Source organism: Peromyscus californicus, unplaced genomic scaffold (genome assembly GCF_007827085.1).
Source record: "Peromyscus californicus insignis strain IS unplaced genomic scaffold, ASM782708v3 Scaffold_20__1_contigs__length_68692818, whole genome shotgun sequence".
Classification (NCBI taxonomy): domain Eukaryota; kingdom Metazoa; phylum Chordata; class Mammalia; order Rodentia; family Cricetidae; genus Peromyscus; species Peromyscus californicus.
Genome location: NW_026294503.1, coordinates 46134129 through 46422486, shown reverse-complemented (window position 1 = coordinate 46422486; position 288358 = coordinate 46134129). Strand labels below are relative to the sequence as shown.

The 288358-nt window shown below is 44.2% G+C and overlaps 5 protein-coding genes across 9 annotated transcripts; 3 read left to right on the top strand and 2 right to left on the bottom strand.

Moving 5' to 3' along the window:
• Positions 1-57984: 57984 nt before the first annotated feature.
• Rbx1 (ring-box 1) lies at positions 57985-69710 on the bottom strand. The gene is made up of 5 exons (XM_052748405.1): positions 69577-69710; positions 67526-67604; positions 63606-63676; positions 59929-60014; positions 57985-58928 (listed from the first exon to the last, which is right to left on the bottom strand). Exons 1-5 carry the CDS (start codon positions 69652-69654, stop codon positions 58916-58918), a joined length of 327 nt encoding a protein of 108 aa, XP_052604365.1. The 5' UTR covers positions 69655-69710; the 3' UTR covers positions 57985-58915.
• An 11889-nt stretch (positions 69711-81599) lies between these two features.
• Positions 81600-137393, bottom strand: Xpnpep3 (X-prolyl aminopeptidase 3). 5 transcript variants are annotated; one of them, XM_052748399.1, is made up of 10 exons: positions 137160-137387; positions 126754-126867; positions 118028-118435; positions 113579-113781; positions 98986-99048; positions 97998-98111; positions 92516-92601; positions 88235-88412; positions 85714-85834; positions 81600-83833 (listed from the first exon to the last, which is right to left on the bottom strand). In XM_052748399.1, exons 1-10 carry the CDS (start codon positions 137221-137223, stop codon positions 83667-83669), a joined length of 1518 nt encoding a protein of 505 aa, XP_052604359.1. In that variant the 5' UTR covers positions 137224-137387; the 3' UTR covers positions 81600-83666. The 5 variants fall into 5 exon arrangements, with proteins under 5 accessions (XP_052604359.1, XP_052604361.1, XP_052604360.1 ...); XM_052748401.1 differs by lacking the exon at positions 137160-137387 and adding an exon at positions 134321-134962; XM_052748400.1 differs by lacking the exon at positions 137160-137387 and adding an exon at positions 128449-128575.
• Dnajb7 (DnaJ heat shock protein family (Hsp40) member B7) lies at positions 130340-134313 on the top strand. The gene has a single exon (XM_052748404.1). The coding sequence runs from the start codon at positions 131519-131521 to the stop codon at positions 132446-132448; it is 930 nt and encodes a 309-aa protein (XP_052604364.1). The 5' UTR covers positions 130340-131518; the 3' UTR covers positions 132449-134313.
• Positions 137394-137444: 51 nt separating the features above from the next.
• St13 (ST13 Hsp70 interacting protein) lies at positions 137445-174914 on the top strand. The gene is made up of 12 exons (XM_052748398.1): positions 137445-137970; positions 145660-145717; positions 148979-149051; positions 150420-150490; positions 156013-156079; positions 160962-161046; positions 161184-161294; positions 163498-163600; positions 167081-167197; positions 168652-168700; positions 172442-172575; positions 172968-174914. Exons 1-12 carry the CDS (start codon positions 137861-137863, stop codon positions 173094-173096), a joined length of 1107 nt encoding a protein of 368 aa, XP_052604358.1. The 5' UTR covers positions 137445-137860; the 3' UTR covers positions 173097-174914.
• A 2862-nt stretch (positions 174915-177776) lies between these two features.
• On the top strand, positions 177777-224588 carry Slc25a17 (solute carrier family 25 member 17). The gene is made up of 9 exons (XM_052748397.1): positions 177777-177910; positions 193403-193463; positions 198446-198512; positions 201024-201175; positions 215387-215503; positions 217585-217730; positions 217811-217906; positions 221258-221340; positions 223732-224588. The coding sequence occupies exons 1-9, from the start codon at positions 177857-177859 to the stop codon at positions 223877-223879; spliced, it is 924 nt and encodes a 307-aa protein (XP_052604357.1). The 5' UTR covers positions 177777-177856; the 3' UTR covers positions 223880-224588.
• Positions 224589-288358: the final 63770 nt, after the last annotated feature.

Here is a 288358-nt window from a genome sequence, read left to right as displayed (position 1 = left end):
ACATATATGTGTGAACATGCATATACACACATATATGTGTGAACATGCATATACACACATAGGCATGCAAGGAGGAACAGAGGGTGGGATGTGGGGGGCGGGGAGAGAACATGCTGCTAGGAGTGGTGACTAAGACTGTATTCCCAGAATTCACAAGGCAGAAGACAGATTGTCTAAGACCATCCTGGCCAACCTGGTCAGCTTCAGGCTAGCTACTGCTATATACTAAGACATGTCATGGCACAGGCCAGTAATCCCAGCACTTGAGAAGCTAAGAATCATGAGTTCAGGGCAATCCTGGGTTACATAACAAGATTTTTGTCTCAGAAACCTTCACAGAGACTTTCTGTGGTGTACTGTTTCAACACTACCTGAACAGAAAATACTCAAAGATCCCAGTTGAATGGTCAGAACCAGCAGACCATCACCACCTCCTCCCAACATCCTGGGACTACCCCAAAGCGTCACCACCCCAGTACTATGCCTCTCATCTTAGTTTCTCTTCCTGTTGCTTTGACAAATAAAAAAAATTAAAAATAAAAAACAACTTTGACGATAGCAAACTAAGGGAGAGAGGGCTTATTTTAGCTCACCGTTCAGGGTGCAGTCCATTTCAGCAGGGAAGTCAAGGCATCAGGTCTGAGAAGCAGCTGATCACATTGCATCATCAGTCAGAAGAGGGCAATGCGTGTGGCTGCTGCTGTCTTCCCTTCTCCATTCATGTGGCCCCGCCCACAGTCAAGATGGGTCTTCCCCCATCAGTTAATGTAACCAAGCTAATGCCCCACAGGCACACCCAGAGGCCCATCTCCCAGGGGATTCTAGATCCTGTCACACTTCACTAACCATCACATTTCACCAAGCTGTTGCCATAACAACAGAGTCCTCTCCACCAGTATACCAGAACTGCCCTCAGTCCTGAGATGCTGCAATCCATTGCCATATCAACCGGGAGTCACTTCCTCTCTGTGTGTCTTACTGTTTGTATCCAAATAATGTGGCTTTGGAGACCTTTGCCAAATACTTCTTTTCTTCCCGATTTTTTGAGACAGGATTTCTCTGTGTTACAGCCTTGGCCATCCTGGCACTTACTTGGTAGATCAGGCTGGCCTTGAACTCAGAGATCTGCCTCTGCCTCCCAAGTGCTGGGATTTAAAGGCATGTGCCACCACCACCCACCTATCAAATACTTTCTTTACCAGTCTGAAGGAAGGCAAGCATGCAGAGAAACTGACGAGGCTTCAGATCAGTGAAGTAGCAGAACCGGGAGCCAGATTGTGACCCCTGGGAGGGCTGCTGTGTGCAATGGTGTGTGCACCAAGCAGGGGGAAATGTGAGATTCCTGTCACTACTGTTACTGCAAACTGACCACTGACCAAAGGAACATCCACTGTGTGACAGCACAGAGACTCATCCCCTAAATGAGCAAGTGAAACCCATCACAGAAACGGGTGAGCATGTAACCAAATCTTATCAGATGGGAGCACCCTGAGTCTGGCACAGAACAATATATCTTGGACAAGCATTCCCTAAGAGACAGTGACCTTTCTGGTCATTTAGTACCTGTATGTTGGGCTTTTGTGGTAGTTTGAATGCAAATATCCCTCAAAGGTTCTGGAATTTGGAAACTTGATCCCCAGTTGGTGGCACTGCTTGAGAAAGACCACTAAACTAGATGTGGTCATAGTGGAGGAAATATTTCATTGGGGGGTCAGCTTTGAGGTTGGTTGTGGTTTGAGTAAGAATGGCCCCCTGTTGTTGTTGGGTTTTACTCTTTTTGGGGGGCTGTCACCCAGCTCCCAAATAAATCATACATGGAGGCTTATTCTTATTTATAAATGCCTGGCCTTGGCTTAGTTTCTAGCCAGCTTTCCTTAACTTTAGATGAACCCATCTGTCTTTTGCCTCTGGGCTTTTCCAGTTCTCTTACTTCTGTAAATCTTACTCTCACTCCATGGCTTGCTGTGTAGCTGGGTGGCTGGCCCCTGGAGTCCTCCTCCTTCTCTGGTTACTTCTTCCTCCTTGAAGATGTCTCCTGCTATTTATTCTCTCTGTCTGCCAGCCCCTCCTATCTCTCTCTCCTGCCTTGATATTGGACGTTCAGTTCTTTATTAGACCATCAGGTGTTTTAGACAGGTACAGTAACACAGCTTCACAGAGTTAAACAAATGCAACATTAACAAAAGTAACACACCTTAAAATAATATTCTGCAACAACACCCTTAGACTCTATATCTGAATACTTGGTCCTCAATTAGTAAAACTGTTTGGGAAGGATTAGAAGATGTGGCTTTGTTGGAAGGCCATGTCAATCAGGGTGGACATTGAGGTTTTAAAACCTCATTCTAGCCAGGTGTTAGTGGTAAATGCCTTTAATCCCAGCACTCAGGAGGCAGAGGCAAGCGGATCTCTGTGAGTTCGAGGCCATTCTAGTATACAGAATGAGTTTCAGGACAGCCAGGGCTGTTACACAGAGAAACCCTGTCTTGAAAAAAACCAAAACTAAAAACCAACCAACCAAACAAACAAAAATCCTATTCCATGCCCAGTTAGCTCTCTCTGCCTTATGCTTGTGGTTAAACATGAACTCTCAACTACTGCTTTAATGCCATGAATATCTGACTGCTGCCACGCTCTTCAACCATGGTTATGGATTTACCCTCTGAAACTGTATAAACACCAAATAAGCCATTTCCTCTATAAATGGCTATGGTCATGGTGTTTTATCACAGCAATAGAAAAATTACTAAGACAGCAGTTGGTACCAGGAAGTGGGCTATTACGGTGGCAGCCCTGATTGTGCTAGTTTTTGGAGGAATGTGGAAGACTTTGGGACTTGGGACTAGAAAAACTCCTGAACATTATAAATGCGGCTTAACAGACCAGCCTAATAGGAACTTGGGTGCTGAGAATAATGTGGACCATGGATCATAGTTGGATCCATACGGGTCGTATGGATCATCATCATAACAGCTCATGATGTTTCAGAGGGAAAAAAAAACAGTCACAACTGGGCTAAATTTGTGTAGTGTTTTGGCAAGGAATGTTGTTGTAGAATGTTATTTTAAAATGTGTTACATTTGTTTATGCTGCGGAACATTTGCTTTAATGATGCAAAGATATGTTGCATTCTTTCATGTTGCATTTGTTTAAGCCTGTGAAGGTGTGTTACTGTGCCTGTCTAAAACACCTGGTGGGCTAATAAAGAACTGAATGGCCAATAATGAGACAAGAGAAAGGATAGGCGGGCTGGCAGGCAGAGAGAATAAATAGAAGGAGAAATATGGAAGAAAAAGAAGAAAGAGCAAAAAAAAAAAAAAAGAAGAAAGAGCAAGAGAACAAGGAGGGGAGGGTGCTAGGGACCAGCCACACAGTCACACAGCCACACAGCCACACAGCCATGGAGTAAGAGTGAAAGTACAATATACAGAAGTAAGAAAAGGAAAAAGCCCAGAGGCAAAAGGTAGACAGGATAATTTAAAGAAAAGCTGACAAGAAACAAGCTAAGCTAAGGCTGGGCATTTATAATTAAGAACAAGGCCCCGTGTGTGATTTATCTGGGAGCTGGGTGGTGGGTCCCCCAAAAGAGCAAAGAGCAAAAACAACTAACAAGAGAACGTGGTTGCTTTCTGCCCTTTCCCTAAGTATCTGCCTGAGGCTAAATTAAAAAATAATGAACTACTTTCCTTGGCACAGGAGGTTTCAAGACAGTCTAATATTGACGCTGTTGTATGGTTATTAGTAATCACTCTTCTGCAGGTCTACAATGAGAAAGAGTAAACACAGCAAGAAGAATGCACAAGGCACAGTTTCAGGAGAAAAAGAGCACCCGGATGTGTGATGTTGGAGTCAAGGCTGTGCTCAAAGAGATAAGGAGAGTCTTGATGTGAAATAGAGTAAGGGGAGTGGTACCCTTAGGGTAAAACCCCACAAAGCTAGTCCTGAAAGTCTGAAAGGAAAAAGCTGAAGGAGTTTTCTACTCCTAAAAAGCAACAACACAAAGTTTATGCAAATATTATTCAAATCTTTTTTTTTTTTTTTTTTTTTTTTTTTTTTTTGGTTTTTTCGAGACAGGGTTTCTCTGTGTAGCGTTGAGCCTTTCCTGGAACTCGCTTTGGAGACCAGTCTGGCCTCGAACTCACAGAGATCTGCCTGCCTCTGCCTCCCGAGTGCTGGGATTAAAGGCGTGCGCCACCACTGCCTGGCTATTATTCAAATCTTATTCAAGGCCTGGGTCCACACTAAGTGGGCAGTCAAACTTGGCAGGGTCACATCGGCCATGTAGTTCCAGCTTTAGAGTCATGAAGGATACTAGAGTAAAGGGGTTGTGAAATTGTTGTTGGTTGTTTTCTTTACTCTTTTGGGGGGACCTCCACCCAGCTCCCAAATAAATCACACATGTAGGCTTATACTTAATTATAAATGTCTGGTGTAGCTTGAGTTTTCCTGACTGGCCCACAGTCAGAACAAATCTCTCTCACCTGCCAGTCCCACAGCCGCTCAGACCCGACCAAGTAAACACAGAGACTTATATCGGTTACAAACTGTATGGCCGTGGCAGGCTTCTTGCTAACTGTCCTTACAGCTTAAATTAATCCATTTCTATAAATCTATACCTTGTCACATGGCTCGTGGCTTACCGGCATCTTCACATGCTGTTTCTCATCATGGCGGCTGGCAGTGTCTCTGACTCAGCCTTCCACTTCCCAGCTTTATTCTCCTCCTTGTCCCACCTACACTTCCTGCCTGGCCACTGGCCAATCAGTGTTTTATTTATTGACCAATCAGCAACACACTTGACATACAGACCATCCCACAGCAGTCTGGCCTTAGCTTGGCTTGTCTCTAGCCAGCTTTCCTTAACTTTAAATTATCCTGTCTAGCGTTTGTCTTTAGGCTTTTACCTTTCTCCATTTCTGTATACCTTTCTTTGTGTCTTACTCTGTGGCTTGCTGTGTAGCTGAGGGCTGGCCCCTAATGTCTTCCTCTCCTTGTTCTCTCATTCCTTCTTTCTTCTTCTCCTCCCAGATTTCTCCCTCTATTTATTCTCTCTGCCTGCCAGCCCCACCTCTCCTTTCTCCTGCCTTGCCATCGGCCATTCAGTTCTTTATTAGACCATCAGATGTTTTAGACAAAGTAACACAACTTCACAGAGTTTAAAAAATGCAACATAAACAAAAGTAATACACCTTAAAATAATATTCCCCAACATGAAATTGTCCGAAGTTAAGGAGAGCCACTGAAGCCAGCCATGTGGCCATGGAGTCACTGCATAGAGGCCCTGTGAGGCCATTGAATGAAGCTGTCCAAGTTAAGCCTGGATTGTGTTAGATATATCTGCCAAGAGCTGTCTATAGGGAGTGGAAGTAGTCCAAGAGGGAAGAGCATGTTGTCGTCTGCAACACTGAAGGGCAGAGCTATCGAAGCCCTTATGACATCAGACATAAAGCTACCGCCTTTAATAGCAACACTCCAGAGATAGGTGGGTCTCTGTGAGTTCGAGGCCAGCCTGGTCTACAGAGTTCCAGGACAGCCAGAGTGGTTACACAGAGAGACCCCGTCTCAAAAAAACAAACAAACAACAACAACAACAAAGATTTGGAGCTTGTCCTGCTGGTTTCAGTTTTAACTTTGGTCCAGTTTTTCCTCACTATGCTTGCCTCCTTTCCTTCCATGTAGAATAGTAATGTATATTCTGTACCACTGTATGTTGAAAGTATGCAATTTGCACTTTGATTTTATGGGGTTGGGGTGGGGGTTACAACTAAGAGAGTGCCTTGTGTCTCAGAAGAGACTTTGGACTTTTAAACTATGTTGAGACTAAAAGACTATGGGGACTTTCAAAGTTGGACTAAATGCATTTTGCATTATGACACGGCCACAAGCCTATAGGGGTCTGGAATGAAATGTGGTGGTTTGAATAAGAATAGCATAGCCGGGTGTGGTGGTGTACACCTTCAATCCCAGCACTTGGGAGGCAGAGGCAGGTGGACCTCTGTGAGTTCAAGGCCAGCCTGGTCTACAGAGTCAGTTCCAGGACGGCTAGGGCTGTTACATAGAGAAACCAAAAGAGAATAGTCCCATAGCATAGGCTTCTATATTTGAAAAATTGCCTCTCCCCCATTGGTGAAACTGTTTGGGGTGTGGTCTTGTTGGAGGGGACGTCTCACTGGGGAAGAGCTCTGAGGTTTCAAACACCCATGCTATTCCTAGTTATCTTTCTGTGCCTTGTGCTTATGGATTAAGATGTGAGCACTCAGCCAGGCTGTGGTGGTGCACGCCTTTAATCCCAGCACTTGGGAGGCAGAGGCAGGCGGATCTCCCCGAGTTTGAGGCCAGCCTGGTCTACAGAGCAAGATCCAGGACAGCCAAGACTACACAGAAACCCTGTCTCGAAAAACCAAAAAAAAACCAAAAAACAAAAAAAAAAAACAAAAAAAAACCAAAAACGGGCGGTGGTGGTGCACACCTTTAATCCCAGCACTCAGGAGGCAGAGGCAGATGGATCTCTGTGAGTTCGAGGCCAGCCTGGTCTACAGAGTGAGTTCCAGGAAAGGCACAAAGCTACACAGAGAAACCCGTCTTGAAAAACCAAAAAAAAAAAAAAAAAGATGTGAGCACTCAGCTACTCCTCCATCACCACGCCTGCCTACCTGATGCCATGCTCCCCACCACGATAGTAGTAGATTCTAACTAACCCTCTGAAACTGTGAGCCCCAAATTAACTTGTCTGTAAGTCGCCTTGGTCACTGTGTCTTATCATCATAAATTGAAAAGTAACTGCAGCAAGGTTTCAAACCCACTGGCCATTCCCAGTTCTCTCTCTCGGCTTTGTGCTGCTGGTCCAAGAGGTGATCTCAGCTGCCAACAGGGACCCTTAAAACTTCGAGAACCGTAAAGCCAAATAAACCCTTCTTTCTCTAAGTTTCCTTGGTTGTGGTGTTTCATCACAGCAATAGAACAGCAAGTAATGCAGCTCACCATCAATGTTCTTTTTCTAACTCTGAGTGCACCAGTATGTGCCTGTGTGTGTGTGTGTGTGTGTGTGTGTCTGAACCCGGCAGAGAACAGGGGTAGGTGTCAGGTATTTTCCTCCACTGCCCTCTACCTTGGTTTTTGAGGCGGAGTCTCTCACTGAACCTGGAACTTGCTGGTCAGACTGTCTCCACTTCCTCCAGCGCTGGCGTGTCTCATGCCTGCTGGGATCTCAACTCACGCTTGCACAGAAGGCACTTGACCAACTGAGCCATCTCCTCAGACTTTTTTTTTGTTTTTGATACAAGGTCTCAGGTAGCTCAGGCTAGCCCTGAACTCTTGTTTCTCCTGCCTCCACCTCCCGAGTGCTGGGATTGTAGGCATGCAATTTAATGCCCAACTGACTTTTATATTTTCTATATATGGCACCACAGCTAATCTGCTCCAAGTAGAGGATCCTGTCTTCAAAAATAAATGAAACTGCAGTAAGGCAGAGGCAGGAGAATCTCTGCAGATTTGGGGATAGCCTGGTCTACATAGTGAGCACCTGTCTCAAAATAAGCAAGCAAATTAATAATTATTATGTTATACTCATAATTAATAAAGGGAACTTGTGCTCGGTCACTTGCTCTCTCCTCATCATCATCCTTTGTGAGAAGAGAGTGAATTTCAGAGTGAATGCGTATGGTTGATATGGCATCTCAAGGATCCTAATGTCTCTGCCCCAGTAAAGCCTTTCTCTGGTCTGAGTGTGAACGCTGACAGTGTGTACAGAAAATGTCCACCATAGCTTTCTTCCCCTCCCCCATGTTTATGTCCTGAAGACTGCTCCCCTACGGAGGCTGTTCCTACCACGATTAGCTAAACCTGCCTCCCTGTGCAGCTTTATGCAGTGACCCAGGCTCCTTGTGCAGCTGTATACAGTGACCCAGGTTCCTTGTGGAGCTGTATGCAGTGACCCAGATCGTGCAGCTGTATGCAGTGACTCTGCCTCCTTGTACAGCTGTATGCAGTGACCCAGGCTCTCTGTGCAGCTGTATGCAGTGATCTAGGCTCCCTGTGCAGCTGTATGCAGTGACCCAGGCTCCCTGTGCAGCTATATGCAGTGACCCTGCCTCTTTGTGCAGCTGTATGCAGTGACCCTGCCTCCCTGTCCAGCTGTATGCAGTGACTGAGGCTCCCTGTGCAGCTGTATGCAGTGACCCTGCCTCCCTGTGCAGCTGTATGCAGTGACCCTGCCTCCTTGTGCAGCTGTATGCAGTGACCCTGCCTCCCTGTGCAGCTGTATGCAGTGACCCTGCCTCCTTGTGCAGCTGTATGCAGTGACCCTGCCTCCCTGTGCAGCTGTATGCAGTGACCCAGGCTCCCTATGCAGTTGTATGCAGTGATCCAGGCTCCCTGTCCAGCTGTATGCAGTGACCCTGCCTCTTTGTGCAGCTGTATGCAGTGACCCTGGCTCCCTGTGCAACTGTATGCAGTGACCCTGCCTCCTTGCGCAGCTGTATGCAGTGACCCTGCCTCCCTGTGCAGCTGTATGCAGTGACCCTGGCTCTCTATTCAACTGTATATAATAAACACACCTGTGGAGGTCAGAAAAGAGCATAGGAGCCCCTGGAATTGGAGTTACAGGCTGATGTGGGTGCTGGAAACTGAACTCTGGTCCCCTGAAAGAACAGCAAATGCTCTTTTTGTTTTGTTTTTTGAGACAAGGTTTCTCTATGTAACTGTCCTGGCTGGCAGGTAACACACTGTGTAAACCAGGCTGGCCTGGCCTGGAAGTCACAGAGATCTGCCTGCCACTGCCTCCCAAGTTGTTGGGACTAAAGTTCTGGGATACCACTGCCCAAAGCAGTGCATATTCTTAACAGATGAGTCAGCTCTCTAGTCCCCAGTCCAGCTTTTCTGTTTGCTTGTTTTGAGACAGGGTCTAAGTAGCCTGACTGTCCTGGAACTCACTCTGCAGCCAGGCTGGCCTCAAACTCACAGAGATATGCCTTCCTCTACCTCCTGAGTGCTGCAATTAAAGACCTATGTCAACACACCCACCTTAGACCAGCTTCTTTTTTTTTTTTTTTTTGGTTTTTCGAGACAGGGTTTCTCTGTGTAGCTTTGCGCCTTTTCCTGGAACTCACTTGGTAGCCCAGGCTGGCCTCGAACTCACAGAGATCCGCCTGGCTCTGCCTCCCGAGTGCTGGGATTAAAGGCATGCGCCACCACCGCCCGGCCTAGACCACCTTCTTAAACTGAGGGCTATGACCTCACTGTGTTTTGAGTGAAGAACAAAGCCAAAGCAAAAGGTGTCTCAACCCACAACCACCCATAAGTAATTCAAAACCAAACTCAAAATAAATCCGAGGTGTCTGGCAGTATTCACCCAGAATGCAACCTGCAACTCCCCTGGAGCCTTGGTTCTGAGCACAGGACGGCTCAGCTCACGCTTTGTATGGCACATGCCTTTCCTCCGTGGAAGATGGACAAGAACGCTGTCTGAAAAGCCATAGATCTGAGACTAAGCTATGAATTCTGGTTATTGTTATACTGCAGGCCCACACAGCACACAGACTTAACTGTAGCATGAGAAGGCCCAAGCTCTGGCCTACACACCTGCAGGAGTCTAGCCAAGAACAGACAAAGCCCTGTAGGTACCCCCCACACCCTGTCCCTCTGAGCAGGGGCCCTGCCAGTCAGGTTGAATGACTTCTCTGCCACACTGGTGAATGGATACTTAGCCCCAGGGTCCTTGTGTTGGAGATCCAAGAGAGCCCCTAGCAGTCTCGGGCCTTTACTTAACTAGATAAACCCCTAACCATGGCACAGGTTTCAGTTTTCCCTCTGTTGGTTCTAAGGTTTTGTCATTAAAAAATTTGGTTGCCAAGCAACCATGTGACAGTTTAGTCTCCTGACAGCCATCCATGCTGCCTCAGTGACAAGGGGTCGAGTGCTCTATTTGGTGCTTTTGTAAATTCTGTGCCACTGAAATCCTTTTTCTCTTTCTTTCTTTCTTTCTTCTTCTTTCTTTCTTTCTTTCTTTCTTTCTTTCTTTCTTTCTTTCAATCCTTTTTCTTAAAAAAACGAAAAGGAGCCTGGAGGTGGCGGCACATGCCTTTAATCCCAGCACTCGGGAGGCAGAGCCAGGAGGATCTTGGTGAGTTCGAGGCCAGCCTGGTCTACAGAGTGAGTTCCAGGACAGCCAGGACTGTTTCACAGAGAAACCCTGTCTCAAGGAAAAAAAAAAACAACAAAAAAAAAAACGCACACACAAAGAGAAACCCTGTCTCAGGAGAGAAAGAGAGACAGACAGACAGAAGATAGATAGAGATAGAGATAGATAGATAGATAGATAGATAGATAGATAGATAGATAGATAGATAGATAAAAGAGGCTTGGTTCCCAGCATCCACAGGGAGGCTCACAAGCATTCTTCATCCCATTTCCAGGGGTTTTGGTGCTCTCTTAGTTAGGGTTTCTACTGCTGTGATGAAACACTATGACCAAAAAGCAAGCTGGGGAGGAAAGGCTTTACTTGGCCTACACTTTCACAACACTGTTCATCGTTGAAGGAAGCCAGGGTAGGAACTCAAGCAGGGCAGGAGCTGATGCAGAAGCCATGGAGGAGAGCTGCTCACTGGCTTGCTCCATATGGCATGCTCAGTCGGCTTTCTTTCTTTCTTTCTTTCTTTCTTTCTTTTCTTTTTTTTTTTTTTTTTTTTTTTTTTTTTTTGGTTTTTCGAGACAGGGTTTCTCTCTGTAGCTTTGGAGCCTTTCCTGGAACTCGCTCTGTAGACCAGGTTGGCCTCGAACTCACAGAGATCTGCCTGGCTCTGCCTCCAGAGCGCTGGGATTAAAGCCATGTGCCCCCACCGCCCGGCTTCAGTCTGCTTTCTTATAGAACCCAGGGCCACAAGCCCAGGGATGACCATCCACCATGTGCTGCAGGGCCCTCCCCCATCAATTGCTAACTAAGAAAATGCTCTACAGGCTGGTCCAGAGTCAGATCTTTTTTTTTTTTTTTTTTTTTTTTTTTTTGGTTTTTTTTTTTTTTTTTTTTTTTTTTTTTTTTTTTTTTTTTTAAAGATTTATTTATTATGTATACAGCATGTGTGCCTGCAGGCCAGAAGAGGGCACCAGATCTCGCTACAGATGGTTGTGAGCCACCATGTGGTTGCTGGGAATTGAACTCAGGACCTCTGGAAGAGCAGTCAGTGCTCTTAACCTCTGAGCCATCTCCCCAGCCCCTTTTTTTTGGTTTTTTGAGACAGGGTTTCTCTGTGTAGCTTTGCGCCTTTCCTGGAACTCGCTTTGGAGACCAGGCTGGCCTCGAACTCACAGAGATCCGCCTGGCTCTGCCTCCCAAGTGCTGGGATTAAAGGCGTGCGCCACCACCGCCCGGCCAGAGTCAGATCTCATGGAGGCATTTTCTCAATCAAGATCTCCTCCTCTCAGATGACTGTAGTTTGTGTCAAGTTGACATAGATCTAAACAGCACAGACAACTTCTTCTGGCCTTCGTGGGCACTGCATACGCACTACATACTCACTGCATACTCGTGATATATATATATGTATGCATGTATACGCACACACAGACGAACACTCATGCACATAGGCCAGGGAGGGTTACAGCTAAAACTCAGTGATAAACTGCTTGTCAAGCACATGGGAAACCCCGAGTCCAAGCACCAGCATTATAGAAATAAACAATGACAAAGATGGCCACCCGGTTGCTGAGGAGGTCGGACTTTCTCAGTTATTTCTGTTATTCTTCCAGCCTATCAGACAAGGACGGATTGCCAGAGGAAAGACCCAGAGGAGGAAGCATGATGGCTGTGGGGTTTGAATGAGATGTCTCCCATTAGTCCCGGGCATTTGAATGTCTCATTCCCCAGTTGGTAGCTGTCTGGGGAGGTTTAGGATAGCTTTGATGGAGGAAGTATGTCACTGGGGGCAGGCTTTGAGAGTTTAAAGAATCATACCATTTCAAGTTAGCTCTCTCTGCTTTGCCATTGCAGTCCAAACTATGAGCCCTCAGCTTCCTGCTCCTGCTAACATGTTTGCTCCTCCATCATGGACTCTGACCTTCTGGAACTGTAAGCCCAAATAAACGTTTCCTTCTATAAATTGCCTTGGGCCTGGGGATTTATCATGGCAACAGGAAAGTAACTAATACATCACACCTAGGAGGAATCTCTTAGAGCTTGTGGGACAAGCCCGACTTGCCAATGCCATCACCCAAGAAGCACCTTAGGGTACATGCCAGACACAGTTGCCATGGCTTGTAGGGAGAACGGTTGGTGGCCATCTACCACAGGCACTCGTGGAGCACAGCTCCCTTCCTGCACCTTCTGGTGTCGGTCAGCTCACTCTTCCTGAGACAGCTCTTGGAATCTGAGCTCATTTTCTCCCCCCAGGCCACCTACCTCATTGTCAAGATGTTTGCTTCTGAATATGTCTGGAGGCACATGTTTGTAATCCCAGCACTTAGGATGTCGAAGCAAGAGTATTGCCGTGAGCCAGGACTACACAACAGACTATTTCAAAAAAAGCCACACACAGAGATTAATAAACAAAATTTTAAAATAAATAAATATAATATATATATATATATACCTCACTATTAACTGCCCCTGAGATGGTTAATTCCCACGCCAACTCGGCCAGATTAAGGAAAACATGAATTTCTGGGTGGGTCTATCAGGGCATTGCTGGAGGAGACTGGCACAGGAGTGGGCTGAGTGGGAAGAGGCCACGCCCTATGCAGCTGACATCATCCAATCAGCTGGAGGCAGAAAGAGCAACAATGATAGGGAAAAAAGACAAATACCAACACCAAGTATGGTGGTGCACGCCTTTAATTCCAGCACTCGGGAGGCAGAGGCAGGTGGATCTCTATCAGTTCGAGGCCAGCCTGGGCTACAGAGCGAGTTCCAGAACATCCAGGGCTACCCAGAGAAACCCTGTCGGAGGTGGGAGCTAGAGGGGAGGGAAGGCAAATACTCTCCTTCCTTCTCCTGGAACTGGAACACAATTCCCTTCTTGCCTTTGAACATCAGAACCCTTAAACCTCTTACTTCAGGTCACCAGAGCATAAACCTCCTCCCTGGGGGTTCTCAGGCCTTCAGCTTTAGAATGGGAATTACCACCTCCTGCCCTCCCTAGTTCATTCTGAGGCTTTTGGACTACGACAGAGCCTGGCCTTACAGGATCTTCAGTGTCCAGGCAGCTTTTCATTACTTCTAGGCCTCCGTAATCAACCACCCATTTCCTCTAATGAATTCCATCCCAAGCCGGGTGGTGGTGGCTCATGCCTTTAATCCCAGCACTCGGGAGGCAGAGGCAGGTGGATCTCTGTGAGTTGGAGGCCAGCCTGGTCTACAGAGCGAGTTCCAGGACAGGCACTAAAACTACACAGAGAAACCCTGTCTTGAAAAACAAAAACAAAAAACAACAACAAAAATCCATCTCATAGGCTGCAGGTATGACTTAGTGGTAAAGCTTTTGCTCAGAATGCTTGAGACCCGGAGTGAGCCCCCAGCTCCAAAGGAGAAAGAAAGGGGGAAAAAAAGAAAAAATCCAAATCCAAACAACCCTCTTTCCCAGGCATATCCAGGTACCCCTTGGGTTCTAGTTCTTGGAGGAACCTGAATCATAAGTCCCCGGGATGCTCAGAGCCTAGAGGAGCCTGATAACAGATATGGACCCAGAAGCTGGCACAGAAAGGAGTCCTGTGAAGACTGCCTTCAGCCACCCAGCACCAGGGGCTGTTTGGAGCTGGGAAGACATCCATGAGAAAGATATTCTTTCTTTGAAGTAGCATGCTAGAACACTCAGGTAGGAGCATTGGGCCAGGGGAACCCCAGAACTTGGTGACTCCCTGTTTTGTAAAACTGCTTTTTTTTTTTTAAGCACTAAAAAATCAGAAGGCTGGCATAGTGGCTCACACAGGTATTTCCGGTACCCACAAACTGAGGCAGGATAACTGCCGTGAGTTTGAAGTCAGACTTGGATTACATACTGGACCTAGGTTGCAATCTGAGGCCCTGTCTCAAAGAAACAGGAAACAGAAAACCAGGTATGGTAAGTCAGACTGAAGCAGGAGGACAGCCACAAGTTATAGAGTGAGGCACCTAGCACACAAAAATCAAAAGCCCAAACCAAAAGCAAAGCAATACATAGCCAAAAAGAAACATGGGATTTCCGCCCACTTGCTTTCCCTGATCCTGCAGGAAAATGTGTTGTACTCTTCTCACACACTAGCAGTCACACCCCCTCTTCTAGAGTTTGTTACCTAGCAACCCAGCATCCACTGGGGTAACAACCTCTCACCACTCCATTCATCCCCTCGGCAGACATTGAGTGAGCTGCTCCCACGCTTGGGATAGGCAGGCGCTCCAAAATAGATTCGTTGGATGAATGAATGAGTGAAGGTACAGGGCTGAATGAGGCCCCAAAGGAGGGCACTGCAGACACACACAAAGGGCTTAATACAAGTCACAGGAGATGCATACATGCATATGTAAATTGAAAAGCGGAAGTCACTCTGTTTGGGAAAACCAGTCAAGCAAAAGAGAGGGGATTAGTTCGGTCAGGTCTTGAAGGAAGATGAAGAGTTCCCTACCACAAGCAACAGGATTCTGCCAGGCATGGTCGTGCATGCCTGTAATCCCAGTGCTCAGGAGGCTGAGACAGGAGGAGGATTTGTTCAAAACCAGCTGGACTGCATAGCAAGTTTTTTAAAAATATTATTGTGGGGACTGGAGAGAGGGCTGAGTGGTTAAGAGTACTCACCCCTTTTCCAGAGGACCCAAGTTCAGATTCTAGCACCAAACTCCAGTTCCAGGGGATCCCATACCTCTGCTGGTACCTGCACTCAGAGGCACATACTCACCTCCCAAAAAACACATATACTTAAAAATAGAAATCAATTCTAAAAAAAAAATTATTGTATGGGGGAGGGGAGGAGGGCTGGTTTTACATGCCTGCCACAATAGAGCAAAGAACAACTTCGTGGAATCCGTTCTCTTGACTCTTTTAATTTTTGAGTCTCTCTGTGTAGTCCTGGCTGTCCTGGATCTCGCTTTGTAGACCAGGCTGACCTGCAACTCACAGAGATCCGCCTGCCTCTGCCTCCCGAGTATTGGGATTAAAGGCGTGCGCCACCACAGCCCAGCTTTCTCTTGGCTTTTCTGTGAGTTCTGGGGATGGAATTTAGATCCCCAAGCTTGCATGGCCAATACCTTTACCTGCTGAGCAATCTCGTGGGCCCTTGCATAGCCGTTTTGAAGCTGGCGGCCCCAACTACACAGGGATAGTCTCTCAAAAAGGAGGAGGAGGAAAAAAATAAAATAAAAATTAAAAAAGAGGAGGAGGAGGAGGAAGAGAAGAACCAGAAGAAAAAGAATTAGACGAAGCAGCAACGGCTGCTGCCATTGCCACTGGTGACTCATGCCTGTTATCTTAGCACCCCGAGATGGAAGGAGGAGGATCAAGGGTTCAAGGCCAGCTTAGGTTCCATGAAACCTTGTCTTAGAAGAAGGAGCCAGGTGGGTGTGGTGGCTGTTGTGAAACACTATTTCTGGGGAACACGAACAAACATCTACCCACCCCAGACAGAGAAGCAGCGACAGAACCGACTGCAGATGCCACCACCATCCAACCTGGTGAGGTGGTTTTGGTTTTTTTGGTTTTGGGGGGAAGCAGGGGCGGGGGCACTTACAGGAATACAGGTGAGGGTTTCTTGCAGAAGCAGAAATGACTCAGGCGGCTGCGTCACCCAATCCCACCTTAGTGCCTAAGACAACTCTGTAGGCAGCCCTAGGGCTGGGAGAGTGTCCTCTCCCAGGGGCTCGGTTCTCTGAGCCTCTCTGCAGGCAGGTCTTTGTTTCTTCCAGGTCAGTGGTTCTCAACTTTCCTGAGGCTGTGACCCTTTGATACAGTTCCTCATGTTTGGGTGACACCCACACACACACCCGTTAACTCATTTTCATTGCATTGCTACTTCGTAACTGTAATTTTGTTACCCTTATGAATTGTAATGTAAATGTCTGTGTTTTCCTATGGTCTTAGGCAACCCCTGTGACTCCAAAGGGATCACAACCCATAGGTTGAGAACCACTTTTTTTGGGCATTTCAACTGCTCTCTCTGTTTCCTCCAGGATCCTCAGTCTATGCCTCTTGGAAGCAGCTCAGCCAGTCTGAGTGTGTCTTTGCTGCTTAGATACTCTCAGGGAGGTAGGACCCTAGGGTCAGCTTCAGGGACTTCCTGAAACTATTTTAAATTGTTTACTTCCTTTCTTTTTTTTTTTTTTTTTTAATTTATTTTAATTTATTTTGCAATACAATTCAGTTCTACATATCGGTCACGGATTCCCTTGTTCTCCCCCCTGTTTACTTCCTTTCTTAAAGGGCTTTCCCTCCAAAATCTTGGAGGAAACTGCAAAAGTGGTGCAGGCACTTTAATCCCAGCTGTTGGGAGGCAGAGGCAGGTAGAGCTGAAGTCAAGGCCAGCTTGGTCTACAGAGTCAGTTCCAAGCCAGCCAGGGCTACATTAGCTGAGACCCTGTCTCAAAAACAAAACAAAAAAGACATCCCAGTGAAAGCTGAGGGATGGAGCTGTATGATATTCCTGAGCGTGAAGATCAATGAGCAGAGGGTATAAGCTGAGATTTCTTTTTCTTATATATTTAAGATCTATCTATCTATCTATCTATCTATCTATCTATTTATTTATTTATTTATTTATTTATTTATTTATTTATTGTTCTGTTTGTTTGTTTCTTTGGGGTTTTTTGAGACAGGGTTTCTCTGTGTAACAGTCCTAGGTGTTATGAAACTTGGTCTGTAGACAGGGCTGGCCTTGAACTCACAGAGATCCACCTGCCTCTGCCTCCAGAGTGCTGGAGATCTACCACTTCCCGGCCTATTATGTTTAATAATATCCACATGTGTGCATTCAAGTGCAGGTGTCTGCAGAAGTCAGAGACATTGAATCCTCTAGGGTTGGAGTTACAGGGGTTGTGAGATGCTCAAAGTGGGTGCTAGGAATTGAACTTAGGTCCTCCAGAAGAGCAGTATGGCTTCTTAACTGCTGTGCCATCTCTCCAACCTCCATATGCAGAGATTTTAAAGATGTTTATCTATGAACATTTAATCCAATCTCACAGTGAGGACAGCAATGTCAGTCAGCAGTATTTTTACTGAATCAAGCTGACAGAGGACAGTGAAGGAGGAACGGGATCAGAAGCTATCCGCATGCCAGGCACAACCAACCAAGAGGCAGGAAGGAGCTCTCACCCTGGGATGGGAAGAAAGAGAAGAGACTGAGGTGACAGGACCCAGAAGACTCAAGAAGTAGCCTACAGAGCTTGGGCTGAGGCTTCCAAGGAGGCTGTGTGATAGAAACTATTACATCCAATATCATTTCCTTATTTTATGTGCATGTATTATGTGTGTGTGCATGTGGGGTCTGAAGACGATTTGTGGGAATTGGTTCTTTCCTTCTACCTTGTGGGCCTTATGGATTGAACTCTGGTTATCAGGTTTGGTGGTAGGTATCTTTATCTATTAAACTGTCTTATTGATCTCAGGGGTTTTTTTGGTTTTTTGTTTTGTTTTGTTTTTTTGGTTTTTTTTAATATAGGTGTCATGAATCTTAGGCTGACTTTTTACTTGTTATGTTGTGGAGGATGACCTGGAACACTTCATCCTGGTGCCTCTACCTCCTAAATTCTGGGATCACAGGCATATAGCACTGAGCTGAGCTGGGTAAGGCTTTTGAGTAAATGCAGCTGATAACTTAAATGCCCAAATTCAGCTGCACCATTTTGCCCACTAGGGAAGCAGCCTGGCATTGCCTACAGACCATGCAAAGAGCTCTGGAGAAACAAATGTGTTCTTTGCCCTCCTTGGAGGTCTTTTCCTGACCTTCAAGGCTTCTCAACCAAATGCAAAAGTCAGTTCGTAGCACACGAGCTTTAGAATTTGACTAGCATGATCCAGCATACCTAGGACTAAATATTGAGAACAGTGGATCAAGGGACAGGTTAAAAGCTAACTGAGGCTGGCAAGATGATTCAGTGGGTAAAGGCACATGCCACCAAGCCTGATAACCTGAGTCCAATCCTAAAACTCACCCATATAGTAGAAGGGAGTCTTGCAAGTTATCTTCTGACTTCCACATACACACTCAGAAGTGTGCATATGCACACATGCATGCATGAGCACACACGTGCACATACTTGCACACACACTCGCACATGCACACACAATAAATAAATAAATATTATTTTAAAAGTTAATAATAAATACCATAAAAAGTGTGCTCAATGATCTGGAGGAAACCTCTTAGGACTCGGTATCAAATATCCCTGCAAAGACTCATGAAGTTAGCCAGGCAGTGGTGGCACACGCCTTTAATCCCAGCACTTTAGAAATTAAATTTGAGAGGCTGGAGAATCAGGCCTGTGATGAAGAGTACATCCTGCTCTTGCAGAGGACCTGAGTTTGGTTCCCAGCATCTTTATTAAGTGCCTATCAAATGCCTAAAATTTCAATTCCAGTCTTGTGAGTGCCTGTACTCAGGTCCACAAACCTATATGCATGCATATGATTAAAAATATAAAAATAAGCCGGGCGGTGGTGGCACACGCCTTTAATCTCAGCACTCGGGAGGCAGAGGCAGGTGGATCTTTGTGAGTTCGAGGCCAGCCTGGTCTACAGAGCGAGATCCAGGAAAAGGTGCAAAGCTACACAGAGAAACCTTGTCTCGAAAAACAAAAAATAATATATATATATATGTGTGTATATATATATGTGTATATATATATATAGTCTGGGTATGGCGGTAGACATCTTTTCTTTCCTTTCCTTTCCTTTCCTTTCTTTTTTTTTTTTTTCAGGACAGGGTTTCTCTGTGTAGCTTTGGAGCCTGTCCTGGAACTCCCTCTGTAGACCAGGTTGGCCTCGATCAAACTCAGAGAGATCCACCTGCCTCTGCCTCCTGAATGCTGGGAATAAAGGCCTGTGCCACCACCACCTGGAGGTGGTAGATATCTTTAATACCAGCATTTGGAATGCAGAGGCAGGTGGATCTCTGAGTTCAAGGCCAGCCTGGTCTACAAAATGAGTTCCAGGACAGCCAGGGCTACAGAAAACCCTGTCTTGAAAGCTCCCCTCCACCAGAAAAAAAGGCCTGTGTAATCACTTTTCAGCCCTCTTGAAATAGCCTCTGAAAGCCTGAGACAAAGCAAGGGTACTTGCCTTGGCAGTGTGGTAGGAGGAAGGCACAAAGCTGAGAGATGGATTTATTCTGTAAAACGAGAGAACCTGGCAGCTGACCACACCCTCTGAAAAACACTACTGTAGCAATACAGAATGTACTCGTACAGGTTGACATTGTTGAGAAATTCAATAGAGGCCAGAGTGCACACAACAGATGCAACACTAGGGGTGTAGCTCAGCTAGAGAGTGCCTAGCATGTGTGAGGCCCTGGGTTCAACCCCCAGCACTGGAATATAAAAGCAAGGGTCGGGGTAGAGGCTGCAACACAAATCTCAGCTCCCTAGTACTAATAAGAATGAAGTATCGCAGACGAGGTGAGAACATATACTCATCAGAGGCAAGGCGGACAAGTTACTGTAAGGGGGCGCAAAACGGGAATGGTAATAGGTGTGGTCTCTACACAGATCTACATGACAGCCTCAACTGATGTCAGTCATGGATGGGTGACTGCCACCTCCGAGGCAGACATGAGCTGGTTCTTATATCCCAAACCCACTGAAACAAGGGAAGCCTGGGTTCTCTTGAAGAGAGACCTGTGTGTCACATTAGGTAAGGCAAAAAAAAAAAAAAAAAAAAAAAGAAAAGAAAAAGAAATTGCTCAACTTCTCTAAAGGGATTTTTTTGTCCTTAACTACATTCCTCCTTTCCTGTCTCTCCACCCCCACCCCCGGGATGGAGGAATTCCTGGCTCTCTTAAGGCTTGCTGTTGGATGCAAGTCTGAAATGACACCAGTACAAGGAGAGCCAAATGCCCACACAGGCTCCTGGTGGGAACAGACATGGAGAAGCTGGTGAGCACACAGGATAGAGTTGAGGTCGCTGTCCTATCATGGCTCCTTTTGAGTGATCAGAAGAGAGTAGCTGGGCAAAGGGGCAAATGCCTGTAACCTCAGGACTCGAGAGGCTGAGGTTGGAGGACCACAGATGAGTTTAAAACCTGCTATCAGCCGGGTGGTGATGGTGGCGCACGCCTTTAATCCCAGCACTCAGGAGGCAGAGCCAGGCGGATCTCTGTGAGTTCGAGGCCAGCCTGGATTACCAAGTGAGTTCCCGGAAAAGGTGCAAAGCTACACAGAGAAACCCTGTCTCAAAAAACAAAAAGAAAAAAGAAAAACCTGCTATCAAAACAAGACACACTCCAAACAAACAGATCAAATCTCTTAAACTGTTTGACTTAACCTGCTGGCTTCAGAGTCCATTGGAAGCAACTTGACAGTGACTAGAGATGCAGTGCAGGGGTACTTGACAGTGACTAGAGATGCAGTGCAGGGGTACTTGCTTCTGTGTGGGGTTCGGGTTCCTCACTGGGCACTAAAAAAAAAGAGAAGGAAGAGGAAGTGGAAGAGAAGTGGGGAGGCACCAATTCTACACCCAGGTACATCAGTGGAGAGCAGTAGGATGTCCCGCCCTCCTCCATATATTACCCAGTGAGGTCACGGCAGCACACTACTATAATTTAACCAAGTGGTTCCCCTAGTCACAGCTGCTATGCCAGTTGGAGTATCTTTTGTACAACAGAGCACAGCCTCAGCTACTTGGTGTGTGGCTTTGATCTAGCTCCCAAGAAGTCGGCTCGAAGTAATTTACTTTCGTCTGTGGTGGATGGCAGGCCACGTTCTCATCCATATCTCAGGACTAGCCTTCCTGTTTCTATCATAAGATACACTCCCTGGCCAGACCTGGTGGCACACGCCTTTAATTCCAGCACTGAAGAGGCTGACATAGTTTGATCTTGGTGAAGTAAAGGCTAGCCTGGTCTACATAGTAAGTTCCAGCTAACCAGGGCTACGTAATGAGAGCTTGTCTCAGCAAAGCAAACCACCATCAAAACAATATATCCCATGGGTGGCGTGTAGTTTTGTTGTAGCAAGCTTGTCTAGAGTATGCACAAAGCCCTGAGTTTGATCTCTAGCAAAATAATATATAAATAAATAGATAAATCCATAGTTCAAATTAAGTTGACATTGATTGTACCCTAAAGAATATTCCCTGTGGAGTCTCCACTGCAGCCACATAAATTCATCCAACAAGTACCTGGCTGGCTGGGGAAGGGGACGGGGACTTACGGACATCTATAGAGTTTTACCTACTTGATTTGTTTGTTCTTATTTTGGAGACAGGATTTTTTTTTTTTTTCTGAGACAGGGTTTCTCTGTGTAGCTAGCTCTGGCTGTGCTGAAACTCATAGCCCAGGCTGGTCTTGAACTCACAGAGAACCTCCTGCCTCTGCTGTGGAACAATCCTTCCGTGCACTGCTAAAATGGGTTGCTCTCATTGTTAATAGGAAGCTGATTGGCCGATAAGTAGGCAGGATTTTCAGGGCAGAGAGAATGCTGGGAAGAAGGGCAGTCAGAGGATTCCCGAGTCTCAGAGAGTCGGAGGCTGAAGAAGCAACACAGGAAGTTCATAGATGAGGTAAAGAAGCCTTGGCCAGTTCATAGACTAACTGAAACGGGTTAATTTAACTTGTAAGAACTGGCTCAAGACAAGCTTAAGCTATTGGTCAAGCATTTATAATTAATATTAAGTGTCTTGTGGTTATTGGGAATGACTGCCTGGACATGGAAAAACTACTACTGCCTGCCTCTGCCTCCCAAGTGCTGGGATTAAAGGCGTGTACCACCCCCTCTGGTCTTGGAGACAGGATCTTAATGAGACATAATGTCAAACACTGAAATCCCAATATCTAAGAGGTAGCAACCAGCCAGGCGGTGGTGGCACACGCCTTTAATCGCAGCACTCAGGAGACAGAGGCAGGCGGATCTCTGTGAGTTTGAGGCCAGCCTGGGCTACAGAGGGAGTTCCAGGACAGGTTCCAAAGCTACACAGAGAAACCCTTGCTCGAAAAACCAAAAAAAAAAAAGGTAGCAACCAGAGGATCAGGAGTTCAAGGCAAACCTTGGCTACAAAGCAAATTCAAAGACACACACACACATATACATATATATGTATGGCACTATATATATATATATATATATATATATAGGCTGGAAAGATGACTAAATGGTTAAGGGCACTGACTATTCTTGCAAAAGACCCAGGTTTGGTTCTTAGCACCCACACGGTGGTTCTAATATCTGTAACTCCAGGCCTAGGAGATCCAATGTTGTCTGGACTCCAAGGGCACTGCATATACATGGTGCACAGACATATATATGTGTAGGCAAAACACCCATACATTAAAAAAAAATTTAAACAAGTTCTTGGGGTTGGAAATTAAATGTGTGTACTACCAGACCTGGCTAAAATAGATCTTTTTAAGAAAAAATCAATAACAAGAACTGGGCAGTGGTGGCACATGCCTTTAATCCCAGCACTCCAGAGGCAGGTGGATCTCTGTGAGTTCAAGGCCAGTCTGGTCTACTGAGTGAGTTCCAGGACAGCCAGAGCTGTTATACAGAGAAACCCTGTCTCAAAAACAAATAAATAAACAAAATAACAAGGCTTTGGTTTTTGGTCGGACAATATGGCTCAGTAAATGAAGGTGCTTGCTGCACAAGCCTTGCTACCTGAATTCCATTCCCAGAAACTACAGAACAGTGGAAGGAGAGAACGGACTCCACAAAAGTGTCCTGTGACCTTCAATATCAAACCATGTCATGGGCACCACCCCCAACACAAAGCTCTGTTCTAGGACAGAACTGGGGGTTATACATCAGTAGTAGAATGTTTACCTAAGTTAAAATACCCCGGGGAGGGGGGGTGCTGAGGGGGAACAGTGGAAGAATGGAGGAAGCCGAAGTACATGTTTCAAATGGGCTGCCTGCTGTAGGGCTTGCCTGTGATTCTGCAGCATTGGAAAGGCAGAGATAGGAGAGGATTAATGAAAGTTGGAGGCCATTTTGTCTAAATACCTAGTGTCCGGCCTGCTGGGGCTACATTTAAGGACCTGTCTGAAAACAAGAGCTGCTGGTCATGGAACTTTAATCTCTCAGCACAGTGGATGTGTGTTGGGGGTGGGTGGGGGCTGCGGGGGTAGCAGACAGATTCCAGGACAGCCGGAGTTATGTGAGACCTTACCTCAAAACACTAAAAATAAAAAAAAATAAATAAAATAAATAAAATGAACAAACAGAAGCCAGGCACGTGCTTTTTAATCCGAGCACTCAGGAGGGAAGAGCCAAGAGGATCTTTGTGAGTTAGTGGCCAGCCTGGGCTAACCAGCGAATTCCAGGCCAGCGAGGGTTACATAGAGAGACCCTGTCTCAAAAAATACCAATCAACAACAATAAAGCTGTGTTCAGGTGGGGGTGAGGGAGGGGTGTTAACAGCTCAGTGGCTCAGTGGCAGAGGACTTCCTAGCAAGTCCATTGGAATCTGCAACAACGAGAGAGAGAGAGAGAGAGAGAGAGAGAGAGAGAGAGAGAGAGAGAGAGAGAGAGAGAGAGAGAGAGAGAGAGAGAAAGAGAAATAAAATACAATTTTTTAAGCTGAAAAAAAAAAAAAGAAGATATCCTTCTTTCTGCTCACTTCCCGGTGCCGGTGTCCTTGTCCTCATCACACTTTACGGTACACGCATCCCCTCAGTTTTTCATCCTTAATTCTCTCATTTTTCTCAAGGCCTTAGTCCATCCCATCGCCTAATATGGTCCCTTCAGCCTTGCTGGTATTTCTTAAATCTCTCTTGATTCCTGTCTGCGATGTTCATATATTTTATCTCTGCCCCCACCCCACACATCTTTATTTCAACTTTTTTTTTTTTTTTTTTTTTTTTTGGTTTTTGTTGTTTAATCTACCGGGCTTTTAAAGAAAGGCTTCTAAAGAAATAATCAGACTTTCATCAGAACACAGCAATCATCCCGGACGTACGCTGAAATATGAAGTCAGGGATTTGTTTCACAATCCCGGGTAAGGGCAGCGGTGGTGGTGGACGGGAGATGGACAAAACCAGATTGTCAGGAGCGGACGGTTTAACTAGGTGATGCGCGAGGGGTGGGGGTGGGGGACGCGCTTTAGGATCGGGACTTTGGTTCATGTTCGAAATTCTTCTTAATCCAAGTCAACAGAAAGCCGCAGATGAACCACTGCTCTGTCGCAACCCTCCTCACCGACAGGAACTCTTTGTATCAGGCTATAAGGTTTCGGTACACCAGGAACAATTTCGGGAGGGCTTGTTGTTCTTTAGGAGTGCAACCCTGGCACTAAACCTTTCTGAGTTCCAACCTGGGACAGAGGGTTGCCCAGCCGGCCAGCGCCAGGCTGCAGGCAGGCAGCCTGGCCACCTCGATGGGAACCCAGGGGTAAGAACACAGCTCCTGCCTCCGGAGCTCCGCCCTCAGTTGGCCCGGCACGTGCAGCCCTGGGGCTCGGCAGCCCGTCTGCTCCCAGCCCCCACCCCGGGCACGTGACCAGCCTCCCCGGGGGCCCGGAGGGACCGAGTCCACCCCCACTGGGTTGCAGCGGAGCTTGGGCGCGCGCGCGCCAGGTTCAAGGCGAGCCCTCTGACCTGGGTGCGCCGGGTGGGACCCCGGCCGCCGTGAGGGGTGCGGAGCGAGAGGTGGCTGCCCACCCCCCCACCCCCGCACCCCCGCCAGACGTGGAAGGGACCCGTCCAGGTCCCTCTGCGCTAGCCTGGTGAGACGCGCACCCACCCACTCAGGTATCTGGGTGTGGCCAGACCCAGCCCGCGCCGGAGCTGATGGCCCTGCTCTGCGGAAGTGGCCGGAGCCACCGCCTTTGTGTTTATCACTCCCGTGTGGATAGAAACCTCCTGGGTCCCGATTTACCCTCCTGTCCCTTCTTCTTGGTCATGCACCGTCCCCTGCTGCCCCTAAGAGCCCCTCAGACCCTCTGGGGTGCCTCACTGTCCCCTTACATCTCCCGAACTGGGCGGGGTAGACGCCCTTAGAGTGCACAAACACAAAGTATTTTTTTCTTTTCATTTCAAAATCGATGCGTTGTTGAGACTAGAGGCGCAAGCCTGTAATCATCCCAGGGTTTAGCCGAGGCAGGGGGATTGCGGGGAGTTCGAGACCAGCCTGGGTTCCATTAATGAGTTCCGGACCAGCCCAGTTAGGGCTGAGGCTCAGCCTGAACAAAACAAAGCAAAAAAAAAAAAACAACAACGATGCGGCCCCAGCCACGGCTGCGGCTGCGTCCCCTGTACGCGCCGCCTCCAGCAATGGCGTCCGTGTCCCGACTCAGGCCAGGGCACTAGCCGGACACAGGTGTGGCTATTCGGTCCGACTGCACAGCGCAGGGGGCGAGAGTGTGAACTGTCTTGGGATCGGGGTGTCCCAGGCTCTGGGCCCCCCCAACCTTGCACCCACTTGCAGGCCAAAGTCCAGGACGCAAGAATGAACGATAAACTCAGGCAGAGGTGAGGCTAGCTGTGGCTGCGCCCCAGGGACAGCAGGGTGGGGGCCTTTGAATCTTTCCTCCCGCCAAGCGCTAGCTCCTGAGCTCCCCTCCTCCCCACCCCTACAACCCCAAGCTCCAGTTTACGGGACATCCGCGCAGACGCCCCTAAACTAGTGACCTCTCTAAGCTTGAGTTTCCTGTTCTGTGTGATGGGAGTGGCACTTTCTAATAGTGCCTTGGGCTTGGCACCTGCAATGCTCAGCAGAAAAATCCCAGTCCTTGGGCTGCTTGCTTCTGAAGGGAACGAACACAGAACAGGCGCAGCGAGCATGCTGTAACAGACATTGACATCATTTAAAGCTAATCAATCAGGGGAGTTTAAATCCTTTTTCTTCCAAGTGTTTGAGACTTCTAAATGAGTTGACCCTCCCTGGGAGCAGTTGTCAGCGCTCAAGTGGGTGCTGGAAAACGCCAGAAACCAACCTGTCCAGCCCCGCTGTGGGTCACAGTCCAGAATCTATCAATCTCTGTCTGTCTCTATCTCTTTCTAAGACAGGGTTTCTCTGCGTATTGCTGGCTGTCCTGGAACTTGCTCTGTAGACCAGGCTAGCCTTGAACTTCACAGAGATCTGCATGCCTCTGCCTCCCAAGGACCGGGATCAAAGGCATGCACCAATACCACCTAGCCAGACTCTCTCTTCTTAAAAATAAAATTTTAGATCGGGCAAGTTAGCACATCACCAGCTCTCAGGAGGCAGAGGCAGGTGGGATCTCTGTAAGGCCAGCCTGGTCTACAGAGCAAGTTCTAGGATAGCCAGTGATACACAGGGAAACCCTGTCCTGAAAGACCAAAAATAAATAAATGAATACAATTTTTATTACATTTATTTGTTTTGTGTGTATGTTCACAGTGTAGTGGTATTTGATCCACCATGACCTTGGGCTATATGGCCTGAAGGTGCTTCTTGCCTACAGACATGACCTCTTAAAATGAAAGTTAGAGGGGTCACGGCCTCTTTTTGGTGTGATCCGAGACTGGAGGACCAGGTGCATCAGTTCCCAGACAGAACAGATGATTTCAGCTGTTTACTCGGTTCTGTATTTTGAGAATGTATTTCCCCAACTTATATCTTAATAAATTCCCTGATACCCCTTAAGCAGACTCCCTTGGATTTCTTGCATGACACAGGTGTATGATCAAGGTCAGAGGACAACATACGGGAATGAGTTCCCCCTTTCATCCTAGGGATCTTAGGGATCTTAGGTCATCAGGCTTGGTGGCAAATGCCTTGACCCTCTGAGCCATCTGTCAGGCCCAGACCCCAGAATCTCTAGGCACTGCTCTGTACTTACAGTTTTGTTCCCTAATTTTACTTCATTGCCAGAGATCAACACAGAGCCCTCATGAAAGAGTTTTTGTTCCTATTTTTGTTTATTTGTTTGTTTTTTTGTTTTTTGTTTTTCAAGACAGGGTTTCTCTGTGTAGCTTTGCGCCTTTCCTGGAACTCACTTGGTAGCACAGGTTGGCCTCGAACTCACAGAGATCTGCCTGGCTCTGCCTCCCGAGTGCTGGTATTAAAGGTGTGCACCACCACCGCCCGGCCTGTTCTTGTTGTTTGTTTGTTTGTTTGTTTGTTTGTTTGTTTGTTTTTGAGACAGAGTCTCACTGTGTAGCCCTGTCTGACCTAGAACTCACTACACAGACCTCAAATCCACTGAGCTCTGCCTCTCAAGTGCTGAGATTAAAGGCATGCACCACCACACCCAGTTCCATGCAAAAGTTTATTTTTTATATTTTATTTATTTATGTATTTTTTGTTTGTTTTTGTTTTTTTGAGACAGGATTTCTCTGTGTAGTGCTGGCTGTCCAGGAACTCACTCTGTAATCCAGGCTGGCCTTGAACTCACAGAGAGCCTCCTGCTTCTGCCTCCTGAGTGCTGGGATTAAAAGCATGTACCACCATTGCCCAGGGCCCCTTGCTAAAGGTTAAAAACAGGTCCTATGTAACTAGGTGTAGAGTTCTCCATCTGTAATCCCGGCATGCAGGAAACTCTTTGACAGGAGAATTTTAATTTTAGGTTGCCAGGACTCCACAGGGAGACCCTGCATTAACAGATGAATGAGTAAGCCAGCCATGGCAGTTCATTACTGTATCCCCATTTCTTGGAAAGGAGAGGCAAGAGGATCAGTGCAAACTCAAGGCACTTCCAGGTCAACCATGTCTACCTAGCAAGACTCTGACTCAATAAATAAGCTAATTAAGGAGTTGAAATAGAATTATAGGCTTCCTGGGTTTTGTCCATGGATTTTTTTCCCCAGCTGTGGAGCAGGAAGAAGGGTTTTGAGTCAGTGAATGCATGGTGCAAGTTTTATTGTGTGGCCCTGAAATCTCCCAGCACAGCCAAAGAATTAACAACTTCTAGTTTCCACTTACTGAGGTGCTCTCATAGACAGGGGTACACAGCAAGAGAGGACAGATTGGTCACTTTGGAGGTTAGGTCAAGCCCAGGCTGACCATGATATTGACTACAGGTTTTCCATCCTGCTTTGTTGGGCAATTAAAAATCTGAGTGATGAGGCTGGGCAGCGGTGGCTCACGCCTTTGATCCCAGCACTCAGGAGACAGAGGCAGGTGGATCTCTGTGAGTTCGAGGCCAGCCTAGACTACAGAGCTAGTTCCAGGATAGCCAGGACTGTTATATAGAGAATCCTTGTCTCAGAAAACAACAAGACAAAAAGTCTGAGTGATGGGTGGTGGAGGGATAAGCTCAGCAGCTAAGAGTACTAGGTGTTCTTCCTGAAGACCAGGGCTCAATTCTTTTCTTTTTATTATTATTATTAAGAACTTTTCTATTAATTTTACATACCAACCACAACCCTCCCAATCTTCCCTCTTCCAGCCCCCTAGCCTTCACCCCCAAACCCACCCCCCATTCCCATTTTCTCCAAGTCAAGGTCTCCCGTGGGGAGTCAGCAGAGCCTGGTACATTGAGTTGAGGCAGATCCAAGCCCCGCCCCGCTGCAGCAAGGCTGCACAAGGTGGAATCCACAAGGATGACCCACCTTAGACTATTAGCCACAGTCTCGAGGGTGCCTGAACCGGGACTCCAGTCCTCAGATTAGTGAATACCCTAAGTGTCATCATAGAGCCTTCATCCAGTGACTGAGGGAAGCAATACAGAGATCCACAACCGAGTGCCAGGCCAAGCTCCAGGAGTCCAATCAACAAGAGAGAGAGAGAGAGAGAGAGAGAGAGAGAGAGAGAGAGAGAGAGAGAGAGAGAGAGAGAGAGAGAGAATCATGATGGGAAAACGTACAGAGATGGCCGGCCAAACTAGTGGAAACCCATGAACTGTGGACCAATAGTTGTTTAACTTGAACTGTTTGCCGATCTGTCCCTGGTGCATGAGCAGGCGTTTTGAAGCACAGTGCCTAAGGGGTGACAGGGCTCAGTTCTTTTTTTTTTTTTTTTTTTGGTTTTTCGAGACAGGGTTTCTCTGTTTAGCTTTGCGCCTTTCCTGGAACTCACTCTGTAGACCAGGCTGGCCTCGAACTCATAGATATCTGCCTGCCTCTGCCTCTGAGTGCTGGGATTAAAGGCGTGTGCTACCACCACTTTAGCTTCAGAGCTAAATTCTTTTTTTTTTCTCTCGGAACTGAGGATTGAATGTAGGGCCTTGTGCTTGCTAGGCAAGCACTCTACCACTGAGCTATATCCCCAACCCCCAGAGCTCAATTCTTAGCATGCACAGCTCACAACTTTCTGTAACTCCATCTCCATGGGTCCGATGCCCTCTTCTGGCCTCCAAAGGCACCAGGCACACAGCATAGATATACATGCAGGGAAAACAGCCACACACTTAAAACAAAAATGTGTGATGGGTGAGAGATTCAGCCCAGTGGGTAATGCAATTGCCCCTCAAGGTCAAGGACATGGATTTGGACCCCAGGAACCTATGTAAAGCTGAATCCTGAAGCACAGGTCTGTAATTCTATTATTCCCAAGGTGAGGTGAGAGAATTCCTGCAAGTTCTAAGGCTAGCCAGCCTAGTTTCCCCATCAGGAGATGAGACCCTGTCTCAAACAAGGTAGAAGTTGTCCTTTGACTTACACAAACACACACACACACACACACACACACACACACACACACACACACACACACACACGATCACACAGGCACAGGTACCCACTCAAAGATACAAAAACAAGTCGGGCGGTGGTGGCACACGCCTTTAATCCCAGCACTGGGGAGGCAGAGGCAGGCGGGTCTTTGTGAGTTCGAGGCCAGCCTGGTCTACAGAGTGAGATACAGGAAAGGCAAAAAGCTACACAGAGAAACCCTGTCGCGAAAAAACAAAACAAACAAACAAACAAAAGATAAAACAATCAAACAAAAAGATACAAAAACAAATGCTGTCTTGATATTTCCAGCATATCCCACACAGATAAGGGACCATCAGCTTAGCCAAGGCCCAATTCCTACTCCTACCACCATGAGTACTCCTCAGGTCCTTTTATGACTCACTATTCATCCCCAAATCAACACACAGAGTCCGCTGTGGGCTGCTTGCTAGGTCTTCCATTTTAATCTGTCCTTTCCCTGATTCCCTACAAATACAAATTTCATCTTAAAAACACCTAGTAGAAGCCGGGTGGTGGTGGCTCATGCCTTTAATCCCAGCACTTGGGAGGCAGAGGCACATGGATGTCTGTGAAGTCGAGGCCAGCCTGATCTACCGGGTGAGTTCTAGGACAGGCTCCAAAGCTACACAGAGAAACCCTGTCTTGAAAAAAAACAAAAACAAAACAAAACAAAAACAACAAACAAAAAACCCTAGTAGAGCTGGTGGTGGCTCATGTCTTTAATCCCAGGGCCAGCCTGGTCTATAAAGCTAGTCCCAGGACAGCCAGGACTACACAAAGAAACCCTGTCTCGCCGGGCGGTGGTGGTGCATGCCTTTAATCCCAGCACTCAGGAGGCATAGGCAGTCGGATTTCTGTGAGTTCGAGGCCAGCCTGGGCTACAGAGTGAGTTCCAGGAAAGGGGCAAAGCTACACAGAGAAAGCCTGTCTCGAAAAACCAAAAAAAAAAAAAAGAAAAGAAAAGAAAAAAAAGAAAGAAAGAAAAGAAAAGAAAAAGAAACCCTGTCTCAGAAAACCAAAAGATTAAAAAAAAAAAAAAAAAAAAGAGGCTGGGGAGATGGCTCATTTGGTAAAGTGCTTCTTGCTCAGGCTTGAGGAGTTTGGATCCCCAGCACCTATGTAAAAGCCAGGCATGGCCAGTCCATAACCACAGCCCAGGGAAGCTGGATAAGCTGGATACAGGGAGATTCTGGCATTTGCAGGCCCGCTGGTATAGCTGAATAGGTGAGAAACCTTGTCCCAAAAAATAAGGTGGAAAGCTAGAGAAGAAAACATCTGATGTCAACATCTGGCCTCCATCAAATGGCCCTGGGACATACAGGAATCTTTTTTTTTTTTTTTCATTAGTGCCACCTTATGCTTCAAATATGCAACTAATTCCAGCACTTGGAAGGCTGAGGCAGGAGGATAATGAATTTGAAGCAATCTGTCTTTTTTTTTTTTTTTTTTTTTTGGTTTTTCGAGACAGGGTTTCTCTGTGTAGCTTTGCGCCTTTCCTGGATCTCGCGCTGTAGACCAGGCTGGCCTCGAACTCACAGAGATCCGCCTGCCTCTGCCTCCCGAGTGCTGGGATTAAAGGCATGCGCCACCACCGCCCGGCTGCAATCTGTCTTAAGGGGGAAAAAAGTATGCGTGTGGGGGGCAGGCAGCAGTTAATGCATAGAGTTATAACTGATCAAGGAGGGCTGGAGAGATGGCTCAGTGGTTAAGAGCACTGGCTGCTCTTCCAGAGGACCCTGGTTCAATTTCCAGCACCCACATGGCTGCTCACAACTGTATGTAACTCCAGTTCCAGGGGATCTGACACCCTCACACCAATGTACATAAAATGAATTTAAATAAATTTTAAAAAATTACTGATCAAGGTACTGGGAATAAGTGACAGTTGAGTACTCAGAGCTCAGTGGGTCATCTGTACCAACATTCCCAACAACTACTACCACCAAGGCTGAGGGCACAGCCTGGAAGACTGTGCCAATGGCGTAGGAGCCAGAGGATGGTGAGGATTGCTGTGAAAGTCTCTCTTTTGGACACGACATGGTCACTGAACTCACAGCAGAATGGTTGCCCACATAGGATCAAACCGTCAAGAGCAGTTGGCATTCTAGTGGGCAGCATTAAGTGGACTCAGTAGGTTAAAGAATGACAGGAGAGCCTGGCGGTGGTGGCACACACTCTGGATCACAGCACTCGGGAGGCAGAGGCAGGTGGATCTCTGCGAGTTCCAGGCTAGCCTGGGCTACAAAAGGCATTCCAGAACAACCAGGGCTACACACAGAGAAACCCTGTCTCCAAAAACAGGAAACAAAAGAGAGGGGTTGGGGGAGGAGCCTGAGAGATGGCTCAATGGTTCAGGGCACTGGCCGCTCTTCCAGGGGACTGGGTTCAATTCCCGTCACCCACATGGCAGCCCACCACTATCTGTAACTCCACTTTCAGGGGATCCAACACTCTTTCCCAGACATACATGCAGGCAAAACACCAATGCACATAGATAAATAAATCATTTAAAAAAAAAAAAAAGTTCTGTCTCCTGGGGTTTGATGGATCACATCATTCCAGCAACTTGGGAGGCTGAGGCAGGAGAATTGCTGAGAGCTGGAGGTCAGCCCAAGGGTAACATGGTAAGGTTCAGACTAACCTGGACTGCAGAATAAGACCCTGTTTCAAAAAAAAAAAAAAATGTTCCCGTCTTTCCCAGTCTTCGTATTGTTTTGGAGGTTGGGCTCAGCCACCTGTCCTCAGTGGGCCAATTAGAGAGACAATAGTGAAAAGTAGGGCTGGAGAGATGGCTCAGAGGTTAAGAGCACCGGCTACTCGTCCAGAGGTCCTGAGTTCAATTCCCAGCACCCACATGGTGGCTCACAACCATCTGTAATGAGATCTGGCACCCTCTTCTGTATACATAATAAATAAATAATTCTTTTTTTAAAAAAAATAGTGAAAAGTAGCAAAAGGAGATTCATTCAGTGTGGCCACACTGGGTGGAGTGGGTCAGGGGTAAAGAAATCCAAGGCCATGGGGCATAAGGTACAGGTTTGCATGGAAGGTAACAACAGGTCAAGCCTGAAGGTAGTGGCACATGCCTTTGATCCCAGCAGAGAGGCAAGTGGATCTCTGTGAGCTCAAGGTCAGCCTGGTCTACAGAGCTAGTTCCAGGACAGCCATGACTACAGAGAAACTCTGCCTCAAAAAAAAAGAAGGCAACAGATCTGCATAACTAAGCAGGTCAAGGTGTGGTCCCACCCATTACTGACCCATTCTTGTCTCAGCTCTACTATCTCCTATAAACAGCCGAAGTTGTCAGAACTGTATGAAATCCCTTCTTGGCAGACAAGCTTCCCCTGCCCTTCCCTTTTCTTGGGGAATTCCAATCCCTTGGGGCTCACTGCTTTAATAGTCTAATAGCCAGAGTCTCTCTCTCTTTTTTTTTTTTTTTTAAGATTTATTTATTATGTATACAGTGCAGAACACCAGAAGAGGGCACCAGATCTCATTACAGAATTACAGATGGTTGTGAGCCACCATGTGGTTGCTGGGAATTGAACTCAGGACCTCTGGAAGAGCAGCCAGTGCTCTTAACCTCTGAGCCATCTTGCCAGCCCCCAGAGTCTCTTTAGAATATCTTCATTCTGGTTGGGAAGGTTGCAGTCTCAGGCTGTGTGTCTTCTGATTTCATGTAGCCCAGGCCAGCACTGAAATCCTCCTATAGCTGAGGATGATCTTGAACTCTGAATGCTCCTGCCTCTATCTCCCACATGCTGGGGTTGCAGGCTCAGGTCTTTTGAATGTTCCAGAAAATCTCTCATCTGAGGTTCTGTTGTGTGAGGACCTGTCTTAGCTAGGGTTTCTATTGCTGTGAAGAGACACCATGACCATGGCAACTCTTATAAAGGAAAATATTTCATTGGAGCTAGCTTACAGTTCAGAGGTTCAGTCCATTATCATCATGGTGGGGAACATGGTGGCATACAGGCAGACATGGTGCTGGCTACATCTTCATATGGCAACAGGAAGTAGACTGAGACACTGGGAATAGCTTGAGCATAGGAGACCTCAAAACCCATCCCCACAGTGACACACTTCTCCAACAAGACCACACCTACTCCAACAAAGCCACACCTCCTAATAGTGCCACCACTTATGAGCTCGCCGGGGCCAGTTACATTCAAAGTACCACAGGACCCCTCTGGATTTTTCCATCAAACTTTTCTCAGAGGTGATTTAATGTGGGCTAACCTTTACCGTACGTAGGCCAGGAATGGGCTAGTGCTGCCCAAGGATAATCCCACTGAATAACCACACTTGTTTTAGAGTTCAGGGACTTCTGAAGACAGAAATTGTCAGAGCCCAGATTTGAACTGAGTGATGTTGTTTTGCTCTGCTGTGACGCGAACAAAGGATTGCAGGGCAGAGCAGCACTTGATAAGACCCTGGCGTTCCCTTGCAGAACAGCTTATAAGGGAGTTTGAGGGAAATGGCAGGAACTCTGTTACCATGGCAACACTGCTCCCATACATGGGCCTGAGAGGCTGGACAACCAGAACTGGCTGCAATTGAACTGGCTGCACAAGGCGGGGTTCCAGGGAGTTGAGTGAGACCTCAGATGGGCCCTGTGTTATGGGGTCTTCTGGACTTACCCCCATCCCAATCAGCTACAAGGGCCTGCTTGGGCGGAGGCCACATCCAGCAGACAAGCATGCAGGACAACACTCATCACAGAGTAACCCCAATATTCACAACCTTCTGTGACTCCAAGGAATCTGCCCACCTAATTAAACAACACTGGTACTGGAGGGACAGACAGAAGGTATTGCCACCATAAAGTATTCCCCCGCCAATAAAAAGAAAAAACCCACAGCGGGCGGTGGTGGTGCACACCTTAAATCCCAGCACTCAGGAGGCAGAGGCACCGGATCTCTGTGAATTCGAGGCCAGCCTGGGCTATGGAGTGAGTTCCAGGACAGCTAGGGCTACAGAGAGAATCCCTGTCTCGAGGAAAAAAAAATAACAAAACCCACATCAGGCTAGCAAGGTGGCTCAGCATTAGAGCACTTGCCACCACCATGCAGGAAAAACACTTGTACATGTAAAGTGAGAATAAATACACTTTATTACATAAAGAAAGGAAAATGAAAACTTTAAAAAGGGCTGTGACATAGCTCAGCTGGTTGAGTGCTTGCCTAGCATGGAGCCCTGAATTCCAGTCCCACTGCCACACAAACCAGGCACAGTGGCTCACACCTGTGGACTCAGCACCTGGAGGGAGCATTAATCCTACTGGTCAAGAATAAGAGCACAATTTTTGAGCCAAATTTGAAGTAAGATTTATTAAAAAATACAGGCCGGGATGATGGACACAGGCTAGGTCCATATCTGGGACTGCCAGAGTTTGGCACCAAATTACATTAGTCAGAGGCTTATAAAGGCAAAACCCACAAGACTACACACTTCCTGCCTTCATCCAATCAGGGACAAGCATACATCCTGATACACTTCCTGCCTATATACCATCTGGGTACATCGTGATGAAGCAAATCCTGAGGAGTTGGGGCAATCAAGCTTGTTAACAGAAGTGAAAACACATGGCTTGTTATCTTACATGAACCACAGCCCCCAGCATTCCAGCAAGGTATCTGCCCTTGGACAAGTAGGGCTTACAGGTTAGAGGCATTTTTGTTTTCTGGATCTCGTAAGCACAGTGATTTAAACTTAAAACATAACATTAGCCATCACAGTAGAAGCTGAGGTAGAATCAAAAAGACCAGAAATTCAAAGTCATCCTTGGCTATGTACTGAATCTGGGGCCAGCCTGGGCTATGCAAAACCATGTCTCAGTACAGAAGTAAATAAAAACTTATCTAGGCATCTAGGCATAGTGGGGCATTGCTTATAATATTAGCCCCCAAGAGGCATGAGACTCAGGATCAAGAGTCCAAGGCCATAGCATTGATCCCAGCACCAGGAAGCAGAGGCAGGTAGATTTCTGTGGGATCTGAGCTGGACACCATCCTGGTCAACATAGAGTGTTCCAGAAGCTACATAATGAAACCCTGTCTCAAAAAAAAAAAAAAAAAAAAAAAAAAAGCCGGGCGGTGGTGGCGCACGCCTTTAATCCCAGCACTCGGGAGGCAGAGCCAGGCGGATCTCTGTGAGTTCGAGGCCAGCCTGGACTACCAAGTGAGTTCCAGGAAAGGCGCAAAGCTACATAATGAAACCCTGTCTCGAAAAACCAAAAAAAAAAAAAAGAGCCCAAAGTCGGCCTGAGCTACATGAGACCTCACATGTCCTCTTCCCTTCCTCCCTTTTGAGTGATAGAGTTCTGACCTTGCATGTACCAGCTCCTCGCAATACAACAAGGAAAAGTCAACGAAACAAAAACCTTCCCCATTATTGCCCTATCACAAGCATCCAGTTCTTCAGCAAGTCTTTCTTCCCTTGCTGATGGCTAGGACTCAGCAATTAGCAAGGACCTCAACATAGCCTTCTGCTCACACTCCCAGTGACCTCTGCGGGAGGCACATAATCCATGAACAATGGTTACGACCCAGGAATTCTGAGGGTAAAGATCGTTGGAAATGTAGGTGTCTCTGAAACTCTAAGGAAAATTCTTCCAGCTTCTGACCCATACTCACCCCCATGTGGTTATCCAGAAAGTCCGGTCACCAGGAGTGGTGGTGGTGCATGCCTTTAATCTTGGCACTTGAGGGGCAGAGGCAATCAGACCTCTGTGGGTTTGAGGCTAGCCTGGTCTACATAGAGAATTACAAGCCAACCAGGGCTAAGGAGTGTAAGTCTGTCTCAAAGAGGGGGCGGGGTGAGGGAAAAACCCTCTGGCTTTCATCTTCTCTGTGAAAAGGAAGGACTGGTAGTATTTTGAGCTCTTGAATATTTAGGAACTGTATAGAAAGGTCAGATTTGTGGCACAGAACATTTGAAGGCTGGAGAAGGTTAGCCCCAGACCTTGCTCACTTTACTCTCCCTTCCCTTTCTCTTTTTCTTTTTTGGGGGGCAGGGTGCTCAACAGCTCTCATGCAGCCCAGGCTAGCCTAGATCAATCTGTTGCTGAACATGACCTTGAACTCCTGACCCTCCTATTTGGCCTCCTCCTGAGTACTGGGATGGAAGTGTGCAATTCTTTAGCTGGCTTCTCTTTCACTTGCTTCTCTTCTGTTCCTTCTAGAACTATTTATCAAAAGCCTTTCTAAGTCTAGCAGGAAGTCCCATAGAATAAAATATCTATATTGGTATGGATAGACAATTGAGGACAGTTTTGTTGTTGTAGAGGAATCCCAATTACTGAGTACAGAAGCAAAGAAGGAAACCAAAGACCATTAGACCAACACAATAGCATGTGTGGGTGGGGCTGTCAGGAGGGCTCAGTGCATGTTAAGGCTTGAGGACTTGAGTTTGATTCTAGGGACTCACATGGTGGCTGAAAGAGCTGACTACTACAGGTTCTCATCTGGCCTCCCTATGGGGTACACACACACACACACACACACACACACACACACACACACACACACACAAAGTTAAAAATGGTAGAAATAGGGGCTGGAGAGATGGCTCAGAGGTTAAGAGCACTGGCTGCTCTTCCAGAGGTTCTGAGTTCAATTCCCAGCACCCACAGGGCAGCTCACAATCATCTATAAAGAGATCTGGTGCCCTCTCATGGCATGTAGTCATACATGCTGGCAGAATACTATATGCATAATAAATAAATAAATAAATCTTTAAAAAAAAATGGTAAAATACACTGGGCTATGCTGGCGCACGCCTCTAATTCCAGCACTTGGGAGGCAGATGAGGGCAGATCTCTGTGAGTTCAAGGCCAGCCTGGGCTACAGAGTGAGTTCCAGGAAAGGCTCCAAAGCTACAGAGAAACCCTGTCTCGAAAAAACCAAAAAAAAAATAAAAAATAAAAAATAAAAAATAAAAAATAAATAAATAAATAAATAAATAAATTTTAAAAAAAGTAAAAATAAATTTAAAATTTTTATCCTTTTATTTATTTACTTGCCTCTGCCTTCCAAGTACTGGAATTAAAGGTGTATGCCACCACCACCTGGCAAAAAATAAAAATAAAAAATACATTAATTAATTAAATATTTTATTTGTTTGTTTGTTTGTTTATTTAACGTATACAAGTGACCTGTCTTCAGGTGAGCCACCATGTGGTTGCTGGGAATTGAAATTGAACTCAGGACCTCAAGAAGAACAGCCAATGCTTTTAACCTTTGAGCCATCTCTCTAGCCCCAACAAAATATTCTTTTTTTTTTTTTAAAGATTTATTTATTTATTATGTTATAGTGTTCTGTGTGCACATATCCCTGCAGGCCAGAAGAGGGCATCAGATCTCATTACAGATGGTTGTGAGTCACCATGTGGGTGCTGGGAATTGAACTCAGGACCTTTGGAAGAACAAGCAGTACTCTTAACCTCTGAGCCATCTCTCCAGCCTGCCAATATTTTTATATTTAGTGTGTGTGTGTGTGTGTGTGTGTGTGTGTGTGTGTGTGTGTGTGTGTGTATGCAGGTGGCCACAAGTTGTCAGATCCTCCTGAGGCTGAAGTTACAAGTGGTTGTCACCCCCCTATTGTGGGTGCTGGGAACTGAACTTGAGTCTTCTGGAAAAGCAGTATATGCTCTTAACCATTGACCCATCCACAACAAAAAATTCTTAGCTGGGTGGTGTAGATGTAATTCTAAACGGTTTTATGAAATAAACACAGAGCCAAATAGTTAAAAGCCCAGAGATCGAGCAGTAGCCAAGAGCTAAGACCACCTTATCTTACCACTTGCTGCTCTCCTTCCCCTTGAGAGAGACCTTCTTTCTGTGTCCTGTCCTTTTATTGCCTTTCTGTTCTGCCTTCTCATTGGCTGTAAACCCAACCACATGACTTTCTCGTCACTGCCTGTCTATTCAGACCTCCAGGTCTCTATGGTTGGTACTGAGATTAAAGGCATGCATGTGTCACCATGCTGGCTGTGTCCTTGAACACACATAGATTCTGCCTGCCATGTGATTGGATTATGGACATGTGCTACCACTGCCAGACTTCTGCTTAATGGCTTGCTTAGCTCTGATCCCCAGGCAACTTTATTAACATACAAATAAAATCACATTTCAGCACAAATAAAATATCACCATAGACCACCGCCCGGCTTTATTTATTTATTTATGAACGCTGAAAGATCAGAGAAACAGAACCAGCCACAGCTAACCTCACCTCACCAATTCCTCAGCTGATCTGCTGTCCTCATCCAAATGGATCTCAGCTGAACTGCTGCTCAAAAGCCTAAAAGCTTAACAGACTCCAGCTTGTTTATTAAACCAACCATAGCGACATATATTCACACAATGTACAGAGGGATTATTCCACAGCACAGGTCATTGTCAGCACATAGTCAGCTGGAGGCTATGATGGACTGCATAGGACACTGTCTTAAAAGCAAAAAGATGCCGGACGGCGGTGGCACACACCTTTAATCCCAGCACTCAGGAGGCAGAGGCAGGTGGATCTCCGTGACTTTGAGAGGTGAGTCTGGTCTAAGTGAGTTTGAGGCCAGCCAGGGCTGTGTAATACGATCCTGTTTCTAACAAAACAAAATAAACAAACAAAAAAATCAGGATCATCTAGATGACTCAGTGGCCAAAAGCACTTGTCTCCCAGCCTGACAACTGGGATTCAGTTCAGTCCCGGGATCCACATGGTAGGAGGGTAGTCTGTGTGTGGGTGCACACCTGTGTTCAAGCCAAGGCCAGAGGTGGAATTTCCCCAGGAATCTGGTTGTGGGAGAGGGAAGGAAAGGGCTGATGTCTAATGACAGCCAGTGAAGAAACTTGTCTCAGCAAAGCTTATCGTATCACCTTTCAGGTCAGAATGCCACCATGACCAGGACTGTTAAATGATGCACACCCCTAAACGTCACGTTAGGACATCCGGGATGGACATGGGGGAGTCACTTGGTTCTTTTTCCCAGTGTGGCTACACTGAAAAATATTCCCTTGACTGTCTATTGGTGTCCACACACAGTAGACCTTCACGGTTGTATGCTGAGTTAGTCAATAGTACTGAGTGACCACGTGGTACATCTACCACGTCCCATACACGAAAACATTCCAGGTCAATGTCCTGATCCAGGTAGGATTTTTTTGTTTTCATCTTACAGTTGAGTAACTTGAGGTTCAGACAGTTTTAGGATGGGAACTCAGGTCAGCCTGCCTGACTTTGGGATTCCAGCAGCCTCTTTTCCTACCTTGCCTTCCGGTCTCTACAACTCACTCACTCATTCCTTGCTCAGTAAATATTTTTGCAAGCCTTCCTACCCCTCCCCCACCAGGATTCCAGGCCCTGTGCCTCTTAACTGGGGACTCACACCTTGGTTAGTAGGTGATGGACCTTACCCTGGAAGAGCTTTAGGTCCTAGGGACTGAATAACAGCGTCTCTGAGGGCTGTGTAAACGCATCAAGAGGGGCTTCTCTTCAGTAGCCCTTCTGCGGGTCCTCTAGCAGCTAAGGAATGAGTAGGAGTCACGGCAGCTTCCCTAGGCTGAAGGAAGCAGGCAGGTCACACCCAGCACTGGTACCCGAGCCTGGAGAGGGAGGTGCGGCCGAGACAAGCAGAGGCTGAAGCCTGGGCCAGGGGGCGCTGCTACCTCTGCATGGGGAGGACTAGAGCCAGCGCGACCTCCTGGGTTGCTACCCAGCATGCCTCACCCCAGCCCTGCCCTAGCCTGGTAGGACAGAAATGCCGCCTCCTCCTCAGACTCCAACTCTCCATCTTCCCTCTTTCCCTCCCTACACACCGTCCCCACCCCACCCCCGACTCCACCCTCAAGTCTGTCCTTGCTCCTGGCTGGGGCTTTCAACATAGTTCCTTCCTGCAGCTGTTTGTGTGTGTGTGTGTGTGTGTGTGTTTCACTTTATCCCCCCCCCCCCCCCCCCCCCCCCCCCCGAGACAGGGTTACTCTGTGTAGCCCTGGCTGTTCTGGAACTTGATCTTGTAGACCAGGCTGGCTTCAAACTCATTGTGATCCCTCTGCATCTGCCTCCTGAGTGCTGGGATTAAAGGCGTGAGCCATCGCCACCTGGCTAAAAGTTATTTTTTAATCAAGCCTGGGCTACACAGTCTCAAAACATCAAAAGCTGGAGCTAGAGAGATGATTCAGCTGTTAAAGAGCACTGACTGCCCTTCCAGAGGACATAGGTCTGGCAGCTCACAACCATTTATAACTCCGGTTCCAGGGGATTGGTCACCCTCTTCTGACCTCCTTGGGCAGTGCATAGACATGTTGCACATACATACAAGCAGGCTATCCCTCATATATATATAAAATAAAAATAAATCTTTAAAAAACTTTGTTTAGGCCGGGCGGTGCCTTTAATCCCAGCACTCAGCTAGGCAGATCTCTGTGAGTTCAAGGACAGCCTGGTCTACAGAGCTAGATCCAGGACAGGCATCAAAACTACACAGAGAAACCCTGTCTCGAAAAACAAAACAAAACAAAAAACTTTGTTTAAATTGTTTTATGTGTATGTCTGTGCACTGTGTCCCTGGTGCCTGAGTGTGGCAGAAAAGGGTGTGTCAGGTCCTCTGGAAGAGTGGCCAACACTCTTAACCACTGAGCATTCTCTACAGACCCAAATAAATCTTTGAAAAAATCAAAACAAGCCTTGCCTGGTGGTGCATGCCTTTGATCCCAACAGGAGGCTGAGGCAGGTGGGTTAGGAGCCCGCCTGGTCTACAATGTGAGTTCCAGAGGACAGCAAGAACTGTTACACAGAGAAACCCTGTCTCTAATTCCCCCCCCCCCAAAAAAAAACAAAACAAACAGTCTGACATGGTGGTACACACCTTTAATCCCAGATCTTTGGGGTGGCGGGCAGGGGGAGGGGGGACAATGGGGGGACGGGGACAGAAGCAGGTAGATCTCTGTGAACTCGAAGTCAGCCTGGCCTATATAGTGAATTCCAGGACAACTAGGCAACACACTCAGAAACAAACAAACAAACAAACAAGTAAACAGGCAGGGGTGTGTGAGCAGGACACCTTTATGAAGAATGCAGTCCAGGCTCCCAGTCCCCGCACTCCATGCAGTTCCCACAACCGCTCTTCATAAATCTATCAGCTGGACTGGAGCTGACTTTCACGGGCGCTTCGGCCTCAGGAGCAGAGGATCGGGGACACAGAGGAAAGGGGACTTGTCCCTTGCGAGGCTACTTGAGGACAAGTGGATTTCCCAAACCCCAAACCAGGAAATCTGGTCTGACAAGGATGGAAGTCACTGCCTAATTCAGCCCTGCCCAGGAAAACCTGTGTCTAGGGGTTGCTGTCTGTCGTCTGAGAACCTGTACTTCCGGGTCTGGGAAGGAAAAGGCCTCCAAGGTTGTGTGTTTAACTCTTCAGGTTCCAGGGACCTCAGACCTGGGAGGGAGTTTAGTTGGTTATACACTTTGAAGAGCTGTCCTGGGACCTGGGGCCCCTTGAGCATTAGTCAAGTTCTCTTCTGCCGAGCCCCTCCCCCAGCCCTGGAGGGGACGTTTGTGACCCTGAAGGTTGGGAGTAATATAAACTCAAGTAGGTGACTAAGGAAACTGAGAGAAGAATGCAGCCCCAAATTCAAGGTGAGTGGGTATTACATTGAAAGCCCCAGTCAAGGCCCATCAGTGGTGGAGCACGCCTTTAATCCCAGCACTGGGGAGGCAGAGGCAGGTGGATCTCTGTGAGTTCAAGGCCAGCCTGGGCTACACAGAGAAACCCTGTCTGGTTTGGAGGAGGAGGAGGAGGAGGAGGAGGAAGAGGCAGCAGCAGCAGCTGTGGCTGGAGCTCACACTGGTAGAGTGCTTGCTCATCGAACAAAAAAACCTTGAGTTATATACTGGCGCCCCATAAAACTGTTCATGGTGGTACACTCTGGTAATCCCAGTACTGGAGAAGCAGAGGCAAGAGGACCAGAAATTCAAGGTCATCCTCAGTTATGTAGTGAATTTGAGGCCATCCTGGGATATGTGAGACACTGTCTAAAATAAATAGTGAAAAAGAAAAAAGAAAACTGAAGTCTATTAATGAATGAATGAACAGTCAAGGTATGATCTTTCTTCACAACCTCACCTCTGTCTGGGTCAACCCTTCCAAGTTAATAGGCATCATAGGATGCTCACATAGTTGCCATGGTCACTGAACTTTTAGAGTAACAGCCACAGGCAATTCTGGACAAAAAGAGTAGACCTTTCACTAAGCTAGTTAATACTTTTCTGCCTTAACTAAGTCGGGTTAACAAGCTAACAAGGAGATGAGATTAGAGAGCATGAGAGCAGGGCAGTGGTAGAGCACGCCTTTAATCCCAGCACTCAGGAGGCAGAGCCAGGCGGATCTTTGTGAGTTCAAGGCCAGCCTGGTCTACAGAGCAAGATCCAGGAAAGGTGCAAAGCTACACAGAGAAACCCTGTCTCGAAAAACAAAAAAACAAGAGAGAGAGAGAGAGAGAGAGAGAGAGAGAATGAGAAAAATAATTGGCCTAGCATGATGGACTCAGTGGTAAAGGAGCTTGCTACCAAGCCTGATTGTCGACCGAAGTTTGATCTCCTATATTCACAAAATAAAACCCTATCTTGAAAAAAAAAACAAAAAACAACAACTCCGCATCTATCCCTCCCCCAAAGAAAACCAGAGAGAGAGAATGCAGTTGACTAGGGCCTTTTTCACTTGGGTTTGACTTTTGAGAGGGTCTCCTATAGCCCAGGCTGTCTCCAAAACTCTATGTAACTGAGAATGACTTGGAGTTTTGACCCAATTGGGCACGTTTAAAGTGACATGGTGGTGAGGGCTTGAGTTTCTGACCCTTTGCCCTCTTCAAGTCTCTGATAACAGACTTGAACCACCATGCCTGCTTTTAGGTAGAATGGGGTTGAAGCCCTTTGTGCATGCCAGGCAAGCACTCTGTAAAGAGTTTCATGCTATTTATCTGAAACCTTAGCCTAGCCTCAAACACCAGATGCCCCTGCTTCAGCTTCAAAAGTACTTAAAAAAAAAAAAAAGCTGGTTTCTTTTTGTGTGTGTGTTTTTTTTTGTTTGTTTGTTTTGTTTTTGTTTTTCGAGACAGGGTTTCTCTATGTAGCTTTGCGCCTTTTTCCTGGATCTCACTCTGTAGCCCAGGCTGGCCTCGAATTCACAGAGATCCACCTGCCTCTGCCTCCTGAGTGCTGGGATTAAAGGCGTATGCCACCACTGCCCGGTTTATTTTTGTTTGTTTTTATGAGACAAGGTCTTAATCTACTGCAGCCCAGGCCTCCAGTCTTAGCCCCTGAGTATATACATTCCTTGCAAGAATCTGGTTCTTTTACATCCCCCACCCCCCCACCCTACCCCCACCCCACCAGACAGGGTTTCTCTGTGTAGTTTTGGTGACTGTCCTGGATCTTGATGTGTAGACCAGGCTGGCCTTGAACTCACAGAGATCCATCTGCCTCTGCCTCCTGAGTGCTGGGATTAAAGGTGTGCACCACCACCTCCCTGCCTGGAATGCAGTTTAAATACCCTATGGGAGTGATCTTGAGCATCTCTGGGGGAGGAGCCCTGTTTGGCGGGACTTTCTGAGGGGCAGGGTCTGGGCAGAGAGGTGGGGCTTCCACCAGAACAGTTGGGTAATTGAAACAGCGCTTCATAACTAGCCTAGAACTTGCTCTGGCCTTGAACTCACAGAGACCCTCCTGCCTCTGGGTGCTAGGATCAAAGGTGTGCCCCCTCATACCCAGCACTCTTTTTATCTTATGTTTTTAAATTATATGTATGTATATGTGCAAGTGCGAGGTACACGAACCTGTGTGCAGGTGTCTGTGGAGGCCTAAGGTATGAAATTCCCCTGAAGTTAGAGTTTGTGGGTGGTTGTGAGTAGCTTGATGTGGGTGCCTGGAACCAAACTCCAGGCCTCTACAAAACAGTATGTGCTCTTAACCGCTCAGCCATCTCTCCAGCCCGCACCCGACCTTTAAAGCCTCATCTTGAGTCAGGTTTTTTGCCCAGCTGCATTCACTCACTGGCAACTCTCTTCCCAGCTCCAGTCCTCACACTCCAGCCCTGCCTGAGTTCTGGTGCCTTTGGTGTCATAGGTGTCCCAGGACCTATGTGTGTATGTCATGGGTGACATTCAACCGCCCACTTGGCCATGGGACTAGTCTGGCCTTGACGTCCTCCTCCTGGCTCACTTCATCTCCCTCTAGCTCTCCTACAAGCCCAGGGCCAAACCTTGGACCTTCGAATTTCACCTCTGATTTATTGAATCTGGGCAGTCCTTCCTTCCTTAGTGGCCATCTTCTGTCCATACACTTGTGTGTCTGTTCTCTGTCACAGTAAGATGATCTTTGAGTTCACTTCTGCATGGCTCTGCCCTCCTGGCCGTGTGGATTGCGCAATGACTCACGTGACCACTCTCTAGCCCACTTCCTGCCTCATCTCCACCCGTCTCTGTTCACCTACCCAGGAACCCCAGTTCAGAGATGATCTGACTGTCCTTGGCTGCACATGAGTCCTAAGCTCTGATGGAGAAAGCCACATTGCCATTATATTGGGGTCATCCATTCATAGATATCAACCAGCCACACTTGGGCTTCTCATACCATACTAAGTTACATTGTAGCTGCTCCTTGGCTTGCAATATGATTGTATCCTGATAAACAGTAAACTCATAGTTTTTTGATGATGTATTTTTTTGTGTCTATATGTTTGAGTGTATATCATGTGTGTGCAGATGCCTGCAGAGGCCAGAAGAAGACATCAGATCGCTTGGAACTAGAGTCAGAGGGGACTGTGAACTGTCCAATGTTGGTGTTGGGAGTTGTACTGATGTCTGTCTCTCCAGCCTATAAATACTGCTAGGGCCGGGCGGTGGTGGCGCACGCCTTTAATCCCAGCACTTGGGAGGCAGAGCCAGGCAGATCTCTGTGAGTGAGGCCAGCCTGGTCTACAGAGTGAGTTCCAGGACAGGCTCCAAAGCTACACAGAAACCCTGTCTCGAAAAACCAAAAAAAAAAAAAAAAAAAAAACTTCTAGGGAAAAGAGGGTGTCATAGCCCACCAACAGGAGTCTTGGAGGTCTCAAACCCTGGGACAAACTGCTAGGGTGCTTATTTAACATCTCTAAGTGGACCTGGCAGCCAGGTTCTCCCAGCATCCCTCAGTCCCTACCTGTTACAGGGTATGGCTGTGTACCCTGCCCTCTACCTTGAACTCTCCAGCCCAGGGGCGAGGCTGCCTTTCCCCAGAGGCTCTTCCCTACATAATCAGTTGGGGAATATTATTTTAAGGTGTGTTACTTTTGTTTTGCATTGGTTTAGCTCTGTGAAGCTGTGTTACTGTGCCTGTGTAAAACACCTGATGGTCTAATAAAGAGCTGAATGGCCAATGTCGAGGCAGGAGAAAGGATAGGCGGGGCTGGCAGGTAGAATTAATAGAAGGAGAAATCTGGGAAGAGAGAAGGAGTAGCCAGAGAAGGAGGAGGACATCAGGGGCCAGCCTCACAGCTACACAGCAAGCCACGGAGTAAGAAATAATGAAAGGTATACAGAAATAGAGAAAGGTAAAAGCCCAAAGACAAAAGCTAGACAGGATAATTTACCTAAAGCTGGCTAGCAACAAGCCAAGCTAAGGCCAGACATTTATAATTGAGAATAAGCCTTCGTATGTGATTTATTTGGGAGCTGGGTGGCACCCCTCAAAAGAGCTAAGAGAGAAAAACAAGCAACAACAATAATCCAGCTATTTTGGTTACTCCCCTCCCCTTATTTTTACCCTTTGCCCTCTTGACTGCTGCCACCTGGCTCCCCTCTCTTCCTCTCCTCACATGGCTCAAGGTCATGTCCACTCTGGACTCTACCAGATGTCTCTGCCTCTGGTTATGCTCTTTATTTTATTTTATTTATTTTATTTTATGTGTATGAGTATTTGCCAGCACATGTCTGTGCACTCTGTGTATGCATTGTGCCTCGGGAGGCAAGAAAAAAGTCATATTCATAGGAACTAGAGTTACAAACAGCTGTGAGCCTCCATGTAGGTGTTGGGAATTGAACCCAGGACCTCTGGAAGAGCAGCAAGTGCCATCTGTCCAGCCCCTATGTGGTCTTTATCAACGATAAACTTTCTCCTCCACCATACCCAGGAGCAGTCATGGCTTTACTTTTGATTTCTCTTTTCATTCAGGAAGACATATAGGTCTTTCTTAGAACACATGTGGTCCTGCTTACAATGAAGACTCCAGGTAAGGGGAGACCTTCTGTGTTGTTGGGAGTGCCTGTGTGGGTCCTAGGGTGCTGATCAGTGCTGATTGTCACACAGGCACTTGCTCCTTGTTTGGATGGTCTGGGTGAACTTCAGGGCTGAAGGACGACACCAGCCAGCAGGTGACAGGCAGTCAGACTGTCACCAGAGGCCCTCACATAAGGACAAGAAGCATGGCTCTAACTCTGGCACCTTGAGAGGCACACATACAGTCCTCATTTAAGCACCAGATCTTCGAAGGTTCTAGGAGCTGGCCCAGGTGTCCTGCAGTCAGCTCACCCCAGGGGAGGTTCTGACTCCTGCTCTCCTCCTGAATCAAGGAGGCCTCACCAAACTCTGAGGCTCTTTCCTCCACATCATCAAATATTCCTCTCCTTCCACACTTTAACTCTTTCTTAGGCATTGATCATAGGTGAATATCATCTGATCCTTCATGTCTTAAGAGCTGTTCTTCAAGCCTGGATGCCCAGAGAGGGACAGGCAGGCCTGGTGAGCAAGGGAGCGTCTAAGAATCCAGACTCTGGCTCTTGGCTTTAGCCTCCCCTACATGGGGCTGGTAGGCAGCGCTCACACCTGCGGTCGGTCTGAGGCCCTCACGTTTGCTGCCTGCTTCCCTGATTCAGCCACTCGGGCTGCTAGGAAACCTGGGAAGGAGGAGGGGAATATATGAGACTGAGTTGCTAAGGCACCCTGAAGTCCTACTGAGGTTTCCTGGTGGTGGTGGCTTTGCGCACGTGTGTTCGTGTGTGTGTGCGCGCGCATCCATGCCCTTTTTCATTTTTGTGGTTTTTTTTTTTTTTTTTTTTTTTTTTTTTAAGACGAAGTCTTTCTGTGTAGCCCGGGCTGGCCTCAGGCTTGCAGCAAGCTTGTGGCATCTGCCTCCCTAGGCTCCCGGGAATGCGCCAAGGTGTCAGCCTCCGACTGAGTTTTTGTAATGTAAAGTCAAGAGAGAGCTGTTCGCGGCCTGACGTGATTATCCTGTTAAAAAAGCGAGGGCGGGGGATCCTGGAGTCTGAGGCACCTGAAACACAGGCCAGTTGCAGGAAAACAAAGGAGGAGGAAATTCCAGAGATTACCATACGAAAAGTGACGACGGGGGAGAGGGTGGCCGTCCTTAGTCTCCCTGGCTTCTTTCAGGCCAGGGGCAAGCTCAGGCCCAGGTGCTCGCTCTGCCAACCCGAGTTCCGTTCCCTGAGCTCCGTTCCCGGGAGCCACGGACCCACAGAGAAAGGAGAGAACTGACTCCTGCAAATCACCCCCTCGCTTCCACAGGTGTGCTCGTATGCACGCCATATACATACACTGCGCTGTGGTACACGTGCACCTGTGCTCCTATGCACGCCATATACGTACACAGATGCAACAGTAATACATTTAAACCGTCTTTAAGGAACACACACACAGGAATAAATAACAGGAAGAAAGCAGAGAGAGACAGACACACAGGGAGACTTCGGAGGTCACAGAGTATCTATCTTGTTGAAAGGTAGTGCTGGGCTGGGCATGGTGGCTATACCTTGGAAAGCCAGCACTGGGTAAGCTGAGGCAGGAGGACTGCTTCTGAGCAGGAGGCCAGGCTAGGTTGCAGAGTAAGATCTTGTTTCAAAACAAACAAACAAACAAACAAACAAAAACCCTGGCTGGGCTGTGGTGGCCCATGTCTTTAATTCCAGCACTCAGGCGGCAGAGGCAGGTGGATCTCTGTGAGTTCGAGGCCAGCCTGGTCTACAGAGTGAGTTCCAGGTCAGCCAGGGCTACACAGAGAAATCCTGTCTCGAAAAACATATATATGGAAGAAAGACAGAAAATGCGACAGAACAGGGTGGAGGTACTGAGGTCCTAGGGACAGGCTGCCTTGTCCCCCTGGATGCTGGGATTATGAAGGCAGCAAAGTGCCCCTGCAGGAGGCAGGGCAGGAGTGACCCGGGAAAAAGGCAGGTGACTTCAGGGGGAATCACCACACCGAAGGTCAGTGCATTAACACCACGTGGGGCTGTAAGGGTGACAAGGGCAGTGACTGGGACAATGAGAGCTTCGGCACAGCAGCCTTCCAACCCCAGGCTTTGCTACCGAGTTCCCACTGAGGGAGCGGAGACAGCAGATGAGAGGTTAGGAATTCAGGATGTTTGTTGATGAAGACTTTGGGCAGAGGGAACTGATAGTAGAAGCATGTGGCAGACTCACTCGGAGGGGTGAGAGATTGGGGCAGATGAAGGGATGATCAGGGTCTGGGCAAGTAGGAGGTGCAAGCAATCTGTAAAAAGGTAGGTTTGTGGCAGTGTGGAATGGGATGAGTTCCAGTCCCCTCGGGTCCCTAGTGTCTTAGGGTTTCTATTGCTGTGAAGAGACACCATGACCACAGCAACTCTTTTTTTTTTTTTTTTCCTTCAAGACAGGGTTTCTCTGTGTAGCTTTGGACTGTCCTGGAACTCCTGTGGACTAGGCTGGTCTTGAACTCACAAAGATCCGCCTGCCTCTGCCTCCCCAGTGCTGGGATTGAAGGCATGTGCCACCACCGCCTGGGAACCACAGCAACTTTTATAAAAGAAAACATTTAATTGGGGCTAGAAGCATTGTGGCATGCAGGCAGACATGGTGCTGGAGAAGGAGCTGAGAGTTCTACATCTTAATTCACAGGCAGCAGAAGAAGACTGTGTGGTACACTGGGTGTAGCTAAAGCATAGGAGAACTCAAAGCCCACCCCCAGTGACATACTTCCTCCATGGGCCAAGAACTCAAAACACATGAGTCTATGTGGGCAATTCTGATTCAAGCCACCATACCTAGGACCCTTCTTCTGCAAGGAATGTCACTTCATAGGTGACCTACCATGGTCCCATACTTAGAATACTTTCTGACAGGAATTCTCACCCCCAGGCCCATAGGTCTCTATCATAGTGGACATCTACAGGTATGTGGTGAAATTCTCCAACCTGCTGCCCATCTCCAAATGCATAGCCCCACCATCCCCCGCTGTTGCCTAGGACAAACACTAAGAACTCACTCTAGAAACCTCTGGTTCCTTCATTATCTTGAGCCAACCTGACGCCACATGCCAGATCTCTCTCTTGTGCAATAACCACCCAAAGTCCAACGCAGCTCACAGGTTTTGCTGGAGTCGTGGCTGTGTCTGAGTCACCTCCATGCCCAACTTGTGACCGGTTGTCCTCCCTCAAAGTTCCAATCTAATGTTGTCTTCTCCAGGAACAGGCCTGTTCTGGAGGTCCTGCCTAAACCAGCCCTGCGCCCCTCTGCCTCACTCTGCTCAGGTCCTTTACCTGTCCACTTCATGCGGCTCTTCCCTCCCTGGAACTGGTTTCCTGGTAGATTAGGCAAAATGTCACCTTCACACCGACTGAGTCCCAGCTCTGAGGAGGGGGCGTCATAAATAGTCGTTGAATAAAGAGATCTGCTTTGGGCTGGCTTTATTTATGTTTTCTTCTTATATGGGCTCAGGAGCTCATTCTGAAAGTCAAAATCTGAATGTATGTATTCCTGCTCCAGCAATTCCAATTTTCCCTGTGGCAATTAATTGTCTCTTTTAGGTGGGGAGTTAGGGGCAAGGAGGAGCTGCCAGTGAACTTGTAATTGATGCTACTTGTGGGGCAGGTAGACAGCATGTGTTTCTCTGCACCATGCTGGACACGTGCTTTTCTTTTCTTTCTTTCTTTTTCTGTTTTTTCACAAAAGAGTCTCTCAGTTATGTAGTTTAGGATGTCCCAGAACTCACTATGTAGTCCAGGCTGGCTTCTAATTCATAGAGATTCACCTGACTCAACCTTTGAGTGCTGAAATACAAAGCCTGGGTTATTATGCCTGGCTAGCATGCTTTTTGTTTGTTTGTTTCTCTGTATAGCTTTGGAGTCTGTCCTGGAACTCACTCTGTAGACCAGGCTGGCCATGAACTAACAGAGATCCGCCCACCTCAGCCTCCCCAGTGCTGAGATTAAAGGTGTGTGCCACCACTGGCCAGCAGGCATGCTTTTTTGAAAGACAGGGACATACCAGGGAACTCCTACAGCTGATAAACTCCTTCAACAAAGTGGCAGGATACAAGATCAACTCAAAAAAATCAGTAGCCCTCCTATACACCAATGATAAAAGGGCCGAGAAAGAAGTCAAAGAAGCCGGGCGGTGGTGGCGCACGCCTTTAATCCCAGCACTCGGGAGGCAGAGCCAGGCGGATCTCTGTGAGTTCGAGGCCAGCCTGGGCTACCGAGTGAGTTCCAGGAAAGGCGCAAATCTACACAGAGAAATCCTGTCTCGAAAAACCAAAAAAAAAAAAAAAAAAAAAAAAAAAGAAGTCAAAGAAACATCACCCTTTACAATAGCCACAAATAATATAAAATACCTTGGGATAACACTAACTAAACAAGTGAAGGACCTTTTTGACAAGAACTTTAAATCTCTAAAGAAAGAAATTGAAGAAGATATCAGAAAATGGAAGGATCTCCCATGCTCATGCATAGGTAGGATTAACATAGTAAAAATGGCAATCTTGCCTGGCGGTGGTGGCGCACGCCTTTAATCCCAGCACTCGGGAGGCAGAGGCAGGAGGGTCTCTGTAAGTTCGAGGCCAGCCTGGTCTACAGAGCGAGATCCAGGAAAAAGGCGCAAAGCTACACAGAGAAACCCTGTCTCGAAAAACCAAAAAAAAAAAATGGCAATCTTACCAAAAGCAATCTACAGATTCAATGCAATCCCCATCAAAATCCCAACACAATTCTTCACAGACTTGGAAAGAAAAATACTCAACTTCATATGGAAAAACAAAAGAACCAGGATAGCTAAAAGAATCCTGTGTAGGGGCTGGAGAGATGGCTCAGAGGTTAAGAGCACCGACTGCTCTTCCAGAGGTCCTGAGTTCAATTCCCAGCAACCACATGGTGAAACACAACCACTTGTAATGAGATCTTGGTGCCCTCTTCTGGCCTGCAGGGACACATGCAGGCAGAATACTGTATATATAATAAATAAAAATAAATCTTTGAAAAAAAAAAAATCCTGTATAATAAAGCAACCTCTGGAGGCATCACCATCCCTGACCTCAAGCTCCACTATAGAGCTACAGTAATAAAAACAGCTTGGTACTGGCATAAAAACCGACATACAGACCAATGGAATCAAATTGAAGACTCTGACATTAATCCACACATATATGAACACCTGATTTTTGACAAAGAAGCCAAAACTATATGATGGAAAAAAGGATCAAAGACCTCAACATAAATCCAGTTACACTAAACTTAATAGAAGAGAAAGTAGGAAGTACTCTTGAATGCATTGGCACAGGAGACCACTTCCTAAATATAACACCAGCAGCACAGACACTGAGCACAACAATTAATAAATGGGACCTCTTGAAACTGAGAAGCTTTTGTAGGGGAAAAGACATGGTCAGTAAGACAAAAAGACAGCCAACAGAATGGGAAAAGATCTTCACCAACCCCACATTTGACAGAGGACTAATCTCCAAAGTATATAAAGAACTCAAGAAACTAGACATCAAAATACTGAACAATCCAATTAAAAAATCGACTGAAGAGCTAAACAGAGAATTCTCAAAAGAAGAATCACAAATGGCTGAAAGACATTTAAAGAAATGTTCAACATCTTTAATCATCAGAGAAATGCAAATCAAAACGACTGTGAGATACCACCTTACGCCGGTCAGAATGGCTATGATCAAAAACACTAATAACAGTCAATGTTGGAGAGGATGTGGAGCAAAGGGAACACTCTTCTACTGTTGGTGGGAATGCAAACTTGTACAACCACTGTGGAAATCAGTATGGCAGTTTCTCAGAAAACTGGGAATCGATCTACCTCAAGACCCAGCCATATCACTCTTGGGCATTTTCCTTAGGAATGCTCAATCATACCACAAAGATACATGCTCACCTATGTTCATAGCAGCACTATTCGTAATAGCCAGAACCTGGAAACAACCTAGATGCCCCTCAACTGAAGAATGGATTAAGAAAATGTGGTATGCCGGGCGGGTGGTGGCGCACGCCTTTAATCCCAGCACTCGGAAGGCAGAGCCAGGCGGATCTCTGTGAGTTCGAGGCCAGCCTGGGCTACCAAGTGAGTTCCAGGAGAGGCGCAAAGCTACACAGAGAAACCCTGTCTCGAAAAAACAAAAAACAAAAACAAAAAAAAAAAAAAAAAAAAAGAAAATGTGGTACATACACACAATGGAGTACTAATCAGCAGAGAAAAACAATGACAGCATGAAATTTGCAGGCAAATGGATGGAACTAGAAAATATCATCCTGAGTGAGGTAACCCAAACCCAGAAGGACAAACATGGTATGTACACACTCATAAGTGGATTCTGGCTATAAAGCAAAGAACAATCAGACTGCAACCCACAGAACCAGGGAGGCTATATAGCAGGGGGGACCCTAGGATGACTGTGGCTTAGAATAAGTTTTGGTTTTACTCAATTACTGGGCAAGCCTCAATGAAACATTTCACAATTAGGATAAGAATTTATACTGTATCAAGCTGATAACAGAAAAATAAGCCGGGCGGTGGTGGCGCACGCCTTTAATCCCAGCACTCAGAGGCAGAGCCAGGCGAATCTCTGTGAGTTTATTTATTTATTTTGGTTTTTCGAGACAGGGTTTCTCTGTGTAACTTTGCGCCTTTCCTGGAACTCACTTGGTAGCCCAGGCTGGCCTCGAACTCACAGAGATCCGCCTGCCTCTGCCTCCCGAGTGCTGGGATTAAAGGTGTGCGCCACCACTGCCGGCGAAAAATAAATAAAAAAAAAAAAGTGAAAAAAAAATGGGCTCAGCCAACTGTCCAGTACTTACTTTTTGGAGATAGGGTCTCCTGGACCCAATCGGTATCAAATTACTATGTAGCTGAGGGTGAGGGTAACCTTGAACTGCAATCCTCCTGCCTCCACCTCCCAAGTGCTGGGATTATAGGCGTGTGCCACAGGCTGCAGAATCTGTTTCAGTGTCTCCTGACTCTGAAGCTGGCATGCTCGTGTATAGTCGCACAGCTGCCACCAAGCCTGACTCTGGTGTGCTGACTCACCTCACCTCACCCTTACACCCCGGAGTGACATCATCTCCAACCCAGAGTCGACTTCAGTTAGACTGTAGCCGACATTCCCTTTCCATCCCTAAAAGGGAGAACCTTTCCAGGGAAGGCGTGAGGAGGACGCCTGCCATCGCTTTCCGTTCATTTCTCTGCTTTGTTTTTAAAACCCCGGTTCTCAATATGTGGAAGGTCAGAGTTGAGTGTCCAAGTCAACAAGAATAAGGCTCTTTATTAAGTTGGGGGGTGGAGGAATGGCCAAGCTCTTGATTAATAAGGAGGCCTGACATTTGTATAGCCTGTAACTGTTTGCATAGGGCTTTTCCTCAGCTATCCCCTGTGAGTCTCTCCAGCTCTCACAGCTGGTGAAAATGGGCACTCCTGGAAGTAGATAAACCTGGGTCTAAAGTCCAGGCCCACCATGGAATGTATGACCCTAGGTAGGTCACTTGACCTCAGTCCCTCACTGGTAATTATTTTTCTTTTTAAAATTAAAAAAATTATTACATTTTTATTGAGGCCAGCAATGTGCCCATGCCATGGCACACATATGGAGGATAAAGGACAACTAGCAGATCTCCATGTGCAGCCAGCTCAGATTGTCAAACTGGGTGGTGGCAGGTGCCCTTAAGCTCAGCCATCTTGTAGGCCTGATTTCTCTTTTCTTTTTCTTCCTCTTTTTCTCTCTCTCTCTCTCTCTCTCTTCCTTTCCTTTCTTTCCTTTAGGACAAGACTCATGCAGCATAATTTCCCTCAAATTTACTATGATGCAAATGAAATCTTCAATTCCTGGTGCTCCTGCCTCAAGCTCCAGAGTGCTGGGTATATAACCAGTTCTTTTTGGTTTTGTTCGGTGTTGAATGTTTCTTTTTTTTTTTTCTTTTCAATTTTATTTTGTATGTGTATTGGCTTGCAATATTTATGTGCACTACATGTGTCCCTGGAAGCCAGAAGAGGGCTTCCTATCTCCTGGAACTGGAGATAGTGATGGTTGTGAGTTTGTTGGGAATCAAACCTGGGTCCTCTGGATGAATCTGTACTTTTAACTACCCAGCCATCTCTTCACATTGTTTTTGTTCATTTGTTTTTTTTTTTTTTTTTTTTTTTTTGAGACAGAGATATCAAGTAGACTAGGCTGGCCTTGACTTCAGAGATCCACCTGCCTCTGCCTCCAGAATGTTAAAACAAAAGGTTGGAGGAGCTGGGTATGATGGCGTTGGATACATAATCCCAGCATTCATGGAGGCTGAAGCAAGAGTGTCCCAAGTTCAAGGCCTACCTTGGCAAGCTCAAGGGTAACCTGAGACCTGTCTCAGTAAAAAAGCGGGGGATGAGGTAAGGGTAGGATTACTGGGAATATAAACTCAGTGGCAGAGTGCTTGTCTAGCCCATGTGTAGTTTAGGTCACCCAAAGGTCCAGGAGCCAACCGTGTTGGATTGTGCCTATAATCCCAGCATTTGAGAGGTGGAGGCAGAACTCCTGTGAGTCTGAAATCAGCCTGGACTATATGGTGAGTTCCAGGGCAGCATATGTAACACTTACTGAGATTTGGGCAGAGGCCCAGGTGACAGGACTCTGCTGTGGCTATGGGGAAAGATGGGGTCTCCCAGGCCACGAAAGGAAATGAAGATGAATGTCTGCCCTCATGATAGAAGGCAACAGGAGGAAGAGTCTTCAGGTACCACTGTCAGGAGGCAGGAAGGCTGGGGACCTGGAGAACAAGTCGGGATGTGTATCTCTGCAGCATCAGTACATTCAGGTTCTCATCTATCTATCCTCTTTGCAGTCTCCCTACTGGACTTTAATTCAGCTCTAGGTCTACCTGGTTGGCAAAATAAACAATCCTCTGAAACGGGACAGAAATGTAGATGTTAAGAAATTTAAGACAGAGTCTCTTGTAGCTCAGGCTAGCCATAACCATGTAGTCAAAAATGACCTTGAACTCCTAATTCTCTTGACTCCAATCCCAAATGCTGGGCTTTAAAAATTTTTTTTTTTTTTACTCTTGGGAGGCAGAGCCAGGAGGATCTCTGTTGAGTTTGAAGCCAGCCTGGGCTACAGAGTGAGTTCCAGAAAAGGCGCAGAGCTACACAGAGAGACCCTGTCTTGAAAAAACAAAAAAAAAATTTTTTTTAATTCAATTTGTTTGGGCATCTCTCTAGCCCAGTTGTTTTTTTAGACAGGAATATGCTCTAAATGTGTCACCTGGGTGAAGAGCAAACATGTTCACTCATGAAATTATTTATGCAGCTTGAACTTCCGCTGGGGAGAGGTCAAGGAGGTGAAGGGGTGAAGGTGGAGGTCCCCCAAATGTAACTGCAATGATTGCGGCCCCTCCATGTGATCCTGCGCTGTTCCTCACACTCAGTGGCAGTTAAGGAAATGGGTTTAATCTAGGTTACACTTCAAAGTTCCTTATTACTAGGGGTTTGCATAATTTCTAGTCTCCATCATCCATTTTGTGATACTAAAAATAAAAACAAAAAAATTTAAAATATGTGTAAGTTTGAGATCTGTTTGGTCTACATTGTATGTTCCAGGCCTGATGGGGCTACATAGTGAGCCTCTGTCTAAAAGTAACAAAGTAACAACAAACCCAACCAATCAAACAGCAAGATTCTAAAAATTGAGGACCCAAATTTTTTTTTTTTTTTTTTTTTTGGTTTTTCGAGACAGGGTTTCTCTGTGTAGCTTTGGTGCCTTTCCTGAAACTCACTTGGTAGCCCAGGCTGGCCTCGAACTCACAGAGATCCGCCTGCCTCTGCCTCCCGAGTGCTGGGATTAAAGGCATGCGCCACCACTGCCCGGCTGAGGACCCAAATTTTTTTTTTTTTTTTTTTTTTTTTTTTTTGGTTTTTCGAGACAGGGTTTCTCTGTGTAGCTTTGCGCCTTTCCTGGAACTCGCTTTGGAGACCAGGCTGGCCTCGAACTCACAGAGATCCACCTGGCTCTGCCTCCCGAGTGCTGGGATTAAAGGCGTGCCCCACCACCGCCCGGCGAGGACCCAAATTTTTATCTGGGTTATCTGTGTTGGGAGAATTCCTTCCTGGGGGACAAATATCCACTCTACACTCTCAGGGTCTAATGACAAATCAAAGTCCAATCCCACCCAAGTTCACTCTGGGGAGTTTACTGGGCTTACTTAGAGGATACAGAGTTATTGACAGACAGAAGTGTAGGTGACCCCAAAGCAGTCAGACTGAAGTTCTTCCCAGCAAGGACTCCTGCTTCCAGCTTTAAGCATCCGGTACAGAAGCTCCAGCGATCCCCAGGCCACTAGCAATTAGAGCAGTTGCATTAATGTCTGGAAGGCGTGGCTGGAATCTCATCGGCCCCTTCCGACCTGCTTCTCTGAGGGAATGTAAACAGGCCTCTTGCCGGTAGGCACTGATGATCTGAGGTGGCCACTGCTCAGAGGACAGAATGCTACACTTTACACACCATGATGGGTACCAAACAGAGAAAGCGCAGGTTGTGGAGGTGGCCGTCAGTCAAGTGACTGCCTGGCAAACCTGAGTTTAACCTCCAGCACCCAGGTAGTCAGGTGAGAGCTAGGTGGCAGAAGCAGGAGGATCCCAGGCAGTCTAAGCAATCGGCAAGTTCCCTGGTGAGTGGGAGATCTTGTGCAGAAACTGTGGACAATGATAGAGGACACCCAGTGGCAACCTCCACATGCACACTCATGAGCATCCACACTGCCACCCATAAAAGGAAAAGTATTTTCTAGAAAGGCAGAAACGTAAACTGGGCGGGGGGTGGCAAATGACATTAATCCTAGCACTCGGGAGGCAGAGGCAGGCGGATCTCTGTGAGTTCAAGGCCAGCCTGGGGTACAGAGTGAGATCTAGGACAGGCACCAAAGCTACACAGAGAAACCCTGTCTCGAAAAACCAAAAGAAAAAAGGCAGAATATAATCTTGAAAATGATATAAAAAAAACAGATGCATCACATATTAACATAAATATTTTTATTGAAATTAACTTGGAAAACAAACGAGACAGCATTGTTCCACACATTTTTGCAATCTTTTTCTGACAAGAGTTGGAGTCTCAAATCTGCCTCATCTGAGCTTTGACTGAAGTAAATGAAGAATGCTTTCACTGGGAACTGTACTGTAGGAAGGAAAACCGCCCGGGATTTCACAACCCCTGCAGAACAATTAGCCACACAAGAACCACGGCAACAAAACGGTTTCTCAGTAGAGACTGCAGCCATTGACTTAGCATCAGGCTGGCAACTCCTTCCGTGGCCAGCATGTTTAAAGGAAACTTGAGCTCTTGTTAATTCAAGCTCAACTTTTTTTTTTTTTTTTTTTTTTTTTAATTTATTTAGGCCAACAATTGAACCCAGGGCTTTGGGCAAACACCCTACTATTGAACTATACCCATAGGCACACAAATTAGGATTGTAGTGTTTTAGAGCTTAAAAAGCCCAATTACTCATTTTTAGGCTCCCTCATGAGAGAGGAAGGCCCAGAGCAGACCTGGCTGGTCCAAGGCTGTCACTTCCTCATCCAGATGCCCAGTGCTATGTCAGAAGGAAGACAAGTGACCCACACTTCCAGACTTTAAACAGGTTCCTTGTGTGTGCCCTTGTGATGCCCCTGTAGGACAGCTCTGTTCTGGTGATGAACAGTGCACTTTTGGAGGTTGTTTCTGGCACTGAAGATGCCCCTTCTCATGTCACTCTTTCTACATACACGAGACAGCAACCATTCTCGAACTTAACAACTTTATTTGACACAACATACAATATGGCTGTGGGAACAGCAAACTCCCAAGACAAAGGAAAGAAACAAACCACGGCTCTATCTAATTTATAATTAACAGGAAGGCAAGTCACCACACGAGTAACAAACAGGTAAGCTTTAGGGAGAGTCTTTTCTAGTGCCCATACCTGAAAGACAAAACAAACGACCTCATGAGGATGCTGGAGAGGAAGACCCGAAAACCACTAAACACATTTTGTTTGTTTGTTTTTCCAGACTCTGTGTAGTCCTATCATTATGTAGACCAGGCTGGCCTTGAACTCAAATTTAAGATCAAAGGCATTCGCTACCACACCTGGCTTAGCTTTAATAATAAAAATGTGATCAATTACCTGTAATTTGGTATCAGAATCAATCAGCTGAGCTAAGCCAAAGGGACTTGGAAGGCTGAGGCGGGAGAGTCCTAAGGAGGCCAGCCTGAATTACAGAATGAGATGCTATCTGAAGGAAAAATAAACAGCCCCAAACAACAGGAGCAGGTTTCCATGGGCACATCTAAGATCCTGCTCTGGGGAGGCAGAGGCAGGAGGAACTCCAAAAAACACCCAGGCCAGGCAGGGCTACACCAAGAGACCCCAAGCACCACTAGACCAACCCTCCACACCCAAAGAAAGGCAACAGTTGGACAATGAAATTTTGCATAATGGAGCTATCAGGGTTGGGTTATAGAGATTTACTAACTCATTTCGGTGGTAGCAGGGATTGAATCCAGGACCTTGCACATGCTAGGCAAGTATTCTACCACCGACCTTCACCGCCTAGCCCTGGGAATACTTGACCATCGTTTCTGAATCCCATATTTTTCACTTTGACAGACCTAGCAGATTGAAAAAAACTCCTGTAAAATGCTGGCTAATCCCTGTTTATTTTCTCAAAACCTGGCTTAAAAATAAGGCAATGGTGGTACACGCCTTTAATCCTACCACTCAGGAGACAGCAGGTAGATCTCTGAGTTTGTGGCCGGCCTGTTTTAGGACAGCTAGGGCTACTTAGAAAGACTCTGTCTAAAAAACAACAACGAAAAAGGGCATGCTCCACCACTCCAGCTGCTTCAGCTTGAGCCCAGGAGGAGAATGACATTCACCAGAGGACCCAGACTTAGAACCCCAAACAAGGTGGAACACCTACTTTTGGAATTCCCACTCTCTGTTGTCCAACGGACACACCTGCCTCGTTTTGAGCCATCGGGAGATGCAGTGGAAATGAAAGGCATGCTGAAAGAGAAGACAAGTTGTTATGGGTCACTGCAGCCATGACCTACTGTCAATACCAATCATGGGGACAGGGCAGCCATAGATGAGAGGGCAACATCCCACAGAACATCTTAGAACTCTTATTTATTTAAAAATTTTTTTTCTTTTCTTTTCTTTTTTTTTGAGACAGGGTTTCTCTGTGTAGCTTTGGAGCCTTTCCTGGATCTCACTCTGTAGACCAGGCTGGCCTCGAACTCACAAAGATCTGCCTGCTTCTGCCTCCCGAGTGCTGGGATTAAAGGTGTGTGCTACCACCACTCAGCCCCCTTCAGACTATTAACATGACTCATCAGGAAAAAAACAAACAAATACACAAACAAAAAACCTAAAAATCAAGAGAGAAAAAAAAAAAAAAAGCCTTTCTGCACGCTTATAATCCCAGCACTTGTAAGGTGAAGTAGGGGAACCAAGAGTTCAAGGTCACACTCAATTAAACACCCAGTTCAAGACCAGCGTGAGCAGCAGGATACCCTGTCTAAAACAAGGCAACAAAACAAAAAGCCCCCTCAGAATCTAAGAGGCAGAACCCGAGATACTTCCTGCAACATCTAGGTATTAGGGACAGTTCATCCAAAGATAGGCAAGACACCTGTCTTTAGCTGCCACCTCCCTGCTAAGTATCCTACAGAATGGGGCTTAACCCCTCAGAACAGCAAGTACTCAGGGCTGGGTGGCTGTGAAGGAGGTTTCAATGCGAGCGGTTCTATCTTTCTTCCTCTTAATTTCAAATGCAGTAAAGGGTGTATTTAGCAGACAGTACAGTTTACCAAGGGCATACTGACAGCCCAGGTTTACAGAAGAAGTTGACATCTATTACCTCATTCAAGCCCACGGCAAGCAGGCACGACAGATATTACTATCTGTACTTTACAGACAGGAAACTGAACCCCAGACAAATGACTTGTCTAATTCACAGAGATGGTTCATACAAGACTCAGAACTAGCACCCTAGCCTAATCTGGAGGCTTATGGCACAGCATGACCAGGCTCTCCTTTATGGCAAGCTATCTGAATAAATTCATCTTTATCTAAATTTTTCATTAAAGAAATTTTTTTTTCCTTTGGATTTTTCAGGACAGGGTTTCTCTGTGTAGCCATGGTTATAAGTAAACTTGGGGATCCTCAAACTTGGGGATCCACCTGTTTCTGCCTCCTGAGGAATGGGATTAAAGTCATATACCACCATACCACCTGGCTCAAAAATTCTTAAATTTAGATAAAAGCCAGGCGTGGTGGCATATGCCTTTAATCCCAGCACAGGCAGACACAGGCAGATCTGAGTTCCAGGCCAGCTAGGGCTACACACTGAGTGTCTAAATAACAATTTAACATTACATTTGTGTTATTTGTGGGCACAAGTATGCATGGCACTCACATGGAGATCAAAGATAACTTGTGGGGTGGGTTCTTCTCCCGTGGGGGTTCCAGAGACCGAACTCTGGTTGTCGGCTTGGCACTAAGCACTTTACCCAATGACCCATCTGAGCAGGCTCAGGCTCACCCTTTCCCTTCACACTGAAGAATGGCACCTTCAGTCTGAAGGTGGTGAGGGCAAAGCACCTGGTGTGTTTCCTCTATCTCTGTGAATGTTTAACATCATCGTTGGCTAATGAGGTCTATGAAGTGGTCAAAGGGTCTGACAGAGGGGAAGAGTGGGCAGGAGTGGGTGGGAAGACAGCCTCAAGGCTACAAGCAAAGCCCTGACCACTAGTAAGGGTCACCCCCAAATCTCTATTCATTTAGTTTTCCTTTAAAGATCATTGTTTTTTAATTATGTGTACGTGTGCCTACTGTGGGTATATATATGTGCCTGCAGAGGCCAGAGGTGTCCACTTCCCCGAGCTGGAATCATAGGTGGTCTTGAGCAGCCTGCTGTGGGTGTTGGGAACTGGACTTGGGTTTTTTGGAAGAGCGGTATGTGCCCTTAACCACTGACCCCACATTTAGCTCTTTCTTTTCTTGTTTGGTTTTTCGAGACAGGGATTCTCTGTACAGCCCTGGCTGTCCTGGAACTTGCTCTGTAGACCAGGTTGTCCTTGAACTCACAGAGATCTGCTTGCCTCTGCCTCCTGAATCTAGGATTAAAGGCATGTGCCACCACCATGTAACTTTCTTAACAAATATTTCTTCTTACTATGTCCTGAGAGTCTTCTAAGTACTTTAAAAATATTTATTTTCGGGAGCTGAAGAGATGGCTCAAGAGATTAAGAGCATTGGTTGTTCTTCCAAAGGACCTAGGTTCAATTCCCAGCACCCACATGGCAGTTTGCAACTGTCTGTAACTCCAGTTCCAGGGGATCTAACACCCTCATACAGACATATATGCAGGCAAAACCCCAACGTACATTAAATAAATAAATCTTTTAAAAAACAAACAAACAAAACACTTATTTGCTTTGGGTGTGTTCATGTAGGTAGGTTAGGACAACCTGTGAGTCAGTTCTCTCCTCCTACCATGCGTGTCCCAGAACTCAAGCTCAGGTCACAAGCCTTGGCAGCAAGGCCCCTTATCCACTGAGCAATCTCACTGGCCTTCCAAGCACTTTTGAAAAGTTACATCATTTAATCCTGTTTACACTTTCACTATTAGCCATATTTTATCCTAGGGAACCCAGGATTAGAGATGTTCAATGCTCTGACAAATTCACTTAGCTAGTAAGATAGAAAAAGAGGATGCTGAGCCTAGAATCTGTGACTCCTTCGTCAAAACGGAAGCTGTGCATCCAGGGCTTGACTGGTCAGGGCAATTTTTTTTTTTTGGTTTTTCGAGACAGGGTTTCTCTGTGTAGCTTTGCGCCTTTCCTGGAACTCGCTTTGGAGACCAGGCTGGCCTCGAACTCACAGAGATCCGCCTGCCTCTGCCTCCCGAGTGCTGGGATTAAAGGCGTGCGCCACCACCGCCTGGCTAGGTCAGGGCAATTTTATCTCATGTAACTAAGACTATGGTTCTATAGATAAATTTTTAATGTGCCTGAAATAATATATTTGTTGTTTCATCTCCTTCACAGCTGTCATACCCTGCAAGGCTGTACATTCAGTCCAACACTGCAGTACTGACTATTTCTGGGGCAGCAGAGCAGAGCAGAGCAGAGCAGAGCAGAGCAGAGCACGCACGCACGCACGCACGCACGCACGCACGCACGCACTCTGCATGAAATCTAACTTACACACACAGAGAACTGAGACCTTAACACTCCACTCATTCACCAAACCTCATCCCAGACACTTCCCTTATAAGGTCTGTTGAGAAGGTGCAGATACTCTCCCAGGACTGTTCTCCACTTTGAAGAAAACCCCTGAAGGTGTCTAAATATTAAACACTGCATAGGAAAGTAGGCCCACTTAATAATAATAAGACAAACTAGTTTAACTACTGTTTATCTGGTTAAAGGTAAATACTATAAGGATTTAAAATCTGTTTTTATCATTTCTATACCTTTTGGGAGAAAGGTGGGCTACTCATTTTTCCCCCTAATCATTTTCAAGACTGGCAAGCAGGGCAAGCAGCAATACATGCACAAGCCATGCCAATAGGTAAAGATGATTCCTTACATTACAGACGCCCCACGCGACAGTACACTCTTCGGAAGTAGCAGATGCCTGGTTGGCCTGACATTCAATGCCTGTGGGAACAAGAGCAAAAGCATCACTGGACCTGGGGGCAGCTTCCAACCTGGCCAGCTAGGTCCTGAAGTGGGTAACTGGCCGTTAATCTTTTTTTCCCCCCAGTAATCGTTTCCAATGGATGTGGAAAAGGTGAAGAGGGCTATGTGGTGGCTCACACCTATAATCCTAGGACTTGGGGGAGGAGGCAGAGGCAGGCGGACCTCTGTGAGTTAGAGCCTACTCTGTGGGCTACAGAGTGAGTTCCAGGAAAGGCGCAAAGCTACACAGAGAAACCCTTTCTTTTCTTTTTAATTTAATTTTACATATCAGCCACCGATTTCCTTGTCCTCCCCCTTCCCGCAACCCCCCCCCAAGAAATCCTTTTTTTTTTTTTTTTTTTTTTGGTTTTTCGAGACAGGGTTTCTCTGTGTAGTTTTGCGCTTTCCTGGAACTCACTTGGTAGCCCAGGCTGGCCTCGAACTCACAAAGATCCGCCTGGCTCTGCCTCCCGAGTGCTGGGATTAAAGGCGTGCGCCACCACCGCCCGGCAAGAAACCCTTTCTTAAAGAAACAAAAAAAATTTTTTTTTTTTTGGAGGCTAGGCCTGGGGGCTCATGCCTGAAATCCAGGACTCATGAGGCAGAGGCAGAGGCAGTCAGATATCTGTTGAGTTCCAGGCCAGCCTGGACTCTACAGTGAGATTGTGTCTCAAGCAAAAACAAACGACACCCCCCAAAAGACAGACATAGTGTGCATGCCTTTTTCCCCAGCACTTCAGAGGTGGAAGCAGAAGGAACCACTGAGCTACCCACCAGGATGACTTCTTGTTCTTTCTGAGAAAGGATCTCATATATATGACCACGGCAACTCATATATATAAAGTCAAGCTGTCTTGAATTTGCTATGTAGTCAAGGACGACTTTGAACTCCTGATCCTCCTAGTTCTACCACTGTGGTAGACTTAATGTTACTGGCCCCCATAATCTCACAGGGTGTGGCACTATTAGGAGGTGGCTTTGTTGGAGGGGGTATGGTCTTGTTGGAGGAAGTGTGTCATTGTGGGGGCGAGCTTTGAGATTTCCTATGCTCAGGACACTGCCCAGTGTCTTAGTCGACTTCCTGTTGTCTGCAAGATGTAGAACTCTCAGCTACTCCAGCACCATGTCTGCCTGCATGCTGCCATGCTCCCTGTCATGAGGATGATGGACTGAACCTCTGAAACTGTAAGTGAGCCCCCTCAGTGAAATGTTTTCCCTATAAGAGTTGCCATGATTAGAGCTGGGTATTGGTGGCACTAAGGAAGCAGAGGTGGATCTCTGTGAGTTCAAGGCCTGCCTGGTCCACAGAATGAATTGCAGGACAACCAGAGCTGTTATACAAAGAAACCCTGTCTCGAGGGAAAAAAGAAAGAAAGAAAAAAAAAAAAAAGAGTTGCTGTGGTCATGGTGTCTCTTCACAGCAATAGAAACCCTAAGACAGCCCACGTAAGTACTGGGATTCCGAGTATATACCATTACACTCAGATTCGTCACAGGTTTTTGTTAAAGTTCAATATTTTATCTCATGTGATATTTTGAACACAATGAGGGAAGCAGAGGCAGGAGGATCATGAATTTGAAATCAATGTGGGCAACATACTGAGTTCTAGGCCAGCCTGGCTATCTGCCATCTCAAAAGAAAACAAACAAAACCCCAAAACTTAAAACAAACAAACAAACAGGGCACTTAATCTCAGCACTGGAAAGGCAGAGGCAGGAGGATATGAGTTCAAAGCCAGCCTGATCTACAGAGCAAGTTCCAGGACAGCCAGAGCTAGACAGAAACCCTACCTCGAGAAAAAAACGAGAAGAAGGGACTGGAGAGATGGCTCAGCGGTTAAGAGCACTGGCTTCCAGAGGACTTGAGTTCAAGTCCCAGCAACCACATGGTGGCTCACAACCATCTCTATTGGGATCTGATGCCCTCTTCTAGCATAAAGGCATACATGGAGATAGAGCGCTCATACACATAAATAAATATATCTTAAAAACAAACAAGACAAAAACATATACACACTGTATTATGAGACAAAGTATCTAGTGGGGAAAGAACATGCTGGGGCTCTGCCGTCCACCCAAGAAGCATGTTCTCTCCAATACAGAGACACACACTGACTTGAAACAAGGAATGTAAGAAGGACGAGAGCACCAAGGAAGGAAGATTTTCTCTGGGTGCACCTTGTGAAAATACAAGGGACAGAGACGGGCATGCACACAACTGGAGACTCCACTCTGTAAACAGCCATGTTTCGGTGATGGCAGCTGCTGATCTGCTCTCACTGTAGCACAGGAAAGGTCAAAGTTCAAACAAACTTTGAGTCATCAACAACTATCAGCAAACAGCACATGGTGCTTTCCAACACACATCTTTGGATTCATGCTTTCCAAGTTGGAGTGATCAGACTGTTAACTCCATTTGGTTTTGTTATTCATCTAGCAAATATTCAGTGCAGTTTTATTATGTACTAGACAACATGTTAAGAGTAGTAAATAACATAGTTACAACAGAAGACCACCTAATTAAATGACAGACATAAAGAAATACTATAGTATATCTTGGGAACATCTAAGAGAACCACCCAATAGCCTACGTGTGCATGTGTAAATGCGGAGAATGTGTAGGGGATATACACACATATATTATACACGCACAGATGCTGTTTGAACCCGCAAATATAGAACTTGAGATTATATAGGGCTGACTATAAATTTACTTTATAATTTATTCACTTATTTATCTAATGTGTATGGGTGCTTTGCCTGCACCAGAGAATGCCTGGTGCCCTTGGAGGCCAGAAGAGGGCATTGAATCACCTGCAACTGATGTGATAGACCATTGGTAATCCTTCATGTGATTGCTGGGAATTTTGTTTTGTTTTGTTTTTTTCGAGACAGGGTTTCACTGTGTAGCTTTGCGCCTTTCCTGGAACTCACTTTGTAGCCCAGGCTGGCCTCGAACTCACAGACATCCGCTTGCCTCTGCCTCCCGAGTGCTGGGATTAAAGGCGTGCGCCGCCGCCGCCGCCGCCGCCACCACCACCACCACCACCCGGCTGATTACTGGGAATTAAACCTGGGTCCTCTGTAAAAGCAGCCAGTGCTCTTAACTGCTGCCATCCCTCCAGGCTGTGACCGCAATCTTGCCCAACAAAACCTAGTTCAGATAAGAGTACTGTATCTCAAACTTTAGCGCTGGCTGGCCTGTAACCCGCCACAATACTCCTGCCTGCCAATGCCTCTCCAATGCTGGGATTACAGGCATGCACTGCCATATCTACTTTCAAAAGTAATTTTCTTTCATTATTTTTCCCTTTGTGTTTGGATAAGATGGGAAGAAAGGGTAACTCTTCCTACATCTCATTCTCAATGGGATGTTGTTGGCTTTACAATGAGTAATTTATTCTGAGAGCTGGGTATGCCTCCAGGACATCATTTTAAAAAACAATTTAACTTTTTATTTGAAATAGTTGATATCAACTTTGGGCAAATTAGTTTAAACTATTTAACTTACTAATAAAAATAAATTATTATTGGAGCTGGGTGGTGGTGACTCAGGCTTTTAATCCCAGACCTCGGGAGGCAGAGGAAGATGGATCTGGGAGTTTGAGGCCAGCTGATCTACAAACTGAGTTCCAGTATAGTCAGAGCTACACATAGAAACTGTGTCTCAAAAAATGAAACAATCTATTTCAAACACACCAATGGATGAGATGCATGAGTGCTCAAGGGTTCTGACTGTGCTTTGTATCTACGTGTGAAAAAGAAGTCAGTCACACTGGGAGGACCACCATTTCCTCAACTTCTTCCCATCGTCCTTGAGTTACTTACAAAGATCCATAATGTGGTTCCTGCAGATGGCACAGTTATCAACCACGATATCCCAGGCCCAGAGGGCTACTGCATTCCACTGCAAAGAGAAAAGGGGAAAACAATGCATTTTCCTTGTAATGTAACAGACTCATTAGGATTTCAGGTTTCAGCTTCAGCTACCAACTCCCTGGCCATAGGGACTATTAAGGAAAGAATGTTTTTGGATTATACTATTTGTACTACATCCAAGGACAACAGCAAACCACATACATGCTTCCTCATTCATCCAAAGATGGAGTATATGAAGATGGGACTCACTCTTCAATTTTCTGCCTATAGTGTACAATAATTTAGGGAGCCAAACCAATGTAAGCAAATTAGAAGTACCTTTTTTTGTTTGTTTGTTTTTTGAGACAGGGTTTTTCTGTGTAGTTTTGGATCTTGCTCTGTAGACCAGGCTGGTCTTGAACTCACAGAGATCCATCTGGCTCTGCCTAACCAGTGCTGGGGTTAAAGGCGTGCGCCACCACCGCCCAGCTTAGAAATATCTTTTAAACCCTTGTTTTAAATTTAAGTTAAGTAACACTTCAGTTCTCAGGCAGCTTTTCCTGGCAGTTGTGGAAGACTAGAAAACTGCAGAAGTATCTGCTCTTCAAGCAGTTTTGGACACACAGCAGGGAGGTGAACAGAATGAACTAAGATGATGACTGGATCATAAAGTGGATAATCATGGGATAAGCTGGATAGCTAGTTACCTACCCAGTGTCAGTACACAGAACAAGGTCATCACTTAAATCTTACCAGATTAATTCATGGCAAAGCAGAATCCACTACAATTTTCTTTTCCTCTTATCAAACAAACTGATGTTCTCAACTTTTATATGTTCAAACTATTTAATTCTAGTCAGTCGATCTAAAAGTAATTCAACTGGCTTCTCAATTATACATACATTGCCAAACACCCCTTTGATGTGACTTCTCAACTCTTCATCTCTTTCAGATTCAACTCACAGTTTAGTAACTCCTACACTACTTTTCATACCACAACATCAACTCCGAAGGAAAAACAATTACTTTTCATTTTTCAGTATGGCTGCTGGCTGTAACTGAGCAGCAATGGCCACAATCAGACGCCAAAAAAGGGGGTTGGGTGGGGTGGAGTGTGCTCAGCGACATGTTCCAAAAATATTTAAGAAGAAAACATCCCCTACTTCTAGATCTTCATTTTGAACAGATTTATGTAATCTTTCTCCCAAACTGTTGGCAAACCATGAAGGGGAATAGCGTGCCAAAAGACGTTCCACATTATTGCTTTCTTGTTCCCAAGTCATTAACAATTAGTACTCCACTTTCCTAAATGCTTCAAGTTCTGGGCCTGCTTTTAAAAGAAAGCCCACCGAGCTTTTTAATGACTGATTTTTGTTAGAAGGGCATCCGGCCACTAGAGAACTATGGGACTGGCAGAAGTTATGTGACAACCAGTAGACATCTCGGAAGAACCAAGTTTTACACCCGAGACCGGGTTTGAGAGGCGAATGAAGGCCTCATACAATCGAGTACCCAAATCAGGTCTCCCGAGTGTCAATAGACTCAAGGATCCAGTGAGGGGCGGGGCAAGGAGAACCCCGAAAGGGCTCCTCAGAGCCTCCTCTGCGGTGAGATCTCACGTTCCCGGCTTTCTCCGCACTACCCCATCCTCCACCCGCCGCAGTCTCTTCCAAGTCTCCATTCCGCCCACCCCACCCAGTCCTTCCCCCACCTCTCAGTCACTTCAGTGACAGCTCAAGCGCTTGGTTGGCTCCCGCAACCAAGTCGACCCCGCGTATTTCAGTAAGCGGCTCTGCGATTGGCCCCTCAGCTTCCCCAGCGAAACTAACATGGCCTCAAATAGTGGGCCACCGTCATGCCGATCAATCCTAAGGCCCGCCCCCCAGCTTCCTTTAGTGGTACCCGGTCCCAGGAACGCCCCGAAAAGCAGCTCTTTCCCCCGCGCCACGCTCGTTCTCGGGCTTGCCAGCCATATCCACGCCTCTCTAGCTTCCCTGAGGAAGGTGCTGGCGAGACCCAACCTTTTTCACTTCAAAGCGCTTCTTGCCCGCGCCGCTGTTGGTGCCGCTGGGGGTATCCACATCCATCGCTGCCGCCATTTTGGAAACACACTGCCTATCGCCGGGCCACTGCGCCTGCGCATCGGCTCATCTTTCGCCTCCTGCTCGCCACACCGGGCTCCGCCTCCCGCCTCCCTCTCCTTATTGGTGCGCGCGGGGAGGAGGGGCGGAGCCTGTGGTCACGCCCCTTAAAGGCGCAGGCGGAGGTTCCACTTGGCCCTCAGCTGGGGAGTAGGCTGGAGTGATTGAGGCGGGGCCGGGCGGGGTCGGGCGGGGCCGAGCTACGTGATCGAGCCGGTGGGAATGTCCGTGAGGTCTCACGCTGCTCGCCTTCCGGGGAGCCCGTTTGGCCTGGCTTCTTCTTCTGGGGCGGCTCCTGCTCCCCTCTTCTTTGCCCGGACTTATGCCTGGTCCTTTTCCCATAGCGCTGCTCGCCCCGCGATGCTGTGGTGGAAGGGGCGTGGGCGGGTGTGTGGAAACCAGAGACTCCACACGGCCTTCCTCTGGTCTTGGCCGGCCTTGGAGCTAAGCCGTGTGGCAGACAGTGTCCTGGAGGCCTGCGGCCAGGCTTCCCCGCACCCGGGCGCCGGCTGAGTTCCCAATCTGTTTGGGATATGATTTGGTGGGGAGAGAAGAGGCCTGAATGTTCTGCCCCAGACCTAACAGAGCAGGCATTCTGCAGCTCTACCTTCACCTTCTCACCAGAAAGAGATGAGGAATGCTTAGGAGCCTGGGAGATGCCATATTACCTCCCCTAACCAGCCAGTCCTAAATGGTCCTCCCTTTCCCCCCATTTCCTGTCCGAATTTTGCTACTTGTACTACTGTTTTAGTTCATCTGTAGTGGCTGAACTTTGGGTGAGGCGTTCTGATAGTCTTACGGGTCATTCCCATCGAGCTAAACAAACATGTACTTTATGTCATGCTCCCATGTTTGTTTAGTCCCGGCCTCCACGGTTTTATCTCCTAAACCAGCAGAGGCATGGCTGGAATACATCCCTTGAATTATCTATATTTTTATTTGTCCTATAATCCTAGGACTTGAGAGGCCGAAGCAGGAGACTGTTGGGTTCCAGTCCCCACAATAGGCCAACAAAAGAGCTTTATCTGAAATGTCACATATCCTCTTAAAAGAGATAGTTATTGGAGGGTAATGGAGTGTGCTGTTGATGTCATTGCTGAGCAGGGCAATAAATCCAGAAAGAACACGGCTTTAACTTGCACAAAGAAAATGTGTGAGAGCCTTACTGAGTGTGTGTGTGAGTGCGTTCGCCCGAGTTCTACCAACTATGTTAAAACTGTCATTGATGTATTATGTGTTAACAGACCTCCTACGGGGATCCTAGAAATCCACAATTAAGATACTGATGACAGATTTATCCATTATCCAACAGATATCTTGAGCATGTACCAGGTCTTAATTTTTGTTTTATTCTTTCTTTCTTGTTTTTTTTTTTTTTTTTTTTTTTTTTTGGACAAGGTTTCTCTGTGTAGTTTTGGTGCCTATCCTGGATCTCGCTCTGTAGACCAGACGGGCCTCGAACTCACAGAGATCTGCCTGGCTCTGCCTCCAGAGTGCTGTAATTAAAGGCATGTGCCACCACCGCCCAGTAACAAACCTTAAAATAAATAAATAAATAAATATGAAAGAAAGAAAGAAAGAAGCTGGGCGGTGCTGGTCTACAGAGCGAGATCCAGGACAGGCACCAAAACTACACAGAAAAACCTTGTCTCGAAAAATACAAAACAAAAGAAAACAAAAAAGATTTGTTTATTATGTATACAGTATTCTGCCTGCATGTATGCCTGCATGCAGGCCAGAAGGGACTAGATCTCTCGTTACAGATGGTTGTGAGCCACCATGTGGTTGCTGGGAATTGAACTCAGGACCTCCAGAAGAGCAGCCAGTGCTCTTAACCTCTGAGCCATCTCTCCAGCCCCAATTTTGGTTTATTCTTATGATTTATTCGTATTTTTGAGAAAGGGTCTCACTCTTTAGCCCAGGCTAGCCCTGAAATCGGGGCAGTTTTGTTGCTTCTACCTCCCAAGTGCTGGAAAGAGAAGGGTAAGCCACCGTGTTCAGCTCTACCAGGTCCTATTTTAAACAGGAAAGCTACAGTGACAAGGTCAACTCTTAGTAGGGAAATGAAGCGCAAATCAACAATATCAGGAAGTCTCAGGTAGCAATGCATGTTACAGAAGACAAGATGATGGGATTGAGGGGAGGGGGCAACATTGTGTCTTGATTAATAAGCACATATTTTAAGAAAGGCATTGGGCCGTCTTGTTATTGCGTGAACATTATATATGGTAGTTACACAAACCTAGATGGGGTACCCTATTACACACTGAAGCTATGTTGTTAGCTGAGTGCTCCCAGGTTCCAAACCTATTTGTTACTTATTGTTACTGTGCTGAATACCATAAGCAAGTTTAACACAGTGATATTCATAGATCTAAACGAAGCCAGTGTACATCAAAAATACACTATAAAAATGCTGGCTGGGCCAGGCGGTGGTGGCGCACGCCTTTAATCCCAGCACTCGGGAGGCAGAGCCAGGCCGATCTCTGTGAGTTCGAGGCCAGCCTGGACTACCAAGTGAGTCCCAGGAAAGGCGCAAAGCTACACAAAGAAACCCTGTCTCAAAAAACAAAAAACAAAACAAAACAAAAAATGCTGGCTGGGCTAGAGAGATGGCTCAGTGGTAAAGAGCACCGGCTGCTCTTCCAGACGACCTGGGATCAGTTCCCAGCACCCACAAGGCAGCTCACACCTGTCTGTAACTCCAGTTCCAAGGCTTCTGACACCCTCAAAAAGACATACATGCTAGCAAAACACCAATGTACATAAAATAAAAACAAAGTCTAAAAAAAGTAATTTTAAAAAGTGCTCTTTATATAGCTCAGTTGTAGGGCACACAAAGTTCTGTATTATAACCCCCCCCCCCCCCACTCTAACAAACAAACAGGTATAAAAAATGATGGGTGGGGCCAGGTGTTGGTGGCACACGCCTTTAATTCCAGCACTTGGGAGGCAGAGGCAGGAGGATCTTTGTGAGTTCAAGGCCAGACTGGTCTACACAGAGAAACCCTGTCTCGAAAACCAAAACCAACCAACCAAACAAACAAAAACAAAAACAAAACAAAATGGTGGGTGGGCTGGAGAGATGGCTCAGTTGTTAAGAGCACTTGCTACTCTGCAGAAGACCCAGGTTTGGTTCCCAGTGCCCATGTGATGGCTTACAATCAGCTGTAATTTCAGTTCCAGGGGATCCAGTGCCCTCTTCTGGCCTCTGTGGGTACATAGTACACACATGTACATGAACACGGTACAGACACATACATAGTCCGTCAAACATTCATACACATAAAATAAAAACAAGATTTTTTTCTTTTTTTAAAAATTTATTTATTTTTCTATTATCAGCTTGATACAGTATTAATTCTTATCCTAATAGTGAAATGTAAAAACAAGATCTTAGAAGAGAGAAATAAACGGGCCTGGGGAGATGGTTCATCAGTTAAGAGCATTGGCTGCTCCTTTAGAGGACCCAGGTTCAATTCCCAGCACCCACATGGCAGCTCACAACTGCCTGTAACTCCAGTTCCAGGGGATCCATCCCACCAGGCATGCATCATGCATGCGATACACACATCTATGCAGGCAAAATATCCATACACATAAAATAAAATAATAAATCTGAGAGAGAGAGAGAGGGAAAGAGAGAGAGAGAGAGAGAAAGCATGATGGAAGGAGAGCTGATTCCAGCACATTTTCCTCTGAGCGCCACATGTGTACTGAGGGATACATGTGGCATACATATCTCATTCACACCCACATAAATAACATGGAGGGCTGGAGAAATGGATCAGTGGTTAAGAGTCCTTTGCTACTCTTCTGAGTGTGACTATTAGCACCCACATACACATGGCATACACAAACACAGTGACACAATACATATAAATAATAAAAATAGCCAGGTATGTGGTACACACCTTTAATCCCAGTCCTCAAGAGCCAGAGGCTGGTTGGTCTCCATGAATTTAAGGCCAGCCCCTTTTACATAGAGTTCTGGGCCAGCCAGGGCTACATAGCAAGACCTTGTCTCAGAAAGAAACACAAAAATTAAAAATAGCTCTTTAAATGAATTAAGAAGACACAGTACACATGAGTACAGGACATTTATCATAAAAGAAGTCTTCAAGACTGGAAGTCGGTTGAGTCGATGCACACTAATGAGAAGCCCCGTGAGTGTGATAGTTCCTGAAAGTCTTTTATCGCTACCATAGTGTTTGACTTTTGTTTTGTTAGTGTCTTTTTGAGACAGAATCTCAGGTGTCCAAGGATGGCCTGGAACTCCTTATGGAGCCAAAATGGACCTTGAACTTCTGATCCATGTTCTTCCACAGCCCTTGCGCTAGGACTAGAAGCATGCACCACTGTGCTCAGGTACGCAGCGCTAGGGGCTGGATTCAGGCCTTGTGCATGCCGAACAGCACTCTACCAATGGTGCCACGCTGCCACCCCATCTGACCTCCTCCAAAAACTTACCCAAATCAAAGGGATCTTTAAAACACATCCCTTTCAACCTGTCTACAGTCCGAACCAGAAAAGTCCGTGTCAGGGGTACGCCTGTTGATTATTATTATTAGAATATATTAAGAATATTAGTATTATTACTTTTAGCTCCTCACCCTATACATCTTTGTCCAGATTTTTGTTCCCTACTATATATTCACTAGGCCAGAGGCATACTCACTTATGGGACCATGTTTCATGTGGTCTGTTAATGACCAAGTGCCCTTGTGCTGGGATTAAAGGCTGTGCCATCATGACTAGTTTGGCTGGGGGTTGAATTTAGGGGTTTATGTCGGGCAAGCACTCTACCAACTGAACTACATCCCCATTCCTGTACTTTTTGTTTCATTTATGTGTGTGTGTGTGTGTGTGTGTGTGTGTGAAAAAGAGTGCACGTGTGCATTTCTACATGCACTGGGACAGAGGGAAGGGAGGTATCCACCTGGTTTTCTGGGACAGGGTCTCTCACTGGCCTTGAAGGCTGGGCTGTCTGGGCAGTGAACTCCAGCTTCATTGCAGGTGGTTATGGGGTTTGAACTCATGTTCATGCTTATAAGACAAGCTGCTTTTTTTTTTTTTTTTTTTTTTTTTTTTTTTGGTTTTTCGAGACAGGGTTTCTCTGTGTAGTTTTGCGCCTGTCCTGGAACTCACTTGGTAGCCCAGGCTGGCCTCGAACTCACAGAGATCCGCCTGGCTCTGCCTCCCGAGTGATGGGATTAAAGGCGTGTGCCACCACCGCCCGGCTCCTTTTTTTTTTTTTTTTTTTAAAAAGATGTATTTATTTATTATGTATACAGAAGGGGGTGTCAGATCCGATTATGGATGGTTGTGAGCCACCATGTGGTTGCTGGGGATTGAACTCAGAACCTCTGGAAGAGTAGTCAGTGTTCTTAACCTCTGAGCCATCTCTCCAGCCCAAGCTGCCCTTTTTGATTCAAGGCCGCTCTATGTAGCTCTGGCTGTCCTGGAACTTGCTATTTAATTCAGGGTAGCCTTGAACTCACAAGTGATCCATCTGCCTCTGTATCTCAAGTGCTGGGATTCAAGAAGACTGGGTCTTGCTATGTAGTTTATGTTGATCTGGAATTCACCCTCTTCCGGTCTCATCCTCACAAGTAATGGGATTTCAGGAAGGCACCACTGTACCCAGATTTAAGTTTCCAGTTTGTATCTTTGAAGAATGCATTATAGAGATGTAAAGGGAGTGGTAGCCCAGGCTGGCCTCGAACTCACAGAGATCCGCCTGGCTCTGCCTCCCGAGTGCTGGGATTAAAGGCGTGCGCCACCACTGCCCGGCTATTTATTATTTTTAAGACAAGGTCTCACTATTGCTGTGGAATAATCCTCTCGTACACTGTAAAGATTTGTTTGGCCAGTAGCCAGGCAGGAAATATAGGCGGGTGACCAACTAAGGATGATGGGAAGGAGAAGAGCAGAATCAGTCAGACACAGAGGGAGCAGGAGATGAATGTGCCATACTAATAAAGGAACCACCACGTGGCAGAGCAAAAATAAGGAATATGGGTTAACTTAAAATGGAAGAGATAGTAATAAGCTGAGTATTTACAATTAATATAAGCCTCAGAGTGATTATTTGGGAATTGGTGGGAAGGAGAGAAAGACCCAACTACATACTATGTAGTCTGGCTGTCCTGGAACTCTGTATGTAGACCAGGCTATCCTCAAAATCATAGTGGTCCACCTGCCTCTGTGTCCCAAGTGATGGGATTAAAGGTGTGCGACACTATGCTCAGCTCTTCGGGCTCCTTTAAACTGTGGAAGTCTCACATACCTGGATGTGGTGGCACAAGCTTGTTAATCCAGGACTTGGAAGGTGGAGGCAGAATTAGGAGACCAGTGTCATCCCTGGCTACATACTGATTTAGAAAGGGAGGGAAGAGCCTTTAATCCCAGCATTCCGAGGCAGAGCCAGGCGGATCTCTGAGTTCGAGGCCAGCCTGGTTTACAGAGTGTGTTTCAGGACAGGCTCCAAAGCTACAGAGAGAAACCCTGTCTCAAAAACAAAAAACAACCCCCCCCCCAAAGAACCGGGGTTCTAAAAACAGAGCAGAGAAATGAACGGAAAGCGATGGCAGGCGTCCTCCTCACGCCTTCCCTGGAAAGGTTCTCCCTTTTAGGGATGGAAAGGGAATGTCAGCTACAGTCTAACTAAAGTCGACTCTGGGTTGGAGATGATGTCACTCTGGGGTGTAAGGGTGAGGTGAGGTGAGTCAGCACACCAAAATCAGGCTTGGTGGCAGCTGTGTGACTATACACGAGCACGCCAGCTTCAGTCAGGAGACACTGATTCAAATTCTGCATGCAGCCTGTGGCACATGTCTATAATCCCAGCACTTGGGAGGCGGAGGTAGGAGGATCTGTTGGTTTGAGGCCAGCCTGGTCTACAGAGCAAGTTTCAGGACAGCAAAGGCTACACAGAGAAACCCTGTCTTGAAAAACCAAACAAATCAAAACAAAAACAAAAAACAACAAAGCCCTGGGTTCAATCTTCAGCACTACAAAAACAAAAAATATATATCTGTAGTCCCAGCATTCAGGAGGTGAAAGCAGGAGTATCAGAAGTTAAGGTTTTCCTCAACCTTAAACTCATAGTGAGTTGAGTTCTGTTGAGCATGGTGTGGTGGTTTGAATAAAAATGGTCCCCATAGGCCCATAGGGAGTGGCACTATTAGGAGATGCGGCCTTATTGGAGTAGGTGTGACACTGGAGGAAGTACGTCACTAGGGGTGGGCTTTGAGGTCTTAGATGCTCCAGCCTGACCAGTGTGGCAGTCTCTTCCACCTGCCTGTGGATCTAGATGTAGAACTCTCAGCTACTCTCCAGCACCATGTCTGTCTGCATGCTGCCCTGCTTCCCGCCATGATGATAATGGACTAAACCTCTGAACTGTAAGCCAGTCCCAATGAAACATTTTCCTTTATAAGAGCTGCCATGGTCATAGTGTCTCTTCACAGCAATAGAAACCTTAACCAAGACACATGGATTCATGAGACAGTTTAAAAAAAAAAATGTGTTTCTGTTGGCTAGCATAGCACAATGCTCAGAAGGTGCTGGGGAAGAATTGTCAACAGTGTTACTCAGCTGTGGGTACTGTGTGCTGCACTATCAACCTATCAGGCGATATATACCCACGGACGAAACAGTGGCATAACTTACAGGGGTAACCAACCACCAACTTTTTTTTTTTTTTAAATTGGATTTGAGGCCTGTTCCACTGGAGGGAATTCCTACCAGGTACTGTAAACCTGGTCAAAAGCTTATGGCTGGAAAGGCTATTAACCCTAGTGGGGACACTACTTCTGTTTTGCCAAAATGGACATCGTGTGCCTGTCAAATTGCCCTCTAATAAGTTTTTGCTCAAAGACTAGTGTTGCTATCAGCTTTGGTCAGAGAAGCTTCTTTTTCACAGTACGTAGTGGTTAATGTTGGGACTTATAATTGGTCAGTGTGAAGCGAATAAGTGATTGTTGAATGTGCATCCCTAGGATGGGATATCACTATCATTTCCTCTAAGGCTCAGGGAATACTGTGGTAGAAGGAGTGGAGAGAATGTAAGGGACAAATGAAAGGGTGGAGTGTTGTGGAATGCTGTCTTCCAGGTAGGACATGGCCATTACACCCTTGAATGCTCAGTAGCTGTGATCACCTACACAAGGCTTGCAGAAATTGAGTCCATCAACATTCCTTCGTGGAGGCTCCCCTCCGAGGATCTATAGGGAGTTAATGATAGCTGGACAAGGGAGAGACATTTCCTCTGTGATGTTGCCACCAGTAAGATGCCTATTCTGTAATTGACCTCTTACCTATAATCCTGTAAGTAGCCCTTGAAGCTCATTAAGTACACACACACACACACACACACACACACACACACACACACACACACAAACTAAAGAACAAAAAAACGAAAACAAAAAAACCGTGAGCAGGGGGCTGGAGCAATGGCTCAGAGGTTAAGAGCACTGACTGCTCTTCCAGAGGTCCTGAGTTCAATTCCCAGCAACCACATGGTGGCTCACAACCATCTGTAACAAGATCTGGTGCCCTCTTCTGGCCTGCAGTTATACATGCTGTATACATAATAAATAAATAAATCTTTAAAAAAAAAAAAAAAAAAAAAAAAAAAACCGTGAGCATAGAAAGGGGATTAGCTGGGAAGAAGATTCATGGGAGCGGGAAGGAAGAGAACAGAGCATAATGGATAGTGAGTCAAACTACATTATTTACCGGCTGGAGAGATGGTTCAGCAGCCAATAGCACAGGCTGCTCTTCCAGAATACCAGGGTTCTATTGTTTGCACCCACATGGTGGCTCCTAACTGTAGGTAACTCCAGTTCTAGGGGATCTGATGCCCTCTTCCGACCTTCACAGGTACTAGGTACATGTAGTGAACAGACACGCATTCAGGCAAAACAGCCATATGCATAAACATTTAAAAACCTATCTACATGCATGGAAGTATCACAATAAAATCATATGTATAATTATGTTCATATTATTATAATATATAATTTATGCTAATAAAACAAAAGAAGGCTGGAGAGATGGCTCAGATACTTAAGGACACATGGTGGGTGTGGCAGCACTTTAATCCTAGCACTAGGAGGCAGAGGCAGAGGCAGGTGAATTTCTCTGAGTTCAAGCTCAGCCTGGTCTATGTAGAGAGTTCCAGGATAGCCAGGGCTACATAGAGACCCTGTCTCAAAACAGAAAACTTTAAAAAGATTATTATAGAGTTATACTGGGCATGGTGGAGTATGTATGTAACTCAGCATTCAGGAGGCCAAGGCAGGAAGTTTCATGCCAGCTTAAGTTACATAGCAATACCTGGTCTCAAAATAACAGCACAAGATCAGGGAGTTGGTAAGTGGTTATGGTCATTTTCTGAGATTTGGTGAACATCAACTTTACCAATTACATCATGCCATTTTAGATAGTAGAACATTTAGGCAGGGTCTTGACTAAAGATGGGAAGATTTTTTGTTAGTTTTGTTTTTCAATATAGCGTTTCTCTGTGTAGTATTGGTTGTCCTGGAACTCACTCTGTAGACAAGGTGGGCCTTGAACTCATAGAGATTTGGGAGTGCTGGGATTAAAGGCATGTGCCACTACCACCTAGCTTTTTAAAAAATAGTAATTTATTTTTATCTTATGTGCATTGGTGTTTTGCCTGTATGTATGTCCCCTAAAACTGGAGTTACAGACAGTTGTGAGTCACCATGTGGATGCTAGGAATTGAACCCGGGTCCTCTGGAAGAGTTGCTTAGCAGCTAAAGGTGTCTGCTGACAAGAGTTCTATTCCCAGACCCATGTGGTAGATGGAGAGAGTCAACTTCTACAAGTTGTCCTTTGGTCTCCTCTTATCCCACGTGTTCACACACACACACACACACACACACACACACACACACACACACACACAAATAAATTTATTTAAAAAGGAAAATAAGCCAGGTGGTGGTGCACACCTTTGATCCTAGCACTCAGGAAGCAGAGGCAGGATCTCTGTAAGTTCAAGGCCAGCCTGGGCTACGGAGAGAGTTCCAGGACAGCCAGGGCTACAAAGGAAAATAAAGAGCCCTAGAAGACACCAATTCTGTCCTTTGGATGGAGCTTGGCATGGCTTACCTTGGAGAACATCCTTACCTGTCACTTGTCGCCCGTTACCAGGAGCCCTAGCTTCATTGAAATATGGCCAGGAAGGTACACTGTCCTTGGGTTACCTATTTTAGCAGAGCTTTTGGGTGAACTGTTCCTCAGTGAAGATAAGGAGTCTGTCTTAGTCTGTGAAGAGACACCATGACCAAGGCAACTCTTACAGAAAGTTTTTAACTGGGGGCTTGCTTACAGTTTTGGAGGGCTAGTCCATTACCATTATGGTGGGAAGCAGACAGGCATGGTGCTGGAACAGTAGCTGAGAGTTTTAGGAACCGATTTGCAGGTAGCAGGCAGCGAGACTGGGCCTGGTATGGGCTTTTGAAATATCAAAGTCCACCCCAATGACACACATCCTCCAACAAGGCCACACCTCCTCCAAAAAGAACAGATCTCCTAATCCTTTCCAAATAGTTCCAGGAAGTGAGATGAGGCTGTAACCCTTACAGCCTGTCACCAGGGGCATATTTCTTCCAGCAAGGCCCCACCTACTAAAAGTTCCATAAGCTTCCAAACAGTGAGCGCTATTAGCTGAGACCGAGAATTCAAATACATGATCCTATGGTGACAATTCTCATTTACACTCCCAAGAAGCTAAAATAAAATACACACACCATAAATTCTGTATTGTTTTATAGTATATTTAAAAAATGACAGTAAGAATGTACTCCCCTTACTAGGGAGTGATACATCCTTTGTCACTGATTAGAGCCTTAAAGAGTAACAGTGTTTTGTTCAAACAGAACTTATAATTGCACAAAAGTCATACAAAGCTTTAAGAAATGTTGACCAAGATTGCAGTTTCTGGATTCTGGTGGGTGTATACCCTGTGGGCCTGAAGTCCAGTGGTGACCCCTGACCCATACTTTTGACTGATAGTCAAAGCTCCTCAGTGGCCACAGGAGGAAGAAGTCCAGAACCCATGAGCCCTGTGACCACAGGATTCTGTTGCAGTGCTGGGAGTTAATGATGTTCATCACCATCACCTTTCCATCACCCCAGGAACATTTGAAAACTTGTCAGGTTAAAGAAGACTTACCAGGCTTAAAACTTACAGTCTACTAAGGTTTGGGCCTTAGATGCCACTTCAGGAAGTAAAGAATAAAAACCACTAGCCACAAGGTAAAAATCTCTCTGTGCAGTGTTCTTATGACACCAGCAGCTTGGGCACCCATTTAAATTTCTTTTCTTTTTTTTTTTTGAGACAGGGTCTCTCCTGGAACTTGCTATGTAGCCCAGGCTGTCCTCGAACTCAGATCTGCCTGCCTCTGTCTCCCGAATGCTGGGATAAAGGCGTGCGCCACCACCGCCCGGCTTAATAAATGATGCTTTCATTTATTGTCTTCTAGTCAGTGGTGTTGATGGGTCCAACTCAAATTCCAACTCAGTTTAATTGGCAGGAGTTTCTGGGAACACTGTTGTAGAGGAGGCTGGGGTACCATCTGGACTGGGGAGGGCTCACTCTGCTTTACTTCTGACCTGCGCTGGCAGGACCTGTACTTTCTCCTTGCAGTCTCTGTGTTACTATTAGATTCATTTTGAAACAGGGTCTTACTCTGTAGCCTAGGCTAGTCTTGAACTCATAGCAATCCCCGGCTTTAGTCCTTTAAGTGCTGTGTTGATAGGTGTAAACTACTATGCCTGGGTACCGTCTGTCTGTATTATGTACACACTCAGATTTAAAAGAAGTTAACACACTAGCTCTTAGGGCTTTCCTCTATCACATGAGCTTTTTTTTTTTTTAAAGATTTAATTTTATTATGTATACAGTGTTGTCTGCATGTATGCCTGAAGACCAGAAGGGGGCGCCAGATCCCATTACAGAAGGTTGTGAGCCACCATGTGGTTGCTGGGAATTGAACTCAGGACCTCTGGAAGAACAGCCAGATGTTCTTAAGCGCTGAGCCATCTCTCCAGCCCCACATGAGCTTTTGAATAAAGTGTCTATATTAATACAGCCCTCCTGCTCACCATGTAAGCTGCGTTGTACAACTGAACCTGATGCTATGTTTGGAGAAAGAAACATGACTCTTTGCCATTGCCATGCCATCCCTAGCTTAGAGTAAGGAGTGGACCACATGGTGCACGCCTTTAATCTCTGCCCTCCAGAGGCGGAGACAAGTGGATCTCTGTGAGTTTGAGGCCAGCCTGGTCTATAGAGTGAGTTTCAGGACAGCTAGGGCTGTCACACAAAGAAACCCTGTCTAGAAAAACCAAAACCAAACCAAACCAAAAAGTAGACCATAGGGTTTTCACAACTACCATGAGTGGATTTTATTTTTATTGGCAGTAGAGATATACAGTACTACCTAAGATTGTAGTACTATTTTTGTTTTGTTTTGATTTTTTTTTTTTTTTTTTTTGGTTTTTCGAGAAAGGGTTTCTCTGTAGTTTTGCGCCTTTCCTGGAACTCACTTTGTAGACCAGGCTGGCCTCGAACTCACAGAGATCCGCCTGCCTCTGCCTCCCGAGTGCTGGGATTAAAGGCGTGCGCCACCACTGCCCGGCTGTTGTTTTGATTTTTTTGACAGGGTCTCTTCATATTGCTATGGCTGGCTTATAACTTGCTATATGGACCAGGCTGGTCTGGGGCATGAATTGTGACAATCTTGCCTCTGCCTTTAGAATACTGAAATTACAGGCACTAGCCATTATGCCCAGACTGGGTCCTATCTTAATGATTTTGACAATAAATACTGCAAGTAGCTATGTGGATCAGTTCAAAAGAACCTATAAAGGGCTGGAAGGTGGTGGCTCATGCCTTTAATCCCAGCAGGGAGGCAGATCTCTGAGTTCGAGGCCAGCCTGGTCTACAGAGAGTTCCAGGATAGCCAGGGCTACACAGAGAAACCCTGTCTCGAAAAACCAACCAACCAACCAACCAAATCATAAAAACCCTACAAAGGTGGGGAGGGTACAGGAAGATGGGTAGTTTGAGGCCAGCCTGAGCTACATAAGAGCCTGTCATTAGGAAAGCAACTGATGAAGGATCTGAGGCACACAATGACATTTTGTCTAAGAAGAACCTATGAAGGACAGGAAGGTGAATGGTTGAAAAAGAATCCCCTTTAAATTGAAGAAAACAGAGCTCAAGGCCTGGATCTGTGGGGACACAGATACTTTTCCTTCTCTTTCATCTTCTTCCTTAGAAGAACCTGGGCACTTTCTAGGTGCTAGGCAACTGAATGCCAAGAAAGATCAAGATTCTCGTTGGGTGCTGGTGTTGCTGTCCTGTGGCTGAATGGAAAGACTGCAGGACACCCGTGTTTCCTGAGCCTGAGAGGTTCCACTTGATGTGAAAAACTTGGCTGGGGAGGCAGAGATCATGGAAGATAAGTACTGGCCACTTGGAACACTGAAAGGTAGCTTTTAGAATAGGCAGAGACTTTGGTGAAGAGTAAAAATACAGGCATCACACAAGCATCTTAGGATAGGATGTGGATCTTAGCACATGAGCAGGAAGAGAAGAACTTGAAGAGAAGATTTTTTGCTGAAATGTGTTAACTGGAATGCATGGGAACACAACCAAACCTGTACTTTACATCCACATGTTAAACTTTCTGATCATTAACTTTTCAGAATTAATGTTGCTAAAGTCCTAGTAACAGATTGTTCCAGAGTTCACCACTTCAGATTTACATCTATTTAACATGAAAATGTCCTCATATCCAGGGACATCCATCATACAGCTGTGCACTCCCCATGGAACCTGGGTCTAATCCCCCACAGAGACACTGACTGCACACACAGGCTAGGATGCCAGTCTTGGACCTGAGATGTACCGGCTCCAGTGGTGGTCAAGAGGTCCTGCTGCAGATCTGTTCAATGTCATTCATCTCTTTGGGACAATCTGCAGAAAGGATCAGAGGTGAGTCCTGAGTCACCACGACATCATCCTCAATCCGTACTCCAAGACCTCGAAACTTCTCTGGTGCATCTCTGTCATCCTCTGGAATATAAATGCCTAAGGAAGAGAGAGAAGGGCTGTGACCAATGACAGTAACCAGTGGATCAGAAGCAAGTTCACCTCTGTTACAATTCCCTCATCTGTCTCTGACAGATACTCACTGCACTTACCTTAGAGCTGTGAGAATTAAATGAAGTACTGCACACAGCAGAGCTGTGTACATGAAGCTCAGTCAAGGTGGAACTCATTAGCTAGGATTACTACTGTTATAGCCGTTTTTTTAGTAGACTACAAACTGTATTCAACTAAGATAATACCATGTAATTCTGACATGGTCTAGTGGTTTAAGAAAGTCACTAATTTACAAATACGTTATATACATTACAAACCAGCAGATTATATAAATGTACATCTTCCTTTGCTAAAAATCCTCTGAAGAAAGGCTATTGGATTAAAATATAGTATGAAGTCAGCTGTGGTGGCACACATAATGAACTTAGGAGGCTGAGGTGGACTATCTGGGCTAGATAATGAGTTAAAGGCCAGCCTACAATAAACAGTTAAGTCCTGTCTCAAAGGTAACAACAATAAAACAAAACCCAAAATGAAGTAAAAAAACATAAAGTGTATTAAAACATATTTAAGCTGGGCGGCGGTGGTGGTGCACACACTTGGGAGGCAGAGGCAGGTGGATCTCTGTGAGTTTGAGGCCAGCCTGGTCTACGACAAAGTGAGTTTCAGGACAAGCTCCAAAAGCTACACAGAGAAAAACCCTGTCTTGAAAAGCCAGGACTATTACACAGATAAACCCTCTCTCCAAAACAAGAAAAACCAAACCAAACCAAACAAAACAAAAACAAAAAAAACCCCCAAAAACCCCAAACCAAACCAAAACCAAAACCAAAAAACCAAAAAACCCCAAACAATTGGGGTTGGGGATTTAGCTCAGTGGTAGAGTGCCTGACTAGCATGCGCAAGGCCCTGGGTTCGATCCTCAGCTCCACAAAAAAACAAAACAAAACAACAACAACAACAAAAAAAACAAACCCCAAACAAACAAAAAAATCAAGTTCCAGGACAGCCAGGACTATTACACAGATAAACCCTGTCTCCAAAACAAAACAACAAACAAACAAAGAAAAGAACCTGCAAACTTCTTCAGATACTCTGATAAAAAGAACAGCAACTGTAGCAGCCATTACTAGCCAGAACAGCCTCCAATGCTGCAGAGCAAAACGCAACTGACTGCTTTCATAAGCTAGTATAAAAGACATTTATTGCCGGGCGGTGGTGGTGTATGCCTTTAATCCCAGTTCTAGGGAGGCAGAGGCAGGGGGATCTCTGTGAGTTCAAGGCCAGACTAGTCTACAGAGTGAGTTCCAGGGCAGCTAGGACTGTTACATACAGAAACCCTGTCTTGAAAAGCAAAAACAACAAAACAAAACAAAACAGAAAACCCTAAAAAACAAAAACCAAACCAACAAACAAATAATGTAAAACGACGTTGATCAGTCCCGACACACCCAGTTTTCAAACTCTGGGTCGTGTTCTTACAACGCAAGCAGCATCGTTGTTTAAGCCAGCTGTCCTCACAGTCTTTGCACCCACTGTGGTCCCCACTCCACTCTTCCACTCTGCCCACTAGGCACTCACCTGAGGCAGTGGGGTAATGGTGGGTAGTGCACTGGAGGTAGCAGGATGTTACAACCCACCACGACTAACTGTGAGACTATCACAAGCCGGCCCAGCAAAGGCAGGATTAAAAAAGATTTATTTCTTATATGGACTTACAGAAAGGACTTGCCATCTGTTGTTTATTGGAGGAGTGAAATTAAAGCGTGTGATCTTAAACAAGGAAACTCAAGACAAACCTAAGTATTTTATAGTCTGTAAATAAAAATAAGCAATGTATACTTCAGGGTTAACCCGTCCCTCACCTGGTTCAATTGTGATCACCATACCAGGCTGCAGAGGGAGTGAACGAGGCATGTCTGGAGTGTCATGGACATCCATTCCAAGGTAATGGCCAACATGATGAGGGCAGTATTTCCGAGCAGCCTGGAAAAGGTAATTACCACAGTATTATTAGGGCACTGAGTTGACATGGATAAACTGAAATCAATAAACCAATGAGATGTATTAATAACTACCAGTTTCTGCCATTTATATTTAAACTATCCTTGGACTAATGCTTAACAGACGTGACAAACTGCCACTTTGGGGGGGATGTAGTGTGGTGTGGTGTGTGCACTTGTGTGCAGGTACACAGGCACACGAGCGTGCCTATTGAAGCTGGAGTTGATAGTGGCTGTCTTCCTCTACAGAACTTCATCTTGTTTCTTTCTTTCCTTTCTTTTTTAAAAAAGACTTATTTATTTATTATGTACACAGTGGTCTGCCTGCATGTATGCCTCCATGACAGAAGAGGGCATCAGATCTCATTATAGATGGTTGTGGCTCACCATGTGGTTGTTGGGAATTGAACCCCAGTCCTCTGGAAGAGCAGCCAGTGCTCTTAACCTCTGAGCCATCTCTCCAGCCCCACCTTGTTTCTTGATTGACTGGTTTGTTGGCTGTGTTTTTGTGTGAGTGTACATGCCTAATGTAAGGGGAGGGAAGAGCACAACCTGTTCTCTCCTCCTAGCATGTAGGTTCTGGGGAATGAACTCAGGCCATCAGGCTTGGTGGCACGTGACTTTATACATGGAACTCTCTTGTCATTTCTGCACTTCACCCCCACCCCTTTTTTCTTGATGAACTTGCAGAGGTTTCCCAGAGGTCTCTATGGTCTCCACCACCCAGTGCTGGGATTATGGGAACAGGTTGCTGTGGCTAGTCTTTTTTTTTTTTTTTAAAGAGGTAGGGTTTCTCTGTGTAGTCCTGGCTGTCCTGGAAGGAAGTTACTCTGTAGACCAGGCTGACCTCAAACTCAAGAGATCCACCTGCCTCTGCCTCGGAGTGATGGAATTAAAGGCATGAGCTACTACTACCCAGTCTTCTTTTCTTTTCTTTTTTTTTGTTATTTTGTTTTTTGTTTTTGTTTTTGTGCCTTTCCTGGATCTCGATCTGTAGACCAGGCTGGCCTTGAACTCACAAAGATCGCCAGACTCTGCCTCCCAAGTGCTGGGATTAAAGGCGTGCGCCACCACCGCCCGGCTCCACACCAACTTTTTTAAGTGGATGCTGGGGATTGGAATTCAGGTCCTCACACTTGCACTGGAAAGCACTTTACTCACTGAGCCAAGTCCAGCCTGGCAAACTGTTACTTCCTCTATGCAACTGTGCCATTAGCATACTTACTATACTGCCTTTCATTCCACTGTTAAGTTTATTTAACACAGGCTAAGGAACACCAGCAATAACTGACAAAAGAAAACCGTTTCTGGCATGAGGATAAAGCTCAGCAGTATTTGCTGACCATATGCAGGTCTTCAGTTTGATCCCTAGTACAGAGGAATCTTCTTTTTTTGAGAAAGGGCAGACAGCAATGCTGTTATCCTTTCAAGTCATACAAGGAAGACATGCAGGGTAGTGGTGCTGCACGCCTTTAATCCTAGCACCTGGGAGGCAGAGACAGGGGATCTATGAGTTCGAGGCCAGCTTGGTCTTCTATAAAGTGAGTTCCAGGACAGCTGGGGCTGTTACATAGAAAAATCCTATCTCGAAAAACCAAACCAACCAACCAACCAACCAAAGAAGGAAGATACAAACTATGAGCACACTCTTGGGTGGAGACAGGAGAATCAGGAGTTCAAGACCAGCCTAGGTTATGATGACCCCACCATCAATGACATAAAAAATAAGATATAACTCACATATCTATCTTGGGTAGCCTACTCTGGAAACTCTGAGTATCTCACATCAAATTGTGGAATAGGCATGACTGTATATTCACTGGCTTGGATATTTCTATCAGTTAGTTAAATATTTGCTGGCTTGGCACAGGGAATTTATAACTTTTTTTTTTCTGCTAATAGGAGTCCTGGAATCCTCAACTTGGAGATAGAAGATGCCTAATGCTTGTGTGACTCAGATTTTTGCAATTATAACGGATACCATACATTTAGATACTGACAAAAACTATTAAAGATGTAGTCCTTGGGCATTTTGCTAAGTCTCAATAATGTAACTGAACCAATAAACAGCCTCCCCTCTGACCTCCAGAGTCTCCAGGAAAGGTTTAAGAGTTAACCTTCTTTCCTTGTCTGTGTTCCTTCCCACTCTGCCTGGACAGACTTCATTTTTTGTTTTCTGAGTACTGCACTTATGCTTTGGCACACAAAGACTCAGAATGTACTGCCATCTTCTGGCAAAAATAAGCAGCACCCACCTCCTTTGTTTTAATCCATGGTAAAGCTAATCCATTTTACAAAGAATTGCAAAGACAGTGCCTAAGTCTGTTGACAATTGAGCAGCATGCTGGCTGTTCTCAAGGACTGGGTGGAGAGGAGGAGGTACCTTGAAGGCGCTTTCTTTGCTGTTCCTCAGGACCCCCAGATCCTTCAGCTTCTGCCCCATTAGTGTCAACATCACCCTGTAGATGTTCTCCAAGCTTGTCCCAGGAGAGCACAGGGTCAAACACGCTCTCTGGATCTCTAGAACAGCTTCATAGAGCTCTGCCTGAGGTGCGGTGAACCTACGGACAGGAAAGCAAACGAATGCAAGTCAGGTAGACGGGCCCGGCAGCAGCTGTTTTCCCAGCCCACCATCTTGCTGGCCCTTCCATAGTTTAAGGTGGAAGTTTACATCACTGATTTTAAACCTTTTCCTCCTTTTTATTTCTCGTGTTACAGTTTGAACCCAAAACCTTGTGAATGCTAAGCAAGTACCTACCACTTTCCATTCCAGTTTAAACATTTAAAGTTTATCAACTTCAAAATTGGGCATGGTGGTACAGGACTAATAATCCCAATACTCATTAGGTTGAGGCAGGAGGACTGTAAGTTTGAGGCCAGCCTGAGCTATACAGTAAATGTGCCAATAGTTTTGGGTTACTAAGTGAGATCCTGCCTAAAAACAAAAGTCACAAATTTTTGCTTCAGCTATATTCCCCTAATATTTATATACAGTGTTTTCTTTTCTCTCTCTCTCTCTTTTGTTTTTGTTTTTGTTTTTTTTTTTTGAGACAGTTTCTCTGTGTAGCCCTGGCTGTCCTGGAACTCTCTCTGTAGACCAGGCTGGTCTCGTCTATCTGCTGAGCCATCTCTCCAGCCCCTGATCTTTAACTCTTTATCATTCTGCTTTGGCTCCCTGAGTCCTGAGTTTAGAAGCACAGCACCACATCGGTCTCATATTCAGTTTTCCAACTACTTGGAGATTTAAAAAGAGATTGTATTTATTTTAAGTTATGCATGTATGTGTTCATGGTTTGTGCATGTGAATGCAGTGCCTGACAAGGCCCCTGGAGCTGGCTTACAAGCAGTTGTGAGCTGCCCCACATGGGTCTTCTGGAAGAGGAGCAAGGACTCCTCATTATTGAGCCATCTTTCGACCTCTACTATTCAGAGACTCTAACATCTACTTGTCAGCTGGGCATGGTGGCACACGCCTTTAATCCCAGTACTGGAGAGGCAGAGGCAGGTGGATCTCCAAGTTTGAGGCCAGCATGGTCTACAGAGTGAGATCTAGGACAGGCACCAAAACTACACAGAGAAACCCTGTCTCGAAAAACCAAACCAAACCAAACGGGAATATATATATAAATAAAATTTGTCACTATGATTTGTTTGGTCTGCAGCTAGATATCTCATGATCCCTGTGAACACTTGTCCTATACATTAACAAGACTGTAAATCGCCTACTGTTCGGGACCACCCATTTCTCTCTAGTCTTTTCCGTTTTCCTTTGTGTACGCTGGAGCTGTTTCAGGAGCCTGTGCACTCACAACCACTGTCACTGTCATCCACGCTCTGCTTTACTTCTGACCACACTCTTGTCCTGACGTCTATTTTGTTTGTATTAATGTCACTGTTTACTCTTGGTCTCAGCCAAAAGATCAAGAAGCCATACCATTTTAGCTTCCTTATAGTCGATGTTTTCATGGAAATGTCTTTCTCCACCTTTTTATTTTCATGAGTTTAATAGTTTTTATTTAAAGTGATTTTTGTGCTGGGCAGTAGTGGTGCACACCTTTAATCCCAGCACTTCAGAGTAGAGGAGGGCAGATCTCTGAGTTTGAGGCCAGTATGGTTTATAACAGAGTGAGTTCTAGAACAGGGCTATACAGAGAAACCTGCAACAAAAACAAAAACAAAAACAAAAAGGGGGGGTGTTTTTGTCAGGAATAGTGGCACATGCCTATGCTTCCTGTACTCTGTTTTTTTTTTTTTAGACAGAGTCTTAGTATACAGCCCTGGAAGTTACAGATATCCACCTCCTCTGCCTCCCAGGTTAATTGCAGGTAAAGTAAGGAAGATTGTGAGTTCAAGGTCAGCCTGAGCTACATAGTTGATTCTGAGGCTAGCCTGGGGTACATAGCAAGACATAGCAAGACCATCTCCAATTATTAAAAAATAAAGGTGCAGGCTGGAGAAATGGCTCAGCAGTTAAGAGCACTGGCTGCTCTTCCAGAGGTCCTGAGTTCAATTCCCAGCACCCACAGGGTGGTCACAACCACCTGTAATGAGATCTGGTGCCCTCTTCTGGCCTGCAGGCATACATTCAGACAGAGCACTGTATACATAATAAATGAATAAATCTTTTTATTTTATTTTATTTTATTTTATTTTATTTTGGTGTTTCGAGACAAGGTTTCTCTGTGTAGTTTTGGTGCGTGACCTGGATCTTGATCTGTAGACCAGGCTGGCCTCGAGCCCACAGAGATCCTGCTGGCTCTGCCTCCTGAGTGCTGGGATTAGAGGTGTGTGCCACCACCGCCAGGCTCATAATAAATCTTAAAAAAAAAAATAAAGGTGCTTCATTTATAAACAGTTTTGGTGTCATTAATGACAGAGCTGTATTTAGTCCTGTCATTTTTGCTATTTTCTCCTTGATCTTCCCATGTGTGTATGTGTGTCTGCTTTTGTGTTTTTTCTTCCTTTTCTTCTTTTTGGCCAACAACATTTCTTTTAGAAGAAAAACTTTGGTTTGTTTACTCTGTGTTTGTGTATGCATGTGGATGGATTCACGCCATGGTGCACATGTGGAGGGCTGGAGGATAGAGGATGAGCTGGGAAAGTCAGTTCTCTGTGTGAGTTCCAGGATGGTTTCAATTCAGGTCACAAGGCTTGGTGGCAAGTGCCTTCACCCACTAAAGCCATCCTGCCAGGCGCTCCATTTTTTTTTTTTTTTTTAAGCATTCCATTTTAACTTCTCTATTGGCCTGTTAGGTATACTTATTTGTATTATTTTTTCTGGTTGCTTTTGGGGTTATATTCTTCTGAAGAGTGCTTTTTCTCACCTTGGCCGGATCCAAAGCACAACTGCTCTCAATGGGAAGCAACTAGACTCTCTGTTTCGTTTGCTCAGCTTCCAGATGGTTGTGTTTTACTGAGTGCTCTAGTGCCTCTCTAGCAAAGTTTTTTGTGATCAGTCAATAATTTCTGAATAGTTTACATGAAGATTCAGGGGTTTACTCTCTCTAGCTCCTTCTCTTCAAGAATTTCCCCCATATTTCTGGTTTGTTTGCCAGGACCTAAATCTGTTCTCTGTCATCTTTTTTTTGGGGTGGGGGTGTGGTGAGACTATTTCTGTGTAGTCCTGGCTGTCCTGGAACTCACTCTGAAGACCAGGCTGGCCGTGAACTGGCGTTACACTGGTAAAGCACGGTGAACTAGGAAATTCGCTCAGTGGTTTAGAGCACTGGCTGCTCTTCCAGAGGACCTGGGTTCATCTCTCAGTGTCCACATGATGGCCCACAACTGTTTTTTTTTTTAATGATTTATTTATTTTTATTTTATGTGCATTGGTGTGCCTGCATGTGTGTTTGTGTGAGGGTGTCAGAACCCCTGGAACTGGAGTTACAGACAGTTGTGAGCTGCCATGTGGGTGCTGGGAATTGAACTTGGGTTCTCTGGAAGAGCAGCCAGTGCCCCCCATCTCTGAGCCATCTCTCTAGCCCCAGCTTATAGCTGTTTATAACTCTAGTTTCAGGGGATCCAATATCCTCTTCTGGTTTGTGAGCATTACACACATACAAGCAAAAACACCCATACACACATAAATAAATAAATATGTATGTATATATATAAATAAATAAAAAGACTTAAAGTTTGTGCCTATAGTGGATATTCTCTAGTGGCTTCAAATTGTTCTTAATATTTTGTTGAGATTTTATAATCATTGTCTGTGGAGTGTTAACTCAATGAAGATATTCTACTGTACCTTGAATAAGGCATTATAATTAGAAGGAAAAAAAGCAATAAAGAAAACCACAAATGCAAATACCAAAACAAAGTGCATGTGGCTCATGTGTTAAGTCTTTCCTTTTCTTTTCTTTTTTTTTTTTTGAGACAGGGTTTCTCTGTGTAGCTTTGGTGCCTGTCCTGGATCTCGCTCTGTACATCAGGCTGGCCTCGAACTTACAGAGATTCACCTGGCTCTGCCTCCCGAGTGTGTGCGCCACCACCGACTGGCTGTGTTAAGTCTTGCCTTACTATGCTACATAATGAACAAAACAGCCCCAAATGAAAACAGTTAAAAGCTTTGTAAAGACAGCTAATGACATATAAGAGCCATTTACTCTAGACACCAACCAAATCCCAAGATGCCATGAGACATAGTACTCTGTAGAGTCCCTACCTGCCATTGACAGGCCATGTCCGGGTGATGTCACTCACATAGCAGGAAGATTCACAACCTCCATCAAGAAGCACCATCTCACCATCCTGGAACAAAGAAAGGGGAGGAGGGAGCGATCCAGCAATCTCACAACCACAGGTTGTTTCTTCCTGTCTAAATGTCTGGGGGGATGGGTAGGGGCGGCTGGAGAGATGGCTTGGTGGTTAAGAGCACTTGTTCTTGCAGAGAAACTGAGTTTGGTTCCCCAAACTCCCATGGTGGCTCATAACCACCCTTAAATCCAGTTCCAGGGGATCTGATGACCTCTTCCCATCTCCATGAGTCCATGTAGACAAAACACTCACAGACACAAATTAAGTGGAAAAGAAAAGTCTTTGGAGGCTGGAGAGATGGCTCAGTGGTTAAGAGCACTGGCTGCTCTTCCAGGGGTCCTGAGTTCAATTCCCAGCAACCACATGGTGGCTCACAACTATCTGTAATGAGATCTGGTGCCCTCTTCTGGCCTGCAGGCAAACACAGAACACTGTATACATAATAAAAAATAAATAAATCGGGGGCTGGAGAGATGGCTCAGAGGTTAAGAGCACTGACTGCTCTTCCAGAGGTCCTGAGTTCAATTCCCAGCAACCACATGGTGGCTCACAACCATCTGTAACGAGATCTGGTGCCCTCTTCTGGCCTGCAGGCACACATGCTGTATACATAATAAATAAATCTTTAAAAAAAAAAAAAAAAGTGAAGGTCTCGGAGATCCATGGGAGACTTCCTTCTGGTCCTTATCCAGCTCTTTCTCTCCTCAGAGCCTTCACATTTAAAAAAAAAAAAAAAAAAAAAAAAAAAAAAAAAAAAAAATAAATAAAATAAATCTTTAAAAAAAAAAAAAAAAGAAAGAAAAGTCTTTGGGGCCAGCAGGATGGTTCATTGGGTAAGGCTGCTTGAAGAAGAAGCCTGACAATCCTAATAATAATAAACTATGTATGTTAATCTACTTCCTTTCTAAAACTCAATTACTCTTAGCATCTTCTTCTTAGGGTCTCTGTGTATAGCTCTGGCTGGTCTGGAACTTGCTATGTAGAGGAGGTTGGCCTTGAACTAACACAGATTCACTACTCTTAGCCTCTTAATTTTAGCATTTCTTTTCTGCTGTCATAATACATGTGGGAAAGAAGAAAACATTGAGTGTATTTGTTCTGATTTACTCATGCCCTTAAAGATAGGGCATATCTTTGTCATATATAAATAAAAACAGACTTTGGCATAAAATTGATGGCATTTAGCCAGGTAGTGGTAGCACACACCTTTAGTCCCAACACTCAGGGTGAGGGGGAGGAGTAGAGGCAGGTGAATCCCTGAGTTTCAGGCCAGCCTGGTCTACAGAGTGAGTTCCAAGTCAGCAAGGGATACACAAAGAAACTATGTCTGGGGGGAGGGGAAGGAGGATGGAAGAAATGGCAACAGGGTGGAATAAAGTTCCTGCTAAAAGCCAACTTGGCCCTGTATAAAACACTTTATGAAATATTCACATTATATAAGATATACTGGAAAGATTTTTTTTGGTTTTTCAAGACAGGGTTTCTCTGTGTAGCTTTGTGCCTTTTCCTGGAACTCACTTGGTAGTCCAGGCTGGCCTCGAACTCACAGAGATCCGCCTGGCTCTGCCTCCCGAGTGCTGGGATTAAAGGCGTGCGCCACCACCGCCCGGCAAGATTTTTTTTTAAAATGTGCATTAGTGTTTTGCCATGGGAAATTTCAGGCCCCCTGAAACTTGAGATTTCTGTGAGTTCCAGGCTAGCTGGTGCTATACAGCAACACTCTACCTCAGAAACAAAAACAAAAACTAGACCTGGCAATTGTGGATGAAGTTAATAGCACATAAGACATGTCCCAACGATGATAGATATATCGAACACTATCACCTAGAACACAACAGGGTCAAGGCAAGGGGAAGCATCAAACAGAGAACAGAATGAAAAGGTGCAGGACACATCTATCTGAAGACCTTGAAGAAGTAAGGAATGGATAGATAGATAGGACACAGGAACGATGATACCTTAAGAACTGTATCGAGATACTGAAAACTGATTAAAGACATAAACCTATAGATGTGGGAAACAGAATTAAATTAATCTACTCAAAACCAAGTTGGTTTTTTGGGAAAGGGTCTCTCTATGTAGCCCTGGCTGGCCTAGAACTTACTATGAAGACCAGGCTGGCCTTAAACTCATACCAGAGATCTGCCTGTCTCTGCCTTCAGAGGGCTGGGATTAAAGGCACACCATACAAACCCAGCTAGTATGTTTACTTCTTAAAGTAACTGTCCAGTAAAATTTATTTTTGAGAAAAGATGTATTAACTATGATTATGAAGCAGATTTAGACATGACCATGACTTAGGTAAAATAGACAAAGTGGTAGAAAAATGTATAAAGTTAGCTTAGGAAAAGAAATTTAATTGCTGTAATCACTTTAGAAATGTTTGGTATTATCCAAGATGCAAATATGTGCATCTTTCAACCCAGCAATTCTACTATTACATGTCCCTTGGATAAACCTGATATCTTATATGCCAGGACAAAGACAATAATGCCCAAAGAACACTGTTTTTTGTTTGTTTGTTTGTTTTTTTTTTTTTTTTTTTTTTAAAGATTTATTTATTTAGTATACAATGTTCTGTCTGCATGTATGTCTGTCTGCAGGCCAGAAGAGGGCACCAGATCTCATTACAGATGGTTGTGAGCCATCATGTGGTTGCTGGGAATTGAACTCAGGACCTCTGGAAGAGCAGTCAGTGCTCTTAACCTCTGAGCCATCTCTCCAGCCCTGTTTGTTTGTTTTTTGAGACAGGGTTTCTCTGTGTAGCTTTGTGCCTTTCCTGGAACTCACTCTGTAGCCCAGGCTGGCCTTGAACTCACAGAGATCCGCCTGCCTCTGCCTCCTGAGTGCTGGGATTAAAGGCGTGCGCCACCACTAAGTGCCCAGCTAAGAACACTGTTTTTAACATTGTAAATTTGGAAATAACATATAAATGTCTAGCCGGGCGGTGGTGGCACACGCCTTTAATCCCAGCACTCGGGAGGCAGAGCCAGGCGGATCTCTGTGAGTTCGAGGCCAGCCTGGACTACCAAGTGAGTTCCAGGAAAAGGCACAAAGCTACACAGAGAAACCCTGTCTCGAAAAACCAAAAAAAAAAAAAATATATATATATATATATAAATAAATGTCTATTGTCACATTAGGAAATTAAGAAAAAATTTAGTGCTGGAGAGATGGCTCAGAGGTTAAGAGCATTGGCAGCTCTTCCAAAAGTCCTGAGTTCAATTTCCAGCAACCACATGGTAGCTCACAGCCATCTATAATGGGATCTGGTGCCCTCTCCTGGCATGTAGGTGTATATGCAGATAGAGCACCATACACATAAAATAAATCTTAAAAAAAAAAAAAAGCATTAAAGTCACTTAAAAATAGCAATTGTGGGGCTGGTGAGATGGCTGAGGAGTTAAGAGGATTGGCTGCTCTTCCAAAGGACCTGGGTTCCATTCTTAGCACCGACATGGCAGCTTACAACTGTTTGTAACTACAGTTCCAGGGATCCAACACCCTTACATAGACATACACGCAGACAAAACACCAATGCACATAAAAATCAAATCTTTAAAAACCAAAACAAAAACAAACCAATTGTTTTTACGCTATACAGCTCAGTGGTAGAGCACCTCTGGCACCCCAAGTCTGACCCCAGCACTGAAAACAACAGTACAAAGTCCAAAACACACTGCATATGCCTAGTGTTCCAGCTACTCTCAGAAGGCTGACACAAAATGATGCTTAAGGCTGGAGTTTGCAGACAGCCTGGGCTACAGGGTTAGACTTGTCTCTTTAATTCCACCCCCAAAACTTAAGTCACACTTTTATGAAACAAATGATGTTTTAAAATAAAAAGTTAGAATGTTGTAATGTCCTAATTTCTTTTTCTTTTTGGTTTTTTTGAGACAAGGTTTCTCTGTGTAGCTTTGGAGCCTGTCCTGGAACTCACTCTGTAGCCCAGGCTGGCCTTGAACTCAGAGATCCGCCTGCTTCTGCCTCTGAGTGCTGGGATTAAAGGTGTGCGCCACCACCGCCCGGCCTGTAATGTCCTAATTTCTATGAATTTCTGTTTAGCTTTTGGGAAAGGTGGCTAGGCTTACCATGGCCTTGGAGTTCAAGCCGTTGAGTATCACATCACAAAGGCTCTAGGTTACTCCAAGGAGAGTGAGAAGACATCACACCATGTCTTAGTCGCCCTATGAGAATTGACTTAACCCTTTAGACCCTACTTTGTTCTTCTACACCAGTGAAACAGACACATGGCAGCTGTGTGCCACCGGGAGGGCTGTCAAACAGGCGGAGGCAAAACGGTTTCAAAGCTGGGCATGCCATGTACACTGTGATGCCAGCACTTGGGGGAGACGGCAAGGCAGGAGGATCGCTGCAAGTCTGAGGCCGGCTTGGGCTACAAGAGAATTCTAAGCTAGCCTGGGCTATGGAGTAGGATTCTGCCAACAACAACACCCTGCCCCCAAACATTCTGAGGTCATATAGGTTAAAAAATAAACAAGATCAAATCATGTAAATGTGTATTAGTGGTAAAGGAAAACTAATGGACTAGTATGGACTAGAATGAAGCTCGGTAGAGTGCTTGCTTAGTATGACAAGGCTTTGGGTTCCATCCCCAGCACTGCACAGAACTGGGCATGATGGCATCTCACTGTAATCCTAGCATTAGAGGGAGAGGCACACAGGAAGGTTCAGGATCGTTCTTGGCTACTCACTGGGTTCAAGGCCAGTCTGGGCTACTTCAGACTAGGTCTCTAAACCACCATCACCCATACCAACCAACCAAAAAGATAAGACAAAGACATGATTACCACCACAATAAATTCATGAAAAAAAAAGACGATCCTGAACTAGTAGGTTGAGAAAGCCCACAAAGGAAATCCAGCTCAAGTAGCTCCACAGGCATGGCTACACTCTGGAGGCTACCCGCCTGGCTCCACCCAGTGCTGCCTCAGAACCTGCCTGTGTACTGTGGCTTGCTAAAGTTTAGATTATCCTTTTCGTACACTAAGCAAGCATGCTAGTAATTGTTCTTACCTCACAGGGCTACTCCAAGGACTAATGAAATAACATCCATAAAACCATTGTAGAGCCGGGCGGTGGTGGCGCACGCCTTTAATCCCAGCACTCGGGAGGCAGAGCCAGGAGGATCTCTGTGAGTTCGAGGCCAGCCTGGGCTACCAAGTGAGTTCCAGGAAAAGGCGCAAAGCTACACAGAGAAACCCTGTCTCGAAAAACCAAAAAAAAAAACAAAAAAACAAAATACAAACCATTGTAGAGATAATAAAGCGCTTTTTAATTGGCATTCCATTGGCGAGGGAAGGGTAGTGAGTTTTCTATTGGGGAACCTAGGCCTCTCAGGGAGCAGACTACAGGGGCATTCTGCTTACCTTGATGAGCTGATTGTTCTTCACATAGTGCAAAGTGTTCGAGCGATTACCGCCTGCAACCACGGGTGGGTAGGCTAAGATGTCTGCACCTCGGGCCCGGCATTCAAATTCAAACTGTGAAAAACAAGAAAGTTTGACTCACACAATTTCTGTGGAACCATTCCAGCCCAGGCTGTCTTCAGCCACCACAGAGGTGCTTACTCTCATACCTAACCAAACATTTTATGCCATCAGCACATTTCTTTGACGCTTACCTGATGGACTATATATTCTAGTCTATAAATGCCCTCTTACTTCAATCCTGTCATCCAGCTTTACTATACACATGTATTTGTTGAGGCAGGAGCTCATGGAGCCCAGATGGACTTCACACTTACTATATAGATGAGGATGACCTCCACTCCTGACCATCATGTGTCCATTTCCTAAGTGCTGCAATCTGACATGCACCAATACATCTGGCCCAAACCTTATTTAATCTCCTGTAATTTAAGCTTCCCATGGTTTTCAAAGTAAGTCCAGAAGAAGACAGAGAAAATATGTAAAGAAGGCTGAGTCCAAAGACACATGCAAGGCTATTCTTATCGGCTAAACAATAAAATATGGCTTAGATTTTTAACAATACCTAAACACGGCTATTTTTAGTCTTGCAAACAGTTAGCAACCTAAATGCTAGGGGTAGGGGTAAAGGATACTGGGACACTGTAAATTCTGCCATCTTCAGTATACCCCGAGGGCTGCCCCACTGGCCCCACTAAGTGCTGCCGCCTCAGACCTTCCTTCCTTTACATGGACTAGGTGTTGGTCTCCGTTCATACTGTGCACTTTTCTTCAATGTACTCCGCATGCTCTAGACGAATAAGTCAGCGACACTAGGAGAAGGAGAGGCTGTCCCTACTCGGCCTGCCTGCAAGCCAGTGCCACCATGAACCAGAGAACTCACTAGACATCTGCCCCAACAGGACCTTTCCTGCTACATGAAGCTCACCTTCGCATAAAGAAAGGCTTCGTCTACTGGAGCTTTACTGGCAAACATGGTCTCTATGAAAGCCTGGAAAAAGAGGGGGTGGGGAAGAATACAGTCTCATTTTATCTATCACTCAAACATTCAAAATGTTGGGGTTCAAATAAAAGCACCTTTCCCAGCCAGGGTGGGCTGGGGTGGGGGGCACACGCCTTTAATCCCAGCACTCGGAGGCAGATGTAGGCGGATCTCTATGTGAGGCCAGCCTGGTCTACAGAGTGAGTTCCAGGACAACCAGAGCTATACGGTTTTCTCATCCAGATGCTATGACTAAGTAGTATATTTTAGGAGGGAAAAGAAATATTGCTCTCTGGAATAGTTGATGGATGACAGACTTAGTGTTAAGGCACTCAATCTTCCAACTCAGAATACACACTGTATGTTAGTTAGAGTCAGCAATCTGGAAACACCTATGTCTTCTCCAAAACTCATGCTTAGTCAGGCATCAGTGTATGTCTTTAATACAAGCACCCAGGAGGCAGAGGCAGGAGGGGCTCTGTGAGCTAATTAGAAAAACAAAAGTAACAGACACAGACACACACATACACATGTATGTATACAATAAATATATCTTTAAAACAAGACAAAAGAAACTTAATCCTTATTGGGGTGGTATCATGAAGGTCAGGGCCCTTGAAGTGATGAATCACAAGGGCAGACCCCTCAAGGACGGGATTAGTAGTTTTGAGAGGTGTTATTCTGAGTTTCTTCAGCTGTGTGAAGACCCCTAGACAGTACCGCCTATGAAGATTCAGGCCCTGCTGTCACTTGGTGATGCGGGTAAGGTCAAAGCACTGGGCCACACCTTAAGCAAACAATGAGCTGTGACATGTGCAGAGAGCACTCTGGCCAGAGGAAACCTGACCCATAAGCTCCAAACCAAAAGATGATGACATGCAGCCTAGAGCCAACCAAGAAATGCCACAGCAGCTGGAAGCAAAAGCCTGCCAAAAAGCCACACATAAATACTTCAGCCCTTTGTTTAATAAATGAGATTACCTGCAAACCTCCCAGAGTCTTTGTTGTTGACTCTGCGTCTACCCATCCCCTGGCCATGGGTATCAGAGACTGTGAGACCCCAGATGCAGAGCATCTTGGACTTCCTATTCTCCAGAAGTTTTAAGAAACAAACAGCTGTCATTGATGGAGCTAATTACTCTTAGGTGTTCTGATGGCACTACACAAAAGAGGAAGCAGGCCACGTGTCATTATGTGCCTGCAGTTCTGCTATGCGAAATTATGGACTGGATGGCCTAGTCTATAGCAGGCTTTCCCAACTTCAGTATTTTTTTTTTCCTCTTTTTTTAAACTAGGGCTGGAGAGATGGCTCCGTGGTTAAGGGTTCTGGGTGTGATTCCCATCAACCACATGGCAGGCAGTTCATAAGCATCTATAAATCCAGACCCAGATGATCTGATGTGCTCTTCTGGCCTCTGTGTGCACCAAGCATGCCTGTGGTACACATACACACACACAGGCAAAACACTCACATAAAATAAAAAAGATCTAATAAAGTGACATGTATTGATCATGGGTACATGTGTGTATATGTGTGGGGGTGTGCAGGTGTTTCAGCATGCATGTGGAAGTCAGGAGTCTACCACGTGGGTCCCAGGGATCAAACTCATGTTTGGCAGGAAGTGCTTTGGCTGCTCAGCCACCTCACTATTGCCCAAACTTCAGTAGCACTGACAATGGGAACTAGATAATGCTTAGTTGTGGGGAGCCGTCTAATTCAGTGTAGAAAGTCAACAGCATCCTGCATGTCTGAGCACCAGACACTGCCTACATCTACTACAGAAGGGACAAAAATACTCCCCATTGAGAACGACTGGCCCAGAATACTGATTCTCTGTGACAGCCACACCTATGTGTATATCTATTTTTATAGGCATAATGTTTACAACTCACTATCATAACTAGCTCCACATATATATATATATATATATGGTGCACGTGACTAACCCAGGGCCCCACAAGCATCAGGAAAGTACTCTACTACTGAGCTACACTCCTAGGGCTCCAGAAAATATTTTGATTAGTTTATATAGACATGCCTACAGGCCAGAAGAGGGCACCAGATCGCATTGTAGATGGTTGTGAGCCACCATGTGGGTGCTGGGAATAGAACTCAGGACCTCTGGAAGAGCAGCCAGTGCTCTCAACCTCTGACCAATAGGCTAAATTTAAAAACAAGCATTGAGGTGTGGAAAGGAGTTTTAAATACTCATTGTAAACCACAAAGACTGTCAGGATGACTATGGCTATTTATCTCTCTTTCTTTTTGTTTTCTTTTTCTTGTTTTTTGAGACAGGGTTTCTCTGTGTAGCTTTGGAGCCTTTCCTGGAACTCACTCTGTAGCCCAGGTTGGCCTCGAACTTAGAAAGATCCACCTACCTCTGCCTCCCGAGTGCCAGGACTAAAGGCGTGCATCACCACCACCTGGCGACAATGGCTATTTATAAGTGGGCCATAAATTTATCTTAGTTTTCCGAGAGATAGAGACACACACACACACACACACACACACACACACACACACACACACACACACACAGGGTTTCTGTGTAGCCCTGGCTGGTGTGGATTATTTTTTAGATTTCTAATTAGAATTATGTGTATGTTGTGTTGGTTTGTGCATGTGAGGGCAGTGCTCTATGAGGCAAGAAGAAGGTGTCAAGCTGGGCAGTGGTGGCACACACCTTTAATCCCAGCACTAGGGAGGCAGAGACAGGTGGATGGATCTCTGTGAGTTCGAGGTCAGCCTGGTCTACAGAATGAGTTCCAGGACAGCCCGGGCTACACAGAGAAACCCTGTCTTGAAAAGCCAAAAAAAAAAAAAAAAAAAAAAAAAAGGGGCTGGAGAGATGGCTCAGAGGTTAAGAGCACTGGCTGTTCTTCTAGAGGTCCTGAGTTCAATTCCCAGCACCCACATGTTGGCTCACAACCATCTACAATGAGAGGTCTGGTGCCCTCTTCTGGCCTGCAGGCTGAACACTCACTGTATACATAATAAATAAATAAATCTTAAAAAAAAAAAAAAAAGAAAAGCCAAAAACAACAACCACCACCACCAAACAAACAACAACAAAAAACAAGTGTCAAATCTCTTGGAGCTAGATACAGGCAGTTATGAGCCATCTGATGTAGGTGTTGGGAACCAAACTCTGCAAGAGCAGGATCAATAACTGCTGAGCCATCTCTCCAGCCCACAACCTTTGTAAAAGTAAAAAAAAAAAAAAAAAGTCATTTGGCCAGGCAGTCATGGCACACGCCTTTAATCCCAGCACTAGGAAGGCAGAAGCAGGCGGATCTCTGTGAGTTCGAGGCCAGCCTGGTCTACAGTGTGAGTTCCAGGACAGCCAGGGTGGTCACACAAAGAAACCCTGCCTCGAAACAAAGAAACTGACCTGTTGAGGCTAGAGAGCTGACTCAGTGCTTAAGAGTACTGGGTGCTCTTCCTGATGATCTGTGTTTGACTCAGAGCACCCACACATTGGCCCACAACCATCTGCAACTCCAGTTCCAAAGGATCCAATCAACTCTTCTGGTCCCTGTGGGTACTGCACTCATATAGTGTACTGACATGCATGCAGGCAACACACACACACACACACACACACACACACACACACACACACACACACACACACAAATAAAACTAAAGCCCCAAATAAACTGACCTATGGACTGGAGAGAGACAGCTCAGGAATGAAGGGCATTTGCTGCTGCCGTTGGCTGCAGAGGGCCTGAGCGTGCTTTGCAGCACCCATGCACCCATGATGAATGGCTCACAACCACTATAATCCTAGTTCCTGGAAAACAACCATGCTCCATTCTGTCTCCTCAGGCATGTGCATACATCTCTATTGTATTGTCTCACTCTCTCATTTATTTATTAGACAGGGTCTCATTCTGCAGCTCTGCTTAGCCTGAAAGTCCCAGGATAGTAGTGCAGAATAACCTTCATCTGGACATCCTCCTGCCTCTGCCTTCTGAATGCTAAGGGCTACCTACACCACCCTGTTCAACACAGGCACATACATTAAAATAAATAAAGAAATTGACTTGTTTGGGCTGGAGAGATGGCTCAGCAGTAAAGAGCATTTTTTTTCTTGCAGGATCCAGGCTTAGTTCTTAGCAAGCACATGGTAGCTCCCAACCACTCCTAACTCTAGTTCTAAGGGCTCCAGTGCCCTCTTCTGACCACTGTGGGCAACAGGCATGTACATGGCGTACATACACACACACACACACACACACACACACACACACGTATGCAAAATACCCATAAAATAAAATAAATAAATCTTAAAAATATTGACTTGTAATTTGTGAATTCTGAGTTTTTTTAAATCTTTAAAATTTTATATTATGTGTATGTATGTTTTGCCAGTAGGTATGTCTGTGTACCACCTGGGTGCAGTGCCCACGGAGGTCAGGAGAGATTGTTGAATTCCTGGGAACTAGAGTTACAGATGGCTATGAGCCACCATGTAGGTGTTGGGAACTGAACCTTGGTCCTCTGGAAAGGCAGCTAGTGCTCTTAACTGCTGAGCTGCCTCCCATGTTCTAAATTCTGAGGTTTTTTTAAATATATTTCAGATACTAGATCTTAATCAAACAGGCATCTGTAAACATGGTCTCCAATTATGTGGACTTGTTTTACTTTCTGGACTGTATATATACAATTGTGTGTAAAATTGTAAAGCTTTTTTTTTGGAGATTTACATGTGTGTGTGTGTGTGTGTGTGTGTGTGTGTGTGTGTGTGTGTGTGTGTGTGTGTGTTTTGCTGGCCTCTTTGTGAACCACATGAGTGCTGTGCCAGAAGAGGGTCCAGTCCCCTTAGAAGTGGTATTATAAACAGTTGAGAGCCACCATGTGAGTGCAGGGAATCAAACCTGGTCCTCCGGAAGAGCAGTCGGTCCTCCTGATCTCTGGGCCATCTTTAAATTCTGATGACGTCCAGGTTCTCTCTTCTGTTGTTTGTGCTTTAGGAATAATTAACTCCACTGGGGACTTCAAGGCCATACGAACTGACTCATGTGTTCTACTAAAAGTTTCAGCCAGGCAGTGGCGCGCACACCTTTGATCCCGGGGGAGGCAAAGGCATGAGGATCTCTGTGAGTCTGAGGCCAGTCTGATCTACAAAAAGTGTTCCAGGACAGTCAGGGCTACCCAAAGAAATCCTGTCTCAAAAAAAAAAAAAAAAAGTTTTACTAAAGGAGATCTTGATTGGTTTGAAGTAGCATACACATTGAAACCAGTGGAATCTGGAAACTGTAAGGAGCTGGAAGATGGATTGGAAGGAAAACGAAAATTGATAACAGGTCTGCTAAATATTCAGGGGGGATAGTAACCACCTTCAGCAATGGCTCAAATTAAGCTAAGGATCCCTGCAGATGAGCTTCTCTCTTTGGTCAACAGGTGGAGCTCTAACGAAAAGAACCTGGGCTACAATACTATCTGATGAACTGTGAGATCACCACTGAAATTATTCAGGTGGTAAAATGGTGAGGAATGAAGAGTGGGTAGCCAGTGAAGGAAATTCTGTATTTCCTTCACATTGAAGGATTACTATACTTCAGATTACTATATACAATACCCTTATAAACCTCTGTCAAAAATGTTTCCTGTGAGTTTTAGTTTTAGAGTGACATCTCTTTCTCTCTCTCTCTTTAGACAAGATCTCACAAAGTATCTCTGGCTGGCCTGGAACTTGATAAGTAGACCAGGCTGGCCTTGCACTCATAGACATCTGTCTTTGCCTCCTAAGTGCTGAGATTAAAGTGTGTACCAACATGTTCAACATTGAGTGACATCCCTTGCTTTAAATAGTAATGGGTATCTTTAATCCCAGCATTTGGGGGGCAGAGGCAGGCGGATTTCTGTGAGTTCAAGGCCAGCCGGGTCTACAAAGGGAGTTTCAGGACAGCCAGGACTGTCTTGAAAAACAAAACAAAACAAAAGTAATGGGCTGATCAGGCTAAGTGTGTCCCCACCCTAAATGACAGAGAGGTGCCTAATTTATCAAAATTGTATTCTACCATGCATACCCATAGATAAAACAGGAATTGTGGTGCATAGCTTTAAGACCAGCATTTGGGTGTCTGGATAGGATTTTTAGTTCAGGGTTAGCCAGGTCTATATAGCCTGGTCTATATCTCAAAAACCAAGCATGATCTTGAGAGATGAAGGATCAGAAATTCCTCAACTCTGTATAAAGTTCCATCCACTGGACTGCATGAGATCCTGTCTCTGAAAATAAAAAGAGGAGGGAGTACCTACAGAACTCCGAAGCCAGAATTCAGACGGCAATGTGGTAACCTGGGGTGCTAACACAGCAGGTGAATCTGAGCCCAGACTACAGTGAGAACCTGTCTTCAAAATAAAACGCTCCAGAAATGCCGGGAAATGCACGGTGCCCAAGCCAGCACTGGAGGGACTGCAGCCCAGGCTGGGCTACGCTGCTGGAACCCAGAACCCACCCAACCCCCCTTTCTAATGGGGTGAGTGCGGCAGGGGAACTAAGACAAAGTCTCACTGGATAGTCAGGGCTGGTTTGCAGGTCGCGATGTAGACCAAGCTGGCCTCAAACTCAGTTTCAGAAGTACTGGGATTAGACGAAAGGTATGCACCACTCCACCCAACAGGTCCCATCTTTAATAAAAAGTAAAATTTTATGAACACAAAAACCAAACCAAACCAAAAAACAAAACAAAACAAAACAAAACCAAAAAACAAAACCAAGCATGAAAAGAAATGGCCACCTCCTCTAATGTTTTGACATAGGTGATATCATGACCTCCTTGGTCAAATACATGTGTACTGAAGATACAGGAATGCTACTAATGCCTGTGATGCTACAGGACAATAGCACACCTCTCACCTAGGGGATGACTGAAAAGGCTCCTCCAGTAGACTATGGGAGTCAGCCATGGAACCCCAGAAACATGTGAAAAAGGCTAAGATCTCTTATCAGCAAGGCATGGTGGCACATATCTGTAATCCCAACACTTGGAAGGCTTGAGGTTAGCCTGTGCTACTTATTGAGACCCTTTCACAAACAAAAATTTTGCTACTGATTTCCTAGATAATAAACAAGTAATTCAATACTTTGTCTGAAAAAAACCAAAAAAACCCCGAAACAACAATATTAATCATAGAATTATTATATTATCTAGCAATTCTACTTCTGACTGAATAATCATGTTCATATCAGCATTAGTCACAATAGCCAACAGATGGAAATCTATGTGTCCATCAACAAATAAGACAGATAGATACATAAAATATGATACAGATATATGTATGTATACACACAACGGGATACTACTTAGCTATAAAAAACCAACTCTGATGTGCTGAAAACATTCTGCTAGGTGAAATGAACTACTCATACAAAGGCAAATGATTTATGATTCTACTCATAAGTAGCAGCTGGAATAGACAAATGGATAGAGACAGCCTGTGAAGTCGAAGTTGTAAGAAAGAGGAAAGGGGAAGCCGCCTGAAGGGTAGAGTTTCTACCTGAGATGATGACTAAGTCTGGATGATGGTTTCATACTACTCAACTGTACACTTCAAATGCTTAAGTGTCTGCATATGTCACAAGAAAAAAAAGCAAACAGGGCTGGAGATGTATTCCAGTGGTAGGACACATGCTTAGCATTCACAGGGCCTTGAAGCAGTGCACACACACACACACACACACACACACACACACACACACAAATGGAAACAATAAGGACAATAATTATAGTTCTAAACCAATTCAATTTTTATACAGTCAATTAACAGCAATACAATAACAACATAAAACTTGACTTTTACAGGAAGGTACAGGGTATGGTCATCTAGCTCTCCAGGTTACAACAATCCCAAAGCAGATACACGTACACTCAATATTATCTGAACTTAAAGGAATTGACAAAGAGAAAGATTCAATGAGTGTCTATCCCTGGATTTGACTATTAATGTGGAAACAGAAAAAAGAAACTTTGAAGGCCAGGGCTTCTTGACTCAAATTCTGGTAAGTAATTCAAGACCTCTAACAAGTATGTGAATGAAAAAACCTGGAGGTAGAGAACAAACTTTTAGGTCTAGAAGACACAGGAACACAGTACTGTCTAGGCCTGCTAATGAGTCTCTTAGGAATGACAAAACTAATTCAGGGTTGTGAAGATACGCTGTGAAAGGATTAAAAATTGAAAAATAAATGAATGGTGGTATATCCTTTTTCTGAATATGTGGCTGATAAACAGGAAACACTGGAATGGAAATCCACCACACTATTAAAAAAGATGCATAATTATAGACTCTTCCATCTCCCAGTACTCACTGGAATTAACTAAGCCAACCCAAACAGTAAATATGAAACATGAAGATATGTTTTAATTAATAATGGTTATTTGTATGAAGAAGAAAAGGAGGAGTAGGAAATAAAGGAAGGAGGGAGGGAGGGAAGGAGGGAGGCAAGGAGGCAAGGAAGGGGCCCCTTCACGTAGGGAACCGCTCTTTAGAAAACTCTACGGCAGTGTGGAGGACTGCTGAAATTTACAAAAGAAACCGCCTGTCAAGAAACTCCAGGAGATTGGAACCGGCAAAGTTATGGCTCATCTGATCTCTTGACATGGCAAGCAAGGTCTGCGATGTCAGTGAAAACAGATATCAGCAATGTGCTGATCAGTGACATCTCCTATTGGGACCCACCAAAGCACAAAGTGTTGATAAAAACTGCCCTGTGGCCAACAGCACAGTCCTATTTTTTCTGTAAGTGAACAATCTGTACAATGATAGCAGTGGAAGAGCTTGATAGTAAGACTAGAATGTCCACTGCAGTGGACACTTGGGGTTAAAATGGATGATATATTTGACTGCAGCAACCCATTTCACTACGTATACTGTTCAAGATATCAGAATCAAATGAAGTTGCTCGATTCTTTTCCATTTGTTTGTTTTTTTGAAACAGGGTTTCTCTGTGTAGTCCTGGCTGTGAGTCCCAGAACTCACTTTGTAGACCAGGCTGGCCTCAAACTCAGAGATCTGCCTGCCTCTGCCTCAAGGGTGCTGGGATTAAAGGTGTGCACCACCATCCCGCAGCACTCCATTAAATTCTAAGAAATAAGGGGGCTGGAGAGATGGCTCAGAGGTTAAGAGCACCGCTTGCTCTTCCAAAGGTCCTGAGTTCAATTCCCAGCAACCATATGGTGGCTCACAACCATCTGTAATGAGATCTGGTGCCCTCTTCTGGCCTGCAAGGATATGTGCACTATATACATAATAAATAAATAATTTAAAAAAAAATTCTAAGAAATAAGACACGGACCAGTGAGATGACAGTGGGTAAAGGTGCTCGACATGCAAGCCTTCAAATCCATGTAGAGGTGGAAGGAAAGAATCAATGCCATAAATTGTCCTATGACATCCCCCTCCCCCCCACAAGCACACTACAGCACGTGCACTGTTGTGGAATATTAATTTAAGACGTGTTACATTCGTTTATGCTGTGGAATATTTGGTTAATGATGTAAAGCTGTGTTGCTGTACCTGTCTAAAACACCTGATTGGTCTAATAAAGAGCCAAATGGCCAACAGCAAGGCAGGAGAAGGATAGGTGGGGCTGGCAGGAAGAGAGAATACACAGGAGAAAAAATCTAGGTTTGAGAGAGAGAAGAGGACAAGAGAATGAGGGAGAAAGAGAGGGACATGCCTGGGGCCAGAAGTCAGGCAGCTGCCAGCCAGCCACACATGGAGACAGCAGGAAAGTAAGACACACAGAAAGAAAGAAAGGTAAAAAGGCCCGAGGCAAAACGAGATGAAGAGAAACAGGATAAATTAAGTTATAAGAGCTAGCAAGAAACAAGTATAAGATAAGGCTGATCATTCATAACTAGTAAGAGGTCTCCATGTCATGATTTGGGAGCTGGTTGGTAGCACAAAAGAAAGCCTGTTACACTTTGGATACACTCACAGCTCGTATGTCTGTTATGTGCTATTCTCAAATAAATAATGCTACTCTTTGCAGACAAGTTACCGAGGCTGCCAAATATGTCATCAACCTTCCGTACAGGTCAAACATAGGCAATCAAGGCCAGCTGATGACTCAGTGAGCGAAGCTGCTTCGACTAAGCCGAAGGACCCGAGTTTGAAGCACACAACCCACATGGTGGAAGGAGAAAACTGACCCTCACCAGCTGTCCTTTGATCTCCTCACATGCCCCATGGTATGTATGCCCTCTCCATCAATAAGTGTAATTAAAAATAGAGAAAATAAAAGTAAACTCAACAACAACAACAATAATAATAATGATAAAAGAAAGGCAAGATTGCTGCTGTGGTGATGGGAACCAATCCACAGGTACTACAAAAGCCCAAGAGACGCTTTGTATGAGAAATGCTTAATGCATCAGAACAATATTCTTTTTGGCTGTGACTCCGATGCCCTTAGGGTGGAGGACTTATAAATCTCCTCCTCTACGCAATAGCCTTAAGTGAGAGTTAGAGAGCCATAACAAATACTTAAGAAGAGCTGGGCACGTGATTTTCGGCTATATGCAAAAATACAAATGAGACCGTATTTTTTGACTAGTTTCTTAGCATGGACAAATACTGGGAAGCAACCCGTGGGAATACCTGAAAAACATGTTAACAATAATGTAAATGAACACTGGATAGCCAGTCATTAATTGTGATTTAGATAAAAGTGCTAAAATATGATGGCAAAAAGTTAAGAGCTGGGTGTGGTGGCTCAAGTCTTTAATCCCAGAACTCAGGAAGCAGAGGCAGATGAATCTCAGTTAAGGGTAGTCTGGTCTGCAGGGCTAGTTCCAGGACAGGGCTACACAGAGAAACACTGTCTTAAAAAACCATAAAAAAAGTTATTTACTGTTTTGTCCCCTCTCTTGTAAAAACAGTAAAGTAGCTATTTGCTTTGTTATTGCAGATGAACAGACATAAGATGAACAATCATATGACTTAGCTCACTGGCAAGGAAAAGAACTAGCAGGTCTAATTCAGTAGGCTTACTTTTGCTTTCTCTCTCTCTCTCTCTCTTTTTTTTTTTTTTTGGTTTTTCAAGACAGAGTTTCCCTGTGTATCTTTGCGCCTTTCCTGGAACTCACTCTGTAGTCCAGGCTGGTCTCGAACTCACAAAGTTCCACCTGCCTCTGCCTCCCGAGTACTGAGATTAAAGGCGTGCGCCACCACCGCTCGGCTTACTTTTTCTAAAAAAATTATTTATTTATTTTATATGATGGTGTTTTGCCTGCATGTATGTCTGTGTGAGGATGTCAGATCTTGAAGTTACAGACAGTTGTGAGCTGTCATGTGGGTGCTGGGAATTGAACCCAAGTCCTCTGGAAGAACAGCTCTTAACCACTGAGCCATCTTTCCAGTCCCACTTTTTTTTTTTTTGAGACAGGGTCTCACCAGGTATCCCCTGGCTGGCCTGGAGCTCGCTACGCAGACCAGGCAGATTTCAAACTCAGAGAGCTCTCTGAGTGTTACCTCTGCCTCCTGAAGGCGAACTTCTTCTTAGTTCAAAAGCGCACAGTGGATGGTGAGGGAGACTGTCGCAGTAGAACTGAATCGGTGTCGCCGAGTGCTGCTGCCACTCCGTGACCGGAGCCTGCTGGACTCAGCATGATTTTCAAATAAGAGAGCTTTAGTGGAATTAGGAGCTGTGCTGCCTGCCAGACAGATTTCTTTCTTTCTTGCGAGACAGGGTTTCTCTGTGTAGGCCTGGCTGTCTGCCTCCCGAGGGCTGGGCCTAAAGGCGTGCGCCACCACCACCATGCGGCTGACAGATTAGATGTCTTCTCTCTTCTCTCTGGCCTCTCTTTCTGTTTAACGTTCCTTTATCTGGAGTGAAGACTCAGCAGCCAAGAGCACCGGTTGCTTTTACAGAGTACCCACTTTTGGTCCCCAGAATCCACAAGGCAACTCCAACATCTGTAGCTCCAGTCCCAGGAGATGCCCCTCTTCTGGCTCCCTTGGCACACCGTGCACAGACAAACACGCAGGCAAAACACCCAAACACTCAAAATAATAATACAGTTATTTATTTGTAACTTTGTTGTTTTTTTTTTTTTTCTAAGACAGGCTTCTCTGTGTTGCCTTAGCTGTCCTAGAACTCCCTTTGTAGACCAGGCTAACCTCGAACTCACAGAGATCTGCCTGCCTCTATCTCCTGAGTGCTGGGATTAAAGGCAGGTGGTACCACCACCACCCGATAATAAATTTATTTTTATTTTTAAATATTTGTGTTATTTGTGTTTGTAAATGTGCACTTGTTTGTGCACATGCATGTGAGGTGTTTGGGCCTGTGCTATGTAGAGGTCAGAGGAAGGCACTGGACCTCTCAGAGCTGAAGCGACAGGTGTTTGTGGGATTCCTGGCTCGTTCCATACATGCTGGGACTGAATTCCAGTCCTCATGACCGCACAGCAAGCAATCTGAACTCTGTTCTCTCTCCAGCCTTCCTTTCCTTCTATTTTATCTTAAGAGATAAAGTCTTGGCTAGGCAGTGGTGGTACAAACTTTTGTTCCCAGCATTCGGGAGGCAGAGGCAGGTAGATCTCTAGGTTCAAGGCCAGCCTGGTCTACAGACTTCCAGGATGGTCAGGGCTACACAGAGAGACCCTGCTTGGGAAACAAAAACAAACAAACGAAAACCCAAGTAGAACATACACTAAGGTCATGCACCGCTTAACAGCAATGGGAACCAGCTTGTATGGTGACACCTGCTATGGGAGAGTTCTTCACTCAAATGGCATCTGAAATATCCAACCCAAGCACACCCATCAGAATAGCCATTAGGACAGCCAAAGAGTCTCAAGTCAGAAATGCAGTTATGGGAGATTTCCAGATTTCTGAAAACATCACTGAAGTAAACAAACTGGTGGGGGTAATATTTTTGCTTGTTTTGCTTGTTTTGTGTCTTTCTATGTAGTCCTGGCCAATCTGGACCTTGCTATGTAGATCAGGCTGGCCTTGAATCCACAGAGATCCACTTGCCTCTGCTTCCTGAGTGTTTGGATTATATGTATGTGCCCAGCTTTTGCTAAAGTTTTTGCATGGCACTGACCTTGGTGAAGAGACAGAGCACAGGACACACTGATTTTTTTTTTTTTTTTTTTTTGGTTTTTCGAGACAGGGTTTCTCTGTGTAGCTTTGCGCCTTTCCTGGATCTCGCTCTGTAGACCAGGCTGGCCTCGAACTCACAGAGATCCGCCTGCCTCTGCCTCCCGAGTGCTGGGATTAAAGGCGTGCGCCACCACCGCCCGGCCTAGGACACACTGATTTTAAAGTCACTTCATAATTCTAAAGAGGGCTAATTTCTGCTCAGAAGAGAAATAACAACTGTTCGTGAGGACATGGAACAAACTGGAATGATGGGAATAAAAACAGTCTGGTTGGAAATAGGAAACAGCAAGGCAGTTTGTTGAAAAGTTAAACATGCTGGATGGTGGTGCACCCTTTTAATTACTAGCACTGGTGAGGCAGAGGCAGGCAGATCTCTGAGTTCAAGGTCAGCCTGGTCTATAGAGTGAGTTCCAGGACAGCTATGGATACACAGAGAAACCCTGTTTTGAAAAACAAACACAAACAAAAAACAAAAAAAAAGAAATTGAACACTGAGTCTGATAGGACTTAAGACCTTATGAAAAGGCATTCACCTCATGTAAGAACACAGCAAGAAGTTGAAAGACAGAAGAGAGCTCTCATCAGAAATTGACCATTTTGGCAACCTGCATTGGGTCTGAAGGCTGGACAACTGTGGAAAATAAATTTCTGCCAGTTCCTGATCTACGAAAGAAAATGACTCTTCTTAGTCCTAATGTGTGGGCTAATGAGTGTTCACCTGGCCCACCTGGATGTCCTGCCACAGGAGAGGTCTTAGGCTTCTACATACATTCATATGTATCTTCTTGTTTTTTCATACCTTATGTAAGTATCTTATTCCATGGTTTAACTTAGTTCTCAAATATCTTATGGTGTGTGATATGCACTTAGTAGAAACCATATTTCTAATCTCTGCATTTTGGATCTTTCTAGTGAGACATGAGAGCGTGGTCCTTCCCACTGTGCTAGGCAGTGGCAGTGAGCCATAGCTCTCAACCACAAGATTTTTTTTTTTTTGGTTTTTCGAGACAGGGTTTCTCTCTGTAGCTTTGGAGCCTGTCCTGGAACTCGCTTTGTAGACCAGGCTAGCCTCGAACTCACAGAGATCCACCTGGCTCTGCCTCCTGAGTGCTGGGATTAAAGGTGTGAGCCACCACCGCCCGGCTTTCAACCACAAGATCTTAAAGGTAGCAACTTTCCAAAGAGAAACAACACTAATGAATAAAAGATCAATCTTCAAAGAGGCAGATTTATTTTTGCCTTGCAAGGCATTGAGCATGTCTTGATATATTCACTAAACACATTGCAGAAGTTAGATAGATTCAAGCTATGAGGTTACTACAATGGGCATATGACCTTAAAAGGCATTCTGAAAATGAAGAGCTTGAGTATTGTGATCTGACAAAGAAATATTTTCAATAGCAGCCATACCTCTGATGTCAGTTTCCCAGCAATCTGCATTCTCTTAATCTCTGCAGGAGATTTAACTAGCCGGAGGCGCTGGATCAGCTGCTGGACACTCCGAACCTTGTTTTTGCTCCTGGCTTTGGCTTCAGTTAGATGCTGCATGTAGTCTGAGTGAAGCTGTGTATGAGAAGGCTTCATCCAGTCATACCAAACCATGCTCGTCTCAGCTTAAAATGGGAAGCAAAAAGTAAGTTTAGAACCAACAGAGGCTGAAGGTCTATCTTAGTGGTAGAATGCATGCTTAGCGCTAAGAAGGCCCTTGGGTCAGTCTCCAGCACCAAGCAGTAATATACAATAAACTAACACTGGCCTGGGTGTGATGTTGCATTGTTATAATCACACACCCGGAAGGTGGAAGTCAGAGTACTAGGACTCAGCTACATAGCTAGTTCAAAGTCAACCTGGACTACTTGAGATCTGCCTCAGAAAGCCACAGGGAGAAAAAAATCCCTAACATCGGGATATAAAATAGTTCAATGGTGAAACATAAATGAAACATAAACAAACAGAAAATAATAATAAATGTGCTAAGCAAGACAAAGCTATAAAATCTGTTGTGTGGAATCCTGGAAGGCTGAGTGACACTTTCTCAAGACTGAAGCATCTGATAGGTTTGACATGAATCATTGGAAAGGTCATTCTCTGAAAGTGGTATGATGCTCTGGGATATACACAGCTTTCTACCACAAAATGTCACTATTCTTATGAAAACGACAGATGGGACTAAAGCTTTATTTAAGTTTGAATTTTGATATTTTTTAACTTCTTTTTTTGTTTTTTCGAGACAGGGTTTCTCAGTGTAGTTTTGGTGCCTGTCCTGGATCTCGCTCTGTAGACCAGGCTGGACTACACAGAGATCCACCTGCCTCTGCCTCTTGAGTGCTGGGATCAAAGGCGTGTGCCACCACTGCCCGGCCTATTTTTTAACTTTTAAAGAACAAATGCAACAGTTGTTCTTTCCTACCACAGCTGATTCAGAGGCATTCCTGAATTACGATGCATAAAAATGATAGTGATCAGCTAATGACTTTCTGGTTAAGGAGTCCACCCTTGTGTAAAATGGTCTGGGGACAAGCTGGCATAAAGTAGGTCTCCCAGTTTGGGACAGTTATTCATTGTATCTATCATTTATTTTGTTGTAGGATCTAAAAAGACAGTCTTATCTGTCCCTGAGACTATGCTCTAAGGGCTCAGAATGAAAATGACATATACCGCTTAGCAGCATCTGTATAATTCATCTTTTTGCTAAAAGTAAGTCAAAAATGATATTTTTAAAAAATTTGTTTTTGGTTTCTTGAGACAGGGTTTCACTATACATACTTGACTGCCCTGGAATTCACTGTGTACACCAGGCCAGGCTAGCCTGGAATTGACTGAGATCCACCTGCCTCTGCCTCCCGAGTGCTGGGATTACAGGCGTGTGCCACCATCCCTGGCCAAGAATGACATTCTTAACTAAATCTGTAGGACTCTATGATTAAAAAGTACATTAGACTGGGAGGTGGTGATACATGCCTTTGATCCAAGAATTCCTGTAGGTAGAGGTGTGTTCAAGGACAGCCTGGTCTACAGAGTGAGTTCCAGGATAGCCAGGGCTACATGGAGAAGTCCTGTCTCAAAAACAAACTAAAACAAAAACCAACCAAACCAAACCAAACCAAAACAACAAAATCAACAAAAAGTAGACTGGGCTACAACAGGGGAAGAATGGAGGAAATTCTGACTGGGCTTGCATTATGATGTGATAGGCTAAGCATTTTTTGACCTGGTTTCTCTGTATAGCCCTGGCTGTAATGGAACTCACTCTGTAGACCAGGCTGTCCTCGAACTCACAGAGATCCCATGCATCTGCCTCCTGAGTGCTGGGATTAAAGGTGTATGGCTCCAATGGCCTGCCATTTGAAAAATAAAAATGCCATTAAATGTACACTGCATGGGAAGTACTAAATTACAATAGTATATGTATCAATTATTTAAAAAAATTAAACCATCCCTATCACTTATTTTCTGTGTATAAAAATCAAAGCTCAACATTTATTGGGCTGGTTTTCTATGACAGTGCTGAGGTTGGAAACTGAGGCCTGGTACATGCTGGACAAGTGATATACTATCAAGATACAATTCCAATGCAGTTGTAAACTTGTAAATAAGTTTATTAGATTCTGTGGTGATATTTTGTTTGTGTTTTAATAAATATTGCCTGAAGATCAAAGAAAGGAGATTGCAACTAGAGGCTAGGCAGTGGTGGCACACATCTTTAATCCTAACACTTGGGATCTCATGCCTTTAATCCCAGCACTAGGGAGGTGGAGACAGAATGTCTGAGTGGAGAGGGAGTGTAATGTGGGAGGAGACAGGAACTCAGTCCCTTTCAGGCTGAGGATTCGGTAGAGGTAAGAAGTCTTTCCAGTGGCTGGCTGCTCTGCTTCTCTGATCTTTCAGCTTTTACCCTGATACCTGACTCCGGGCTTTCATTATTAAGACCAATTAGAATTTGTGCTACACCAACACTTCTGGTATCTGGTACTTTTACCCATCAAACATTAAGAATAGTGGATAAGCTGGGCACAATAGCACATGCCTTTAATGCCAGAGGCAGGCAGATCTCTGTGAGCTCCAGGACAGCTGGGGCTATATAGAACCTGTCCCCACCAACCCCCCAAAAAAAGGAAGAAAAAAAAAAAAAAAGAAAGAAGAAAAAAAGCTGGGTTTGGCAATGCCTTTAATCCTAGCACATGAGAGGCAGAGAAAGGCATATCTCTGTGAGTTCCAGGCCAGCTAGAGCAGCAATGAGACTCTGTCTCAAAACAAACAAGCCGGCCGGGCGGTGTTGGCGTACGCCTTTAATCCCAGCACTCGGGAGGCAGAGCCAGGCGGATCTCTGTGAGTTCGAGGCCAGCCTGGTCTCCAAAGCGAGTACCAGGAAAGGCGCAAAGCTACACAGAGAAACCCTGTCTCGAAAAACCAAAAAAAAAACCAAAAAAAAAACAACAAAAAAAAAACAAGCCAGCAAAAAACCCAAGCAAAAAAAAGAATAATGACTAGGAGCTAATGAGACAGACAGCTAATGAGACAGCTCAGTGGGCAGAGGTGTCTGGCTGGTAACTTCCGCTTGACCCCAGGAGCCCAATAATGGTGGGAGGAGAGAACTGACTCCACAAAGCTGCCCTCTAACTTCCCCATGTATGCTGTGGCATACCTGCCCCTTCCCACATCACACACACAAAAATAATAAAAATAAACTTTAAAGAAATAGTGGATAAATCCAGCCTGGTCTACAGAGCGAGATCCAGAAAAGGCGCAAAGCTACACAGAGAAACCCTGTCTCAAAAAAAAAAAAAAAAAAAAAAAAATAGTGGATAAAAACAAAACAACTCCCCGCCCCCCCCCAAAAAAAACTGATGAGAAAAGTGCTTTCAAGAAACACATGTATTGTGAGGACTTAACTATACGTGGTTAAAATTTTAAAAAAAAAATTATGTGTAGGGATGTTTTGACTGTATATATGTATATGTACCATGTTTGTGTCTGGTGCATGCAGAGGCCAGGAAAGGGTGTTAGATCCCCCAGAGCTGAAGTTAGGATGGTTGTGAGCCACCCCCCGTGGATGCTGGAAATCAAATCTGGGGCCTCTGGAAGAGAAACTGGTCTTCCACTGAGCCTTTTCTCCAGCTCCAGGTTAATTCTGACTGCCAAAGCCGACAAAGGCAGCAACTCAGGTGAGAAATGAAAAGGCCAGAGAGAGCCGGGCGGTGGTGGCGCACGCCTTTAATCCCAGCACTCGGGAGGCAGAGCCAGGCGGATCTCTGTGAGTTCGAGGCCAGCCTGGTCTACAGAGTGAGATCCAGGAAAGGTGCAAAGCTACACAGAGAAACCCTGTCTCGAAAAACCAAAAAAAAAAAAAAAAAAAAAAAAAGAAAAGGCCAGAGAGAAAACGCCTTGTGCTCAGTGTCCATGTGGTTCTCAGCTATAGCCCAAGACAGGCCTCATCATTTAATCCAGGCTGATCTTAAAACTGTCGTAGAGCTGGGTGGTGGCTGGAGTACACCGTTAATCCCAGCACTGACTGATTCAAATTCTGCTTGCTGTGGTACAAACCCATAATCCCAGCATTTAGGAGGCAGAGGCAGGTGGATCTCTGTGACTGGTCTACAAAGCAAGTTCCAGGACAGCCAGGGAAACCCTGTCTCAAAAAACCAACCAACCAACAACCAACAACAACAACAAAAACCTTTCAGAGATTCTCACGTTTCAGTCTCCCTGAGTGTTGTGATACAACACATGCCACCACATTTAGCAATAGTTTTTATAAAAGAAACGCTACTAGGAGAATTATTTTAGAAAATTAACAACTACAGGCCAAGGAAGGCCTGAATTCTAACGTGGCCTGCGATTTGATTTTACTAGCATTACCTTTCAGTTTAGGTACTAGGTGTTGAAATTCTTCCAGGGTGTAGGCTTCATCCACCCCAGTGAGGGCTATCGCTCCATCCGTGCCAGACCGAGGGCCATCCCACAGTTCTCGACCAGGGTCTCTCCGAGGCACAAAAAGCATGGCCTTATGGGATGGCAACTGCTTCCCAGAGAAGCTCTGAAGGACCAGAATGCTGTCAGGCTCCTGGAATCCACACAGATACAGGAAATTGTTGTCCTGGTGGAACGTGTAGGGGATGTCATTGCTCATGTAGTACGTAGGGTTAGAGAGGACCACCACCGTGTGGTCGGTTCCACTGTGCTCCTGTGCTTCCTTGTGGACCAGAGCCATCAGCTTGTGTCTTCGAAGTGCATATTCCACCTGGGACAGTCCTGGTGTCACCTCCCCTAGAAATGGACGGGAAAAAAGTCATTGGATGTTTTGAATGGCTAGACTTACACTGCTAGAGTACCTAAAATCGTTAGTATCGGAAGGAGACATCTATGATCATTCCTTTAATTGATGATATAGCACACAAAGAATTAGGATAATTCAGGTTTTTAATTCACTGCAAATTGTAGTCAAATGTGATTACATCTGAAAAATTATTATTATGACCCTGTAAGATTTTGTACAGATCTTTGGTTTCTTCTTTTATTCCTCTAATCAAGTGTTTATCAAGCATTATTTTTTTTATTTTTTTTTAGAGACTCTTTTTTTTTTTTTTAAGATTTATTTATTTATTATGTACACAGAGGAGGGTGCCAGATCTCATTACAGATGGTTGTGAGCCACCATCTGGTTGCTGGGAATTGAACTCAGGACCTCTGGAAGAGCAGTCGGTGCTCTTAACCTCTGAGCCATCTCTCCAGCCCTCAAGCATTATTTTTAAAAATATTTATTTATTTTTATGCATATGGGTGTTTGCTTACATATATGTCTGTGTAACACATGTGTGCTGGTCCCCTCAAGAGGCCAGAAGAAGGTGTTAGATCCCCTGGACTTGAAATTACAGATGGTTGTGAGCCACCATGTGGGTGCTGGAAACGACACCTGGGTCTTCTGCAAGAGCAGCCAGTGCTCTTAATGGCTGAGCCGTCTCTTCAGCCTCTTATAGAACATTATTATGTGCAAGGATATAGTCAAAGCTTCCTTGAAACTTCAATATGTTAAATATATTTTCATACATTATTTCTGTATGACTTCCCTGTAAAAAGGGCAATTTCCATAAGGGCATAGATTTTTGTCTGTTCAACGTATTACCAAGGTACAGAATAATTAGAATATAGTAGACTCTTGATAAGTGTTTGCTAATAGTATGTAGTTTTTATTATAATAGTTGATAAAAATTTTCCTCAATTTCAAGACCTTTAAAAAAAAATCTTGGGGCTGAGGAGATGGCTCAGTGGTTAAGAGCAGTGACTGCTCTTCCAGAGGACCTGGGTTCAATTCCCAGTACCCACATGGCAGTTCACACCTGTCTGTAACTCCAAGATCAGACACCTTCACACAGACATACATGCAGGCAAAACACTGATGAACGTAAAATAAAAATAAACCATCAAAAAAAACTCTCTTCTGAATTCCTAAGGCATAATGTATCTTTTTAGTAAGACCTGTCCCCTTTCTTTATCCTGTATTTACAGTGAGCGAGGCAAATCCACTAAAAGCCAGAGTCATACCATCCCCCTGTTGAGGCTGTTGTGGGAATCAAATAAAGCACGTCGTTCTTTTTGTTCCCTTTACAGTTTAAATTAATTCACTTACTCATTAACTTACTTGTGTGAGTGTGGGCATGCATGTGCCACAGTGTGCATGTAGAGTTCAGAGGACAATCTGCACATGTCAGGCTTTTCCTTCTGCTATGCTGGTCCTAGAGACTGAGTTCGGGTTATAACAAAAATCTGAAAACCTTATTCAATTAAAAATATGTATAATAAAAATCCTTTTCACTTTTATTGATGAAATTGGCAATAAATAAAAAGAAGTAATTTAGGACCCACAGGCTAGTCTCAATCAATCAAAGCAATAGTGGCCGAGAAAGACGACGGACCAGCCTACTTCATTTTAAGATTAAAATCCATCTTGTGACAAGGTCAAAATAAGCTCATGCCTGTTTTCTGTAAAACTTGGATTTGACCAGGTCTAGGCCCATTTTCTGGAATTTGACATGTTCCATACCTTACACCCTAATCTCCACCCTAAGACGTTCTGCCCAATAATTCTGAAATGCTCTGCCAAGTGCCTATGTAACCAAAGCCCCTTGGACATTCCCTAGCCTTGTAGTTTCTGGGCTATATGAGCCCCACTTTTTCCTGTTTAGTGTTATTTTCTCAAACCCCACCTTAGGGAGATAGCCCTGTCTGACAGAAAATAAAGCTTGTCTCCTTTGACCAAAGAATTTGGTGGGGTTAATAAAGAACCCACACCCACATCTGCCTCCTTCAGAGACCAAGCCTCCTGAGTCTCCTCGAATCGGGCGGAAATCTTTGTACCGGAGCTACTCTGATAACTAGTCATGCCAAGTCTGCCATTGCTACTCAGCATTGGAAATTTCCTAGTTACTCAAGCAGCAAATGTGTGCGTATGTGCATGCATGTATGTGGGTGTGCATGTGTGAGTGTGTGTGTCTGTGAAGAGCAAGCAAGGTTTTACTGACAGCTCCCTGAAGCAGGGAGACGTCCTGAGAATGGGCTGCTTGTAGACACGCTTTCATAAAAGCAGAGACTGATTAGAATTTGAACTTCTAAACTCCTGCCTCCATCTCTAGAGTGCTGGCATTACAACCATGTGTCACCACACTCAGTTTTCAGGGTTCTCAGGCATGCTAGGCAAGCAGTCTACCAACTGAACTATATAGACCCCCGCCCCCCAGCCTCATTTAAAGCGTTTCTTTATGAAATCTGGTTTCGTAAGAACAATTGTTTGAGAAGTCTTTAAAATATCGGCTATACTTTTCCAAGTGTAGTAATTATCTACAGTTTGGAATAATCATTAGCTTCTAAAATCTCAAAGCAGTAGAGTAATAAATCACAACAGAAAGCTATGCAGGAAAGGAACCTTCTCTTCATCTGGTTGGGAGTAAAAAGCATGTAAAAGAATGACCTCTGTACTCTCTCAGTAAACTTGGCGGTTGCAATGGCCTTTGATCACAGAACCAACAGTCAATCTGCCCTGAATTTCTTCTGATAAAACTGTTATGTCTGAGCAGGCATTCTGGCATTTTGTGAAACTGTAATTATTAAGGATTATAGTTAGCATTTTATCTTGTGGGATCAATTAGAGACAAGGAGCCCTTCTACTAACTTTACTGAACCAATCAAAAGACTAGAGGTTGCCCAATCAATTCTGACTGCAGCCATGAAGGAAGTGCTTCCAAGACAATTAGGACTGGGTCTTTTAAGAGAGCAAGAAGAACATTCTTCACGTTTTGTTAGCCAAGCAGAAAACCCAGAGAGAAAAGAGCAATAAAGACCAAAAATGGATGGGAAGATGGAGATTTATGCTGTAATCTAGGTATGTAGTTTAATTATTTCCCAAAACTAACTACATTTAAGGTGGCCTATTCTGAAAATAATTGTTTAATATTAGGCAGTTTTTACTGTATACAAGTAGTTCATAAACTGATTATCAGTCAGAGAATGAGGAAAGAAAAAATTATTTTGTGTTTCCTTCATAATGTGAGACACAGGCTTCTGAAAAATGAAATAATACTAAGTAGATTTCATTTGCATATATTGAGCAAAACAAGAGACAGAAAGGGTACATATCATATAATTCACTTATAGGGCAACATAAACAGGCATTGTGATCTTGAAACCAGAGGAATGGTTTCTTATGGAAGTGGGGGTTCACTACAGCAGGGTACAAGGGAATTGCCTGGAGCACTGAACATGTGTTATATCTTTTGTCTGTGTGTGTGTGTGTGTGTGTGTGTGTGTGCATGCGACAGAGCCATGCGGAGGTCAGAGGACAGCTCTGGGTTTGTCTTTACTTGTCACGTTGTTGGATACAGGGTCTCGTTTGCTGCTGCATGTAGCAGGCTAGCTGGCTCATGAGCTGTAGCAATACTGGGATCCAGTGCATCTGGACTTTTCATGTGTTCTAGGGATTCAAACTTCGGGCCTCCTGCTGTGCAGTAAGCAGTTCACCCATTAGGCCATCTTCCCCACCCTCCTTTTGATTTTCCAGACAAGCTTTGCCTAACCAGGTTGGCTTCAAACTTACTGTGAAGTGGAGGACCTTGAACTACTGATCCTCCCGAGTATAAATTTTAAAAGATAATAAAATGTTCTATATATCGACCAAGTTTTTAGGTTATACTGGTGGCCATCTTTGCCAAAACTTAATTGTAGATCTGTACAACTCACTGGACATAAATTTTATCTGATTAAGAACATACACCAGTCTCTATATTAAGGAGTGGGGGAGGTGGGTCAGCTTAACAGAAGTCACAGTCATCTGGAAAAAGGGAACTTCAATCAAGAAAATGCCTCCATAAGATGGACCCATAGGGTAGTTAAGAACATTTGTTGCTCCTTCAGAAGGTCCAGGTTTGATTACCAACATCTACATGGCAGCTTGCAACCATATGTAACTCCAGTTTCAGGGGATTAGTTGCCCTTTTCTGGCCCCTGCAGGCACTATACACATGTGGTGCACAGACACATGAAGGCAAAATAATACACACTTAAATAAGTAATAAAAAAATTAAATAGAAAAATTTTACAATTCAGCTCTGGCTGGCAGTGTACAGAATTCTAGGTGCTAGTTAAAATATAAAGGCAAATTGAAACTAACAGTCAACATGAATTAGACATATAGGTGAAAACTATAGTCTATCCACCTACAAAGCTATAAATGTAAAGAACAAATACAGCATACCGCCTTTGTTTTGGATTCAGGGGGTAAAGGCTGTTGTTTAGTGGAGAACACACTATAGTATTTATGAGGTTCTGGGTCTGGTTCGTAACACCAGGAAAACTAATTTCAGGGGATCTGATATCCAATGCCCTCCTCTGACCTCCATAGATACCAGGCATGCATATGGCGCACATATATATAGAGGCCAACTACTCACACACACAACATAAAATAAATCTAACAACGACAACAAAACAGGTTGTGGTGGGTGTGGTGCTACACATCTGTAATCCTAGACTTGTGGAGGTGAAATAGGAACACTGTTCACCAGTTCCAGGCCAGAGAGGCTACAAAGAAAGTTAAAGCAAACACCATGACTTACTAACCCTTCCTTTCTAACCCTTAAGGATCTTGTGAGTTGCTGAAATTTGATGAAGTAGGTCTACGGGGTCTTGGCATGTACATTTTCCTTGACAAAGTTCACCCATGGTTTTGACACATTCAAAATGCTTTTGTCATTTCTTGTGCACATTTTAACCTTTTTTTCACTTTCTTTTGAGATAGGGTCTCACTGTATAGATCAAGATGTCCTTGAACTCACAGAGCACCACCTGTTTCTGCCTTCTGAGTGTTGGGATTAAAGGTACACTATACTCAGCTAACATTTAAATTTTCTTCTCTTTCTTGAGACAGGGTTTCTCTGTGTAACAGCCCTAGCTGTCCTGGAACTCTTTCTGTAGACCAGGCTGGCCTTGAACTCACAGAGATCCGCCTGCCTCTGCCTCCCGAGTGCTGGGATCAAAGGCCACTGCCCAGCACATTTAAATCTTTTAAACAGCATTAAAACAATAGCAGCAACAACAAAATAAACTCATATAATCCCACCAAAACAATGTCTTTAATTTTTCATATATTTATTTTATTTTGAACTCACAGAAATCCACCTGCCTCTGCCTCCTGAGTGCTGGGATTAAAGGTATGAGCTACCATGCCTGGTCTTTTCAGATTTTTAAAAAGACTTATTTATTTATATTTTATGTGTTTGAATGTTTTGCCTGTATGTATGTCTGTGTATCACATGTGTGCTTGGTGCCCCTGGAGTCCAGCAGAGGGCATCAGATATTCTGGGACTTGAGTTTCAAATGGTTGTGAGCCACCACGTGGGTGCTAAGAATCAAATGCAGGTCCTCTGGAGTATGGCCGGTCCTCTTAACTGCTGGGCCATCTCTGCAGCCCAACATTTCTGATATTAAAGTTAATTATCTTTAACAATTTACTTTTAACAAATGCACTTCTTTAGGGGAGAACTTACTTAAATTACATGAAAGATGGGTTTGTAATTGACTTAGAAACTCTTAAGGGGAGACAATTTGGGAAAGTGAATCTATAACTCAACAGTATTCTTTTGAGTAGTGGAATTATAAGTAACTAAAGTATGCTTTTCTACATTCTATATTCTTTGTCTCATGTATAGGACTCATTTAACAGGAGAGATTGACGTGTTCTGCTAAAGTTGTAAGTTGTAGGTATTATTACCGCTATGTCAAATGTGAGATCTTTTGGAGCAAAGCTACAGCTGACAAAAATGTACTCTTTAGGTTGGCCAGTTAGATGTGAGTTTTTCATTCTTTTTTTTAGACAGGGTCTTACAATGTAGCTCTGGTCATCCTGGAGCTTGTTATATAGACCAGGCTGGCCTGGAACCCACAGAGATGCTCCTCCCTCTACCTCTAAAGTGCTGGGATTAAAGGTATGTGTCATTACTACAGTTTAAAATAGAGTTAAAAAAAATGTGTGTATGTCTGTGTGTGGGTAAGTATACATGATCCATGCTTTAGATACCTTTGTCCTGTAAAATCTGCATGCTTAATGGCATGGCAGATGGTCCCTTTAAACTTTATGACATTCATGATCCTGTTATGTGAAAACCTTTCATGTATGTATATATGTATGCATGCATGCATGCGCTTGTTATGTGCCTATACTACTGATCTGTGCTTCTAACACAATACTTTAACCAGCCACATCCTTCCAACCCTAAGTGCTCCGATCACTGTGCAAAAGCAGACGCAAACTTCGTGGCTCCCACATGTAAACTGTGAACCAGAAGAGAGGAGACCACACAAAGCGTGCATCTTCACTCATGGAAAACTACTCCAAGTACTTACTATCTGTATCTACTTGTTTTGTTTTGTTTTTGTTTTTTGAGACAGGGTTTCTCTGTGTAGCCCTGGCTATCCTGGAACTCACTCTGTAGACCAGGCTGCCCTTGAACTCACAGAGATCCATCTGTCTCTGCCTCCCAAGTGCTGGGATTAAAGGCATATGCCACCATTCTCCGGCTTCTATTTTTCTCTTTTTAAAGGAAATTTTCATGTTGTATGTGATGGGCATTGAGACTGAATATTGATGTTTTGTTTCAAGTTGTTTTTAACATTTTCTCCGAACAATATTCAGATCTGTGGCAAAGGCAAAAGTAAAAAAGTTATGTACATAATGTAGAGAGCAAAGGAATTTAGACATGAGTAATTTATCTTCACCTGATTGTGAGACTCAAGGCCTGGGAAATGCAGCTTACCACATAAAGAATTTCACCACAAGAAATCAATCATTTCAAAGCTGGTAAAATTTAAGTATGAATTCTACCTTTTTTTTCCTTTTAAACAGAAACTATAGGTAGGTCAATAGGGTAAAAAAAAACCTTTAGTATCAATTGGACTATGCTTACCTTACAGCTTTGAAAACTCTGATTTCTTGTGTGTTGCAGTGGTGAGCTGCATTTCCTGCTGTCGGCGGACTTCCCAGCAGGAGTTCTAGTCTGATGGAGAAGCAGCCAAAGGAAGTCCTCACTGAGAGACACACTGGTGTCATTCACTGAGTGGAAACAGTGCAAGAGTAATGTATTTCTAAGGGGATTTACATTATTAACACATGTGCTTTCATAGCAACTTACAGACACACATATTTACCTTTCCATGGTGGAAGGAATAAGTCATTATCCTTAAAAACCTGACTTTTTCTATAAAGCATTTGGTTTTACCCTACTATCCTATCTCTGGAACACTGTTCACAAATGCATCATCGCCTTCCTACACACAGAACCAAACAGTGTCAAGTCTTAACTGAGCAATTGTGATGCAGCTGTTCCAGCAGCGTCTCTAGAAAAAAAAAGAAACCTTCATAGTCTTTCGCATGACCTTTATCAACTGAGTCGGCCACTTCTCATAGCGACAGACATCTGGAAATTTTGTCCAACCTACTTTGAAGTAATTCTGTTAAACAAAATTTTCAAGTGAACAGTTAACATTTTAAATAGAAACAAAAGGTCAACAGAAAATAGTTTTAGAAACTATGACTTAGAAGTTTTGTTTAAAAATTCTTGAAATATGAAGCTAGAGATGGGTCAGTGGTTAAAAGTACCGGCTGCTTTTTCAGAGGTCCGAGTTCAGTCCCCAGCACCAACATGGCAGCTTACAACAATCTCTAACTGCAGTTACAAAGGATACAATGCCCTCTTCTGGCTTCTAAGGGCAATAGGTATATATGTGGTATACAGATATACATGAAGGCGAAATACTCATACCTATAAAAAGAATTCTGAAATATATACTTCTTACTGGTTATTCTGAATTATAGTTCATTGCATTTATTGTTCTAGATTGAATGTCAATATAGTACCAGTAGCTCTATAGACTCATCTAAACTTAATTAAAATAAGATTAAAACTTTAATTCCTCAGTCACATTAACAATACTATCAGTTAATAATCCTGACACACTACTACTGGGAAAAAATTTTAATGCATAGCATTATTCTAGACAGAGCATGTAACAGAAGTGGTTGTTACAGTCAAAGGCCTTACCTGGTCTGAGGAGGTGTGGATGTGTAACTGGGCTGGGCTGGCCTAAGTACCGGTTTGGAATCTTCTTCAGCACAGGCTGAAGGGAGTACCTTCGCTGTAAACATGACATGCATCCTGAAGAAAAAAACAAAGGATGCAATGGAACATCTTCACAACATGCACACTATTCCCAGTGTATTTGGATCCTTACAAAATACACATCAGCATTTCTTTCCTCCTCCTTCCAATATGTTCGTGGCTCTTTCTCTATGCAGAGCCTGTATTGGACCCTAAGAAACACAAGTTAAGATCTTTACTCCCAGAGACTTGTCTGCTAGAGCAGAACGAACACACACACAACACAGTATGAGTAAGGGGCTATGAGGAGGAGAGAGAGGAGGATGGAGTAAAAGCAAACAGGGTCAGAAAGGAGTTGGGGGGGGGTTGCCCAAGGCTATGCTCTAAAATTTGGAAAAACAGAATCAACATTTTTTTTTTTTTTTTTTTGGTTTTTTCGAGACAGGCAACATTTTAATTGAGACTACGTTAGCTATAAGAAAACAAGTACTTACTATTTCATTTACTCTTGGAATGTTAGTCTGATAAAAATAATCTAGGAAAAAATGCTTAGCCATAGCTAACATATAATGTGAGCATGGTTAGCATTAATTTAACCATTTTATTTAGGACATCACCAGAACACATGCTAAGCAAGACATAAGAGTAAGATTGTTTGCCCTCGTAGTCAAAATGAAGCATGATGGAGATGAGGCAAGACAGAACATTACAATACTATACAAAGAGCTAGATTCATAAACACAGCAACTGTCATATATTAAGATGGGTCCAGTCACAAGGAGAGGCACATGGAGTTGTTCATAAAACATATTTGTGTGACTGCAGAAGGTGAGGACTACTCCGAACAGCAATCACTCAAGATACCTCCCCTGAAGGGGAGAAGTGAAAAGCGCTTCATGACGTCATTACAGCAGGCACCATGCGTGCAAATGTGCTTGGATGTAGAGGAGGAGGGAGGCAGAGAGAACACATGAGAACGAACTAGTGCAACAACAGGCTACTCCACTAGCAGACCTTTGAAAGCTTTACACGGTTTAACCTGGCACTTGGCAGGCAGAGGCAGAGACAGGTGAATCTCTAAGTTGGAGGTCAGATTGGTCTATATCGTGTGGTCTAGGACAGCCATTGCTACATAGTGAGACTGTGTCTCAAAAAAACCCAAACAAATGAGTTGTCAGAATCAGACAGAATAACAATTTATATAAATTCATACAGCATTGGATAAAATGAGATTCAAATTTAGGATTATTTAAATTCAAAATCTTTGGACTCAGTCTTCCATCCAGCCTCAATACAGATCTTATTTAATCCCAATGACACAATCAGTACTGTAAACTCTTGGACATACAATCAGTTCAAAAGGGGAGTATCATAAATCAGATTAGGAATAATTGTAGAGCCTGGGAAGCATTAACAATGGCATGTATTTGAGAGTTAGGAGTCTGTGTGTGGTGGATATGTGAGTTGTGGGTATATGTGTGGAAGCCAGAGCTTTATGACAACTGCCCCCCACCGCCCAGCTGAGGACCGAACCCAGCAAGCGCTCTGCCACTGAGCTAAAAACCAACCTCGACAAATGTCTTAAGTTGCTCTTCCCTGCATTTTTAGAGACAAAGATTCACTAATCCTGGCGCTCACCAATTTGGCTAGACTGGCTGGCCAGTAAGCTTCAAGGACCTCTATTCCTGGCTCCATGCTAGGGTTCAGACACACAGCAACACACTGCAGATGTGCAGGCATGCTCACTCCTGATCTTCGATCCCGACCTTCAGAACTGAGAGAAAACAAACTTCTGTTGCTCTAAGCTGCCAAGTTTATAGTATTAGTTGTGGCAGGCTCGGGGACTAATGCAATGACTTGCTAAGCTTTCAAGGCACTGACTGAGAACTGGCTGAACTCACTACAAGTCTGTCTCTGTTCTTAAATCAGGTCCAGGTAGAAAAAGAGCAGGCATTGAACAATCCTTAATTTTTTTTTTAAAAAAAATAAACTTTATTATAAAGAATTTACAAATAAAAAAATCACATTTCAAAACGAACCAGACCTAAAGTCTATACATGTCAATGAACTTCTATACAGTTGGAGTAGCCATTTGGAATTGGAAGTTGTGGAGTTTTACATTGTATTTTATATTTTTACTACCAAATACTTTTATGCACTTACCCACCACCCAAAATGAAAAATAACCTGAGTCAGAACCAGAAAAAGAACTTTACAGCCTCTTTTGTAACTTGCAACTTTAATATTTTTAGAAATTTATCCCTACCCAGCTGGGCGATGGTGGCACACACCTTTAGTTCCAGCACTAGGGAGGCAGAGGCAGGTAGATCTCTGTGAGTTGGAGGCCAGTTTGCTCTACAGAGCGATTTCCAGGACAGGCTCCAAAGCTACACAGAGAAACCATGTCTCAAAAAAACCAAAAAAAAAAAAAAAAAAAAGAAAAGAAAAGAAAAAAATCTTTTTACCCCTATCCTAACTTTTTTTGAGACAGGGTTTCTCTGTCTACCTCTGGTTGTCCTGGAACTTGCTTTGTAGACTAGGCTGGCCTCAAACTCACAGAAATCCACCTGCCTCTGCCTCCCTAGTGCCTGGCCTAAATACAGGTCTTAAAACCTCCAGAGAAATAACCTTCTCCAGAGCAGAGCAGTGTTTGCCTCTTACATTATTTCTAGAAAGAGGACGCAGCAGAGGATGACTGATAGTAAGAGCATGCTAATGGGGTACAAAGGAATGGAGTGGTACAAGGAAAAGGAATAAAATTACACGTCTGAGGCTGAGCTGGGTGGTGGAGGCTGTTAATCCCAGCACTAGGGAGACAGAGGCAGGCAGATCTCTGAGTTCGAGGCCAGCCTGGCCTACAGAGTGAATTCCAGTACAGCCAGGGTCACACAGAGAAACCCTGTCTCGAAAAAAACAAACAGAAGCCAAGACAGACAAACAAAAGAAGTCTGAGGCTGGGCTATAACTCAGAGGTATAGTACTTAACATTCACATGCTGGGCTCTGGGTCAATCCCCAGGACTGTCAAACAGACAAAACTCTAAGGCCATCTCCCTACAAGTTTCTAATAAACAATGTGAAATAGCCCTCTGCCCTGTTCATCACATTCTTCTCATTTGTTTTTGAGAACATATCACATTTTCTCAAGCTGTTTTATGCATTTTTGTTGTTGTTTTGAGACATGGTCTCTTTACATAGCCCTGGTTGTCCTGGACCTCATTATGTAGACTAGACTGACCTCAAACTCACAGAGATCCTGCTGCCTCTGCCTCCCGAGAGCTGGGATTAAAGGTGTGCACCACCGGAGCATGGCCAGTTATTTTATACATTCTGTATAATCTTTTTTTGTTTGTTTGTTTGTTTTTTGTTTTTCGAGACAGGGTTTCTCTGTGTAGCTTTGCGCCTTTCCTGGAACTTGCTTTGGAGACCAGGCTGGCCTCGAACTCAGAGATCTGCCAGGCTCTACCTCCTGAGTGCTGGGATTAAAGGAGTGTGCCACCACTGCCTGGCTTTTTTTTTTTTTTTTTTTTTTTTTTGACATTCTGTAAAATCTTGTTACTTAGTTTCCTCTGTAACTTAGGCTGGCCTGGAACTCTCCTTAGTCGCCGTATCTCAGCCTTCTACATTGGGTTTACTGGCATGAACTACCTTACCCATTCTGCATCTCATTACAATTGAAAATTACTACTTTTGTTCAATATGGCTATCAGCAGAAGCTAAAACTACCTGGCACAAAGTAGCCATTATATACTGAATACATAAACGCACAGCTTCCACAAGTTTTATTCACTTTTCTTTTTTCTTCTGGCAAACAGTCACATTACATAGCATGGGCTTCGAGATTTTTACTCGTGTTTTTATACTAAGACTCACTGCTGGCAGAAAGCTTCAATGGAAGGCTAATTCCAGCAAGTCTTCTCTGAGACCATAGCCCAGGGTGCCTCTTACACAACCAGTGTATCTATTTGGTGTATCTTCCATCATAGTTTTTATTACAATTAAATTATTTATATCTTCTATTGAATGCATGTCTTTAGAATAAATTTCTCAATTGCTTGAGTGTCCCTCCACCCAAAGTCTTCTAAGTCTTTATTTTTCTAAATCAAAACATAGAAGCTGGGTTGTGGTATCACATGCCTTTCATCCCAGCACTCGGGAGGCAGTAGCAGGTAGATCTCTAAGTTCGAGGCCAGCCTGGTCTACAGAGGAAATGAGTTCCAGGATAGCCAGGGCTACACAAAGAAACCCTGTCTCGGAAAAAAACAAAACAAAACAACCAACCAATGAACCAGCAAAATCCAGAACTGTGCAATAATTAAGGGCCAGTAATCTGGAAGTCAGAATACACAGGAGGGATGCTGTGGCTATTAGCCCGGATCGCACTGAGGCACTACCCAAAGCTTCCAGGAAGATATGGGAGAAATAGCAGAGGCGGCTGAGCACAGAATGACTCTGGGGAAGTTGCATTTGGAAGAGCCAATCCCTACTCTACCTCAGTATGACACCACAATGCAGCTCTGACATGTGCTGCCCCCCTGCTGACCACATAATCAGATGTCAGCAGTGACCCACAGCACTAGCACTACCTTCAATGTAAAAATGTGCCTGTTTGCAGTCACTTCTACCACCAGCAGCAGCAGCGGAGCCTGAGCTGCAAGGAAAACAGTGCTCACTATCAAAGGTGTTTGTTCCCAATACTCTGTCAAACCATGGTGGACTACTATGAAGTTCTAGGAGTGCAGAGATACGCTTCACCAGAGGACATAAAAAGAGCTTACCGAAAAGTGGCACTTAAATGGCATCCTGATAAAAATCCAGAGAATAAAGAGGAAGCAGAGCGAAAATTCAAAGAAGTCGCCGAGGCATATGAAGTATTATCAAATAGTGAAAAACGGAACGTTTATGATAAATATGGCAAGGAGGGATTAAACGGCGGAGGTGGAAGTCATCTTGATGACGAATGTGAGTATGGTTTCACATTCCGTAAGGCAGATGATGTCTTTAAAGAAATTTTTGGTGAAAGGGACCCATTTTCATTTCACTTCTTTGAAGACTCACTGGAGGACCTTTTGAGCAGTTCAAGAAGCTCCAACAGAAGCAGAAACAGAGGCACAGGATCCCTTTTCTCCCATTCCTGTGACCACCCAGTGTTTACTAGGCTTTCTCCTTATGACACAGGATATATGTCTTACGTTTCACTGGGGCATGAGGGTCTTACTTCATTCTCTTCCCTGGCATTTGATGATACCGAGATGGGCAATTACATACCTATTACCCCTTCAGGCAAAACTGTTAATGGAAGAAGAATCAACTCAAAGAAAATTTTTGAGTACCATCAAGATATAGAAGCTGAAGATGACGAGTTGAAATCCTTTCTTGTAAACAGTGTGGCAGAAGAAGAGGGCTTTGCAGAAAAATGGAACTGGAGAAGACAGTCATTCAACAATTATTCACCAAATTCCCACAGCCCCCCAAATATATCTCCATATACTCTCGTGGACAACAATGAACAAGGTACACCTTGGGTCACCAGCAAGAAGGATCCTTCCATTTTCTCAGCAGGATTCAAAGAAGGTGGTAGGAGGAAAAAAAAGCACAAAGAGGGGCAGAAGAAGAGGTCAAATAAAAGGAATCGCTAATTCACTCTTTAGACACATGATGATCATAGAGCATCTGAACGCCACTCTTCTGTGTGTCTTGGTTAATCAGAGCTTTTTTTTTTTGTTGTTGTTTTTTGAGACAGGGTTTCTCTGTGTAGCTTTGCGCCTTTCCTGGAACTCACTCTGTAGCCCAGGTTATCCTCTAACTCACAGAGATCTGCCTACCTCTGCCTCCTGAGTGCTAGGATTAAAGGCGTGCACTACCACCGCCCAGCCTTTATTCAGAGTTTTAGAGATAACATCTGTTAATACTATGTGGGTTGTGTGTGTGTGTGTGTGTGTGTGTGTGTGTGTGTGTGTGTGTGTGTATGTGTTTTTGAGATGGGGTCTCAACTATGTACTCTAGGCTGGCCTCAAACTCACAGAGACTTGCCTATCTTTGCCTCAGTTGCTGAGATTGAAGGTGTGCACTACTGTGCATGGCTTAAAAAAATTTTTTTTTTTTTAAAACAAGATTGTGGACATTTGGTCAGTAGTTGTGTGAATAGGTTAGGTCAGAAAAAGGTGAATTTGTGTAATAGTGATTTTAAAACCATAGAAAACTGCAAAGTTTTTTTTTAATGTTTTACTTTTGAGTGGTTTGAGCATAGAATTTTTTTTTCTGGTGAAGTTTATGACCTATTTAATTTCTTTAATTAATATCATCACAAATTCCTGGTAAATGCACACAGCATTAGGAGATAAAAATCTATTAAGAAACACAGGTTCAGACTATAACAAGTATTTGAAGGTTGAAGTAACTAGACATATTTGCACAAAGATGTTCACAGTAGTTCTAATTCACAGTATCCAAGAGGTAGAAGCAACCCAAACGATCATCAAGAGCCCAGGACATTAACAAAAATTGATGAGTAGTCACACTTGTGAGCCTGCGCGTGCACGCGCGCGCGCACGCACACACACACACACATATACACACACACACACACACACACACACACACACACACACACACACACACACACACGAGAGAGGAGGAAAAAAAGGCCTGGCATACTGCCTGCTTAGTTGTTTGCTGAGGGCAGTTTTAACTGAAAAATCTTGTCATTTGCTACAACATAGATGAGCTAAAGAATACCAAAATAGAATACTAAAATCTTAAGATGCTAAGTGAAATAAGCCAGTCACTCAGACAAATACTGAGTGATTAATGTTAAGACAGTATCTAAAGCAGTCTAATTGAGACAGGAAGTGGAAAAGAGGCTGTTTTGTGTGTATAGAGTTTCAGGCCTGCAAAATAAAACATTCTGAAAAGCCACTTCCCAATAATGTGAATATACTAATACCAATGAACTGCACATTTAAAAAAATGTCTAATATGGTAAACTAAATTTAATGTGCATTATACCACAACTTTAAAAAAAAGTGAGTATTCCCCAAGATTCCTTGGAACAACCTTGCCATATCATGAGCTGCAGGCCACCAGGCACTCTCTCCAGATATGAAACTTTTTAGTTTTATCGTGTCTGTATGTAGGAGCTACAAATGCATTACTGTAAAATATTTATAGTCATTTCATTTAAGGATCATGTTGGGAGAAAAAATGGTGAGTTACAAATACATTAGAAACCAAACAAATGGTTTGAGCTAAATATTTTATTTAAATTTGCTTCTTTTAAAAATAAATCACCTTTTACTGTAACACTGTTACATCTTAGCTTTCTACAATGCTTTCATCTTCATTACACTGCTTCTCTCATTCATTTAACATTACTATTGGGGGCCCTCTACTTGCGAAGCAGTGTCAGCTATTTGAGGTACACAGTGCTAAGCAAACCTTAGCCACCGAGTCTACAAACTGGAGACAGATAATAAGTCAAACAGGATCTGCTAGCTTTTTTAGTTGCTTACTTCAAGAGATGGAGCAAAGAAACTTCGGAGTATAGGATTATAGTTTTCCCATGTGAGTATTTGGTGAGATACTTCCAGACACTGGGACAAGCAAGGTGCCACATTCCTGATGCAGGCTGCACGAGAGGAACTTGAGGAGCACTAGATCAGTGCCGCAGGCTAAGGATGGCAAATGGATGAAGCCAAAACCCTGAAAGGAAGCAGACTTCTTCAGGAGCTGCTAGGTCACCACATGCATGTTAACTGTTACATGGGAGAAACTAAGCCATAGAAGATTTTGAGGAGAGGGATAACATATGTAAATTGAACTTCTCTGTTGATGCCAAAAGACTCAAACAAGCAAAGGTAGAAAAAGAAGTTAAAATATTGCCACAATCCATTTAAGGGATTATAATAGTTTGGTCCAAGGTGGTGGCAATGGGGGGTGTGTGAGTAAAAGTGTTAACATTAGGATACATTGAAAAGGTAGAGCCAACAGGATATGCTCACAGGGTATGACAGGAGTTGAGACCAACAGTTTTTGGAACACAGGAAACAGAAGAATGGAACTGTCTTAAGTGAGACAGGAGCCCAGAGGCTAAGTTTTGGATATGCTACATGAAGAGATGCTCAACTTTTTTTTTTTCCCTCGAGACAGGTTTTCTCTGTGTAGCTTTGCGCCTTTCCTGGAACTCACTTTGTAGACCAGGCTGGCCTCGAACTCACAGAGATCCTCCTGCCTCTGCCTCCAGTGCTGGGACTAAAAGAGTGCACCACCACCCCGCCTGAGATGCTCGACTTTACTAAGAACTGAAAACAATTCGTTGCATGACTTTTGTGCTTAAATAATCTGTCATTAAAATCTTCCTTTATAACATTTACTGGTCATATATATCCTGTTTTTCTTTTGTATTTTAGAAATGTAATTATCATAAATTCTAGGCATTTTGAAGCTGCTAGTCCCAAATTTTTGTAAATTACTATATTAAAGGGTGCAAGGAAATCATCCAGTAACACTAAAACCTATCACCTTTTTCAAATACTAAATTGAAAGCCAGAAACAACTATAAACTACTATATGTGTATATATTATATATAACTATATATATATTAACTGCACACATATATAGTTTTTGTTTCTCAATACATGGGTTTCTTTGTGTAGCCCTGGCTGTCCTCAGCCTTGAACTCAAGAGATCCACCTTACTCTGCCTCCCAGGTGTGGGATCAAAGGTGTGAGCCGCCGCCGATGCTGCCGCCACCACCGCCACCACCACCACCACCACCACCACCACCACCGGGCAAAACTACTATTTTTAAATAACTACCATAGCAAATGTGAACTTTTGTATCATCTGATTCTCAGTGGAAAGGAAAGGTAATTTATCCTTTAGGAGAAACTGGGGACAATTAGCATCCAAAGTTATTTTCAGAAAATAAAATCATAAAAGCTTAGGGTATTTTAAATGCTATCTACATAAAATGTGTCATTTAGTAAGATTAACCGGTCTCCATTCAGGATTAAAGTTGGAAAAAAGAAAATTCATTTCCAGAACCAAAACCAAACATCTCAAACCGTAATGATATGTCCTCCAATTCATCTCTCCTTTTTGAGCTTGATTTCATGTAGTTTAGGCCTTAATTGTGGTTCCTCATCGGTAAACTGAAGAGTCAATGAAACATTAATTAATAAGATGCTGAACTTGCTGGGCGGTGGTGGCACACGCCTTTAATCCCAGCACTCGGGAGGCAGAGGCCGGCGGATCTCTGTGAGTTCGAGGCCAGCCTGGGCTACCAAGTGAGTTCCAGGAAAGGCGCAAAGCTACACAGAGAAACCCTGTCTCAAACCAAAAAAAAAAAAAAAAAAAAAAAAAAAAAGATGCTGAACTTTCTTTGCTTAAAAGCAAACGGTAATAAATTTACGAGATTTTTATGTATTTTAGTCAGGATCTAGTCCTAAAGCTGGATCAAATCAGGATGTACACAAAGCTTCAAGAAAGTTATTAAAGATCAGTAGCAAAAAGCTGGTTCTAGTCTAGTCACAGGTCTCTGTGATTATAACTGATCACACATTTATTTTCATTCATTCCCATCAAAGGCACAACAACTACGAAGCTTAAAGAACAAGCTCGGTGCAATGGACAATTTTTTAATAGAAAGCTGATATAAAAAATTCATTTTCAGCGAACCCAAGTATCACACACAAGTGCCAAGACAACTTTTGATGTCAAATACCCTATTTTTTGGTTAACATTTTGCACACTCATCTAAAATATAACCCAATTAGATACCTTTGCTAGGTGGATGACTCATTATTCAGTATAAAATTTTATGTTAATCAGATTAATTGCTCACCATACTGTACACGGAGGGTTCATGTTCTCCGCGCTATCAGCCTGACTGTTCATATAAGACTTTTAGCCACGTCTCCCTTACCTCCACTACTTTGTAAACTGAACTGCACAAGACATTTGTTCCTAAACGTGTTTCTTCTACCTTTTGAGCTAGCACGCCCATGAAACCTTTGAAAACCGGAACGATTTTACGTTGCCCTAAAAGAAACAAACGCTACTTGACATGAAACACTTCAGCCAAGTATGAAGATAAAAGATACAAATTCCGAGTTCGAGTATCTTTGAGGACAGTCCCTCGGGGTTCCCCTCTCTTCAGTCATTTCGGCTTCCCAGAATATCAGAACCTAAAGCCCACTTTCCCAGAGCAGCCGGTCGAAAGAAAAATCCGTGGGGGCCCAGGAGCCGACCGGTCCAGAACCAGAGATCATCAATTTGTAGCTCTTTGGGCTGCTTTAGGCTTCTCCAAGGGAAGACCTGGAGGGGACACTGGCGGGAAAGACTCTAACCTGAGAGGCCGCGGAGCCTTGCTATAACGGGAACCAGCTTGGGGGTTGAGAGCAGGGAAGGCATGGCCAGCACCCACGCGTCAGGAAGAGAAAGTACAAGTAGCTGGTAAAGAATCCGCCAGCCCAGCCGCGTCGCCAGGAAACCAGCCAAGCGCCCTGCCCCTTCCGGTACCGAGGCGCCGCTGGCGGGCTTTCTTTCCGTGGCGGCGCAGAACAGTGACGTCACCAGGCTGGGTTTTGGCGCGCCGGCCCCCCCCCCCCAGGCTCCCCGCCCAACCCCCACAGGGCGTCTCGTTCGGCTTTCCTTCCACCTTCAGAGTATCCTATTCCAGGTGCCTCCCTGTCTCCCGCTCGAAAGCACACACGCGAGGTCCTTCATCTATCCCCCGGAGCTAGATCAGCGGGAAGAATACGCGCAAGAATGTTCGGGTCTAGACGCAGGCAATAGCACGGACAGCTACCCTTCTAGAAGGTTCTAGGCGGTGCACAAGTCCAGAGGCAGAGAGGGAGTGGGAATGAGCGAGCGAAGGACCGGGGTCACGAGGCCGTTGGGGGGGAGGAGCCAGCGGCCGGGGAGGTTCTAGTCTGTTCTGCCTCGCGGCAGCCGCCCCCTTCTACTCGGTCACGTTGAGCCGCGCCCGGGCCTGGCCTCGGGTCTCCACCGCCGCCCGCCGCCTCCTCCCGCCTCCCGCCTCCCGACCATGGATCCCCGCAAAGTGAGCGAGCTTCGGGCCTTCGTGAAGATGTGTAAGCAGGATCCGAGCGTCCTGCACACCGAGGAAATGCGTTTCCTGAGGGAGTGGGTGGAGAGGTGAGCCCTGGGCCCCGCGGACCGTTGGCGACGGGGAGAGGGCGAAGCTGGGCCCGAGCTGGCGTGGGGCGGAGGGGAGCGGGTCTCGGCCCTCGTGGTCCGCTCCCTAGGGGCTTTGAGAAGTTACCCGCGGATCAGGGCCTCTGGGTAATTTAGGAGTGGAAGTGCAGAGGGGAGAGCCTGGTTTCCCACAGTGAAGTCTCCGGGGGGGGGGGTGTGTTTTGGGGAGAAGTAAATGTGGAGGATTGTGGGGATTTGAGCACAGGAAATAATGCGCGAAACGAGACAAAGCATTTACAGAGGGGTTGTTTTTCTTTAAACTGGCGTCTTGTTTAAGTCGCTTTGACCCATATTTCGTTTTAAGTACGACCTTATAGTGGTTACTTACTTAATCACTTAAATTATGTCTACTGTACCTTAGAGGGATTTTAATTGCATGCAGTTGTGTTGGGAATCGTTCATATCCGCGTTAGTTGTAGCGCTGTCACTTCAGACTCTGTGGCAAAATGATTTTTCAAAGACCAGCGTGCTTGCAGGACTAACTAGAGAGTATTTCGCCTGCGTACGAGGAATTCCGTGAGTAGATAGTGTACCAGCTGCTGGGAAACAGTATTACTCGGGAATTGGTTTTTCCCTTTCGATGCTTTAGGCCCGTTGATAAGAGATTTTTAGGACAGGATTGAAGGGAATTTGGGGAAAAAAGAACAGAGTGCAGGCAAGCTGTAAATCTCTGCAGCTGCCAGGGAGAAGGCGGGGTGAAGATAGTTAAGTCATGGCTTCTGAAGTAGGGTCAGCAGTGGACGCTTACAAGCAGGAGTTGTAGAAATGGGGGAGAATCTTCAGGAAAAGTGAGAATTCAGCGTCAGGTCGAGCTTGTTAAAGACTTTAGTTAATATCCAAGGAAGAGATGGGGGAAAGGTGAAGTTATATTTTGTAATTAGAACCCCGAAAAAACAGGCTTAGCCGTGGAGGGAAGGACTGTGTGGAGGGAAGGACTTCTGGGCTTTACTTTGTTAATTATCTAATTGCTTTTGCATGTCTTTAGATGAATCAGCTTTTCTGAAAGGTGGTTTTCTGGCCAGGTGATTGACAGCCCAGTTGGGTTAACTTTTTAGGGGGAGCCTCAATAAATAATATGTGATTTTTTTTTTTTAAAGAATATTTATTTTTTGAGACAGGATCTCACCATGTAGCTCTGCATACTGAGAACTTGCTATGTAGACCAGACTGACCTCAAACTCACAAAGATCCGCCCGCCTCTACCCCCCGAGTGCTGGGATTCAAGGTGTGCGCCACCACTACCCGGCACGCAGCAAATATTCTTAATCACTGAGCAATCTCTCCAGCCCCAATATGTAATGTTTTGGGTGGTTTAGAATGTAGTGTCCTTCCAGGGACAGGAGGAACTCAGGTTCTGTTCCTTTGACCAGGAGGCAGTGGCTTTACTTAGGGAGCCTCACCACATCCCTGATACTCCCACCTAGGAAGGACCCTTTATATGATTAAAAATTGTTTTAGAAAGATGTTCTTATGTATTTTGCTTGCACTTTAGCAAGTGCACCACATGCCTTCTAGTGAAGCCAGAATAGGTGTCCAGTCCTTTGGAACTGTTGTCACAGACAGTTGTGAACTACCATGTGGGTGCTGGGAAATAAACCCAGGTTCTCTGAAAGAACAGCAAGTGCTCTCAACTGGTGAGCTATAATTTCTCCAGTCCTTATTTTAAATCCTACCAAAGGGCAAAGCTGATGCTTCTCTTTCAAGTATTAACAAAGAAGAGTTGGGGTCCAAGGCTGATTATGCGGGAAGAGGTCCGTTTTGAAGGGGCTTCAGCCCTTCTAATCCACTATCTGTATAGCGGAGTACAGGTGAGCTTGGTGGTGGTGGCACACTCCTTTAATCCCAGCAGGTAGAGAGGCAGGCGGATCTCTTGTGAGTTCGAGGCCTTCCTGGTCTACAGAGTGAGTTCCAGGACAGCCAGGGCTACACAGAGAAACCCTGTCTCAAGAAACCAAAGAGAGGGGGGTGGGGGAGGAGAGGACAGATGAATGGTACAAAATTTGTTTTGAGGATTACTTTCTAACGGTTTAGCAATCTACCTATTGGAGGGGAGGCTCCTCAGCTGACAAAAGGAGAGCTGCAAATCTTGTCCAGGAAGGGATTCTTTTAAAAATGACTTCTAGTGGGAAGCTTAGTGCAAGTTCCAGTATACCCCTCCCCAGAGGAAAAAAAAAAAAAAAAGAACCAACCTGCTAGCAGGGAATATTAAGTGGGAACAGTGGGGCAACGTGTTCCTGAGTTTCCAGTTCCTCTGGAGGTTGAGGCCTCAGCAGCCTGGCCAAACATAGCAGGACCCTGATTAAAGATGAAACCCACTCCCACCCCTCCAAAGAATAAAACAAACACTCACGCCAAAGTTGCATTTCAAGAGGGTGAATAGGTGCTGCTTTAAGACATGAGCAGTAAACTGGAGAAGTTTACAAGTTTTTACTTGTGTTAAATAAATAGAACTGTAAAAAATTATTGTAGTGACTTTATGAAAACAATGGAAGAGACTCCTATTTTGTAGGGCTAGTGGCGTACCTGTGGGACATGGCTTTGAACCCTGGTGCATACCCTTCAGCAATCCTGTTTTTTTTTTTTTTTTTTTTTTTTTTTATCTTTGCTTTCTCAAAAACAAAAAGTCCACAGGTTGCCATTAGATAATTGTTAGGACTAAGAATTGAAGACTGGGCCAGGCAGCCATGGCGCACACCTTTAATCACAGCACTCAGAGCAGGGCGGATCTCTGTGAGTTCCAGGCTAGCCTGGTCTACAGAGCGAGATCCAGGACAGGCACCAAAACTGTACAAAGAAACCCTGTCTCAAAAAATCAGGAAAAAAAAAAAAAAGAATTGAGGACTGGATTTTAGTGGTTTTCCCCTGATAAACAGCTTGTTAATCCTAAAGCTTAAGATATTTCTGTTCTTTGATCCACTGTATCTTGTAAAGAAGGGTCCCCAAATAAACAAATTGTTACTAAAATTCTAGGTGAAACAGACATTCCAAGGGAAGAATACTGAGGTTTTGTTTTCCCTCATTCCTCTTAGGGAGGAAGAGGGGACGATTAAAAAAAAAAAGTTAAAAACACTTTTTTTTGTTTGTTTTTTGTTTGTTTTTCAAGACAGGGTTTCTCTGTGTAGCCATGGCTGGCCCTGAACTCAGAGATCTGGCTGCCTCTGCCTCTCAAGTGCTGGGATTAAAGGTGTGTGCCACCACTGCTCAGTAACCAATGAATTCTTATATCAAATATAAAGTTAATCTGAACAATGGCAGCATTTACAGCAAACTGTTGGCAACATTTTATTTTATTTATTTATTTACTTTTTGAGGCAAGGTTTCTCTGTGTAACTTTGGTGCCTGTCCTGGCTGTTGCTCTATAGATCAGGCTGGCCTCGAACTCACAGAGATCCACCTGGCTCTTCCTCCCGAGTGCTGGGATTAAAGGCACTTAATGGTGGTGTTGCGCCACCACCGCCTGGCTGCAATATTTTAAATTTGAGTGGACACTGGCTATGTGGAAAAAGAGAACTCTGAAATGACTTCAACTCTATGTTAATTAATAATATGATTAATAATAATGTTCTTAATAACACAATAACAGGAATGTTAATATCATGAGTATTCCTGGATCTAGAAGTCTCTGTAGTTAGCCTAATTTGCAGTGGCTGACAAGGATGCAGAGGAGAAAGAAATAACACAAACTCAATTAAAATGATCCCATATGCAAAAATGGAAGTTCAGTGCTGGGGACTGAATCCAGAGGTTCCTAGGCCAAATACTCTGCCAGTTGTGCCACATGCCCACCCAACATAGCCTCAACTTAGATTGAATAAAGATAAGATGCTGGGTATGGGTGACACACATCTTTAATCCCAGCATCTGGGAGGTAGAGGCAGGTGAATCTCTTGAGTTAGAGGGTAGCTCCAGGCCAGCCAAGGCTAGTGAGACCTTGTCTCGAAAGAAAGAAAAAGAAAAAAAAAATTACGCAAAGAAATAGAACCAAATCTGAATTCACAGTAATACGTGTGAATCCAGGTAAACTGTTCTTTTAAACAAACACATTTTGGAGTACTTTTGTTCTACTCTTTATTGAGAGGGCACCATTGAATGACACCATGTTCTCCGATTTCATTACTCTTTCTTTGTGTCGTAGGCCTACTTTAATCATTGCACTTGGTGGTAATTAAGCCCTAGGAACACGACTTTGAGAAATATTTGAAAGTGGATAGAATGCATTTCTATCCTCAATACAGAATTTAGACTGTAACACTCTGGTGTTTGTACATGTGCTTAAATAATAACACAAAGCAGATTGAAGATTTTAACTCAAGAGAATTATGAAGAAGCTTTATATGATAATATTTGAGGAAGGTTTCTTCCCCTTCCTGTCTGATGAGTGATTAAAAAACAGTAACAACAATAAAACCTCTGTGCTGAAAAAGTCCAAATGTCGACTTTTTACAGAGGGCTAGCTTATTTTAAGTTTTGGAACATTGAGAACATTGATCACAATAATTTACATTTAAAATTGGTTCGGACTTGGAGTAGTGAACTACAATTTGGAATGTGAAAAACATGAGGTATAGCAGAAGTTCTCTTTAATTTTTTAATTTTGGAACAATTTCTGGTTCAAAATTGATTCCTGATAGTAGGCTGCCAACATGCTCAATCTCATTGAGTGTTTGTTTCCTACTAATGACAGTCTGTACAATGCAGCCATCCAAGTCAGACAACTAATAAGGATGAGTTAATACTATCCAACCGGTAGAATTAGAAGTGCATTCTGTTACCATGTTTCCTTTTCATTCTTAAAGTTTTCATTTTACCTTGCCTTTCATAATTTTGACAATTTGAGTATTACAAGCCAGATGTTTTAGCATTTCCTCCATTTGGATTTGTCTGAGCTTTTCTGAGAATGACATTTCTTGGCAGGGCTATTACTTCACAGAGTGAAACTGTTTGTAACTATGTTTGGATGTCAGCCTAGATTCCTGACATTGCAGTTTGGAATTTAGGAAAAACACAGCTTAAGAAGCCCTGTGTCTTCATTAAAATTTAACTTCAAAGAGCCAGTGTTTGGTTACTGTGTAACTTTCAAAAGTGTTTTTTTGCTTTGTCTTTTAATGTAGAAATGTTCGTAGTGTTATTAAATCATTTTGCTTTCCTGAATTGGAAATTAAGGCATTTTGGATTATGTTCTTTTTTTTCAAGCCAGGGTTTCTGTGTGTGGTCTTGGCTGTCCTAGAACTAGTTCTGTAGAACAGGCTGGCATTGAACTCACAGATCCACCTGGTTCTATTTCCCGAGTGCTGGGATTAAAGGCTTGTGTCACCCCTGCACCTCCATGTGATCTTTTGTCATATAGGAATTGAGTATATTGAGTCATGGAAGGGGTATGGGTGTGTGTAATTAGATCAGAAAAACTGCACATCTTTTCTTGAATGAATGGTCCTTAAAAAGAAATGTCAAATTTGGTTAATATGATGACATACACTAGAAGATGTAGGAAGATCAAAAGTTCAAGGTTATCTTAGGCGTTGTAGTTACAACTCTGTCTTAATAAGTAAAACCAGGGGTGGGAGAGATGTGTTAGCTGTTAGGAGTATTGGCTGCTTCCTGAGTACCCAGGTATAATTCTCAGCACCCATGCCATTGCTCACAACTGTGTGTCATTCGAGTCCCAAGGGATCTGACACCCTCTTCTGGCTTCCAGGGGTACCAGTCATGCACAATAAAAATAAATCTTTACACTAGAGTTACAGACAGTTGTGAGCTGCCATGTCTGTGCTGAGAACTGAATTCAGGGCCCTTTCAAGAACAGTGACTGCTCTTAACCGCTGAGCCATTTCTCAAGCACCTAAACTTTTTGGAAAAGCAAAAAAATCCAAAAAAAAAAAAAAAATTGATTTTTCTTTTCCATGTGCTACTTTGCATTTGAACTTGTTTTCATGTTGAGTTTATTAAAAGACATTAATGTTAGTCATGGCCGTGGCTCGTGACTTTTCCCCGGTAACCAGTGTCGCTACAGCGCCGTTCATCCTATCGAGGCATGCCACAGATGAGAGAAGATATTTGCAACACATGAAACTGACCCAGGCTTGTGGACAGAAGATAAAAGAATGCCCATGAATAAGATAATGTAATACAGACCTGGATGAGAGTTGATTATAAAAAATGGCTCTTCAGGTGACCAACATTATATGAAAAGGAACTTAATACAATGAAATGTAACTGTCGGAGAAAGGCTGGGAATTTTGAGTGGTAATAGCAAACTCTAGGATTGAATAACTACAATTTTCATGCATTATTGATAACTTGATGTAAAGAACTTGGAAACTGATGCCCATCTAAATTCAACTTAGATACACACTTTACATCCAGATTCTACCAATGAGAAGGGATGTAAATGTGGGTAGTACAGCTCTAGTCATAAAAGAAATGGTGGTCTGGTAAGATGACTCAGCAGGTAGGAATGCTTGCTTGCTAACTGCACCTGATGACCTGGGTTGATCCCGAGATCCCCTTGTAGAAGAGAACTAACTCCTTAACGTTGTCTTCTCACCTCCATTTGTACACTTGCACTTTCACACCACACAGGACAACAGTAAAAGTTTAAGAAAGAAATGACAAGGGGCTGGAGAGATGGCTCACAGATTAAGAGCATGTACTGCTCTTTCAGAGGTCCTGAGTTCAATTACCAGCAACCACATGGCTCACAACCATCTATAATGAGATCTGGTGCCCTCTTTTTGACAGGGTTTCCCTGTTTAGCTTTGGAGCCTTTCCTGGAACTCACTCTGTAGACCAGGCTGGCCTTGAACTCACAGAGATCCGCCTGCCTCTGCCTCCCGAGTGCTGGGATTAAAGGTGTGCACCACCACTACCCAGCTTCTGGTGCCTTCTTTTTGGTGTGCAGGCATACATTTAGACAGAACACTGTATACATAATAAATCTTTAAAAAAAAAAAAAGAAATGACATTTAAGGGTCTTTCGTAGTAGTTTTTACATGTTAAATCCTTAAATTGCTTTTGTTTCTGCTGGTTTGTTTTTACCCATCAGCCACTTAGGTATTCTACTGTTGACTCATGAATCTACAACAAACAAAGCATGTAAAGTTAATCTTTTTGTAGTCTTCTCCTCCTCTTTGAATTTTACTATTTTTATATTGTCCTATACTATTTGGGAAGGGAGGCTTTACAAAGAACCAAGCGACCCCTGCATAGTAGGCAGTCCTCACTTTACCACTGAGCTCCTGTTTACTCTTGCCAAATGTCAACCTCAAATTCTGCCATTCAGATGTATCATACTCCCTGTTTTCTGAGCTGATACCTTAGGGAATGATTTTATCATTGTATATTTATTGACTTCTTTGCCTTTTTGTTTTTCCTTTGGGAATGAGTGCTGAGAACTATAATAGGAGTTTATTAGGTTCATAAGAGACAAGGGAAAGGTTTTATTACCTAGTGTGCAAAAAACAATTTGAAGTTGACAACCTTACTCATAACAAAGCATTCATATTAATTGAGAGTGTATTCTTCTAAGCTTTGAAAGGTTATCGAAACATTTAACCTTTTTTAGAATAAGTTCATTGCTTTTTAGTGAACTTATGTTTAATATTCTAAACAACTATCTTTTCTTATTTTAAGCATGGGGGGTAAAGTACCACCTGCTACTCATAAAACTAAGACAGAAGAAAATACCAAGGTAAGTTCAAATTTCTTTCCTTTGTTTAAGGATAAGACACTAGTATTTTTTTTTAAATTGCTGTTCACAAGTTTTATTATTTCTGATGTCCCCACTTAGAAGTATGATCTTTTAAATTTGTTGTCTTTGAAAATTTTCTCTTAAATCAAATCTGGAAGCTGATTTAAAACAGAATTTGGAGTCGAATGCCAGCTGTTTCAGAATAATGTTGCCTGTGTGTTTAAAATAGCTTGTAAATAGTAAACTCTGTACTGCTTTTCCTTGTCTCTTTAGTAGCAGCACGGGGAAATAAATCCCTCAGAGCATTCTCATTCTCCCTCCCTGCTACCTGAGGGGAGATTGCCAAGGATGAAGAATAGAATCATGGTTTTGTTTTAGCACACTTGGCAGGATGGCATGCAAGATTGGGAGAGGTTGCTCATGGTTGAAGTTTGGATATGAAGGGATAAATAACACTTAACATGTTCTTCAATAGTTTTCATTTCTCTTGTACTGAGATCCCCCCCCCCCCCAGTTTTCTAATTAGTTGTCTAATTGATGGGAAAAATCTGTTTTACTTGGAACCCTAAAGGCTTATTTGTAAAAGAAAATAGAAGTTATACTCCAGATGTAATGATAGGTGCTTGTAATCTCAGCACTTGTGAGACAGGCAAGTGGACCGAGACTTTAGGTCATCTTGCGTTACATAATGAGCTCCAGACCATTTGGGATTACCTAGTGAGACCTCCCCAACAAAAAGAAAAAAAGGAAAGCTCAGTTTTTAAACACATGCTTTCCTTTTTACATGAGAGCCTGAGTTTGGATTCCCAGCCCATACTTAAATAAAAAGCTGGGTGTTGCATGGTTATGGTGGTGCACACCTTTAATCCCAGTGCTGGGGAGGAAGAGACAGGTGGATCTCTCAATTTGAGGCCAGCCTGGTCTATAGAGCAAGTTCAAGGACAATCAAGGTTACACACAGAGACCCTGTCTCAAAACCCCAAGCTGTAGGTGTAGTGGCTTTTTGTTGCTTTATAAACCCTATGACCAGAAACAACTTGGGGAGGAAGGGTTTATTTCAGCTGATAGGTTTCAGTCCATCATAAAGGGAAGCCAGGAGAGGAGCTTAGGGTAGGGACCTGGAGGCAGAAACTGAAGCAGAAACCGTGGAGGAGTGATGCTTAATAGACTGCTTAGATGCAGCCCAAGCCCACCTCCCACAGTTGGCTGGACCCTCCTATGTCAATTAGAAATTAAGAAAATGTCTCACAAGGAAGGCTGCAGGCCAGTCTGGTCTGGTCAGTTCTTCAAGTGAGGCTCTCTATTCCTAGGTGACTATAGGTTTGTGTCAAATCGACAGGTGAATCTAACCAAGACATTTCACCCCTTGTCAACCTTGACAAGCATGATTTTTAACCATGACCTTTCCTTGTTTGTCTCTAAGGTCTTATGTTAATATAAAATGTGAAACTTTAAAAGTCCCACAGTTTTTAGTAATTCCGATGCTTTAAAAGTTCATAGTGAAGCTGGGTGTGGTGGCCATATTTCTGCCCTAGTTTTCTTTCTGATGGCCAGAAGCATTTAATTGGGGGCTTGCTTACAGTTTCAGAGGATTAGTCCATTATTATCATGGCAGGAAGCGTGGCAGCAGGCAAGGCACTGAAGAAGTAGCTGAGACTTACATCCTGATCTGTAGACAGAGAGGGAGACACTGGACTGACTTGGGCCTGTGAAACCTCAAAGCCCACTCCCAGTGACACACTTCCGCCATCACGGCCACACATCCTAATCCTTTCAAATAAATAGTGCCTCTCAGTGGTGACTCAGCATTCAAATATATGAGCCTATGTGCACCATTTTTATTCAAACAACCACACTATCTCAAAAAACAAAATTTTGGGTGATGGAAGAAGTATATGCTAACATACTGACAATTTGTACATTTGTCACTCAACAAATATTTTAGAATTAAAATAGAGACTTAGACTTTACCTGTGAAGCCATCTTGCTTTTTTTGGGGGGGTTTTTTTTTTTTTTTTTGGTTTTTGGTTTTTCGAGACAGGGTTTCTCTGTGTAGCTTTGCACCTTTCCTGGAACTCACTTGGTAGCCCAGGCTGGCCTCGAACTCACAGCCATCCGCCTGGCTTTTTGAGGCAGTTTTACTGTGTATCCCTGGCAGACCTGGAATTTCTGTAGACCAGGCTGGCCTCCTAATTCAAAGAGATCTACTGAGTGCTGGGATTAAAGGTATATGCCACCACTCCTGGCCTGACTTTGGTTTTTTTAAGATTGAAAGTGGAGGGGAACCTAAAAGTGCAGTTAAATTACTACTGATCTGCTGACAGTTGGATGAGTAGATAGAGGTTGGCTGATAGTGATTTTTTTTTTCTGTAATGTACATAGCCTCGTTAAAGGAGAAGGCAATGTAAATTTATCTCCTATCCCTCCTGTATCAGAATGGATAAGAAACTGGGGGGTACTGGAGGGTGGGAAGGAAATTTGCTTGCCATCATGCTCTCTTTTAAAGTTGTTATAGTTTGTGTGTTACAATTCAACAGATGCTTTCTTTGCAGTTTTCAAACTGAATAACCCTTGAAAACTGAAGTACTTAGGACACATTTGGCATTAAAACACAATCCCAGCACTCGGGAGGCAGAGGCAGGCACGTCTACAGAGTGAGTTCAGGATAGCCAGGGCTGCACAGAGAAACTTTGTCTTGAAAAAGAAAAACAAGCACAATCTGAAAATGTGTTCCCTTTCACATACAGTCTCATGTTACTGCCCAGACTGACCTCAAACGACCCTACTGTCTTGTCAGTTTTCAGTCTTTTACCATCAGCCATGAATAGTATGATTTATTTCGCATAAAATATTATTTCTTTTCATGTTGTTTTCTGAGACAGTCTCATGCCAAGTAAGCTGGCCTCATAAGCTTCTAATCCTCAGACTTCTATCTGAATGCTGTGGTTATAGGCTGGAGTTTCCATGTACAGCCAAGATGTTAGATTATGGAAGTCATAGCGTACGTACAGTGCCTGTGAAAGAATGTTATGTAGCGTGTAGTATATGAATTGTATTCCCAGACATTTCAGTTCTACAATACCTATCCTAAAGGTTTGGATAAAGTATCAGACCTATAGTTAGTTAGAAATGGGAAGTAAAAGGATGGTTAACAGCTGAAATATAGTGTATTTGAATAAGATACAAATTTATATATATACATACACAAACACATCTTAGGTTTTTAAGTACTGATCGCACTATTCAATTTTATTCTGCTAGGAAGAAAAAAGAGATACTAAGACAGAGGAAAACATAAAGACGGATGAACTATCAAGTGAGGAGAGTGATCTAGGTGAGCACACGGGAATATGTGTAGATAACCTTGGTAACTCTGTCCTGTGGGTGGTATTTTTGTTCAGCAGTTTTTGTTGCAGCCTCTCAGTTTGTAGCCCAGGATGATCTGGAACAGTATAGCACAAATGGCCTTGAATTTGAGGTAGTCCTCCTGCCTCAGCCTCCTGAGTGCCGGGTGGCTAGTTTTATTTACTGGTTTGGTTATAATACTGACCTACAGACTTTTTCCTCTGTTCTATAAAATTTGTGTACACCTGCTTTTTAAAGTTAATTGTATTAAAATTAAATAGTATTTTGTCATTAGCTACAATTACTCTATAATTTGTACTGTCCACATTAATGTCTTTAAAAACATTGTGGTACATCTCTGAAAAAATTTTTAGAGGAAGCTTATTAATTTGCTGATGGGGGAAGGTTTTGTGGCGGTCAGAGAAAACTCTGGGAGTCAGTTTTCTCCTTTACTGTGTGGAGTTCCAGAGAAGGACCTCAGCTTCAGGCTTTGAAGTAAACACTCACCCGCTGAGTCCTATCTCTCTGACCCCCAATTTTTCCCAAGGGAATTTTGGAGACTGACTACACCAGTGGTATGGTTTTATGTAATACACTGTGCATATTACCATCACTATCACTACAATAACTATCTGATTTAGCCTGACAAATTAAGTAGTAGTCTTTTTTTTTTTTGGTTTTTCAAGACAGGGTTTCTCTGTGTAGCTTTGCGCCTTTCCTGGGACTCGCTTTGGAGACCAGGCTGGCCTCGAACTCACAGAGATCCGCCTGGCTCTGCCTCCCGAGTGCTGGGATTAAAGGCGTGCGCCACCACCGCCCGGCCAAGTAGTAGTCTTTTTTTAAAGTTTTTATTTGATGTGTACAGGTGTCTGCATGTGTGTGTATACACCATGTGCATACCTGTTGCTCTCAGAAGCCAGAAGAGGACATCAGATTGCCTGGAACTGGAGTTGTTGGATAGTCGTGAGCCATCATGTGGGTGCTAGGAATCAAATCTGTGTCCTCTGAAAGAATAGCCAGTGCTCTTAACCACAGAGCCATCTCTCCAGCCTACTCCTAAGTAGTAGGCTTACCTACTAATAGTTATTAGTAGTTACTTTTAACAGGGAAGTAGTTTATAATGTATCAAAGTTCAGGTGAAACTAGTTCATAGTTATACTGGCAACTAGTTCATTGTCTTTCTGAGGTGTTATTCTAAACAATATCTATAACCTCCACCACACTAGGCAAGTACTTTACCCCTGTGCTGCACCACGATCAGTTCATCTGATTTTAATAGTTTCAAGTAAGTAGTGGCTATTAGGCTATCCCATACTTTTAATTTAGGTTTTAATTTCATGGTTTTCAACTTTTGTAGAAATTGACTGTGAGGGTGTAATTGAGCCAGACACTGATGCCCCTCAAGAGATGGGAGATGATAATGCAGAGGTAAGTTTAATGACTTATTTTAGGAAAGTGATGTTTCCCGGGTTTGGGATTGTTTTATAACATTACTCACAAGAACTACATGATAAGTAGTAATCTTTTTTAAAGTTTTTATTTGATGTGTACAGGTGTCTGTGTGTGTGTGTGTGTGTGTGTGTGTGTGTGTGTGTGTGTGTGTTTTACAGCATTTTGGCACATTTTTCAATTTTACTACCTAAAATATTTGTAAATTCCCATGGTAGTTTTAATGATAATTTCTGAAATCTTGTATTTTATTTTGCTTATTTAAAATTACTTTAGTTTGATTAATCTGTAAAGTCGTTCCCCTAAAGTATATACCTACAATTCGATTGTCTTTCTGAGATGATTTTTTTATTTGTATTAATATTTTTGTCTGCAATTATATCTGTGCACCATGTGCATGCCTGATGTCCAGGGAAGCCAGAAAAGGATGTTGATCCCCAGGAACTGGAGTTACAGACAGTTGTGAGCCGCCATATGGGTGCTGGGACTTTAACTGAGAGGTGCTCTGGAAAAGCAGCCAGTGCTCTTAACTATTGAACCCCCTACATTTGTCTTTTTGTTTTGTTTTTGTTTTCAAGACAAAATTTCTCTGTATAACAGCCCTGGCTGTCCTGGAACCCATTTTGTATACAAGGTTGGCCTTGAACTCACAGAGTTCTGCCTGCATCTGCCTCCCAAGTACTGGGATTAAAGGCATGTGTCACCATCCCTGCCGTAAAATTGTCTTTTGATGCAATATCTAGTGGCACATTATTTTTCAAATGCTTTTATCACAGGGAGTTCCTCCTCAAAGAGGTGAAAACTGGCACTTGGTAAAGAGGTGTGGAAAACAGTTTAAATTAACCATGATCAATGGCCTTCTAAAGGGCAACAGGACGTCTTCAAATGTCTTGTGGTCTCTGCTAAGGGAAGAAATTTATAAACAGTAGTGCAGTGAATCTTCAGCACCTGGTCTCAGAGTCATCTTTGCTAGTCGTATATGAAGCAGTCTGTTCTTGTGGCTTTTTGCTTACATTGTCTTGACTTCTAAGAGGCTTGAGCACATTCTGGTCTATTTTGGTCATTGGTGGGCATTTGTGCAATCCTGTTCAGACCTTTCCCAATTTTTCTTAAGTTGTCTTTTTCCTTTCTTATGCTTCTCTCACCTCTTTTTTTGGGACAGGGTCTCTTAGTTCAGGCTGACTTGGAAATTTTTGCTTTAGCTCCCCAAATGCTCCAAATACAGGTTTTGCCACTATGCCCAATTTTATGGGATGCTGGTGATGAAATCCAGGGCTTTGTACATGCTAGGCAAGCACTCAACCAACCTATATCTGAAGCTCCTCCTTCTGATCATTTATTTATTTATCTATCTATTTATTTAAGCATCTTGTGTAGCTCAAACTGTCCTCAAACAAGGTGGTTCTATAGCTTCAATCTCCAAATTGCTAGTATTACAGGAGTATATCACCATGCCCAAAGTTTTGTACTCAACAGAACTTTTATTGGAGTTTGTTTTCATCAGCGCTGACATACTGTTTACTGTGTGTGGCCCTCTGGGGACGCTATTGTTCTGCATGTCTTAATTCCTTTCTCTGTACTAATGCCACATTTTCTTACACAGCTGTGGACTAAGTCTTGTTATCTGGCAGGATAAGGACTCATGAAACTTGATGAATATTTTAGCTGTTCTTGGTGTTTTGTTTTTTCAAATAAATTTTAAAATTAGATTGTCTGGGTCTCCTGTTCCAGTATAGGCCATTCTCATTCACAGTTCCCTTCTCTTTCTACACATTCTCCCTCCCTCCCTCCCTCTCTCTCTCTCTCTCTCTCTCTCTCTCTCCCTCTCTCCCTCTCCCCCTCTCCCCCCTCCCCCTCTCCCTTCCTTCCCCCCTGTCCCCCCTCTTCTCTTTCTCTCTTCCTCTCTCTCACGGGTGGAGGAGAAAGAGAGACATGGGGTAGGGAGATTTGATTAGAGTTGCAAGCACCTTTGCTTACTGAGACATCTCACCAGCCCAGTTACGGATTTTCAGGAGGGCTTTCCCCTCTCCATCTCTACTTGACTGTCCCTTGTGGAAAAGAGGGTTAGTTTTTGCTTACCATGTGCTTGTCAGTGTAGGCATTTCAAGCTCGTGATTCATTTGAAGTCATGGTGATTAACCTACCCACATTGTTCTTAATCTGAATGTATAGTTTGTGTGTGGTGTTCTGCATTGTCTTCAAAAACAAAATACCAGGGTATCAGGTTTGACATTCGCCTCAAGAGTGAATGTAGATTTAATTGTCTAAAATGCTGTTTAGTTCTTTGAACTGTTTCTGACTTTGTTTTTAAAAACATGTTTTCTAATTTGTCAAAAGAGTTTAATAAATAACTTAGAAGTAGATTAAAATATTTCAGTGAATACAATTAATAAGATATAGATCTAGGAAATTTACTTTTGTCTTTAACACAAAACTATATTTTTCAAGCATGGTGTGATAATTTCAATACATACATACAGTGTATACTGATCTAATTGGAGTAATTACCCTTTTTCATTTCCTCGTAAAGACAGATTGAAGTATATCATATTCTTCAACTGTGAGTGTTCTCTCTCCCTCCCTTTCCTCTCTAGAATAGACTTGTAGGTCAACATGCCATAGACAGGCACACTTAGATGTCCATACCTATGCAGCACTGTCACAATAGCCAAGTTAGTTGACAGGTAAGTGGGTTCCCCTAGTGCTGTGAAAAGACACCACGACCAAGGCAACTCTTAGAAAGAAAGCATTGAATTGAGGGCTTTCTTAACAGTTTCAGAGAGTTAGTTCATTATCATGATAGGGACAGGCTGCTGGAGCAGTAGCTGAGAGCTTTATATTCTGAGCCACAGGCAGCCCGCAAAGAGAGGCATTGGACCTGGTTGTGGGGTTTTGAAACTTCAAAGCCCACCCCCAGCAACACACTTCCAACAAGGACACATCTACTCCGACATGGCCACACCTCCTACTACTTCCGAGTTTTGTTTTTTTTTAAATATTTATTTATTTATGTGTACAGTGTTATGCCTGCATGCCTGCAGGCCAGAAGAGGGCACCAGACCTCATTACAGATGGTTGTGAGCCACCATGTGGTCGCTGGGAATTGAACTCAGGACCTCTGGAAGAGCAGCCAGGGCTCTTAACCTCTGAACCATCTTTCCAGCCCATACTTCCTAGTTTATCAACTGGCTCTAAGCGTGCAAATAAATGGGCCTATGGTAGTCATGCTCATTCAAGCCACCACATAGAAGAAAATATGTGTGTATACACAGTGGATTTTTACTAAACTGTAAAGAAGAATGAAATTATATTGTTTGTTGGAAAATAGGTCCATCTGGAAATCCTGTTAAGTGAAATATGTCAGACTCAGTGAGACATTACTACATTTTCTTTGATTTGTGTGTCCCGGGTTGCACTTAGATACATAAAGCCATTTTTATATGTGTGACATAAAATTTTCTTGGAGTCTTTTTATGTTTCTTTGATAGAATTTTACTTTTTGTTTGTTTGTGGAAGTCTTAGGTGGTCTTGGAGCTGTTTTCTAGGCTTGGTTTCTGTTTCATCCAATGTTTTGGGGTGTACAGGAACTCTGACTTCGCTTTTGGTTGTTGTTTTGCATTGTAAGAGTCTTACTCAGTAAACCATGCTGGCCTTGGGTTTCGAGCAGGCCTTTTGCCTCTCCCTCCACCTCCTGAGTGCTGGGATGTCTTGTATAATATTAGAGGAACCAGCCTTAATATTATACATCCTAGGGGCTCATGAGAAACTACGAACAGCAAGGACTATTTTTGAGGAAATAGAATCTCAGCACACAGAGCTCTATAGTCCACTTGCTTTAACTCCTTTGGCATAACATCCTATTTACACAGCTTCAGTTCTGTTCTCGTGCTTAGCTCCTTTCTTGCCTGATTTCTCTCTATATTCATCTGCTCCCTCCAAGTTTTATCTTAATTCTGCCTCATCTAGGTCCTTTTCATTTTGTTCTTACTTAGCTAGTACTTCCCCATCTGACTCTTCCTCATCTTCCATCTCGTCCACACATACTCTCTGGTCAAAATCCTCCTTATCTCTCTCCGTTCTCCCTCTCTAAATTCTCCATGGTTCCTCTTAAGTCTCCCCGGAATCCTGTTATAAACCCAAGCGATAGCAAGCCCCTGGTTGAGCAAGGTCACCAGGCTTGAATTCTACAGGGTCATAAAAGCAGGTAAGAATTTTCCTTAGGAAGTGATCACCAGGCTTTCTTTTACAATCCAAAATGGGAGTGGTAAAAGAGGAGGTCAACTGAGTGCTAATGACCAGTTTGTATATTAAAAAGTGGATCTGTGTGCTCAGTCTACATTCCTAGAAGTGGTTAGGTAAGAAGTTAGGGGTCTATTAGTAAGGTTGTATAAGAAAGGAGGGTCTCACCCTAAATTGCAAAAGAAATAAAGCTATCTATCTCCTGACATAGGAGACAGGTGTTGTTTCGTATGGCCTTGGATGCTTGATAGGCATTTTAGATAAATACACTGTTAGGAGTTCTTGGAAGCACACAAGAAAATCATTGTGGGAACCAGCTAATGTATATACAAAAGTTAATATCTCACCAAGACTCCTTAAGCCATGGCTTGACCTTTGGAGAAGTCCTTGACTCTTCCAAGTAGTAGCTGTTGGGATAGCACCTGAATTCCATTGCAGTTTCCTGCGGCTTGCAACAGGGATGAAGGTGTGTGCTACCACAGCTGGCCTGCTTGATGTTTTTGTATTGTTCTTGTTTTACAGATCAAGTAACTTGTCACTTCTATTGAGTTTTCTAGTTAGATGTAAAGGTAACTACTTTCCTTTCTGTTCTTAGACAAGCAAATAATTTCCATCTCCTGTTCCTGCTGCTCTGCCACCACCACCACCAAGACAGGGTCTTACTGTGTATCCCTAATTGTCCGGAACTGACTGTGTAGACGAGGTTGGCCTTGACCTCAAAGTTTCTCCTGCTTTTGCCTCTTGAGTACTGCGATTAAGGCTGAGCTTTCAGTGCTTGGCAGAGATCGTTTTCTTAGTCGGCACCTGCAGGTGTTTGACACAGTCAGGCGATAGGTGGATGTGGATAGAGTTATGGCCGAGCACTCAGCTTTAGATAGGATATCGAGCACACGTCTTGTTGGTCTCGGCTGTCATCGGTGTTCTTGTACTTGTCCTCTCACTAGTGTAGCTGCTCACTGGGAATAAAGAAGTAAGACCTGTGTCTTCTCTGATGGAAGTGTGAAAGGCACTAGTTCATGTTTTATGAAGAGACTGGATTTAATTGTCCGTGAATAGTTCCCATAGAGTAGGAAAGACGATTGGAAGCAAAACAAAAGTCCTTCCTAAGGCAGGTGTGAAATGTTTAAAGGCAACACTACAGTTTTTCACTACTAGAGGTGCGCGCATGAGTGTGGCAGTGACTGTCGTCCTTAAGAAGGTCCACATTGCTCCTTCTCATGCCTGCTTCACTGCTAATGAGATGACCTTCACTTTCCTGGCAGATCACTGAGGAGATGATGGATCAAGCAAATGAAAAGAAGGGGGCTGCCATTGAGGCCCTAAACGATGGTGAGTCGTGTGTTCTTTCTAATGTAGCTCTGTAACAGTGGGATAGTCTTTCTTGTACTGCAGTGACTGTTCATAGTGTAACACGTGAAGGGACTGGGTTTTGTATCTTACCGTACTGAAGATGTTAGGATCCAACTGCCAGCCACTTCCTTCTTGATAGCAGAGTCTAAAATCATTAAGCATCAGTTACGTTATTACCTTAGCACAGACAGATCTGACTTAGCCTCTTCCTGCATGTGTCATGGCCTTTCTCTGCTTAGAAGCAGCTTTTAAAAAGAGGAAAGGGGCCAGGTGGTGGTGGCACCCGTCTTCAATCCAAGCACTGGGAAGCAGAGGCAGGTGGATCTGAGTTCAATGCCACTCTGGTCTATAGAACGAGTTCCAGAACAGACAGGGCTACACAGAAATCCTGTCTCAAAAAAAAAAAAAGGATTAAAAAAAAAAAAAAAGATTAAAAAAAAATGCCAAGAACCCCCTAACTTTTGACATAGGTGCTCACAAGACCTTTGATAAGTAGTGTTCGTAGGCCCAACACTCGTTACAATGGGAATATAGTCCCTGCATTTCAGGTCTTCAAAAAGCTGCTGTTGGTGGCAGCAAGATGGCTTAGCAGCAGTAAAGGGACTCACACCAAGCCTGGTTGACATGAGTTTGACCCCTGTGGTGGAAGGAGAGAACCACTTCCACAGGTTGTCCCCTCCTGGCCCCCATGTATTCCTTGGCATGCCCCTTCCCGCCTTTCCAAAATTTAATTATTATTATTTTTTTTTTACGTTTGAGTGTTTTTTCTGCATCTATGTGTGTGCACCATGTGCGTGCCTGGTGCCTTTAGAAGCCAGAGGAGAGGGTGTCAGATTCCCCTGGAACTGGAGTTAGAGGTCATGTGAGCCGTCATGTGGTACTGAGAATGAAACTTGGGTTTTTACAAGAGCTCTTAACTACTGAGCCATCTCTCAAGCCCCTAAAAATGTAGTTAAAAAGAAAAACTATCAGAGAGGCTTGATATTATTTATTTATGTTTATTACCGTGAGAACAAGTGATCATAAACTTGGGACTGTTGTGGTTCTTGTCAGTAACATTTCATGCCGAGCACTTAGTGACTTGGAAGGTATGTCACTTGTCACAGTAGTGCTGTCACATGCCCATGTGCATTTGCACTGGATTTAGAAGGTGACTGAAGTTTATTTTAGGATGAGTTTAGTAGTGTTGCTCCATATCGGCTGCTTGACTTTTTGGTGTTGGGGGTGCGATGGGGGAAGTTAGTCTCTGTATGTAGTGGGGCTCCTTAGAAGTCCACAGAACTTCCACTGTGGAGCCAAGGCTGGCCTTTATTCAACTCAAGATCTTCCTCCTTCAGCCTGGTGAATGCTGGGGGTTTCAGGCTTTGGCACCACTCCAAGCTCGTTGTACCGTCTTTTTGGTTTAGGTCCTTGTTGCTTGCTCATTCTTTGTATTCTACAGTTCCCCACTCCAATCAGAAATCAAAAAAACCAACAACCTCCGTCATACTAGTTGAGTATGTTTAGAGCCTGGGCCCAGGCAGATGGTGAGCTGCTCAATTCCTTTGCCATACTGTCACTTTATTGTTGCCTTAGTTTGAAGTGCTGGAGGCCAGAGTGTTCAATCCACTACTGTCTACGCCTGTCCTTAGCCCTCCTTTATTAATTTTGTCACTCACTTTTACGTATTGTCTGTTTTTCTTACAGTCTTAGCAAGATTGAACAAAAATGCCATTTAATAGTTGTTTCTGTTTCCAGGCTAGCTGTCAATCTGTATAAATTGGACCTAGTTCTGATTTTATAGTATAGATAAGTGGATCAAAGCTTAACATTCTAAGTCGGTATTCTGAGTATTAACCCCAACCTGGAGTTGGCAAAGTCACTTTGGCTTGGAAAAGCAGGTAGTTAAAACACTTGATCACATGCACAAGTGCCTTACTTTGGATTCATTTGTGGCACCCAACAATGCCAGCTTTCCACTCAGTGGCGACTTGGGCTGAGTGTATTAAGTATAAAGTAATGGCTGTTTCCAGAAAACAGTTTGCCAAACATCTGACCTAGATAAATGGAAGAACGGTTTATTTGTTCAGGGAGATGGGAGGGTGGAGAATAGATTTGGATGTGAAGTGGGAATTAACTGTTGGATTTGGTGATAGAGCATTTGTATGGAATTGTGCAAAGCTCTGGGTTTGAACCCTGGCACTGAGGGTAAAATTTTAGTTTAGAACATGGTATGTCTTCGTTACCAGAAAGAACTACCTGTAACACACACACACACACACACACACACACACACACACACACACACACACAGTAGTACTAAATAAGGCTTTTTTAAATTTTTTGTTTTTTTTGAGACAGTCTCACTATGTAGTCCTGGCTATCCTAGAACTCATTATGTAGACTAAGCTGGCCTTGAACTTTCAGAAATCCACTTGCCCAAGTGCTGGAATTATTAAAGATGTGTGCCACCCCTCCTGGCACTAATAAGACTTTTTGTCTGTTTTGTTTTTGTGAAGTCTATAGAAATCCCATATTCACGAATTGAGCAAATATTTTTCTCAACAAAATTTGACATTTATTTTAAAATTCTGTAGTTACCTTGCCCCTGGGAATTAAACTGGGCCACACAAAGAACTTTTCTTTTTCTTTTTTCCGAGACAGGGTTTCTCTGTGTAGCTTTACGCCTTTCCCGGAAGTCACTCTGTAGACCAGGCTGGACTCGAACTCACAGAGATCCACCTGGCTCTGCCTCCCAAGTACTGGAATTAAAGGTGTGCGCCCACCACTGCCTGGCCACAAAGAACTTTTCTAATTCTGTTTTTATTTGTTGGATAGCTTCTCTTAAAGGACTAGTTTTTTGTTTTTTGGTTTTTTTTGTTGTTTTAAAGGAAAACAAAAGCTTTTGGGCCAGCAAGATGGCTTACTAGGTAAAGGTGCTTGCTACTGAGCCTGGAAATTTGAGTTCAGTCCCTGGGACTTAGATGATGGAAGGAGATAAACCTCCAAAAGTTGTCCTGATTTGTCTGCATACATGCATACAAAATAAGAGTAAATGAATGTGATTCATTATCTGTAAATCTAAGAATGTGGGCCGGAAGATGGCTCAAGGAGTGAGAATGCTTCCTGTCCACTCTGTTACAAGGAGTGAGAATGCTTGCTGTCCACTCTGTTACAAGGACTAGAGTTAGGATCCCAGCACCCGTGTTGGGGGGCTCCCTGGGAGCCAATGCCATTCATCTTCTGGCCCCAACATGTGTGCATGTATTTATACATGCATTAACACACAGAGAGACAAATAATGGTAACAGTGAGTAAAGGTTAATGGCTTAATGGCTTAAATGTCTCCATTTCTGTGAATTTAAGCAGTATTCTTGTTTTCTTAACAATCCTGTGAAATTAGTTTGGGGCACTTTATCCTCTTTAGGCTGAATTTATTCTTCTAACAAGTAAAACTTAAGATGACTAGCATAAAATTAATATGCTTACTGTTTTTTATATTTACTTTTTTTTTCTTCAAGACAGGGTTTTTTCTGTGTAATAGCCCTGACTGTCCTGGAACTCTCTTTGTAAAGCATGCTAGCCTTGAACTCACAGAGATCCTCCTGCCTCTGCCTCCTGGGTGCTGGGATTAATGGAGTGGGCCACTACCGCCCAGTAATGTTTTGGATTTTTAAAAGAGTTATTTCTTACGTGTCTGTGTCTTTGCTTGCATGTATGTATGTGCACCACATGTGTGCCTGGCACCCTTGGAGTTCTGAACAGGGCATTAGATCCCCTGGAACTAGAGTTAGAAATGAATTAGCCTCCTTGTAGGTGTTGGGAACCAAACTGGTTCCTTTGCAAGAGCTGTCAGTTTCCTAACCATTACTCCAGCTTCCATTTATTTATTTTTTGCTTGGGGTTGGGGTTTCTGGTACACATGCACAGTGCATGTGTAGAGGTCAATGAACAGCTTTCAGAAGTTCGTTCTCCGCCGCTACCATGTGGGTCTTTTCTTCTGAGGCAGTCTTCCTACAGTCCAGGTTTCCTAGGACTAATTGTGTAGCCTAGGCTTGCCTTCAGTTTGCAGTCCTCTGACTTCTGCTTCTTGGGTGCTAGAGTTTACAAATCTGCATCATCTTGCTTTGTCTTTTTTTTTTTCTTTAAAAAATTTGTTTTGTTTTGTTTTTCAAGACAGAGTTTCTTTGTGGAATAGCCTGGGCTGTCCTGGAGATTCCCTTTGTAGACTAGGATAGCCTTCACCTCCCAAGTGCTGGGTTAAAGGTGTGTGCCACCACACCTGACTCTTTTAAATATTTTTAAAATTACTTTTATTTTGTGTGTATGGGTGTCCTAGTGCCCTTGGAGGCCATAAGAAGGCATCAGATCTCCTGGAATTTGGGTTATAGATGGTGGGTTGTGAGTTGATATGGGTGTTGGAAATTGGACCTGGATCTTCTGGAATAGCAGTGTTCTTAACCACTGAGACATCTCTGGCCCCTTATTTAAAAATATTACTGTACTGACTGCTCAACACAATGCTTAATGCTTGTTGGAAAGTACCTATCACTGAGCTGTGTCTCCCATCTCTATTAGTCTTTTCTCCTTTTTAAAAAAAAGTAGACTGAGAAAAGAATATGTAATTCTTTTTTTTTTTCCTCCGGTTTTTCGAGACAGGGTTTCTCTGTGTAGTTTTGCGCCTTTTCTGGAACTCACTTGGTAGTCCAGGCTGGCCTCGAACTCACAGAGATCCGCCTGGCTCTGCCTCCCGAGTGCTGGGATTAAAGGCGTGCGCCACCACCGCCCGGCAGAATATGTAATTCTTAATCAGATGAAAAAGTCAAAGTATTGTATTAATATTTTTGTCCTTTGGATATTAGTAAGTTTTGTTTCACTTCAGGTGAGCTGCAGAAAGCCATTGACTTGTTCACTGATGCCATCAAGCTAAATCCTCGCTTGGCAATCCTATATGCCAAGAGAGCCAGGTAAGAACGTTTAAGTACAAAAGTATCTTTTGTAAACTTCTTATCCTCCTTTATTTTAAGAATTTTGATTCTATAGCAATCCCAAAGGTTTTATTGTTTGAAGTGAAGTTTTTCTTACTACTACGTTGGTTTTTTAGTGTGTTCATCAAGTTACAGAAGCCAAACGCTGCCATCCGAGACTGTGACAGAGCCATTGAAATAAACCCTGACTCAGCTCAGCCATACAAATGGCGAGGGAAAGCACACAGGTAAATGAGCAAATAAATAGGGCTGGGGAAGTGCCTTAGCTGGTAACGGTGCTTGGAAGACGTGAGTTTGACCCATGAAACCCATGACACCCATTCTCATCTCTGTTCACACTTCACCTACATCAGCTTCTCAATCCACTAAGAGTCACTGAACTTCCCCAAGACATCAACACTTGTGAAACCCTAAGTTTTACCACTAGAAGTGAGTACTAGACTGGGTAAAAATGCCTTTTATCCAGATTTTATGAAAAGTCCCAGTAATGAATAAAGAAGTTTCAAGTTTGGGCATTCAATATGCAATCGTTACCACTCTTAGATTGTTTTTAGTTTTTTTTAAGACAGGGTGTTTCTTTCTAAGAGCGTTGGCTATTCTGGAACTCACTTTGTAGACCAGGCTGGCCTCTAAAAAGAGCTGGGATTAGAGGCATGGCACCACCAACTGCCTGGAGAGAATGGATTTTCTTTTTTTTTCTTTTTGGTTTTTCGAGACAGGGTTTCTCTGTGTCGCTTTACACCTTTCCTGGAACTCGCTCTGTAGACCAGGTTGGCCTTGAACTCATAGAGATCCTCCTGGCTCTGCCTCTTGAGTGCTGGGATTAAAGGCATGTGCCACCACCGTCCAGCAACGAGAATGGATTTTCTTTGCACAAATGTATTAAATGACTTATGGTAGTGATTTTTTATGAAGACATATCAAAGAGAAAGGTTGAAATAAAATGTATTAATGCTGTGTAGGTATAGGAGACACTCACACATTATTGTTGGTTTCTTGGAAAGCAGCCCCTAGTCCTCAAGTGGTCTTTTGCTGTCTAATACAAGCATGGACTCATCTTAAACCTGGCTGGTTACAGATTTAGACTAAGCTATATTTTAAGAACTCATAGTTCATTTTCATGGGCACTAAAATTTGTGTTGTAGGGCATATTTACTGCTTCTGTTACTGTCTCTACTGTCACTTCAGTGACACAACCAACAAAAAGTATCCTTCAGTAAAGTGGTGGGATACAAGATGAACTCAAAGTCAGTAGCCCTCCTATACACAAATGATAAAAGGGCTGAGAAAGAAGTCAGAGAAACATCACCCTTTACAATAGCCACAAATAATATAAAATACCTTAGGGTAACTCTAAACAAGTGAAGGACCTATATGACAAGAGCTTTTAAGTCTCTAAAGAAGGAAATTGAAGAAGATATCAGAAAATGGAAGAATCCCCCATGCTCATGGATAGGTAGGATTAACATAATAAAAAAGGTAATTCTACCAAAAGCAATCTACAGATTCAATGCAATTCCCATCAAAATCCCAACACAATTCTTCACAGACTTGGAAAGAGCAATACTCAACTTTATATAGAAAAACAAAAAACCCAGGATAGCTAAAAGAATCCTGTACAATAAAGCAACCACTGGAGGCATCACCATCCCTGACCTCAAGCTCTACTATAGAGCTATAGTAATACAAACAGCGTGGTACTGGCATAAAGTATCTTTATAAATTCATGATTTGAATGAAGAGTTTATAAGTTGAGTTTATGCTGAAATTTTCAATTAAAAATGAATGTGTATCTTTTTAAGTTTTGTCCCTATGTGACATTGTAAGCCTACTGTATGTGTACCAGTGTTTCATAGTTACTGTCTTAGCACAGCATATCCACGAACTAAATTGTAAAGGTTTTCTTGGCAGTCAGAATTGTCCTTAAGAATGTAGCCGATTTAAAATATGTAGCTAAAAAAAAATACCTACAAAGATAATTTTAGGGTGCGTGTGGTGTGAATGGTAGTCATTTCTGTTTGTATTTGGGTTTAGAGTTTGCCTTATCATTTTTATTACATTTATCTTGAGGGGGTGGCAGTATTTCATGTCATGGTGTACATGTTCTCCACCTCATTTTCAACTGCCTCTCCACCCCCAGGCTTTTAGTTCTGAGTACCAGTTTTGGTTGTTTTCTCAATAAAATTCTACATAGGAAATACCATGTGCAATGTCTTTCATGTTAGAAAATTACTGCTTTATCTCCTTCTTTTAAATACATCATAATTATCATTGTAGGAATTTCAGTTCCTTCAAGTTCTCAGAAAGTTAACAATCACAGTAACACAGTTCTTCAATTGATTGATAAAAATTTGTAGCTAATATTTGACTGAAAACTTTGTTACTCTGCTTTTTGTAATGGCTCTTTCAATGAGTTTACATCTCTTTCAGACTGCTGGGTCACTGGGAAGAAGCAGCTCATGACCTTGCCCTTGCCTGTAAACTGGATTATGATGAGGATGCCAGTGCAATGCTGAAAGAGGTTCAACCTCGGGTATGTCCGACCATTACTTAAGACTCCATGGCTTTGGACTTGGCCTGGAAAACAGGCGACGAAGCAGGTAGAGGTTAGAGGCACTGACAGTCTGCTCCACTTGGACAGCTCATTAGTAATTCATGCTTCCATTTTGGACACAGAGAGCAGGGTATATGACCTTTATGCAAAGCTTCAGTGGAGTAAGGCACAAAAGCAGAAAGGTGGTGTGTACATGCACTTGGGAGGCAAAAGCAGGCAGATCTCTGTGAGTTCTGGCTGTGTAGAGAGACCCTATCTCAAAAAGAGACAGAAAGGGCAGGTTTGCAATAAGGAAAGCAAACGAAAACCACAAACTGTATCCCGGGTTGTATTTGACATCTGCTCTGTTCTTATGTAATTGGTAGGTGCAAAGGAGGAAGGCCTCTCTGAGGTGAATTTCAATATCACCTTTTTTAAGTTTTTACTACTGTTAAGTTTTGTTTTGTTTGTTTGTTTGTTTGTTTGTTTGTTTTTTGAGACAGAGTTTTTCTGTGTGTGGCTCTAGCTGTTCTGGAACTCCCTTGTGTAGATCAGACTGGCCTGGAACTCACAGAGATCCGCCTGCCTCTGTCTCCCAAGTTCTGGGATTAAAGGTGTGTGCCACCACCGCCCGGCAAGATTTTTTTTTTTAATTAAGAATTTTTTTATTCATTTTACTGATCTCCCTCACTTCCTTTTTTTTTTTTAATGGAAGTGTTTAATCCAAAAACTATAGAACCTTTAGAGTCTTTTATTTATTTTGTTCCTGAGACAGAATCTCATTGTGTAGATCTGCTTGTTCTAGAACTTACTTTTTAGGCCAGGCTGGCGTCAAACTCAGACAGAGATCCACCTGCCTCTGCCTCCCGAGTGCTGGGATTAAAATTGTGCATCACTACACCCAACTACAAATCTTTTTTTTTTTTTTTTGAATGCAGATATGGATTGGGGATATAGCTTAGTGGTGGAGTGCTTCTGCAGCATTTACAAAGTCCTAAATTTAATCCCCATTCGGATGAATGAATGAAAGAAAAGATATAAATTGCTTATGAGTGAATTTATCCTTAAACGTTTTAATACAGGGGTTTTATTGAATTTAACTCATCACCAGTTTAGAGTTGATTAATAGTTTTTTCCCCCCTTTCGTTATAAGTGTTTCTGTGTATGTGTTGTGTGTAGAGGTTGAGACATTCTGCTGGGTTCTGGGGGTTGAACTCAACGTCAACAATATTTTATAGCAGTTGCTTTAACTTAACTCTGAGCCATCTCACTGGCCCTTGTTTTTTATTTTTAAATTTTGTTGCTTTTGATTTTTATTTTCGACACAGGGTTTCTCTGTGTGTAGCATTCATTAGACGTCTTGGAACTTGCTCTGTAGACCAGGCTGGCCTCAAACTTATAGAGATCCTCCTGCCTCTGCCTTCCAAGTGCTGGGATTAAAGGCATGAGCCACCACTGCCCTGCTTTTTAAAATTTTTATTACAGTAAACTTAGCAAACTAGTTGTTGACCATATTCTAGAACATAAAGTTCTTAAAAATATTTGTATAGACACTAAAGTAACATTTGAATACCAACTGCTTATCTCTAAAGCATTTGAAAGGCCTATTTCTGCCCTCCACCCCTTTTTGGGTAGTTCTAGGTGTCAGACTCTGGGCCTCGTGTGTGTCAATCATGTACTTACCACAAAACTATATACCCCAGCGTTCAAGACTAAATGTTTCTGGCTGTGTCCCCCATTTTTTTAAGTATTGTTTTCATTTTATGTGTATGGGTGTTTTGACTGCATGTATGTTTGGGTACCATGTTCCTGAGAAGAGGGCATTGGATCATCTGGAACTGGAGTTAAAGACAGTTGCAAGCTGTTGTGTGGGTGCTAAATATGGAACCCAGGTCCTGTGCAAGAGCAGCCAGTATTGTTAACCATTGAGCTACCTCTCTAGCCCCACCTTGTCCCACATTTTATAGATGAAGAAACTTTAAATATAGACAGCCTGGCAAAAACTATGTATGTGTATTGAGTATCTGCCTTCCTGTGGCAGGTGTTTTCAGTGAGTTTTTCTGCTGAACTGATCTGTGACTGGTGAATCCTAAGTACTATGTAGTGGGTAGAAGCCACCAAGTAAGAATTGTCATGAAATTTGTAATGTATTTATCCTTGAGCTTTGTCATCTGTTTGAGATTAGAAGATTTCTCTTAAACAGTATATCCTAGACTCTTCTGGTTTCATAGTGTCTAATGCACTTCATAGTGCTCTTAAAGCCTGGACATTTTTAATGGGTTCATTAGCTTATATTAATTATATATAATAACGGTTTTCATTTAGGTGCTGTCTTAGTTAGGGTTTCTATTGCTGTGAAGAGACAGCATGACCACAGCAACTCTTTTTTTTCTTTTTTTTTGGTTTTTCGAGACAGGGTTTCTCTGTGTAGCTTTGCGCCTTTCCTGGAACTCACTTGGTAGCCCAGGCTGGCCTCGAACTCACAGAGATCCGCCTGACTCTGCCTCCCGAGTGCTGGGATTAAAGTCGTGCGCCACCACCGCCCGGCTTCTTTTTTTTTTTTAAAGATTTATTTATTTATTATGTATACAGCATGTATGACTGCAGGCCAGAAGAGGGCACCAGATCTCATTACAGATGGTTGTGAGCTACCATGTGGTTGCTGGGAATTGAACTCAGGACCTCTGTTAAAGCAGCCAGTGCTCTTAACCTCTGAGCCATCTCTCCAGCCCGTTCCCCTCCCCCAGCAACTCTTATAAAGGAAACATTTCATTGGACTGGCTTACAGTTCAGAGGTTTAGTCCATTATCATCATGGTGGGAAGCATGGTGGCATGCAGGCAGACATGTTGCTGGGGAAGGAGCTGAGAGTTCTACATCTTGATCCCCAGGCAGCAGGAAGGGAACTCTCACTGGGTGAAGCTTGAGAATAGGAGACCTCAGAGCCCATCCCCACAGTGACACACTTACTCCAACAAGGCTGTACCCACTCCAACAAAGTTACACCTCCTAATGGTGTCACTCCCTGAGATGATGGGGCCAGTGACCTTCCAACTCCCACACATGTACATACTGTATTTTGTCATTCTTGTGCCTCCTTAATCTTTCCCACTCTCACCTCCAGCTAGTTCCCCCTTCCCCTTTGTTTTCATCTTTTTTTTTCCTTTTTGACCCATTGAGTTTTATTAGGGTTTCTTTAGAGGAGCTGGATGAGGTTATTTATAGGAGCATTGGTTCTACAACGTGTCTTCCTCACTGTCAACCTTCAGTTGCCTGTACCTCCTCAGAGTGGTATGGAACCGCCTTCCTCTCTCTCCAGCTTCCACGAGTTAGGTGCTTTTTCTGTAAGATGAATCTGCCATTTTGTAGGCTATATATTAAAGAAGTCACTGTTAGAAGAAGGGACTTTGAACAGAACTTCCTTTCACTTGACTTGATCAGACATTTCAGGCAAACTTACTTCCTGTGGTTCTTCTTCCAGGCTCAAAAAATTGCTGAACATCGGAGAAAATATGAGCGAAAGCGTGAAGAGCGAGAGATAAAAGAAAGGATAGAAAGGGTGAAGAAGGCTCGAGAAGAGCATGAGAGAGCCCAGAGGGTAAATTGCTGTAGCTAACCCCTCAGGGCTGTCCTTGTCCTCTGTTCTTTCTGAGGTGGCTGCAGCATGTGGGGGGGGTATCCCTAGGAGGAGTGTCCTTTCGTTCTGTCCTTTCTGTTCTTAGTTTCTAAGGTGAAGTCAGCTTGCATTTCACCAACTTATATTTGTTTGGTCTTTTAACCTTGCAAATTTGGGCCAAGAGTATAATTTGCAGAGTGCTTCTATAGCAGGGCAATCCTTTCTCCCATCCAAACTCAAAATTTTCTGGCCAGGTTAATTAAAATTGGATAGTACTATCTTTATGTGTGGTACTAGTCCTTCCCCATAGGATTCTTCTCCTCTGTGTGTTTTATGATTCCTCCCTTTCCAACTGTGGATTCATGGCTATTAAAAAAGATTCTAGCTATGCATCTGTAATCCCAGCATTCAGGAGGCTGAAGAGGGAGGAGTTTTAGTTTAAAGAGAGAAATGACTTAGAGAAAGCTGCGTCACCAAAGCCCACCCAGCATGGGTGACAACTTACAAAAAACTGGGAACCTGGAGTACACTGCACAGCCTCTTCTAGGCAGCTCTGCTGGCCTCAGAGTCTGCAACTTGACTTGACTGCCAGTGATTCTGAGCAGCTTGGCTTGTTTACTCTTGGGAAGGAGACAACTTAGAGAATCTGATCAGTTTCAGAGACTTGTAAAGGTATTTTGAGTTGTTTACCTTTCTGCTTAAATAGCTTCCCTTCAGGATGGACTGTTTAAAGGAAACTGTTAGACAACAGTTGGTTTTATCAGTAGTAGCCTTCTTGTTTCCAACATTGCTAAAGGGACATATAGCTATATAGTTACATATAGCTATATATAAGTAAGTCTTAATTTTGGGGTCTTTTCATAAGCATCATACTTTAAATATATTTAAGTGTCATAGTTTATAAAAAATGTGTGTATCTTTATTTGGTTCCCCTCTCTTCATGTCCTGGGGATCGAACTGGGACCTCACACATGAGAGGCAAGTGCTGGACCACTGGGATACAGTCTATCTTGATGATTGTTTCTAACTAGGTATGAAGGAAGGGTCTAATTGGCCTTTCTTTGTTATTAAAAAGACCTCGGGAAGCCGTTTAAATTTTGCTGAGAGGAAGTAGAAGAGATGAACCTAGGAAATAATCTAGCCATGCCCTTTCATTTTGGAGTTTTAAAACAAGTGAGAATTCATAACTTGCATAAATAGAAGCATGTGCTTTATCTTTCCAGAGAAGTAAACCTGCTAGAAATCATTAGTAAAGTAAGGCCCAGTGACAGTTGGAAACGGTTCACCCAGTAGTTTGTTAAACCTTACTGTTCTGCTATCTTCTGTCTTAGTTTTTGATTTCCTGGATTTCTGTGGCTAGGTTAGGTATGAGGGAAAAGGCTTTCTTTTTGTTGTTTTTCTTCTGTTACATAATTTGTTTTCATTTTGTCTTCAAGGAAGAAGAAGCCAGAAGACAGTCCGGAGCTCAATATGGCTCTTTTCCAGGTATTTTAGTGTTAATAAATAATTAAGATAGATCCTGATCTTGGAGCTCAGGGGTATGTATGTATAATGGGAAGAGATAGATAGTTCTCGAAACTCCAAAGAATATTAGTTAATGTTTGTAAAGTTCATTTTCATAAACAATTTTTGTTAGTGGAAAAAAAGCATTATTTTTCTCCTTTGAGTTATAATACACTTTAAGAAAAGTTAATAGTTGTTGAGAGCTGAGTGTTGTACTTCAGGTAATTTGTTATAATGTAATCTAAGTTTCTAAACCAGTAAGATTATGTTCTGTTACATGTGATAATATTTATATTCATGAGGATATTGCCTAAAAACCCAGGGCTGGCTAAGTGCACGCCTTTAATCCCAGCACTTGGGAGGCAGAGACAGGCAGGTCTCTGTGAGTTTGAGGCCAGCTTGGTCTACAAATTGAGTTCCAGGTCAGCCAGGGCTACACAGAGAAACCCTGTCTCAAAATGTCTTGAAAATCCAAAGAGGGAGAGATTATGTTCATTTCTGAGTGTGTGTGCGCGTGTGTGCTCGCGCGTGTGCGCTTGCTGCTCATGGAGGCTTGAGAGTTTTTTGGATCCCCTGGAACTGGAGTTAACAGTCAATAGTTGTGAGTCTTCCAGATTAGATACTGGAAACTGAAGTCTTGTCTTTGCTCTTTTCAAAGACCAGCAAGCACTCCTCACTGCTGAGGTGTCTTCCTAGGCACTTTTTTCTGTCTTGTAAGTGTCTTAAAGTCAGAAGTTAGTAGCAAACTAAGCTTTTGAGGATTAGCAAAGGACAAGCATTCAGATAGGCGAGGGGAAAAAAATAAGTTTTGCTGCCTGAAAGAGGCAGTATGAGGTTTATATAAACAATACACTTAAAAAATGGGTTTTGTTGGCTTATTTTTAAAAGGCTGTCTTCTACTTAGTGGTAACTAGTTTTACCACTAGTTAGACACCCATTTATGCTTATATACCATTGGGTAGAACCATTTATTCTAAAGCTAGAAAATGGAACATGTGTTATCCGTGCAATGGTGGTTCATACAGAGATAGGCAGATCTTTGAGTTTGAGGCCAGCCTGGTCTACTGAGCGAGATCCAGGACAGCCAGGGCAACACAGAAAATCTCCATTTCGAAAAAGCAAACCAAAAAAGAAGAAGATAAAATGTAACGTTTTCATCAACAATAAGATGATGGAAAAATTACAGCTCATAGCTTACTTCTAGCTTAAAATATGAATCTGATTGTCAGTTCCCTTTGTTATAGAGAAAGCTTTACTAACGTGAACTAATATTAGATCTAGCTAGTCTCTGTGCATTTTGGTATCTCATTTAGCAAGCCTTGTTCCAGTAACTTCGTCATGGGGAGGAAGTGATCTTGGAAAGCCTGTGAGAACAAATTAGAGAAGAAGCTTCCAAGTTTGTGTTTTTCCTGCCTCTTCCTCATGTTACAGTGCTTATAGGCACGCTTGATTTATTGTTGAGCACGATAGGAATGACTGTTCCATGTGTTTATTTCTTACAGCTTCACTTGTCATGATTCTGTGTCTGTAGAATACATTAATATTGCTTAGTTTTCTCTTTAGGATGTTCTTATTTTGGCACAATTGTCATTTCAGAATATCTTCAGTAGACATAGAGGGTTTTTATTACACAGAAACCGAGAGGCTGGAGAGATGTCTCAGTGGTTAAGAGCGCTTGCTGTGCAGTTATAAGGATAGGACTTCAGATCCATGCACTCAGACAACAAGCCAGGCATTAGATACCTAGGACTCCACTTGCAGGACATCTAATGTCCGCTTCTGGCCTTAGTGTGCACACAGGCTGAATACCCACATACCCATACTCACAAATAGAATCTTTGAAAAATTCAAGTAGAAAATAGAGTGGGTTTATAATTTAATAGTGTGCTTAGAAGAACGAAGTCGTTTTTGTTAGAGAATTACACTAGAAAGAATCACTGTGAGTGCTTGTCATATGTGCAAATTCTGCCATATGTGCCATTCTGTCTTACAAATGCCTGTAATCCTACTTTAGGGATTAGATGGACTGCCATGAATTTGAGGGTAGTTTGAGCCTCATAGATAAGATCTCAGCTGAACATAACAAAGCCCCAAGTTATTTTTTTAATAATTGTATGTTATTTTTTTAGAGATTTTGATTATTTAGAATGGGCCTCTTAAATACATAGATTCACCAGGCCTGGTGAGGCACACTTGTCATGTCAGATAGTCCTGGCTAGTTTTATGTCAGCTGCCACAAGCTAGAGTCATCTGAAAAGAGGGAACCTCAACTGGGAGAATGCTTCTGGAAGATCAGGCGTTTTCTTTTTCCGAGACAGGGTTTCTCTGTGTAACAGTCCTGGCTGTCCTGGAACTCGCTTTGTAGGCCAGGCTGGACTTGAAGTCACTGAGATCCACCTGCCTCTGCCTCCCCAATGCTGGGATTAAAGGCGTGCGCCACCACCGCCTGGCTGGGAGAGCATTTTCTTATTTCGTGATTGGTGGGAGAGGGTCCAGCCTTTTGTGGGTGGTGCTGTCCTTGAGCCTGGTGGTCCTGGGTTCCATAAGAAAGCAGGCTGTTCAAGCCATGATGAGGAAGCCAGTAAGCAGCACTCCTCCATAGCCTCTGCATCAGCTCCTGCCTCCAGGTTCCTGTCCTGTTTGAGCTCCTGTCCTGACCTACTTCAGTGATACGGAAGTATAAGCCAGATAAACCCTTTCCTCCCCAACTTGCTTTTGTTCATACTGTGTTTTTCATCACAGTAATAGTAACCCTAGCCTAGGACACAGTCTTTAGGAGGTGGAGGCCAGAGGCTCAGGATTTCTTGGCCAACTTCACCTACAGAGCAAAATTTGAGCCTGCCTGGGCTCTACATTACTGTCTCATTCAATAAAAAGAGAAAGAAATTAATAAATTTTTGTTACCCTTATTTTAGGTAAGACTTGAGAAATAACTGCTCTGGATGAATCAGAATGAAATAAAACAAGTTTAGACTGATAGAATTAACTTTAAATTGAAACAAAAATACTCAAGAAATAGAAATTCAAAGGTGATTGAGCTAGCATGGTGATACATACTTGCAGTCTTAGAATTAGGATGATGGGGGAGGAAATCGAGAGTTAGGACAGCCTGGGCTGTACATACATTCATTGCAAGTTCCAGGATAGCCATCCTATATCAAACACCTCATCCCTCCCACCTGCCCCTCAAATAAGAAAAAAAAAAAAACAATGACACACCTGGCATTAATGTTTTGGGAGGACCAGCACATGTTGATTCTTTATTTTTAAGGCAGGATTAGATTTGTTGAACTTTTTTTTTTTTTAAAGACGTTTTATTTTTTTTTTAAAGATTTATTTATTATGTATACAGCATGTATGACTGCAGGTCAGAAGAGGGCACCAGATCTCATTACAGATGGTTGTGAGCCACCATGTGGTTGCTGGGAATTGAACTCAGGACCTCTGTTAAAGCAGCCAGTGCTCTTAACCTCTGAGCCATCTCTCCAGCCCTTGTTGAACTTTTTTAAGTAATGAAAAACAAGTCCAGAAAGGAGTAAAGTCTGTTTTACAGGTTTACCTTTAGGAAAAATTAGAAGTTACGCTTGATAGCCTGCTATGTTGAGAATAGAATGTGCTAAATGCCCAGTGGCTGTCTTTGTTCCTCACTCTCCTGTACTTGAGTATTGGAGAGAATGAATAGAAATTTGTTGATGTCCCTAATTATTTCCTTTCTCCTTATAGGTGGTTTTCCTGGGGGAATGCCTGGTAATTTCCCGGGAGGAATGCCTGGAATGGGAGCGGGCATGCCTGGGATGGCAGGAATGCCTGGACTCAATGAAATCCTCAGTGATCCAGAGGTTCTTGCAGCCATGCAGGTAAGATTTGGAAGACTGAAGTTGGGCTTTGATCATCTAAGCTTTTCTTTTCTACTTTTGTGTAGTGACAGCACACTAGCTGTTTTTCCTCTTAGTTATCAATTAGCTTATTTTGCAATCTGGCATTTTTCTAAATTGAGATGAATTTTTTAAAAATATTTATTTATTTTGCTGGGCAGTGCTGGCTCACACCTTTAATCCCAGTATTTGAGAGGCAGAGGCAGGCATATTTCTGTGAATTTGAGGACAGCCTGATCTACAGAGTGAGTTCCAAGACAGCCAGGGCTGCACAGAGACCCTGCCTCGAAAAAACCACAAACAAACAAACAAACAAAACCCAACATAGCTGAAAAATTCAATTCCATCCCTCTCTTTTTGTACTTTCTCTTCAGGATCCAGAAGTCATGGTGGCTTTCCAGGATGTGGCCCAGAACCCAGCAAATATGTCAAAATATCAGAGCAACCCAAAGGTTATGAATCTCATCAGTAAATTGTCAGCCAAGTTTGGAGGTCAAGCGTAATGTTAAACAGAGCCCTTGCTGAATGAAGAGCAGCTTAGCTCACTTACTGGATGTTGCAATAATACAAACCAGTGTACCTCTGACCTCATCGGGAGAGCTGGGGTGCTTCGAAGATTCTCCCTACCCTTCTGCATCAACTGCGGCTGAAGCATTTTACAGTGGTTTGCCATTAGGGTCTTCATTCAGATAATGTTTTCCTACTAGGAAGTACAAACCTAAAACACTCTTCAACCTTAAACATTTTTAAAAAATTTGGGGGTGTTAATTCCTACATTTTTCTTTACTAATCTTTTTGGGTTTTTCCTTTGAATTACTGGGCAAGGAAGCTGAATATGGTCGACTTACTGCTCTCATGAATGGAAATAAAGATTTGTTAGTGGGAAGCAAATAAAACCCATTTAAGTTGATTGAGTGGGACATATGGTTACTGAAGCATCTTGATTTGTCTTTTTTTTTTTTTTTTTTTTAATGTTTTATTTCACAATGATCTATTTCAGTGAATCTCTTGGGACCACCAATATTTGGATCTGACTTGGGTAGGACTGAAGTGTTGGACAGAGCAGCAGCAAGTCCTCGGTTTTGTTTGACCTTGTGTAAGCTGCATTGAAATCTTACACTGTGCTGCAGGGGCGATCTTTGTATTATTTTTTAAGTGTTACAGTGGAGTTAGAATATCTAGTTCTGCCATTGTCACTGTTTCAAATAAATGTTCCATAGCATTCCCACATAGTGGAAAAAGAGTGCTTTCTGTGTTTCTGTCAAAAATGACCTTTCCTATTAGAAATACCCCTATCTGCTTGTCCTCTTAATCTTCTTGAGCTAAGATAGTGGTTTTTCACTAACATCATCAGTTCTATCATTCACAGCGTAATTGTGGAAGTATATTTATTGCTAGTTTAATTTCATATAGTACATATGGTAGTTGTAAGGTCATACCTGTAACAGCTGTGGTCTTGTACTTGGACATGGGGTTGCTTGTTTAAATATTACAGTTCTACACTTGTGAACTATCATATCAGAAGACATTGGACGGAGGGATTCCCTTTGGTTTTAGATATGCTTATGAAATTGAGAAACAATTGCGAATTTAGAGTTCATGTTGAAGTATACATCTTTGTATTTTGAAGAGTTTAAATTGTTTATGTATGATGAAAGATTCATTCGTCCTATTTAGCTCTTAAGTACTCCGATGTGTTTAATGCCTGTTTTCTCTCCTTCCTTCTGCTGCAAGGATACAGGAAAATGATATCCAGAGTGCATATTTAAATTAGCACATATCTGAAATCATATGTCTGTGTGCAGGTTTACCTGCTTCATACAGCAGACACAGATGCATCTTGTTACATGTGAGAAAAAGCAGTATTTGAACAGAGCATGCGTTTAAAGTCCTTGACAAACATTCATCCCATAATCTTAAATTTGAAGTTTGCACGGTGTTCTTTTTGTTCAAGTGTGTTCTTTCATAAAATTCCATGGTGTGCTGTGCTTTCCTGAAGATCAGTTTCTTTTGGACTCTGACTATACATGACCTAATTATATTCTAATATTGCAAATACTACCATAAATGGGTGAAATTGCTCTTCTGATAACTGTGTCCTTTGCTTTTAGACTTCTGAGTTCCATAGATTAAAAAAAAAATACAGTCTTCATTTTTTTCATAAAGACTCAGTATCATTTCTACACCAGAAATATTGTTTTGTTTTTTTTCACTAAAGATACTATAAGAAAAATACTATAAGAAGATAGAGGGGTTTTCTGCTTAAAGATATGTGGTTAATATGCCTAAGATGCTAAAATAAAATATGGTTTCAAACTGGATCTTGACCTTCCCCTATTTGTTAGCATGTTTTTGTTTTTGTTTTTTTGGTTGCAGTAGTCACTGAACTTATGTAATGGGTACAGTAGGCTATGGATTGCTAAATGTCAACAGAAACCCCTAAAAGCTGAATATAGTGATTCCACACATGTAATCTCAGTACTTGAGAGGATGAGGGAGGAGTCTGAGTTTGAGGCCAATCTGGACTGTGTAGCAAGACTTCAAATCCCGAGAACCGCCCTCCACTCCCACTCACTTCCTTAATTAATTCAGAGGTTTACTTTTGGTAGCTTTCTAGAAGTAGGCAGTTCTGCCACATATTGTAGTAAGTAACTTAGATGTGGGTCCAGAGAAGTTGCCTGTCTTAACACCTGAGGAAAAAGGCATGTGATCAGGGACACAAATGGGGAGATGCTGATGATACATGGTGTTAACAGCTCTTTTCATACCCCATTGGTCAGCTTGATTAACTATGGGGGAAGAGAAACAGCACACAGGTATGTGTTTATGTGGAGAAACGATTGGACAAAAACAAAAGGCTTGGTTAGCCTACTAGCTATTACACCTTCGGAGACAGCTTCATAGAGGAGAAATAGCTTCTGTTTCAGAAAGTGACTCACACCTAAGGTAAATGGACCTGAGGTAAATGGTTCCAGGCCCTGGTAGAATAAGTTCCTCCAATGATAACTTTAATTCTAAGTCCTCCAATGATAACTTTAATTCTAAGTACCTTTGCTTTGCAATTTTGTAGGTGAAGAAACTGAAACACTTCGGTAATTGCTCAGTGTAACATTTGTGAAGCTAGGATTTTCACAGACACTTGTGGCTTCCCAGCTCTTTATAAATCCCTTACTCCTGATTATTACAGAAGTTTGTGGGGACACGTGTCTGTGCTTGAGTGATCATTTTGAAACAAGATTTCACTATGCAATTTGAAACAAACTCATTTGTGTAGACCAGGCTGCTAAGCGTCTGCCTCATGTGTTGAGATCAAAGGCATGCAGTACTGTGCCTGGCTATTACAAGTTTGTTTTTATTGTCTTGTTGCCTCAGGGTAGACCTCAGCCTTGTAACCCAGGCTGGCACTTGAATTCTCATCTTTCTGCCTCAGCCTCCCAGCTACTTGTATTAGGACAATAGTTGTGTCAGCATGCTTGATTGCTGCTTTAAGAAATAGAAAGGTAGCTGGGTGGTGGTAGTGCACACCTTTAAACCCAGCACTCAGGCAGAGGCAGGCGGATCTGAGTTCTAGGCCACTCTGGTCTAGAGAGTTAAGTTCAGAGCAGCAAAGGCTACACAAAGAAACCCTGTCTGGGGGTGGAGGTGGATGGGTGGAGAAATTGAAAGCTAAAATGGACATGTGAATGAGACTGGTTAAATAAAGAATATCGGGTTATGTGTGCTGCTGAATACATTACTATTCTCTGAATAGTAAAGGACAGCATAATTGAAGTGCTTTGTCTTTTAACAAGTATGCAACTAATAAGACTGTGATTGGGGCTGGCGAGATGGCTCAACAGTACATCTTGCAGAGGACCCATGTTCAGTTCCCAAGCACCCACCCATGTTTGGTAGTCCACAACCGCATGTAACCCTAGCTCCAGGTGGTTGTAGCCCTCTTGACTTCCAATTGCACTGCACTAACATGCACAAACATGTACTTTTAAAAATAAAAATAGAGTTCATGGGTTGAAGGGGAAGACAGATACAACAATAGCAAGTTTTGAAAGTTTGGACAATTCTGTGAGACTTCGTTGTGTCACGATGGAAACATGAAATACCAATTTTTCTCTTAGATTTATCTTTACGTGCATGAGTGCTTGCATTTATTTATGTAAGTGCATCTGATGCCTTCAGAGGACAAGACTGGATTCCCCTGGAACTGGATTACAGAGGGTTGTGTGATGGCAACTGAGCCCAGATCCTCTGCAAGAGCAGCAGACATTGTGAGCTGTTGAGCCGTCTGTCTAGCCTCAACTTGTCAGTTTAAGCAAACCGAAGCCTCATGCTACAGCTTTTACCTACCATGCCTTAGGCCCTTGATTTCAAATCTAGCGGGCTTAGTGATGGGTGTTGGAGGTGGCTGCATGAAGAAATGAATGTTGAAGTTGATGACCTGACTCCTTAGCTGTGGCCATCAGCTTATCTTGGAGGGGTGGTTTTATTGTGGCATGGTTTCTGTACACCCCCTCCATGGTACTGGGATAACAGGTGAAGGTTACTAGGATATGTTTGGGGGCAGGGGCGGTTGTAGGTTTTTTGGGGGTTTTGTTTTGAGACCCAGCATGATCTCAAGCTCTAGCTAGCCAGGTAGCCAAAGGTGACTCAGCTGATTCTTTTAACAATGTATGTATGTCTCAATGAGTGCGTATAGGAACCTGTGGATGTCATTCCCTGGAGCTGGAGTTAGAGTCGTTGCCTCCATGTGGGTGCTGGGAAATAATCATGGTTCCTCTGCAAGAGTAGTAGAATTTAGGTTTCCCTCCAGTCTCTTGATCCTCCTTTTTCTGCTTCCTGAATGCTGGAAATACAGGTGTTTGTGGAGTGCTGGGGATCATGCTAAGCAAGCATTCTTACAACTGAGCTACAGCCTCAGCCTGCCAACGTGTATTTTGTAAAGGAATTGGGGTGCAGAGGTCATTAGGAGTTTTTATGTCCCCCGTTTTATGTCAATAGGCATGACTAACCATGTTAGCTTGCAAACAGTCATGAGCCCGCCCTGGCGGCGCTTTGAGCGCGGATCATCTAAGTACTCCGGGCATCGCCCCGCCCCTTGCTCTCTCCGGACCAATCGGTGTTCAGGGGCTGGTCTCCCGGCCGACCGAGGCAGCTTGTGACCCGGAAGTGGTTGTTCTGGTGGAGGCGGGCGGGTCTGAGAGGTGGGGCTTGAGACGCTCCTTTCAGGAGCCCACACTGCCGCGTCTGAGGGGAAAAGTGTGGCATTATGGCCTCTGTGTTGTCCTACGAAAGCCTGGTACACGCCGTGGCCGGAGCCGTGGTGAGGAGGGGTTTGGGGCTTTTCGAAGTCAGTCCCGGGATGGGGCCGGGACATGGGCACGAGGGGGCTGTGGGGGCTGAGTCTGTCAGGACTGGGAAAGTTGCTGCAAGAGTGAGGGGGAGGCCAGCACCCACCCGCCTGCCTGCCCCTGCCCCGGCGGCGGCGCTCTCCCAGAGCCCGTCCGGACTGGCAGTCACAAAGGTCCGGAGTTGCTGTTTTCTTCACCTTGTAACGTTTAAGGCCAGCCATCCCCATACTTCACACAAACTTCGTCTAACTGGTCCTGAGGAGAAACTAGGTGTGAAGCTGTGGTGCTTGACGTAAGGCTGCTGACCGCCAGTGTCACACCTTACCACAGGCAAGTGGCAATAGCTAGTAGAATACCTGTGATCAGCGTTATTGCCAGGAAACGGTAGGGTGTTTTTGTTTTTTTAAAATCAGGATCGGTGTTGTTATCCATTCCATGTACAGTTACTGTGAGTTAAGTGCTCGGTTCTTGCACACAGAGGCGTCTGGGTTCCTTCCCTTGACACCCTTCCCTTTTCCTTGTGACTTTACATTCTTGGCACGAGTAACGTTCCTCTTTGGTTCTTTTCCTCGGACTCTTTCTCATGTCCTTCCCTAACTTCTAACCAACATGTGCCTTTTGCCTTTTTAGAATTACTCTGGACCATTACTGTCTGTTCGGTGGACCATTACTGAATGCTGCTCCTCCCCCAATATTAATTCAGGGACCGCTCATGTTCTGTAAAGAGGAATCTGAGTTTCCAAATTCCAGTTCTATTACTTATTTACTAGGTAATCTCAAGTCTCACCTTTGTAACCTGTAAAGCAGAAGAAATGATAGTTTTCTCCTAGACTCTTGAGAATCAGGTGAGGGGATATTACATGAGTGTCTTAATCAAGAAGCCTCATTCATTTAAATCAACCAGAAGAGCCTTTCACCCTGTGAAAGACCTGCGATGGAAGTTTGCTTGACGTGTTTCCAGTTTTCAGTTGGTCACACAGACCTGTGTGACTGGAGTGGAAATGCAAATGGCCACCAAATTATTCATGACTTTGTGTAGGAAAGAGCGGCTGTTGAACTTACTAATTTACATGTCAGACCTGATCTTCTAGGCTTCTTCCTCTGTGGAAGTAGAACAAGGAAGGCACAGTAGTCAGGCAAGAAGTGGTTGTAAGGCTTAGATGAGGTTGTAGAAGTGGAAGTGGTAAGTGATCGTTCTCTTGAAATGTATTTATAAGAGCCACCATAGTTTAGTGAGAGATACCATGTAGATTAGGGTTGGTTGTCTGACAGATTTTTGCCTGAAGGAACATGGTCTTCCTCCCGAGTGAGCTGACAATGGTGAAGGCATGGGTTTGGGGGAAAGATAAACTTGGTTCTAGTTTTGAGCTAGTTAAATTTGAAGTCCCTGAGAGTAGCCTGACATTAAATAATTAACTCACCAAGGAAGTGAACATGGACTAAGAAAAATGACTGAGTGGAAAAGCAGGCGACATTAAAAGGTCGGGGAAGTAAGGTTTTGGGCACAGAGAAGACCTGAGAACTAGTGGGGGGGGGGAGGAAACTGGAAACGTGCTCTGCCAGCTGTTTGGAGGAAGTATTTCGGGAAGAAGGGTGTTGTCCCAGTGGGTCATCTGCTGCCAGGCAGTCAAGTAAGGTGAGGACAGTGAACTAATCACTGGGCTTATCAAAATAATACATACAGTGGTTAATCGAGAAGACCAATTTTGGTGGATTGGTGGCCAAGATGGAATGTAACAGAAAATAGAAAGAAGATAAATCTTTGTTACTTCTTCTTTCTCTTATCCAATGCCATTTATTGAGTTCATTCTGTGGGCCGTATGGTCTTCTAGGTTCTAAGAATATAATAAACAAAGTCACTTTCTTCACTAACTGTTGGTTCCAGTAGAGAAGCCAGTAAATGCGTAAACAAAATGATTTTAAATAGTGAGCTATTAAATAAGTAAGGCTGGTAAGCATTTTTTATGTAAGGTGATAGATCATTTTATGTATTATGTACAGTCTCTGTTGTAGCTGCTCAGCACAGCCATAGTGGTGTGAAAGCAGCCACAGACCATAAGTAAATGGATGGGCAGAGCTCTGTTTCCCATAGAACTGTTGTCACAGAAACAGACAGTACGTTGGTTTTGGCCCACTGACCAGTTTTCTGAGCCCTGTGATACAGCATGACCATCGCAGGGGTGATATATATCTATTAATCTACACAAAACATTTTCATTGATTTATTGCCTATTTTTCTTTCATTAAAATTTCACTTGAAGCCAGACGGTGGTGTCATATACCTTTAATCCCAGCACAGGGATTAAGGCAGGTGAATCTCTTGAGTTCGAGGCCAACCTGGTCTACAGAGCAAGTTCTAGGACAGCCAGGGCTACACAGAGAAATGCTGTCTCAAAAAGAGAAAAAGAAAATTTCATTTGAAATTATGCACTCTGATTTTGCTGGCTTTTCCCCCCAAGTTATCTATTATATGCTTTTATAAGAATAATTCATTTTATTACTCTTGCTTTCTATCAGGAAAGTAGTATTTCTAGTACATATATGAGTGGGAAGTAGCTCTGTATGTTGTTTTGGTTATTTTGAAACAGGGTCTCACTGTGTAGCCCAGAATAGCCTCAAACTTATAAACTTTTAGCCTCAGCCTCCTAAATCCTTGAAATTAAAGGCATGTACCACCTGTATCCAGCTGCTCCCGTGTGTGTGTATGTGTATGTGTGTATGTAGCCCAGGCTGGACTTGAACTTGTGAATCTCCTACCTCTCTCTTCCTGTTCAGGTATCCTCCCAGTGTGTGCCACCACAACCAGCGGTGTTTTGTTGTTGTTGCTGCTGTGGTGATGATGATGAGGATTACTATTCAACTATCATGCCAAAGAGTTGTTTTAAAATTCTTAGCAGGGGCTGGGTGTCGGTGGTGTACGCCTTTAATCCCAGCATTCAGGAGCCAAGCAGATCTCTCTGAGTTCGAGGCCAGCCTGTCTACAGAGCGAGATCCAGGATAGGCACCAAAACTACACGGAGAAACCCTGTCTCCAAAAACAAAAACAAAAACAAAACAATTCCTAGCAGGTCTGTATATTAAAGTTAAATAACATAACCTAGGCTCTAATATTTTGGTTATCATCAGATTATTTTTGAAAGATTTCATATGTAAAAATGTGTCTCTTTCTTTTTTTTAAGCTGGCTTTGACCTTGCTATGTAACCAAAGATGATCTTGAACTTCTGATCTTCTTGTTTCCAGCTCATAAATTTTAAGATTAGAGCATTAGGTTTTTGGATTGAATCCAGGCTTCCAAACTAATAGGTTTTCTGCACCTCCACCCCAACGCAGTAAGTCAGATCAAGCCAAATTGAAAAAGTATAACAAGAAGTTTATTTGAGCAAAGCAACTCCTGGGTGAGTTCTCCAGTCTCACAGATCAAGACCAGAGAATTCTTGCCCCCAAACTAAAGCAGGGAGACTTTATAGGTTGTAGGTGAGGGGTGATGACGTGTCTCCCATGAGCTGGGTTTCTGCCCAAGTATGGTACTTTAGGCAGGGACTTGAGTGACTGGCGTCTTCAGGGAAGATGTCTACTGAGAAGCTGCAGTAGCCACCAAGAATGTGGAACTGGGCTTTTTGGTGCCTTTCCTTTGTTTAGAGACTCTGACTAGGTTAGGTTTGGAGAGAGGGATCATGCAGGGGCAAGTTGGAGGTTCTAACTGAACGCGAAGATGCTTGGCAAGCTCTACCAACTTAGTTACATCCCTCGCCCAGAAATATCTATTTACAAGCAAAAGATTTCTAGAATTTGAAAAGTGCTATTTGTAGGACTTACATAGGGTAGATTGCACACTGAAACAGGGTTCAGAATTGTCATGATTAATCAGTAATATCAAAATTTTTATTTATTAGTCAGTTTGTTGGAATTTGTGTGGAGATGAGAGGACAACTGTGGGAGTCAGTTTTCTCTTTCACTGCATGGTTCCAGGAATGAACTCAGGTCTTCAGGCTTGTTCCACAAGAGGTTTTATCCTTACTGACTCAGCTCTCTGGCCTGATTGATCAGTAACTTTGAAGAAACATCTTTTGTACCAACTGCATATTTAAATCATTTTGATTTATTTTTTTGTTTGCCTTGTTTATCTAGCAGGGCAGTCTCTTTATATTGGTTAGGCTGGCCTCAACTTCTGGGTTCAGGACACCCTGCATCCTTGAGTAGCTGAGGTTGTTAGAGAATCTCCAATGTTATGCAAAGGAGTTTGGGTTACAGTTGGTCAGATAAAATGTTTGTCGAAGTGTAGCTACATCTTTGGCCTCTGTTCTCTGTGTGTTTATGTACAAATGAATGTGCATAGGTAGACTTTTGTTGTTATTATTTATATAACTGTTAGTAGAGTTTCATATCCTGGGATTTTTCTGTTTGCTTGTTATGAGTGTGTTTGTTTTGGAATTTAGAGTATCCATGTGACTCAGTTAGGCTCCCTGGTTACAGGGTGGAGAAACAGACTGGGTATTTTAAGCATTAAGGTGAGTTTTCTTTAAAGGCTATTTGAGACCTGCTCTGTCAATGGGAAGCTGAAAAACTTGGAGTAGAAAGGAGCCAAGTGGCTCTAGAAGATTTCTGAAATAGTCACTGGAAAGTCTCTGTCAGACACCACCACTGAAATCAGAAGGTTTGTCCTGCCCGTCTACCCTGACCAAATTCTACTTAAGAGTCAAAGTCCTGCAAAGAGTTCCTGCTAACAGAACTCAATGCCTTGTACCCAGGCAAGCCTTGACAAGCCTCTTGTAATGAACAGGTGTGGAAGGAAGGTATGGGCAGACGGACCCTTTAGAGGCCTCTTCAGGGGCTATAGTGGAGGGTGGCACCTGGATTTTCTGTCCTGCCAAGATTGTATACAGTAGGGCGAGGTAATTCTTCAGTAGAGGCTGGAGAAATGGCTCAACAGTTAGAAGCTATGGCTACTTTTACAGAGGACCCAGCTGCAATTCCCAGCACCACATGATCGCTTACAACCATCTTTAACTTCCATCAAATGATTTCCAACACCCTCTTCTGGCCTCCATAGGAATGGCATGCATGTGACACACAGACAAACACTCATACACATAAAATAAGAAATGAAAATCAGCAAAAGAGAGTGATGTTATGTGACCCAAAACTTTTGACATCTGTATATCAATATGTTAGAATACCTTGAAGCCAGATGTAGTGGTTGTGCACACCTATAATCCCAAACCTCAGGACTCTAAGGTAGGAAGGAGAATCCTACCTTCTAAGCCAGTCTGGGCTATATAGGGAGACCCTGTCTCTAAAATCAGAAGTCTTCAAATATCATTGATTTTTAAAAATATATTAATACTCCAAAAACTGGACATGGTGGTACACTCCTTTAATCCCAATACTAGGCAGGCAGAGTCAGGTGAATCTCTTGAATTCGAGGCCAGCCTGGTCTGCAGAGTGAGATCCAGGATGGCCAGGGCTACACAGAGAAACCCTGTCTTGAAAAACAAAACAACAACAAAAAAAGTAATATATGAATATTTGCTGTGGGATGGTCTGTATGTCAGATGTGTTGCTCTGATTGGTCAATAAATAAAACACTGATTGGCCAGTTGCCAGGCAGGAAGTATAGGCGGGACTAACAGAGAGGAGAATTGAGAGAACAGGAAGGCAGGGGGAGACACTGCCAGCCGCCGCCATGACAAGCAGCATGTGAAGATGCCGGTAAGCCATGAGCCACGTGGCAAGGTATAGATTTATAGAAATGGATTAATTTAACATGTAAGAACTAGATAGGTAGAAGCCTGAGCCGTTAGGCCAAACAGTTTAAATAATATAAGTAGACGTCTGTGTGTTTATTTTATAAGTGGGCTGTTGGACTGCCGGGGCTTGGCGGGACCCGGAGAGAAAACTCCAGCTACAAATATTTCATTTATGTATGGTTACTTATACTGCACTTCAATCCTTTGCTTTGATAAACATTTTGTATAATGTAAATGTTAATGTTATCTCCCATGACTCCATTACTTCAGTTTCACTAATTTTGTGATATTTAGAGAAAGAAAAAAACAAACTATATTTCCAGAGTCAGTTAATTTGGATCCCTATCTGTAAAATGTCAGTAACCTCCCAGGGCTTGTGAATATTAATAATGTTATAACAAGACTTTTTATGTTACTTGACACTATTATAGTGTATATGTTTAGGGCTTTTGAAATTGAAATTGAATAGTCATGTATACAGTATCCTTTGACCTTTGCTTTCCCCCAACGTTTGTATGTATATTTTGTGGGCAAAGGACTCCTGTTGAGGTGCTCTGAAGGTCAGAAAACAACTTCCTGGAGTTGGTTCTTCTCCTCCCACCATGTTGGTTCTGGGGAATCATACTTGGGCCATCAGACTTGGCAACAAGCGTCTTTATCCTCTGAGCTACCATGCTGGCCCTCTCTTAACCTCTTTTTTTGTTTTTTGTTTTTTGAGACAGGGTTTCTCTGTGTAGCTTTGGAGCCTGTCCTGGAATTCACTCTGTAGCCTAGGCTGGCCTCGAACTCACAGAGATCCACCTGCCTCTGCCTCCCGAGTGCTGGGAGTAAAGGTGTGCGCCACCTCCGCCCAGTCTTTAAAGAAGTTTAAAAGAAGTAAATGTGTTCTAATAGCTGGAAAGAGTTTTGGAGTAAAGTTTAGCTCTCTGTCATTGTGGATAACTTACATTTTTTGCATGAACTTGGGTTTGCCAAGTTTTGAAACAGGGACAGTAATACCTCACCCACAGGGTTTTAATGAGACATTAGGGGACTGATGGGAATATTACAGCAGTAAGTATCCAATTCTAGTTGGGTCTGTTCTTAAAGTTGCATTCTTTTTACCCAGTTTCAGAAACTCAGTATGTGATTAGCATGGTCAGTGGCCCGAGTTTAATCTCCAGCACCAAGAAGGAGGAAGAGAAGGGCAATCCTTACTGCTGCTTTCACTCTAGCAGATGATCTCACCTTTATCCTCTAGGACCTAGAGGACAAAGTCTAGTTCATCTGCTGTGTGTGGTACTGCATGCCTTTAATCCCAGCACTCGAGAGGCAGAGGCAGGTAGATCTCTGTGAGTTCGAGGCCAGCCTAGTCTACAGAGCGAGATCCAGAACAGCCAAGGCTGCTCAAAGAAACCCTTGTCTCGGAAAAATGAGAAAGAAAGGAAGAAAGAAAGAAAGAAAGAAAGAAAGAAAGAAAGAAAGGAAAAAAAAAGAAAGAAAAAAGGGGGAAAAAACCCAAACAAACAAACAAGCGAACCAATTGGAAAGAAGGTAGGAAGAAGTATATTTACTGGGCTCTAAAAATGTATGTCTTTCTTTAACATTATTTATTTTGTGTGTGTGTGTGTGTCTGTGTGTGTGTGTGTGTGTGCGTGCCTGTGCATGATGGCATTTGTGTGGAGATCTTAGGACAGCTCTCCTTCATCATTCAAGTTCCAGGCATGAAACTCAGCTTGTCAGGCTTGGCAGCAAGTGCCAGCCCCCAAGATGCATTTCTTTTCTTCCTCTTACCCTCATTCTTCTAGTGTTGAACTCTAGGGCGCCTCCTATCTAAACTTCAAAAGTAGTGAACCTTTCAGACACAGAATGCTGTGCCCATATGAAAACACGTTTCTGAATAATATGTGAGTTAGAGGAAATCATAATGGAACTAAAGTATTTAGAACTGAGTAATATTATAGTGCATATTAAAACTTGTGGCTGTGCGGAAGACCAAGTTACCACTGAATGAAATTGAATACCCAAACAAGTGGAAAGAGATGCTGTGTTTGTGGTTTGAAAGACTTAATATAGCACTCTCCATGCGGCTTCATAGACTCAGAGCAATCCCTACCGAATTCCAGCTTGTTCTTTGCAAAAATTAGAGGACAGATGCCAAAACAGTCATGAAAAATAAGAATAAAGTTGGACGACTCCTTCCCCTCTCAAGTGCCGCAAGACTGCAGCAGTCAAGAGGCCACTGACACAAGAATACAGATCCACGGAGTGGAGATGAGACTCTACAAATCTCCAGAATTCAGTTGATTTTCTGCAAGGCTCCTGGACTCGATGAGGAAACAGTAGTAGTCTCTTCCGTAAATGGTGGAGGTACAACTGGGTGTCTACTTTGGCCATACACAAAAATTAACAAAAAATTAACCACAGACCTAAGTGTTAGTGCTGGGGCCACAGGGGAGCACACAACTCTTAAATATGACAGAAATGTAAATCTTTTTTTAATTTTTAAATTATTATTATTTTATGTATATGGGTGTTCCGCTTGCGTGTATGTCTGTGTACACATGCATGCCTGGTGGTGGAGGCAGGAGGATCCAAGTGTTAGAGGCCAGCTTAGGTTGCATAGCAAGACTTTGTTCCTTTCCCCCACCCCACCCCTCTCCCCCACCAAAGAAAACAAAGGAAAAGAAAACAGGTTTGGGGCCAGCAAGATGGCTGAGCAGGTGAAACACCTGCTGCCAAGCCTCACAGCCTGAGTTTCATCCCTAGAAATCACACGGTGGAGAGAGAACCAACTCCTGCAAGTTGTATTGTCATGTGTTCCTTGTTTTTGTTTTTTTGTTTTTGTTTTTCAAGACAGGGTTTCTCTGTGTAGCTTTGGTGCCTGTCCTGGAACTCACTTTGTAGACCAGGCTGGCATCGAACTCAGAGATCCACCTGGCTCTGCCTCCCGAGTGCTGGGATTAAAGGCGTGCGCCACCACCGCCCGGCCGTCAAGTGTTCCTTGTAAGAAGAAATGTCTTTTAAAAGAAAGAAAATAGTTTTCTCTGTCCCAACTCCTAGAAAGACCCTGGAGACATTGAGGGTTCTCCAGATTATTCCTTGAGAGTAGATAGAGTATATTATTCTCATATTCCAATGAGTTCCCGTCTGGCGTGGGGCTTGCTAAATAGCCAGGCTGATCCCTAACTCATCACCTCCCCTCCTCAGCCTCCTAAGTGCTACAACTATAAGCAGGAGTCAGTCATTACACTGAGCTCTCCCATCTTCCTTAAAAATTGTTTTTAGCCAGGCAGATGGCCCACATCTTTAATCCCAGCACTCAGGAGGCAGAGGCAGGCAGATCTCTGAGTTTGAGGCCAGCCACATCTACAGAGCAAGTTCCAGGGTAGAAAAGGCTACACAGAGAAACCTTGTCTCAGAAAACAACAACTAAAAACAAAACAAACAAACACCTGAGACAGGGCCTTGCTGTTAAGTAGTGCAGGGTAGCCTCAAATTCATGATCCTTCTACCTCTGACTCCAGAGTGAGGGGTGTTATGAATTATTGCTCAGGGGGACCCGTGAAGGTATCCCACGCATGCAAGGAAGCATGCTGGGCAGATGCAGCTGTGGGATGGGCAGATGCACGCCATGTGAGCATGGTGGCGATGGCCAGTAATTCACAACACTGACACTGCATCCATGTGGAGAGTTTATTATAATAGAGAGATGAAGGAAAGAGATGATAGGAAAGAGAAAGACAGGAAGAAAGAGAGAGAAGAAGGGGAGGAGTTTTTCCTTAGAATGAGGTTTTTATGTCAGGACTCAGGGCGGTGCCAAGGGGTGGGATTTCAAGGGGCGGATCAGAATATTAACCATGGGACTACAAGCATGCACTACTATGCCTAACTGTAAATACTTTTTTAAAAAATGAGAGAGGGCCTAGGGATGTGGCTCAGGTGGGAGAGTGACTGTCTTGTGCCAAAGACCTGCTTCAGGCGGGGTTCAGGTCCCAAAGAAGATGGGGGCCGTGGGGGAGATGTGTTCTGAGGGGTGAATCAGGATGTCTGCCAGCAGTGGTCGTCCCGGTGTCGTGTGTGTGTGTGTGTGTGTGTGTGTGTGTGTGTGTGTGTGTGTGTGTGTGTCCTGAGGCAGGGTATAGTTTTGGTACCTGTCCTGGATCTCGCTCTGTAGACCAGGCTGGCCTCAAACTCACAGAGCTCTGGCTGCTGGGATTAAAGGCGTGCGCCACCACCACCCGGCTCAGTAGTGGTTTTTGAAAAGAGAATCCACATTTTATACTCTAGAGTTGCAGAAAGGAATAAATGGGAGAAAGGGGGCATGTGACCTGGACTGTGGCTTGAGATCTGGGGTTGAGGAATCTAGCCTTGACCTTGACAGTAGGCACCTGTCATATGTTCATGGAAGGGCCACAAGTTCCTCTTGCCAGAGATAAGGAGAATGACTGCTTTAGCAAGCAGGAGATTTCCTCAAGCCCCTGAGGGAACGGAGGCCCTTATCCAAATGCCTGATCTTGGGAAAAAGACTTCTGAAGAGCAGACACTATACTATACATTTTAAGATCAGTTTTCATTCCTCAAGGTGATAGGCACTGAGCTGTTCCCTAATTGTGTCCCTCTGTCTTACTTACTATATGGGCCTGTTTCTCTCTTATGCTACCAAAGTGGAAGGTCCTGAAGTCTTACTCTTTTCCCATTATACTGTACCATTCCGATTTCTCTATACTTATTAACTGAACTCTTGTCCTTAATGGCCTCAGACTCTGGATCTGGATTGTAGGCATTTCATTCTTCGGATCAGGTGTGTCTAGTAAATCTCTAACCTTCATGTTCTTGGTGTAATTAAGAGGGCACAATGGGATTCCCGGTTCCAAGGTGGTGGGGACTTTTTTCCAAAGAATTATTTTGTTTAGAGAGGCTATAATTGTACACATTTTCATCCTTTACCAAAGCCCACACAAAATTTCCCAAATGGATTGTCTCTGAAAACAAAACAAAACAAAACAAAAAAATTCCCAAAGGGAAAGGCATAATAGTGAGAATCATTAAAAATGGAAGTAAAAGGATGCTGGAGAATTGTGATTCGAAAAGTCGGAATGCTGGAACTTTGTCAAGCAGCAATGGTTGTCATTCGGGTCCACACCAGCCTAGCATACATAAAGTTCTAGGTTGGATCCTCAACCTTATATAAACTGTGTATAATGGTACAGGCCTGTAATCCCAGCACCAAAAGAATGGATGCAGGGAAATCAGGAGTTCAAGGTCACCCTCAACTACACAGAGAGATCAGGCCAGTCAGTCTAAAAAAAAAGTGTTTGAAATAGATGGAGGAATGGTTCAGTCGTTAAGAGCACTGGCTGCTTTGCCAGAGGACCAGGGTTCAATTCCTATTACCCAGCTCAAAATCATCTGTAACTCCAGTTCCAGGGGATCAGAACCCTCTTCTGGCTTCTACAGGCACCAGGCATGTATGCGGTAGACATTATACACTCAGACAAAACACCCTACATATAAGACAATTTTTTTTTTCTAAGACAGGGTTAGAACAAATTGTCTTGAATGAATTGTATTGGTGTATGACTTGGGAAATGGAAGCCCTTTTTAATTCCCTCCCCATCCCCATTTCTAGTCATAGCTGAATCCCAGCACTGTGGAGCAGAGGCAGGGCAGGTGGATCAAAACAAAAAACAAAATCAAAAACACCCAAAAAACTAACCCTGAACAATAAGAGCTGGGTGCAGTGTTACACACCTGTGATCCCAGCATTCAGGAGGCACAGACTGGCAGATCACTGAGTTCAAGGCTAGCCTGGTCTACATAGAGAATTCCAGACCAGCCAAGAGCTACATAATGAGACCTTGTCTAAAAAAATAAACAAATGAAAGTAAGTCGTATTTGTGAGGCTGGGGAGATGGCTCATTTGCTGCTCTTATAGAGGACCAGAGTTTGGTTCCCAGAACCCACATTGAACAGTTCACAACCACCTACAACTCCAGCTCTGGGGGGCTTGGTGGGCACCCACACACATGTTGTATATACTCACAGACTTACAAATAGAGAGAAAAGAAAAAAAAAAGGGCTGATGGGATGGCAGAGTGGGGAAAAGTGCTTAATGTCTGGCCTGATGACCTGTGTTCCATTCTAGTGTAAGGAAAAAACCAGCTCCCTTAAATTAGTTGTCCTTTGACCTCCATGCATGTGCCACACACAATAAATAAATGAAATACTTTAAAAAAATAAAGGGAAGTTGTCTGTGTGTTTGGCCGAGTGTGCTCTTTGACTGTGAACAGGGCTTGAGGAGCGAGGGTGCTTCCATCCTGCTTCGGCTGCTCTGCCTTTGGGCTGACCCCGACTGCTGGCCTCAGGCTCCTCGCTTTCCAGTGAAGGGGCCTCCTGGCTTCAAGTGCCAATGCAGTATAGGAATTTACTGTTCTCCCAACGCAGAATGTTGTAATTCAAAATGGTTTTGGTGAAAGAATGAAGTCTCCGAAATAGATTTCTCTAGAAATAGATTCTTGTAATTTGTAATTATTGTCTGCAATAGCACTCCTACTCGGATAGTTAGAATTCTGTGGGCTCAATAGGTTTATTTTATGTCTGTCTGGCACAGCAGCATGGGGCATCAGGACTGCTCTCTCATTTGTGTCTTCCCGTTTTGTGTAAGTGAACAAATTGTTCTCAGGAAAAGATGAATGTATTTAGAGGAATTTAATTCAGATTCTGAAAACCATGTGTTTGTGTAACTCGGTATAAGGCGTGAATATAAAATAAATATTTTGTTGCAGGTAACAGTGCATGTGAAAAACAGCCCTCTGTGTTTGCTTGATGAAGAAGCAAATACGGCAGGTCCCCAGTGTGTGAAATACCTGTGTCTCAAATTTTAGATACAGTAGTGGTTAAGTGTGAACTTTGAAGAGGCTGCCAGATTTGAGTTCTGATCTTGCTAGGGAAACTGCTAAACCTCTCTAGCTGGTTTCCTATCTGTAAAACGGACAGGATGGCAGTCCCTATTACATCAGGCTGATGGGACTAATTTTGTAATTGAGGTGTAGTGCACTTAACAAAGTTAATTTTAAAACGTGCACTTCAGTGGTATTTAGTACATTGAGAATGTTATACCATCACTTCCTCTGTCTTTTTTTTTTTTTTTTTTTTTTTGGTGTAGCCCTGTCTATCTTGGAACTCTCTCTGTAGACCAGGCTGGCCTCAAACTCAGAGATCTGCCTGCTTCTGCCTCTTGAGTACTGTAATTTAAAGGCGTGCACTACCACGCCCAGCCACTGCCTCTGTCTTATGCTGAAACATGAGTGTAGTGTACATACACATGATGAAATTTACCCATCCATGAGGAATGAGCAGTTGACACACACTACTGAGTGTGGGAAAAGAAATGGGTGTGGGTTACATGATTCTTCTTATAGGAATTACACAGAATGTGTATGTCAATAGAGGGAAAACATATTTGTGGCAGCCAGAGGCTGAGTAGAGAGGGAAATGGAGAGTACTTGCATATGAATTGTATTCTTTGATTTTTACTTTTGTTTTGAAATATAGTCTCATGTTCTAGGCTGGCTTTGAGCTTGCTAAATGGTCAAAGATGATCTTGAACTTCTCTCCTGCCTCTACCAAGTACTGGGATTGCAGGCGTGCACCATGCCCAGGTTATGCGGAACTGACAAGTCAAGTCCAGGGTTTTGTGCCTTTCAGGCAGGCACGCTCTGCCAGCTGAGCTACAGCCTCAGCCCTGAGTATGTATTCCGGAATGGCTAGTTTTGTACTATATGAAGTTTACCTCAGTTTCAAAAGCAAAACAGTGACTGGTGATGGCTTAATTCCTGCACTTGGGAGACAGAGGCAGGTGGATCCCTAAGTTCAAGGCCAGCCTACTCTACTGAGAGTTCCAGGACAGGCAGGACTACACAGAAAAATCCTATCTCAAAAGCAAAACAAAGCAAAACAAAAAAGTTCCTGAAGACTTAAAGTAGAAGAACCTGCTTAACCCTGTGGCTGTCTAATATGTAGCCCTCCAGGTTTTTTGTTTTTTTTTTTTTTAACTTTCTAGTCTATTGAGATAAGCAGGAGAAGGGTATTTGTTATATTTTATTCAACATTTCTAGGTATTGGGCAGCACATTGTCTAAGACACTGTATTGCTATAATTAGAAACCCACATCTCAAGTTTCAAGCCTCACATTCATGTTTCTAACAAAGAATAGAGGGTAGCTGGGCGGTGGTGGCACATGCCTTTAATCCCAGCACTTGGGAGGCAGAGACAGGCGGATCTCTGTGAGTTTGAGGCCAGCCTGGGCTACCAAGTGAGTTCCAGGACAGCCAGGGCTACACAGAGAAACCCTGTCTCGAAAAAACAAAAACAAAAAAATAAATAAATAAATAAATAAATAAACAGAAAAAAAAGAAGAGCTGTGTTCCTTTTTGAAGACTCTAGGGTAAAAACAGTTTCCTGACTTTGACCACTTACCAGAAGCTGCCCACAATCCCTGACTGAAGTTAGCAGTGCGAATCCTTCTCACCTTGTGTTGCTCGTTCCCACTTACTCTTCTGTTTTGCTTTTTTTTTAGTGCTGGGAATAGAATCCGCTGGTTTTTTTTGTTTGTTTGTTTTGTTTTTTATTTTTCGAGACAGGGTTTCTCTGTGTAGCTTTGGAGCCTTTCCTGGGACTCACTTGGTAGCCCAGGCTGGCCTCGAACTCACAGAGATCCTCCTGGCTCTGCCTCCCAAGTGCTGGGATTAAAGGCGTGCGCCACCACCGCCTGGCAGAATCAGCTGTTTTAAGGTCAGCTAATTAATAAACTACATAGATGTGACATTTTCACAAGTAGTAGGAGTTAGGACAGCCACTAGTAAGAAACCCTACTTCAGCCTTTGTTCTCCACATGCATGCATGCATGCATACACACACACACACACACACACACACACACACACACACACACGAACACGAACACGAACACGAACGCACTCATTGGTCTTTAGGACAAGGTCTTGCCATGTAGCCTTGGCTGTTCTGGAACTTGCTATGTAAACCATGCTGGTCTTGAACTCGTAGAGATCTGCCTGTCCCTACCTTCTGAATTTTGGAATTAAAGATGTGTGCCACCACGCCTGGCCTAGAATATATTTTTAAGTTAATGACTATTTTGATTTTGGGCAGTATCAGAGGCCTTATAGTAGCAACTGACCTGAGGAAAAAAAATCAATTCTATTTATCTGTTGTCTTCAAATGTGCTATAGTTTTGTTTCTTTTTCAATATCGGAGAAACAGAAGAAATTTCTTCTGGAAAATTAAATTCTCCTTTTTAAGTATCTAATAATAGAAGTCTGATTATGAATAATCCCAATAGATTAAAGTACTGCGGTTATTTGGTAAGAATTTAATTTAACTGTACTAATGAGTTTTGGATCATTTAAAAGGTGTAGTCTGAGGCTAGAGAGATGACGCAGTGGTTAAGAACACTGGCTACTGTTGCAGAGGACCTGAGTTCAATTCCCATCATCCACATAATCCTGTAATCATCTGAACTCCAGACCTGGGGAACCTGACACTTTCTTCTAGCCTCTACAGTGCATCATTCATGCAAATAATGCACAAACCTACATGCAAATAAAACACCTATACACGTAAAATAAATGAAAAAATTTAAAAACCACATTTTTTTAAGTTGTGGCCCATGTGTAAGTTAGTGTAATGGCTAAAGTCCTTTTTCAACTCTGCAGGGAAGTGTGACTGCCATGACAGTGTTCTTTCCCTTGGATACCGCTAGACTTCGACTTCAGGGTGAGTACTGATCACACTCCTGGTCTTCTGACGTTGGGACGCAGACATTCTCTAGTACATACTGCACCAAGATAAGATCACTGTTTACATAACCACTGTCTTCTGCTTGCTTGTTTTGTGACAGGGTTATAGATAACCCGTGCTGGTTTTAAACTCACTCTAGAGCCTAAGCATGAGCTCATCCTCCTGCCTCCACCTCTAAAGTTTGTGCATTATAGGTATACACCACTGCACCTGACTTAAATATTGGATCCCTCCCCCACTTCTCTTTCTGTGCTAGGGGCTGAACCTAGAGCTTTGTGCAAGCAGCTAGTCTAGTGCTCAACCACTGGGTGTCTCCTCCCTCCAGTATTATTAATGAAAAAAGAGAGTCACCTGTAGAAAATTCCACAGTGGGAGTTACCAAATGTGCAGTCAGAAAAGCCTGAATACTAAGTGTACAGGAACAGTTTCTATTATAAACTGACTAGTGACTACTTAAGAAACATATTCTTCTGGGCTGGAGAGATGGCTCAGCAGTTAAGAGCACTGGCTGTTCTTCCAGAGGTTCCCGGTTCAATTCCCAGCACCCACATGGCAGCTCACAACTGTCTGTAACTCCAGTTCCAGGGGATCTAATACACTCATACAGACATTCGTGCAGGTAAAACGCCAATGCACATAAAATAAAATGAATAAATTATTAAAAATAGAAAGAAACATATTCTTCAATACAAAGGCTTTGCAGTCTTTTACAACAGAAAAGCCTGGCCTGAAGGGTTAAGTCCAGGGAACCCAGGGCGGGAGGATTTCCTCACACTAAAATGATTACATATAGCTCATTTATTCATGCCAGTACACCAAGACACCTCCCTTTTGAAATCTGTGTCACTGATTTTACCATATAGCAAGCCCACACTTGAAAAGGTTTTTCTTAGCAGTTATTAAAAAAAAAAAAGATGTTTCAAAGGCAAGTGGGAAATGTACTTTCAGTATGCTGTGCATGTAATAGATGTCTGCATTAGGGCAGTGTGCCACCTGATGGATGAGGGGGCAGTGAAATCTGGACTGCACTCACACCACTGCTGTTTAACACCTGCCAAGCAAGTTCAAGCAGGATTGACCTTGGAAACAAAGATGTCTTAAGAGAATCAGTCCCTGTCTGGCAGTGATGGCACACACCTTTAATCCCAGCACTCAGAGGCAGAGGCAGGTGGATTTGAGTTGGAGGCCAGCCTGGTCTAACACCCCATGGCTTTTGTTTTACAGTAGATGGTCAGGCTCAGGTCTTACATGTGCTAGGCAAGTGCTGCACCCCTGAGCTCTGTTTCCAGGATGACTTTTGAGGCTTAAACTGGACATTTTTAAAGGAATGAGGCTTTCTAAAAAGAGGAAGGAGACTGGGAAACAGTGGAAACATACACCCGCTGTCCTTGCTAGTCTAGACATGTGCTCCTAACCTATCTCTAGCACTACAGGATTTTGCACTTTGCTGTAATTCTTTCTCCTATTTTTTTTTCAAACTTGAAATTATTATCATTATTGTTGTTGTTATGGTTATTATCACTTTGATTGTTATTATTATTATTATCATCATCATCATTTTGGCTTTTTGAGACAGGGTTTCTCTGTGTAGCTCTGGCTATCCTGGAACTCATTATGTAGACGCGGCTGGTCTTGAACTGATCCACCTGCCTCTCCCTCCCAAATGCTGGGATTAAAGGCATGCGCCAACACACCTGTCTCAACTTGAAATTATAAACTGATGCCACAACTTGCATAAAGAGAGTTTGAAAACTAGCTCAGAGGTTAAACATTTTGTGACTACTGCTTGCAGTTAGAATTTTTAGGTAGGTAGTTACATGATTCACAAAGTAAAACACATAGGAAGGAGTACTGTACAGGGAAACCTCCACTCCCTCTTCACCCCTCTCCACTGCAGTTAACACTGACTGACTTTGGGTTGTTTCTTTGGTGTCTTCATTGCTAGGAAAGATGTGTGCGTGTGTGTCTTAGTTTTTAAAATGACTTTTTTTTTTTTTTTTTGTTTTTCGAGACAGGGTTTCCCTGTGTAGTTTTGCACCTTTCCTGGAACTCACTTTGTAGACCGGGCTGGCCTCGAACTCACAGAGATCCGCCTGCCTCTGCCTCCCGAGTGCTGGGATTAAAGGCGTGCACCACCACCGCCCGGCATTTAAAATTACTTTTAATTATATATATGCTGTGCATCTGGGGATATGTGTGCATGAGTGCAGATGGCCTCAGAAGCCAGACCTGTTGGAATCCCTGGAGTTACAGGCAGTTGTGAACCACCTGATATGCTGAGAATCATGCTCAGGTCCTCTACAAGAGCAGTACAAGCTCTTAACTGCCGAGCCATCTCTCCAGCCCCAAGGTTTCTTGATTTGGACGTCCTTCAGAATGGCAGGCGTAGGGTGGGCTCTGTGTCATACCTGCAGTCACAGCTGCTTGAGAGGCCGAGGCCTGTGGACCGTGTGAACACAGGAGCTGTACTGAGACCTTGTTTTAGAGAGGGAAGGAGGAAGAGAGAGTGAGAGAGGCAGAGCAAAGCAAAGCAAAGAGAATGTTTGCAGAGTCTAGAGTACAGTGTGTATAGGGGAAGCCTGAGACAGTGTCAGCCAGCTTTTCCTGGTTTTCCGACTCTATGGAATAACAAGCAAGTAATGTAGTTTCTGGATTTTCCACCTTACTCACACAAAAAGCATACTTTGTTCCAGACCATGCATTTCAACAATTACTTTTTAGGTTTTATTTGATGTATATGGGTGTTTTGCTCAATGTGTATCTGTGTACCACATGCATGCCTGGTGTCCACAGAGACCATAAAAGGTACCAGATTCTCTACACTGGAGTTACAGACAGTTGTGAGCCACCATGGTTGCTGGGGATTGAACCTGGGGTCCTCTGGAAGAGCAGCAGTGCTCTTAACTGCTGACTCGTCTCTCCAGCCCTCCAGACTTCCCAGCTTCAGCCTAGCAGAGTATTTCTCTTCATCCAGTCTTCCAGTTGTCAGGTAGTCTGGTGTGGATGCACCATAACCTGCATACCCTTGCCCTATTGTGGAAGAATTCTTGGGTTGTTCCACTTTTTTTTATTTTGTCCTTGCAAATATGATGTAAGAATAGATTTGTTCATAGGCCATTTTGTTTCTGTAAATTTTACAGGATTTCTTCTGAATAAAGGGTAAATGTATGTGTGATTTTGAGTAAATGCCAGATTGCTTTTATTAGGGGCTGACTAACTTGCCATTTCATAAGATATACTGGTACCAATTTTAATTCTGAGGAAATTGGTTCATTTCCACATCTTTATGTTTTCAGATTAATTTTCTAGTATGGGCAGGAAATTTGAAGTTAATTGAAGTGGATATTAGTTTCAGAGATAATGCACAAAAATGAGAATGTTGTCCTTCTGGGATTTTTTTTTTTAAGGTTAGTAAGCAGCACAAAGCCAGAACTTTTGAAACTTGAGGGTTTTTTGTTTGTTTTTGATTTTTGTTTTGTTTTGTTTTTTGGTTTTTCAAGACAGGGTTTCTCTGTGTAGTTTTGGTGCCTGTCCTGAATCTTGATCTGTAGACCAGGCTGGCCTTGAACTCACAGAGATACGCCTGGCTCTTCTGGGATTAAAGGTGTGCACCACCACCACCTGGCTTGAAACTTGAGTTTTAATCCTGACTTTGCTTTTGTTTTCCTGGCCTCTTTTATAAAAGGAAGAGAGTAGGGGCTGGAGAGATGGCTCAAAGGTTAAAATTAAGAGCATTTGTAGCTCTAGCAAAGGACCTGGGTTCAATTCCCAGAACCCTTATGGTGGTTCACAAACATTTGTAACTCCAGTTCTAGTTATCCAACACTCTCTTCTGACTTCCCTGGGCACCAGGCACACATGTAGTGCACATATACATGCAGGCAAAATACTCATACATAGAAAATAAAATAAATCTTTTTGATTTTTTTTTTTTTTTTTTGGTTCTTTGAGACAGGCTTTCTCTGTGTAGCTTTGTGCCTTTCCTGGAACTCACTTTGTAGACCAGGCTGGCCTCACACTCACAGAGATCCGCAGTAAATCTTTTTGAAAAAAAGAGAAGGCAATCTATTTCCTGTTTTATAAGGTGTGGGAATAAAAGTGAGAACATGCATGTTAGTTTTAAAAAGAGCACTATATGGGGCTGGAGAGCTGACTCAACAGTTAAGAGCATTTACTGATTTTCCAGAGGATCCAAGTTTGGTTCCCAGCACCCACATCATGAGGTTCATAGTTGCCTGTATCTCCAGGTCCAGGGGCTCTGATGCCCTCTGTCCTGCAAGGTTCCCTGTGTACATGTGGTACACATAAAGTCACAGAGGAAGGGAGGGAGGGAAGAAGGGAAAGAAGGACAGATGGAGACTGTATGGAGCTAGAGAAATGGCTTAGTGTTTAAGAACATGTACTGCTCTTTCATAGGATCCAAGTTCAGTTCCTAGTGACTCCAATTCCAGGAGATCCTACACCCTTTTCTGGCCTCTAAGGGTACCTGCACTCATGTGCACACACTAATACAAAGGCACACATACATATAATTAAAAATAAAATAAAACAAATATTTTAAGAAAGAGCACTGAAGCCAGGTGGTAGTGGCACATGCCTTTAATCCCAGCAATCAGGAGTCAGGGGCAGGTGGGTCTCTGAGTTCGAGGCCAGCCTGGTCTACAAAGTAAGTTCCAGGACAGCCAAGGCTACACAGAGAAAACTTGTCTTTAAAAAAAAAAAAGAAAGAAAGAACACTATAATGACCCCAGAAATAGCATTTCTGCTTTACTGTGGAATGAGGGTTTAAATTAAAATTCTGAATAACAGATGAAACCCAAGGAATTTACTCTGGGGAAGTAAGCCATGGCCAGACACACTGGAGGATCTGAGGCAAGTGAGATTTTGTGCAGGTGGAGTGATGACATTTTAGTGAAACTTGCTGATGCTAGAAATAATGATTCTCTTCATTCTTACAGTTGATGAGAAAAGAAAGTCAAAAACTACGCATGCAGTGCTCCTGGAGATTATTAAGGAAGAAGGCCTGTAAGTACCCATTTCACAACTCTCTTGGACTGGTTTCTTAGGAGACTCACATGCCAGGACTCAGATGTCCCTGCTTATAGGCTTATAGTATTGAGAGTTTGTAATTGCCTGACATATAGAGGCATATCTGTTTGTAATTCCTTACAGATCTGTTAGTTATTTGATCCTTATTTTTAGATTTATTTCTGTGTATGAATATTTTGCTTGCATGCTGGGAACCAAACCCAGGTCCTCTGCAAGAATAACAAATACCCTTAGCTGCTGAGTCATCTCTAGCCCCCACCATTGGAGTTTTTGATTATGGAGCCTTTTAGGAAATTTAATGTATAACAAAACAACGGTATTGTTGCTTAGGAGTTGAGGACTCAGCTCACTATGTTTGCCTAGTCTTTACAGGGCCTACTTTAAATGCCAATAGCACACATCACACAACACACACAATTCATATAGACACACATATATACACCCCATAAAACACACACACACACACACACACACACACACACACACACACACACACACACACGGTGATATATTGTGTACCCTAACAAAATTTGCCTGAAGATCAGAGAGACAAAGGAACAAGCCACAGCCACCACCTCTTACCACCTCTTACCTCACCAACTCCTCAGCCTGAAAAGCCTCAGCTAATAGGCCTCTAGCCAAATGAGCTTCCTCAGCCGAAAAGGCTTTAGTTCTATCTCCTCACGCCTTATATACCCTTCTCCGCCCACCGTATTACTTACTTCCTATTGCTAGGATTGAAGTCATGTGACTTCCCACATACTGGGATTAAAGATGTAAGATCTCAAGTGCTGGGATTGAAGGTGTGTGTCACCACTGCCTGGCTCTGTTTCTCTCCTAGACTGAGTCAATCTCATATAGTCCAGGGTGGTTTTGAACTCACAGAGATCCAGATGGATCTAGATGGATCTCTGTGTCCCAAGTGCTAGGATTAAAGGTGTGTGCCACCACTGCCTGGCATCTATGTTTAATCTAGTGGCTTGTTCTGTTCTCTGGTCTTCAGGCAAATTTTATTAGGGTACACAATACACACACACACACACACACACACTTCACATAAGATGCACACATATACACCATATAAGACATACACACACCACACAAGACACACAAACATTCTCTCTCAGTTCATTTCTATCAGTTGCATCCAGACAGATTGCATTATTATTTTTTTTTAATTTCTTTGAATTTGTATTTTGAAATAAGTTCAGAGTTGCAAACAATTTCAAAACTAAAATTGGTACAAAGAGTACCACTGTATGCTTTACACTTTTATTGACCTCTTTTCTACTATGTTACCAATTATGCTCACACTTGCCCTCCCTATGCTTCTATCACACACATGCATATCACACACAGTTTTTTCAGTTATTTAAATAATCATTTACATGCATCAAAACATTTTAACCTCTATGCCAATGACACTTTAATATATTCTCCCCTCCATTTTTAATTTTTTTTTCCCCCTTGAGATAGAATCTCTCTATGTAGCCCTGGCTGGCCTAGAACTTGCTATGTTGACCTTGAACTCACAGAGATCCACCTACCTCTGCCTCTGTAGTGCTGAGATTAAAGATATGAGTTTTAATTCTTGTTTTACATTTGCCTCATGGTTAGACTGGGTTTTCATTCTTGGTAAGAATAATGAGTGCCTAGGTAGCACAATGGTACATGCCTGTAGTTCTTGCTCTACAGGAGGCTGGGGAAGAATTGCTTAAGACAGGAGTTCAGGTTCAGGCTGACAGCATGATGAAACATCTCCCTCCCTTCTCCCCCCACTCCTTCTCTTCTTCTCCCTCCATCTTTCTCCCTCTTTCCCTCTCTCTCCTCTCTTCCTCTCTTCTCTTCTCTTTTCCTCTCCCTTGCCCTCCATTCCCCTCCCCTCTCCTTTCCTCTCCTCTCCTCCTCTCTCTGTTTTTCCTTCTCTTTCCTTTCCCCACCTCTTTCTCTCTCTCTCTTGCTCTCCCCTCCCCATCTTTCTCTGGCCTCATATTGTCCACATGCTTTCTGACATGTGATTTGGTTACTTCCTGTGTGACCATGTCTCTTTTCCTACAACTCTAAGCACCCATGGGGAGAACCTCTTAAGGTCCTGCAGCTGCCCTGCTCTTCTCAAACCTTGAGACTGTCCGTAGACCAGACTTCCTGGGCTTCATATTAGTTACTTTTCTCAATTCTGTGACCAAGTGCCTAGCTAGAACCAAGTTAAGGGAAGGAGAGTTTATTCTGACTTACAAGTGAAGACAGTTTTACAGTAGGGCAGGCATGCCAGCTGATCACATTGCCTCCACAGGAAGTGGGACTGGGCTGTCAAACCTCAAGGTCTGTCCCAGTGACTAGTCCCTCATGCAAGGCTCTGCCTCTTATAGACGTCCCAGGGAGAGGGATTGGCACCAGGCATTCAGATATGTGAGCCTAAGCTTCTCTGGCAATTTCCTATGGCTTTTGTCCATGACCTTTGCTTTGCTTATTGTGTTTTTTCCATAGTCTGGCACCGTACCGAGGGTGGTTTCCAGTTATTTCCAGTCTCTGCTGCTCCAATTTTGTCTATTTCTACACTTTTAATAGCCTCAAAGCAATATGGGTCAAAGGTCAGCGTTCTTCTACAGGAAAAGATCTGGTGGTTGGATTTGTTGCAGGTAACAAGGTTTTCTGGGTATAAAATATTTTTATATTTTAATATTTATCTGTGCTTCATGTATCCTCTAAGAGATTCTTTTAGGACCCAGTAGTGCTGTAGGGAATATGGCCAGTTTTTCTGATGTGTTTTCTTAATGTGATAAAAGTACATAGCATAAAATTTGCTAGTGTAACCATTTTAAGGTAAGTTAGTCATGTGAAGTATGTTTGCATTTTAAAACTGACACCAGAATGAACTAAGGTTCATTTTACAAACCTCATACCCCCTAAGTAAATTCCCCATCTCTCCTCCCTCAGCACCTGGTAACCGTCATTCATTCTACTTTCTGCCTTTAAAGATTTGACCACATTTGATATTGCATATAAGTGAAGTCATATAGTATTTTTCTTTTGTGACAGGCTAATTTCACTTAGTGGTATCCCCAAGGTCCACCCATATTGTAGCATTTGACATATGTTTCCCTATTGTATCTAGATAGTATTCTGTTGTAGGAATACATCACATTGTGTGTATCTTTTCATCTGCTAATGGACATTTGGGTTGAGTCTACCTCTTGCTGTTGTGAATAGTGCTTCATGAACATGGGGGTGGATCTCTTTGGGAACTCCTCTCAAGTGTGTTGGCAGAGACTTATTAATTATAAATGCTTGGCTGATAGGTTAGGCTTGTCTCTAGCCAGCTCTTACAACTTAAATTAACCCATTTCTATTAATCTACGTGCTGCCCGTGGCTTTTACCTCTCCTGCATGTCCTGCTTCCTTTCCATCTGGCTGGTGACTCCTCTGCCCTTCTTCCCAGCATTCTCTCTGCCCCCAACATCCTGCCTAGCTATTGTCCAATTAGCTTTTTATTAACAATTAGAGCAATACATATTTACAGTGTATAAAGATTGTTCCACAGCATGTCCCCTTTTTTGTCTAATTCAAAAGGAAGGTTTTAACTTTAACATAGTAAAATTATAGCACAAATAGTTATCAAGTAAGAATTACAGTTACAATATCCAGTCCATTTGTATTTGGCAAAATTAGAGAATGTTATTTATCTTATCTTTGTAATTCTAAAGTTTTATACTCAATTTACCTTTTATCATAACTAAGGACAACTTTAACTATGACTATTATTTAGTCTTCAACTCCATCAAAGATCCCAGAGGGTGAAGTGTTACCTTAATTAACAACAGGGATATCTGGCTGTCTGAACAGTCACCCAAAGTTCTTCTGTAATGTTGGGGCATCCATTTTTGGCCTACAGGCCTAGTATAGCTGACAGACATTTTTGAGAAGCAGGGAATTTTCACAGACTGTCCTTCCTTGTCTTGGCAAAGTTTGGCAATTGATTTTTTTTTTTTTTCATCCTGCTGGTACAACTTGGACAGTATACTGTCAGCAGTTGAGGCCAGGGCAGTTTCTTTTCCCAGATGGCTACCTTTTGACATAAAGAAGGCAAACTTTATTCAGAGTTTCTTCAGTGCTCGTTTTCTTTTCTGAAGTAAATTGGTGCTGCCAGGAGCAGACATGTCTCACTGTCAAGAAAAGTCTTATGTTATTAAAACATTTAAAATGCCATATTCTATAGGTCTTTGAAGTGTTTAAAGACATATTCATCTAAATACATCTGTGTATGACCTTGAAAACATACCTGACATGACTATAAGTTTGACTATTATAGGTGACTATTAATTTGTATTTCTTAATTATATATTACATTTTTAAATGAGCTGTGTAAACACAATACCCTAAAGAAGAGTAGAAACATACATGCAGTATAACAAAATTAACTTTAAATTTGCATCAATAAACCAAAACCCATACCAATGTAAAATATTTTAAGATTAATAATTTTTTTTGGATTAAAGTAGATTCAATAATCTACCCTTTTATTTCATTATTTCTGTATCATATCTCCCTCTTTTCCCTTTAGAAAGAGATCTTTGAATTTAACTCTTTTGTTTAGCCTTTTTTTCTTTTTTACTATGACCAATAACAACTTGTAACCAACCCCCCCTTAAATGATAACAAACATTCATAATTTATCTTTTGGAAATGTGGACGTTGTTTTTTCAAGACTGGGCCCTGTTGTCTGGAGGTACTGGCATCAGGATAATGGTTAAGTCTTGGCTGGAGTAGTCTGTAAGACTGGATCATCTCAGCCAGCAGCCTTGAAGCTCTTCTGGATGTAGAACTCACAAACTGTAACAGAGGCATTCTGAGATGTTGGATCACCTGAGCCATCTCTTTTTATTGGTATTTGACCCCTTGTTCAGAAAATACATAAACTTTTATAGGTAACATACATTACAGGTATGGAATATATGGTGTACAAGTCAGTTAAAAATAATTTTATGTTTTATGTTTGAGCAGGTAAAATATACATTACATGTTTTGTAGTTTTTCTAGGTTTATTTCTTTATGTTTGTAGCCAGGATTTTTAGGGGGGTCTTCCTTGATCAAATCTGATCCATATCAACTTAGAATGAATTCACAGCCTCTCATTTCCTATGAAAATAAAAGCATAACCTCTTCCCCAAAGTAACATATCTTTTGACTTCCATTTTGAAGTCAGAACATTTTTAAAATATGTAGGTTGGTTTAATATAGCAGTTTTCATAATCCAATGTATCTTAGCAGCTGTCATTTCTTTATTAGCAATCAGAAAATCTAAAGACCACACAATAACATACAGAATACACATTCTCTGTATATTTTCTATCTTTACATGGCTTATCATATATCTTTTAATCTATTCCTTTTTTAAAGACTTTTTTAAACTATTTTTTAATCTATGACTGTCTCTACTCTTTCTCTTCCAAGCCTTTGTATATTTTTAAACACATTATAACCCGTTTAGAAGTTTTTTTCATGTGGATCTGTCTTTACTAAGGATTTGTAACCTTTTTTGTCTACATGAGCAAAACCCCAAACCTGCCATGCAGCACGCTGGCAGCTAAAGCCTGCAGGCAGTGACTGGGAAATGCTTCTCTGTACTGTAGCTGGGATAGGAGACACGAGAGTAGGAAGCCAAGTTTGGCTCTGTTTTTGTGTGTTTAGAAGCTATTTTAAGCTTTCTCGGGTCTTATGTGGATGTGGGTGTCCCACATATGGGTGCCACTTGTAGTCGTTAGGGGACCCTGAAATTTTTTTGAGATAAAGATCAGGTCCTGGGAGGGCTAGCTGTTGTCCAGTCTCGGTGTGATGGGAAAGTGCAGGGCTTATCTGAAGTCCTGGCTGGAGTAGTCTACCAGACTGGACCATCTTAGCAAACCACTTTGAAGTTGTCCTGAGCAGTTTGTAGTCCAAAGGTGATATTTGGATGGTGTTTGTTAGCTTAGTGGCATTACCACATTCTAGGTGGATTCCTCATTGTGGGGCCCCATCTTCCTTTTGGAGACTTCAAAGGTTGCTGTTAGGAATGGTCACAGTTCAGTGCAGAAAACTTAAAACATTTTAAATGTCATATGCAGCAGATCCCGGAGATGTTATAGGACCATAATCTATTAAATACATCTGGGGTACACAAGCTTAATTCCCAATTACCTGCTTCAGACTCAAGCCCAAAATCATGTATGGGAAACTAGATGAAGCCTATTTCTAGAATTAGTTAGTACTCTTATATGATCATTAATATCATGACAGAAAGTTTAAAAATATATATATGTTATAAATTTTGAGATATTTGTACCTTAAAAAAAGTTTTAAAGAGTCGAAATAAAACCGAAGTATTATGAGATTAGTGCAATATAACAGTCCCTACATTTTGATTTTCTTCTGTCCCATACTAGGTGACTCTTCTGACATGAGGCAGAGACTTTGGATTTTTCTTTAACAAGCATGCTTGGGTTTAGAGAAGGAGAGAGCCATGCTCCAACTCCAAAGCTAGCTTTAAATTTTAATTCAGTTGGGACTACAAAAAGATCATTTGCCCTTATGTATCTTTAGAGAACAGCAGAAACAAACATTAGAGAAGATTTATGAATTTTTTTCTGTTAGAAATGTGTTATACCATTAAGCCAATTTGCTCTTTTTCTTGGGACATTTTCTCTGGATGTTTTGTTCTCTTCTTCAGATGTCTTATTTGTCCAGTGGTCTTTAGAGTCTTTAGTTGGTTGCTTTTATTCTCCTGGAAAGACAAAAAACAAACGAACAAACAAAAAAAACCCCCAAAAAACCTGCCCCAACTCTAACTTTGGGACGTTTCCCTTTTTGGCAGGTTATGTCTGAGCAAATGAAAGACATTTGTTAGTCTTATAAGTTAATTTAGATGGGATGGCCATGTAGTTTGATGAACTTTTGCCTCTCCCAATCAAGAGGTCTGTCTTGTTCGAATCTAATTTTTATCAATCTTGATGGTATTCCTAACTTTTCTTCTGTCGAAACAAAAGCACAACCTCTTCCCCATTGTAACACATATCCTGTTTTCCATTCTGAGGTCAGTTTTTTCTGTTATCCAATGTCTCTCCACAGCTGTCATTCCTTTCTCATTAGCATTTAAAAATTTAAAGTTAATAAAGCATTGTGCAATGGATCTCCGGGGGATCTTTATTATCCCTTTCTGTTTATTAAGCATATCTTTTAAAATGTGATTAGATCTTTCTATAACTGCTTGTCCTGTAGGATTATATGGTAAATCTGTAATATGCTTTGTATTGTAATATGCAAAAGTTTTTATTTTACTAGAGACATATACTGGAGTATTGTCAATCTTAATTTGTACAGGTATCCCCATGATGGCCATAACTTCTTCTTTTTTTTTTGTTGTTGTTTGTTTTTGGTTTTTTGAGACAAGGTTTCTCTGTGTAGTTTTGGTGCCTGTCCTGGATCTCGCTCTGTAGACCAGGCTGGCCTCAAACTCACTGAAATTCGCCTGCCTCTGCCTCCCAAGTGCTGGGTCGTAACTTCTTATAAATGTGAATCAACCTTTTCAGAATTCAAAGCAGTTGCCTGTAGGTGGAGTTTTCCTATCCCGACTGCCCAGTCCCAAACAAACACACAGAAACTTATATGAATTGCAAATGCTCAGCTGATAACTCAGGCTTATTACTAACTAGCTCTTACAACTTAATTTAACCCATTTTTCTATTTATGTTTTACCACGTGGTTCATGGCTTTGTTACCTCTTTTTTTTTTTTTTTTTATGTCCTGCTTGCTTGGTGGCTGGCTAGCATCTCTTCTGACTCTGCCCTCCTTCCCATCAATCTCAGTTTGGCTTTCCCGCCTAACTTCCTGCCCAGCTACCGGCCTGTCAGCTTTTTATTAACCAATGAGAGTAATACATATTGATAGTGTAGAAAAGGATTGGTCCACGGCAGTTGCCCATTGAAATCCTAAATAAGTAGAGGGAAATCAGAGTTAAAACTAGACTGTCAACCAAATGGAGTTGACATCCAACAGCACTTTCTTCTGTCACCTAATGGGACAGTCTCCAGGATAGCCCACAGATTAAGTCACAAAACAAGTTTCAATATATACAGAAAATTGGAATCTCAGAATGTGTGTCCTCTTGCCCATTATGCAATATAACTAAATTTACAGATTGTACAAATACATGAAAACTAAGCAACAGACAAAAAAAAAAAAAAAAGAAAGAAAGAAATAAGTATCTATGGTATGCTGCACGTATTTTAATTTTCTAAACGCCACAAAATGAAAAGTGTCCATTTGCCAAATTTCATTTCTTTTGAGTACCCTTTGGGTTACTTCTTGTGGGTAGTGGAATTTGGCTATACAAAGAACAAGTGGGACATTTCCTTGGCTTGTTACCAAGTGATAGAAAAATCTTTCTTCAAATCTTTCTATTAACATGGTGGTTCTTATGAAATTCTGAGTCTTCTAGCACATTTCCTACCAATAGCTGATCAATTTAATCATTACCTTGTGCTACAGGGTCTGGTAGGCCTGTATGGGATCTGATATGTGTTATATATAAGGGATGATTTCTATTCCTGATTATTTCTTGTAGTTGAATAAATAAAGTTAATTCTGAATCATCTGGAGTAAATTCAGTGGTTTCAATATGTAAAACAACTTTTTCTGCATACTGAGAGTCAGTAACTATATTAAGAGGTTCTGGAAAATCTAATAACACCATGAGAATAGCATATAATTCTGATTTTTTTTAATTTAATTTTTTTTTTTTCGAGACAGGGTTTCTCTGTAACTTTGGAGCCTGTCCTGGACTAGCTTTATAGACCAGGCTGGCCTCGAACTCACAGAGATCCACCTGCCTCTGCCTCTGCCTCCCGAGTGCTGGGATTACAGGTGTGTGCCACCACCGCCCGGCTAATTCTGATTTTTTAAATTTTTTGAATCATAAGGGCTTTGAGCCACTTATTTTTCCTGTTTATAACCTGCCTTTTCTGATTTATTTGCATCAGTATAGAATATAGGGGCTCCAGAAATTGATGTTCCCCATACAATGTGAGGAAGGATCCAGTTAGATCTCTTTATAAACTGAAATCTCTTGCTTTAGGGATATTCGTTGCTAATCTTTCCCCCAAAATTACTGCAAGTTCTTTGCCAACGTTCATTTTCTGTCCATAATGAGGCAATTTCAGCATTAGAAAAAGATAGCACAATTTATCCTGGGTCTATTCCTGCTTATTGACGAGTCTCAATTTTCCTTTCAGAATCAATTCAGAAACCTTTCGACATAGGTCTTTAAGTTTTTACTCTGTTTGTGTGCTAAAAATATCCGCCAGAGAATGTGTAGAAGGTAAAATAACCAGAATGGAATCAAGCTCTAGATCCAAACAATCTACATGTGCATGTTGTAATTTCTATTCTACCAAAGCCAATTCTCTCTCAGCATTAGCTGCTAATTTTCTGGGACTATTTAAATCCTTGTCACCATCTAAGGTTTGAAATAAATTACCTAGTTCTTGAGTTGTTAATCTAGTTGTGAGCCGTAGCCAGTTAATATCTCTCAGCAATTTTTGAAGATCATTAAGAGTTCATAATTGATCTCTCATGATTTGTGCTTTCTGTGGTTGAATTTTTTGTAAACCTAGCTTATCTTATATCCTAGGTAATTAATAGAATCTCCTCTTTGTATTTTCTCAAGAGCTATTTGTAATCCCCAACAAGGCAAATTTTTCTCTATTTCTTCAAACATTTTTTTTTTTTTAGGGTATCTGTGTCTGAACCAGTTAGTAAGATAACATTCATATAATGGTAAATTATAGATTGAGGGAAGTGTTTACAAATTATTTCTAATGGCTATTGTACAAAATATTGACACAAGGTGGGGCTGTTTAATATCCCTTATAGAAGAATATTCCACTGATACCTTTTAACAGGCTGAGAATTATTATAAGTAGGCACTGTGAAGGCAAATTTTTCTATCTTGTTCTTGTAAAAGTATAGTAAAAAAGCAGTCTTTTAAGTCAATCACTATAGTAGACCATCCTTTAGGTAATAAAGAAGGCAAGGGAATTCCAGGCTGTAAAGAGCCCTTTGGCTGATTTATTTATGGCTCTTAAATTATTACGTTAACATTTTTTATTTTTCTGATTTCTTTTTTTCTTTTTCTTTTCTTTCTTTCTTTCTTTCTTTCTTTTTTTTTTTTTTAATTTTGAGACAGGGTTTCTCTGTGTAGCCCTGGCTGTCTGGGAACTCACTCTGTAGACCAGGCTATCCTCAAACTCACAGAGCTCCTCCTGCCTCCTGAGTGCTGGGATTAAAGGTGTGCACCACCACCGCCCGGCAACATTTACCTAAGAGGCCAATCTGGATGCCAAGGTTTTGGTGAAATTGTTGTTACGTCTGTACTTGTACCCTCAACTTCAGTGCCATTTGTGTGTATTTTTAGCTTTGGTTTTTGATCATTTATAGCAGTTTGCCAAAATACTTGTCTTCTAGTCTCTTCTGAATTTTTTATTGTATCTAAAGAAGTTATTCTGTCTTTGATCACATCCAAAGGAGTGTGGTTTTTAACAATAGTCTTTTGATTGCTCTGTGGATGAGTTTCTCTGATGCTGACAGGGGATGATTGAGCCAAATTTGATATTGGGGCCAGCAGGAGGCCTCTCAGGGTGTTTCCTGATCCTTGTCTGCCCCCTGTTGATCTGCATTCATTTGTTCAGTGCTGTTCATTGCCACACCATCTGCATATTCCAGAAGGTTGGGGATTTCTTTTGGATTATCTCTAGAAAAAACATTGTTTCTAGGAACATCTTGCCTACAATCCCTTTTCAAATGACCTTGTTTACCACAATTAAGACATCTGACATTTTGGTTTTTCTTAAATTTTCTAGAAATTACTTTCATATCAAAGCACCATCATAAGTGTGAGATCTAATATCAGCCATATTTCTAATCCATTCATCTATTGGTGCTGATCTTGTCTCTAGAGACCTAATTATTCCTTTGCATTCTGAATTAGCATTTTCAAAAGCCAAGGACTGAATTAATACTTGTCAAACTTCTGGATCTGATATTCTATTTACAGCTGAAGTCAATCTTTGTGGAAAAAAAAAATCAGTGAAGGCTTCTTTTGGGCCTTGTATAATTTGAGTAAATGACTCAGTCTATTTTCCTGATTCTTCAACCCTGTTCCAAGCACTCAAAGATCCTACATAACACAATGCCAAGGTGTGATCATCAAATATAAACTTTCTTTGCAAATAAGCATGCTAGCCTTCACCAAGAGGCTGGTCTTGGGAAATTTCCATACCTCTAGTCCTACCTCACTGTTCTATGATCCTAGCTTCCTCTTTCTACCATGTTTTCCATTGTAACTTAGGGCCAGCTTCCAATATTGCTGTAGATAAATCTTTCCAGTCTTAAAAAATAATTCTGTTCCGAGTTGCCCATGGATTTAACATCTACTTCACTAATGGTAAATGCATATCATATGAAACAACTGCTTCTTTAAATCTCTTCAAATCTAAAACTTCTACAGAATTCCAATCAACTTCTGTATAGCCTTGGGGATGCCTATAATCTGGTGGTGGTTCTTGTATGGTATCTAGATGGGCTAAAGTTGGTTTTTTAATAACCTTGGGCCACTCCTCTTCAATTTCATAATGCAATGGTGTGGTAGGTTCCACTCTAAATTCCTCTGGCTCTGTCTGAATATTTTTCTTATTTTCATTAGTAAATCTTTCTAAGGCTTGCATCTTATCAATAGGAAGTCTTTCTAAAGCTTGAATCTTGTCAATAGTAAGTCTTTCTAAGGTTTGTATCTTATTAATCAAATTTTCATATTTGGCATGGTTATCAAACCAGTTTAAGGATAAATTATGAATTATCAAACTGATAGTAATTAAAACTGGTATTCTGTCAATCCTAGCTAAGTGGTTTATCCCTTCATTTATTTTTTCCATTTTCAAGCCATCCATAGTAGCACTAAACAGGGTCCTAACTCCCTGCACTGTGATATTTCTGATTCTTAACATGAGGAAGATTTTTTTTCCCTTTTATTTTTTTAAGCCTAATTTACCCTTTAAGAATTCCCAGGTTGGCCGGGCGGTGGTGGCACACGCCTTTAATCCCAGCACTCGAGAGGCAGAGGCAGGTGGATCTCTGTGAGTTTGAGGCCAGCCTGGTCAGTGTCATCTGACCTGCTGATGCTGCGGTGACAGTGTTCGAATGTGCCAGCATGAGCACCACCACCGCCTGGCGTTCAGAGTCTTCCTAATGCTGCGACCCTTTAATAGATATAGTTCCTCATGTTATGGGGACCCCCAACCATAAAATTTTCACTGGGGGTTGGTGGTGGCACGCGCCTTTAATGCCAGCACTTGGAAGGCAGAGACAGGCAGTTCTCTGAGTTTGAGGCCGGCCTAGTCTATAGAGCAAGTTCCAGGATGGCCAGGGCTACACAGAGAAACCCTGTCTCAAAAAACAGACAAACAAAAGTTATTTTTGTTGCTACTTCATACAGTTGCTACTGTTACGAATTGTAATGTAAATATCTGATATGCAGAATATCTGATATGTGAGCCCTGTGAAAAGGTCATTCAACCCCCAAAGGAGTCATGACCCACAGGTTGAGAACTGCTGGCTTTGTTATTCAGATTCTACTTGAAACTTAGATTATTATTTATTGTATTTCCACAGAAAAATCCCATAAACATATGTAGAAAAATTTGGAAATAGTATCTTACAGACAGCTTAAATGAAGACTGTTTGCCATGTTTATGAAATTGTGATTTTTGCGCAGCAGCACTTTTGAATGCCAGTTTTCAGAGTTGAGAATGTACTTCCTGCCTCCACCTTAATCTGGCCAGTTAGGTTTATTCTTGTTGTACATCATGTTGCACGCCTCTCTAGGGAGACAGTGGCTTAGACTTGTGGCTTTCATCTGCCATTTGTTTGATTTCATTCTCTTTTTTGATGGAGAGGATTGCTTTTTGAGACATGCTTTCACGATATAGACTCTGCTGGCTTTGAATTCATGACCTTCCTGCTTTAACCTTCCACACTTGATTTGCCATTTTCTTTCTCTTTTTAAAATTTATTTACTTAAGTGTGTATGTGCGTGTATGCACATGTGCATGCATGTTACCTATGTTCATATGTGTGGAGACTGGAGGATATTGGATGTTGTTTTCTATAGCTCTCTGCCTTTTTCCCTTGCGGCTGGGTCTTTCACTGGAACCCACCCATTTCTCTGTAGGCTAGCCACATCCCCCCCTCCCCCCCATAGCACTAGGGTTACAGGCACATACAGCCATCCTTTCCCAGCTTTTTACTGGGGTGCTGAGGATCTGAACTCCACCTCCCCAGCCCTGGACATTTTCTTGTATCAGCTGTCATTACACACTTCCCAATTGTGCATCTGAGACACAGTTTCATCCTCCCTCCTTAACAATGCCGTTTGTCTTGAAGATTTCAGAAGTAAACAGCAACGTCCCCCCGGTTATTCCTGGTGTGAGGATGAACAACATCTGCTGCTTTATCCTGGAAAGGTTTCTGAATTTAGCTGACAGTGGGCAAGTTAACAAGGGAGAAGACACACAAGTGAGATCTTGTCTCAGAAAGCAGTCCCTATCCAAAAGAAGATAGACTGAAACGAAACAGAACGGCAGGTTGTCTCAGGGTCGCTACTGCCGTGATGAAACACCACAGTCAAAAAGCAAGCTGGGGAGAAAGGACTTATTTCTCTCACACTTCCATATTATTGCAGGAAGTCAGGACAGGAACTCAAACAGGGCAGGAACCTGGAGGCAGGAGCTGATGCAGAAGCCGTGGAGGGGTGCTGCTTACTGGCTTGCTTCCCCTGGCTTGTTCAGCCTGCTTTTTTATAGAACCCAGGACTACCAGCCCAGGGATGGCACCACCCAGGGCTGGACACTTTCCTGTTGATCAGTAATTGAGAAATGCCTTACAGCTGGATCTCATGGAGGCATTTCCTCAACTGAGAGTCCTTCCTCTCTGGTGACTCTAGCTTGTGTCACATTGACACACAAAACCAGCCAGTACACAGATGAAAGTCACAAATACCCACTGCCTCTCCAGGGAGGAATACAGTGTGATGTACAATAGAGCAAATGTATTTAAATTGCACAGGATGCAACCTCAGGTCAGTGGCTACACGATAAACTCTGCAACCTTCTTTGTCAGAGAAAAGAGGTCATTTTTGAGTGGTAACAGTAAATGGCTATTAGAATGAGTGGGTCTGGAGACCAGAGTGGTTTGTATGATTCTCTCTGAAAGTGGATTGGCTGGGGAGACAGACAGCAGTCTGTGACAGTCTATCCAGATATGGTAACAGGACCCAGTTTTCTCTCCTGTGACACTCAAGGATAGTCTTTAGAAGAGTAAGTGAATATCAGAGTGGAACCCCTTCCAGCCTCCAAGAGCCTACATTTAAAAATGAGCATAATAGCTGCTGAATTTAGGGTAGTGTTCCCTGGCTGCTTTACCATGGTGGGAGAGTGGTTTTGGGGGGTTTGGTTAGTTTCACAGATCTTAATTTTGGTTCTGCTTTCTTCTAAAGGATTTGTTATTGAAAAGAAAAAGAAAAAGTAAATTCATAGATACTCCAAAGAAAAATAACCTCCTCCCCTTAGGTAAGAAGAGTATTAATTAGTACTCAGCTGAAGTAACACCCACAGATTGGAACTAACAAGAGTGCTGCCCCAGCTCCCTTGAGGGGCTGCCTGTGGTGTGTTATTAGTGACTGGAGTTAGTCATGAGTCGTTCTGGAATGCTGCCATTTGCTTGATTATGTAAGTTGCAAATTTTGATGAAGTTTTTAAAAAGCATTGTCAAGTATTTTGAGCATATTCCTCCCCAGAATTCATAAAATTATTCTGTAAAAAGGCACTTCCCCATCCATTCTGAATTAGAGAATGAAGGAAGTACTTGACCATCTCAGATTGGAAGCTTTGGAATATCTTTCAATCCCTTCATTTAAATATCGTGGTGCACTTGGTACCTGAGGCTGTCCACAGACCCTTCAGTCTTTCTGCTGTGTTAGTAATGGGCACGTGGAAACAGAGCTTAAGGAAATGGCTGCATCGTAGTCTTGGCTGCATTGCCCTCCGGTGTTTTGTGTATGCCTACTTCTTGAACAGAGCCCGAAGGATGTTGATTTCCAAAGGATCTGCTTAATGGGCAGTGCATTTCGTTTGTTTGGGAAGGTGCATACACTGCTTTTCTATGGTATTCGTTGGTTCCAAGCTCTCCTGTCTTTTCTTTCTCTTTGAGAGAGAGAAAGAGAGAGAGAGAGAGAGAGAGAGAGAGAGAGAGAGAGAGAGAGAGAGAGAGAGAACAAAAGCCGCTGACTGTTTTTACTAGCACTTTCTGGACTGATTTCCCCAATCACTGGTTTGTCTTTGTGAAGTGAAGTGTACATTATCAAGTAGGTGTCCATTCTGAACTCTGGGCAGATGAGCTTGTATCTTGGGCTGTGGGGCACTGGTGCCTTTTTAGAAAGAGTCTAGCAAGGGTCTTCTGTGGCAGGCACAGATTTTTAAGATCATAATCAAAGCCTCAAGACAATGTATGAATAGACTCAGAAGCTATAGAAATGCAATTCATAAGATTACTTGATGCTATTTTTTATTTGGGGGAAATATGTTGGTCCATCAGGAAAATAAGCAGAAAAACTTCTTTGGTAACTGTACGCAACAAATGGAAGGATAGATTTCAGTCTCTTGGCTGCTTCACCAAGTTTATCCTTGATTAAACTGTTTTCTCCATAGGGTGTTTTGAGATTCCTTAAATGAAAACATTTTTCCCCCTCTGTTTTTTTTTTGGGGGGGGGGCACAACACACAATGACAACACCACTTTTTCTTCTTTAGAATTGTTCCTCTTTGTTCAGGACTCAGCCAAACAGCTCCATTTACATACCCACTGCTTGGTCGTTGGTTGACCTTTAGTGACCAAGTGTACACCACTTGTCAGGAGCTTTGTTACAATTCTGTATGCTATTTTCTTTAATCATTTCAGGACGATGAGGAAGTTTTACTATCTCAAGATGCTGTTCAACTGGGACCATGTGTTTTCAAAGAAGCATCTGGCTCACTGTGCTGCTCTGAGGCAGCCTTGGGGGGCCAAAGGTCCATCTTTGTGCTTGTAAGGATTCCCAGTATTTTGTAACACTTTGTAACTGCTGCCTGCTGCTGCCTGTCCTAATCCTCTGAGTGATGAGCTCTTCTGAGAGCATTTGGTCTCAGTTGAAGCTCTTGGAAATGTCACCCCGTCCTCCCACCTGTCACCCTTAGTACCAGATCATGCTTGTTTAAAACCGTGTGAGCTACTTTATATGAGAGCCGATCCTTGTTTTCTCTGATGCTGACAGGGATTTAGCACGGTATCAGAAGCTCTTATTTAACAATTGTGTTTAAAACTATATCAAACTGCTACCTTGTTTTGGGGGTAACCTTGTTTTGTTTTTTTTTTTTTCCTGTGGCATTGCTGGTGATTGAACTAGGCCTTGCATGTATTAGACTGCTGCTCTACCCCTGAGTTAAATCCCCACCCCCAAATCGCCATTTTGAATGCTTTTTTTTTTTTTAATCAACAAATGATTGCCCTCACTGAGTGGGTAAAGAAATTCTCCACTCTTTTTGTGTGGGGAAGTGCTGCTATCAGTCTTGCTTCCAAATTGCTTCTAATGGCAGTGATATGTGCTGTACCCCAGCACAAAGATAAACCTTACCTGAAGTCAGTGGCAGAGATATATGGAGTGTTGTGTATAACCTAATACAGCAAAGATTAGTAGGTACACTGTGCTCTCAGGTGTCTTTCTCTGTCTTTAAGGAGTGGTGAATGTGTTGCTAACGACTCCACTCTGGGTGGTAAACACCAGACTGAAGCTGCAAGGGGCAAAATTTCGGAATGAAGACATTATACCAACTAACTACAAAGGCATTATAGGTAGGTGTCTCTGGGATGTGTCCTTTGTGTTTGAAATCCATTTCCACAGTAAAGCTGCCTAGCAGACAGCCTCAGATCCCAGCAAACCATTATTTATGTATCTGTGGTTGATAGGAACTCTTCTGGGCTAACCAGAGCTGAGTCTCCTCAGTCCTGAACATACTCTTCTCATAACAATGGCACAACACCAGAGGATGAATCCACTGTGCACTGTTTGTATCTTACCTGATAACAAGCCTAAGGTTTCTCTGTGTAGCACTGGTTGTCCTGGATCTTGCTCTGTAGACTAGGCTGGCCTCCAACTCTACCTGCCTCTGCCTTACTAGTGCTGAGATTAAAGGCTTGTGCCACCACCACCCAGCCCTTTAGTTTTTAAGATAGTCTCTTATAGCCTAGGCTAGCCTCAAACTCATAGCTGAGGATGATCTTGAACTTCTGATCCTCTTGCCTTCACTTCTCAGTGCTAGGATTACAAGAGTATGTTACAATGCCATGCCTGAGACAGAACCCCGGGCTTTGTATATGCTAGGCAAGCACTCTACTGAGTTACATCCCCAGCTCAAGGGCTTGTTTTTTGTTTTTGTTTTTGTTTTTTTTTTTTTGGTTTTTCGAGACAGGGTTTCTCTGTGTAGCTTTGTGCCTTTCCTGGAACTCACTTGGTAGCCCAGGCTGGCCTCGAACTCACAGAGATCCGCCTGCCTCTGCCTCCCGAGTGCTGGGATTAAAGGCGTGCGCCACCACCGCCCGGCTTGTTTTTTGTTTTTTTAGACAGAATTTTGCCATTTCCCAGGTTGGCCTTGAACTCACTGTATAGCCTAGTCTGGCCTCAAATTCATAGCAGTCCTCCCAAGTACTGAGATCACAGGTGTGACCTACCACACCCAGCTTGTTACTGTTTTTGAGACGATCTCACTATGTAACCTAGGCTGGCCTCCAACTTGAGATCCTTCTGCCTTTTAGCCTCCCCTGTGCTGCTGTTACAGGTGTTTACAGCACAACCAGCCAAGTTAATATTTTTAAAGAGTATTACACCTTTTTATCCGTAATGATGTCTTTGGATAAAGATACGAGGATAGTATCTGATGGCTTTAAACTTCTGCTTTTTTAAGACAAGATCTCACTGTACAACTGGCTTTGAAGTCTTGATCCTGCACTCTTAGCCTCTGGAGTGCTGGGATTGCCAGAGTGTGCCACCACATACTGCCTAGCTTCTACTTAGAACCACATGGCCAGGCTTGCATTTCTCTTTGTAACAGAAGTGGCTTTCTTATAAGTTCTTCATCATAGATTCCAAGAAAAGATATTATCTTGTGTTATGCTAGGCCTCATGAAATATGTGGTTTACAGTTTAGTTCTGTGTAATACACAGTTGCCAGATGTGCTGACAGTGCAGCATTCTAAACCGGATTGTCAGGAAAAGTTACAGATGATAGACGCTGGCATCAGGATGATGATTATCAAAAGGAAGTTGGGGGGGTTGGGGGGGTGGAGGAGGAGTGGTACATGCCTTTAATCTCAGCACTTGGGAGGCAGGAGTAGGCAGATGTCTGTGAGTTCGAGGCCAGCCTGGTCTACAGAGCAATCTAGGCCAGCCAAGGCTACACAGAGAAATCCTGTTTTGAAAAACAAAACAAAACAGGTAGTTAACTCCAGTGCATAGCAGTCCACACCTGTTGTCTGAGGAGGGAAGATATAATAGTGTTCAAGGGCATACTGGGTTACATAGCAAGAACATCTTTATTTTTTATTTTTTTTTTGGTTTTTCAAGACAGGGTTTCTCTGTGTAGCTTTGCGCCTTTCCTGGAACTCACTTGGTAGTCCAGGCTGGCCTCGAACTCACAGAGATCCGCCTGGCTCTGCCTCCCGAGTGCTGGGATTAAAGGCGTGCGCCACCACCGCCCGGCTAAGAACATCTTTAAAAAACAAACAAACGAACAGAAAGGTACCCAAGTAGGGAATCTGCCTCCAAAATATCATCGAAGAGAGGTTGGTTTATATCTGGGTCCCTTTGGTCAGAACAGTGGTCTGTTCTAGTTAGGGCACTGTCACGGTGCTTTACAAAAGCCTGACTTCTTGCCTAGATGCATTCCACCAGATTATTCGAGATGAAGGGATCTTGGCTCTGTGGAATGGCACCTTTCCCTCCTTGCTGTTGGTCTTCAACCCCGCCATCCAGTTCATGTTCTACGAAGGCTTGAAACGGCAGCTTTTAAAGAAGCGGATGAAGGTACTTTCTAATTCTAAAAGTAACTAAAAGAGGTGCCCATTTCCTTGTCTGATTGAAATGCTTCCTCCTCTGCTTCCCAGCTCTCTTCTCTGGATGTGTTCATCATTGGTGCAATAGCCAAAGCGATCGCCACCACAGTCACCTATCCCATGCAGACGGTACAGTCGATTCTGAGGGTAAGTAAGTCCAGGGACATCTAAAACACATCCCCAAATCTTAAATGCAGTAATGCAGGTGGTGCGCCTGAGTGTTCGTGCCCATTTTCCCCTGTGTGCAATACTCTGCTAATCTGGCTTTCTGTATGACAAGGAATGAAGTTTACATTGGACTTTCTTAGTAATGTATTGTCTCAGGAAAACCATATGTGTGAAAAGATTCCTCAAGGACCTCAGGACAGCTTCCTTCCCATTCACATTGTTTGCCATGTGCCATGGAGCAGATGACCCTTGGCAAAGCCAGAGGTTAAAGTCTTTAGTTCACTCACAAGTAATTAATGATTTAACTTTTCCAAGTCACTTTCGGATTTCAGTTTTTTTCATACATTTGATTGTTTATACATTCAGACATTTTTAGACACTCTGTGAGAAGTTGGAGGTACAGTGTAGCCCCTGTCCTCATGAAGACAGCAAGTAAAAGAACCAAGTAATTATTATAAGCTGAATCAGCTGTTAAGGACATGAACCGCACTGGCTTACTGAAGAGGAGTTGTGGGGTTCTTCTAGGCATTTGTCCGGATGCCTGCCCTTCTGAGGAGCACATGGAAATCAAGGTACAAGGGCATAGGAAGCTTGTATCACACAAAGAAGGAGGACGCGCATCCCAGAAGAGGGAGAGTGTCATGTCAAGAGCTTGCTTCATCTTAGGAACTGGAAGGAGGCTTCTGTGGCTGCGAGAATTACAGGAGAGCTGTAGGGAGGAAAGTAGGTGGGAAGATTTTGTTCTCAGTCCAGCAGGAAGCCTGTGAAGGACTTGGAGTTGGGAAGTAGTGTGATCTGAGGTAGGATCTTGGAAGGTCTGTGCTGGAAGGCCTGTGCTCTTCTGCAGCAGATCAGTCAGAAGCTGAGAGGGAGGGTCTGGGGAAGAGTGTTTGCTCTACAAGCCTATAAACCTGAGTCCAAATCTCTAGCACCCACTGAAAGAGTCAGGCATGGTTTTCCATGCCTGTAACCCCAGCATGGGCTTGGGGAGTGTAGGGCTGGAGAAAGGCAGATCTTCTGGTTCAGTGAGAACCAATCTTGTGGCAGTAAGGCAGAGATCTAGAGAAGAAGGCAACAGAGGTCCTGTTTGGCCTCCACATGCATACAGATGCATCTTCCTCACCCCACCCTCAACCGCTGCCCCCAAGCTAAAGAGAAAGAGGGCCAATCCGGCAGGAGATCATTTTAGTAATCCAGGTGAGGGTTTGATAGCCTAGACTAGGTTAGCAGCCGTGGAGATAAGATGTGGACACATTCAAGATCTGTGTGGGGGCTTGGTGTGTTGCTCAGAATACCACTCTACCAGGACTTACTTAGCATGTGCAAGGTCCTGGGTTCAATCCCTAGCACCACAAAAAAATTATTGTTAAAAATCTGTTGTACAAGCCGGGCGGTGGTGGCGCATGCCTTTAATCCCAGCACTCGGGAGGCAGAGGCAGGTGGATCTCTGTGAGTTCGAGGCCAGCCTGGACTACCAAGTGAGTTCCAGGAAAGGCGCAAAGCTACACAGAGAAACCCTGTCTCGAAAAACCAAAAAAAAAAAAATCTGTTGTACAGAGAACATTTTAAAGGATTTATCGCTAGAAAAAATGAGGATAGTTGTCTCAGTTAGGGTTTCTATTGCTGTGAAGAGACACCATGACCATGGCAACTCTTATAAAAGAAAACATTTAATCATTTAATTGGGATGGCTCACTTACAGTTCAGAGGTTTAGTCCATTATCATGACGAGACATGGTGGTGTGCAGGCGGACATGGTGTTATGATATATATCGCTCAGGGGAACCCCAGCTGGCCAGGGTATCCCTCGTGTGCAGGGAAACATGCTGGCATGCTGGGCAGATGCAGCGGCAGGCCAGACATGGCTGTTGTGATGGTAGGTGGATATTCACAACCCAGACACGCTGTATCCATGTGGAAATGGTTTATTGTAATAGACGAAGAGAAGATAGGAAAGGAGAGGGGAGAGAGAGAGAGAGAGGCGGGGGGAAGGGAGGGGAGACTGAGGGGTGCATACCTCGTGGGAGGAAAAACGGAAGAGAGAAGAAGGGGAGGGGTTTTTTCCTTAAAATGAGGCTTTTACGTCAGGACGCAGGGCAGCGCCAAAGGGCGGGACTTCAAGGAGCGGGTCAGAATATTAACACATGGTGCTGGAGAAGTAGCTGGGAGTTCTACATCTTTCAGGCAATAGAAAATGGTCTGTCTCATCGGGCCTGGCTTGAGCATACATGAGACCTCAAAGCCCACCTCCACGGTGACACATATCCTCCAATAAGACCACACCTCCTAATTGTGCCACTTCCTTTTGGGGCCATATCCTTTGAAACCACCACAGTAGTATTTCAGTCAAAAACACTGCTTGCTATGCAAAGTGTCTTTGCTAATGTGCCATTTTTATGTGTTATTTTTAACTGGCTCTTAATAAAAGGGTCTTAAATAACTGGAAGCTTCCACCTCCCAACATGTCTGTGTATCATCCCAGGCATGTACTTCTGTCTTGTTATTGTCTTTGCTGATAAGAGTTTTCCCATAATTCTCTTAAAAGTGAAAGTTACTGATGCTGAGGATGAAGGTTAGTGATAAGGGTATTTGTTTTAGCATATTGAAGGCCCTTGGTTCAACCTCTCAGAACAATAACAACAACAACAACAAAAAATGCTTCCTTTATTGGAAAATATTTTTATTTTCATTTACTTAGTTGGAAAAGAGGATTGTTGGGCGGCAGTGGTGCACGCCTTTAATACCAGTACTCGGGAGGCAGAGCCAGGCGGATCTCTGTGAGTTCGAAGCCAGCCTGGTCTACAGAGCAAGATCCAGGACAGTCACCAAAACTACACAGAGAAACGCTGTCTCAGGAAAAAAAAAAAAAAGATGTAGAACTCCCAGCTACTTCTCCAGCACCATGTGTTAATATTCTGACCCGCCTCTTGTCCTTTATTTAGAATATAAAATCTGTGGTGCTAATTGGATATTTTTATGATCAAACGCTGTGCTATGAGAGTTACTCTAAAGAAATTTACTGAGTAGAAATTAAGCTGAAGAAGGGCTGGAGAGGTGACTCAGTGGTTAAGAGTAGAGGACCTGAGTTCACTTCCCAGCACCCATGTCAAGAGGCTCACAGCCTCCTGGGACTCCGGCTCCTGGGGACCTAAAGTCCTCTTCTGGACTTTGCGGTCACCAACATTCAAATGTGCACAGACTCATACACACTCACACACACATATACACATGATTAAAATAAAAATAAATCTTTTTAAAAAATGAAATTTAAGATAAAGAAAACAGTGATAAATAGTAATTATCTCTTTTTTTTCCTTCCTTCCTTCCCAGTTTGGACGTCATAGACTAAACCCAGAAAACCGAACACTGGGGAGTCTTCGGAATGTTCTCTATCTTCTTCACCAGCGAGTCAAGTGAGCTCTGTAGATGTTTCCTGTCCTGCCTCCCCTCTCAGCAGCCCCGCTATGCCAGGGAGTGGTGGGGATGGTCGGATGGGCTGTTCTGCTTCAGTGCTGCAGCAGCCTCAGAAACCTCTGCCTGGGTTCAGTGTGCAGGTTTCCCTCAGCTTACGAGCTTAGTGTGATTTGGTGGCAGTTTGGGAAATTACGGAATAGTTTAGGTCCTTATTCCTTGCTAGTTACAAATATACAGAACTCCTTTGGAAAGGGAGCCCACAGGGCTGGGAATGGACCTTGGTGGTAGAGCCTATACCTAGTACATGCAAGAACCCCCCCCCCAAATTTTTTCCCCTTCTCTTCTTATTCCATTCCCAAGAGGTAGTCCCTGTAAAGTATACACATTTCTAGAGAATTATATGAAACTGATGTTTTCAGTGTATATATCTAGCATACTGTTTTGTTTTGGTTTTTTTGAGGCAGATCTTGCTATGAAGCCCTGACTGGTCTAGTACTTGTCAGGTAGACCAAGTTGGCCTTATGAGGCAGTTTCCTTCTTCATTTTCTCATCTTAACATCACACCATCCTTTCCTGGTGCCAAGTGCAGACCTGTACCAGTTTCCTGTTACATAATGTGCTGTGATTTATTCACCAGTGCTCCTACTGATAAGTGCTTGGGTTCTTTACAGACATTGCTGAGTGAAGAGTATAAGCTGAGCCTCCAGTGATTAAGCAGTCATAATTGTAGAGAGAGTCCTTTATGTGGAATTACCTAGTTAAGAGAACCAGAACACATATAATTTTGACATTTTATAATTTCAAGCATTATATATTTAGACAATGCCAACTGACCCCAAGAATGACAGCAATTAAAATTTTTGCCAGCACTGCGAAGGTTAAGAAAGATGGACGTTACTAGAACATTTAAGATGTCAGTTGGAAATTGATGAGGTCCTGTAATTTGCAAATTAAGTGTTTTTACATATTGGTTGGTCCTCAGTCCTGTAGAACAGTGATTATATTCCTATTTTGCAAATCAAGAGGCAGATTTAGAGAAATTGATTTGTCCAGCACTAGAGAGGCAGAGCCAGATGAACGACTACTATTCTTCAGTACCATGTTCTGCTGTGATGGAAACACTGCATTGTCCAGTAGGGTTGTGACTAGTTGCATGGAGCTGTGGAGCATGTGGAATAGAGCCAGTGCTACTGAGAAGCCAAGTTTCCATTGTTTTGATTTTTAATTGACACATCTGCCTAATGGTTCCTGTCAATGATAATGCAATGCCACACCAAGCCTCTCCATTTTATGTGATTAAAATGGGGAGACGGCTTCATTGCAGAGTGCTTGCCATGCCAGCATGAGAACTTGAGTTCAGATGTCTAGCACCCATGTGAAAACCCGGGTGTGCAGTGTATGCCTGTCCCTGCACAGGTACAAAGATACATGGATCCTGGAGGTTTGCTTGGCCAACCAGTTTAGCCAAAACAGAAAGTTGAGGTTCAGGGAGAGGCTTTGTCCCCAAAAAAAAGATTGGGTGCGGCGATAGACAAAGATACTCAAGTCAACCAGGCAGTGGTGATATATCCCTTTAATCCCAGCACTTGGGAGGCAGTGGCAGGTGAGTTCAAGGCCAGCCTGGTCTACAGATCGAGTTCCAGTACAGCCAGGGCTACACAAAGAAATCTTGTCTCAAAAAAAAAAACTTAAAAAAAAAAGATACTCGAGTGAACCTCTGGGCTCTGCATGTGCAAACAGAGGCATGCAGACACACATGTACACACACACTATCACCTGGAGCCAGGTGTGATGTACACACCTATAGAGGGGAAGAATCAAAAGTTCAAGACAACCTTGGCTACAGGAGAAATTTGAGGTGCTTGCTGAATTTCAGTTGAGCCCTAGGACCAAATGTACAGGTAGGCTAAGAATCAGACAGCTTTCCATTTCTGTCTCTTCCCTTAGTTCTATTGAGGTTGAAAATGATCTAAACTAATTACTGGCTTTCCTACCATTTAGGGACTATTAGGTTGAAATAACTGAATTGGGGGCTCATTAAACTCAGAAGTTCTTAGATCTCTGGTTTGGGCATTACAATGGTTTCAGAAGCTTCCAGGATCTGCATCCTAGTAGTACGGTGTTGCCAGCATCCCACTAATTAATGACGAGTGTAATAAAGACAAAGTATCAATGGCCCCTGAATACTAAACTTCATCTGTGCCTAAATGCCTTCAAAGCTAAGAAGTACTCCACCAGCAGAAGTCTGTTGGAATTGAAAATCTCCATTGCTTGTTTTGATCCTAAAGAAAAACCCTTTCAGAGAGAAGCTATCAGGGCAGCAGATCTCTCTAACACAGAGCTGAATTTTACAAAGAAAATCTATTTTTTCTCAACCTCTTTCCTTTCAGGCGCTTTGGAATAATGGGACTCTACAAAGGCCTTGAAGCCAAGCTGCTCCAGACAGTGCTCACGGCTGCCCTCATGTTCCTTGTGTACGAGAAACTGACAGCTGCTACCTTCACCGTCATGGGTCTGAAGAGTGCGCCCAGGCACTGAGGGCCTCCCTCAGGGGCGGGTGGAGATGCATGTGCTGCACAGAGAGGAGAGGCGTGGCGCTCCTTTCCCTCTGTCCATCCACACCACAGACATTCCTGTCACTGACCGGAAAGGCATCGCAGGCCAAACAGGGAGTATAGTTGGCTAGGCCTATTGCCAGCTTAGTTTTTATGGTGTTGGGTTGGATTTGGGGGTGGGGGGTTAGACTAATATGAAAACCTGAAACTCTAAGTTGGTGGGTGGATATTAATTTTCTCAAGGGGTATGGACTGTCCATCTGAAGCTTTTCTCAACTCTGGCACTCGTTCTCTTTCCTTGAACGCTCCCTCAGGTTCTGGACGATTCAGTAACGTAATTCTCCTCAGATACTTTTATGTGTCTTAATCTTGGTAAAGATTCTCCTCACTGAAAATAACATGATGACTGTGCTGTAGGTGTGACTTTACTTCTGTTTGACTCTTTTCCTCCTGCTTAACAAGAGTTAAGTCAGCTATTTATTTTGTGGGGGAAATGAAAAATATTAATCCAAAATGATTTTCTTAAAATTTGTAAATGTTAATTATTCATTAGTGTCTGACATAGTTTTTTAAATACATATTTATTTTGAATTGTCTTTTATTACAAAAAAAGCCCTGATGTTGTATGTCCATTCATGCAAGATCCAGTCAGACAAACCTCAATAAATTGTCAGCACACACACAGAAAAACATTCATGAAAGTTGCTCTTTATTGAGGTATTAAATGGGTGTGTATGTGGTGCTTTGAATGAGAATGGTCCCATGGGCTCATGTGTAAATACTTGGTTCCCAGTTGGTGAACTGTTTTGGAAGGATGAGGAGGTGTGTCACTGGGGGTGAGCTTTAAGTTTCAAAGCCCACACCAGTCCCACTTAGCTCTCTCCGCCTCATGATTGTGCCACAAGGTGTGAGCTGCTGCTCCAGGGCCATGCCTGCCTATCTGTTGCCATGGTAGTCATGGACTCTACCCCTCTGAAACCCTAAGCCCCAAATTAAATGCTTTCTTTTATAAGTTGCTTGGGCCATGGTGTTCTGTCACAGAGGTAGAACAGTGACTGAGGTAGTGCAACCAGGTGGTTAAAAAAAGATTGTAAAAGTGCACCTGGCACCAGATACTCATGTGGACTCTGGAATGCTCTCTTCCCTTGTAGATGTGTGTGGACTGTATTTTCAGAAGCATTTGATGCAGGTTATTTCTGTTTGGAAACATTCCTTAGGGTCCTACTAGTGTAAAATATGGCCCATCAAACAGTAGCATCGGTATCAGCTGGGAGCGTGTTAGGCTTGCAGCCCAGGCCTTCAGAGTGATATTTTGTAGTTTAATATGATCCCCAGGTAATTCCCATCTATAATAAAGTTCAGGAGATCTTAGGGCCACTGGCCCAACAGAAGATGGGGTTGGCTTTGATTACAGAAGTCAGATAAATATTTCTCTCAAGGGAAAACTAGATCATTGTAGGAAAGATGGCCTCTGAGAAATCTCAGAATCCCACATCATCTGTTCCTTCCCTTGGAGCACACAGCCAAGAGAGCTCAAGCCACTCACCCACAAAGTGAATTCTTTTCACATTCATGGAATTCTTTATTCTCAGCCTCTTGGCTAAGATGGAGTGTGGCTTCCTCTTAGTAGAATGACTTTGATTCTTGTGCTTTGGTTTTTGTCTCTGACAAAATGGCACACTGTGTTTGTACGTCTGTGTTTCAGTCAGTCAGAGAGTGTGAGGATTCTGTGGATCTGGAAATTTCTTGTGTTTCCTCTTCCTACTGCTGTGGTGATTTCAAAGTCTGAGGTTGTTAAACTAGTAATAACTGAAGGGATTTTGTGGTATTCTAGAAAACAAATACGAAGAGTGCTAGACTGAATACTCCTTCCCTATTGAAGACAGAATTGGTCCCATTACTACTGTGTGTGTATGTACGTGTGGGTGAGAGCAAGAGGGGGGTTCACTTGCATGTGGAAGCCAAAGGCTGCCATCAGGTGTCCCTTCTAGTCTCTTTCCACCTTGTCGTTTAGAGCCAGGGTCTCTCGATAAACCTGGAGCTCACTGATTTGGCGAGACTGGCTGGCTAGCCAGCACCCAGGATCCAGCCGTTTGCACCTCCCCCCCCCCCCCCCCCCCCCCCCCCCCCCCCCCCCCCGGTGGTGAGGTTGTAGGCGTGCCTTGCTGTGTCTGCATGGGTCCTGGTGTTTGCACCTCCCTGGTGGTGAGGTTTGAACCCAGGTCCTCCTGCTTGCACTGTTAGCACTTTACTGGACTGTTAGCACTTTACTGGCTAAGCCGTTTCCCCCAGACCACCTCCGTCGTTACTACTTTTTTTTTCTGACAGGGTTTCTCTGTGTAGCCTTGGCTGTCCTGGAACTCTGTTCTGTAGATCAGGCTGGCCTTGAACTCACAGCGATCCATCGTGTACCACCACTCCCGGCCCACTACTTTTTATTTGACGTAAAGATTTGGGTGTATCTGTTGGAGGTCCTGGGTGGGAAGCACAAGACTGCTGTTTGAGCTCCACAGAGGAGGAAAATGATTTAGAATGGTGCTGGTGTGCCTTCACGATCATTTTAGTTATGCTGTTCCCTTTGAACGTTGAGTGTTGATCTCAGGGTATAATGGGGTGGTGTGTCAGAATAACCTCCAAACCAAAGTCTATAGCTCAGGTAAGTGTTTATGATGGGATGGTGTATTTGATACTTCTTTCTCTCTGACATCTTTTTCATTTCCTTCCTTTTTTGTTTGGTTTGTTTGTCTGTTTTATGAAGACAGGGTCTTACTCTGGCTATTCTGGATTTCACTATGTAGATTGTGCTGGCCTCAAACTCACAGAGATCTATGTCTCTGCCTCCAAATGCTGGAATCAAAGGCGTGCGCCACCACTCCTGGCCCCTTTTTCTCTGATCAGGGACAGTTTAGTAATGAGGTTTTAGGCTCTCTGAGGAAGGGGATAGACTCACCAGTTGAAATTAAGTAATAAAGCCTAGCTTTATAGCTTTTGGTGAGTAACAAGTTAATTGAGCATGATAAAGAGCTGGTGTCTGTTAGAAGGAAATGGGATTTTTTTTTTCCTCTTGAATCAGGTAGTTTCTTTGGGCTGTGAGGATTATGAACCTTGGAGATTACATCAGTGTCACTTTAGTGGACATGTTCATTTCTGTAAGTATTTAATCTCTGCTTTGAAGTGGACGCCGATGTTTCTATCCTTGACTATTTTACAATTAACTTAGAAGTATAAAAAAATAGACTGTACCCTGAGAACATAAGCAGTGGGAGTTAGAAACCTTAGATTTTATTCCCAGGTTTGCCACCAGCTCACAGATTATGTCATTTCCTTGCACTTATGCTCTTGGTTAAGTAAAGATAATAATACTCCCTACCCACTTCAGGGGGTGTGTGAGTGCTAATGATGTCAGCCAAGTCCCTTTATGATCATGCAGTGGGGACTGAGTGAAACTTGTGACAGTATCCAGATTTATATAGCAATTTCCCTTCTAAAGCTTTGGCTTTTTCTCCTCTCGTCAAACCAGTATCTCTGTGGAGTAGGGAGGGACAAGTAACAACGGCCCCATTTAATTAACAAGGAAATTGAAATAGAACTGTCAGAGGACTTGCCTAGGTAGAGCCAGGACTAGAGTTGAGTTTCCTGCATTCTGGTGGAAGATTAGGAGAATGGGTTCTGGGACTAGACACATGGTCACTCAAACTAAACATTCAGGGAACTCAGTTTCCTTAACTCTGGACTGGAGTGTTTCTCTCTCTCTCTCTCTCTCTCTCTCTCTCTCTCTCTTAAATACTACTTTATTTTGTGTGTATGAGTACCTATATGTATGTCTGTGCACCACTTGCAAGTCTGGTGCTCAAGGAGGCCAGAAGAGGGCATTGGATCTCCTAGAACTGGGGTTAAAGGTGGTTGTGAACCACCACGTGGGTGTTGGTGGGAATCGAACTCAAGTCTTCTGGTGGGAAGCTCTTAACCACTGTGCCATCCCTCCAGCTCTGGAGTGAAGTTCCTGATAAAGCTAGCTCATGGGGTGATCACTGGTGTTAAAGGAAATCACACAGCTTGCCTTATAAGAGCCAGATAAACATCTGTGGTAACTATGACTGGGATATTGATTAGGGGTATAGCTGCCTGGGTAAACATAACTGTGGCCTCGTAGAAGGCACTCTGGATTTGGAGTCAGACCTGGGCCCAGTTTCCATGTATCATGTAATAATGACCTCATGGCCACAAACCAGTCACTTCACCTTCAAAGCGTCCTCCTCCTACTGTCAAGTGAAATCATGACTTCTGAAGGCTGTTCGGGGGCAAATACAGGTGTGTGAGTGTTAAAGCACCTGCACGGTATTTGTTGTATGTGTGTTTAACAAATGCTGTTTGAGCCGAGAAAATCTATTTGGGTATTCCTTTTGATGTGTTACGTTTTTATTTTTTAGTATATTTTTAATTTTTTCTGTACATTGTATTTTGATCTAAAGTTCTCTCAGATCCTACCCACCCAATTTCATGTTTTTTTTTTTCTCATGAAACAAGAAAACAAAACAAAAGCCAAAAGCTAGGTGTGGTGGCTCATTCCTTTAATCCCAGCACTTGGCAGGCAGAAGCAGGCCGATCTCTGAGGTTGAGACCAGCCTGGTCTACAGAGCAAGTCCCAGGGATCAGGAGGGAGTATGTGATATTCCAAGGACGGGGAAATAGAATATAGGTTTGCTTTTTTGTTTGAGACATGACCTATTATGTAGCCCTGACTGTCCTGATATATAGATGGAACTTGATATATAGATGAGGCTGGCATCTAACTCACAGAGTTCCATCTGCCTCTGCCCCTGGAGTGCTAGAATTAACGGTGGAGTGCTGGAATTAAAGGCATGTGCCCCCACACCTGGTTTAGAATATAGTTTTATAAAGGGATGAAAGAAATCTAGAATAAGAGGATTAGATGAGGAAGAGTAGCTTTTGAAAAGCCACATTGAAAGCTAGTATTCTAGAAGCTTCCTAAAATATATAAAAGGAATTTAAATGGAATTACCATATAATGAGGGAAACAGTGACCCAACTAGACATCATAATATACCACATAAAACTCCAGTGCCAGGAATGAGTTGCATCTTACTGAGTTGTTGCCCAAGGGGGGCCTCATAAGCCCCCCCCCCCAAAACTAGTATAGGCTATTGCCAGTGCTATTGGTTACCCTCCACAGCCAATGATGGCAAAGCCTTATTGCTGAATACACCACTTACGTCATTGAACGTGGAGAATTTGAGCTGGTGCTCAACCAGAAGCTTTGCCCCTCCTGATGAGCATTCATAGTGCTGGAAGGTACTATCCATGCTCCCAGAGGAGAAAGGTAATGATCAACCTCACCCAACTATCAACCCTTCAACTGACAGTGGTGATCTGCTTGCAGGATATCCTGGTGCGGGGTGACACAGATATTGGAGGAGTAACCAACCACTTCTATTTGTGGTTGTTTTGTTTTTCGAGGGTTTTTTACTGGATCTCGCTCTGTAGAACAGGCTGTATATAGTATACATGTTATATATGTGTGTTTTATATATATATCTATATATATATTCCATTGGTTCTGTTCCTCTAGAGAATATTGACTAATACAAATTATTAGTCCTAGGAGCCCTTCTGGAGAAACAATTGTAAGGATGAATTTCTCTAATAGGCTTGGTGGTATCTGGAGCTGGTTCTCCAACTGGATGAAACCCATGGTCATTAAAGACTGCTCTGGTAGTGTGGATATCTCTGAAAGTATATGATGTGAAGTATTTAAAGAACTATACAAGATAAATGCTTTTGATGCACTGGATTTACCTCTTGTGTGAAACAAGACATTTAGTGACTTTATATAAATCCTTTGAACATTTGTGGAAAAATAATGATGCTGCCTGCTTCCTTTTCATGTCTTTGGATAGTTACCAAGCAGAAGAAAGAAAAAAAAGAAGTTGAGTAATAAAAGTGATGATCCCCAGGTGTACATACACAATCTAAAGGCTCCTAAGTGTGCCCTGGAAGAGAATGCAGCAGCCATTAGAACTCAGGTTAACCAAACCCAAGCCCTCCTTGTACAATTAGCTGACTTACAGTGCAAATGTAATTCCCAGCTTCTCAGGGTGTCAGCAGTTAAAATGAGAGCACTGAGTGGAAAAGAGTAAGATCCTGTGACTTGGGTTGGTGATGTGTGGAAGACTGGTATTGAATCCTCAGATTCTCATGGGCCCAGTCTGCCTGAGGAAGTAGTCTCATCCTTTGCAGAGGATACATCCCCGCTGCCTGCAGCATTACCCTAAAGAATCTAATGAATCTGCTCACTCATTCAAGCAGACATCTGTGTGAGAATGGATTTTTTTAGGGCAGTGGGAATGTGGTGGAAGGAATGTAAAGCCAGATCAGGACCCTGGGCGAAGATTCTGGGTTTACTCGTGTGAGCTTACACAATTAAAGGTTTGTTTAACTGGTTGGCCGAGTAGCTGTGAGAAGATGGCCTGCTGAGAAGGAGCTGGAGATGCCTGCTATTCTTCGGTTAGTGTGGAGGGGTTTTTAAGGCTCAGGCAAACTGCAATGCTTGGGTGGTTTTGTTTAAAACCTAATCAGAAGACATGCCCTCCTCTAATGCTGTAAGACAAAATGGCGAGAGGCACATTTGAAGAGCTTCGTCACTGCTCTTCTTGTGCTAGGCCTTAGCATTGGCGTCATTGCCAGTCAATTTGGTGAATTAAATGCAGTGTGTTTAATTGGGCACTGGAGTAGCAAGAGGGGTAGGTGGCAGCACTGAATTGCCAGAGACAAGGGATTGTAGTTACCATGATGGGCAGCACAGGCCAAGCAGTGTCTATAATAGCTTGACTCATAATGGGCAGCACAGGCCAAGCATTGTTTGTAATGGCCTGACTCTAATGGGCAGCACAGGTAAAGTGATGTCTATAATGGCATGACTCACGCAGACCTTTGTGATCGCTGATCAATCACGGTGTTTCCTATAATGAAATAGATTGAGGCCTCCCTCCTACTCCAACTGCTGAGTACCCAGCCTCGAGGACTGAGCAACCACTGGGTTCTCAGTCTCTCCTAAGCTGATTTAATCAGTTCTTTTAATATATTTATTCATCCTGTTGGTTCTCTTCCTCTAGAGAACATCAGCTCGTACACCAGGTGACTAGTTTGTGTCAAGTTGACAGCCAAGATCAGCCATCACAGGGACACAAATTTGCGAAGCACTCCATTTTTTTTTTTTTAAACTGGAGATAATGAGTGTGGAATATTTATCATAAACAAATAGGGAAAAGCAAAAATGAGAAGCCAAATCCAATAATGTTTTATTTTATCCAGTTTTCAAATTAGGTTTCCCTCCCTGAAATTGTCAGTTACTCAGTAACATGCCGTGTTCAATAGCAGCAGCGTCACTGGCTGAGCTACTGACTCCCCTGGGCTCCTTAGAAAAGCTAAGAGTGGTGGCTTCCCGAAGCCAAATGCCACAGAGCTAAGAGAGAGCTCCTGATGGCGGGGCCATGTCGAATGTTAGCAGGATAACTGAGTAGATAGGAAGGCTCACTTGTAAGGCATTTATGCATGCAATAAATGTGGGCTGGGTGAGATGCTACAAGCTTTTTGCCACGATCTAAATAGAAGGGCCTTGTGTCAATGCTGATGTTGGCGGGGCACACTAATTAGTCCCATAGGATTGCTCAGTGGGTCTGACTGAACAGAAAAGAGAGTTTTCTAGGGTGTGTGGAGAAGAGTAGAGAATGACAATTTAAAGTTACAGAATGACAACGGGTGAGATGAGTCAGAGGCTAAAGGTTATGGACACACAAGCCGAGTGCACTGAGTTCGGTCCCTGAAACCCATGAAAAGGTGGAAGGAGGGAGCCAAATCCAGAGTTGCCCTTTGACCTCCACACACATGCCTCTCCCCATGCACACACACAACAATAATACATTAGAGAAATAAAGTTAGAGTGAAAACCAGGCATAGGGCAGGCACCTGAACCCCAGCTATTTAGACGGGAGTGGGAGGAGGAGCAGGTGTTGAAGATTATCCTCAGCTGCATAACAAGTTTGCGGAGACAGGGTCTGCATAAAACCCTGTCTCAAAAGAAAAGTCTGGGGACAGGGGATGGCTTCTTTAGTAAGAGTGCTGCCTGTGCAAGAATGAGGAGCTGAGTCCAGATCTCTAGAGCCACGTGGGCAGTGGTGGTGCACGCCTTTAATCCCAGATCTCTGAGTACACCTGCCTTTGCCTCCCGAGTGCTGGGATTAAAGTTGGACACTTCTTGAGTTTGTGTTTTTATAATTCCTGTACTGTGGAATCTTCAGCTTTCTTTTTGGTTTTGTTTTTGGGTTTTTTTGTTTGTTTGGGGTTTTTTTGTTGTTGTTGGGGTTTTTTTTGTTTGTTTTAGTTTTTTGAGACAGGATTTCTCTGTGTAGTTTTGATGCCTATCTTGGATCTCACCCTGTAGACCAGGCTGGCCTCAAACACACAGAGATCCGCCTGCCTCTGTCTCCCAAGTGCTGGGATCAACAGTGTGCGGCCCCACTGCCCGTCTTCAGCTTTCTTTAATTAGTTCATACTTATTGAGACAGAGTCTCTGTATAACTTAGACTGACTTCAGATCCCTGATCCTCCTGCCTCTGCCTTCCAGGTGCAAGGATTACGTGCATGCAGCACAACATGGCTTCAGTTTGCTTTCATCCACCCTTTAAACACTCATTAGTTTTTGCTTTACAGGCAGCTGCCCTGTACCAGCTGCTGGCTACTCTCTGTGTGCCTCCTCCTTTTTTGCTTTAGATTCTGTGAAGCCCGTAGGTAGAGTGGATGGCCAGCCAGCAAGTGGTCCCTGTGTGGGTACCATATGGATGGCCTCATTAAATTGCTAGTTCCTGTTTTGAGACTCATGTTCTGCTCATGGATTTAAAAATTGTTTTTTGATTATTTGCCATATGCAAGCACCGTGCCAATTTCTGGGATTAGAAACATAAATAATATTCTGGTTCTGCCTCTCTATTCGTTATTCAGTGTGGGAGTCAGGCAGACAACAGCTTAGACTTCTTCCGCTGATAAGTTCTGATGAAAAAATGTTATGTAAATGTTCAAGTCATTTTGTGTGGCCGGAGAGATGGCTCAGCGGCTGAGAGCGAGCACTTGCTTGTCTTCCAGAGGACCCACATTGGGCAGCTCATAGCCACCAGTAACTGAAGCTCCAGGGATCCAATGGCCTCTTTTGGTTTTTGTGGACCCTGCACACATGTGGCACACAGACACACAAATACATTTCTAAATTTAATTTTTAAAATTATGTTGTGTGTATAGGTGTTTGGGTTTGTATGTATGTCTCTGCACCATGTGGGTGCCTGGTGTGCACTGAGGCCAGAAGAGGGCATCAGATACTGTGGGACTTGAACCCAGGTCCTCTGAACTAGCAGCCAGTGTCTTAATCACTGAGCCATCTCCAGTGGCTACATCACTTTGTAGCCTGAGAGGCAGGATCTAATTCTGTCGTGGTCTTTGAGGTGGAAAGGTGAGGTTTGCCCTGGGATCGCACCAAGCAGCTGAGTAGAGGAATGTCTCGACAGAGAAAGTAAATAACATCTGTCAGTTAGAGAGAGGATGTTGCTTTATTTTCTCTACATTAGTCTGAACTAAACCCAAAGCATTCCAGGCCTGAGCACTGAAGGATGGTTGAAATGGAGGAGAGGGAAGGATGGTTGAAATGGAGGAGAGGGAAGAGCTATATATGGGCCACTGCCCTGTACCTGGGGGTGGAGTGATCAGCAACCCTGTGAGCTGATGACGTCCACAATTGTGTTATTAAATTTTTAAATTAATCATAACATGAACTGTTTAGTTTTCTTTGTATAAGATCAACTACCAAGAACACCTTAGGTTTGCTGTAACTACCGTCCTTAGCCAGACTGGCTATTCTGCATTTTTGGTAGGGAGGGAGTTGTAGGTTTTTGTTTTTATTGCTGTATATGTGTAAAACACACACACACACACACACACACACACACACACACACACACACACGCCGGTTTTTTTGTGGGTATTTGTTTGTTTGTTTGTTTGTTGAGACAGGATTTGTCTGTGTAGACCTGGCTGTCCTGAAACTCACACTGTAGACCAGGCTGAGATCCTCCTGCCTCTGCCTCCTGAGTGCTGGGATTAGAGGTGTGCACCACCACCGACACCACCACCCGGCTAAGAGTTTGTAGTTTTTCAAGACAGGGTCTTACCAGGTCAGCAAGGCTGGCCTGCAGCACACAATGGCTTTGAACTCTCTCCTCGGTGCCCCAGGGCTGGGACTGTAAACTCCATAGACTGTATCACCACATCGACAGGACAGTAGTTAGGCCTCAGCTACATTGTGAGTTTGGACTCAATCTGGGTAACCTGAAAACAATAATTAGGCCAGATGTCATGGCACACATCTTTAAAAACCAGCACTCAGGAGGCAGAGGCAGGTGGATCTCTGAGTTGGAGGCTGCCCTAGTCTACAGAGTAAATTCCAGGACAGCCAGAGCTATGTACAGAGGCCTTGACTTAAGAAAAAAAAACAAAAAACAAAAAAAACCCCAAAACTAATGAAAATAAAAACTTTATCTTGTCTGGTATACTCTAACCTCTCCCCCGCACCCCAGGCTGAACCCAGTGCCCAGTGTACCCTGGGCATGCACTCTCCACTGCCCTGCTGATCCACTTACATTCAGTGTCATTCATTCAGCAGTATGGACACTCTTCGCCTCTGCTTGGGAAGCTGCAGGAGAAATTCCACTGGAAGTGGAATGGGAAGAAAGGGGCAGGACTGAGGAGTGGGCTCTGTGGTCTATGTGCATTTACTCTCCATAACGACCCTGCAGAGTCACATGACCTACCAAAGTAAGCAATACACAGGTTAACAGCGGTAAGTCCTCACCTAACGGGTAACTGAGATTGTGGACTGTCTACAAGAAGAGAATGTGACAATAGCTACTATTAATTAGGCCTCTCCTATTTACCAGCTGGTGTCACAAGACCTTATGTGCATCTTTTATTGAATCCTGGAGATCCCAAAGCCTCTGTATTTTCCACAATTCTGTCCTTTGGGCTTTGGTTCCATGTCTGCACAACTACCTACATCGTGTGACTTTGTAGATAGTAATTTCTGCGTATTGAGATTCTTCATCATACTGCCCCCCAACTTTTTTTGACAAGTAGCCCAGGCTAGCCACAAATTCACTGTGGTGGTAAGAATGAGAATGTCTCCCATAGGCTCACATGTATGAGTTCTTGGTCTCCAGTTGGTTGAACTGTTTGGGAAGGATTAGGAGGTGTGGCCTTGCTAGAGGAGGTGTGTCAGTGGAGGCAGGCCTCAAGGTTTCAAAAGACTCCCCATTCCCAGTATGTTCTCTGCCTTCTACTCAAGGATCAGATGTGAGCTCTCAGCTGTTCCTGCCACCATGCCTTTTTTCTGCCGCCATGGTCTCTAACCCCCTGAAACCGTAAGGCTAATTAAATTCCCTTTAATCAGTTGCCTTGGTCATGATGCTTTGTCACAGTGAAAGAAAGCCAAGGATAAGCTTGAACTTTGGATTAAACTCCTTCCTCATCCTCTGAAGCACTGGGATTACTGCCATGTACCACGACCACCACCACCATGCCTGGTTTATATGGCGCTGGGGATCAGACAAAGGACCTCATGTGCGCTGGGCAAACACTGACAACTGAGCTACATCTTCAGCCCCACTTCATCACTTCCTCCTCTCTTAGCCTTGGAGTAGCGTTTGTGATGTGCCTGTGTAGGAAGGATTTATGATCATGAAACTTACAAATATTGAAGAGCTTTACAATTTTGACTTCCAGTTTTATATATATATATATATATATATATATATATATATATATATATATTTTATATATATATATATATATATTTTTTTTTTTTTTTTTTTGGTTTTTCGAGACAGGGTTTTTCTGTGTAGCTTTACGCCTTTCCTGGAACTCACTTGATAGCCCAGGCTGGCATCGAACTCACAGAGATCCGCCGGCCTCTGCCTCCCGAGTGCTGGGATTAAAGGCTTGCGCCACCACCGCCTGGCGACTTCCAGTTTTATAAGTGAGCTCCTTTTTAAGAGAAAAATGGCTGCATTTGTGTTTTTGTTTGTTTTCTGTTTGTTTTTTGTTGTTTTTTAAATTTTACTGTTGTAGCTAAGGAAAATACTTTAAACCACCAGAGGGCATTGCAGTTAGCCTCCAGTACAGGCTTCCTTACAAATCCCAGGCTCCAGAGGTGCCTGGTGAAATTTGTTTCCAGGAAAAGAAGCCAGAAAAAGCAGCATTTTCACATTTAATGAATAGCCCAGAGAAGATCTGTAGACTGAACTTGGAACACAAGGTCGAGCATCCTTTTTATCTAACCAGGCCAGGAACAGAGTAGGTGGTGTCTCACTGAAATGCCATTCTCTTCCTTTTCCCAAGCATGTGCCTAAACTTTTGAATTGCCATCTATGATTAATAAAATTTCCTGAACAGAAGGTAAACTCAGTACCTCCCAATATCAACAGAAATTGAAGTAGAGACAGAAGCCAGTCTTTGGTGGTATCCACCTCTTTGTGGCTTTTACTGCCACTAATAAAACCTTATAACTTGACTGGTGCACAGCTAACACCCTCTGTGTAGAAGCTAAAGCAAGCAGAAAAGTGACCGCATCGCAAAGCGGCACGGAGAGTAGGTGGCATTCTGACAACCCATGAACTGAAAAGTCAGTTGAGCACACCTTGCAAGTGGTATTGGTGTAAATGGGTCCATCTTTCCACGTCGTGTGAAATAAATATGGCTGCTGCAGCTTCTAGGCTGTGGCTGACTAGACCTCCTCATTAATCTGTGCCCCCGAGGACTGAAATGTTGGTTTAGTTCACAGGTGTTTGTTGAATGCATTTGTACCACTCACTCACAAAGACTGGCATGCACATGTGAATGGTAATTTGAATACTTCTCATTCAAAGCACCACAGTGAGTTTGAGGCTAGCCCGTGCTACAGAGACTCTGTCTTAAAAGGGGTATGTGTATGTGATGAAGAACTCCAATATGCAAGAACTTCCATGAAGAACTCCAATATGCAAGAACTACCATCTAAGAAAGTCACATGACGTGGCTTTGTAGGTTAGAAGCAATCTGGCATCTTATTTCAGACCTCTGAGGTTGACCGGATAGATGGTATCTGCACTGTGTGTGAGACACGTTTAGATGGTTAACTGAGTTACCTAGCAGTGAGTGACAGAGCAGGACCAGACACGAAAGCTTCTGACTCTAGACACTACCCTTGCCAACAACTCTGTAGTCTATCACATGTAATAGCCCCTGGTGGTTTTCATTATTTAGCTTAATAAGCTTAGCGAGTAAATTCAGTGGTTTGCCAACAGTGCTTCTCTTTCCCAAATGAGAGGCAGGTTCAATAGACAAGCAGTGAGCAGGAGAAACGTCATTATCAGGGAGCTACTAGAAAAGCTTTGAAAGCCAGCAGTCTTTGTCATTTTTTTTTTAATATTTATTTATTATGTATACAGTGCTCTGCCTGCATGTATGCTTGCAGGCCAGAAGAGGGCGTCAGATATCATTACGGATGGTTGTGAGCCACCATGTGGTTGCTGGGAATTGAACTTAGGACCTCTGGAAGAGCAGCCAATGCTCTTAACCGCTGAGCCATCCCTCCAGCCCCTTTGTCATTTTTTAAGGTAGGATTTACACTGCCATGCCCATGTGCAGAAGGACAGGCCCATCATGCGAGCGTTGAGTAATGTTCCTACTATGTGCACGCATCTCCAGTCTACTCAGGATCTAACTGGAGTTCAAGCAAGTCCCTTCTTCTTTCACTTGTATTTCTTTAAGTCCCTCCCTCTCTCACCAGATGAGGAGCCCTGAATCCTCATTTACATGTCCTGGGCACTGTTCTTGAGTACTCAGTGATTATTCATCTGTTGAATGTATATGGAGGTAGCTGGGGATACGTGTTCTGTTGGGTATTCAGTTGGTTGGGCTAAACCAGAGCATCATCTTCAGTTCTCATGATATAATGTATTTAACCAAAGTAACTGTGGCTCCTCCTGTGTGCTTAGTGCCCTGTGCTTTCACCATGTGATACATTGTGGTGTGTCCGCTCTACCTCAGCCTGAGCTGTCCTGGAACTCTATACGGAACAGGCTAGCCTTGGACTCACAGAGACCTACCTGCCTCTGGGTCCAGAGTGCTGGGATTAGAAGTGTGTGCCACCATGTCCGGCCCTATCTTATTCTCTTGGTGCTTATTGTATGTAGATTCTTTTTCAGTGCTGGGAGTTAAACTTTGCTCACATTCACCAAACCCCAGTCTTGCTTCGTTTTATTTTTCAAGACAGAGACAGGTTTCTCTATGTAGCCCAAAATGTCCTGGGACTCGCTCTGTAGACCAGACTGGCCTTGAACTCACAGAGATCCACCTGCCTCTGCCCCCGCCCCCCCAGTGCTGGGATTAAAGGTGTGCCCCAACACCGCCCATTTTAGCCTTGCTTTTTTTTTTTTTATTTTTTTTATTTTTTATTTTTTTATTTTTTTTTATATTTTATTTTACTTTTATGTGCATTTGTGTTTTTGCCATGGGTGTGGGGGTCCCCTGAAACTGGAGTTACAGACAGGTGTGAGCTGCCATGTGGGTGCTAGGAATTGAACTCAGGTCCTCTGGAAGAAGAGTCAGCGCTCTTAACCCCTGAGCCATCTCTCCAGCCCTAGCCTTGCTTTTTAAACTTAGTTTTATTGTTGATTGTGAGTATACAATTAATTTGGGGGTATTGATATTTTTAGTATACTTCTTAGGAATTTCATGTCTTCCAATGTAGATGGCTTTTATGTTTTATCTGATCAGTCCAACCAGAGCTTAAATACAATGTTGGATACGAGTGCTAAAAACAGGCATTTTTGTCTTGTTCTTGATTTTGGGCAAAAGCATGCAGTCTCACACTGTTGAATGTGATGCTGACTGTGGGTTTTCCAGAGGTCCACCATTGTTCCTTTTTAAGACTACACACCTGCCTTGTGCTGGGCCCTGTCACCAGGCTTAGAATACGCAGTGACACACACCAGCTTTCCCAGCAGCATTTCAATGTTGCTACTTTGCACTAAAATGTCCTGACTCACCGCTTGGTTTTGTGTTTTTAACCATTTTATTAAATCTTTCTCAAAATGCTGACGATCCCTGGCCACGGTAAACATAATAGGGTGCATCTAATTCTGTTGTTGCTTTAGCACATTGTCCTAATGTGACTCTGCTGCTGCCACTGGCGCTTCATCACCCGACCATTGGCTGCTCTGTCCCTTCAGAGACTCTCGGCAGACTCCGAAGAGACCAGGCTTGTTCAGGGTGGTCTGGTCGGGACTGTTTTTGTGTTTCTGTATCTGCTTTTTTGCAAATACATGTTGTCCTGTTCCTAGGTGTTAATTATTAACACTTTTGTCCTTCATGGGTCTGCATCTGAGAACATTCTCTTCTTCCAGTAATTTGCTGAGTTTAGGCTGCCAGAGAAAATTTCAGACATTTCTACAAAACAAGAGATATAAACTGAGGAAGAAATCCTCCTGGATTAAAGTGCAGGGACTTGGCATGATCTGTCTGGGTGCTTATATGCCTCTGAGGTCCCAGACTCAGCTCTGCTCAAGAGTCTGGTGCGAGGCATCTCTATAACCTACATGGAATTGTTCTGTTTTGTTTAGGGCTTGGTTAGTTCCCTGGACCTCACCTATATCCTTAATCAGTTTTTATTAGTTGGTCTCTGTAAGGATTATGTCCTTAATTACGTCACCAGCCCTCGATGGCGTCCCAGCCTAAAAAGCGGGCGTGCCCTTTCTGTGTTCTCTTCTTTCCACACTCTCTCCCTCCGTATTCTCCTCCCTCCATGCAGTCTCTCTCTCTCTCTCTCTCTCTCTCTCTCTCTCTCTCTCTCTCTCTCTCTCTCTCTTTCTCTCTCTCTCTCTCTCTCTCCCTCTCCCTCCCTCTCCCTAACCCTCTCCCTCTCCCTCTCCCTTTCTCTCCCAATAAAGCTCTAGAAAGGTAACCATGGCTCGTGACTCTTCTGTCACCGATACATCCAGCACTCTTCCTCTGTCGGCATGGCCGCCGCGGGCACCACTGCTTAACCAACAGTCTCTCCCCTCGTTAGCTTACTCATCCAACATGTGACTGTTAACCCAGCATTATTCATAATAACCAAAGGTTCACATAATCTAACTTTAAATAAACAGCAGTTGTCACATCAATCTGCACAGTGGAGCACTATGCAGCCATGAAAGGGAGCAAGTGACAGCTCGGTGTGACAATGTGGATGAGTCGCACAATGCGACTGTATAGGGGAAGCCAGGCACAACTCTTGACCTAATAATGTGTGGTTCCAATAACTCTCAAAGGCAGTGGTAGAAATCAAAGCAGTGCTTACCTGTGAGGGAAAGACAGAAGACAACTAAGACAAGACAAAGTTAGGAAGAGATGGAAGTGGACATAGCAAGCCGATGCTAAGGCAAAGGAAAACTAGTTAATGTTGACGATGGAAAAAGCATTTTGCAGATAAGAAAAGACAAGAGAACAAGGCTGGTGCCGCATGCCAGTAGTCCTAGTGCTTGGGAGGCAGAGGCAGGAGGATCACTACAGACAAGTTCAAGGTCAGCCTGTTCTATGGCTGTTCCAGGCTACATAACAAAATCCTGTCTTCACAAAACAAAAATAAAATAAAAAGCGAAAAGGTCTCTCGAATATTATTATAGGACCAGCCTTAATAATATTCTTCCCAGGGGCCCAGAAGAGAAACTATGAATGTCAAGAATTGTTTTCAGTGAAAGAATCTTAAGTGCACCAAGCTCTTTGTCCGTTTACTTTATTCCTCTATGACAAGATTCTATCTACACAGCTTCAGCTCCATCCTCACATTCAGCTCCTCTCTGTGCCTATTTTTCCTGTCCTCATAGTTTTAATAAGCTCCTATGCTTTTGACCTCATCTTCATCCTCTCTTTCTTTGTCCTCCATCTCTCCTCCCTAGCTCCTTACTCCTGGCTCTCAGAAAACTCTTCAAGAGATCTGCCTTACCCTCTACAGAATCTCTGTCTTCCTCTCTTCTCTCTGGCCATGTGGTTCTGTCTCTCAGGAATCCTGTTCCACCTTCCACTCCACCTGGATATACAAAAACCTCCTTTGTTCTCAGTCAGTTACTCTGGAATGCCACTAGGCCTGACGGCAAGGGATGGTCTCAGCTATTCAGTTCTCCCCTAGACCTTCAGTGCTTTGTTTGAGGCTAGCCCTAGCTAAAGGGGAAATTTGCAAAAGGCAGATACCCAATTCAAATGCTGAAAAGGGAGCTGGTGGCTCAGAGGCAGAAGGCCCTGCCTACATGACCTTATCCAAGTACTGTCCCAAGCAGGATGCTCACACATACATGTTCTATGAGAATTATGAGCACAAGAAATTCATAACGAGGAGTAGCTGAATATTAAAGCTGAATAACACCAAGTATTTCATGATAAATGGCTTCCCACTTGAAGGACCCTTGGTCGGTCAAGGTATAGCTTATTATATATCATATTCTTGTGGCTTGCCACAAAGTTCATGAGGCCTTTTGAATAAATTTCTAGTAAAAGGAAACAAGAAGTCTAAAGCAAGATGAAGATAATAGATTCAAATGCATCAATATAATGATGATCAGAATTACTAAAAGAAATTAACAGGGTGTAGATGGAGTTTTCCTGCCTGACCCACAGTCAGGACAAATCTCTGTCTACCGCCAGTCCCACAGCCGCTCAGACCCAACCAAGTAAACAGAGAGACTTATATTGCTTACAAACTGTATGGCCGTAGCAGGCTTCTTGCTAACTGTTCTTATATCTTAAATTAATCCATTTCTATAAATATATACCTTGCCATGTGGCTCATGGCTTACCGGCATCTTCACATGCTGCTTGTCATCGTGGCGGCTGGCATTGTCTCTCTCCTCAGCCTTCCACTTCCCAGCTTTATTCTCCTCTAGCTACAAGACTCAGACTGAAACTGACTCCCTCAGCTCTCCAGGTTGGTTCTCAACTAGTAGACTTAGATCATGTGATTTCTCTGCCTCTATTAGCCAAACAAGGGCTCGGTTACTAATGCAGAGAGAGGACCAGGATTAGTAAATAACTCCGTGTTAGGAAGAAAGGACACATGCAGAGAAAGGAAACCATAAGCCAGGGCAGTGGCTGAAGGCAGAAGTGATGCCACGGCAGCAAGCTCATCCTGGAGGCCAGCACGTCCCTTGTCACTGTGACTAGTCACTTTAGACCAAGACCTAAGAGACCCTAAAGCCACAACAGCCTAGGATTTGAGTTTTGTCCAGCTCTCATGTGAAACCGCCCCGCTCTAGATCTGTGGATCTCAACTGAGGAATTTTAACCCTTTCAGGGATACATTTGACATGTTTGGTGACATTTTGATTGTCAGGAAAAGAGAGGGACTTCTGACTCACAGTGTAGAAATAACAGTTACTGCTAAACACACTATAATGCACAGGACATTCTCCCCACAACCAGAAATTATCTAACTGGAGATGTCTGTAGACCAGGGGCTGAGAAATCTGCCCCAAACAATGGAGAGCCACTGACAGGTTTTAAATAGTTATATGTTGTTCACTCAGGTATCTTTAGAGTGCTTTCTGAGTGGCAGAAACCATCCCTGGCAGAAGGGGCTCAGTAGTGGAAACCAAGTCTCATTCCGAAGAAGCTGCCAGTGAGGAAATGAACAAAACAGACACATCAATAAACAGAGTAAGAATCAAACGGGGATAAAGTCTACAGAAAAGTAAAGCAGGCCAAGGGAATTATCTAGTGTTTGACAGAGGGCCTGTTGAGACAGGGTGGTAAGGTGGCCTCTTAAGTGGGAAGGTAAGAGCAGCCCCAACTCATGAGCAAGGAAAGGACAAGTCTGCTCCTAGGTATGGTGGAGGAGAAAGTTTCTTGTAGATGGAAAGGGAGAGTGTAGCTGAGCTCTTTCTCTGTCCTGCCAGCCAGCTCCCAAATAATGACATGGAGACTTATTAATTATGAATGCTCAGACTTAGCTTGGGCTTATCCCACTAACTCTTTCAACTTAATTTAACCTGTTTCTATTCATCTACATTTTGCCTTGGGGCTTTTTACCTTTCTTTCATTCTGTGTGTCCTACTTTCCTGCTTCTTCTGTGTCTGGTTCTGACTGGTCCCTGGCGTCTCCCTGTGTCTCCTTTTCTTTCTTCCCTGAAACTAAATTCCTCCTCTTTACTCTCCCTGTCCAGAAGTCCTGCCTTTACCTCCTCCCTCACTGTTGGCCCTTCAGCTTTTTATTAGACCCATCAGGTGCCTTTGGCAGACAAGGTAAAACAGCAACACATCTTTACATCATTAAACAAATGCCTATACATCTTTACATAGTTAAACAAATACAACACATCTTTACATAATTAAACAAATGCAACACATCTTTACATCATTAAACAAATGCCAACACATCTTTACAATGTTAAACAAATACAATACATCTTTACATAATTAAACAAATGCAACACATCTTTACATCATTAAACAAATGCCAACACATCTTTACATAGTTAAACAAATACAACACATCTTTACATCATTAAACAAATGCCAACACATCTTTACATAGTTAAACAAATACAATACATCTTTACATAATTAAACAAATACAACACATCTTTACATCGTGAAACAAATGCCAACACATCTTTACATAGTTAAACAACTATAATGCATCTTTACATAATTAAACAAATATAACACATCTTTACATCATTAAACAAATGCCTGCACATCTTTACATAGTTAAACAACTATAACACATCTTTACATAATTAAACAAATACAACACATCTTTACATCATTAAACAAATGCCAACACATCTTTACATAGCTAAACAAATATCCTGCAACATAAACCAATGCAATACATCTTTGCATAGCTAAAGAAATCTTCCACAACATAACCAGAGGCAGACATCTGGGAGAGTCCAGAGTGGACATGACCAGACTGAGCTGGGCTATGTGGAGAGAGGGGGAGGGGGAGGGGGAGAGGGAGGGGGAGGGGGAAGGAAATGAGGCACAGCAGCCAATAGGCCAAAGTACAGAACAGGGGCACATAACCGAAGTGGCTGGATTATACAGGGAAGAGCCGCTGGGGGGAAGGGCAGCCCAGCCTCTGGGCTGGAGAGTTATGAGTAGAGATCCCGGTATGCCAGCCATAACCTCAAGTAGAAGGGACTGAAGGATGCTGGGGGAACCTGGCAGCCAGGTCCACTTTCATATGTTAAATAGACACCTCAGCCATTTGTCCCAGGGTTTGAGACTTAACAGTTCAGGAACTTGAGTCTCATGACCACTGCCAATGTAGCCAAGGGTGTGTAAGTAAGCCAGCAAGAGAGGGGGAAGGGTGGGAGGAGGTTAGTAAGGAAGCCAGGGGTCAAGTCGTGGTCTTGAGGCCATGTGACGGACTCTGAATTTTACCCTGATTATCAGAAGCTCATGGGGATGTGCAGAGGAGAGGCAGGGTCTGATTACATCTCAAGGATGCAGGGGGTGGGCTTGCAGAGACAGAGGTAATAAGCCGTTCAGTGGACTGGACAAGAACAGAGGCTCAGGTTTGGTGATAGAGGTAGGGAACTCAGAAGGGATAGGAACCTCAATATATCCTGGAAGACTGGCTGATATCGGGGTGAGGGAGGAGGGTTTGGGTCACTCAGTGATAAAACCAGACTAGGAGATTTTCCAGTAGGAATAGAGACCATTTGTGACAGGTTCAGCTCAAGAAATCCACCACACAGCCAAGGGGAGACCTTGGTTGCCTCTTCTGAAAAAGTGACATCTCTATGCCAGGAGATAGGAAGTTAGCTCAGGAAGACAGGCTAGTGGCCTGGCTCAGAAGGTAAAGGCACTTGCTGCCACCCCTGATGACCTGAATTCAATCCCCAGGACACACATAATGCAAAGAAGGTGAGAAGTGACCTCAGTGGGTTGTCCTCTGACCTGCATACACATGCAAGACCATGTGTGCACATACACACGTACATACCTAAATGTAATAATAAAAAAGAATGCAGCCAGGCGGTGGTGGTGCACACCTTTAATCTTAGCACTGAGGAGGCAGAGGCAGGTGGATCTCTGTGAGTTCGAGGCCAGCCTGGTCTACAGAGCAAGTTCCAGGACAGTCAGAGCTGTTACACAGAGAAACCCTGTCTCAAAACAAACAAACAAACAAAAAGAATGCTTACACAAAATGTATAGACTCACAAAAATGAGTCTATACATCACACACATGCACACACATTAAAAGGAAGATGGAGTTCTGTTCACAAGATGTTGGCAAATCATAAATTTTCTAATTGTACTTGACAATGTATCTTCCAACTTGGGGTTCTGTAGAGAGCAAACCAATATCCAATGGCCTTTTCTGTTCTCCACTCTTTTTTTTTCTTTTTCAAGATAGGGGTTCTTCATATAACATCCCTGGCTGTCCTGGAACTCACTCTGTGGACTAGGCTGGCCTCGAACTCACCTCAGAGATCCACCTGCCTCTGCCTCCTGAGTGCTGGGATTAAAGGTGTGTGCCATCACCACCTAGCTCTCCTCCACTCTTTTATTTTTATATTTATTTATTTATTTATTTGTTTGTTTGTTTGTTTGTTTGTTTGTTTGTTTGTTTTTCGAGACAGGGTTTCTTTTTGTAGCTTTGTGCCTTTCCTGGAACTTGCTTTGGAGACCAGGCTGGCCTCGAACTCACAGAGATCCGCCTGCCTCTGCCTCCCGAGTGCTGGGATTAAAGGCATGTGCCACCACCGCCTGGCCCACTCTTTTTTTTTTTTTTTTAAAGATTTATTATATATATATATATATGTATGGTTCTGTCTGCAGGCATTCCTGCAGACCAGAAGTGGGCAACAGATCTCATTAGGGAAGGTTATGAGCCACCCTGTGGTTGCTCAGGACCTCTGGAAGAGCAGCCAATGCTCTCTCTTAACTCCAGCCCTCTCCTCTACTCTTATTCAGTACAGTACATTATGCTTCATGTCTGGTGCCCATGTGTAACCCAGCAGTTCTCTGGCACATCTCTGGCAAACACCAGCTGGGGATGTCTAATTCAGTTCTAACACTGTCCCACAGGATGCAGGCTCAGTCCCCTTAGAGTGCCCCCTCAGATGCCAGTGCAGGATGTGACCTGTACTTCTGACCAACTAGCTGTAAGCTAGACTTCCCCTCTTTAGGTCTGAACAATTTTCTTGGGTGGCTTACAGAACTCAGAAAAAAATGCACGTCCCTTGTGTACTGTGTTAGTTTTCCATTACTGTAACTAATACCTGAGGCCATCGACTTATAAAGAGAAAAGGTTTCCATCACCCTGGCTTCAGGAGTTCTAGTCCATGATCCAGGGTGATGCGGTACCTCAGAACGAAGGGGATGGAAAAAGAGAAAAGCTGCTGAGGACATACATAGCCAGGGCCCGGAAGGAAAAATGAGACCAAGGTCTCACCATCCCTGTCAAGGGCACACACTTAAAGACCAGAATATCTCCCACGAGGCCCCATCTCTTAAAGTTTCACCACCTCCCAACAGATCGAAGCTGGGCCTTTGGAGGACACGGACACACAAACTTAAGCATGGACCAATTTGTTAGAGAAGATATCACCATGGATACAGATGAAGATCCGGAGGGAAAAGCCAGAGCTGCAGAGGGCAAAGCATGTGGGAAGGGAGCCGTACTAACCCCAGGCGCCCCGCGTGCCTGGCTGCCGAGAGGCTCCGCAAACCTCACCGTTCATCACACAAGCGTGGCTGGTTACACAACTGGCCTTTCGGGGGATCCATGCAGCCCTTCTCTTGCCCCCATGTTTAGGGGTGGGGCTCAAAGCCTCAGCCACACCTCGTATTTCTAGTGACCAGCCCTGTCTGTGAGATACCGATTATCTAACTGACACACAAAACATACCATTTTGGAAATAATTTAACTAAAAAATATTTTTTTATTTATGTGATTTGGTGCGTATCTCTTTGTCTATGCTGTGTGGGTGGGGATGTTTAAGGGCCAAAAGAGTGTCAGGTCCCCTGGAGCTGGAGTGAAGGGGTTTGTGAGCCACCTGATGTGGGTACTAGGATTAACTCTGGTGCTCCCCAAGAGCAGTGCATATTCTTAGCTGCTAAGTCGTCTTTCTAGTCCAATTCATTTTTCTTTCTTTCTTTCTTTTTTTTGGTTTTCCTAGACAGGGTTTCTCTGTGTAGTTTTGGTGCCTGTCCTAGAGCTCACTCTGTAACTCAGGCTGGCCTCGAACTCACAGAGATCCATCCGCCTGGCTCTGCCTCCCGAGTGCTGGGATTAAAGGTATGCGCCACCACCGCCTGGCCATGTTCTTTTTCTTTTTTCTTTTTTTTTTCGAGGCAGGGTTTCTCTGTGTAGCTTTGCGCCTTTCCTGGAACTCACTTGGTAGTCCAGGCTGGCCTCGAACTCACAGAGATCCGCCTGTCTCTGCCTCCCGAGTGCTGGGATTAAAGGCGTGCGCCACCACCGCCCGGCTCTGGCCATGTTCTTATTTCTCAAAGTATGGTTAAAAAAACTTCACCCTTTCTTCCCTTGTTCCCCTGGTGGCTAGGTAAAGCTGGGTTATCTTGACCAAATTGTCGCAGGAGGGAGACACTCACTCATCACTCCAGCAGGAGTGCCTGCTGGCTGAGTGGGCAATGCAGCTGTGTGTTTAGGAGTGCCGTACAATCACAGATCTCAGTTTAAAACAGCTCTCAGTGTATCACTGTATCTGAGGCACTGTGGAGACGCTGAGGGTGTGTGAAGAAATATGGCACAATCCGCACCCCAAGAAACTTGAAGTTGTTCTGGAAGATAACTGGCATGGCAAGAAGGTTTACTTTGATGTACTTAAAAATGCCTGGACCAGGCAGCAGTGGCACACGCCTCTAATCCCAGCACTCGGGAGGCAGAGCCAGGTGGATCTCTATGAGTTCAAGGTCAGCCTGGTCTACAGAGTGAGATCCAGGACGGGCACCAAAACTACATGGAGAAACCCTGTCTCTCAAAACCAATAAATAAATAAACAAACAAATAAACAAACAAATAATAAAAAATGCCTGCATATCTGTTACTGTTTCTTCAGAGGTATAGGTGAAGCTCCATAGCAATAGAGCTGTATCCCGTGTTTCATTGTATATCCTAACACAATAGCTCTGAATGCTGGCTAAAGGTGATACTGAGCTGTAGAGGTGACAGTCCTTGAGGGAGGGTGTCACGCAGTGGTGGGCACTTGCCTGGCATGTGGAAATGTAAGACGCTTTGGTTTGTTTGCCAACATGACACCCCCTCCACCCTGCAAAAAAAAAAAAAAGAGTAATGCTTTCAAGTTTAAGTGTCTCTGGAATGGACTGACTGTGAGCTTTATCTGGAAAGGAAATTCCATCAGTTGCCAAAGGTTTAATGAGAGGATTTGTGTGCACAGTTAGGAGACATTATTGACAGAACTGGACCAGCTGCAGAGCAGAGTCTGTGCCTTGCAATTCCCCCGCCTCCCGCCCTGGCTCCAGCCAACAAGGCCGAAAGATGAAAAGGAAGACGTGCATTCTGCCAGGAGAGCCAGAGAGGGTCTCGCCAGTGACACCAGTGGCGTGGGTGACACCATCCTCTCTCAGCATGTTTAATGCTGAGCACAAAGGAAGGTCAGGTTTGCCAGGCTCTCCTGTGAGTGCCATGAACAGGCCACCTGGCCATACCGCCATGGTAATTGTGGTATCAGCCACTGAGTGATTAAACCATTTCAAGTGCTCTGGAAATTAAAGGGGGAAGGAGGGTGGAGGGGGATGGTCAGGGCTGTGTGTGACACTTTGGGGCCCCTTACTTTGCCTCTGCCAAGTCCAGCCCACCCACCTCATGTCATGATCTAAAACAGACTCTTGTCTTAAAACTGGAACTTTTACTTTTTTTTTCCTTGTTTTGTTTTCTAGTCCGTACTCCTTCATTCTAGGGAAACTTTCCCTAAATTACTCTCAACTTCAACATGATTTAAAATTTTATGCTCTCATTTTACAAATTTCTTTACTGAAGAAAACTTGGAGCAATTAGCTAAATGAGTGAAGCCATATTCACTGAGAGTTCCCTGCCGAACAACCATCATCAATGTGTATGTTTAGGGAGCTGTGATGGACATGTGCATATTTAGGTCAGCATAACAGGTAATTTCGCATTCTGCTTCCATTGCTTTTCATGTAGTTATACCTAGCTCCCCGTGAGAGGACGTGGTTTTGAAATGATGTGTGTGCATTCATGTATGTATGCATGTGGGGTGCGTGTGTGTGTGTGTGTGTGTGTGTGTGTGTGTGTGTGTGTGTGTGTGTACGCGCGCACGCGCGTGCATGCACGCGCTTACGTGTGGAGGCCAGCAGTTAATGTCAGATGTCTCCTTGATTGTTCTCCAACTTATTTTTTGAGACAGGGTCTCTCCTGAACCTGGCACTTGCCAATTTGGCTGACGTGGCCAGCCAGCAAGTCCTGAGATCCACATCTCCACTTCCCCAGCACTGGAATTCCAGGTGATTGCTGCCACGCCAGGCTTGTATGTAGATTCTGGAGGGTTGAACTCAAGTCCTTATGCTTGTATGGCAACCATTCTACTCACTGAGCTGTAGCTTGAGAGTTTTCTCTTCGTGTCCCGCCAAGCTCCGGCAGTCCCTTAGCCCACTTATAAAATAAACACACAGACACTTATATTATTTAAACTGCTTGGCCATTAGCTCAGGCCTATCATTGTCTAGCTCTTACTCTTATATTTAGCCCATTTCTATTAATCTATACTTTACCCGGGGCTCGTGGCTTACTGGTACCTTACATCTTCCTTGTCCTGGTGGTGGCTGCAGTCTCCTCTCTCTGACTTCCTGTTCTCTCAGTTTTCCTCTCTGCTAGTCCTGCCTATACTTCCTGCCTGGCTACTGGCCAATCAGTGTTTTATTTATACAGAGCAATAGCCACAGCACTGAGCTGTCTCCTCAACTCTAGTCATTGTAATTCCTTTTTTAACTTCATTTTTTATTGATTGATGGATTAAGTTTTTTTAGATTTATTTATTTTATATATTTGGACATTTTGTCTGCATATATGTATGTACACTACATGTTTGTCCTGTAGCCAAGAAATCAGAAAATGGCTTCACATCCCTCGGAACTGGAGTTATAGATGGTTGTGAGCCACCGTGTGGGTGCTGGGAATGGAGCCCTGGTCTTCTGCAAGAGCAACAAATGCTCTTAACTGTTGAGCCATCTCTCCACACACATATACCCGTAATCATAACTACTAATGGCCCACCCCTTTGCTAGTGGATTACATTTTATTTACTTATTTTGTGTGTGTGGGTTCTCATAGACATGCGTGTGGGCCATGGAACATATGTGGAAGGTCACAGGACAACTTTCAGGAGTCAGTTCTCTCCTTCCATCATGTAGGTCCTGGGGATTGAACTCGGGGCTATGGAGCTTGGCCTGGAGGCACCTTTACCTGCTGAGCCATCTCACTGGTCCCCCAGGGTTAATGTAACCCAGTGGATGTCAGGGAGGGCTGCAGCTCACAAGTTAGGAACTGTGGATGCTGGACAGAGAGGGCAGAGAAAGCCAGGAGCCTCCTGTCCAGACTTCTCTCCTCAAGAAGGGTACGGTCACTGTGGATTTGTCCAGCGGTTCGCAGTCTCGGCTGCACCACTTGCTGGCAAACTAGTGGCCTCTGGCAAGCTAGTTCACTCTGGTTTCCTCAGCAATTATGCTGAAATGACTATGATTTCTTCCTCACAAGAATTAGGGTAATGGTTCTCAACCTGTGGGTCTCGGCCCCTTTGGGGGGGTCAACCAACCATTTCACCCAGATCGCATATCAGATATTTACATTACAATTCATAATGGTAGCAAAATTACAGTTATGAAGTAGCAGTGAAATAATGTTATGGTCGGGGGTCACCACAACATGAGGAACTGTATTAAAGGGTCACAGCATTAGGGAGGTTGAGAACCATTGGCTTAGGGAAGAGGAAATAAATTAAACTAGTATTCCAGAACCAGTGCCTGGCATGTCCTTGTGGCTATTTTTTTTTAGCTATGGGCACAGGTCAGGGACATTAGGGGCAATAGTTATAGTTTCTGTCCCTCTACTCTGTATCTCTGCTTTTAGACAAGGTCCTTTATTTTGCTAGGGGAGCAACTGTGTTGTTTCAGTATGAATATTAGAGTTTAATTCTGAAAGAAAGTGAACAAATCCAGGAAATAGAATCCTCTGATACATATAGCACATTGTTAATTTTTTTAACCCTGGAAAAATGACAAAAGCCATTCCTCTTGATGACTACTCCATGCGGCTTTTCTGGGTCTCCAAGGATCTGGTCTGTAAAAGCCTGTTATGTGGCTCTCTGCGTGAACGCTCGTGATTACAAGCGCCACTTACGCTTACCCAAAAATCATTTCATCGCTGTTCTCCAAGACTTCAGACCAAAAGTGGGCTTTTTTTTTTTTTTAATTGTCACTGGTTCAGTAGCAAGCGCACTGTGTACCGGGCCAGGGGACATGGGCTCAAGTCCTAGTCACCCCCTTCATTCTTTCCCTGATGGTCTGAGTGGCTTTTAGCATGTCACTTGACATCTTTTGTCTTCTGAAGAGTAGACGTCTTACATAACCACCCCAGAGAGATGGCGGAGGATTCGATTAATTTGTTAATATGGGGATGTAGAGCCTTGAATCCACAAAGCTCTGGATTTGGTCCTCAGCAGTGGGGGAAAAGTCACTAATATGCAAGAAAGTATAGCAAAATTAAGGGCTATGCCTGTTCCATTTTTAGTATCTGATAGTGTGACCTAAACCCATTGCACTTACTACACACCCACCAAGGGGTTCACGTGCCTAGTCTCCAACATGTCTCCTCCACAAAAGGAGACTTTCTGGAAACATGCCGTGTCCAGTAGCTGGCGGAGCATGGCAATGAGCAGGTAATTGAGGGGGTCAGACTTTGACTTCCTGTGGCTTTCTCATACTAAAGCAGCTTGTTTATCTCCATCTGAGACGAGCAGGCCCATTTATTCCTATTGTGCCCTGGTCTGTCACGTTTCACACCGGCTGCTACTTTATTAATTAAAGTTCCCGAAGAAAACATCTCCATTTCAGCCGACATCTGCATCTCTTACAACAGGCAGACGTAGCCCTTTTAGGGAGATGACTGTGTGGTGCACTGTGCTCCCTAAGAGACAGGCTTGTAACTATAGAAACTGCAGGCTCGTCCAGGCCAGTGGTGTGGACGAGGCGGGGGTGTGCCGACATGGTTCATTTCTTTCTTAGTCACTGCTCTGCAAAATGCCCAGGGACACTGGTCGGGTAACTAAGAGCTGGCATTCGCCCCTACTGGGTCTTCCCCCCCCCCTTTATAGCTTCAGATTGATAAGAAGATACTGCGTGGGGGTGAAGATGAGGGGCGTGCATAATACACCCATGAAAATGCAACAATGAAGCATGTCGTTTTGTAGAAGCAGTATGTGCTAACGAGCACGGCATAGTCCAACATTTTTGCACTCAGATGGTCTGAGCATCGCGGTGCCCGTGCATAGTAGGAACTGGAATGCATGGCTATTCATTTGCTCACAACACATTTATTGAATGAAAGGTTTTTAGATCTGCATGATCACATTTATGTCATCAGCATTTGCAGAAATTGTTTTCAAGTTCTGTCCTTTACCAGTATGTCTTTGGTGGGGAAAAAGGTGTACTTTATGTGTATGACTTTTTCTGTATGTGCAGTATGTGCCTGCAGTGCCTGAGGAAGCCAGAAGGGGCATCAGATCCCCCAGACCTCGAATTGAAGATGGCTGTGAGCCCCCATGTGAGTGCTGGGAATTGAACCCAGGTCCTCTGCGGAACCTCAGTGTTCTTAACTGCTGAGCCGTTTCTCCAGCCCCTTTTACTGGTACTTCTTTTGCACAATGATAAAATAGACACTTCCTGTTATTTCTGTTTGTTCATCCGTTCATCCATTTATCTGTTGTACTAACGTGGGGACAGTCCTAGCCACGTCTCCCGTTTTCTTGCTCAATTGTTGTAAACTGTTAGCATTTGGCAGAAGGTTGCCAGGTTTGTGGCAAGTTCACATTATGACCAATTCTGAACTCGAGCCCAGTGTCATTTGGTCAACAGTTGTTAAGTTTCCTTCTTAGGTGCCAGGCCTGTGCCAAGTTCTGGGCATATGTAAGTAAGCAGGACACTGCATTACATGGCTTGGGCTGTTATGATGCCGTACCACAGACTGGACAGCTTAGAAACAATTTGCCTTTCTCACAGTTCTAGAGCCTAGAAATCCAAGCTCATGCCAGCATGGTCCGGTTGTGATGAGGGCCCACTTCTTGGTGGCAGACTGTCAATCACATGATAGGGGAAAAAAGCAAGCCAGCTCCTTGGCCTCTCGTAAAAGGACATCAAGGGTCTGGAGAGATGGCTCAGCAGTAAAGAGCACTGAGTGCTCCTCCAAAGGATCTGGGTTCAGTTCCCAGGTCCCACATGTTGGCTAACGACTGTCTGTAACTCCAGTCCCCAAGGACCCAGCGCCCTCTTCTGGTCTCCTCAGGCACTGCATTTGTGTAGCCCACAGGGAAAACAACATACTGCTGTGGGATGTTCTGTATGGCAAATGTGTTGCTAATTAGTCAATAAATAAAACACTGATTGGCCATTGGCTAGGCAGCAAGTGTAGGCGGGACAAGGAGGAGAATAAAGCTGGGAAGTGGAAGGCTGAGTCAGAGAGACACTGCCAGCCGCCACCATGACAAACAGCATGTGAAGATGCCGGTAAGCCACGAGCCATGTGGTAAGGTATAGATTAATGGAAATGGATTAATTTAAGCTGTAAGAACAGTTAGCAAGAAGCCTGCCACGGCCATACAGTTTGTAACCAATATAAGTCTCTGTGTTTACTTGGTTGGGTCTGAGCGGCTGTGGGACTGGCAGGTGATAGAGATTTGTCCTGACTGTGGGCCAGGCAGAAAAACTCTAGCTACACCATACACATAAAATAAAAATAATCTCTGTCTTTTTTTTTTTTTTTAAGACGTGAATCCTCTTTATGGGACATCAGCTCTCATGACCTAACTATTTCTCCAAGGCCCCACTTTCCAATAACATCACGTTGGGAGCTAGGATTTAATTGTAGAGATTTGGGACATAAGCTTTAGGTAAGTGGCAGACATGGTCTCTGTGTGCCCACATTCAGGAGTATGTGGCCCTGTAGGGGTTTGATGAGGGGTGTGAGGGAGGGAACTGGGTCCTTGTTCAGGCCTGCAAAGCACTGTACTGTATGGCTCCCTTTCACCTGCCAACCCCTCTGCCAGGGATGCTCTTCCACGCCTTTTCTCTTGGATAGGTCCTCATCTGACCTGGGTACAGATCACAGGTTACCTTCTCTGGAAAGCTCCCCTAATACCCCACCCCAAAAAACTGGTTTCCTCTGAACCCCGTATGGAGTTGTAGATTTGCTTGTCTGTTCAGTTCAGTGATTTTTTTTTTTCCTTAACTACATAGCATATGTTTGACACGGTACTTAACACAAATAGACTTGGCCCTTGGGCAGTGACTTTCCCAATTCACGGAAACCGAACTCACAGGAATCTGATCTACAAATCTGAAGGTAACACTCCTGGCGGCAGGAGTCAGAAAGGGCGGAGCAGAGGAGACCACACCGTCCCACACCTCTTGTCCAGGTTCCCCCACTCTCCACACACACCTCCATCCTGTGGTAGCAGCCTATGGTGACTTTCTCTTGGCTGGACTGCCCCTCAGGCATGAGGACTGGGATCTGGGTCCCCTGAACCCACATGAACCCCAGGTGGGCTTGACAGCCTTCCTGTAATTCCAGCCTGGGAAGGCAGAGGCAGGGGATCCCCAGAGCAAACTGACTAGCGAGACCAAGTAAATCCAGAGCTCTGGCTTTGACTGAGAGATCCTGCTTCAAAGAATAAGGTAGGAGAATGATGGAGGATGATCACCTGGGCCTCTCCATGGACCAGCACACACACCACACGTGTGTCCGTCCACACACTTGCAAAACATGCAAACACACAGGTACCTCGTACACACATGAAAATGGGGAAAAAATGAAGCCTGACACTGACCTCTAGCCTCTAGATGAGTAAAAATGCAGACATGTGCATGGCATGCACATGCTCGGATGTACGTGCGTGTGTGTGTGTGTGTGTGTGTGTGTGTGTGTGTGTGTGTGTGTGCGTGCGCGCGCGCGCATACACACACACAAAGATACAAAGATAAGATTATTGCAGTAGTGACCTATATTCTATCTTTCCAATGTGCCTTGGCTTTATGATGTTAGCAGTAATAAATATCCTCTGAGGATATGATTTACATATAAAAGGATCTTTCTGGTTCTGATGTGAAAAAAAGACTTTGTGAGAATTGCAGAAGCAAGTTGATAAAGCAAGAGACAGCAGCCCACATCTACTGCCTGCGCATATTACCCATGCGCCGCAGAACTGTCCAACTCTTAGAGAGGGGGGATGCGTTTCTCTGGTGATTTTTAAGATTACATATCCTGTATGGATGGTGTTTTGCCTGCATGGATGTAGGTGTGTGTCAGTGCCCTCTGAAGTTAGAAAAGGGCACTGGATTCCTGGAACTGGAATTACAGATGGTTGAGAGCCACCACGTGGGTGGTTGGAATCAAACCCAGGTCCTCTGGAAGAGCAGCCAGTGCTCTTGACAGCTGAGCCAACCCTCCAGCCCCTCTCTGCTGACTTTTAAGAGACTCGCCTTCATCTTCCTCTAAAGCAGGGCAGGCCACAGCATATCCCGACTCCTCATGGTAGTCAACGCTTACCTGCAGGGCAGACTGTGCACTTGGACACAGATGGTGGCTGTCTGTGGCTATCATTGAAGGAAGACACCTCCTATCAGTCATTCTTGTTAATCTCTGAACTTCACTTACCAGGGAACCTGTGCTGAGGGTTACCCTGTTCCAGATTTTTTGTTTTGTTTTGTTTTCTTTCGAGACAGTGTTTCTCTGTGTAGCTTTGCACCTTTCCTGGATCTCGCTCTGTAGACCAGGCTGGCCTCGAACTCAGAGATTCACCTGGCTCTGCCTCCCGAGTGCTAGGATTAAAGGCCAGATATATATTTTTTAAATAACTTATCTAACTTTATTTTATGTGCATTGGTGTGAGAGTGTCAGATACCCTGGAACTGGAGTTACAGACAGTTGTGAGCTGCCATATGGGTGCTGGGAACTGAACCAGCCCTGTTCCAGATATTTATTGAGCACTTACTATTACAGGCTCTGGGCCCTATGCTAGGAGTAAAGAGATGAGTGAGATATGGGCTCTAACCCCAAGGAGCTCATTGTCTAAGGAGGGTGGGAACACACACACACACACATATACACGCACGCACACACACACACACAACCCAATGCTGGTGGAAGGAGAGAACCGACTTCTGAAAGTTGTCCTCTGACCTCCACATGTATACTGTGGTGTACACACAGGAATGTATGCATAGCGCAAACACACACACACACACACACACACACACACACACACACACACACAATGTAAAAGAAAATCCACTGTAATACCAAGCAGTGAGTTCTACACACACTGCATGCTCAAAGGGTGTCCCAGAGACAAGGATGTTTCCCAGCATACATTAACTGTACACAGGAGCTAAGGAGGTGGGAGGGACTTCCCCGGAAAGGTAGAAAAGACAGAGCTGGCAGGAGACCTCCAACTGCCACACCCTCTGTCTACACCTGTGATTCTCATGGTCGAGGCTAACAAAACAAGACAGATGTTTATTTAGTACAAATACTTTTTTTTTCTTCCTTTTTTTTTTTTTTTTTTTTTTTTGAGACAGGGTTTCTCTGTGTAGCTTTGGAGCCTGTTCTGGATCTCGCTCTGTAGACCAGGCTGGCCTCGAACTCACAGAGATCCACCTCCCTCTCTCTGCCTTCCAAGTGCTGGGATTAAACCACCATCACGCTACCCAACACTCTCTTTTTGCCTTCTAGGGCACTGTACTCATGTGCACACACACACACACACACACACACACACACATACATACATACTGACACACACACATACACATAAGTAATAATAAATTTTTTTCTTTTAAGCAAGCCTCAGCACTGGGGGTGAGGGAGAATAAATACAGTCAGATCCTGGGAGCATTCTGCCAGCCAGCCAGCCTAGCCAAACGATAGTTTCTGATTCAGAGACCCTATCTCAAGGGAATAAGGCAGGAAGTGTAGGGCGAGGCACAGATGTCCTTCTTTGGCCTCCACAGGCCTCCACAGGCCTCCACACACACACACACACACACACACACACACACACACACACACACACACACACACACATACACACACACCCCTTACTTAACCTCTGGCCCTCAGTTTCCTCAGAGCAATGAATGGGTAAATGCGTACTAACTGGTCCTTCTCTGAGCGAGCAGCGCTCAGGAGGGCCTGTTAAATGCACCACCCTGTGCTCTTAGTGTTTTCCATTCTACATCAGAATGCGGCTCCTTCAGGGCAACGAGGCCAGCTTTGTTTCTACCTTGATTCCTTTTTATCATTATTACTTGTGATTCATGCAGCTCATTATGTTTCTAGGCTATTAAAATGGGGAAAATGTCACTCAGAAGAGCAGGAACAAATAGAGCCCACAGGAGCTCACTCGGTAACTGGCATTAACAATCACAAAAGCCAGAAGTTAGGCATTAGCAGGAAGACAGAATCCGATGCAGGCAATCAACAGTTCTGTGCCGTGGCCTCTGACGGACTATAATCCCCGCGCCCATCCTCCCTTGAAATGCTTGCTTCAAAGGGTCTTAATAATTCACTCAATCTCCAAAATAACTGACAGGCTCTTACGCTTGTTTGTCTGTGGGATGGATGAGCTGGTAAGAGGGAGAAAGATAGCTTGGTTTAAGGCACCCACCCCCACCACCTCACGTCCCTCATTTCAAAGGGAGTGCTTGTTTTTAAGACAATCATTTTCTTCAACAGAATCTCCAGTTCAACCTTAGCCTAAAAAGTAGCCCCACGCTTAGGAGGGTGTTGTACCCAGGGCTGCTCCTCATACCCACACTGGCATTGTTGCAGAGGGCTGTCCTTGCACAGCACATAGGTGAAGAGATGTCCCTTGCTCTCTGCTCTTCGGTGAGGCTTGCTCATCTGGAGACTGGACTCTGTTAGCTGCCCTTGATTTATACAATATTGGATTTCCTACAGAGGGACAGTGACTTCATTTCTGCTGCAATTCTTGACACAAATGTGAATTAAAAAAAGGGGGGGCCGGGCGGTGGTGGCGCACGCCTTTAATCCCAGCACTCGGGAGGCAGAGCCAGGCGGATCTCTGTGAGTTCGAGGCCAGCCTGGACTACCAAGTGAGTTCCAGGAAAGGCGCAAAGCTACACAGAGAAACCCTGTCTCGAAAAACCAAAAAAAAAAAAAAAGGGGGGGGGGAGGATTCACTCCAGCACTTGGGAGATGGAGATAAGAGGATCAGGAGTTGAGGGCCAGCCTGGGCTACAAAAGAAACAAAGGCAGGAAGATCAGGAGTTAAAGGGTGCCTGGGCTACTTGAAACAAACAAACATAACAGGATTTCTAGTAATGCCAAAAAGAAATTGTTTTCTTTTTTTTTTTTCTTTTCGGTTTTTTGAGACAGGGTTTCTCTGTGTAGCTTTGGAACCTTTCCTGTCTCTCGCTCTGTAGACCAGGCTGGCCTTGAACTCACAGAGATCCAGCTGGCTCTGCCTCCCGAGTGCTGGGATTAAAGGCATGCGCCACCACCGCCCAGCAAGAAATTGTTTTCAAACCATCAGACCCATGTCAAAAGGCACAGTCTAGGACAAAGATTCAATCTCTGAAGATGCTCTCGAAGTCCCAGTCTCTCTGGAGGCCGAGGTGACACAGTGGGCTATGTAGTGACAGCCAGAGCTACAGAGTGAGACCCTGCTTCAAAAACAACCTAAAAATTAATTTATTGAAAGTAAATGATTGAATCAGTACCAGTGGATCGACTACAACGTGGGGTAATAGGGAATTCTATATAAGCTTTCCACGTTGCTCCGGTGTTGGAAGTTGAGCCAGCACTTGGCTAGCTCCGAGCCGGCTCTGCATGGCTGAGCTTTACAAAGCCCTTCCCACTGGGCACCGAAGCATCTCTGTTTGCTGCCTTCCTCTCTCCACAGTGTGAAATCACTGTCACGTAGACCATAATCCCTGCTCACCCTTCCAAAGCATGGAACAAAATGAAAATTTAGAAACAAAGAATTAGAAATGAAATAGAAAACAGACGCTAGACGTGAAATTAAAGATAAGAAGGTTGCCGGGCGGTGGTGGTGCACGCCTTTAATCCCAGCACTCGGGCGGGGGTGGGGGGTGGTGGGGGGGTGGTGCAGAGCCAGGTGGATCTCTGAGTTCGAGACCAGCCTGGTCTACAGATATTAATGACATAAACATCCAACTTGCTAAGTTCAAACAAGGTATGAAGACGAAGAGAAAGTCCAATAAGGGACCTCACCAGAGTGGTCAAGGGGCGTCCACCAGCCATTGAGTTGAGCAGGCATGGCTATTGGGTAGACTCTGCTGCTTGCTGCTCCCTGGGTTCCCTCTGCTGGGACTCCACTGCACTTCCTGAGGCCCCAGCTGCCATCACCCACGTGACTCAGCATATGCTTTCTCACCTGCCTCCCAGTAAGAGCCTCCTGAGTGAGCCATCCCACTGGGACCCCAGGCCTTAGAGAGCCAGGTCCCTTTCCTCATTCTCAATGCATATTTTCCCTTGGCCTCCATCTTCCCGAAGGACACCACCCCATGCAGCCCCGCGGGAAGGTTTTCTCGGTCCCTCACGTCTGCCAGACCGAGGGTCTAAGTGTGGGGTTTTCATTATTGCCCAGCATCTTCCACCACCGGTCCGACATCACCCCTAAGAGGCGTCTTCCACCTGTCTCTCTAGCCCTTCTCTTCCTCTCCAGCCCCCTCTACCAACTTTAGAACTCATCAAGTTGATCTTGACTACTGCAAGCGCCTCCTCACAGCCTCTCTACCTTCACCTGACCTCGTTCCCTTCTCCACACAGCAGACCATAGCCAGAGTGGCCCTTCTAGAAGAGCAGGTCACACAGCCCACCCCCCACCCCCCATTCACAGTGATTTGCTTTCACCAGGGGTGGGGGAGGGGCTCCTTTAAGGCCCCAGGTAGTTAGTCAGGTTCTCAATTCCTCTTGCCCTGCTAGTACCCGATGCAGCCTAATTGCATGGCCTGTCTCGTGCAAGGCATCTCTGTCAGCCTTGAGAGATGTGCCGTTCAAAGTGTGGTCAGGGGACCAACGCCAACGTTGCATCTGAAGGTTTGAAGGAATACCGAGTGCCAGGCCTCACCTGGACCTGCAGAATTTGCATTTGTGATGTGTGTGCCCTTTCAAATCTGAGAGGCATGATGCCTGCTTCGGGACTTGGCCAAGCTCAGGTTGATCTTTTCGTTGTTGTTTTGGGGTGGGCTGGAGACCAGCTATCAGAATGACCTTCACATGTCACAGAGTGAATAAAATCAACCCAGATCAGGAAGAGAACAACCGATTGTTCTGGAAACAGCTGACAGTTTCAGGTGAAGAGAACAAGGCAGGCAGACATCAGGCTGTGCCAGTGAAAGGCCCTGTCAGGGCATCAGTTAAGAGGAATGCTGAACACTCACCGCTTTGTTGGAGCTAGAACTCAGGGGGAGCAGAGCAGCGGGAAGGCCAGAGGAGAGGCAGCTCTGTCCCCCGGCCACAGGAAATTGCCCTGGGAAGATTGATTTACCCATCCGCACAGTGAGCCTAAGGGGCTGTGCGTTGAGTCTTTCATGCACTCTTGACTCACCCGAGCAGCCCCACCCCCAGAGGCACTCAGGTCTCTTGTTGCTTAGAGAAGCATCACAGGCAGTTGCACTTAAATAACGGGCCCTCAAACCTAAGTTACCGGAAGTCTCCGGTAATCTTTCGTCGATACAAAATAGATCTCTGGGGGAAGATGGAAGGCTTCAGCTCTCCTACCCAGCAGTCTGTTTGCATGTGGAGGTGGCCTAGTACAGATGGGGGAGGATGGAGGGCTATAAGGACAGCCTGTGGGCACCGTGTGCTGAGCTGTTACCATGGGCCAGGTACCACGTGGGAAATGTCCACGCGTGATCTCATTAATTCCTTTCTAGACCCAGCATCCTGATTTACACCTTCCTGTGGCTGGAGAGAGCTGACGACCATCTCACAGCTAAGAAGCGGCAGGGCTGGTCTTCTGGGTTGAATTCTGGCAGTCCTCATTCCTAGTCTTTAGAATATAACCTTATTTGCAAACAGGGACGTGTCGGTGGAGCTAGTTCCGATGAAGACGTACCAGAGGAGGCTGGGCCTCAATCCACTATGTCTGTCACCTTTTCTCTTTTCTTCCCGCTGTGGTGGGAACTGAACCCAGGCTGCTGCACACTAGGAAAGCGCTCTCTGTGGCCACACCCCCAGACAGACTTAGTAAGAAGGGACCCAGAAGTAGGTGTTCAGGTGATGGTGTAGATAGTAATGGGAGGGTTTCAGATTGCTGGCAGACTCCTGAAGCTGGAAGAAGGTTTTCTACATGTTTCTGGGGAGAGTGGCCCTGCCACCACTTTGATTTAGGGTTCCCAGCTTCGTGGACTGGAAGGCAATAGACTTCTGTTGCATTAAACTACCCTGTTTATGGTATTTGCTGTAGCAGCCCTGAAAAAACACTGTTGGGATTAAGACTTTGGCCTGTCCAGATTAACAGGCGTGGTGTTCCCATTGAAGCCACTCTGCAGACGGGACATGGGCAGAGGGGTTGAGAGGTTTGGATGAAAGGCATCCACACTTGAAACCCCTCCCCCCCCAATCCCTCTGGTGCACACAGTGAGGTGATGGTCCCCTGTCATGATGGGTGAGGGAGACATTACAGGAAGGAGGCTCCCGAGAGGGAACTGACACTCAGAAAGGAGGAAGTACCAAACTCCTACTTAGAGGTGTCTTTTAAATCATGTGATCCTTTAAGAAGGAAGACAAGTGTGGGCTCTGTAGAAGCAGACCTGGTTTTCAGGAGTGAACAAGTCACCTGGGATGGGTTAGTTCTGTGGGATGGTTAGTTTTGTGGGATGGTTAGTTCTGTGGGATGGTTAGTTCTGTGGGATGGGTTAGTTCTGTGGGATGGTTAGTTCTGTGGGATGGGTTAGTTCTGTGGGATGGTTAGTTCTGTGGGATGGGTTAGTTCTGTGGGATGGTTAGTTCTGTGGAATGGTTAGTTCTGTGGGATGGTTAGTTCTGTCAGCTTGACATGGTCCAGGGGTCTAGATTCAGGGACAGGAGCCTCAGTGAGGGGTTGTCTAGATCAGTTTGGCCTGTGGGCATGTCTGTGGAAAGTTATCTTTTATTTGTTTAAAGATTTGTAGCGTGTGTTATGGAATGTTATTTTAAGATGTGTTACATTTGTTTATGGTGTGGAACGTTTGTTTATTGATGCAAAGATGTGTTGCGTTCTTTTATATTGTATTTGTTTAACTCTGTGAAGCCATGTTACTGTACCTGCCTAAAACACCTGATTGGTCTAATAAAGAGCTCAATGGCCAATAGCTAGGCAGGAGAAAGGATAGGCAGGGCTGGCAGGCAGAGAGAGTAAATAGAAGGAGAAATCTGAGGAGAAAAGAGATCAAGGAGTAAGAAAAGAAGGGGCCAGTCACCCAGCCACACAGCCGGACACGGAGTAAGAAGGAAAGGAAAGATATACAGAAATAGAGAAAGTAAAAGCCCAGAGGCAAAAGGTAGACGACGGGATAATTTAAGTTAAGAAAAGCTGGCAAGAAACAAGCCAAGCTAAGGCCAGGCATTTATAAAAGATGCCCAAGGAGCCCAGAAGAGGGTGTTGGATTCCCTGGAGCTGGAGTTACCAGTGGTTATGTGCCATCTGACATATGTGCTAGGAACCAAACTCAGGTCCTCTGAAGAGCAAAAGTTACTTTTTTTGTTTGTTTGTTTGCCTTTTGTTTTTTGAGACAGTTTTTCTCTGGGTAGCCCTGGCTATCTTAGAACTAGCTCTGTAGACCAGGTTGACTTTGAACTCAGAGATCCACCTGCCTCTGCCTCCTGAATGCTGGTATTAAAGGTGTATGCCACCACACTGAGCTTTTAATATTTATTTTATATCTCTGAGTGTTTTGCCTACATGAGTGTATATGCTTCATGTGTGTGAAAGTGTGCAACAGAAGTCAAAGGAAAGCAGCAGATCCCCTGGAACTGGAAAACTGAAATGGTTTTGAGCCACCATGTGGGTGCTAGGAACTGAACCCAGGTCTTCTGCAAGAGCAACTGCTGAGCCATCTCTCTAGCCCAGGAGACTACCTTGATTGTGTTCATTGAAGTGGGAAGATGCATCCACTCCCTGTAGCACTATTTCCTAGGTAGGGGATCCTGTGTATGTGTAAGAGTAGAAAGAGCAATTGGAATGGTGGCCCATACCTTTAATCCCAACACCTGCATAGACAGGTGGATCTCTGCAAGTTCGAGGCCAGCCTGGTCAACATAGCAAGTTTCAGGACATCCAGGGCTACATGAAGAGGCCCTGTCTCAAACATACATAAGGGTGAGAAATTGAGCTGAGTACCAGCATACATTCATTGACCCATCAGCCCTGTTTTTGACTGCGGATGTGCTGTGACCAGCTGCTTCGAGTTCTAGCCTCTCTGGTTTCCTGCAGGGACAGACTATGCCCTGGAGCTGTGAGCCAAATAAACCCTGTCTTCCTAAAGGTGGTTTTGTCAGGATATTTTATCACAGCAACAGGAAATGAAACTCAGACACCTGGGATTTTGTTCAATGTAAAACAAGAGTCTTTAGCTCTGAGTAAGACCCAAGAGTGCTCATCCCTGGGGTAAGGATTCTCAGGCAAGGGATGGACGGAGGGAGGGCTCTCTGGAGAAACCCGTAAGGGGAAGGTGCTGGGATAAAATGTGGTTTTTGGAGACCAGCCTCAGTCTGGTTGCATGGAGTGCTCTGGAGAAGTCACCTCACAGAGGTGGTTCCCCACAAAGGGGCTAGGCTGTTTTCTTTTTCATTAGCCCTGTTATTGACCCTAGGAAGAGGCCACAAGCTCCCAGGTATTCTTAGCCAATGGCAAGCTTTACATAAAGGTGTGAGTGTGGGCCATTTATCGCCAGTCTCTACAGCAGCTGGGGGGGGTGGTGTGGCTAGGGATACGGGTTTAGTAGGGCCCCTGCAGCCTCTATGCTGACCATGCCACTGAAGTCACTACAGTCCTCAGGGCTCTCAGAGTATTAGCCGTCGCTCAAGTCTATTTATGAAGTGATGTCGGAGGTGGGCAGGTAAGTGTAGAGAAGAAGGGATTTGCTAGATCATATTCCAGTTCTCTTCTTTATTGCTATGGGGGACAAATTTCTTTTCCTCTGTGACAGTCTACTTTCTTTCCATGTCATTGTCCCTCTTTGAAATATACGCTGAGGCCTGGGGAGATTGCTCGGTGGTTGAAATGGGTGCCCCTTCAGTGTGACGGTTGGGATTTGGATCCTCAGAAACCTATGTCAATTCTGGCCAGGCATGGCAGCCCGTCTGTAATTCCAGCCTGAGGACGACATGGGGGAGTCCCCAGTTAGCCATATCAGTGAGCTCTGGGTTTGACTGACTCTCCCTCAAAGAATAAGGGGGAAGACTGACTAAGGATGACTCCCAGCATCAACCTTGGGCCTCCACATGCACCGTGTACGAAGGAATCCACATGCACACACTCAAGCTATACCCAACCACAGCAGGACCGCTAAAGGAATAAGGGGTGTAGACGCGACAGAGCGGGTGTTTGCAGAATTCCAGAATTTTCCATCAATGCTCTAAGAACAAAGCTTAGCCTTGGACTTCTTCGGGCCTCATTATTTTGATGGAATTTAGGGGTTAAAATACATTTTTTGAGACAGGATCTCATTCTGTAGCACCAGCCAGCCTGGAACTCAGTATGTAGACCAGGCTGGACTAAAACTCAAAGAGACCACCTCTCTGTCCTTTCCAAGTTCTGGGATTAAAGACATGCATCTCCATATCTGATTTTTTTTTTTAAGATTTGTTTATTTGGCCGGGCGGCGGCGGCGGCGGCGGCGGCGGCGGCGGCGGCGGCGGCGGCGCACGCCTTTAATCCCAGCACTCGGGAGGCAGAGCCAGGCGGATCTCTGTGAGTTCGCGGCCAGCCTGGGCTACCAAGTGAGTTCCAGGAAAGGCGCAAAGCTACACAGAGAAACCCTGTCTCAAAAAACCAAAAAAAAAAAAAAAAAGATTTGTTTATTTATCTTGTATACGTTGTCCTGTCTGCATGTGTCCCTGAAGGCCAGAAGAGGGTGCCAGATCTCATTACAGTTGGTTGTGAGCTGCCCTGTGGTTGCTGGGAACTGGACTCAGGACCTCTGGAAAAGCAGCCAATGCTCTTAACCACTGAGCCATCTCTCCAGCCCCCACATCTGATTTTTAAAATACACATCACAAAGAGTTATTCAGTTCGTAGATACAGGCTTTCTTAAGTCATGAGGGCCTAAGGGGAGTTGGGAGTCCACTGTCAGCTTTAAAGGATGTGGTGATGATGTTAGTGTGGCTGGTATTGTCAACTTGACAGGATCTAGAATCCTGGGATACAAGCCTCTGGCCCTGCCTGTGAGAGATTTCCTAGACTGGGTTAATTGGGATAGGAAGACCCATCTTAATTGTGGGTAGCACCAGGATGGTGATCCTGGACTCTATAGAAAGGAGAGAGTGAGAGCTGCCAGCTGTGTATGCCTCTCTTTGTCCTGACTGTGGGTGTCACTTGTGGGTGTCAGGTGACAGCGGCCTCAAGCTCCTGCCATCACGCCTTCTCTCCCACAATGGACTGTTCCCCTAAACCACGAGCCGCCTTCAGTTGCTTTTGTCACAGCGAAGAGGCAAACAGCTAAGACAGCCAGCTTCATGTCACTGTGACAAACAGCTGAGGTCATCCTCTTATGGAGAACAGCTGTCGGCTGTCCTGGCTCAAGGCTTTGGAGGGTCCAGCCAGTGCCTGGCTGGTTCTGTTGCTGTGATTGTGGCAAAAAAAAAAAAAAAAAAAAAAAAAAAGAGCATCATAGTAGCAGCTTATAGCTGGGGAAGAGAGAGGGTGGGGGGAGGGAGGGAGGGACGGAGAGGGGAGAGAGAGAGAGAGAGAGGATGGGGAGGGAGAGAGATGGACAAGGGGCTGGAGTTGCACTTACCCCTTAAAGAGCTAACCAAATGATTTAGGATCTGCCCCCATACTCTCCCTCCTTCCCACCCTCCCAACCCCACACCCCACCCACTCACCCCCACCCACTAGGTCCCACCTCAAAAAGGTCCACAGTCTCTCGATAGGGCCACTCTGGGGAAACAGCATTTGACACATGGGTCTTTGGGGGAACTCGAGCCATGGGGGCGGGGTTCAGTGAGAGGATGAGCGATCACAGGACTTTGCCCTGGAGAGATGGCTTTGGGGACTGCACAGAGTTGCTCTGTTGTTCCCGAGCCACTCTGCAGTCACCAGCACAGGGCTGGGACCCTTTGTCCCTGCTTATTCGAGGCGCCTCATCCATTTTATCTGCTACCGCCACGATCTGGCTAGCCGGCCAGGGTCTGCTGTCATCCTGCTGGCAGTGAATAGAAAGGATGGCATGGCGGGCCAGATACAACTCCTAAGAGGCTGGCACGGTCCCCACCCCAGCCCCTGGTACCACTGGCTGACTGCCTTTCTGATCACACCTCACCCGGCATTCTTCTCCCATCGCTGCTGGAAACCAGCCCAGGCCTGGCTCTCCGCTCTCACTCACTGCCGCCTCATGCTACTGAAGCCTGGAGTCACTCTCCCTCTGTGGATTTTCTCTTGCGCCTCTCTCGGGGTATTACACTGTAAAATGAAGTTCCCTGTAGAATTGCAGAACAGGGCAGGAAGCAGCAAATCTGATGGGTGGGAGGAGAGACTCAGGCTTCCCTGGAGTCCTGGGAATCGCACGTTTACGATTGACTCACTTCACATGAGTTATTGAGCTGGGGCGGTGGGAAGAAGGGGTGTTTACATAGAAAAGCAGCAAATTTTCATTTATGTTTCAAGCACTCGGGAGTCGACGACCTGCATTCAGTCTTCATGTCAGGCTGGGTCTGAACGAGCCCACTGTCCGAGGGATCGTTGTGTGTGTGCTACATATGAAGAGGTGTATGGTCTGTGTGTGCTGGGCATGGTGCGTGTGGATGGGGGTATTGCTATGCTTCTGGTATGTGTGGCGTGCAGTTGTGTGGGAAGGGTCTATGTGGTGGAGTGGATATGTAGTGGGTGGAGAGGTGCGGAGTATGATTGCAATATTTGTGTCTTCCTGATGTGTGTGTCACATGAAGTGTGGTGCGTGTGATGCATGTTTGTGCTGAGTATTGTATGTGTGAATGCATCTGTGGTGTGGGATGCTTGCACTTGGAGGCTAGAAAACAGTTTGAGGGAGTCAGTTCTCACCTTCAGTTCTGGGGATCAAACTCGGATTGTCGGGCTTGGTGACAAGTACCTTTCCCTGCTGAACTTCTTGCTAGCCCTTTTTTTTTTTTTTTTTTTTTGGAGACAGGGTCCCACATACCCCAGGCTTGGAACAGCTACACAGAGTTATGAGGATGACTCTGTCCTTCTGATCTTCCTGCCTTCATCTCCCGAGTACGGGAATTTTAGGCAGACACCGCCTTGCTTTCTGAGACTGGCTTGTTTGACTTGAGCACGAAGTCCTGAGCTTGTGCATCTTCATCCATGTTGCAGCTTGTGTCCAAATGTCACCCCTTTTTAAAAGCTGAATGTCACTGAATATACTAGCACACCATGTTGATATTCCATCAGTGTTACAAAATGCCTGAGACAATTAAACTTATTGATGAACCAGCCTGCCTCCATCTTAGGCTTGAAAGCCATCTTACAGTGAAGACAAACTAGGTTCATTCTGTTTATGAATCTGTTTCTCAAGGATTCGGTTGTGCCCCACCTGTGACCTTAACGATAAATGGCTCTGTACTGCCTGTTCCAGGAAATGGCAACCATGCCTTTGTTTTAAAAGGTTATTTATGACCCCGTTGTTATGACCACCTGTTGTTATGACTACCTTGTTATGACTGCCTTGCAAGCATGTCTGTTTCAGGGGGTTGTTGTGTTCTGCTCCTGTAGCCCTGCCTATTTGTCTGCCAAACCCCCCATTTGGAACCCCCCTACTCTGGGACTATAAAAGCCCTTATCTTACCCATGTCCAAGGCTGACCACTTGATCCCCACCTTCAAAACAGGTAGCCCATGTAAGGAATTTTTAAAAGCTTGCTTTGATTAATTGCTTGGTTTAATTAATTTGGCCGTGGTGATTTTGGTGGGTGGTCTTTCACCTTGAATCTGTGGGTTTAACATTATAAAGAGAACTGTTTCATTTTTGTCACAAGGATTTACAGATTTCAGTCCATGATCAATTTGCTCCATTGTTTTGGGCCTGCCATTCATCTGTCATGGTGGAGAACAAGTCAGAACAAAACTGCTCCCTGCTCGAGCCAGGGAACAAAGGAGGAAGAGACTGGGGCCTCAGAGTTCCCCTCAGGAATACCTCTGAATGATCTAAGCGTTAGATCACTAGGATCTAATGATTTCCCTCCCAGTGATTTCCCAGCCTCCTAATAGCACAATCCTGGGAACCAATCCTTCAGTGTCTGCAACCCCACAGTATTCAGGACCCAAACTATAACCTGCATTGTGTTTACTTATATATTTCTTTAAATTTATGTTTATTTGTTTTTCATTTATTCGTTTATTGGAGGGAGTACACACATGGTATGGCATGTATTTGGAATTCAGAGGACAAGTTAAGGGAGTCAGTTCTTGCTTTTCACCACATGGGTCCTGGGGATTGAACTCACATCATCAAGCTTGGCAGCAGGCACCATTATCCACTGTGCCCTCTCATATCTCCCTGACCCCACCTATATTCATTGATGGACATTCATATTGCATTCATCGTTTGATACTTAAGAATAACGCTACTATGAACAGGGATACAAGAATATCCAAGTCCCCATTTTCAGACACGAAACTGCTAGATCCCGTGGTGACTCTATTGTTAATTTTTGGGGAGTCACCAGGCAGTTTCCCACAGCAGGGGTGCCATCTCTGCATTCCCACCAGCAGCGCCCGAGTCCCAACTTCACAGCCTCCTCTACACTTTTTCTGTCCTTTTTATAATAGCAATTTCAGTGGGTGTGAGGTGGGAATCTCATTGTGGTGTTCTAGATTACTGATGTAAAATGTCTCCTCTTAAGTGTGTTGCCTACTTGCGTGTTTTCTTTGGGGCAATTCCCTTGCTCATTTCATAATTGGATGGTTCTTCTCGTTGGTTTTTAGGAGTCTGGTAGTCTGATCATTAGCTCCTCATCAGGTAGACAATTTGCAAACACACCCTCCCATTCTCTCGGTTGGTCTTTCCCTCTGACCACTTTCTTTGATGCGCAAACATTTCTAATTTTGATGTAGCCCAATTTTTTTTTAAGATTTATTTTTATGTGTATGGGTGTTGTGCCGGCATGTAGGTGTGCAAGATATGTGTGCTGTGCACACAGAGGCCAAAAGAGGGAGTTACAGATGGTTGTGAGCCATCATGTGGATGCTGGGAATCAAACCTGGGTCCTCTGAAAGAGAAGTCAATGCTTTTAGTCATTTCTCTAATCCTTTTTTTTTTTTTTTCAGTTTTAAAATTTTTACTGATTTATTTAGTGCATGGTATGTGTGTGGCTACACATGCTATAGTGTAACGTGTCAAGGTCAAAGGGCAGTTTTCGGGAGTCGAGTCTTCCTTCCACCTTGTGGAGTCCAGGAACTGAGTTCAGATCATCAGGCTTAGCCACAAGCACCTTTTCTTGCTGGAGCCATCTTGCTGACCCTGTTGTTTCCATTACTAAACTAAGGAGATTTCCCCCTATGTTTTCTTCTAAGAGTTCTAAGGTTTTAGTTCCTGTATTTAGCTCTTTGATCCATTTTGTGGTTGTTGTTGCCGTTTGTTAGTTAAGTTTTGTGTGTGGTGTGAAGGAAACGTTCCGCTTTGGCTTTCTGTTTGTTTGTTGGGCATATAGATGTTGTATCATTTAGATGAAAAGACCCCTTCTTACCATGGCAAAACCCTGTTATGTGTACGAGAGCTGCTTTCTGGTCTCTGCATTCTATTCCACTGATATATACATGTGCATGCCATATTGACTATGGTAGCTTTGTGCCAGAAAGTTTTGAAATCAGGAATGAGCCCTCCAATTTTGTTCTTTCTACCCCCTCACCTGGGGCAAAGGTTATTTAGGTTTCCTTGAGATCCTGAGAATTTTAGAGCTGATTTTTTTAAAAAAGATTTATTTATTTATTATGTATACAGTGTTCTGTCTGCATGTATGCTTGCATGCCAGAAGAGGACAACTGATATCATTCTACATGGTTGTGAGTTACCATGTGGTTGCTGGGAACTGAACTCAGGACCTCTGGAAGAGCAGCCAGCTCTTAACCTCTGCCATCTCTCCAGCCCCTAGAGCTGATTTCCCCTCCCCCAATACTTACCAAAACAAACAAACAAACAAAAAACCAGTCATTAGGGTTTTAATGGGGATTGCAGTTAAAATCCTAGACTACTTCTGTGTTAGCTTTCCATCACTGTGACAAAATACCTGATCATAATAATCTGTGAATGGGAAAGGTTTATCTCAGCTCACAGTTTCAGAGGTTTCAGCCTACCATCAGCTGTCTCCTTTGTGCTTGCAGTCAAGTATAGCATCACAGCAGACACTGAGTGGTGGTGCAAAGCTGCTCAGTTTAGGGCAGACAGAAAGCAGACAGAGAGGCAGAAAGCCTGGGCCCAGTACCCTCTCTAAGGGCACACCTCCCTCCAATGATTAACTTTCTTCTACCAGGTCCCGCCCATCCCAAGTCCCATGACTTGGAGCTGGAGAGATGGCTTAACAGTTAAGAGCACTGGCTGCTCGCTCATGCAGAGGACTCAGGTTTGATTCTCAGCATCCACGTATCAGCTCACAGTTGTCTGTAACTCCAGTTCTGAGAGATCTGGATGTCCTCTTCTAGCCCTTGGAGGCATCAGGAACACATATATACACGCAGGCAAAACACTATACACATAAACAAATCTAAACATAATTAAGTCAGTTTTGTTTCCATATACTAAACAATGAAAAATCTGAAAAGGAAATTAAGGAAATAATCCTAGACCTTGCTCCAGCCCTTCTGCTACTGTTCCCCTTGGCTTCTTGGTCACCATGAGGGGAACAGCCTTTCCCACCTCAGGCTGTTGCCACAGCAATGTGCTGTGGTATACATACAAACAAACAGGCACACACATAAATAAAAATAAATATTTTTAAAAGTCCCACAACTTCCCAAGAGCATCAAGCCACTGACAGCAGGGCCTTTGGGGATAGTCAAGATCCAAACTAGAGCAATTTTGTAACAACGTTAAGTTTTCTAGTCTGAACAAACACTGGTTTTCCTTTTGTTTGTATTTTGTCCACACTGAATCCCCTGGAACTGGAGTTACCCATGTATCTTAGTCACGGCTCTGTAGCTGTGAAGAGATACTGTGACCAAGGCAGTTATCATAAGAAAAAGCATTTAATGGGGGCTTGATTATAGTTAGTCCATTGTTATCATGGCAGGAAGCATGATGGCATGCAGGGAGACACTGAAGCAGTAGCTGAGAAATGAACTCTGTTCTGTAGACAGGGGGGAGAGAGAGAGAGAGAGAGAGAGAGAGAGAGAGAGAGAGAGAGAGAGAGAGGAAAGAGAGAGAGAGAGAGAGAGAGAGAGAGAGAGAGAGAGAGAGAGAGAGAGAGACTGACTTTGGGCTTGGCATGGGCTTTTAAAACCTCGATCCCAGTGACACACTTCCTCCAACAAGATCACATCTATTGATCCTTCTAATCCTTTCTAATAGTGCTGCTCCGTGGTGACTAAGTATTCAAATATAGGAGCCTGTGTGGGTCATTCTTATTCAAACCAACACACCATGGCCCTGAGCCACCATGTGGGTGCTGGGAACCAAATGCAGGTCCTCTGCAAGAGCAGTAAGTGCTCTTAACCACTGAGCCATCTCTCTGATCCCAAATTTTGTATTGATTTTGTGTCCTGTAACTTTGCTGAATTTGTTGGTTCTAACAGCATGTGTGCATATGTAAAGGTGTTGGAAATTTTCACGTGAGGAAGAAAGTGATGTCTCTCAATCAGCGATGTAGATCTGTCCAGCAGAGACCAGTCCAGAGATGGATGTCATAGGGACCCTGTGGATGATGGCGTCTCCTAGTCTCTGAAGTAATCTATGCGACTTTAACTTTGGCCATAAGGCAGTGTCTAGTTAAAACCTTACAAGTCAGATCATTTTGCTTTCATGTTTAAAAGTTTTTTCATATTTAAAAAATTAAATTTAAATTATTTATTTAAGTCAGGGTGGAAGCCTTAGCACAGGTGTGGCCATCAGAGGACTACTTGAGGACTTGGTTTTTTCTACTACACGGGTCCTGGGGATAGAACTCAGGTCGTCTTGCTTGGTGGCAAGTGCCTTTCCCTACTAATCCATCTTGCTAGCCCTCACTTTCACACTTTTTGAATGATTCATTTTAAATGTGTAACGTATTTCCATACTGCAAATTTCAGAAGGTTCAAATGGCTGTCTAGTGAAAAGTTTGTTCCCGGAAAACAGTTTACATCCAGTTGCATTTCTTACAATTTCCTCTAGGAAGGACTAAGGACCCACCCAGCATTTAGAAGTACATATGATTTTTATTTCATCTTCACAAACACTGCCTGGGAGAGACGTTCTCCTGCCTCCTCCTGCTTCCTCTATTTTCTAGCACATCTTGGAGACTGTTTCACAGAACTAACCAAAATTGTTCTCTCTTAATAGCTGCGTAATACTCCATCAGACATTTATACAATAATGTATTTGAGGGACATCTAGACTGTTTCCAATTTCTCATATTATAAACAACGAATATTAGGATCTTGAGTGACATTTTGGTAACACAACTCGGTCTAAGAAATCTAACGAGAAATGGCTGTTTATCTTTGGATGGACCCACGTAAGAATTCCTCCCCAGATTTCAGTATGGAGGCAGGGTATTGCTTCTCCTGTGAAGTTCCAGTTTTTTTCTTTTATGGATTCTGCATTTCCTGTTTTAGATTGTTCACTCTTTGCTTTGGACTGCTGGGGTTTTCAAAGCCAAGTTTATGGATCACATTAACAACAGTGTAGGACAGCTTACTGCACGTTTATGGGCTTTCATTATTTCTTTCCTCTGAATTTCTTTTTAGTTTCCAAAGATATCTATTTCATTCCTTGATATTGCATATATTTTTTCAAGCCGTCTCAAGCACTTTGCATAATGAAGCAGGTATAAACATATACATGCATGAAAATGTCCCCACTTACACCACCACCCCGTACATAAGCAAAACATGAATTAGTAGCAATACCCATAAAGGTGAACTTGACCTCTCTTCTGCCCAGAATGAAGTGAAGTACCCACCTCTCTCTCCCCTCAGTCTTTTGCAGGATCCCTTGGTATCCAGTGCAGCCGGCCCAGGGGCCTAGTAAGTAGCCTGTTTCTGGTGACTTCTGGTCCACCATGGTGCTTCCTGCCCCACCCAAGGTGAAAAGAAACACTGACCTGGAATCCCACCGTCTGTGAAACCTATGCCAGGAGCTGGATGAAAGGGAAGACAAGTGCAGGTGCTTATAGGAGCATGGGGGCGGGGCTAGAGGCAGAGCAGGAGGAGGAAAGAATTCCTGGGGTGTCCTGTCACTAACCCCACTCCCACAAGTCAGCTACACACCCCCGCCAGTCATTCCATCCCACCCACCGGCATTCTTTCCCCCCAGTGGGAGAAAGCAATTTGCATCCAACCGGCAGGATGAAGGTAGATGGAGAGAGCTAGCTTTCTCATTTCACGGAGGCCGCTGTGCACAAGGCAGTGGGGGTGGTTTTGTTGTAATGTGGTCCCAACAGGCTGAATTCCAGATTTGTGGTTCATCTGCCTTCAAGGTGCCAAGTGAGTGAACAGCTGGACAAGCTGCAGTCTGGGGACCAAAGGCACTTAAACCTGACCCGACTGCCTGCCAGTTCCTGCAGGGGTGGGTGTTTAAAGTCCAGGGAGGCAGGCATGGCTCTGTTTTGCAATATCTGGGGTGGACATGGAGCATCTGGGCATTAGCTTGGGGAGTGCTGTGGGAAATGGGGTGCAGGACTTAGGATCCTGAGCACTTCTTCTTCTCTGGGGCTTCTCCCTCGTCATGGAGAACTCTAGGAGGGGGTGAGAGCAGAGTGTAGGGTTCTTTTTAAGAGCTAAGACATTTCCAAGCCTACAGAACAGGCATTCATGTTCCTGGGCCCACAAAACCCTTGAAGGATTAAATAGTGATACATGTGTTTGCCAGTCATCATACTAGATGCTTGACAGGCAGTAGTGACGTATGTGTTGAGTCATGGTGTGTGTGCCAACATTCAATAACAACATACAAAGGAATCTTCCCACCACCTGACCAGTTAATGTCTGTTTGTTTGTTTGTTTCCAGAGGAGGAAATTGAGGCCCAGAAATTGAAAGGAAGATGCTCCTGTGCACAGCTGGTGATTGATAGCCTTGGAATCGAACCCGTAACTCAGTCCCAGAATCTGGACCCTGGAGTTCTTTGACACATCTGCAAAGAGCCCCAAGTCATGCCTGATGCCAGAGACATACACCAAAGGCTGTCACTGGCCTATGAGCCATGGATTCTGGCTTGACCTGGGAGATGAGCTCTTGGAAGGCTGATTCTATACTAGCCCTGCCCTCCCCCACTTTCCCTTCTTGACACCCCAGTGTGACTCTTTGTCTATGCACCCAGCGTATCTGTGTCATAGTATCACATGTATACTGTAAAGGTATTCAATTTTTGGTTTGTTTTTTGAGACAGGGTTTCTCTATGTAGTCCTGGTTGTCCTGGAGCTCTCTTTGTAGACCAGGCTGGCCTCGAATATATACAATTTTTAATTATATATATTCAGTTATACTTCAGTAAAGCTGGAGAATGTCTATATAACCATTTTCCAGCATAAGATAAACTGCCTTTTTTTCTCTTGAGACAGGGTCTCAAGTAGCCCAGGCTAGCTTCAAACTTCTTACGTAGCCAAGGATAATCTTGAGTTTCTTTTTTTTTTTTTTTTTGGTTTTTCGAGACAGGGTTTCTCTGTGTAGCTTTGCGCCTTTCCTGGAACTCACTTGGTAGTCCAGGCTGGCCTCGAACTCACAGAGATCCGCCTGCCTCTGCCTCCCGAGTGGAAAACCACCTCTTATAAGTTGTTCTCTGAGAGAGAACACATACTCACATATAAATACATAAACACTTTTTTTTTTTTTTTTTTTTTGGTTTTTCGAGACAGGATTTCTCTGTGTAGCTTTGCACCTTTCCTGGATCTCACTCTGTAGACCAGGCTGGCCTCGAACTCACAGAGATCCGCCTGGGCCTGCCTCCCGAGTGCTGGGATTAAAGGCGTGTGCCACCACCGCCCTGCAATCTTGAGTTTCTGATCCTCCTGCTTGCAAGTGCTGGGCAGGCAGGCCTGAGCTACCATGGTTTATTTGGTGTTGGGGACTGAACCCAGGGCTTTGCGAATGCTAGGCAAGCACTCTTCTAACCTTACACCACCAGCCCCAAATTACACTTTTTTTTTTTTTTTTTGGTTTTTCGAGACAGGGTTTCTCTGTGTAGCTTTGCGCCTGTCCTGGAACTCACTTGGTAGCCCAGGCTGGCCTCGAACTCACAGAGATCCGCCTGGCTCTGCCTCCCGAGTGCTGGGTCAAATTACACTTTTTACAAAAGAATTTGGTATTTCTAAAAGCTCTGGAAATGGAACTTCATCACAAGTTGCTATGTCAAATGTATTTCATAGACCAGCGGCTATGACCACACCCAGGAACCTGTTAGGAATATGGAATCTGGCTAGAGATATGGTGGAATGCTTACTGTGCATGAAGCCCTGGGTTCGATTCCAGGCACAGCACTAAACTGAGCCTGGTGGTGCACGCCTGAAATCCCTGTACTGGGGTGATAGATATGGAAGGTCAAAAAGTCAAGGTCATCCTCAGCTATATATCAAATTTGAGGCTAGCATGGTCTACATGAAACTCTGTCAGAAAGAGAGGCGAGAGAGGAGAGAAGGGATTCATCTCAGGTTCTACCCAGATTGTAGATTTTTTTTCATTGAATAAGACCCCACCAATTTGAGGCTCCTTAAAGTTTGTTTTGTTATTTTGGGTTTTGTTTTGTTATTTTGGGTTTTGTTTTGTTTTGTTTTGAAGACAGGGTTTCTCTGTGTAGCCCCAGTTGTCCTGGAACTCACTCTGTAGACCAGGCTGGCCTCAAACCCACAGAGATCCATCTGCCTCTGCCTCCCAAGTGCTGAGATTAAAGGTGTGTGCCACCACGGCCAGCGTCCTTAAAGTTTGAAAACATTTGGCTCTAACTTTCCTCCCATCCCCACTAAGGTAACAAGTGTTTGTTTTGTGTGTACAGGAGCTTATGTAAAAGCACAGTCTTCTCACTTCTTTCAGTAATTACCAGCCATTTTCTAACCTCATCTAAAACCAAACCGTCATTGATATCATTCGGCAGGAAGCTAACAAAGACACCATTATCCTGTCTCTCCGCCTCTGCTCTCACCCTGTGTTGCCCACCCTCCCGCAGCAGTCAGATGATCTGATCATAGCATTCCCTGCTTGGAGCCCAGTGGGGGTGCCCTCCCATTGCCCTGGGAACAGGTGGAAGCCTCCACACCGCTACCTGCCCCCCACCCTCTTGCTCTGCACCTTCCCTCACCAAAACGGCCTGCTCTCCTAGCCACGAGTCAAGCTGTCTCTTGGCTGTGGGTCTCTGCCATCACTGCTCCAAAGCCTGGGGTGCCCTGTCCTCTCTCTCTTCCTGTGGCTATTTCCTTTCCATCCTTCTGTTCTCGTGCAAGCAAGCCTCTTCAGAGGCGTGAGAAGAGGTGACCCAGTGCGTACAGCGTGCGTGCGTGCGTGCGTGCGTGCTTGCGCGTGCAGCAAGCCTTTACCACAACATTCTCCATGTCCTGTCCTTCCTGTGCCTGCCCTTCCAGGCTTCAGCCTCGGCTGTAGTTACACTCACTTGCCTGACTCTCTGCCCAGGAGAGTATAGGTGCCTTAAGCGCAAGGACTCTGCCTGCCTCGACTATACATCCACAGCACCTCTTGCCAGCACTCAGTCCCTGTTGAACTAGTAAGCTTATCAGACCAGGCTTATTAATTGCATCACTCTGTTCTTATAAGCTTACTGAAATTATAAAAATAATGGATATTGATTCTGCTTTAAAGATTCATTTTTAGCCGGGCGGTGGTGGCGCACGCCTTTAATCCCGGCACTCGGGAGGCAGAGCCAGGCGGATCTCTGTGAGTTCAAGGCCAGCCTGGGCTACCAAGTGAGTTCCAGGAAAGGCGCAAAGCTACACAGAGAAACCCTGTCTCGAAAAACCAAAAAAAAAAAAAAAAAAGATTCATTTTTATTATTTTTAATTGCACGTATGTGTGTGCGCATGTGGCTTTTGAGACAGGGTTTCCCTGTGTTGCCCTGGCTGTCCTGGAACTCACTTTGTAGACCAGGCTGGCCTTGAACTCACAGAGGTCCACCTGCCCTGCCTCCCAAGTGCTGGGATTAAAGGTGTGCGCCACCACCACCCAGCTATATAATGTATCTTGATCCTATCCATCCCCAACTTCTCCCTTCCACTCTCCCTGACCCCCAACACCAAACAATAGGTCCCCTTTCCCACCTTTATGTCCTCCCCCCCATAACCCACTATTTCCAGATTTTTTTTCATCTTTCAGATGTAAAACTCTGTAACCATTAATCACCTCCATATTTGCAGTTCTAGCCTACTATTCTTCAGCTGTGTAGTATTCTGTAGTGTCTAAGCCAGTGGATCGCAACCTGTGGGTCATGACTCCTTTGGGGGCAGTTGAATGACCCTTTCATGGGGGTCACCTGAGACCATCGTAAAACACAGATATTTACATTACAATTAATAACCATAGTAAAATTACAGTTATGAAGGAGCAACGGAAATAATTTTATGGTTGGGGGTCACCACAACAGGAGGGGCTGTATAAAGGGTCGTAGCGTTAGGAAGGTTGAGAACCTCCAGGCTGATAGTTAACTTGGCTCCTATCAGTCACATGAAGGCAGTTTCAAGTTTCTTACTCTTCTACATCCGGCTGCAGTTCCAAGATTAAATTCCCAGAGGGTTCACCTGGTGGTGGAGGTACATACCACTAATCCCAGCACTCGGGAGGCAGAGGCAGGCGAATCTGTGTGAGTTCGAGGTCAGCCTGGTCTACAGAGTGAGTTCCAGGTCTATGCAGAGAAACTCTATTTCGGGGAGGGGGGCGGGGAGTCTCAGAGGGTTGCGTTCAAAGGGTCTGCATTTACATCTGGCTAAATTGCTGTTCAAACAAGTCCTCCTCATTGCCTCTCCCCCCACTGCAGACTTTTAGCCTGGGTACCCTTTGGGTTCTTCCAAGGATAAGCCAACAAGTAAATATTATGCATCCCAGGGACAAGCAGGACCTGACCTTGAAGGAGTAGTCAGCGGCTGCCTTCAGTGGTGCTTTCTTGGGGAGAAGCCTGGGAGGCAAGTTGGTGGCAAGCCGGGGGAGGTGGGGGGAATCAAAGCCACTGGTGTATATACACAGAGGAAGTCTAATTCAAAAGCCATATAATGAGTGGACTTGGGAAGAGGCTCGTTGCTGTGGCAACCTGATTCCCCTGCTGCCAAGAGCAGGCTTTCTTTCTTCTGCACCTGGCAGGGACTCCTTTCCTTCCACGTTACTTGGGGAAGAAAGACAGAGTTAGTGTTCTTTGGCTGAGGTGAGGTGCTTTCTGTCTGTGGCCAACTGTCACAGAGAGAGAACGTGATTCCCCTAATTCTCTCACTGGGCGTGGAGCTGGCTGCACCTCATCCCTGATGCAGACCAGAGGCCACCTGGGTGCCTGGACTCAAAGGCTGATGTCACAGACCATCCACTGACAGGGACTGTCTTTTCTGACTTTCCCCAGAAGTACAGATGGTCCAAGTCCCCTGCAAGACTGTTCTGTCCATAGTCAACAGAAGCATTTCTAGATTTTTCTTTAGGAACGCCAAAGGTCAAAGGCTGACAACTTTGCTCGAAAGGACCTTTGAAAACCAGTCTCCCTGGTTCAAAGTCACTCTGACCTGCTTCCTCCCCGGGCATTCAATCCTGAAATCGCAGACTGGGAAAAAGCTGGGGGAGAACAGGACAGACAACGGACCAAATTAAATCGCCTCTCTCCTCTCCTCTCCTTCTCTCTCTCCCCAGTTTCTCACCTGTTCTGAGTCAGGCTCTGTTGCTGGCCACACGATTTAACAGCCCCTCATCTAGTTCTTTTAACAGCTCTGGAAAGTGACCACCCTTATTCCCAATTGCTATGTTCATACTGAAAACCGAGGCAGCCGCGTGCAGGCTGAAGTGATTCGCCCCAGATCCTGGGTTTGCCTGGATCTCAAGGTCATGTCGTTGCACTTCATCCACTGTGAGACGCGAAGCAGACTGCAGAGGGACTGTCCCTTCTCTTTGATGTGATGGCAGCTACTTATTAAATCTCCCTCTAAGCAGCAAAGGCTGGAGGACCTTGCCCCACCCAGTTCATCGGGGCTCCTCCCCCTTCATCTTGCCCCTGCCTCCTACAGCCAGGCAGTGGCTGTGCTGGGGACAATGTGGGCGTGGAGAGCTGACTCCATGCAAACTGCAGGGTCACTGACATTGCTGGCATTCAAACCTCCCAGCAGAGACATGGGAGATGATGGCCGGGGTTGCTCTGCTTCTAGAATGCCAAGGGCCATGGAGGAATTCAGTGAGCCCAGGCAGCTATCATAGCATGATTCTTCTAAACCTCAAATGGACCAGATCCCAGTCTGGAAGCTTCCGGAAACTTCCCTCGGCTGACCTCCTTATTGGGAGCTCTTCTATAGGAAGCTTTTTTTTTCTAATTGGTGGGGATGGGGTAGGGTGCAGTGGGTATGGAGGGGAGGTTAGTGATAAGATTTTTGCACCCCGATAAGCCTCTCCGCCGACGCAGCAATCCAAATCAGACCGAATTAGAAAAAGCCCCGGTTTAATGGGTAAAGCATTCCTGGGTGATTCTCCAGCCCCCCAGAGAAGAGACGAGAGACGGAAAAAATACCTGTCTGTTTTCTGGGGGGCAGTTTAAATACCCTGTGGGAGTGATCTTGAGCATCTCTGGGGGAGGAGCCATGTTTGACGGGACTTTCTGAGGGGTAGGGTCTGGGCAGAGAGGTGGGGCTTCCACCAGAGCATTCCAGACTCTTTGGGTATATGGATGCCAGGGTGCCAGGGGCTGAGGTGGAGCTTCCACCTGAACAGTTAGAGGTCAATGGCAGTGTTGACTTGTACCAGTGAATTTGTCTAAATCTCACCCCAGAGGCAACCATGGCGTGATGCCATCTCTCAGGAGAATAGTGACCACTCATGTGGTCCCACCCACAGAGGCTCTCTTCTGGGTGCTGCGCCAGGTCCCTTCAGGGGTGGGTCTCGGAAGGCTGCTCTCTGCTGGCTTTGAGGCACTGGAATGAAGTAGCTTCTGTGTTTCCTGTGACTAATCTGATGCACTGTGAGCCTCTGCCCTGAGGGACAGGAGTCGGGGAGTGCAAAGAAACCCTCATTTACTGACTGATGAGACTCCAGCATGGTCATTCAAAGAACCCCCTAGGATGACCACCTGTGCATAAAGGCAGGTGGCTTAGATTTCTTTGGGTTGGAGGTCGGGCTTAGCCCAGCTTCTCTGTTCTTGCTGGGTGTAGGTAGTGTCTGTCTCAGTATGACGGTCCTCCGAGGGTTGAGCAGGAAAGAGGGCCAAGGACCCCACTTCCAGCTGTTTCCTCCTCCTCCTCTCCTCCAGTATGAACCTTCCTTAATGCCTGGATTGGCCCCCAGAGGTGCTTGAGACACACACATGGAACTTTTTGTGACTCTTGCCTCCGGCCCTTCACGGTCACCCAAGGGCCACCTCCACAGCATCTTGTCTATAGATTTCCTTTCACTCGAAACACACAGACTGCAGCTCGGGAATCCAGCCCACTGGGGAAGGCTGTGGCTCTCTTCCATGAGCCTGAACTATTTAGAGCATCCTTGGCAGGCTGAGTTTGGAAGCTCTTACCTTGCTTCAGACTCAGGACTATTTCGGGGGCTGTTCACAGCTGAGCGCCCATTTCCTCCTCTCTCTGCATCCCCGTTTCCTTAGCAAACGGAGGCCTCTGGCAGAGGAGGAAGACATGGCAGCGATGGAGTTCAGTCAAGGGGCAGGTTACAGATGCCCCATTGCTATGACAAGGCCACGAGGTCCCTTGCAGCCTTGACCTGCTCTGCAGCTGTTAATCCCACCCTTTCAGCCTAATTAATATAAACCTGTGTTGTAGTTGTTGTTTTCCAGTACTGGAGATGGAACCCAGAGTCTCTAGAGTCCTGTTCTTGCTGGACAGATACTCTGTCACAGAGCTATATTCCTAGCTCAGGACTTTGGTTTCTTTATTTTTGTCTGTTTGGTTGGTTGGTTGTGGGTTTTGTTTGTTTCTCCAGACAGGGTTTCTCTGTGTACTTTTGAAGCCTGTCCTGGAACTCACTCTGTAGCCCAGGCTAGCCTTGAACTCACAGAGATCTGCCTGCCTCTGCCTCCTGAGTGCTGGGATTAAAGGCATGCGCCACCACGGCCCGGCCGATTGGATGTTTTTTGAGACGGAGTCTTGCTATATAGCCCATTCAGGTCTTAAACAATCCTTCTCCTAAGACATTTTCTTTTTCTTCTTGTTTGCTTGGTTTGTTTGTTTGTTTGTTTGTTTTGTTGTTGTTGTTGTTTTCTTTATCCTTTTTTCCTTCTTTTTTTTTTCAGACAGCATCTCACTATGTAGTCCTAGCTAGCCCTGGAACTTGCTCTGTAGACCAGGCTGGCCTCAATCTCACAGAACATCCTCTTGAACATCCTGAGTCCCAACACACTTTAAGCTTGGGAGGAAATTGACACACAACTCTCAGTACTATCCCAGCACCCCAAAATAAGAACATGGGTAAGATATTCTTGTGAGAGATCAGCAGTAGGAAATAAGGTTATCCTGGGTTCCAGGAGCCATCTGGAAGATTACTGACTATGAAGAAGAGCCCGTGGAAACCTTTGGTTTGTAGCCAAGTGGAGCAGAAGGGGACCAGCTTACTGGGAGGACCGGAGAACTGGAGGAACCTCCCTAGAGGTGCACATTTACTGTCAGAGGAAAAGTGCTAGAGAATGTGTAGAGAACAATGGTTTCTTTTCCTTCTCAGGATAAATGGCAAAGGACAGACACCACTGAGTCCAGTTGGAGCAGTTTGCAAAGGGAGATGATGTGGGTGGGGGAGGGATAGAAAGATCATGAGGACATGAGCTCCACCATATTTGAGTCTGCGGTGGTGGAGATGGTGTGTGGACAGATGGAAACACTGGACCAAGGGGTCAGAAAGAGAGGGAGAGGGGGCTGGGAGATGACTCAGTGTGTAAAACCATTTACCACATAACATCTGCAATCCCAGTACCGCCACGGGGATGAGAAGCAGAGGCAGGAGGCTCCCCAGAAGCTTGGGAGCCAGCTAGTCTGGCGCACACAGTGGAGGACAACAAAGGGACCCCGTGTCAAGCAAGACGGAAAGCGAGAGCCAGACATGCTGCTGCGTTCTTTTAATCTTAGCACTTCTGAGGCGGCAGGTGGATCTCTGAATTCCAGGCCAGCCTGGTCTACAAAGCAAGTTCCAGGACAGCCAGGGCTACCCAGAGAAACCCTGTCTCTAAAAACAAAAAACAAAACAAAAAAGATGGAAGGCAAGAACTGATGTGACAAGGCAAGACAGTGCAGAGGTTCCTCCATCTTGCATCTTGCTGAGGCCATTTTAGGTTTAACTAGAATTTGACCTCCTTCATGGAGAGTCCTTTGGAAAACTACCCATCTCTATTCTAGGAACCTGAGGTCAAGACGCCCCAACTAACTTATCTTAGCATCTGTTAAATTGCCTGCTTTTGCAAACCTTCCCTTCCAGCTAACTGCTTATCTTAGCTTCTGTTAAACTGCTTGCTTAAAACCTCCCTCTGCGGCCTTGTGGTGGCAGTGGCGGCAGCGGCGGTGACACACACCTTTAATCTCAGCACTTGGGAGGCAGAGGCAGGTGGATCTCTGTGAGTTCAAGGTCAGCCTGGGCTATAGAGTGAGTTCCAGGAAAGGCTCCAAAGCTACACAGAGAAACTCTGTCTCAAAAAATCAAACCAAACCAAACCAAACCAAAACCTCACTTTGCAGCTGCTGAGGGACATGCAGGATGTGGTTTTGCCTTTAAAAGCTTCTTGTTCTAAATGCTCAGTACACTTGGGTCCCAAATACCTGAGTGTAGTCCCAGCTCAATGGAATAAAGACTTTCTTTTTTGTTATTGTTATTTTTGTTTTGTTTTTTTGAGACAGAGTTTCTCTGTGTAGTTCTGGCTGTCCTGGAACTCACTCTGAAGACCAGGCTAGCCTTGAACCCAGAGATCTGCCTGCTTCTGCATCCTGAGTTCAAGGATTAAAGGTGTGCACCACCAACACCACCAACAACAACTTTAGAAGAAAGACTCATTGGCTATAGACTGTGTCTGAGTGGTCATCTTTGGTGGGCTGTCTGTAACACTGACACCTGAGGTTGCCCCCTGAGATTCACTGTGACACACACATTGCACATATACGCACATCATTTAAACACACGTACCCAAAAATCCCTGGTTCAATCCTGAGTTTTGGGGGAGGGACTCGGGGAGCATTAGCACAGAGGCTGAGAGGTTGACTAATCAAGGAGACAGAGATCAAGCAGGAGGTAGAGTTTGGGGTAACTTGGGAGCACAATGTCTGAAAGATGCTACAGAATTTTGAATTCCACTCCAGTCCCTTCTAAAGGTATTTCTTAGTTTTCGATTTCTTGATATTTACTCTATATCCCAATGAAGAACAAGGAAAGAGAGGAGCAGGGAGAAGGGAAGGAGGGAAGGAAGTCTTGACACCCTCAAGTGGCTGGCCCCTGCAGAAGCAGCAGGCGAGGAGCAGCCTGGGCTCAGAGCTTGCAGGCTTCTCCACTGAGAGTGGGTAGAGAGGCCCAGCTGACCACAGGAGACACCAAGTAAGGTGTGGGAGCCAGGGGAGCCTGTGCTTCAAATCCATTTCTCTGACATGCCAGAGCCCTGTCTACTTTGGGAATTATAGCTAGAGTTTTCCTGGTCCCGCCTGGCCCATGATCAGGACAAATCTCTCTCACCTGCCAGTCCCACAGCTGCTCAGACCCAACCAAGTAAACACACAGAGACTTATATTACTTATAAACTGTATGGCCGTGGCAGGCTTCTTCTTATCTAGTTCTTCCATCTTAAATTAACCCATTTCTATAAATCTATACCTTGCTACATGGCTCTGGCTTACCAGTATCTTACATGTTGGTACTCATGGCGGTGGCTGGCAGCGTCTTCCTCCGCCTCAGCCTTTCACTTCCCAGAATTCTCTCTGCTTGTCCTGCCTATACTTCCTGCCTGGCTACTGGCCAATCAGTGTTTTATTTATTAACTAATCAAAGCAACACATTTAACATACAGAACATCCCACAGCAGGGAATGTTGCTGACTTTCTGTTTTTCCGAGTCTGTTTCTAGCGTAATCCAGGACAAGGCAAGATGGAGCCAGCCACATCTCTGAGAAACAAACACACTAGCTTGGTTTTTCCCTTTGCACTGAATTGGTTTGCCCCAAGCTGCTGTTAGCACCAGGGAACCCCAGACAAATTGCTTTCTTATTACACCTTGCAAAACAGACCCCAGGAGGGACCCCAAAATACAAGCATCAATCTGAGACATCCCCAGATCCATCCCATGGCCTCGAGTCCCTTCAAGCAGGAGGCTATAGCACAGGTACAGTGACCATCTGCTGGGAAGGCCTCTCACCTCTTCCCTGCCCTCCCTCCCTGGCCCTTAGATCACGGTGGGGGGCATCTCTAGCAGGGTGGTCCTTCACAGCCCTTTCCCCTTAGACCTCTCTCTGGTGAGTCCAATCAGTAATGTTATGACTATTTGTGGGGTTATCTTAAGACTCCATCCCCTCCACCTTGGCAGTCCATAGAGGAGTCCTGCCTGCCCTTGGTCTAGGGGCAGGTACCATACCCCATGCTGCACAGGCTCCCTGGGAGCTATCTTAGCAGATTACTCACCATGAAGAAAGGCTCATGGGGAACCTCTGATTTGGAGCCAAGTTAGGAAGATGTTGTGGGTAACCAAGGAACCCACTCATTGGGATTGGCATTAGCAGACATTGTGGGACTGATCATTAACCTGGGGTTTATACTATTTCCGGGCAGCTAGTGTCAGAACTGAGTTCAGTTGAACCCAGCATCCTGGGAGGACTGGAGAAATGGTTCCTGGTCTCCCCTTGACCCTTGAGGTTTTTAGCTGACTCTGCAGCCAGTTCTGTGAGCCCATGCTGGGCATGGCTCTGGGACCAGAGCTTCTGCCTCTGGCCACTGGGGAGGCATTTCTACACCTTCCACCCCTAATGGCCATGGTAAAATGTGCGCATGTGTGCACTGGGAGGGCAGGGTCCAGAGTTTTCATGGAATCTGCACCACAATAAAGATCACAGTTACCTTCCTAGGCAAAGTCCTCGTGGCAATTGCTCATAAGTCCTTGACCTTTCTGTCTGGCTTCCTTGCCCTGTCCTGTTTTCCACGCACACATTCCCTGAACCCTCGCCTCTAATTGCTGAGACCTCACCTGGTAGCACAGCTGTTGCCTCGTGTACCCACCATTCTTCACGCTGCTTAGGCAGTAGACGTTCCCTTCTCCTTTGAAACTGCTGCCCACCACACACATGTAAATAAAAGGAGCAGAAGAGACGGCTCAGTGGATAAAACAGGAGGACCTGACTTCAAATCCCCTGGACCTACATAACTCTGGCTTAGCAGTATGTATTGTTAACCCCAGTGTTCCTAGGTAAACCGGAAGCAGAGACAGAATATTCGAGGTCCAGATAGCCTGGTGTGCGTAGTGGCAAAACAGCAAGAGACTCTTTTCAAACAAGGTGGAATGGAAAGACTGATACCCAAGATTGTCCTCTGACCTCCACATATGTATGTATATGTGTACACTCACTCACATATATGAATGCAAACACACAAAGATTAAAATAATAGGTTGAGGATTTAGCTCAGTGGTAGAGCACTTGCCTCCTGGGTTTGGTCCTCAGCTCCAGGAAAAAAAATAAATAAAGCACCCCACATCTCATGAATATAATGAGTAGGCAATCCCACACATACCACACATATCCACATACCACATCACACACACCATCTATATAACATACACACATAATGTATATCGTACACATCTCTCACCACATAAATCACACACCATACACACACATTGGGGTCAATGAACCGGTCACCTGTGAACACGTGACCTATCCTAGCCAATCAGAGGGTCCCATTTCCCTGGGTCTGAGCTTAGGTGAAAATAGGAAGGCACATCACTCACATGGAGATCCACCTACAATCCCTGCACCGAAGAAGTGGAAATGGGTGGATGAGGATCCTTAGCCACATAGCGAATTCAAGGCCAGCCTGGACTGCGTAAGACCCTGTCTCAAAACAAAATAATATTACCTGCCTTGTAGGGAATTTTTTAACGAATTTGAACACAATGTTTATGCAGCACTCAGAGCAGTTCCTGGCACACACTCAACAAATGTTTGTCATAACTGCTGATCCCTTCCAAGAACTTGGTGAGACTGTGTGTTCCTTTCTGGAACTCAGAAGAAAACGAACAGGGGTGGGGGTGGGCAGTGTCTGCAGGAGGGGGGCAGTGTTTCCTTTTTCACCGTGCCGGGGGAGGGGGGAGACGGTAACCAGTTCCCAGAAAAGGAAGAAGACTGCGGACAAAACAATCAGTGTCCACTTCTAGGGAGGAGCGTTCGCGTTACCAACCGAGCATTCTAAACTAAGAGTGCCTGTTCTGTTCTAGGTACTGTGTGAGAGCCCGGAGGGGGGTGGGGGATGTGGAAAAACCAGCCTCTCTAACCACAGCTGACAATGGAGAGACAGGGCAATAACTCACAAGTAAGAGAACATCAAGACACATGACACAGCGAGATTAATCAAGTCCTGATGCAGCTAGGGGCGCTGCACAATGGATGCAGAGATGATGGTTCCATCTGAGGTCAAGAGGCTGGGAAGTGTGCCAGGGAGATGGTTCAGCCGGCAGTGGCATTTCCTGACACCTGGAGTCCAGTCCCTCGAACCCACATGGTGGAGAGAGAGAATCAACTCTAGCAAGTTGTCTTTTGACCTCCACAAGGGAGGGTATTCGTTTGCCCGCCCTCACACACAAAATTCCTATGGCTTCAGATGCACATGTATGTACAGGTCGGGATGCACATGTATATAGAAGCCAGCAGTTTGGATCCTCTTCCATCACTTTCCATGTTATATACTGAGCTGCAGTCTCTCCCATGAACCCAAAGCTGAGTCCTCTAGTCTAAGCTAGCAGACTGCTCTGGGAATCCCAGCTCTGGCTCCCTAGCGCTGGAATTACAGATAGGCTGCTGCCACATTTTCCTAGCATTTATGTGGTGCTGGGGACCATCTCCCCAGCCCTGCCATCTAGAGAGTTTTATCAACATTTATTTATTGGTGAGGGAAGGTATGTATATGTATAGTGCGTGCCACAGTGCATGTGTGGGGATTATAGGACACTTTGTGGGGTGTTGGTCTGTCGTACCCTGCGTGTCCTGGGATTGAACTCAGGTTGTCAAGCTTGGTGGCAAGCACCTTGACCCATGGAGCTGTCTCACAGACCTTAATTTATTTGTTTGCTTGATTTGGTTTTTTTTGGTTTTGTTTGTTTGTGTTTGGTTTTTTGTTTTTGTTTTGTTTTGTTTTGGTTTTGGTTTTTTGAGACAAGGTTTCTCTGTGTAGTTTTGAACTCTGGATCTCGCTCTGTAGACCAGGCTGGCCTCGAACTCACAGAGATCCACCTGGCTCTGCCTCCCGAGTCCTGGGATTAAAGGCGTACGCCACCACCGCCACCCGGCAAAAATAAATAAATAAATAAATAAAAATAAAAAAGTAAAAAATAAATAAAAACAACAACACGTCTAAGCCAGGAATGTAGAGCACTTGCCTAGCATATGCAAGGCTCTGGGTTTGATTCTCC

Coding starts and splice junctions, on each gene's coding strand:
- Rbx1 (XM_052748405.1), bottom strand. CDS start 69,654: ATGGCGGCAGCGATGGATGTGGATACCCCCAGCGGCACCAACAGCGGC. Junction 67,605..69,576: donor AGCGCTTTGAAGTGAAAAAG/GTTGGGTCTCGC, acceptor TTCTCTTTGCAG/TGGAATGCAGTAGCCCTCTG. Junction 60,015..63,605: donor TCGCGTGGGGCGTCTGTAAT/GTAAGGAATCAT, acceptor CTTCTCTTTCAG/CATGCCTTTCATTTCCACTG.
- Dnajb7 (XM_052748404.1), top strand. CDS start 131,519: ATGGTGGACTACTATGAAGTTCTAGGAGTGCAGAGATACGCTTCACCA.
- Xpnpep3 (XM_052748399.1), bottom strand. CDS start 137,223: ATGCCTTCCCTGCTCTCAACCCCCAAGCTGGTTCCCGTTATAGCAAGG. Junction 118,436..126,753: donor TCCACACCTCCTCAGACCAG/GTAAGGCCTTTG, acceptor GTCCATTTCTAG/GGGAGGTGACACCAGGACTG. Junction 113,782..118,027: donor CCTAGTACCTAAACTGAAAG/GTAATGCTAGTA, acceptor TCCCATTTTAAG/CTGAGACGAGCATGGTTTGG.
- St13 (XM_052748398.1), top strand. CDS start 137,861: ATGGATCCCCGCAAAGTGAGCGAGCTTCGGGCCTTCGTGAAGATGTGT. Junction 149,052..150,419: donor AAGTGAGGAGAGTGATCTAG/GTGAGCACACGG, acceptor CAACTTTTGTAG/AAATTGACTGTGAGGGTGTA. Junction 167,198..168,651: donor AGCATGAGAGAGCCCAGAGG/GTAAATTGCTGT, acceptor TTTGTCTTCAAG/GAAGAAGAAGCCAGAAGACA.
- Slc25a17 (XM_052748397.1), top strand. CDS start 177,857: ATGGCCTCTGTGTTGTCCTACGAAAGCCTGGTACACGCCGTGGCCGGA. Junction 198,513..201,023: donor ATTATTAAGGAAGAAGGCCT/GTAAGTACCCAT, acceptor TTTTTTCCATAG/TCTGGCACCGTACCGAGGGT. Junction 201,176..215,386: donor GGTGGTTGGATTTGTTGCAG/GTAACAAGGTTT, acceptor TCTGTCTTTAAG/GAGTGGTGAATGTGTTGCTA.